At 35.9% G+C, this 288358-nt stretch overlaps 1 protein-coding gene and 1 non-coding gene across 6 annotated transcripts; one reads left to right on the top strand and one right to left on the bottom strand.

Moving 5' to 3' along the window:
* The first annotated feature begins 10316 nt into the window (after positions 1-10316).
* Positions 10317-10423, top strand: LOC129477679 (U6 spliceosomal RNA). The gene has a single exon (XR_008655874.1). It is a non-coding gene; the product is annotated as a U6 spliceosomal RNA (small nuclear RNA).
* A 114552-nt stretch (positions 10424-124975) lies between these two features.
* On the bottom strand, positions 124976-280188 carry CENPW (centromere protein W). 5 transcript variants are annotated; one of them, XR_008654214.2, is made up of 5 exons: positions 279800-280110; positions 273277-273390; positions 188229-188303; positions 131815-133839; positions 124976-125684 (listed from the first exon to the last, which is right to left on the bottom strand). XR_008654214.2 is itself a non-coding variant. In XM_055263401.2 (3 exons), the coding sequence occupies exons 1-3, from the start codon at positions 279923-279925 to the stop codon at positions 270033-270035; spliced, it is 204 nt and encodes a 67-aa protein (XP_055119376.1). In that variant the 5' UTR covers positions 279926-280188; the 3' UTR covers positions 269891-270032. The 5 variants fall into 5 exon arrangements, 4 of the variants coding, with proteins under 4 accessions (XP_055119376.1, XP_055119370.1, XP_055119365.1 ...); XM_055263401.2 differs by lacking the exons at positions 124976-125684; positions 131815-133839; positions 188229-188303 and adding an exon at positions 269891-270036 and having other exon boundaries at positions 273277-273350; positions 279800-280188; XM_055263395.2 differs by lacking the exons at positions 124976-125684; positions 131815-133839; positions 188229-188303 and adding an exon at positions 269891-270036 and having other exon boundaries at positions 279800-280116.
* Positions 280189-288358: the final 8170 nt, after the last annotated feature.

Below are 288358 nucleotides of genomic sequence, written 5' to 3'. Positions count from 1 at the left end.
CTTCAGAATTTCCTTGGTAGTAAAAATTTGTACAATAGGACAAACAATGATGATCCAGAGAATCAAATCAGCTTTAGGTTGAAAAAAAAAACAACTTTATGCTCAAAAATATGTGCTTATTGGATAATATTGTCAATCATTTTAGTATACTTACATACTATTTTTAAATGACTGCTTAGCTGTCGCCTGTTACTTGGTTCTTTGCCTTAGAGGAAATAATGGGAAACTGATAATTTGGACATTTAATTGATACTTGGTTAAAAGGGTTAAACTCCTCTATTATCTCAATAATAGAAAAATGACACCTAGTTGTCTTATTTAGCAGGTATGATGCTGAGACCAAAGAGAAACCAAAACTACAGGACGAAACTGTGAATGTTTTGGTTTTCTTTTTGCACTACAAGATATGCAGACTAAAATGGAATTTGAGCATCGGATGAGAGAGTTTATTATGAGAATGAGTTGTTTGAAATTTATTTTATTTACATGAGATTCATGGGTGAAATAACAAATATAATTAACCACCAGCATCCTCAAATTGTCTTTTTCCTGAGTTCCTTTCAATCTACAGTATCATGCAACCACCAACCCTCTCAGGAAGACATCGTTATCAACATTTTTATCAAAATAGGTGAAAAACATTCTATACCACATTTGGGGCAGCATTCTTAGTGCAGTAACTTCACCGATTGCTCCTATACGGTATAGAGAGTGGAGAAAAACAGTTGCCATCTGAATCTATCTACTTATATGAAAGACTATGTTAATATACTGTGACATTGACTGAGAAGCAAACCAAAATAATTCAATGTTGAATGTGAAATGAGCATTAATTCTCTTCAATTTAGCCCAAATTTCCCAAGTTGACAGGCCCAATGAAGAAGGAATCCTATCTGTTAGTCAAGAAGAATAGTAAAAATGTTTTTTTCTGATGGTAATTAATTTTAAAGACTGCCACATCCCATGGAGTATACAATTTTTATATGAATCCATAGAATATTCACAGGGTATGTGCTGCTCAGAGCTGTGCAGAAAAATAGATCAATAGGAGATATGTTTGTTTGTTTATTATATGGAATTGGCTTATGCAATTATGAAGGCAGGTAAGCCCCTAGATCTACAGGGCAAGCCGAAGACCCAAAATTGATGATGGTTTAGTCCCAGTCCAAGTCGGAAGGCCTGAGAACCAGGAGAGCTGGTGGTGTGCTTCCTGTCTGAAGACTGGCAGGCTGGAGACGGAGGAACGGCCAGGGTTTCAGTTTGAGTTTAAAGGCAGGAAAAAAGTCAATGTCCCAGCTTCAAGGATGTTGGACAGAAAAAAAAAAAAAAGGTCTCTCTTATTTAAAAGAGGGTCAGCAATTTTGTTCTACTGAGGATTTCAACAGATTGGATGGGGCACCCACATTGAGGAAGGCAATCTGCTTTACTCAGTCTACCATTCAAATGTTAATCTCATCCAAATACACCTTCATGAAAACACTGAGAATAATGTTTGATCAAATATCTGGGCACCCTGTGGCCCAGTCAAGTTGACACATAAAATTATTCATTACAGGGTATATGTTTATGCTTCATCACATTTATGATATGCAAAGTTAATAAATAATTTTGAAGTTAAATAAAAATGATAACCAGCAACAGACCATTTCATGGAAAAGTAAAGCAGAGAGACTAAGATCAATGCATATAATATTCATTGCTTTTTCATGAAATTGTGGATTCTAATTGTAACTTAATCAAATGATTAAAATTTTGTTTTCATTTTAACAGATTAAAAAATGATTAGCTATTAATTACCTGCTTAATGAAACTAAAGAGTAGAATTCAACATTGTGTGCAAATCTAATAGTTTACCACAGAGAAAAGTAAATAGCAATATCTAATATTTCAAAAATTTTAAATGTTTTCTCTTCTAATCACTCTTATGAGATTGTTATTTAGTTTAATATCACAAATATTTTTTGAGTAGATAACATGCAAGTAATATTCTTGAAACTGTGGTGGAGTAGGGGAGGGTACACATACGAATCAAATAAAGTCTCCTACATCAAGCTTCTTATATAGTAATTACACTTTATTGAAATAGTGGCATAACTCTAGTTATAGTAGAACATAAGTTCACATAAAATTATAAAGAGTGACATGAAAAAAAAATAGAAAGCAATGGAGGGTTTTAAGTTAGAATTTAAATATGATGTATTCTGTGTTTCAGAAAAATCTTTCCAGCTGATATATGATGGATTATAAGGAGGTAGGAATGGAGTAAAGAGACAGGCAATTATGGGGTTTAAAGTACTTTAAATAAAAGATAGTCATAGATGAAATCAGCATCCCCACAGTGGGGGTGGTAAGTGGTCAGATTTCAGGATATATTTTCAAGGTAGTGATGGCTGAATTTAGAAGCAGGTTTTTAAAAAGTACACAAGAAAGAGAATAATCAATAATGGCACCTAGCTTTGCAGACTAAATAAATTCCTAATTTACTGTGATGGGGAGGGCTTGAGGGAGAATGGAAATTAAGGAAAAATTAATAGTTCTATTATGGTCATGTCCAGTTTGAGATGTTCATTGTCCATCCTGACAGAGATTGGAGAGAAATCATTGCATAGATGATGCTAGCACTCAAAGAAGAGACCTAGGTGCTAGATAAGACATTTGAATCAATATATGGATAGTATTTGAAGGCATAGGAAAGAATGAGATGGCACAGGTAGAAAAGGTAGATGCAGGAGCCCATGGGCACTTCAACATCCAGAGCCCAGTAGACAGAGGAGGAGGAGGCAGGAAATGTTTCTGAGGAGAGGCTGTGAGGGAGGGAAACCAGCAATATTAGAATACTAGAGAGGTATGTGTTTATAAAGGAGGCAATAGGCAGTGGTCAGCCTTTTCAAGTGCTTCTGGGAAGTGACAGAAAATGACAGAAAACTGACTGATGGCTTTGGCAATATATAAGTCTTCTGTCACCCTAAAAAGAACTATTTTAGCGGATTAGAGAGTATAAAAGCCTTATTGGAGCTCTGCCACTAGCTATGAGGTTGTAGCAGTGATGCAGCAGCCCACACCATTGCACCCTTACTGGCCTCTCCTTGCCTAGCAAGAAGGCCCTGCCACAGGAACAAGGCCAGGTTTGTTGATCTCTCTGAGGCTATTAACTGAACCTGGACAGTGATGCCCTGCATTAGGCAAAGCAGGAGTCAAAAGAGTACCAAAGACAGGTCCAGTCCCTCACTGGCAAGCACTCAAAGGAATTGAGAAGTCTCTGCAGTGCCAGCTATGTGAAATAGATGAGAACTTTGCTGTGAACTATCAAGACACTATTGGCCTCATGCAGGATGAGATTCAGAATGGGAAGGAAGAAATAATTAAGGCCTGCCACCTTAAGCAATGTCAGGACCTGTGGGATGCTCACAGAGCCCTTGACTTTGAGATTGCCACCTACAGAATGCTGCTGGAAGGTGAGGAGAGCAGGATTTCTCTGTCTCTTCCAAACTTTTCCTCTCAGAACTGGAGGGAAACCATTCTGTGTTCACTCCCTCTGGTTGACAGCCACTCATACAGGACCCTTCTGACATTTAAAACTGGGAGATGGACAGGTTATCAATGAACCTTCTCAGCCTCATGATTAGCTTGATGAAAACTGCACATACTCGCTGCAGCAATGTATCACCAGCAAGAATAAAAAGGAAGACTATATCCTAAAGAAACAGCCTTCAAATGCCTTTCTACAGCTTTTCAGTAGCATAAGATAAATTTGGAATAGAAATAAGCTACAGTTCTTAAGAATTAACATTCCTAAAAGATTTAGAACAAAAGTTTAAAACATAGTCTGGTTTATGAAGAAGTTTTGTGCTACACCGGTTTTGTAAAAATATTTTGAAAATCGTTATAACTGCTTTTTTTTCTAGCAAGTATTGGACTAACTTGTTTCTACTTCAATAAACCTTTGGAAAAACCAACCAGGAAACAACAACGATTTTAAAAATACTTCTTGGGATGAGTTGAAGAGAGAATGGAAGGTAAGAAACTGGGGAGAGCAAGAATGCTTTCACTTTTTGAGGAGTTTCGTTGTGAAGGAGAGAAGTAAACAAGATCAGTAGCTGGAGGAAAATGTGGGGTCAAGAGATGAGTTTTGGTTTTGGTTTTTAAAAATGGGTGATATTGAGACATGTATGGGCTAATTCTGTGGAGATGAAAAAAACTGATAATGCGGGTGAAAGAAGGTAGGTATATAATTGCAGGAACAAAGCCTTTGAGAAGAAAGGGGATGAGGTTCCAGGTCAGGAGGAGCTGGCCTAAGGAGCAGACACTCTCTTTCATAACAGGATAGAGGGCTGAGAAGTAGTTGGAGATGCAGGCAGGTTTTTAGAACTCATGGTGGAAACATGAGATCTTGATTTCATCAGACTACACTGGTTTTCTCTGTAAATGTTTTTGAGAGGTCATCATATGAATGTTAAAAGAGAAGATTTTGTTGAAGATTTGAGGAGAAAAGGATAGGACAGTGAATTTAACAGGAAAATGTAGTGGTATTCTGGAAGTGTTTAGTGTCCCTTCAAGATTTAAATTGAAGCCGGTTTTTCAGTTTTTTTTTTGTTTTTTTTTTGAGATGGAGTCTTGCTCTGTCGTCCAGGCTGGAGTGCAGTGGCATGATCTCGGCTCACTGCAACCTCTGCCTCCTGGGTTCAAGTGATTTTCCTGCCTCAGCCTCCCAAGTAGCTGGGATTACAGGTGCGTGCCACCATGCCCAGCTAATTTTTTATATTTTTAGTAGACAGGGGGTTTCACCATGTTAGCCAGGATGGTCTTGATCTCCTGACCTTGTGATCTGCCCACCTTGGCCTCCCAAAGTGCTGGGATTACAGGCATGAGCCACCGCACCAGGCATGTGGACCTTTTATTAGTCAAATTTTGTTTTTCATGTACACTTAGAAAGTAAGAAGGAAAATATGCTTAATTGCCACTGTTTTGCCAGATGGATATGATGGCTAGACCATAGAATCTAAGAGAGGTAAAGATAAAAGTTATTATGTGGGTGACAAAATAATCTGTACACCAAACCCTCATGACATGCAATTTACCTATATAGCAAACCTGAACATGTATACCCGAGCCTAAAATAAAATTTAAAAAGAGCAGCAAGTTCTCGGTACATTAATATTTGATTATTGACTTTATTTTCTCTGCTGTTACACATGTATTTTCTAAAAATACTACAAAGCTGACTCAGATATAAAAAATAAGCAATGTAGTACACGTGGCCTTGAATCTTATTCCAATTCAAACTTTGACTCAAGTTATTTGAGCACAGATTTTGAATATCAAGATAAATAGCCTATATACTTTGTGTTAAACCATTTAGAACACATATCATATAGATCAATTGAAGAATGCATTTATAAATAGAACTGTATAAACAATCCAAAGTGGAAGGAAGAACTTAGAAGAATGCCAAAAAAGAGAATATAAAAGCAATTATAGCACACTCAATAAAGGGAGAAAACAAGGAGACAAAGGTTATGTCTAAATAATGCCAAAGCAAACAGATGATAAGTGAAACATCTAGTCAATCAGCTGCATGTTTTGTCTATGGGGAGCCTAGAAACTGACTCGACTGATCTATTTTTTTTTTTTTTCACTGAATTGACTGAATTAAGTGGTTGTTTTTGGAAGCATGTTGACATATGCATAATGAAAGAGTCAGAAAGGAAGAAAAGGAAAGGATGCATTTGGGAAAAAAGTCCTTGGGATCTTGAAGTGATAGGTGATAAGATTAAAAGGTTTTAATTGAAATGAGAGCACATTTTCGGAGGGGGGATGAATTTAGCTACATTAATTCAAATTTGGAAAATAAGCTACAGGAGTGTATTTTCCATAATTATGGGAGACTTGTTTGTGACACAATGGAAATATTTGAAGACTAAGAATATAAAAGTTTCTAAAGGGTCTGCTTTTAGTCTCTTGTATTGATTCTGCTACATTTATTATTACTAGCATATATTACTAAAGTGCAAATTATCTTCCTTGAATTATAATTTCATTTACTATTACAACAATATTCATTTTCCTACCCTTCCTACTTTTTAAATACTGACTTTGAGCTACTCTTCTTAATACTTCACTATACAAGTATACTAACAAAAGAACAACTTCCAAATCTCCTAATGTCAAGATTATCTACCTGCAAACAATTTCTATTTAGAAAGTGCTATAAGTCATATTATGCACTTTCAAATTTATTCTACTTGGGAAGTAGTGAATTACTAAAGGAGATGCACTATCCTGCTAGGTCATGTGAATAGTAACGAGGAGGAGAAAGACACTCAACAGCATACAGTATTTGAAAATAAATATTCTTTTAGGACTTCAATATTTAGAGATTGATGAAGTATGTATATACATACATATAATTTTTAGTTTTGTTTAAAAATATATAAATTGTAGTATATGAAACAAGAAATTCTGCATGAATATTAGGGGAAGATTTATAGAAAGTATAGAAAAAAATGTCATTCAATTGACTCTATAGTACAAATGAGGCCAATACTATGCTGAATCTTTGCTGCTACTTCTAGATTATCTTCCTGATTTTTTTTCCTAAATTCTCTTAAAATGTCTCACTTAAACAATAATTTTTAAAGCTCCATTGAAGAATTACAAGGAAATAACTTGACAAAAGATTCAAACACATTTAACCTTGAAATACATATTTTCAATGATCTTTCCCTGCCCTCTGCCACCCAAAAACCCGTGAAGTGAGGTTCTAAGGCACTGTCCACATGGAACCCAGAGAGTAACTTCTTTCAGAATTCCCTTCTGCCTAACTCTGTAAGCAATATCCTACTTTCCAGAAAGCCATGTGGCCTATCGGGAAAAGGACTGACTTGGAAAACAGACGCTGGTCTTTCAGTTTACTAACTCTATGATTTTGGATGAGTTGTCTAAATTTTCTGTGTCGATTCAGACAGATGAGTAATGAGTTAAACAAGATAGTGTATGGAAAGTATGTAATACTTGCTTGATTTTCCTTATTGTCTTTACTTTGTATCAGTAGATCACAGCAGTTTCAAAATTCATTTTGTAAACACGCCGCTAAAATGTAAGCTGTTTCTCTACTCAGAAATAATGATGTTGAATTTGTTAATAAGAAATCCCTAAATATTTTATATTAAGAATACATAACACGTTTACATACAGACACTGAAGTTCAACTCCATTTTACTTCCCAAAATACACATTTTTGCGGGACAAAAACATCTCTATTCAGATCTGCCAGATCTTCTTATAACTTTCAGGTAAGCAGTTGTACTTATCATTCAAAGTTGTAATAGAAATTACTAATATTTTAAGCTCAACAAATTTTGCACCTCAAAATTTGAATCCAAGTGGAAATTGCAGTTTTAAATTCTGAAAGTTTTCTGGCTTTTCACCTTTGTACAAAATCTAAGACTTTCACTAATTCATACAAAATATATGAGCGATTGGCGAATCATGTATATGTTCTTAACCAAATGCTTAACTGAAAGTTTATACCAAATGTGAAATAAATGATATGAGTTCTTATATTTAAGCAATAGGTGATATGCTTAAAATAATCACTAACAAAAATAACCTTTATTTATAATAATAAAGAGTGAGCAAATAGAGATAACTTAAGGAAAAGACAATAAAATGCTCGCAAATAATTTTTTTAGGTTTCTTACAAACTTTTGAGTGCAATGTAATTTTTTCAAAAGATCTTTAATAATTTTGAAGCAATAGATATGTATTCTTTTATGTTAATTTGCTAAACCTCATTTCAATCTCTCTTTATTTTCTGAAGTCTCATAAGTAACATCTGTCATCCATCACTGACTGTCATCTGAGGGGAGAAAACAAGGAATGTTCCAAGCATGTTTTGAAAACTCTATGGAAATAAGTTGTTTAGACAGAGTAAGAGGTGTTAAATAGGAAAAATAGCCAATCTTGAAAGAGAGGGATCAGCTGTATAATGGGGGCAAGGGGGAGAAAAGACAAAAAAAAATTAAAAGATTTTATCAATAACAATAACAACTTGAATATCCATCCTGGTCCTATTTTTTTTTTTTTTTTTTTTTTTTTGAGACGGAGTCTCGCTCTGTCACCCAGGCTGGAGTGCGGTGGCGCGATCTCGGCTCACTGCAAGCTCCGCCTCCCAGGTTCACGCCATTCTCCTGCCTCAGCCTCTCCGAGTAGCTGGGACTACAGGCGCCCGCCACCACGCCCGGCTAATTTTTTGTATTTTTAGTAGAGACGGGGTTTCACCATGGTCTCGATCTCCTGACCTCATGATCCGCCCGCCTCGGCCTCCCAAAGTGCTGGGATTACAAGCGTGAGCCACCGCGCCCGGCCTCCTGGTCCTATTTTTTTAAAGTAAAACTTAATTGAAGAATTGAATGAAATTCTTATCTCATTGTTCAGTTGATAAAATTTAATGTTAAATGAACTTCTCTGTTTTAGGCAAGGGATAAATATGAGGACAGTTTGTTCACACCCTTCTAGTAATAGAAAGTTTGGATGCTAGGGAATGGTATATCAGAAATAATAAATTAATTCCAAAATGTTTTAATAACCAAAAAGAACATTTGAGTCAGATTAAAAAAAAAACACCAGATGCATTTGTATAAGACATACTAAACAGCAGCAGAACTCTCTTCTACCCTAAGTGTAGTCCCCACCACCACAGGTAAAGAAAAGATTAGAGATATCTCAGGAGATATATTGGAGCTACATACATGCATAATTTGGTTACAATGAAAACAGTCATCTAATTTACTGATTAGATATCTGTTTATGCAACAGAGTTGCTAATCTGCACTTGTACATTTGAAGCAGGGGAGGGGTTTAGGGAGGGTAGAAAACTTGAGGTATATGGCAGAGTGGAGAGAGAGGGTTATGTATGGAAAGAGCTGCAGTGAGGCAAGTGCACTCTCATTTCTTTGGGTGGCAGTAGATGTGTGCCTCATCATGGCCCAGTGGACAATAAGGAAGTAACTGTGCTTTAGATGTCTGCTTGGTATTCTATCAAGAGATCCTGGCAAGCGTGTAAGGATGAGGAGCCAGAGAAGACTCCATCTAAGAAATTCTTCAAAAGAGGTAAAGCCAGAAAATAATCTTCCTTATTTGCAAATGATAAAGAATTTATCAAAGGTGCCTCTAAAGAACCAACTCATGACACATGTAAAATGCCACTATTTAAACACATGCCACAAAGAGGGCTTAAGAAGGAGGGAAAGAAAAATCAATAGAGAAGGGAGTGTGCTTTCTCTCTGAACTACTTTTCTCTATGCCTGGATAAAGATGGACCCAGAAGGGAGAGGAAAGGATGAAAGAACAGCCCTCACTGCTACCTACAAGTGGCTTTTGGCCCAAAGTCAGGTTTGAATTAACGAAAAAAAGGATATGAGTTTGAAACTTTAAGCTGGATAAACCAGAATTGGATTAGATTGTTTCATGCCTTAAAATGATGATAAAGCTACGGGATCCTCTCAAGGTGTAATTGAAAGATGGAAAATGAAGAGTCTCCATGCCATGGTCAAAGGTAAAGATTACAGGGGAAAGAATAATGCTTCATGCTTGCACCCTCAAGTTTGGAAATTCAATACAGTGGTTATGTTAGTTAAGTGGCAATATTTAATTATATCTCCAAAAGTGTGTTCTTTTAAATTTAAGTTTACATAACGGATTATTGGATAAGCTTGACTCTTTCTCTAAAACATCTAATAAGAGAAGCCCTTATGATAAAAATCAGTGAAATCAAATCCAAATCTTGATTCCTTTTGTATTTCACATTATTCCACATGAAATTGATTCCTCAGTTATTGACCTTTTCCTATTGCTTTTTCAATAATAGTTCACATATATTTGCACTGGTGCTTTTCTAAAACTTCATGCTATTGTTTTTTTATTTTTATTATTGCCATAATAATACAATGTCACTTTATCAAAATCTACTTGTGTAAAATTGGAAGAGACATAATACTCCTATGTAATTTGAAGAACAAAAGTCTCTTTAACTTAAATGTATTTTTGAAACTTTATGAAGGAAATGATACTAACTTAGAAAGGATAAAATATTTAATGTTCAATGCATTATTTAATATAAAATAATATGAACTAGGTAATTCTTAAAAACCTCACAATGTTCCATTCTTATTTTGAAAGATTTGTAGAAGTTAGATGAAACATTTTCAGTCTCATAGAATTGACGTGGTATGTTGAGCTTATCATCCTTGATGCTTCTTTAGGGTTACCTGGCCAAGGGTCTTTGCCCAGGATTTGTCTTTATTAAATCCAAAGTACTACTCACTTCAGCAGCAAATATACTAAAATTGTGATGATACAGAGAAGATTACCATGGCCCCTACACAAAGGTGACACACAGATTCATGAAGCATTCTATATTTTTCCAGAAAAGATTGGGATTATATTTTCAAAGTGCTGAAAGAAAAAAAAAACTGTCAACCCAGAATTTTGTATCCTGCCAGAATAAGCTTTATAAATGAAAGAGAAATGAAGTCTTTCCCAGACAAGCAAATGCTGAAATAATTCATCATCACTAGACCAAACTTACAAAAAATGCTCAAAGGAGTTCTTAACATGGAAATAAAAGGTTGACACTCATCATCTAAAAACACATGAAAATATAAAACTCAGAGGTCTTATAAAAAAATTACACAAAGCAAGAAAATGAAGAAAGCAAATAGAAACATTACAAAACCCCACAAATTCATAAAGACACACACACACACACAAATACAAACAGAAAATAACATCAAAAGAAACAAAGAATCTACAAAGCAACTAGATAACAATGAACATTATGGCAGGAAATAAATTCACATATATATATCAATTTGAATATAAATTGATTAAATGCACCACTTAAAAGATACAAATTGGTGGAATGGATTAAAAACAAATCATGATTCAACTACATTCTGCTTACAAGAAACTTACCTTACTTGTAAAGACACATAGGGTGGTGGCAAAGAGATGGAAAGAGATATTCCACACACACAGAAACCAAAAGCAGGGATGAATAGCTATACTTACATTGGATAAAACAGATTTTACACTGACAACAGTAAAAAAAATGACAAACAAGGCCATTAGATAATGAATGATAGAGTTTGATTCAACAAGAATATATAACAACCTTAACTATATATGTACTCAACACCAGATAACCCAGATTCATAAAACAAACATTACCAGACCTAAAGAAAGAGACATACAGCAATACAATAATTGTAGGGGACTTCAACAGCCCATTGATAGCACTAGACACATCAAGACAGGAAATCTACCAAGAAACTGTGGACTTAAATTGGACTTTAGACCAAATTAATCCAAAAGACATTTACAGAACATGCTACTTAACAACTGCAGAATACACATTTTTCTTATCAGTGCATGAAACATTGTCCAAAATAGACCATAATTTAGTCCATAAAACAAGTCTCAATAAATTTTTGAAAATTGATATTATATCAACTATCTTCTCAGACCATAGTGGAATAAAACTAGAAATCAATTCAAAGAGGAACTGTCAAAACTACATAAATACATTAAAATTGAACAATTACATGAATGATCTTTGGGCCAATGATGAAATTAAGAGAGGAATTTAAAAATGTTTCAAAATAAATTAAAACAGGGACACATCATACCAAAACATCAGGGATACAGCAAAAGCAGTGCTAAGATGAAAGCTTATAGTGTTAATTACCTACATAAATAATTAGAAAGATCACAAATTAACAACTTATTGTCTTACCTCAAGAAATTAGAAAAAAAAACAAACCAAACCCAAAGCTAGCAGAAGATAAAAACAAGAATCAAAAAAAATAAATGAATGAAATTGAGACCCCAAAACAATACAAAGAATCAATGAAATGTAAAATTGTTTTTTGAAAATATAGACAAAATTGTTAGACTGCTAACTAGAATAACTATGAAAAGAAAAATTCAAATAAACATAATCAGAAATGAAAAAGGAGACATTACAACTGATACCACAGAAGTATAAAATATCAAGGACTACTATGAAGAACTGTATGGCTGTACACTTACGAACTAAAAAGTCTAGAAGAAATGTATAAATTCCTGGAAATACGCAACCTTTCAAGATTGAACCTGGAAGAAATATATATCCTTAACAGATCAATAATGAGTAGTACAATTGAAGCAGTAAAAAAAAACCTCCCAACACAAGCCCAGGATCAGATGGATTTACAGATGAATTCTACCAAACATAACAAAGAAGAACTGATACTTATCCTACTGAAAGTCTCCCAAAAAAATTGAGGAGGAGGGAATTCTCCCCAGTTCGTCCAAGGAAGCCAGTATCATTCTGATACCAAAGTTAAACAAGAATACAGGAACAACAACAAAAACAACAAAATGACAAACCAGTATTCTTGATGAATATAGATGCAAAAACCCTCAACAAAATACTATCAAACCAAATGCAACAGGACATCAAAAAAACAATATACCATGATCAAGTGGGATTTATTCCAGGAATGCAAGGATTATTCAATAGCTACAAAATGACAAATTTGATTTGCCACATACACTGAATTAAAAACAAAATTCATATGATCATCTCAATAGATGCAGAAAAACATCTGATACCATTCAGCATTTCTTCATGATTAAAACACTCAACACACTAGGCATAGAAAGAAAATACCTCAAAATAATAAAAACCATATATGATAAACCCAAAATAATAAAAACCATATATGATAAATAATAAAAACCATGTATGATAAACCAACATCATACTGAACAGGAAAAAGTTGAAAGCATCCCCCTCTAGGATCTGGAACAAAACAGGATGCCGACTTACACCACTCCTATTCAACACAGTAATGGAAGTCTTAGCTAGAGAAATCAGGCAAGAGAAAGAAATACAAATCATCCAAATTGGAAAAGAGGAAGTCAGATTATCTCTGCTGATGTTATTATCTTATCCCTACAAAAGCTTACAGACTCCTCTAAAAGACCCCTAGATTTGACAAATGACTTCGGTAAAGTCTCAGTATACAAAATCAATATACAAAAATTGGTAGCATTTCTGTACACCAATAATGATCAAGCTGAGAAGCAAATCAAGAAGTCAATTCCATTTACACTAGTTACAAAAAAATCAGTATAAAACACTTAGGAATATATTTAACTAAGGAGGTGAAATATCTCTACAAGGAAAACTAAAACCCACAAATAAAATAGCTTGCAGATGACATAAAGAAATGAAAAAACATTCCATGCTCATGGATTAGGAGAGTCAATATTGTTAAAAATTATCATATTGCCCCAAATGATCTATAGGTTCAATGCAATAACTATCAAAATACCAATGTTGTCTTTCATAGAATTAGAAAAAAAAATCCTAAAATTTATATGAATCCCAAAAAGAGCTCAAATTCCCAATGCAATCCTAAGCAAAAAGAACAAAGCTGAAGGCATCACATTATCTGACTTCAAATTATACTACGAGGCTATTGTCATATAATAAGTAGTATAGTAACCAAAACAGAATGGTACTGGTATAAAAGTAGACACACAGATCAAGGGAACAGAATAGAGAATTAAGAAATAAAGCATACATACCTACAGCCAACCGATCTTTGACAAAGTTATCAAAAACATACACTTGGAGAAAGACACACTATTCAATTAATAGTGCTGGGAAATTTGAATTGTCAGACACAGGAGAATGAAACTGGACCCCTATGTCTCAGCATATACAAAAATTAACTCAAGATGAATGAAAGACTTAAATGTAAGCCCTGAAATTATAAAAATACTAAAAGAAAACCTAGGAAAAACTCTTCTGGACATTGGTCTAGGGAAAGAATTCTTGATTAATACTCAAAAGCAAATTCAACAGAAACAAAAATAGACAAATGGGATGTAATTAAATTAAAAAGCACTACATAGTAAAAGAAATAATCAACAGAGTGAACCAATAACCTGCAGAATGGGATTAAATACTTGCAAACTATACATCTTACAAAAAACTAATATCCATAATCTACATCAAACCACTCAACAATAACAAATCAAATTAACTGCTTAATAAGTGGGCAAAGAACACACACAGATATTTTGCAAAAGAAGACATAGAAATGATCAAGAAGCAGATGAAACAAATGTTCAACATCACTAATCATCAGAGAAATACAAATTAAAACCACAATGAGAGACCATCTTTTTTTTTTATGCTTTAAGTTTTAGGGTACATGTGCACAACGTGCAGGTTAGTTACATATGTATACATGTGCCATGTTGGTGTGCTGCACCCATTAACTCATCATTTAACCTTAGGTATATCTCCTAATGCTATCCCTCCCCCCTCCCCCCACCCCAAAACTGGCCCCACTGTGTGATGTTCCCCTTCCTGTGTCCATGTGTTCTCATTGTTCAATTCCCACCTATGAGTCAGACATGCGGTGTTTGGTTTATTGTCCTTGCAATAGTTTGCTGAGAATGATGGTTTCCAGCTTCATCCATGTCCCTACAAAGGACATGAACTCACCCTTTTTTATGGCTGCATAGTATTCCATGGTGTATATGTGCCACATTTTCTTAATCCAGTCTATGATTGTTGGACATTTGGGTTGGTTCCAAGTCTTTGCTATTGTGAATAGGGCCTCAATAAACATACGTGTGTGCATGTGTCTTTATAGCAGCATGTTTTATAATCCTTTGGGTATATACCCAGTAATGAGATGGCTGGGTCAAATGGTATTTCTAGTTCTAGATCCCTGAGGAATCACCACACTGTCTTCCACAATGGTTGAACTAGTTTACAGTCCCACCAACAGTGTAAAAGTGTTCCTATTTCTCCACATCCTCTCCAGCACCTGTTGTTTCCTGACTTTTAATGATCGCCGTTCTAACTGGTGTGAGATGGTATCTCATTGTGGTTTTGATTTGCATTTCTCTGATGGCCAGTGATGATGAGCATTTTTTCATGTGTCTTCTGGCTGCATAAATGTCTTCTTTTGAGAAGTGTCTGTTCATATCCTTTGCCCACTTTTTGATGGGTTTGATTTTTTCTTGTAAATTTGTTTGAGGTCATTGTAGATTCTGGATATTAGTCCTTTGTCAGATGAGTAGATTGCAAAAATTTTCTCCCATTCTGTAGGTTGCCTGTTCACTCTGATGGTGGTTTCTTTTGCTGTGCAGAAGCTCTTTAGTTTAATTAGATCCCATTTGAGAGACCATCTTACATAAGTCACTTATTAAATGGTAGAAAAAAATAATGGATGTTGGTGAGGATGTGGAGAAAAGAGAACACTTGTACATGGTTGGTGGGAATGTAAATTAGTGCAGTCTTTATGGAAAACAGTATGGAAATTTCTCAAGGAACTAAAAATAAATCTATCATTCAGTCCAGCAATCCCACTACTGGGTATATGTCCAAAGAAAAAGAAATCATTATATCAAAAAGTTACCTGTACTTGTTTGTTTATCACAGCACTACTTATAACAGCAAGAATACAGAATCTATGTAAGTGTCCATCAATGAATGATTGGATAAAGTTATGGAATACAGACACACACACACACACACAAACACACACACACAGACACGAGTACTATTCTGCCATCATGTATTTTGCAGCAACATAAATAAAACTGAAGGACATTATTTTAAGTGAAATAACTCAGAAAATATTGCGTGGTCTCATATGTGGGAGCTAATTTGTACATATGGATATAGAAAGTGGAACAATAGACAATGGAAACTCAGAAGTGTGGGAGGTTGGGAGCAGGGTGAGGGATAAGACATTCCTTAATGGGTACAGTGTTCATCACTCAGGTGATGACTGCTAAAAGCTCAGAGTTGACCACTATGCAACATATCCACGTAACAAAACAACACTTGTACTCACTAAATCTATAAAAACCAAATGAATCCAAAGCACGCTTTAACCACTAGAAATAATTCAATACAAAATAAAGTTGGCAATAGCTAAAAATGAAAAAGTTAGCATTATTATTAACCAAAATGTAAGATATAGTAAAGTCTTTGGTAACATTTAGATCCATAAATTCAATACAGGTAAAAATGGACTTCATAGAAATAAAGATTTTTTTGTAAGGTTCCTAGTGGCAGAAACCATATTTAGGAGAATGTGATATCAATGGTGTTGCCAGGCATGTGAATATCACACAGTATGGTGTATTAGTTAAATTCCCAGGTTTGAAGCATCTACTTGAATTCCACTCCCAAATCTGTACCAAATGTATATCTTTGGAAAGATACTTAGGTATCTATGCCTCAGTTTATTATTTTTTTATTTGTGAAATCAGAACAATATTATCTATCTATCCAGGGTGCTAGAAGTTATATATAAAATTTAGAAGCATATAATTAGAAGTATATATATATATATATGTATAAAATTTAGAAGCATGTCTGGCAAATAGTGCCTGCTAAATAAATATTATCTACTAGTGCTGTTATTATTAGGGAATGATATTCCAGACAAAGAGAATGTTAAGGCAAAACTAAAGGGGGAAATGATTGTGGCATATTTTGAGGAAGAGAAAGCCTGTAATGGGTAGACTAGTCAAAACTTAAGAAGGAGAGTAGGTACTCATGGATCCTGAGGCACTCTATAACCAAAACATAAGCTTGGATTTCACTCTAGGTGCAGTGCTGAACACTTAGATGAATTTAAATGCTGAGGAGAATTGTTTCATGTTCAAGGAACAGAAAGTAGGATGGCTTTCTCTACACATACTAGAAAATCTTAGTTGAAAGTTAAAAGGTAAATAGGGTAGTTCAAAGAGAAAAATCAACTGATGGTGGTCTTTAGTGCATTAATTTAAAGGCTTTGTATTTGAGACAATAGAGAATTAGAAACCATTACTATTTCTGAGAAGGGAAGTGATTCACTTAGTCACTTACTTAGACAACATTAAACAGAAAACAACCCCGGAATTACAGATTTTTATAGAAAGATGCTGATGGCTTTTAGGAGGTTGCTGATGATCTGTATTGTTTTATTTAACTTATATTACCAAGAGAAAATTATGCCAGTAAAAAATGAAGTTGAAAATATTTTGATGAATTTCAAATTTCTATCCAATCTGAGAATTTCAGGAGGTATATTAATCACTATTCTAATTATATGAATAATTTAGACAAAGGAAGAGGAAAAAGGGGCTGCTCATCTGGGTTAAATTATGCAACAACTGATAGAGCCTGAGGGTGAAAAAAAATCCTATTTTAAAGAGCTGACACAAAACAGCATAAAATTTCAAATAAAGAAAAGCTAAGTAATAAAAATGGTATGTATTAGTTCACATAAAACTTAGCCAATCATATTTTTATATTTTAAAATTATATTAATTATATAATTATATATATATTCATCTTGCCTACGTACATATAATGCTGGAGGGTATTTGTGCAGTATGCCCCCAGCTACACACCTTATTTTAAAACTTCATCACTTTTAGGTTATGATGTAAATACTAAGACATGAAGATGCAGCTAAGGATTTTATAGGCCATTGTAGGACTTCAGTGAAATAGAGAGTCATGTGACAATTTTGAGTAGAGAAATGGCATTATATGATATCATTTTTGAAAGCTTCACTCTAGCACTTTTGTTGATTATAAGTGGTAGAAAGGCAGGAGTATAAGCCAGGAGACCTGCTTAGAGATTATAGTAGTAATCCAGGTAGGAGATGAAAGTGGAAATAGTGGAAGAGATGAGAAGACACTAGAGTATAACATACACAATATTTAATATAGAGCTGAAGAGATATGCAGATGGATAAACTGCAAAGTGTGAAAAAGAGGAATCAAGAGTGAATCCCAAGGTATTTTTTGGACTGTAACTTGGAAGGATTGAGTCAGTGCATACTAAGAAAGGAAAGACTGGAACTGGTTTTGTGAGGAAAAAATCAGAAACTCATTATTGGGTTTGAAATGCCTGTTGAAATTCAGGGAAGATTATAAACGGGCAGTTGAATATAAAATCCAGTTTAGGACAGAGACTATGCTGAAGATAAATTATTGGGATTTGTTAGCATATATAGGATGTTTAAAACCATGAGACTAGATGAGACAAAATAGCAAATGAAGACAGCAGAGAAGAGATCAAAAGGACTGAGACTAGAACACTGTAAAATGTAGAGGTCAGAGAGAAGAGGTATCAGTAAAAGCTAGTGAGAAAGAGCCAGCAATGAGGGAAGAGAAATCGAATAGTCAGTTGTCCTTAACCACATACTGGGAAAGTATTAACACATAATGAATTGATTTAAATTACAAAACACTATGCTTCAAACTAATGAGCTTAAAACAGAAGAATTACAAAGAAAAATATAGTTCTTCTATTTTGGATAATGCTTTAAGGTAAATAAAAAGTACTTTCCCAGTTAACTTTTTTACTTAAACTCCAGCATAGCGTGTCTGTTTTGTGATTTTATCTATCACTGTTTCCAAAAGGCTGCAATTACCAGTGAGTTAAGGCACTTAGGCTTTATTACAAAAGTTGGGGAGTGTGGAGAGCCCAACGCAAGCTGACAAAAAAGAAAAATAAGTTTTTAGAGCATCTATGACTAAAAACTATGAATCATAAGGGAATAAAATAATAGAACTGTAGACTTGGACTGAAAGAGCCAATGCACAAAAAATGAAGAAGAAGAAGAAGGAGGAGGAGGAGGAGGAGGAGGAGGAGGAGGAGGGGAATTCAATCAAGAAGACAGCCTAGACTCAAGAAATCTGAAACACTATTTATTAGACATGTGTAATACCTAATAAATAATGTACTAGGCAACAAAATGTTAGCTAATACCACAACTTCATAAAATTCATTATATCTTCTAAGTATATAACCAAGTATATATATACTTCATTACTCATACATATATATACTTCATGATGTACAGTATATAGATATGTGTATATATATACTTCAGTGCTATGTATACTTCATCACTCATATATATGAGATAAAGAGAGAGGGAAGGAGAGAGGAAAAGAGAGAAAGAAGAAAGAAAGAAAAGAAAGAAAGGGAAAGAAAGAAAAGAAACAAAGAAAAAGAAAGAAAGAGAAAGAAAAGAAAAGAAAGAGAAAGAAAGAAAAAGAAAGAGAAAGAAAGAAGAAAGGAAGGAAGGAGAGAAAGAATGAAAGAAAGTGAGCTGAAAAACAAAAGGAAGGAAAGAGGAAGGAAAGGAAGGAAGGTGAGAGAGAAAGAGAGTGGGAAGGAGAGAAGGAGGGAGGGAAACAAAGCACCACTTTAGGAATCAGTGGATGCGATTTGTTAGTTTTGGGTAATTTTTTTACTTAATTATTTTTTCAAGAGCTGGGGTCTTGCCATGTTGCCCAGGCTGGTGTGCAAGGGCTATACACAGGCATAATGATCATAACCCACTGTATCCTTAAACTCCTGGCCTGCAGCAATCCTCTTGCCTCAGCTTCCTGAGTAGCTGGAACTACAGGTGTATGCCATCACACCCAGCTTAATTTTTTATAAGAAAAAAAAAAATAGCTCTCGCAAATTACTACAACTTTCTGCTCTCCATCAATAGTTTTATTTATAACTATGACAATGCATTTAATTCTATTTCTCACCACAAGTAACAAAATCACCCCAAATAATAAAAATTCTGGTTTTCTTCATGATCTTAGAAATATGCTTTGGTTGCCTAAAGAATATGTGTGTGTGTGTGTGTGTATGTGTGTGTTTTATATACATATATATCACATATATAAAACACTTGGAACCAAAGAAAACATGGATTTGTGGTTCAAAGTGGTTAAAATCAGAAAGCCTGGAGCATAACCTTAAAATTAGAAAAAGCAAACAAGATAATTAGAGAAATCCAGAACAATCTGAGATCATCAAGGATTATGACAAACATGTGGTTGGTCTTGAGGCTACCCACTATGTACTTGATGACAACAAGGATAACATCACTATTCCAGCCACAGTTAGAGTTAGAAGAAAGTAGTAGCCCTCTGTCTTTAAATTATACCGTGTATGTAGATACTAATATGAACTGTATTATTATTGAGGAGATGCACGTGAACCCAAATTTTGCTGAAGGACCCTGAGCAATAGTTGAATAAAGTCATTACATCTATTGAATGGCAAAATTTCAGTTATACACGATGAATAAGTTCTAGAGAGCTGCTATACAACATTGTGCTTATAGTTAACAGCACTGTATTGTGCACTGGAAAATGTGTTAAAAGGGTAGATCTCATGCCAGTCAGAATGGAGATTATTAAAAAGTCAAGAAACAACAGATGCTGGTGATGTTGTGGAAAAAAATGCTTTTACACTGTTGAGAGTGTAAATTAGTTCAACCATTGTGGAAGACAGTGTGGTGATTCCTGAAAGATCTAGAAGCAGAAATACCATTTGACCCAGAAATCCCATTACTAGGTATTTACCCAAAGGAATATAAGGAATTCTATTATAAAGATCCATGCATGCATATGTTCATTGCAGCACAATTCACAATAGCAAAGACATGGAATCAATCCAAATGCCCATCAATGAAGAAAATGTGGTACATATACACCATGGAATACTATGCAGCTGTAAAAAGAAATAATATCATGTCTTTTGCAGGGACACAGATGGGGCTGGAAGCCATTATCCTCAGCAAACTAACACAGGAAAAGAAAACCAAATACCACATATTCTCACTTATAAGTGCTTATAAGTGGGAGATGAACAATGAGAACACATGGACACATGGAGGGGAACAACACACACTGGGACCTGTCAGGGGGTGTGAGGGGAGGGAGAGGATCAGAAAGAACAGCTAATGGATTCTGGGCATAATACTTGGGTGATAGATTGATCTGTGCAGCAAACCACCATGTCACACCTTTACCTATGTAACAAAAGGGCACATCCTGAACATATACCCCAGAACTTAAAATAAAGTTTGAAGAAAACAAATCTGTAAAGATATATCTAAGGAATACAGAAAATGATGTTCATTTTTAACATCCCAAAAGATGTTTTTTTAAAAAGTCAGATTGAAGACATTCACTTGTCGAATAATGGTAGAAGCATATTCAAGGTAAATGAAGGTTGGGAAGAATTAAATCTGTAACAATAAATTTTTTAAAAGGGTAGATCTCATGCTAAATGGTTTTACCTCAATAAAAAATCTACAATCATATTTAAAATTTCATTATGCCCATATTGAAGGAAAATAGCCATAATTTCCAAGACTCTTCATCTCCTTCTCTGTTGAGTCTTTTTTTTTTCCTTATCTTATGATGTTGGAGTAACCAGGACTTATTTTGCAGACCTCATTGTTTTTCTCTCCTTTGGTCATCTCTTTCAGTCTCATTGCTTCAAATATATGTAGTATTTAAATTCTCAAATTTATATTCTCAATCTAAATCTCTCCCACGAACTGCATATTTGAGCAAAGCATTGAACCAAAATTTATGAAATCTAGACCCTAGACCTCATTTTAGAAAGAAAAACAATTCTAAACCAGTATATCTTACTGCTCCCTCAACTAAAATAATTTAATTATGGCCAATAAACTATAAAGTTTAGGTCCAAATTTCATGGCATCACTTATAATTTCCTTCAAAATCTGGCTCTTGTCTATCTTTATAAGCTGGTCTACCAATTTATACAACAGGTACCCTTTGCATATCTGGCCTTCACAATACATTTACAGTTTCTTAATGTTATAATGGTCTTCCTACCTTCATACAGTGTCCTCTGCTTGAAACTCTCTTTCCTAGTTGTTTTTCAGTCTTTAAGAATCAGCGCAATAGTAGTGGAAGCAAGAGTAATTAATACTTCCTTTTAAAATAATTTTTTGATATTTTTTATTGTGAATAATATTAATTGCATAACATATAAGAACACATTGTAGGTTCATATAAATGAGCATATATTCCATGAGGCTTATAATGCTCTGTCTCTCCTTATGATGGTATTTAGCACTTTTCTATGCTTCTTTACCTTATCTATATTTTTAATATACTGTATATCCCCAAGGTAAAGAATCTCACTCCATCTTTATAGTGCCTCCTTAATATGGTTCCTGGTTGCCATTCTATAGCAAACATTTAAATAGATTTCTGTTTAAAAATTTAGCCTCTATAGATTCAAAACTAATAAAATGTATCTCAAATAATTCCTCTTGTATCTGTTTTTAGTTTCAATTAGTAGGAACAAAAAGTATTTTTAATACATTTTTCTATTTTTCTTTTCTTCAAACTCCTTGTGTCTGAAATAATGATAATTTATTATGGATATTATTGTACATAATTTTGAGGTTTTTTTTAAATTAAACTTTGAGATGGCAATGTTGACATTCAGCTTTTAATTCATCCTTAAATGATATGACACAATCTTAGATAAAACTTTTTGAGTTACTCATATCCAAAAAAGAAACTAAACAAAAATTAAAATCATTGCTTAAGGTTATTTTGATGTTATAAATATGAATACACAAACAACTTTTATAAGATTTTAATACCACAATCTCTCTTATTCTGCCTTATATTAAAATGTAATTTTGTAAAACGTTTTTGGCTCAAATATGTTTACAAAACTATCTAACATTCCTTGTCTTACGATATGTCCTGTAAAGTTATTTTTCACACATTTCATTTTTTGTCCATTTTTAATAATTGCTTATATATATGTTTAATAGTTTTAATCATCAGTAACTATCTGCACCAGTTTTTCATTGCACTAATAAAATAGCATTTACATTTTTGTTGAATGATAGCATTTAAACATATAAAGCACATACAGAAATTTATACTCAAAGTTATATATGGAATCCTTACCTGTATTTTAAAATGATTCTTTAACACTTAACAATTGATTTGAATGATATGCTTTATTTGTATTACTGTAGTGTTATGCTAATTAGATATAGTTGTAAACCACTGGATCAATCTATACTAATAATATACAAGATCAGTGATGGTAAAAATGACACTAAAACTGTATAGCAGAACTGAATAGCATGCTGTGTCCTAATGTTGAGGCTGAAGCCTAGCTTCAGTTCATCAAGCAAATATAAAACTAATTATAGTTAGCTTTATAACTATAATTATTTAAGGGTATTGTCTAATCACTCCCATCATATTTTAAGGTCCTTGAAGAAAGGAAATTTTTCCCTCTAATTAATTTTTTCATTCCCAAAGAGCTTAGCCTAATGTCTAGCAAAAATTGAGTTGTGCAAATGTGTATTTATATAATTACTTAATGAATAAATAGTTACCTCCATAAGCTGATAGATCTCTGAAGCAAAATTCTGTATTAATCATTTTTATTATGAATAGTGAGCAACCAAGAGCTGGTTCCAGTTGACCCTGGATGTGACAGGACAGCCTCCCTACTCCCAAGTAACAGAGGCAGGATGTGGAAGAATGTTGAGTCACTAAACTCAGCAAATTCAGCGGACCCAAAATTGTGCAGTGAATTTTAAAATAATGATCATTATATCATTTTAAAAGTATAATTTAAAACAAATTTTTTAATCAATTTTTTTCATTTATGGATTATGCTTTTGTGTTTTTTTTTAAATTTATTATTATACTTTAGGTTTTAGGGTACATGTGCACAATGTGCAGGTTTGTTACATATGTATCCATGTGCCATGTTGTTTTGCTGCACCCATTAACTCGTCATTTAGCATTAGGTATATCTCCTAATGCTGTCCCTCCCCCCTCCCCCCACCCCACAACAGTCCCTGGAGTGTGATGTTCCCCTTCCTGTGTCCATGAGTTCTCATTGTTCAATTCCCACCTATGAGTGAGAACATGCAGTGTTTGGTTTTTTGTCCTTGCGATAGTTTACTGAGAATGATTTTAAAAAGTACAATTAAGACTTTACCTCCTACTTATTACATAAATTGGAAGAGAGGATATACCATGCAATATGTCATGTAGATCTTTTACTTTAACTTTATTATTTAGTTTACAAGGTCAGCTGGCAGTTATTAAAGGATGTCAAGTATTTTTGAAAGTAATCAGGAGACTAGATAAATAAAAAGTGAAGTCAGTTTGGGCATCATAGAATAAAATGGGAATAAGAAGTTGTAAGCTATTATGAATGGCAGCTGAAACATGGTCTTAACTACTCAAGTATGACCTTCTGTTATTTCTGTACTTTTTATGCAAATACTATCCCTGAAAAGATGGACCATAAAGCACACTAGGTGCCCTGTTTCTTTAGTACATCTGACTTAGTTAAAAAGTAAATTCATTTATATTTCCTAAACATCTATGTTGTTTTTCTAGAACTCATATTTCTGTTGGAGCAGTTTCCAGTTCCACTAGGAAAAAGGACTGGCTATATTCTACAGTCAGGGGCCCTCAAATAGTTCCAATCTCAGGAGGAACTAAGAATTCTGGGTATGTAGTCAACAGCTAGAAGTAGGTATTGAGGTGGTATCCTGTTCCTGAAGGGTGAGCCATCCCATGGGAATGGGGAAATAAAATACCCAAGTAGCCACACTTGGAACACAGGAACTGAGAGACAGCAAAGAGACATTGAAAACCATATACAAGTGGGAGTGACTATTCTTAGCATTTGAAACTAAGGTAATGTGTTTCCATCCTGTCTTGATCAAATGGGTCAGGAAATTGGGGTAAGACTGAGACTGCAGGTGGTGAGGTATCAGTGGATCACACCACAGTAGTCCACATAAAACAGAGGCAGAAGAAGAAAGGAGTGGCTTGAAATGCAGAAATCCTAAGACTTCTGTATCTCTCAATGCTCCAAGCATACTATAACAATACTCAATCTCATTGATTAGTTCTTCTGAACTCTAAATTTAGGACAATATGTATGGACTCTCTAGTTATTGTCACACAGGAGTTATACAGAAAAAAAAATGAGCATGTATAGGAAAATGATAATGTCAAAATCCCCTGACTTTCAGAAATGTGTGATTTTTTTCTTAAATATGAGGATCAAATATTCTTATATATACACCTTAAATTATAGTTATAAATTTTATTTTATTTATATAAAATGTCCAGGATAGACAAATTTGTACAGACAAAAGAGAGATTAGTAGCTACTTAATCTAGGTAAATTGACTTAACCTATAAAACTATATAATTGCCCCCTAGAAACTTTTTGTTCTGCTTTTGTGTTAGTCAAGAGTTTTTCAGAGAGACAGAACCAATAGTCTATGTATACACAGACATGCACATACACACACACATGCACGACTTAAACACATGATTTAAAAACGCTGATACTTAAACACATGATTTAAATTTGGTGGCACTCGATTTTTAAAAATTAACTTGTTTTTTTTCTGACGAAGTATTTTAAAATAAAATGCAGACAGACAAGATTATTTTCCCTTTAACTCAGTATGCATCTATCAGAAATAAAACTTGTTTCTTATATGTCCAAAATACCATTATAACACCTACAAAATTAATAAAAAGTCCTTCAAATCATCTAATATTAAGTCTATATTCAAAAATTTCCAGATAATTTCATAAGTGTTCTATACAGCTGGACTTACAAACCAACCATTGTACACTGGGTGTCCCAGCAAGCAAACTCTGATATATAGTCAGTGTGCACAAAGTTGATTAAGGAATATTCTTGGGACCAATGCTTGTGGAAGAGAAGGAAATGCTGTAGGATTGAGCAGAAATTGGACTGTGGGTAAAAAACTTTCTCTACAGCGAATGAAAATTTCCAAAGATGATTACAGCCAACAGCACTCCCAGCACCTGTGGGAATAAATTTTTTAATGCTAAAGAGGGACCTTGTGGCACATAACAATGTCCACTACAAAGATCATCTGTTTCTAAATTTGTTGCTTTACAGTTTCACAAGTTGGCTAAGTACCAATTTCCTTATACTGCTTGGCTTTTCTTAGCATTCTGTTTCTGATGATTCATGTCTTCCATCACTTCTGGAAAATTCTGAGCTTTTTTTTTTTTAAAGTATTATCTCTCCTCACTTTTTCTATTACCTATCTCTGGTTTTCTGATTATAAAAATATCTTCATTGTATCTTCTAAGTCTCTTAATATCTCTTTAGCTGTTTTAATCTGACACTTTACTTCTCCACCTAGTTTTTAAACCCAGTTATACAGGTTTTACAAGTTCCATTTGCTGGATTTTTGAAAATATGTGTGCTTATATTTGATGGTTTCCTGTTCTTAGCCCTATTTCTGATGTATTATTTCTTTAAGCCTATTAAGTATATTTGTATTGTATTTTCCATCTGGTAGTCTCTATAACTATTAATAAATTCTTCATTGTGGTTCGATTCTGGCATTTGTTTCTTCTGACTCTCATTTATAGTTTCTTGTTTCCTTTTTTGTGTTGTGATTTTTGACTGTGAGCTCAAGTTTATTTGAATATTATATACAGCAATCTTTAGGACTGGCTTTATGTTACATCCCTCTAAAGGGGATTTGTATTAATGTCTTCTAGATGCCTGAGAACAGAACTATCGTGCTGAATTTATTGCTTAGACTTTGGAGTCATGCAGGAAGTCTGACTGAAAGCCTGTTTTATGCTCCAAATTCTCTGGGAAAACTCTACCCTGCTCCTACATCTCAGCCGTGATAAACACAAGTTTCTTTCTTTGGGAGGTGGAGTTTTATGTTGCATAGTTGTTTATTTGATTGCTAAGTCATTTACCCTTTCAGAAGGGCTAGATTTACACAGGTTTCTCTGACATGACGTTTCACTTCACTCAGAATCTAGTTTTTCTCCTGTTGCTTAAACATGGTTGATTAAAACTAAAAATCTTGCCTATTAAGAATGGGCTGAGAGAAACACATCTTTCATGTTACCACTCTGAATTTGCGCTTTCTTATTAAGTCTGAAAATCTGCTTACTCTTTTGCTATACATTTAAAAACCGAAGTTCAATTTATTTTTTCAGTATTTGTATGTAACTAGGCTACTTAGTCTTCCATTTCACCAGAAATAAAATTTACTATTATTCTAAAGTAGGAACTTGGTAAGCATAATAGTGTCCATTACCTGATGTAGCTTTTTACTTAACATTGTTCATCAATAAATGATAGTATATTTTTTCTTGTCTTCTTGTAGAAACACTGAAAGGAAATGTGGTACCATGGAAAGTACACTGAACTGGGAAATAGAAAGTCTGAGTTTTCAATCCACCACCGAGCCCCTGTGTTACCTTAGGTGAGTCATTAAACTTTCTTGAGGTTTATGTATAGATAAAAAGAGGAAAACAATATCTGTTAAGCATAACTCACTCAGTAATAATACACACCAATGGTAAATATGTATGTCAAAGTGCTTCATCAAAGCTATTACATTATCTAAATACAAACTCTAATTATTAATATGAATATATACTGATGTCACAAAATAACATGTTCTTACCTCATGCATTCCACAGGAGAAAATTACACAAGAGTTTTGGGGAAAAATCACACACACACAAATATTTCCATTTTACTTTCAGGTAGTTATAAACAATCTTGTGGCGCCCTCAGTCATTCTCTCAGGTAAAACCATAACTGTCAATGGTATTTGATTTTCTTAAATCTTAACCAAAAGAATTTTAGTATTTTTGTTCAAATATGCTTAAAGAAACTTGATAGAAAACTATTTGTTTTTGATGTTTTCCTTAGTCAGTTATCAAATCTTTATTGAGGTTGGTCATGGTGGTTCACATCTGCAATCCTAGCACTTCGGGAGACCAAGGCAGGCGGATCACCTGAGGTCAGGAGTTTGAGACCAGACTGGCCAACGTGGTGAAACCCCATCTCTATGAAAAACACAAAAATTAGCCGGGTATGGTGGCACAAACCTGTAATCCCAGCTACTCAGGGGGCTGAAGCAGGAGAATTGCTTGAACCAGGAGGCAGAGTTTGCAGTGAACCAAGATCATGCCACTGCATTCCAGCCTGAGACACAGAGTGAGACTCTGTCTCAAAACAAAACAAAACAAAATCTTTATTGAATGTCCCGGGTTATAGATCTGTCACTGTGATTTGATGTGTGAAATTATATATTTTACTTTCCAGTTCATTGTATGGCTTAATACAATTTAAACATATGTTTTCATATTGGTGTTGTCTAAAATGCCAAATTTTAACACATTAGAGAACACACAAAAAACAATTACCAAACAATGTTTTACACTCTCATTTTGGGCCAAGTTCCTCACTCTAGGACTGTTGATATAAAGATAATTGACTTAATTCTCCACTTGGTTTTGTGAATGAAAACACAATTTGGGTTTACAAAAAAGGAATCATCAACAAAAGATAGTCACAAAACAAGAGAAGGAAATTAAAGTTAACTCTGAAAATTCAAGGTAAAATCAACATAATCCGTGAGCCACAGTCACCTTTGGTTCAAATGAAAATAGAATGTTAGATTGACTCTTCACCACAAAGTGATATCTAATATTAAGAATGTAGCACAAATATTACCACTGTCAATCTTAAGGCTTTGTCGTCTAAGATACTGTATTCAACACAAAAATATTCACTGCTAATAGTAGAGAACCTCCTAGTTCTACCCTTGACAGTTGTTTTGTTTCTCCTTACTTTTTTCCTTGCTGCTGGGCACTTCATACTGATCTCGTTTCTTATTTATCTTACTGTGTGCTTTTTGTAGATTAGCAATATCAAAAGAGATGGAGGCAAGGAAGAAAAGGAAATAAAAAGAAAGGCAAATGCCAGTGGTAGTTATTTTCTTAACGTCTCTAGCCCAAATCCCTTGAACACCTTCCTTGCTACTCTGCATCCCATATACATCTATAATTCTAAGTCATGATTCCCACCTAGAATATCCTCTTCGAAACTTCTACCTAATGCCACATATGGATGCTCTCACTCTTCCAGGCATCATTTTCTCTAAGCAAGTCCTCCCTGAGATTCATACTCCCCTTCCTCATGGATCAAGTATCCTAATCCATATTCAACAGTGCTTTTTGACAAAATTTCTTTTAAACTCTTACTATATGGCCAGCCATACAAAATGACTTAGTTCAACATCAGGTGACTTAATACACATTTCATTCCTTACAAAAACTTTGCGAGGCAATTATTATTATATTTACATGTGATAAATAAGTTAAATAAATGTTCAAGGTGAAGCATTGGATAGTCACAGAGCCAAAATTTGAACCTGGGTATGTGTCATTCTAATATGCTTGCTTTAACCCAATGCCTCCCAACACTTTACTTCTTAGTATATTACAAATTAAATAGATTCTGAAAACTGCCTAGAAACCTACCTACTAAGTATAACACTATTTCTATGTGGAAATTCATTCAAAGTTTCAAATCACCAACTTACAAATGGACCACAGTCATTTCTTAAAGTGGGGATTACCTGTGTTACCAGAGTGTGCAGAAACATGTTCTTGATCCAGATGATGAATTATGGGGCTGAGACATGGACTGGAAAGGAAGCACAAATTTTCTCCGACCTTTGGGTCCTTGCCTTCTTCTGCTCTGATGGTGAACCCTTGTTATTCTACAAAATAAAAACTCATTACTCCCAGAGGTCTCATTTTCCTTTGAAACAAGGCAAGCTAAAATTTTTTCCAAAGTAAATAAATTGAACAAACTTTATAAATTTGGCCATACAAATTGAGTTTATGAGGAAGGATTGAGAGTTGAGTAGAAAGCTTGAAATAAGAAAGTGAAAGCCTTGCTTCTCAGACATTAGAGTGTACAAATCACCTAAGTATCTTGTTTATATGCAGGTTCTGATTCAACAGGCCTGGGATAGTGCCTTACATTTTTTCCTTTGGCATTTCCAGTGAGCACCCAGATGATGCAGATTATGTTGGTTTCTGCACATTCCTTTGGATAACCATAGTTTATTTCACGTAAGGATTTTTTCTGGCTTAAACTATCAATATAGTAGGTACCAAATAATTTTCATTGATTTTACTTACATAAAAATATCTGTACCTACCATAACAAACTTACATAATTTATACACACCACTCTAGCTGAGTTACTTATTTTTTAATGAGAACAGTGTCCTTGGATAGCCATTCCCTAGCCCGCTACAACTTGATGATGTATATATATTTCTAACCTGCTTGCTTAGAATTCTTTTTCTTCTTAAAAATTCCCTGTGTTTTGATACCTTCTGAGTTATATTTAAATTATGAAACAGATGTTACTATTTTTTTTCTTGAAGAAGATGACATGAAAAAGATGTTAGAGAAGAAAATTGCTGACTGCAATATTTCAATGTCTATGTGAAAAAGAAATGCTTAGTCTACATACATATCAGGAACACTTCAGAATCCATAGTTCTTATAAGGCCCCATAGGGCTTTATTGATACCTAGTCAATTTTTTATCAGTGCCAAATAAAGGCTTTCTAAGATAAATCTTTTACCTCTGACACTAGCAAGATTCTTTCTTTGTTCTTTCATCATAACATAAATCCTCTTACATATCAATAAATGATGTGGTATTTACATTTGGCAGAACCAGACAGCAAAAGTAGTTAATGTAGATGGGTGTTGTATTAATTATAATATGATTTGATTCTAGTTTATAGAACTGAATTTCCTTTATAATTTGAGCATGTTATACACGTGAAGAAAGACTGTCCTGAATCTTTTTCACAGTACTCAAGTTTTTGGTCTACCTTTGATGATGACTTCTGAGTACAAATTAATGCCAACCGATTATGAATACTTCTACTAATATGAGGTTATAAATACTTGTATTGATATGATTTACTTACACTTGGTTCTGTTAAATTTTCTGTGGGGGCCATACTTTTTTCCATTTTTTTGGCCAGATTAACAATGTCTTCTTTTGGATGTGACAAAATAGGACACATATATACTAAGTTACTTACTTTGAAAGTATACATCTTTTACTTCAGGCTATCTCTACAATTATAATCCATAATTTAAGCCTTGGCATAATAACAATACCTTACACTTATGTAGTGTTTATATTTCCCAAGTCAGTTTTTTTAAATCTATTATGTTATTTAACATAGGCATTTAGTATAGAGTTACAAAAGCTAAAAAGGGTTTATATTGTTTCCTCTCACACTAAAGGTATTTCACCCACCCATTAGTGAAACATCAGGCAAACCAGTTTTAAAAAGGATTATCCCATTGTCTAAACCCATCCTATGTTGCCAAAATACCAAAGATCCTGTTTCTTTCCTTAGTTTTATTTACATCCTTAAAGACAAGATGCAAAGGTTAAAAGGGCAGTTATTACTGTTCTCACATTAAGAACATTGATATCTATCTGCTTTTGTTTTTACAAAAGGGAGTCACTGTCATAGACCAATAATAAATAAAATAACTAGTTAATAGCAGAAAACGATTAAAAGAAAAACTGTCTAACATCCCAGGCAGTCAGTAGTCTCATCATTTTTACCCAATCATCTCTGATTGTTGTTTTAAGTTTTTGCTTTACTTTCATTTATTGATTTAGTGAAAAATAAAATATATATGTATCACGTACAGCATGTTGTTTTGAAATATATATACATTGTGGAATGGCTAAATTAAGGTAATTAACATATGTGTTACCTTACTTATTTGTTGTGGTGAAAACCTTTAGAATCTACACTCTTAGCTTCAAGTTTCAAAAATACAATACATTGTTATTAACTATGGTCATCATATTGTACAACACATCTCTTGAACTTATTCCCCCTGTCTAACTGAAATTTTGTATCTTTTTTTTTTTTTGAGACAGAGTCTCGCTCTGTCGCCCAGGCTGGAGTGCAGTGATGCGATCTCCGTTCCCTGCAAGCTCTGCCTCCTGGGGTCACACCATTCTCCTGCTCAGCCTCCCAAGTAGCTGCGACTACAGGCGCCCACCACCATGCCTGGCTAATTTTTTGTATTTTTGGTAGAGATGGGGTTTCACCATGTTAGCCAGGATGGTCTCGATCTCCTGACCTCGTGATCTGCCCGCCTCAGCCTCCCAAAGTACTGGGATTACAGGCATGAGCCACTGTGCCTGGCCGAAATTTTGTATCTTTTAATGAAAATCTTCCCAATCCCTCCAAACCCTTTACCCCTGGTAACCTCCATTCTACTGTCTACTTATATGAGTCTAACTTTTTAAGATAACACATGAGTGAGATCATGCAATATTTATCTTTCTGTGTCTGGCTTATTTCATTTAACATAATATCCTTTATGTTCACCATGTTTTAGCAAATGACATATTTCCTTCTTTTTAAGGGCTGAATAGTATTCCATTGTGTATATACACACATTTTCTTTATCCATTCTTCCATTAATGGACACTTTGGGTAATTCCATATTTTGGCTATTGTGAATAATGCTGCAATGAACATAGGAATGCAGATATATCTTTCACATACTGATTTGATTTCCTTTGGATACAAATCCAGTAGCAGGATTCCTGGCTCATATGGTAGCTTTATTTTTAATTTTTTGAGGAACCTCCATACTCTTTTCCACAATGGCTGCACTAGTTAGCATTCTCAGCAATAATATGCAAGTATTCCCTTTTCTCCACATCCTCCCCAAAACTTATTATCTTTCATCTTTTTGATAATTAGCCATCCTGACAAGTGTAAAGTGATATCTCATTGTAGTTTTAATTTGCATTTCCCTGATGATTAGTGATATTGAGCATATTTTCATATGCCTGTTGTCCATTTGTATGTCTTCTTTTGAGAAATAGTTATTCAAGCCCTTTGCCCATTTTAAAAATTGGGTTATTTGTTTTAATGCTATCTAATTGTTTGAGTTATATATTTTAGATATTAACTCTATATATTTTGGATATTAACCCCTTATCAAATATATGGTTTGCAAATGTTTTCTCCCATACCATAAGTTGTCTCATCACTCTGTTGACTATTTCCTTGGAAGTGAAGAAGCATTTTAGTTTGACACAATTCTATTTGTCTATTTTTGTTCCAGCTACCTGTGCTTTTTGGGTCACATTCAGACAAATTATTGCCCAAACCAATGTCATGGAGCTTTCCCCTATTTTCTTTTAGTAGTTTTTGTGGTTTCAGATCTTTTTATGTTTAAGTCTTTAATTCATTTTTAGTTGAGTTTTATGCATGGGACTAATTTAATTCTTTTGCATGTGAATATCCAGTTGTTTCAATACCATTTGTTGAAGAGACTCTCCATCCCTATTGTGTGTTCTTGTCACCTTTGTTGAAAATCAATTGACTGTAACTGCATGCATTTATTTCTGGGCTCTCTATTCTGTTCCATTAACCCATAGGTCTGTTTTTAAACCAGTGCAGTGCTGTATTGATTACTATAGCTCTCTAGCATGTTTTGAAGTCAGATAGTGTGATGTCTCTAGTTTTTTTATTTTGGGTCAAGATTGCTTTGGGTATTTGGAGTCTTTTAGGTTTCCATGTGAATTTTAGAATTTTTTTCCTATTTCTGTAAAAGATATCATTGGTATTTTGATAGGGATTGCATTGAATCTGTACATAGCTTTGGGTAGTATGACCATTTTAACAATGTTACTTCTTCCAGTCCACAAACATGGGATATCTTCCATTTATTTGTATCTTCTATTTCTTTCATCAATTTTTTATAGTTTTCAATGCACAGGTCTTTCACTCCCTTGGTTAAATTCATTTCAAAGTATTTTTTGGTGGCTATAGTAAATGAAATTGTTTTCTTTATTTTTAAGATTGTTTGTTGTTAGCATATAGAAATGCTACTGATTTTTGTATCTGCTGTTATTGTTTTAATGGGAATCTTTAGCTTAATATAAAGAAAAAAACCCTTTTATGCCAGTTGCTAATTTTTAATATTATTCCATAGCAAATCTGGCAAGGTAAAATAGTCTATTAAGCCTTGTGTTTTGACTTGTCATCTCAACTGATTTTTCCTATCTGAAAATATTGTCTATTAACATTTCATCTGTTTTATTTTCCTAAAAAATCATTAATTAGCTCTTTTCCAAAATTTGTTCCCCAGAGTAAATTTCTCCTCTGTAGTCTTTATTTTTTCATCTCTGTTTCAAATTTTATTCTCTATCCTTTAGTTTTAGAATCAAATTTAAAACATAGAAGGATAAGCTGAGTGCAGTGGTTGCACTTGTAATCCCTACTTGGGAGGTTGACACGGGAGCATTGCTTGAGCCCGGGAGTTTGATGCTGCAGTGAGCTATGATTGCACCACTACACTCTAGCATGGGCAACAGAGAGAGACCTCATCTCTAAAACAAAAGAAAGCAAGAATAGAAAATTTATCCAATGTTTTCAAATCTATTTTGATATAAAATACAATATATAATAAAAGACCTTTTGGAGATGGAATGTAACTTAGATTCTGTAACTAGGTCAAAGCAGGAAATAAAGGCAAATCTAATAACATCTTAGCCTCACATTGGTTAACCAATCTTCTTAATCACCTAGAAAACTTGTTTAGGTGATTTCATTACAGTATTTCTAGGATTATAATAAAAATTATATCTAAAATTTAATAAAATTATTGCCATAATTGAAGTGAGAAAATAACCACTATATAATGATTATTTATTTAGAGATTTTTAAGTGCTCCCATGAATCAACTTTCAAGGGTTTATACCAGAAACTGTTCAATAGCAAAATAGGAACCAAAAATGATACAGTTTTTGATATGGCTAATAAAATGCAATGTATTAGATCAAGGAAGCAGCTAATAAGCTCTGAGCTTCAACTTTGATCTTCTCCACAATAATCATTGTAAAGGCTTCTACTTCTGCTACTCTTTGGGCAGGCTGAGACTCTCAAAAATTTTATAACCAATGATAGATGTTTCTCTCTGTCTATAGTTACAATGCATAGCAGAGAACTGAGACAATTTTAAATCTGATTTAAGCCTAATTCCCCCCATTAGGTTACTGATACCTAAAATAATTGCAATGAGTGATAATCCAGGACATTTATAGATGCTTCAGATCAAACAAATCCTGAGCTACATGAAGCAAGATCAACTTCCTCTTGGCTGGATTTGAGTCTTTTAGAAAAGTGCTATATGCTGTTTGGAGTCATATATTCCTTTGCTAATCTGATAAAATCTGTAGGTCCTAAATGCAAATGCTCCCCAAATTGAAAATTGAACATAATTCAATTCTACACATCCCAAACCTACAATGCACAGACCGTGGTTTGAGAACAGCAGAGAATGAAAAGGAAATATGTGATCCACATAAATATCTTTGATATTTAAGTTATGAATATATTTTCCTTAAATACAACTTTTTACTTAGCATGGTACATTTTATGGTTTCTCTAGATAAAAATTTCTCTATAAAACACATGGTCCATGCACAAGTCTCACTTTTTCCTACCGCAGAAACAGGCCTTACACTGATCCTGCTGGGAGACTTATTACGTGGAAAATTGAAGTTCAGTTCCAGAGGGATTTTTGTTGTGTTTTTTTAGTTGTGTTTGTTTTGTTTTGACTAATTCCTTCTGGTGAGAAAACAAGCATAATCTAGAATTTTAAAGTAGGACGCTTGTGGTTATTAAAAAAATAAAATAAACAAAACAAACCTTTATAAGATTACAGAAGAAAAAATATATAACTTTCAATAGACACAAACCAGTATTTTGTTATATTCCACATTTATTCATGGTTTTCAAAACCTTTCAGCAAACCAGGAATAAATGGAACTTAATCTGAAAACCGTACAGTGAACATCATATTTAATGAACTGTTAAAATATCTAAAATTTTTAATTTAAAAAATTGGAAATCAGACAAGGTATGTGTGTACTTCATTTCTATTACATTTGACACTGTCTGTGTGGGCCTACTTAATGAAATAAGGCAAGAAAAAGAAATAAAAGACATAAATATCACAAAAATGAAGTTAAACTACCTCTGTTCATAGATTATGTGACTGCATATGTACAATACAAGAGAATCTGTCCAACAAACAAACAAACTTTTCACTAGATCCGGTAAGTGAATTCATGAAGGTCTCAGGATACATGGTCAAATACAGTTACATGTCGCTTAACAACAAGTATATGTTCTGAGAAACGCCCTGCTAGGTTACTTCATCCTTATGCAAACATCAAAGAGTGTACTTAACATAAACCTAGATAATATAGCATACTACATACCTAAGCTATGTGGTATAGCCTAGTGCTTCTAGGCTATAACTTGTAGAGCAAGCACAATATTATGCTAGATACTGCAGGCAAATTGTAACACAATGGTAAGTATTTGTGTTTGTAAACACTTCTAAACATAGAAAAGATGCTATTAAAATACTATGCAGCCATAAAAAATGATGAGTTCATGTCCTTTGTAGGGACATGGATGAAACTGGAAATCATCATTCTCAGTAAACTATCGCAAGGACAAAAAAACAAACACCTCATGTTCTCACTCATAGGTGGGAACTGAACAGTGAGAACACTTGGACACAGGAAGGGGAACATCACACTCCGGGAATGTTGTGGGGTGGGGGGAGGGGGGAGGGATAGCATTAGGAGATATACCTAATGCTAAATGACGAGTTAATGGGTGCAGCACACCAACATGGCACATGTATACATATGTAACAAACCTGCACATTGTGCACATGTACCCTAAAACTTAAAGTATAATAATAATAAAATAAAATAAAATAAAATAAAAATAAAGTTAACGCTCTTGTTCCAAAAAAACAAACAAAAAAAAAGAATCTTACGTGACCAGTCTCTTAGGTGTGGTCTGTCCTTGACCAAAGTATGGGTTATGTGGCACATGCTGTAGAAAAATTATTATTATTATTATTATTTTATTATACTTTAAGTTCTGGGATACATGTGCAGAATGTGCAGGTTTGTTACATAGGTATACACGTGCCATGGTGGTTTGCTGCACTCCTCAACCTGTCATCTACATGAGATATTTCTCCTAATGCTATCCCTCCCCTAGCCCCCCAACCCCTGACAGGCCTCAATGTGTGATGCTCCCCTCCCTGTGTCCATGTGTTCTCATTGTTCAACTCCTGCTTATGAGTGAGAACATGTAGTGATTGATTTTCTGTTCCTGTGATAGTTTGCTGAGAATGATGGTTGCCAGCCTCATCCATGTCCCTGCAAAAGACATGAACTCATCGTTTTTTATGGATGCACAGTATTCCAGGATGTATATGTGACACATTTTCTTTAACCAATCTATCATTGATGGGCAATAGGGTTGGTTGCAAGTCTTTGCTATTGTGAACAGTGCTGGAATAAACATATGTATGCCTGTGTCTTTATAGTAGCATGATTTATAATCCTTTGGGTATATACCCAGTAATGGAATTGCTGGGTCAAATGGTATTTCTAGTTCTAGTTCCTTGAGGTATCGCTGCACTGTCTTCCAGAATGGTTGAACTAATTTACACTCCCACCAACAGTGTAAAAGCGTTCCTATTTCTCCACATCCTCTATAACATCTGTTGTTTCCTGACTTTTAAATGATTGGCATTCTAACTGGCATGAAATGCTATCTCTTTGTGGTTTTGATTTGCATTTCTCTAATGACTGATGATGATGAGCTTTTTTTCATGTTTGCTGGCTGGTTAAATGTCTTCTTTTGAGAAGTGTCTATTCATACCCTTCACCCACTTTTTATGGGATTGGTTTTTTCTTGTAAATTTGTTTAAGTTCTTTGTAGATTCTGGATATTAGCCCTTTGTCAGATGGATAGATTGCAAAAATTTTCTCCCATTCTGTAGGTTGTCTGTTCACTCTGATGATAGTTTCTTTTGCTGTGCAGAAGCTCTTTAGTTTAATTAGATCCCATTTGTCAATTTTGGCTTTTGTTGCCATTGTGTTTGGTGTTTTAGTCATGATGTCTTTGCCCATGCCTATGTCCTGAATGGTATTGCCTAGGTTTATCTTCTAAGGTTTTTATGGTTTTAGCTCTTACATTTAGGTCTTTAATCCATATTGAGTTAATTTTTTTATAAGGTGTAAGGAAGGGATCTATTTTCAGTTTTCTGCATATGGCTAGCCAGTTTTCCCAACACCGTTTATTAAATGGGGAATCCTTTCCCCATTGCTTGTTTTTGTCAGGTTTGTCAAAGATCAGATGGTTGTGGATGTGTGGTGTTATTTCTGAGGGCTCTGTTCTGTTCCATTGGTCTATATATCTGTTTTGGTACCAGTATCATGCTGTTTTGGTTACTGTAGCCTTGTAGTATAGTTTGAAGTCAGGTAGTATAATTCCTCCAGCTTTGTTCTTTTTGCTTAGCATTGGCTTGGCTATACGGGCTCTTTTTTGGTTCCATATGAAAATTAAAGAAGTTTTTTCTAATTCCATGAAGAAAGTCAATGGTAGCTTGATGGGGATAGCATTGAATCTATAAATTACTTTGGGCAGTATGGCCATTTTCATGATATTGATTCTTCCTATCCATGAGCATGGAATGTTTTTCCATTTGTGTCCTCTCATTTCCTTGAGCAGTGGCTTGTAGTTCTCCTTGAAGAGGTCCTTCACATTTCTTGAAAGTTGTATTCCTAGGTATTTTATTCTCTTTGTAGCAATTGTGAAAGGGAGTTCACTCATGACTTGGCTATCTATTTTTTGTGCATAGGAATACTTGTGATTTTTGCACATTGATTTTGTATCATGAGACTTTGCTGAAGTTGCTTATCAGCTTAAAGAGATTTTGGGCTGAAACAATGGGGTTTTCTAAATATACAATCATGTCATCTGCAAAAATTTGACTTCCTCTCTTCCTATATGAATACACTTTATTTATTTCTCTTGCCTGATTGCCCTGGATGGAACGTCCAATACCATGTTGAATAGGAGTGGTGAGAGAGGGCATCCTTGTCCCGGTTTTCAAAGGGAATGTTTCCAGCTTTTGCCCATTCAGTATGACATTGGCTGTGGATTTGTCATAAATAGCTCTTATTATTTTGAGATACGTTCCATCAATACCTAGTTTATTGTGAGCTTTTAGCATGAAGGGGTGTTGAATTTTATCAAAGGCCCTTTCTGCATCTATTGAGATAACCATGTGGTTTTTGTCATTGGTTCTGTTATGTGATGGATTATGTTTATTGATTTGCATATGTTGAACCAGTCTCACATCCCGGGGATGAAGCTGACTTGATTGTGGTGGATAAGCTTTTTGATGTGCTGCTGGATTCGGTTTGCCAGTATTTTATTGAGGATTTTCGCATCGATGTTGGTAAGGGATATTGGCCTGAAATTTTTGTTGTTGTTGTTGTGTCTCTGTCAGATTTTGGTTTCAGGATGATGCTGGCCTCAAAAAATGAGTTAGGGAGGATTCCCTCTTTTTCTATTGTTTGGAATAGTTTCAGAAGGTATGGTACCAGCTCCTATTTGTACCTCTTGTAGAATTTGGCTATGAATCTGTCTGGGTCCTGGACTTTTTTTGGTTGGTAGGCTATTAATTACTGCCTCAAGTTCAGAAATTGTTATTGGTCTATTCAGGGATTCAACTTCTTCCTGGTTTAGTCTTGAGAGGGTGTACGTGTCCAGGAATTTATCCATTGCGTCTAGATTTTCTAGTTTATTTCAGTAGAGGTGTTTATAGTATTCTCTGATGGTAGTTTGTACTTCTGTGGGATCAGTAGTGATGTCCCCTTTATCATTTTTTGTTGTGTCTATTTGATTCTTCTCTCTTTTCTTCTTTATTAGTCTGACTAGTGGTCTATCTATTTTGTTAATCTTTTCAAAAAACCAGCTCCTGGTTTCATTGATTTTTTGAAGGTTTTTTTGTGTCTCTATCTCCTTCAGTTCTGCTCTGATCTTAGTTATTTCTTGTCTTCTGCTAGCTTTTGAATTTGTTTGCTCTTGCTTCTCTAGTTCTTTTAATTGTGATGTTAGGGTGTTGATTTTAGATCTTTCCTGCTTTCTCCTGTGGGCATTTAGTGCTATAAATTTCCCTCTAATCACTGCTTTAGCTGTGTCCCAGAGATTCTGGTATGTTCTTTGTTCTCATCAGTTTCAAAGAACTTATTTATTTCTGCCTTATTTTCGTTATTTACCCAGCAGTCATTCAGGAGTAGGTTGTTCAGTTTCCATGTAGTTGTGCGGTTTTGAGTAAGTTTCTTAATCTTGATTTCTAATTAATTTGCACTGTGGTCTGAGAGACTGTTTGTTATGGTTTCTGTTCTTTTCCATTTGCTGAGGAGTGTTTTACTTCCAATTATATGGTCAATTCTAGAATAAGTGCAATGTGGTGCCAAGAAAAACATATATTCTGTTGATTTGGGGTGGAGAGTTCTGTAGATGTCTATTAGGTCTGCTTGGTTCAGAGCTGAGTTCATGTCCTGAATATCCTTGTTAATTTTCTGTCTCCTTGATCTAATACTGACAGTGGGGTATTAAAGTCTCCCACTATTATTCTGTGGGAATCTAAGTCTCTTTGTAGGTCTCTAAGAACTTGCTTTATGAATCCTATATTGGGTGCATATATATTTAGGATAGTTAGCTTTTGTTGTTGCATTGATCCCCTTACCATTATGGAATACCCTTCTTTGTCTTTTTTGATGTTTGTTGATTTAAAGTCTGCTTCATTAGAGACTAGGATTGCAATCTCTACTTCTTTTTGCTTTCCATTTGCTTGGTAAATATTCCTCCATCCTTTTATTTTCAGCCGATGTTTGTCTTTGCACATAAGATGAGTCACCTGAATACAGCACACTGATGGGTCTTGGCTCTTTATCCAAGTTGCCAGTCCGTGTCTTTTAATTGGGGCATTTAACCCATTTACATTTAAGGTTAATATTGTTATGTGTGAATGTGACCTTGTGATTATGATGCTAGCTGGTTATTTTGCCCATTAGTTGATGCAGTTCCTTCATAGTGTCTATGGTCTTTACAATTTGGTATGTTTTTGCAGTGGCTGATACCGGTTTTTCCTTTTCCTGTTTAGTGCTTCCTTCAGGAGTTCTTGTAAGGCAGGCCTGGTGGTGACAAAATCTCTCAGCATTTGCTTCTCTGTAAAGGATTTTTTTCTCCTTTGCTTATTAAGCTTAGTTTGGCTGGATATAAAATTTTGGGTTGAAAATTCTTTTCTTTAAGAATGTTGAATATTGGCTGTACTCTCTTCTGGTTGTAAGATTTCTGCAGAGAGATCTACTGTTAGTCTGGTGGGCTTTTCTTTGTGCGTAACCCGACCTTTCTCTCTGGCTGCCCTTAACATTTTTTCCTTCATTTCAATCTTGGTGAATCTGATGATTATGTGTCTTGGGGTTGCTCTTCTCAAGGAGTATCTTTGTGGTGTTCTCTGTATTTCCTAAATTTGAATGTTGGCCTGTCTTGCTAGGCTGGGGAATTTCTCCTGGATAATATCCTGAAAAGTGTTTTCCAAGTTGGTTACATTCTCCCTGTCACTTTCAGGTACACCAATCAAGTGTAGGTTTGGTCTTTTCACATAGTCCCATATTTCTTGGAGACTTTGTTTGTTCTTGTTCATTCTATTTTCTCTAATTTTGTCTTCGTACTTTATTTCATTAAGGTGACCTTAAATCTCTGATATCCTTTCTTCTGCTTGATCAATTCATCTATTGATACTTGTGTATGCTTCATGAAGTTCTCATACTGTTTTTCAGCTCCATCAGGTCATTTATATTCTTCTCTAACTGGTTATTCTAGTTAGCAATTTGTCTAACTTTTTTCAAGGTTCTTAGCTTCCTTGCATTGGGTTAGAAAGTGCTCCTTTAGCTCAGAGGAGTTTGTTATTACCACCAGCTGAAGCCTACTTCTGTCAACTCATCAAACTAATTCTCCATCCAGTTTTGTTCCCTTGCTGGTGAGGAGTTGTGATCCTTTAGAGGAGAAGAGGTGTTCTGGTTTTGGGAATTTTCAGAGTTTTTGCTTGAGTTTTTCCTCATCTTCATGGATTTATCTATCTTTGGTCTTTGATGTTGGTGACCTCTGGATGGGGTTTTTGTGTGGACATCCTTTTTGTTGATGTTGATGCTATTCCTTTCTGTTTGTTAGTTTTTCTTTTAACAGTCCGGCCCCTCTGCTATAGGTCTGCTGGAGTTTGTTGGAGGTCCACTTCAGACCCGTTTGCCTGGGTATCACCAGCATAGGCTGAGAACAGCAAAGATTGCTGTCTGTTCCTTCCTCTGGAAGCTTTGTCCCAGAGGGGCACCCGCCAGATACCAGCCGGAGCTCTTCCGTATGAGGTATCTGTCTACCTCTACTGGGAGGTGTCTCCCAGTCAGGAGACACAGGGGTCAGGGACCCACTTGAGGAGGCTGTCTGTCCCTTAGCAGAGCTCAAGTGCTTTGCTGGGAGATCTGCTGCTGTATTCAGAGCTGGCCCTGGTGGTGTAGGCACCCTAGGGAATCTTCTGGTCTATGGGTTGCCAAGACCGTGGGAAAAGCATAGTATCTGGGCCAGAATGCCCCATTCCTCAAGGCATAGTCCCTCATGGCTTCCGTTGGCAAAAGGAGGGAGTTCCCCAACCCTTTGTGCTTCCTGGGTGAGGTGACACCCCACCCTGCTTCGGCTGGCCCTCAATGGGCTGCACCCACTGTCTAACCAGTCCCAATGAGATGAGCCAGGTACCTCAGTTGGAAATGCAGAAATCACCTTCCTTCTGCATTGATCTCACTGGGAGCTGCAGACTAGATCTGTTCCTGTTCAGCCATATTGCCACCCACTGTCCAAAAATTATTTTTATTTCCATATATGAGTAACAAATACAACATGTAATTTTAAAAATGAATTTCATTCAGAAAAACATCAAAAGTAAATAAAATATATGAGATAAATTTAGAACAATATATAAAGGAACAAAGCATTGTTGAGAAAGTTTAGTGTTGTTGGAAGTTTCAATATTGTAAAGATGTCAATTATTCCTAAACTACTCATAAGGCAATTAAGATAAAAATTCCAGCAGGCTTTTTTCATAGATATTGACAAACTTATACCAACATTTATATAAAAATCTATTGGTCTCAATTTGTCTAAACAATTTTGTAAAAGAAGAACAAATTTGGAAAACTTGTACCAACTGATTTCAATACTTACTATAAAGTTATAGTGATCCATACAACATGGCATAAAGATAGATAATAAATAAATACATCAATGGAATAGAATAGAATTGAAAAAGAAGCATACATATACAAATGTTTTTCTTACCAAAGTTTCTGATATAATTCAATAGGGAAAGAAAAATCTTTTGAATGAGTGGTGGTAGACCACTAGATATTGAAAACTAGATAAAGAATAAATAGAAACTTGATTCACAACTAATGCCATACACAAAATTAATTCTAGACGGCTTACAGACCTAATTGTAAAAACAAAAAATATGCATGCTTCTAAAAGAAAACACAAGAACACATCTTTTTATCCTGGAGATGGGTAAAGATTTCCCAGACAGACACAAATATCTACAATTGTAAAAGAAAAAAATATAAACTAGACTGCATTAAAATTAAAAACTACTGTTAATTAAAACACTTTGAAAGAAATGAAAAGCAAGCCCCAGACAAGAAGAAAATATATTCAGAAAAGCAACTCATATCAAGATTAAAAAAATTATAAAAATTATAATAAAAAGACAAGCAAACAAATACAAAAATTGGAAAAAGTGTTATACAGACATTTCACAAAAAAATGTATAAATGGCCAATAAATGCACATGAAAATGCTCAACATCATTAGCCACCAGGGGATTGCAAATTAAATGCTGGTTACTACTACATGCTTGAGAGAATGACTAAAATTTAAACAATAATTAAAAGAAATTTACAACACCAACCATTAATAAAGATGCAAAACAGCTAGGCTCTCTCATTCATTGCTAGCAGGAGTATAAAATGTGTGTGGAAAACTGGCAGTTACTTTAAGTTAAATATGCAACTACTTATGACACAGCAATTTCACTCTTGGCTATTTATAAAATTTTTTTAAAATGTATGTCCACAAAAGCTTGTACTAGAATGGTCACTGTGGTTAATTTATATTAACAAAAATTGGAAACAAACCAAATGTCTATCAACAAGAGCATAAACAAATTGTGGTATATCCATACAATGGAATATTACTCAGCAATAAAGAGGAACAAACTACTGATACATCCAATCTCATAGATGAATCTCAAAAACATTATTCTTAGGGAAATAAGCCAGAACAAAAGACTGCATACTGTGTGACTTAATTTTTATGAAGTCCATTTATGGCCCAAACTAATTTATGGAACAGAAATTAGTGTAATTTCTGCCTTCAGTGGGGAGGAACAATGTAAAGGGATACTACGGGACATTCTAAGGTGATGATGATGTTCTATATTTCAATTGACGTGCTGGTTACTTGGGTACATACTTTGTCAAAACTCATGGAACTCTATACTGAAGATTTGTACATTTTATCACATAACTATACTTTCATTTCTAAAAATGAAGTTAAAAACTTCTTAGGATAAGAAAGAGAAGCTTCTTGCACCTGGTAATTTTTTTCCTCTGTAAGTGGTAAAATTGGCAGCTGTAGGTCCTTGTAGGGAATTTGGAAAACGTAGGAAGCCTATAACTCAGTGGTTCTTAAATTGGCTGCACATTGGAATCACCTGGGGAGTTTTAAAGAGCAGTGGTGTCTGGGTCTCACCCCTAGAGATTCTTTTTTAATTGCTTTTGGGGGTGGCCTAGGCATCAGATTTTTAAAGCTCCCCAGATAATTCTAAAGTGCAGCCAAGATTGAGAATCATTACTAAAACTGTTACTGGAAGCATGCCGCACTGCCCCTTGGTTTGAATAAACATTTTCAAACATAGTATGGTATTCTTCATAATTTCAAAGTCTTTTATAAACCATATCAATTGGCATATTCATAACCATCATATTACCGCCCTATTGTGATTCCCATGCACATGTAAAAACAAGCAAGAAATCAAATAAAAACAAAAGAGGTTGCACTTGACTTAATATCCGGACTTAACATTCCTATGCTGGAATCTCCTAGCATAGGTTTTGCCCTTTGACATCTATTCACATAGCATCTTAAATTTTTCTATCTACTTATTAGACCTGAACTATGTCTCTTCTACCACCTCAAAACTTAAAAATGCAGGGACCATATGTATCATTTTAACCACTATATACAGAACACCTGACATATTATAGAAGCTCAATAAATATATGTTGAATGATAAAAATAAACTCCACCTTATTTGGCAATTTGCTAACAGGAATGATGACTGTTCTTCTCATCTTTGATACAGGAGAAAAATACATGTAATGCTTTTCTCCCCTCCAGTCAGGTCTATGGTGAAGAAGCAAGAATGATGTGGGAGAAATCTGTTTCAACACACCTGTACCAGACTCTCTGTTGTTTTAGGGATATATCAACCAACAATATGACAAGTCATGGCTGACTGGAAAGAAAAAGATTATGGGGTCTCTGCAAGGGGGCAAATGGGGAAGACGAATTGTTTGGACTGCTGCTAATCATGGTTTATTATGGGGCTGCTATTAACAGGGCTGCAAACAGCCCACCTCACAGAAGAACAGGCATGCACGCCATTCTTAGATTCCATAAATTGCCTAAGAACAACACAGTGCATCAGCCTTTAATGAGGAAAGCACGCGGAGCAGGCAGCATAATTTAACACCAGCAAATAGAAATATCTACCATGGTTTAACACTCCTTAACCTTCACTTCATTAGACAGCTGCCCTGTCATTTATCTATTTTATTGGTGTTACATTATTAGCAATAGCCAAAAATGGGGCATTGATGCTGAACCATGGATCTGCTTCCAATCAGCATGCAGACAGGGACAAAGCTCCTGTAACATTGTGAGTAGAATGCTCCAGGAGTCAGCCCTCGGGGCATTTCATGGAGTGAGAGATGCAGACATTTGCAGCATTTCAGCTTTCCCATACTGCACGCTGTGAGTACCTTGGTACCAGAAATTATGAGTGCTGAATGAAATACCTGGCTGAACCCAACCCATCTCTCTTCTACACCCTCCTCAGCCAAAATGGAAACCAAAGACTACAGAGAAAGATACATACACACGTATATATGTATATATATACACACGTATATATGTATATATATATTCACTGGAAATAGTATAAAGAAAATCGTCTTTTTCTAACATACCTACTGTGGCCTGGGCCTAACCCAAGAAAAAGAAAGGTGAAATAATTTATAAGTCAAGAAGGACCCATAAGAGTGAAGAAGGTATTTAGCATCTGTTTGTAAGACTTGTATGGAAATATCCATGATATAATGATTAGAATAACATGAAAACAGGGACCACATTATATATATATATAATAAGTGTAAGAGTAATATTTTTGCTTTAAATCCATCATCACATAAAACATAATGAAATTTTAAGTAATAATAACACCTTAGCAAATGGCATTATTATTGTTATTGAGAAACAGATTGAGAAACAGATTGAAGCAGTTAGGAGACTGTTGGCTGATCTGAGTCATTTTCTACATAAAATGCAAACTTGGAAGCAGTGAACAACTTTAATATGACTAAACTCTTTTAGTATAAAGTGAATACCTCTGTGCAAAGTTCTAGCCCATAAAGTTAGAGGAGTTGTGTTTGTTATCTATTGCTGCACAACAAATTACCCTCAAATTTAGCAGATTACAAATAAGAAATATTTATTAGCTCACAGTTTCTGTGTGTCAGGCAAGTAGGGACAGCTTATATAAGTGTTTGTGGCTCAGGGTCTCTTCTTCTCTTTAGGCTGTAGACAAGATGTCTGCCAGGGTTGCAGACATCTGAAGGATTGACTGGGGCTCAGGGGTCAGTTTTCAAGATGGCTCACTCCACATGCCTGGCAAGTTAGTGCTGGTTGCTAGTAGAAAGAATCAGTTTCTCATTACATAAACCTTTCTGCAGGGCTTTTTGAGTGTCCTCATGGCCTGGCAGCTGGTTTCCCCAAAGCAACTGATCCAAAGGAGCAAAGCAGAAGCTGCAGTGTCTTTTATGGCCAGCTTCAAAAATCACAAACCCTAATTTTGTCAATATCCTTTTATTACATAGGTCAGCCATATTTACTGTAGAAAGGGACAACACAAGGTTGTAAATATCAGAAAACATTCAGAATTTTTGGGGGTCATTTGAAGGCTGGCTACCACACCAGTGGACATATGGAATAAAGAGACACCTTAAGTAGCATGAATGGGAATAAATTCAGGCTTGTGCTAGTCTATTACACATCAAATTACCATTCAAATGCATTTATAAGTTAATACACATCAAGCTGTTGTAGGCACTGTATTTATCTGAATGTGTCCTCCAATGTATTACCTTTACAGGCATCTAGGCAAATTTCCGAAAATGTACATGACCATCTTTTTCCAGGGGCCCTGATTCTGAATTTCAGTATTTATTTAAAAGTTTTCACAAGCTCCTATTATTGTACCATTTAGGACAGAATGTTACTTTATCAGAAATACTAACATTTATATATAGGAGTTGATGTCAAAAATAAAGAAATGTTATTTTTTTCCATATTTCTCTCTATATCGGTCTCGGTGTTGGAGACTTTATACATTTTATTTACAATTTTGATACTGTTATTCTAAACTTTACCTGATATTTTCTCCAAAATAGAATCCAAACTTTTTCTAATGAGTAGATTTTGGATCAATTTTCTCCAACTAAAACTATTTAAATATATACAAAATGAGCATCAAAACTGAAACATTTCTTCAGTGTTTTATATATATATTTTTAAATAAAAATGCGACCTTTTCCTACTTGACTCTAAAATATTTTCTAGTTTACCCAACCATCCTTACTAAAATTACCTTCCCAGAAAGAAAATCTAGTCAAATTGGCAGGCTTTTGGTTAGATAAACCTAACTTTTAGATCTATCATCAAAACTTACATAAATTTAGAAAGTCCATCACTGGCCGAGCACGGTGGCTCACGCCTGTAATCCCAGCACTTTGGGAGGCTGAGGTGGGCAGATCACCTGAGGTCAGGAGTTCGAGACCAACCTGACCAACATGGAGAAATCCTGTCTCTACCAAAAATACAAAATTAGCCAGTTGTGATGGTTCATGCTTGTAATCCCAGCTACTTGGAAAGCTGAGGCAGGAGAATCGCTTGAACCTGGGAGGCGGAGGTTGTGGTGAGCTGAGATGGCGCCATTGCACTCCAGCCTGGGCAAAAGGAGTGAATCTCTTTCCCCCTCCCCTCTCCCACAACAAAACAACAACAACAACAACAACAAAAACGAAAGTCCATCACTCACTGAATCCTGGCTTATGTATCTATAAAATTGAGGTGAATGACTTTAAAATGTTGGTTTGAAGATTGGAGTTACATGTAAATTTAATTTTAATTGCCTTGCTCCTTTACTGATCACAAATGAAATGGCACATTACAGAATAATGCTCAAACTCCTTGGCTTGCCCTCAAGCCATTCATGAATGTGTCACAACTACATTTGCATTTCCCACCATCTCTGAGCCCACATCCTCTAACCACATTGGATTGTCTGATACTTCCCAAACATATCTTATAACATCATGCCATTCTAATTTTGTTTGTGGCATTTGTTATCCATGAAATGCAAAAAGACTTCTTTACCTAAAGAAATCCACTCCTCTTTTAATGATCCACTCGTCTATCTTCTTCTCTAGGGAACTTTGCTTGATAGTCACAGAAAATTTTCTATCTCTGGACTTCCACTGTTAATTTATATGTATGTTACAGCACTTGTCATTATTCTCTTTTGTTAGTTGTTAAAATGTTGTTAACTCTTTCATAGATGGTGTGGAAATAAAGACCCTATATTAATTATCTTTTTCTAAAACCAAGCACAGAGCCAGGCATATATGTCAGTTAAGGAACCAACACTGGAAAAATACTGTAAGTAATCAGTGGAAATCTTCGAGAAATGAAAACTTACCAAAATATGGAAAGTGATTAAATATTTTCAGAAGGTATAAAAGATATTTCCAGATCAGTAAATTCTGCATTAGTCCATTGGAGATTCTGGAATAAACATCTTTAGGGTACTTCTAAAGAACACTGTGGTCACCAGGAACTTACAAGTTCACTACAAGAGAATGGTGTATACAAACTACATTTCATTATTGGTGCTCTTTAAGAGGGTAAACTCCACATATCTTGATTTTAGGAAGACATTTGAAAAAGCTTTTTAAGATGTCACTGACAAGAGGAAGAAATGTGGCCAGGATGATAATGATACTGACACGGGAGCGGGGCAGGGAGGTGCTGGGTAGAGAAGGGCGGGGTCCCTGGCAAAGGCTCAACCCTCAAGCCTGGGCCCACGGACCTAAATGAGAACAAGCACTCCTGTTTTCACGCCCAAATGTTGCATTTTCCAAGACCACTCTGGCCCGCCATGCCCCCATCCTGTGCTCATATAAACACAAGACCTTAGAGGGCACAGACACAAGTGGCTGAATATCAAGAGGAGCAGAGGAACAGACCAGCAGACACCAGCAGACCAACAACTACAGAACAACACAGCAGAGAAAGAGAGAAGAGGAAGGACATCTGGCTGAGGGGAGTTCAGCCAAAGGCAGTCAGAGAAGAGCCTGGCAGCTGGGCGGCCTGACTCCAGGGGAAGACCACCTTCCCACTCCATCCCCCGCTTTACACCTCCCCATCCATCTCACTGAGAGCAACCTCCACCACTCAATAAAACCTTGCACTCATCCTTTGAGTCCACGTGTGATCCGATTCTTCTGGTACACTGGGCAAGAGCTTGGGATATAGAAAGCTGTTGCACTAGCCCTCTGCCCTTGCAATAAGGCAGAAGGTCTAGTGAGCTGATTAACATAAGCCATCTGTAGATGGCAAAGCTGAAAGAGCACACCGTAACACACAGCTACTTGGGCTTCAGGAGTCACAGACACCCACCCCTAGACATTGCTGTGGGGACAGAGCCCAAAAGCGATCCCTACGTCCTCTGCACCTGCCTGTCTGCATGCTCCCCCTAGGGGTTTGAGAGCAGCAGGATGACCAAAGGAGCCAGCCACATCCCTGTCACAGGACCTGCAAAGGGTATAAGGGAACTCTTCTGTTTCAATACCAAACTGGGGTCTGATTGCAGGCAGTGCCCTGTGAGTATTGATTAATGGAGAAAACTCAATCAGGGGAATGAATTATCTAGTGTGTGTCATTCAGTTTTGTGCTTATGGTTTTCTGGTAAGCATTTTTATCAGCTACTTGAGAAAAGATATAGGAGACAGGTTCATTATATTTGCTGATAAAATATAAGGAGGTACATTTTCTGAGATAAGCTACTGGCATACGTCACCTCCCCTCTCCTCTATTTTGATAATCAAAAATGTTCCCAGACATTGCCAAATGTCTCCTGGGAGCAAAATCTCCCTTAGTTGAGAACTCCTGGGCTAGAATCAGGACATGATCCTAACCAGATGAAACATATATAAATGCTTCATGAGGTAAAGAATGCACTATCTATCTTTCTGGCTTAACTTTTTACATTCTGTGCTTGAGACATAGTAGACATTTATTGAATAGAGAAATTAATGAGTGAATAATTGATTAAAACCCCAGGTCTGAACTTATATTTTGAAAAGCACAATAACATCTCTTGAAGATGAAGAAAGTCCAACTGATTGAATGTGCTGTCAAAAATACAAAATTTCGTAGAAGTTCAGCATGAGCCAAATAATAATATTGCTCCTGAGAACCAAAACAAACAAATAAATGCAAGGTTACGCTTTGTTAATAGAAGTGGAATATTCAGAAAAAGGGATGTGATGTTACACTGACTAAAATGTGGCATTCAGTTCTGTTGAATTATATTTAGAAAAAAATAACAGGTTGGGGTGATTTTAAGAGTAAATGTAGGTAAAGTTCCTGAAAAAATACGTCACAAAATAAGTGGCTGAAGTATAAGATTATTTAGTTTAGGGGAAAATATGCTGGAGAACATGAAAATTTCAAATATTTGAAAATTAATCCTGTGATTAGGTTCTGTATATTCCGAAGGTGGAAATAGAATTAATGTATAAAGTTTTAAAGATAGATTTAGGCTCAAAGGAAATAAAGAACTTCTAAAAATAGAACTTTCTAAAAATTTAATAAGCTATAATGAAACCTCATGACTAGCTTCTGTTTCTGAGATTCTAAGAGTTTTCAATTATCAGATTAATAATACCCTGAAAGTGCTTTGATATTCAAACCATGATGATGCCTACAGGACTATAATTACAGTCAAAATGTGATCAAAATAAAATGTTCAAAAGACATCTAGATTCAAAATTTTTTTTCCTTGAATGTTTTTCTTTGGAACCAATTTGAAATGTTGAATAATTATCATTGATACAGTAAGTGAATCAAAAATCTTTTCTTCTCATTTCTATAAAGTGAGGGGTGTTGCAGTCTACATATATCAAATGAACATTGGTTCAGTTACTAAGTGTCAGCAGCAAGTAACCAGAAGTGGTGAGCTAAGCTAAGAAACTATCAAATGTGAAAATGCTGGGGGTAAAAACACAACAACCTGAGGGACAAATGAAAATAGAAGAAAAAGGAGTCCTCAGACAGTAGCTCAAAAGCACCAGGATTGGTCTTTATTGCCAGGGATTTTTCCCAGAGAGAAAAACGACTTTCCTGCCTAATTCTCTCACAGTAGCTCAGAACGTCCTTTGATTGCCTCAGGCCACATGGTCTCATCTAGTCTTATAGAGAATTGGACCATTGAAGCCAAAAGGAATGTTTTCTATGAACCAGGCATTCTTCTTGTCTCCCTGGAGAGGATGATCTACTTCTGCACAGTAAACTAGGGATTTCTGTATGAGCCAATGGGAACTGTTACTCTGAGCTCTCTACGATTATTTCTATGATTGGCTCCCTGCAGCAGACTTCAACAGTTGTCCAATTCACTGAGAGATTTTTTTTTTTAAAGAAATACCAGGGGCATAATAGGCTTATGGCAGAAGCATTGGTTTCTTCTTTGTCATTATCTTAAGCTTTTTAGCTACCACCATGGCTGTAACACCCTCGGCACTTCTACCACTGTCTGTTCAAACCCCACTATGTTTTATCCTTTTTGGACACTGGCCTCAACTCCCTCTACTATGTCATGGCTACCTTCTCAGCTATCTGAATCTTTACTGCTGGCCCTGTGCCAGCTACTATACCATCTACCAAAAAGCTGCTGACCCTGCCACTACAGAGGGGCATTTCTCTCTTCACATTCTTCACATTGACCTCTGAGCTTTCCCCACACCTAAACCACACATAAACTGCCTGACCACCACAACTTTTCTTTTCATTCTATTTATTTATTCATTTATTTGGTACAGACAGTTTTACCAAAAAGAAACTATGGTCCCAGCAGACTGGTCTCCCTATAGATGTTACAAAAAAGAAGCAATGTTGGATTTAATAAAACACAATTCTTTAATATGTTTTGATTTGAATTTTGCTCAAAAAATGCCCCCCAGAAATAAGCTAGTCATTTAAGAAAGAACACAGATGATTTCTGCCCACAAAAGCAAGATACGGAGGTCACATAACAATATGAATTAGAAAGAATCACATATGTTGAAAAACTCAGTGGGGTTCTGCTTCATAGATGAATTCTGTCCTCACTGTCATTCTAATCTCACTGATTCTTGAGCAAGGACAGAATTGTCAAGAAAACTTTAATTGTACCTCAAGAGGTTCCCTTTTTAAAGAACTTTAATAATACTTTGTGGACTTAGGAAGAAGCAGAAATTATTCCTTCAGACAAATCTGAAGATTAGATCAGTGTTAAGATAAAGAGTGGTAAATTTGGGGAGCCGTTTTTCAAGTGTAACCTCTGAATCTGTTGAATTTGTTTATTAACAAGACAAACTAGTTACTAACCAGACTTAGGAATGCATCCTGAGGCATTAACATTTCCTTTCAACTGACAAAGCTTACTGTGAATTTAGCATCATCCACCCTTAATCCCAAAGGATTCATCACACCTGGGCAATCACCCAAGTGCTATTTAAGTTCATGTATCAATTCGAGTAAATTATATGTTACATGTAATGAAAACTAGCAGCCCACCAAATAATTTTACTTCATAAACATATCTAACAAGTGGAGAAAGGAATTTCTGCTTTTTATGACCCAAAGTTTCCATTCAATGTCTCAGACAAGGCTACTTTGACACGTACAAAAAGATGACTAGGAAAAACAGAACTCTCATAAAAAGCAGTGTAATATCAGAGTAAGTTTTTCCTTCTCTAGTAATGATATTCAGGTCATGTGCCTGCCAAAACCCATTCATTTTGGAAACATTTTATCCTGTTGTTCTCTCAACATACACCAAACAAAATACAGATTTGCTATAAACAGGATAACTTTAGTAGTGTAATATATAACAACAAAAAGGAAACTCCTCCCCACATTATATCATTGGTATCCAAAGCCTTAAACCAAACTCAGCCCAAACCAGCCTCATTTTAAAAAAAGCCTCATAACAAAAAAATCAGGAAAATTTCTGAAAACAAAGACAGTAAATTTCCTAGGAGTACTGGCAATTTTTGTAATCAGTGATATAACATTCTCAGAACACACATGTTGATTCTGGGGTACATGGCAGTTCCCATAAGAGCTAAAAAAAAGCAACAGAAACACTTGTGTTAGCACAATGTGCTGAAGGTTGCATTGTGATGGATACTTCAAAACAAAACAAATTTTGAATAGTAAAAAGTAATCACAGACTTTCAGGAAAAGTACGCAGTATGAGTCATATTCAGTTGCTGAAACTTCCATGGAAATATTTCTCTTCTCATAAACACCGTACAAGAATAGAGAACATACACACAGAAGGCAAGTCCAGAAAAGTTAGAAACATTGTTCTACCTGACAAAAAGCAAAGTGAAATTTTTACAACTACTGTCAGTAGAGATAAATGACAAGACTAGTCTTAATCATTTCAGGAGGTTTATTTGCCAAAGTTAAGGATGTGTGCCTGGGAGACAGGCCTGTGCCTTTCTCTGAAGATAATTTTGAGGTCTCCAGATTTAAAGGCATATTGAGAAGTATACAATTTTCATGTAAGAGATGGGTAGAGAAAAATAGTCATTCATGACTTTGTCTGGCTCAGTGAATCTGTATTTTTTTTTTTTTTTTACATAAGATGACATAGACAAATGGGGCAGAGGAATAATCAGGTATGCATTTGTATCTGGTGGGCAGGGGGGTGACTGCACCTGTAAAGATAAGCTATCAATAACATTGCCATGGTTAAATTTTAACAGAAACATCTTAAGGTAAAGGTCTTGGAGCTCACTAGGAATTTCCTTGAGGGCAAAATATGGGGGAGACAGGTAGCTTTTCATCTAGTAGCCATCCTATTTAGGAACCAAAGGGGAGGCAAGTTTATGTAACTCAGCTCCCAGCTTAACTTTTCCTTTTGGCTTAATGAGTTAGGAGTTCCAAGATTTATTTTCCTTTCACACTATCATTTCATATAAGTCATAATTATTTATTCTAACAAAGCAAATCATAATCATGTAATGTTCCCATGTGTCAATGTAATGTGCTTATATGTCAAAGTGTAACTTATTTTTAACATTGATGATCTGTGTTCGCAAATTCCTGTCTAATTAAATAATTTTTTTTTTCAAACCCATGGCTGCCCAATGTATTAAACAATATGAGTGCTAATAAATATTTTTGAGGGTGAAAACAGGAAAGCAAGAAAAGGCATACACAGTCTCAGGTTCACTGCCAAGGTTATCATCTAAATCTAATTAAGAGAGCCTCATTAAAGATAAGCCTCAGGGCAAATTCAATGGAACTCAGGAGAGGCAACCATTTCAAAGTTTTAGGAGAGCAGAATGCCTGTTTCTAATTGATAGCTTATTTCATTTCAGAAACTGTTTTTAAACAAACATGTAAGGCATTATCAAGAATTACTTTATTCCATGTAATTTGTGTTTTAGCTGGGTACATCTTTTGCACCTGTCATTGAGGAAATATAGAGTTTGAAAAAAACAGATTTTGAAAAATAACAATTTTAGTAGGATGATTTTTATATAAAATTATCTGATAAATCTTTCCTGTGTTATTTAAAAATCAAAGGTTTATTCCACACTGTTATCAAAAAGATGAATAATAACAAGTGTTGGTAAGGATGTAGAGAAAAGGGAACTCTTCTACACACACTGTTGATGAGAATGTAAATTAGTACAGCCATTTTGGAAAATAGTGTGGCGATTCCTCAAAAAACTAAAAACTGAATTATCATATGATCCAGCAATCCCACTTCTGGGTATATATCTAAAGGAACTGAAATTGACATGTTGAAGAAATATCCACACTCCTATGTTAATTTCAGCATTGTTCAAAATAGCCAAGATCTAAAGGCAATGTAATTGTCCACCAATTGAAGAATGGATAAAGAAAATGTGGTGTATATACAATGGAATGCTATACAGCCTTAAAAAAGAAAATTATCTCATTTGTGACTATATGTGACATTCCTTAGAATATCTGGTACATAATAGGCACCAAATAAAAAGTAGTTTTTTATAATCAATAATATACCGAATAAATTATGGTTATATTAACTGTAGTAACAGGTAAGCTTGAAAATTTAGTGGCTTAACATAATGGAAGCTTATTTGGCACTATCCAATGCAAATTTCCTTGTTAGAGGGTGGATTTTCTCATTATGGTAACTTCGTTACCCAAGTTGTTTCAATTTTGTGGCTCAATTATTGTATGGTTGATGAGTCCCCTGCCCTAACCGAGCAAAAAAGGAAAATAGACAGTGGCTCATGACTGTAATCCCAGCTCTTTGGGAAGCCAAGACGGATGGGTCACTTGAGGCCAAGAGTTGGAACCAGCCTGGCCAACATGGAGAAACCCTGTCTCTACTAAAAACACAAAGAATTAGCCAGGTGTGCTGTGCACCTTTAGTTCCAGCTACTCAGGAGGCTGAGCCACAAGAATTGCTTGAATCCGGGAGGCAAAGGTTGCAGTGAGCTGAGATCACATCACTGCACTCCAGCCTGGGTGACAGAGCGAGAACCTATGTCAAAAAACAAAAAAGGAAATAGACAGTTGAAACGCCTCAGCCACTATTTTAAAAACCCGGTCTCATGGTAACAATGATCACTTTCATAGATATTCCCTAATATAAAACTAATCGGCTGACATACGTGGGTGTAAAGGTACCTGGCAATGTAGTTCCTGGTGGAATACCTTTCTTTCTAGTGATAACTAAAACAATATAGAAGGGGTAAAAAATTCTATGTGGACAGCTATCCATCTGTGCCACAGTCACCTCCTTTGACCATTAAATATCTTTGTGCACTCTTCTTCTCCACAAAATACACTCACTCTTGCCCCAGACTGTATTCAAAAAGTTCCATCCAATTATGGCATCCATTTCAAAATCCAGGAGCCCTGGGTTATACACAGTTATTTCCTTCAGCCATATGTAGCACCTTATAGTCCAGTGACCCATGAACTAAAAGTCAAGTTGTCTTCCCCCAACTCTTCTGACTCCCAACATACAATGTGGCAGCAAAAATAGAATAATCACCATAAACACTCCCACCGGGAGAGGGAAAGAATAGGAAACATATGTCAGTCCCTGGTCCACAGCAATAATGAAATTCTGTCAGGCAGACATGGTGAAGACCTTTATTTACCCACACAATGATAGAAGCTCTCGTCTTAGACTTGGGCTCAAAATTTTCTTGCCAATCAATTCTTTCAAAGTTATGAGGCCTCTGAACTGTTTGCTGCTAGTTAATTCCATGTGTCAGTAATGACACCCAAAGTTTTTTTTATCTTCATTGCAGAGTTGAGCCCAGCTGTTTAACTGAAGTCTTAATGAGATTGTTTTTCAACCTCATCCAGTTGTGGTCCAGACCTTGAGCTTTTTCAACCTTGTGAGGCCTTAGATTTAATCTACTTCCTTTTATTTATGCTCTCAAAGCAGTCAATTCTTACCAAAATTCATCTCTTTCTTGTAATATCTTATAAAATGTAGCAAGTAACAATAAACACGAAATATAATGCTGTTTTCCAACTCCTGCTTCCAGAGCCACAGCCTTGGAAGCATATGGCCTAACTTCAAAGTTATCATAGGCAACAGGTTTATCAATGGTCTGCCACTGTAAAACATGGATCTTCATTTTCCCAACCTCCAGTATCTGTTTTATCATCATCCAGTCTTAAGGTCAATGTTACATATTTATGCTTTTTGAAAGCTGCAATCCCACTTCCAATGCCAATTTTGTTTGGTAATACTAGTAGCTATAACAAAAAATAATTTTACTGACAGTAGATATTCAATTCCCACTCTTATCCCAATTCCTTATAGATGGGAAATCTTTGTACTGATCTTATCAATCAAGTGGTTCTGTTAGCAGGCAGGACAAGACAATATGAAGATGCCCTACCAGCTCCTTAAAACCCAGGCCCAGGTATGGCACACACTATTTCCTTTCATATTCCAATGGCAAGAACAAGTCACATGGCCATACCTGGATACAACAGTAAATGTGAATTACTGGCTGGGCAGCTATCTTCCAGTATAACCTACCTTATAGAATGAGGTGTATAAAGTTTTGGTAATCAAATGACTTCCTTTTTCACATGTAATTCATGGCACTAATACAATTATTAGAAAATAACTTATTAAAACAAATCAAGAACTAGAAGGTTAGAGCAGAGGTCTATGTATTGGGGCCTTTGTAATCTGTGATTAAAAACAATTTTAATTTCCTCATAAAGGAGATTACGATATTAATCTCCTTTAATATCTCCTTTAAAGACAGAACCACTGCTGACTGAGTTTAATTATCAAATTTCATTTCATCTAAGCAAAGCAACAATATAAGGCAATATTGCAGCTTTTTCTTTTCATTCAAGAAATACTGATTCAGTGCCAAACTACTCTGTACCAGGCAGTATTCTAGGCTCTTGGGATTCATCAGGGAACAAAATAGACCCAGTGAGATATCTAATATCCTACAAATAGCATAGATTCAAAAACATAGTGTTAGTTTTTTAGGCAATATATGTCTTTTATGACTATGGTCAACCAGTCTGGATTCTTACCCACACTCTGCCCATTATTAGAACTGTACTCTTGGGCAGGACGCGTATTCTCTCCCAAATCTATCACCTTCATCTCCAAAATTGAAATAAAATATCTCTCCTTCCTGCTTTACACAGTTGTTTCAAGAGTCAAAAGTTATATTATGTATGGAAAGTTATTGAATGTACAGCTGTGTTAAGATGCAGTAATGAAATAATTGGTAGGCATTCCAGCTTTCAGAAATGGAGAGATACCTAATTTAGGGAAAATATTATCAGTCTGTTAAGATTTTCACATCATTCTTTAAACAAAATTTTTGGCATGAATTTGATTCTATCTTTCACAGCCATTCCATCGGAATTCCTGTTAACACCCATTTCAAAATATAATTGCATCTGGATACTATTTACCATGCTTATCACTAAAATCATGATCTTAGTAACCTTTATTTCTCACCAGGTTAATCTCAGTGACTTCCTCATGAGTCATCCTATTTCAACTGTCTCTCTTAAGTAACTCTCCTAAGAGCAGCCATAGTGATTTTATTTATTGCTTTTTAGAGTTTATCCCAAGTATGCCTCAGAAGAGGCACATTTTCCTCAGAAGTAGCACATACGTAATGTAATCTTTGCATTCTCTCACGTCCTCAAAATTACACTGGCTGAACCTTCAAAATCTATCCAGAATACTATCACGTTTTACTGCCTCTGCTGCAGTCATCCTGGCCAATGTCCCTGTCATCTCTCACATGAATAATTATAATGACTCCTACACAAGTATCTTGCTTTCATTTTGCTTCATAGTCTATTTTTTACACAGCGAGGAGTTTGATCAAGTCACTTGTCTGTTCACAATTCTTCAATGATTCCAGTGCATTCTAAATAAACTCCAAAGTCCTACTCACGTCCTTTAAGGCACCTGTGATCTTCCTTCTGGCTCCCACTCTGGCCTTAACTCCTTTAGTTCTCTCCTTTGCTACTTGACTGCAAACTCACTGGCCTCTTGGATTTTTTTTCCAGAATACAGGCTCAGGTATGCCCTCACTATTGCTTTCTGAAATCTTGGCCCCCAGATATTTCCAAGGCTTTCATTCTCATCCTGTCCACAGATAGGAGGACACCTTCTCTGATGAAACCCATAGGAAAAAACCATTCATTTGGCACCATAACTTACTACCTCCTTGTCTTGATTTTTTTATTCTTCATAGTATTTATTACCACTGCACATCTATCTTTATATTTGTTTAATATCTGGCATCCAGAGTATAAGCTACAAAGAACAGAGATAGTGTCAGTTTTGTTCAGTGACTAAAACAGAATCCAACATATAATACTGTATATGTAGGTGCTCAATTAATCATTTTTAAATTCATCAATGGTCTTTAAGAATATCAGTTGTTATTTATATTCCTCTATTAAATAAAGCAAGTATTATTAGTTATGAGTATAATCTCCAACCCCCCCGCTAGGGTTCAGTTAAGCTACTGTTATTTTAAATTAATAAAAATGTTGCCTATACATTTTATTTTTCCTGATGCAATCCTCCTATAAAGAATGTTTCTGATAATCATGCCAAACTGATGTATGTTATTAGAACAAGACTATCTTGATGAGTGTCCATAACTTTGTACTCATATCCAAATGCTTGTGTGAAGTTCTAGTTATAGCCAAATGCATGGGACACTTTGATTTATATCATTCCATCATCTAAACTAAAATTTGTTCATAGAGACAGAATTGTGCATGTGTACATGTATTATATATAGAGAGATGATAGATTAGTATAGATTTGCATATTTTCATTGTAAATATTAAGTAACTATATATATAATAAATATATTATAAATAATAATTAATAAATACATTTCTCTCTCTTCTTGGTCCTCCATTTCTGCAGGGGTATGGCGAAGAGGGGAACATGTGCTTCTCTATTAAAATACAGATCTTTAAAACCTTGAAATCTCAGTATAAATTCTACATATTCCAGGAAAGGCAGAGTTTAACTTAAATATATTTTTCCAAGGTATTTTTTCCTCTCAGAAATGGGTAGTTAATTGTTATTGCTTCCTTATAAGTGTTATATAATTGCTGGAAACTCCTCACAAGATTTTGTTCAATTTAGCCATTTTATAATTAAATTTTCTGTTGAAATTCTTGGGTTTTTGCTATCAGCTGCCACCTATACTGCATTTCAAGAATACATCAGTAAGAAAGCAAAACTGACCCTAAGATAATCACTACCGTCTTCCAAAACAAAAAATGTAAGAATGTATTACAAGGTAGCTCCCAAAATATACTCTTCACATCAGAATGCTAGGCTCTGTGTGTTAAAACATAAAACCCAACATCAATAGATTCCCAGAAGACCTTACTAAGCAACACTGGACTTCTGGCTCTGGGAATCACATGGGCTCAAGTGTTATGAGACCATTAAAAGCACTATTTGAGGAAAGAAATAACTCATAGGTTCTAGATTATAGATAGCTATCCTCTGAAACATTATTTTAAAATTTAAGAAAGTTAGGAAATATTTTATCCTCCAATAAAAACTAAACAAAACAAAAATCTTACGATAAAATAAGATGGAAAAAACCCTTTATATTTGTCTAAGTAATTTGATTACTTTGGAACTCATGTAGTGAAAAAAAAAACACTAATAAAAATAATTAAAGGTACAGCTGTTCTGGCCATACAGTTCCTAAACTGGATTTCTACAAGCTGAATCAAAAACAAAAAACAAGAATTCTGTTGACAAAGTCCCTTGCTTCCTTCCATCCCCTTTGATACTATTTCCCCCAATATGTTTACTTATGGGGTCAGTGCTTCATTTTTCCTCTCATCACATTCAAAATCACTCATACAGAATTTTGTAGCATATTGAATTTAAAATGTTTCTATTTGTTTCCATTCATACTTTGCCTGCTTTCATTTCTTCCCAATATATTTAACTATCTATAAAAAATTTCCCAGTGTGGCTTCCTCAGCATTAATCCCATCTCCCTCATTGGGCTGATTTCAATATCCCCCCACCCATGACTTCTAAGGTAGAAGTTACAAGAAAGCCACATCAAAGGATCTTTGAAATAATAGAAAATGTTTTCCTTTTAATATATGTAATTCATTCAGGCATCAATTCAACAAATGAGCCTACTAGGTATGAGGTTCTATACTTTGCACTGTGAAGCATAATAAGCTCACAAAAGGACATGGTCTTTTCACATAAGAGTTTATACTCATGTAGAAGAGAAAAATGTTTAGACTCTATCTAAAGGGCAGTGTAAGATAAGAGTTATACAACTGATACAAACTAGTTCTTTAAAAGGTGCAGAGGAGAAAAAATTTTTCTTCCAGCTGGGATAACTAAGAGCAGTATCAAAGAAGAGGCAAACTTTTAGCTTGGGCTTAAAGGAGGGCTAGACTTTTAACAGAGGACAGCAACTTATAGCTGAGGGATAGGTATGAACTGAAGAGACAAGATGAGAAATTGCCAATTTCAGTGTCCAAAGAAGGGTGACTAATCCACAACGATTCAGGCCTGAGTCATGATCTATGGTGATGGAATAAAAAGGATGGACAAGAGTGAAGCAAATAGCAAAACTGCAGGCAAGTTGATTGGGATTTAGTACAGAATAGTAGTATTCAAGCATTCTTTTGTTCATAAACCCCAAATAATGTTGAAAACTAGATACCCCTTCACATATTTTTAAGATCTAAAGTAGTCATGATAAATTTAAATATTTGCAAAGAATATGATTTCTGGAAAATAGAATATGTTGGTTTTTAAATAAAGTTGTTGAGTCACTCTTTTAAACTTATACAATAGAACCTAGTATACGTTGTTCTCTACTAGAACCTACATATACTTTAACAAATGCCAGCTATCATCTATTTACATAAAGGTAGATAGGCTCGTATTTAAGTTTCACATTAAATAGAACTTATTTTGCATAGAACTTATTTTGATCCCACTTTTACAACATAAATTTACCTCATCTATTTGTATGTTTGGAAGTCTTCTGCTACTATAACACTTCTTTGACAAAAAGTACATAAATACAAAGTAATAAAATCTATTTCCCTTGTCCTTAAAGTCTCTAATATTAAAATAAATGTTATACATTGAGTTATTAATATTAATAGTATGAAATTTGGAAAAAATCATATTTATATTACAAATTTTAACAAAAAGCATTAAACCTAAATCTTTTTTGGAAATTACTCTCTCAATGTGATAGATGAGATAGGTTTTTTCAATTGGTATATTATTACATACATAAATATCATTTTTGCTCGGATAAAATAGGGCACATCATAATTCTATCTTATTTTCACTTTTATAAGTGTAGCACTAGGAAAACTTGTTCCTAAAATAAAGACATGGGAAGGGAAAGGTTATTTTTATAGAAACGTCACCAAATTCTTTGAACTCTGTCAGCGTTTCATGCCAAAAATCACATGGTGATCTATCATCAAAAACTATTTTTAATGATCTACCAGCTGACAACAAGATTAGGTTTTCCTTCAGTTTTGTTGAAACACAGGAAACCACCTGCTTTGGGGAGGGGGGAAGATGAGGGAGATCTAATCAGGTAAAAAAGTCCTGTGACCCACTACAAAAATTACAGAGAAAGAACCAAAGGACACGTTCATTCATTTGTGTTCAAACTGGAAAGGAGATTCTCCAGTCTCTTTCCCTCACACAAATGAAAAATAATGTCAGCTGCAGCAATAATAACAGCAGCAGCTGCACAGCCATTGTAAATATCAGGGACAACACTGAGAATTTGAATGCTTAAAATAATAGCAATTAAATAGCATATTTGAACCATCTTTATAATTCCATATAAAACCACTTACATTGAAAAAAGGAAATAGAGACTTCATGAAAACAATTACATTAAATAGAAAATATATTTATATAACTTTTAAAAATGTTTTTCAATTTTAACTTAAGTCTCTTCTTTTCCGGGAAAACATAAATTTTGCAACTACTTTTTGTTGTAAAAAGGTAGCTTATAATGTGCAAACAAGATTCCTTTTGTGAAATTCATTCTTTCTTTCAAAACTACCATGAGAATTGAAAGTAAAAGCAAACCAAAAGTCACATAGCTGAGTTGAGCCAAAGTAATTCCGAGATGTGCTCCAAATCTAGAGCTGACAATTTTTGAGTGTACTGTATTTTAAAGTTGGCAAAATTACTTCTCTCTTCTTCCAAATAGAGAACAATGAAATTTGACTTGGACCAGTAGTCTCACAGACTTATTTTTTTAAATTCAGACCAGTTTCCCACCACCTAACTACTAGAATTATCTTAATAAGGATTAAAAGGTAGCATCTTTATTTGAGCACTTTTATAATATTTTAAGTAAGACATAGATTCACCAGAAAAAGTAAAGTGAAGCAATATAGGAAAATTCTTCCAAAAATATAGCAAAGCATGTGAAAGAAATAAAATCATGAAGACAAGTGGCAGCATGCAAACTGATTTACATTTTCTTCTATGCCAGTGTGCTAAACTTTCCAAATTAAGAGCCCACTGTGTTATCTTCCAAGGAAGTGCTCCCACATCTACCAACATAACCAATTTTATTGAATTTTCCTTGCAGAAACCTATTAGGATTCATATTATAGACTCTTCTAGATCTCTCAGTAAATCTCAATATTCATGAGTAAGGAAATATGGGATGAAAAAGTTAGAATTCACTTATTATTAATTAGTGCTTATAGAATCCATATTTTAGAAAATTGAAACTTCATCTGAACCAAAAAAGCAATACTCAGTTGGTAATTTGGGAAAGTAGTAGCATGTTCCTTAAATAACTTTTTGTACTTCTCTGTATTTAATTTCTCAAAAGAAATAAAAGAAAATTTAAATGAAAAAGAAAGAAAAAATAATACATTGGCTTCCCAATACCTGCACACATCTAACACAAAACACACACATTACACACACACACACACACACATTTTGTCACTGACAATTACACAAGAAGTAGAAAAGAGTATGTTTAATCATAGATTGGGGGAGATAATCAATTTGAGTTGATCAGTTTTAAAATACTTTATCATAAACCATATTTAGGTCTGCATCTGTCTATGAATTCATTTGACAAAATTCTAATTGCAGCATTGATTGATGTTATATTATTAGAGACTCAAAATTGTTGTTCTTGGTTATACATGAAGATGTTAAATAGATCAATATAGAGGGTGCTGAGAGAGATATTGGAATAATATACCTCTGGAGGATTCCCTGTTTAATTAATCTGTCTCTTTGCAAAGCGAATTCTGAAGAAATAAAAAGGTCCATATATCCAGCTATTATTCATTTGACTTGTGGAAAACTAAGAAAAATAAATTTGCCTAAAATTAGTTTTAGATTAAATTCTAGCTGTTGAAAAACATTCAATAGTCTTAAAGTACTCTGAGAAATGTAAAACAAAGGAGTTATCTGTTACAAAAATTATATTTTTCCTAGAGATATTTAAGATACAAATGCTGAGCAAAAGTATGAATTAGACTAGAACAGAAAGAGTGGCACAAATGTAACTAAGTTTTGGGTCTGATTTCAGCATAACCTCCAAGAGATTACCTAATTTCATTTTCAAATTTCACAGCCTTACTTCCCTTTAAAGATACATATGCTATGAAAGAAACAGTTATAGCTCGTCTTATGAAGAAGGAAATAAATATACCACAGCACAAAAGAGACTGCAAGGACTTTTCAGTGATTACGTTTTAGAAGCCTTAAAAAGAGATATGAATTTAATTAAGCAAAGCAGCTCTACACACTGACTGGCTCCACTGTCCTCTGAAAGTAGCCAGAATTCTTCTTTAATAATGTTCTTGAAAAAAAAATCTGTTTCAATCTCCATGAAAATACATTTAGTCCTGTGTGTGTATTTTGGTTAGCGCTCTCAAAACATTCATGCTTGGTGCTCTTCCAAATACTTTTTTAAACCGCACTGCTCCATGACATTGATGGATTTAAACACAGGGGCCTGGGAGCAAAAAGGAAGGTGTGGTGATTGAACACTATGCATAGAATTTTCAAGGTGATTCAAATGAAAGCCTTAAACTAACCAATCTGAGATATTCAGCATCTCAGAATTATTGCCAACAGTAAGGTTTGATTTCTTTCAACTATATTCATTTTTGTTGTTGCTCATAGTTTTTCATTAGTCATAATATAGCAAAAAAAATTCTGATCATGTTTTACTGCAGTTATAATTCATGTATTTAATAATCCAAATCATGTGAATGGAACATATGCACTAATTGAAAAATAGCTCAAACAATAACGTTAAATTTTTATGTGGGAGTAATTTCTAGCTGATAGCACACACTTCATGTATAACTCCAGACTCCCACCAAATCAAAGAGATGTCCCAGCAGGGGATGCTTGCTTAACAGAGAAAAGAATACTTTAATGACAGCACATAATGCATACCCCATGCACAGCCCACAGGGAAGTCTGATTTCTTTTAACCCCTTTAGATAACATTCACTGTCAAAGGATTCGTTGTTCTTGTATTCTTCTGAATTCCAAGAGTTTTCCTTTTATTTTTTATCCCCTTATGGACCTCAAATTACAAATTTTACGTATGTATATCCTATAACTCTACAGCAATTCTGAGCACTTAAATAATGAAAATATTTTGCCATGAGTTTTGACACATAACAGTAATGTTTTGCTATCTATTTACCATTCAAATCTAAGGCCTGAAGTGAAGTTGAGGCTGGAAAATAAAATGGTCATTCTATACTGAGGAGAGTTCAGTTAAGACTATATTCCTAAACCAGATTGATAAGGGTAGCCAAGCTGCAAAAGTTTATTTAAAATGCAGAATTATACAATATGTTGTCTTCTGTACCAGAATGACACCACTCACCCACCATCGGGCCACGTTAGCTCTGATCTGGGGCCTCCTTGAGAACCATTTCCTGATTTGTAAAGTAGCCGACTTGGAGATATGGATTTCCTTCGTTATTACAAAGCAAAACTATTTTATCTTCAGTGAAAACTGGCAAGTAATGGAGTTTTATATTTTAGTCCACCTTTAACACCCACACCACACTTTTTATCTCAGTACTGAAGCACTTGCGAAAATACATCATAGACACACCCCTGGTGTGAGGCAAACAGTACAGTCATCTGGCAGCCCTGTGGAAAAAAAGGTTACAAGAAAATTGGAAGAAGTTTCTCCTTTGCATTTATCTTTCTTCCAAGGAAAGACTTTTAGGTGCTTTCTGTCTTGTCCATTCTCATTGTGTTTGCCATAATAGGGAACAAGCATTATTTTGTGTGTTTTGCAGGCAGACCTGTAAAATCATTCCACTCAAACCAGAAATATCATGTGACATTCTTAAGCCACCTCCTGCTCTTACTACTATGTACACTGAATTGAACAGACATACAGCCTTCAAAACTTAAAGTTAGATTCTTAAATGGTGGGGTGTTGCTAAGAATTTTGGATTTACCAAGGGTGGTTGTAGGATATATCTGCCAGAAACATCTTAAGTGTGATCCTGGTTGATGGTAGGGGATAACCAGGCAAATGAACAGTGCCACTGTGGTAAAATGCCATGTTTAGATGATGTCTCTTCAGTGTTATTCCTGTTGCCAAATGCTGTGAACCCCTTCCTAGAGACTATGTCCTTTGAGAACATCCCCTCTCCTTTCTCACACATCATCTTTTGAAGTAAGAATAGGGAAAAATCAAAAAGTTGCTACATGAATAAAATATATCTGAGCACACATTTCATTCCAGTGGAGATTGTTTTAAAGAATTGAAAGAAAACCTATCTAGGTCCTAGGTGTTATGAAGTATAACTCACAGCAGTTCAGCACTTTCTGAGTTCAACCTGTTCTCAGTATAGACTTGTTCTTGTGTGGCTATCTCAAAATTTCTAATTCTTGTAAAATGGGCCTTGTTTCAGTTCTTCACTTCAGCTCAAGTTGAATTCCTACCTCTCTACTCCCTCTCCCATAGCACTTCTGCATCAAGAACATAAATATTTCCCTTCCTTCTTTCTTTTCTTCCTGTCCTTCGTCCTTCTCCTTTTCCTTCCACAGTGTGATAGATGTAACTCTAGGTTCCACTGATAGAAAGATTAATAAGATGCAATTTGCCATTTTCTTCCCCTGCTGGTGTCAAATGATTCCTCAAGACATCCATAGATTTCCATAGCCATAGACTCTAAGGCAAAGCTAAGGTGTTGAACCACAATTCTATTTGACTCACCATTGTTTTCATGCCTTTGTTGAGTGCTAACTATGTACCTGGCTCTCCACTATACCTTGAGGGTACAGAAATTAATACAATATGTCTTTTCCCATATAATATAGTGGGAGAGGTAAGCATTTAATTAAAATAAACACAGAAGGTGCTATAGAAAATTTACAGAAACATGTAGGAAATAAATAGGGATCATGAATGGATTTTTGAAGAAGATGTCTACTATTTGGTTTAAATCTTAAGTAAGGAGAAGAGGCTAACTTGAGAAGGATGAGGTAAGGGAGAAAATACTGTGGATGAGCACTACCCTCAAAGGAGAACAGCATGAGCAAATGACTTGTGGAAGAAAAAAGAATACCATGATGCCAGAGCAGGCAAATATTTCATGCTACTAGCACAGGTCATAAACAGGTAATCCAGGGCCCACTTGTCCTGAAGACTTGTCTTATTGCCCTAATATAAATAAAGTTGAATTCTTTAGGTGGGTCTTGTATATTTCAGAGTGCCCCAGTTCCCACAACTCCCTGTTTTTTCCACCCAGTTCACTTCAATTATTTATCTATCTATGCCCTGCAGAGAAGTGTTTTGCAAGCAGGGATGTTTGAAGGCGGGGAGTAGGCAGAGATGAGGCTAGAATGATTGCAATAACCAGATTATGGAAGGTCTTAAAAATATAATAACAGAGGCTAGATTTTATCTTCTAGACAATGAAGAACTATTTTAGAAAGGAAAGTGACATGGACAGAATAGATAGAACATTTTGTCAGTTGTGTAGTAGACAGACTAAAGATAGGGAGACTAGGCTGGGCATGGTGGCTCATGCCCATAATCACAGCACTTTGGGAGGCTAAGGTAGGTGGATCACTTGAGCTCAGGAGCTCAAGACCAGCCTGAGCAACATGGTGAAACCCCATCTCTACAAAAAAAAAAAAAAAATACAAAAATTAGCCCAGCGTGGTGTCACATGCCTATAGTCCCAGCTACTCAGAAGGCTGAGGTGGAAGGATCACTTAAGCCTGGGCAGTTAGGGCTGCAGTGAACCATGATCATGCCACTACAGTCCAGCCTAGGTAAAGAGTGAGACCCTGTCTCCAAAAGTAATAATAAATAAATAAAATAGGAAGACTAGGGCTCAACTAACTTTGCCTAGACAAGAAGAGAAAGATGTGGCTGAATTAAGGCACTGAGAGAAGACTTGGAGATGAATATAGGGATTCAAGGAATGTTTTAGGGATTAAATCTAGCAGAACACAGATGAAGAAAGGAGAGTAAAGGAGAGTCAATGGGAAGAGAGAGTGGGAGAATATCCTGGAAGTAGCGGTATCATGGATAAACTCATTAACAGGAAAAATGCAAAAGATGATACAGAAGCTAAGATAGTACAGGTCAAAGGGTGAAGGAATAAGTGGGAGAGGCAAGGGAGCATGTCTGCACACATCACTCCTACAATGGTTAATAGTATGTTTCAACTTGACTCAGCTAAGGGGAGCCTAGATAGCTGGTAAACATTCCTTCCTGGTGTGTCTGTGATGCTATTTCCAGAAGAGATTAACATTTGAATCAGTAGACTGAGTGAATATCACCTTCACCAAGAGGAAGAGTGGTCATCATTCAATCTGTTGAGGGCCCAAATAGAACAAAAGGTGGAGGAAATGTGAATTTTTTTTTTCTCTCTCTCTGTCTCTCCTTAAGCTGGGATATCTACCTTCTCCTGCCCTCAGACATCAGAACTCTTGTTTCTCAGGCCTTCTGGCTCAGACTGAATTACACAAGCTTTCCTGGATCTCTGGCTTGCAGATGACATATCATGGGACTTCATTGGCCTTCATATCTGTAAAAACCAATTCCTATATTTTCTCTTATATATCTATATATCCTATTGCCTCTGCTTCTCCTGAGAACCCTGACTAATACAATTCCTTTGTGACTTATCAAAGCTAGCTTCCACCAATTACTGTATGCTAACTTTCAACTTCCCCTTTTAATCTCTTTCTTCACCAGTTGTTACACATGAACCTTGTGTCTTACATTTATCTTATTGTCAAATTGCCAGCCAGAATTCTGGCCAAACATATACCCATTTCAAATTAGCATACATAAACATGTTCACTTTATAGGGCAAAGTCTTCTTCGGAATATAACCAAGGACAGCACTCCAGAGACTCCCACTGAATAAACTAAAGCCAGCCTAATATTTAAATAATTACTGTAAAAAGTTTTCTAAAGACCTCCACAAATATCCTACAATATTTTAACAGCTGAGGAATATGTAACAGCATGAACCTAATACAACATTCTACACTGACAAAGTTCTCACTTAACTTTTAATGGTAATAATTTGCCACATATGATTAATATTACTACCCTACTAAAGTATCTATTATGGTATTAGAACAGAAAGTCAAATGGTTTCTATTTTATTTGGAGTTTCAATCCTAGCCAAAAAAAAAAATTAAAAGGGAGGTATTCACAAGTTCATGTTGAATATAGCTTTATTTAACCATTACAAAGTTCATGGAAAGTACAGGAAGTGAACTACTTATTGCTTACACTGAAAGGAACACTTGATGTACTCAGCCTCCTCCCAGATAGATGTCTAAGCTTCAGAGAAAAGGAAATAAAGCAGATATTTCTAATACTAATTAGCTTGTGCTATATAAACACTTTATACCGAGAAAGGGCTTTATCATTTGAATTTAGGGACTTTTCAAATCTATGGTTCTTATTACAGGGGATAACATTTGGCCATATCATTGTTTGATTTGTACTTTCAATGTTAATTTTCCTGTACTGGGTTTCATGACTCTTGATTTCTGTACCACTCTCAGTGAGTAGGCATGTTATTTATACTATATATAATGTTATGTGAAACTATCATTAATATCCAGTTCTTTGAACAATGATTATCCCTAGGAATTCTAATGGCCCTCAGAAAGTGGAGGCACCCTCCTCATATTGCTAAACAAGCTTATTGTCTAGTGAAGAATAGCAAGATGTTGATTAGTGTGACCTATAAAAGATCAAATTGTCCAGCCTTAAATTATTCAGAAAAGAAAAATATTTTTCAAGACAGGAAGGTCAGCCTTTTTCCTTTCACAGTCAGTTCTAGCCGTATTATTATAAATTCACATTTATTTATAAACTGTTGATACAATTTCTTGTTTCTCTCAAAGCACTGGATATCTCTTGAGATACTTGTTCAAGCTTATGTAATGCTAATGTTAACTACTGTCCTTTTATCTAAGCCAATGTCTTCACAAACTTGATCTGTGAACTCTGGGCAGCCCTTGTTTTGTTACATGACTCTCAGTTTCCAGGTCAAGTCAGAAAAGCTAACATGAACAAGCATCTCTGTGTTTCCCTCATTTCTGGCAAGAGTTTATGAGAAAAAAAATGAGTAGGGTAAGATTAGAGTCCCTTTGAACCCCAATATGATCTGGGACTCTGCTTGAGTGGAAGTGGCTTTGGGCGATGATGTCATTTACACATCAATGTCTGTCTCTCCTGTTATCATTGTTCCACAGGGACTGTTTCTGCTGCAACTTCAAAAGGTCCTTATGGCATACAAGTGTGTGCAAGCTATCAACAGCCAGTTTCCTTATTTGTCCTTTTCTCCCTTGGCTCTTTTTATTTCTTTGCTTATTACATTATCACAGACCTGAGCTTACTGTGTAGTTTGGTTCTAATCATGCTAGCACACTCTGCTGTACAGTGGTAACATCACAACATGCTCAGTACTCTTTTTGACATTGTTGTGCATCTCAACATAGCTGCTCAGTACTCTCTTTGACATTGTTGTGCATCTCAACATAGCTGCCTGTCCCAGCTAATTAATCTGGAGCTGATAGTCATCCTTCACTTAGCCTTGGCAGCAATTCATTCACCTTTCTTTTTTCTAGCCAATTGATCATTTCCTATAACTTTTTCTAACATGATTTTTGGATAGTTTTCCCAACATGATTCTTTAGCATCAGATAGATGTCTTCAAGTCACTTTGGTCTTTTTAACCACCTTATTTCTTTTTTCTTTTCTTTTTTTTTTTTCTTTCTTTTTTTTTTGGAGATAGAGTCTTGCTCGAGTGCAGTGGCATGATCTTGGCTCACTGCAACATTTGCCTCCTGGGTTCAAGCAATTCTCCTGCCTCAGCCTACTAAGTAGCTGGGATTAGAGGCATGTGCCACCATGCCTGGCTAATTTTTGTATTTTTATTAGAGATGGGGTTTTGCCATGTTGGCCAGGCTGATCTCGAACTCCTGGCCTCAAGCAATTCACCCACCTCAGTCTCCTAAAGTGCTGGGATTACAGGCATGAGCCACCGTGCCCAGCCTATTTTGACTTCTTAATGGGATATACTACAACCAACTCACTTTCAGTTTCAAATCTTATTCTCTCCTCTTATTTTTTAGATTCCCCACCACATCCATCCCATTTAAGAAATCATTACTAGAAGAATGCCATAGCTGGATGTTTTGGAAAATTTTCTAATAATATCAAGAGAATAAAATTGAAAATTTTCCACTAAAAAGAGTAAGGTCTTAGAATATCTGCCTGCTAGAGGGTAATGAGAAGGATAGCCTGACCTACTGACAGAGTTTTGTTGCAAAAAAAAATGTTACTTATTGAGAATACATATTGCATTTCTCAGATATATTGTTATTTGAATATTAGAAAATAACTAAAATGATGAATACAGATATTTCATTTGAAGTTATTATAAAACACTAATAAATAGTTCTAAAAATAAAGTCATTCAGAGATATCAAACAATACATCAGTCTTCCTCACTTTTGTTTCTATAAGATCTTGAGGAGGAGAACGAGAATTAAAGAGATAAGATGCTATAAGACATGGTAAGGCAATGGAATCATCATTCTGCATTTCCAAAGTACATTTCCTAGACCCAACATTACCAGAGTCTAGTAATAGGGATGAAGATCTTTTTTAAGGATCTTGTAATAGGACAGAACATGACATAGATCCTTCTAGAATAAGGTAGGCCTATATAGAACAGGAGCATATATATGTTTTATATTGAACATTTTAAACAAATGGGCTTCAATGAGTAACTCTCAAAACTACTTATTTTGAAGATGTAAAATATATAACAAAATACACTGCATCAAAAATTATTATATCAAACATCACAAATAGGCAAGAGGCATTGTTGCTGAGTGAGCTAGTTGAGGCCTCTGCGCTGAGTCTGACTATGCCAGGTGAAACTAATCTGAATAGGAGACAAAGATGTTTCCTTTCCTCCTCCTGGAAAATCATTACAGTCCATCTGCTAAGGTTTCTCATCTCTAGTAGAGTAAATGTGATTTCCAGTTTTTTACTTGCCCTGTTAACAAAACATACAGCATTAAAGAACCTCTTGTTTTTGAAGTCACAAAACCAAGCATAGTACAATTATTTCATTTATCAGCATAACCTCAAATTTTTAGCAGAGATATCAATAGAATTATACATGCTAAAAAGGTTAATATCAAGTCACTTATAATAAAAAAGAGGCAATAAAAATGATAGCAATACTCAGACCTAATCAGAACTATCTAAGATAATACACATGCAGAGGCTGAAAAGATTCTTGGCTCAAAATCTGACTAATCTCTTCCCTTCTCCATTTGAAACAGCTCTCAAAAATACGCATTAAACTAAGAAGAGATTGAATATCTTTTGTTTCTTCTTGGCTTGACAAAATTAAATAGCTTTCATGTTAACAAAGAGTCCTTTTCAATTCTGCAAACATATAGTTTTTAATTAAGGCATTTAAATCAAAATAGACAACTGAAGGTTGATCTGAATTATAGCTGGGAATATCTCAGATTCAGGGCAGTTAGAATACAGTTTACCTACCTACAAAATAATTATAAACTTCTCAACTGACATGATTTATTGTTCACCTATAAACCTGAATTCAAATGCAAACATTCCTCCAAGTATAACAATAATAATAAATAAAGTAGTTAGGGAAGAATTCCAACACTAAAACAAAAGGATGAAGAGTAAAGAAATGAGAAAGTTTAATAGAAAGATATTTCTTATAACTGCAATGGCACTTTACATTAACAGAATACATTTTGATAAGAATCTTGGCCCCAGGCGAATTGAACCATGAAAAATCAGCTCCCTGAGTGTTCCTGTCAGAGACCAGTGATGGAGGGATCCCTGTAAATTCTTAATCTGCCTTTTTTCAGAGCAGGACAATATAGCTCTACTGAAAGGAAGGTCGAGCTGCTGAACCTCCACAGTAGGTAACCCAGAAAGCAATCAAGCTGAGCTGGCGGGGAGTAGATTCCAGCTGAACTCTGTAGTGAGGTCTTTTCTCTTCCTCTGCAGGTACCATACAGAAAGGAAGATTCCTAGGACTTGTGGCTTAATTTCTCTGGCTACCACACTAATCGCACGCATCCCATAATTACTGTCTTCTTTCTTCCTCCAGACTGTCATTCTTCTGTCTTTTAGCTCCATCCCACAGGCAGACACTGTCTACACAAAGGGCCAAGCTAGTTAGCCAGCTACCTGAGGGAACTTCGTGGCTCCACTGTGCTCCCGTGCCTTTTTTTTCTTTTTTCTCCTTCAATTGTCACCCCTCCCATTCTTTCTAGTAAAGAACATTTAGTTTGCATTCTTTCCCAGCTAAAGTAGAGTTAAGGAAATTGCTTCGTTAAATGAGACGCCTATACAGAAAAGCTGAAGAAATCTGTGAAATAAGTCTGGGCTCCTAAAAAAAACAACCTCAGATCTCTCAGGTACCACCAGGATACCACAAAGAGGTGCCTTAGGCAGCCCACAGTGGCGTCAGAGCTGCCCTGACTATGCTTTAAACATTTTTACAGGTGTGTGACCTGGAACTCTCTCCCTGGACTGGGCACTAGAAGACATTTCATATGGATTTATGGCTTTTCAATGGTCACAAATGAGGTTATTGAGAAATCTCTAGTCAAACTAGCTAAGAAGTGATGGACATATGTATGACTATAAAATTTAACAAGAGTTGTGCACCAAGCTTGATTTGCTTTTCTGTGTGTGATAAGTATTCTTCTCAGTCAGTGTAAATACATGAAGAGACAAACAAAAGAATATTCAAAAAGTTCTGTCTTGGAAAGCTATACATATCTTTTGATGTGTCTTTCTAGGACCCTGGGGTAGGTGTACTAACCACTTATGTAAAAGATTGATTGGTTTCCAGACCTGGAGCATCTGGAGGCATTGTGGAGACAGTTTATGGTCGCCCTGGAGGTGCAAAGCACCTCCTACCATGCCGATGTGACCCCATTGGTAAAGTGTTAATTGGCTCTGAAGGGAGCCTCATCTGGTCAATCCAGATGGAGATGCAGATTTATTTCCCTAGATTGAAAATACCACAAAAATGCCAAGCCACCTTCTGAGAAGGATGGAATTGATGCTAGACAATAACAGATTGTCGATATAATGAAAGGTTAAAGAGCAATCAAATGACTTGTACTTCCCCCATTTACTACAATGAACAAAGCTGGAGTGTTCACAGAACATAAAAACAATTTAACTTATCTGTTTTGTTTAACTGAAACAAATATATATATATATATACACACATATATATACACATATATATACATATATATACACATATGTACACATATATACACATATATATATACATACACATATATATACATATATATACATACACATATATATACATATATACATATATATACATATATATACACATATATATACATATATATATGTGCATATATATGTATATATACACTTTTTTTTAATGCCCAGGTCAATTAATTCTTGGGTTATGGGCAAAATAATCGAGTATATTTAATCATTATAAATAAGTCAGAAAAATGATGTTAACAAATGTAGTTTAATTCACACTAGACACCTCCTGTATGCTTTAAGGCTCTAGAGCTCTCTTACAACACATATGTACCACAGGAAGACTTATTAAAGTGCATTAACTCTGTTTCCCCTAAAACCAAGCCTAAGAATTAATGACCAATTGTTTCTCAATTATACATGTTGCTTTTTTTTGTTAAGTAGCTGGATTCTCTGGTGTGGGGAATTGTATTATAAGATATCTGCCACAACATCATGAATGTAAAGCAATAACAATAAAATGTTAGACATGGTCATTGCTCAGTATATAGAAGCTGTCATCCTTACACTTAAGGAGAAATTAGAAAATAGGTAAAGATTTTAGAAAATATAAAAATATATCCTCTCCCATTGAAAGCACACTTCTTCAGCTAAGGAATCTCATTATGGCCAGAAGTTCAGTTATGATCATTCATAAATATTATTTATCGTTTGTCAGTCACTATATCCAGTATTTTCTGCAGGCTGAGGAAACCTCCAGCTTCATAACCACCCTTCAGAGTACCTTTTATTTGCCTAATTTGGCTACCTAAATCTCTAAAATCTTTAGAAAGTATAAAAACATAAAATATCTCAAATATTCATATATTAAATTTAAATAATTTGTTATTCTATATTACAGACTCACAATACTTATGACTGTGTGATTGTACAAATAGATGGCTGTTTTTACATTTTAACACTGGACTGAACACATAGGAAAGGAGCCACAAGTTTAATCTTTACTTAGGTGACTTCTGAACAATACTCACAAAGAATAAGCTACAATCAGCTCTTGGAGACAGATGGGATCAGCTACCACAAAAAGAATAGGGACAAGTTGGGACACAAAAACCCCTACTATCCCTTTGACCCCTTTGATGTTCTCTGAACTACAGCTTGAATTTACACACTGAAAGGGCTGGTACAATCATTTCTGTTATTGCTGCTTCAGTATGCTCAAGGAAGGCCGGCAAGGAAATTTTCCTTACCTTGACTATTTCACTCAAAAAAACTGTTTGGGGAAGGTGCTCACTTAAAAAAATGATATGAAAACTTGATCGGTGTGCTAGGCTCACCAAAGAGGTTTAATTATTTGGTATTCTGGTTGTTCATGTGGAGAAAAATTAAATATGTTTGACATATTTTCTCATTAGACAGTCTCAAAAATAGCTTAATGACTAAGAAATGGGGTCAATACAGGCTGCATTTTCTATGATTTGTTTTCTCTTCATTCTTGCAAACAGGAACTCATTTTAAGAAATAGTTTTGTTTTTGTTTCCCCCCGCCCTCCCAGGCATAAAGTATTGCTTCAATCTCCTAAGCATTCCTGGAAAAGTAAGTGTTTAATATCTAGTTGAGTTTTCTATATAATTGAAGCTTATACCTGATAAAGGCACCATTTTTGAAAGCAGTTTTGATCAAGATTGTCCTTAAATGTCCATCTGAATAACTAATTTTAAAAATTAACCTATTAAGTAAGAACAAGATAATGTTTACATATAATCAGTCATGTCCCTTGTAAAGGATTTCTAAATTCAAACTGTATAAGTTGAATCTAATTTTATGAATGAAATAATTCAGTTTTATGTATTTTACCAAAAGTCTGATGTTGATTGAGGGAGAATTGTAAACATTACGTTTCACTATCTTTGATCAATCCATAGTAGAGTTTAAGCAATCATTGTCACTCACAAAATAAAACCAAACAAATTAAATGTGTTACAGAAACTTATAACAATGTGCACTATATAATTAATATTCAGCATTTAGGGGATTAAGTTCTTATTGTCTTGTCTGTAAAAACCTAATATGAAATAAAATAATTCCTTCATTTTATAAGAACACTGCTTGGGACATGGCATAGCAATTATTGAGCAAGGTTTTACTAAAGACATGGCACTAGTTACAACATTTTTAAAAACAAGTCCTGGAATGGAAAGATATGTTCATGGATTGGAAGAATTAATATTTTTCAAATGGTAACCCTACTCAGAACTATCTACAGATTCAATGCAATCCCTATCAGAATATCAATGACATTTTTCACAGAAATAGAAGAAAACAAACCTAAAATTTATATAGAACCACAAAAGATCCCAAAGTATCCAAAGCAGCCTTGATCAAAAAGAAGAAAAACAGAGGCATCACACCACCTGACTTTTAGATATACTACAAAACTATAGCAATCAGTATAGCATTATATTGGTGTAAAAACAGACACATAGACTAGTGGAACAAAATAGAGAGCCTATAAACAAATCTACGCATTTATGGTCAATTGATATTTGACAAAGCTTTCAAGTATACATATAATGGGAAAAGGACAGTTTTTTCAATAAATGGTTTTTGGACAAATGGATATCCACATGCAGAATGAAATTAGACCCTTATCTCACACCATATACAAAAAATCAATTCAAAATGGATTAAAAACTTAAACTGTAAAACTCCTAGAATGTAGGGGAAAACTCCATGGAAAGACAAGTATCACATGATCTCAATTATGTGAAATATAAAAATGTTAAACTCATAGAAGCAGAGAATAGAATGGTGGTTACTAGAGTCTAGCAGAGGGTTTTGGGGAGATGTTGGTCAAATAATACAATATTCTTATGTAGGAGGAATAAGTTCAAAAGACCTATTATATAACATAGATACTATAGCTAATAACAATGTATTATATTCTTAAATATCAATAAGAGGATAGGTTTTAGATGTTCTCATCACAAGAAAATGATGTGTGTGAGGTGATATATATGTAAATTAGCTTGATTTAGCCATTTCACAAGGTATACATATTTCAAAACACCATATTACACATAATAAATATATACAATTATTGTCAACTAAAATATTTAATTAATTATTTTTAAATAAAATAACCAAGCTCTGAAACACATATTATGCTGCTTTTAAAATTTCTCTTTGCACATCTCTCTGTCAAGCATGGGAATTCAAGGCAAAGCTCATTTTTCTTTTACCTTTGAAATAAATTTCCTTTTTAGTTTTTGTACTTTCTATCAATACAAACGGCTCTAACCTTTTGTCCTTATGAAAGTGTATACTGCATTTTAAAAATCGTTATTTGCATTCACTTCTTTATCATTTGATCACTCATTATTGAATTGCCTTCTATAGGGAACCCAATAACATGTAATATTTAATTTAATCATAAGTTCACAGAATCAAATATCATCTCTTAGTCATTATCTTTTATCATTATCTCAATATCTATCTTATCATTACCCCAATATGATTCTTTTAGTCATGCATTTTGCACAGCTATTAAAGAATTACTAAAATTCATAGTGTATCATTCTAAAATACTGAATTATTATGTATGATCCAACCAGTATAGCAGCCCAGAGATTGACATTAAGAGAAAATAGGATGTAGGATTTGTTTGTTGTTTGTCTTTAAACATTCCAGTTCAGATCTTAATATGTTTTGTGATTGTGATGGTATAATTTTGAAGAAGATTCTTTATATGTGGAACTAAGGTAAATACATATATTTAAAAATGTTTGGGGGCAGAGCAACATGGCAGAATAGAAGGTTCTATCTATCATCCCCCATACCAAGACACTCCAATTTAACAACTATCTACACACAAAAAAAGAACCTTCATAAGAACCAAAAATTAGGTGAGCACTCACAGCACCTGGTTTTAACTTCAAGTTGCTGAAAGAGGCACTGAAGAAGTAGGAAAAACAGTCTTGAGTCTCCGACACCACTTCTTCTCCATCCCTCTCAGCATCAGTGGCTTGGTGCAGAGTGTTTTTGTGCACTGGGGAGATGGAGAACACAGCAATTTTAAGGTATTGAACTCCCCTGTTATAGCAGAAAACAAAACCAGACCAAACTCAGCCAATGCCCTCCTAGGGAGGAAGCATTCAAACCAGCCCTAGCTTGAAGATAATCGCCATCCCAGTGATCTGAACTCAAGTTCTTCAAGTCTCATCAGTATGAGCTAAAGTGCTCTGGGGCTCTAACTAAACTTGAAAGGCAGTCTAGGCCACAAGGACTGCAATGCCTAAATGAGTCCTAATGCCACCCCTAGCCAGTGGACTGGGACAAGCTCAGCCTACTGAGACACCAGAATAGGGCAGCTAAGAGAGTTCTGGCATTACCTCTCCCATAACCCCAAGCCACACAGCTTCTGGCTCCAAAAACAACCCCTTCCTTCCACTCGTGGAGAGGAGAAGGAAGAATGGGGAGCACTGCATCTTGCATCTTGAATATCAGCTCAGCCACAACAGGATAGGGCACCGGTCAGTCATGAGGTCTTCTTTCCGGGCCGTTGCTTCCAAACAACATTTTTAGACGTGACCTGCACCAGAAGGGAACTTGCTTTCTGGAAGAAAAGAACCCAGTCCTGGTAGGATTCATCACGTGCTAACTGAAGAGCCCTTAGGCCCTGAATAACCAGCAGCAATACCCAAGTACTATGTCGATGGCCTTGAGGGAGACTTTGAGACTTGCTGGCTTTAGGTGAGACTCAGCACATTCCCAGCTGTAGTGGCTATGGGGTGAGATAACTTCCACCTGAGAAAAGTGGAGGGAAAAGTAAGAAGTACTTTGTCTCTTACCTTAGGTACCAGCACAACCACAGGTGAATAGAGCACCAAGTGGGCTCTTGGGGTTTGGAGTTCCAGGACATGAATCTTGGATGGCATTTCTGGACCTGCCCTGGGCCACAGGGGAGCCCACTTCCCTGAAGGGAAAATCCCAGGACAGAAAGCATTCACCACGAGCTGACTGAAGAGCACTTGGGCCTTAAGGGAACATCAGCTGTAGTCTGGCAGTACTCCCCATGGGCCTGTGGTGGAGGTGGCCACAGGGTGAGGCTCCCCTGCCTTTGGAAAGTGGATGGAAGAATGAGAAGAACTACATCTTGTGGTTTGAGTGCCAGTCAGACTAAGTATGTTAGAACATCAGACGGACTTTCCAAGGATTTTTGCTCTACTTCCAGGCTCCCAGACAGCATCTCTGGATGCACGCAGGGCCTGAGGAAACTTGCCACCCTGAAGAGAAGGACACAGCACTGACTGGCTTTGTTACCTGCTGGTTGTAGGGCCCCAAGGCCTTGAGTGAATGTAGGTGGTAGCCAGGGAGTGGTTATAGAAGGCCTTGGGCAAGACCCAGTGCTCTGTTAGATTCAGACCTGACCCAGCACAATCATAATAGTGGTGGCCACAGGGGTGCTTATGTCACTTCACCGCCTGGTCCAGGTGGCTCAGAACAAATTCCGTTTGTTTGGGAGAAAGTAAGGGAAGAGAACAAGAGTCTCTGCCTGATAATCCAGATAATTCTTCTGGATCTTGTACAAGACCATTGAGGTGGTATTTCAACAAGTCCACAAGAACCACAATGTTAATAAGGTTAGGGTGCTCCCAAAAGCAGATACAGCTTAGATCACAAGACTCAACTCCTTTTGCATATCTGGAAAGCCTTCCCAAGAAGGATGGGTACAAATAAGCCCAGAATGAGAAGACAACAATAAATACCTAACACTTAATAATGCCCAGACACTGACAAACATCTACAAGAGACCATCCAGGAAAACATGACCTTACCAAGTGAACTAATTACAGCACCAGAGACCAATACTGGAGAAACAAAGATAAGTGACCTTTTGACAGAACATTCAAAATAGCTATTGTACAGAAATTCAAATAAGTTAAAGATAACACAGAGGAGGAATTCAGAATTCTATCAGACAAATTTAATAAAGAGATTAAAATATTTAAAAACAAGCAGAAATTCTGGAGCTGAAAAATTTAATTGGCACATTGAAGAATGCCTCAGAGTCTTTTAATAGCAAAACTGATGAAGCAGAAGAAAGAATTAGTGAGTTTGAAGACAGGTACTTGAAAATACACAGTCAGAGGAGACAAAAGAAAAAAATTAAAAACAATGAAGCCTGTCCACAGGATCTGGAAAATAGACTCAAAAGGACTAACATAAATTTTATTGGCCTTAAAGATTGGAGAGTAGGTACAGAAAGAAATGGTGTAGAGTTTATTCAAAGGGATAATAACAAAGAATGTCCCAAACCAAGAGAAAGATATGAATATCCAAGTACAAGAAGGTTATAGAACAGCAAGTAGATTTAACCCAAGAAGACTACCTCAAGGCATTGAATAATCAAGCTCACAAAGGTCAAGGATAAAGAAAGGACTCTAAAAGCAACAAGAGAAAAGAAACGAATAACATACAATGCAGCTTCAATACACTTGGGAGCAGACTTTTCAGTGGAAACCTTACAGGCCAAGAGAGAGTGGCATAACATATTTAAAGTGTTAATGGAAAAACGTGTTTTACCCTAGAATAGTATACCTGGTGACAATATCCTTCAAACATAATGAAGAAATACAGACTTTCCCAGACAAACAAAAGCTGAGATATTTCATCAACATCAGACCTTTCCTGTAAGAAGTGCTAAATGAAGTATTTCAATCAGAAACAAAATGACATTATCAGCAGTAATAAATCATCTAAAGGTACAAAACTCACTGGTAACAGTAAATACACAGAAAAACAGAATATTATAACAATGTAACTGTAGTGTGTAAAATAAGTACCCTTAAGTAAAAATAATGAACCAGTAAAAAACAACAACTACAACAACTTTTTAAGAAATAGAAAGTACAATAAGATGTAAATACAAACAATAAAACTTAAAAAGTAGGTGGATGAAGTAATGCATAGAGTCTTTATTAGTTTAGTTGCCTATTTGCTTGTTTGTTTACATGAATAGAAAGTTGTTATCATCTTAAAATAATGGGTTATAAGGTAGTATTTGCAAGGCTCATGGTAACCACAAACCAAAAAACATAAAGCAGATATACAAGAAATAAAAAGTAAGAAACTAAACCATATCACCAGAGAAAATCACCTCCACTAAAAGGAAGACAAGAAGAAAGAAAATAAGGAAAAGAAGACCAGAAAACAACCAGAAAACAAATAATAAAATGGCAGCAGTAAGTCCTTACTTATCAATAATAATATTGAATGACAATTGACTAAACTCTCCAATCAAAACACATACAACTGAATGAATTTTTTTAAAAGGACTCAGTGATCTGTTGCCTACAAGAAAAACACTTCACATATAAAGACACACATAGATGAGAAATAAAGGAATGGAAAAAGATATTTCATGCCAATGGATCCACAAAAGAGCAGGAGTAGCTATATTCATGTCAGATTAACTAGATTTCAAGACAAAAATGGGTTGGTGCAGTAGGAATTGCAGTTTTTGCATTGTTGGGATTTGCTGTTTGATAATGGAATACATTTTTAAATAAATGTGGTTATGTTATATGTTATTTTAATGGCCATTTCTTGCTTTTTTTTCTAATGACTTATTACTTGCCATTTATTTTAGACTATTGAAATTATGTTAGATAAAAAGCAAATTCGAATGATTTTCTTATTCCAGTTCAAAATAGGTCATAAAGTAGCAGAGTCAACTGGCAACATCAACAATGCATTTGTCCCAGGAACTGCTAACAGACGTACAGTGCAGTGGTGGTTCAAGAAGTTTTGCAAAGGAGATGAGAGCCTTGAAGATGAGGAGTATAGTGGCTGGCCATCACAAGTTGACAATGACCAGTTGAGAGCAATCATCTACGCTGATCCTCTCACAACTACACAAGATGTTGCCAAAGAACTCAAGGTCAACCATTTTGCAGTTGTTTGGCATTTGAAGCAAATTGGAAAGGCAAAAGAGCTTGATAAGTGGGTGACTCATGAGCTGACAAAATTTTAAAAATTGTCATTTTGAAGTGTCATCTTCTCTTATTCTACACAACAACAAACCATTTCTCAACCAGATTGTGACATGTGATGAAAAGTGGATTTTATATGAAAATTGGTGATGACCAGCTCAATGGTTGGACTGAGAAGAAGCTCCAAAGCACTTCCCAAAGCCAAATTCGCACCACAAAAAGGTCATGGTCACTGTTTGACGGTCTACTGCCAGTCTGATCCACTACAGCTTTCTGAATCCTGGTGAAACCATCACATCTGAGAAATATGATCAGCAAATCAATGAGATGCACCAAAACTGCAATGCCTGCAGCTGGCATTTGTCAACAGAAAGGGCCCAATTCTTCTCCATGACAATGCCTGATCGCACATCACACAACCGACACTTCAAAAGTTGAGCAAATTGGGCTATGAAGTTTTGCCTCATCTGCCATATTCACCTGATCTCTCACCAAGGGACTACCACTTTTTCAAGCATTGCAACAACTTTTTGCAGGGAAAATGCTTCCACAACCAGCAGGAAGAAGAAAATGCTCTCCAATAGTTTGTCAAATCCTGAAGCATGCATCTTTATGCTACAAGAATTAACAAACTTATTTTCATTGGCAAAAATATGTTGATTGTAATGGTTTCTATTTTGATTAATAAGATGTGCTTGAGCCTAGGTATAATGATTTAAGATTCATATTCTGAAATTGCAATTACTTTTGCACTAACCTAATAACAAGAGACAAAGAAGGTTACTATATAATGATAAAGGGGTCAGATTGGGCATGGTGGCTCATGCCTGTAATCCCAGCACTTTGGCAGGCTGAGGTGGGTGGACCACCTGGGGTCAGGAGTTTGAGACCAGCCTGGCCAACATGGCAAAACTCAGTCTCTACTAAATTTACAAAAAATTAGCTGGGAGTGGTCTTGGGCACCTGTAATCCCAGCTTCTTGAGAGGCTGAGGCAGGAGAATTGCTTGAACCCAGGAGGCGGAGGTTGTAGTGATCCAAGATCATGCCATTGCACTCTAGCCTAGGTGATAGAATGAGACTGTGTCTCAAAAAGAAAGATAAAGGGGTCCATTCAGCAAGAGGATATAACAATTATAAATATATATGCACCCCAACACTGCAGCATCCATATATTTAAAGCAAATATTAAACTAAAAAGAGATAGATCCCAGTACAATAATAGAGACTTCAACACTCCATTTTTAGAATTGGACAAATCACAGAGAGAGAACTCAACAAGGAAACATCAGACTTAATCTGCACTATAGACAAATGAATCTAACAGATATTTACAGAACATTTCATCCAATGTCTGCAGAATACACATCGTTTTCCTCAGCACATGGATCATTCTAAAGGATAGACCATGTATTAAGTCACAAAATAAGTCTTAAAACATTTTAAGAAATTGAAATAATACTAAGTATTTTCTCCAACCACAATGAACTAAAAGTAGAAATCAAAAGCAAGAAGAATTTTGGAAACTACACAAACACATGGAAGTTAAACAGTATCCTCCTGAATGACTAGTGGGTCAATGAAGGAATGAACAAGAAAATTGAAACATTTCTTGAAATAAATGATAATGGACATATACCATACCAAAACTTATGAAAAAGAGTTAAAGCAGTGCTAAGAGGGAAGTTCACAGCTAAAAGTGCTCACATCAAAAAAGAGGAAAAGTTTCAAAGGATCAACCTAACAATGCTAATGCATCTTTAAAAACTAGAAAAGCAAGAGGAAACCAAACCTAAAATTAGTAGAATAAAATAAATAATAGAGATCAAAGCAGAAATTAAAATTTATTTCATTGAAATAAATGAAATTGAAATGAAGAAAATGATACAAAAGATCAATGAAAAAAACCTTGGATTTTATGAAAAGTTAAAATTGACAAAGCTTTGGCAAAACTAAGAAAAAAGAAGATCCAAATAAAATCAGAGATGAAAAAGGAGACATTACTTCTGATACTGAAGAAATTCAAGGGATCATTAGTGGCTTCTATGAGGAAAAATATGCCAATAAAATGAAAAATCTAAAAGAAATAGACAAATGATTAGACACACACAACCTACCAGTATGAACCATGAAGGGAAACTCGATATCCATATGCAGAAGAATGAAACTATATCCCTCTCTCGCCATATAAAAAATCAAATCAAAAATAGATTAAAGACTTAAATCTAAGACCTCAAACTGTGAATCCAGAAGAAGAAAACTTCAAGGAAGCTTTCCAGGACATTAGCCTGGGCAAAAATTTCTTGAGTAATATTCCACAAGCACAGACAACCAAAGCAAAACAGGACAAATAGGATCACATTAAGATAAAAAGCTTCTGCGCAGCAAAGGAAACAATCAACAAAGTCAAAAGGCAACTCACAGAATTGGAGGAAATATTTACAAACTACCCATCAAACAAGGGACTGATAACCACAATATATAAGAAGCTCAAACAACTCTGCAGGAAAAACTCTAATAATCAGATTTTAAAATGGGCAAATAATTTGAATAGATGTTTCTCAAAAGAAGACACACAAATGGCAAAGAGGCCCATGAAAAGATGCTCAACATCATTATCGTCAGAGAAATTCAAATCAAAACTACAATGCGATATTATCTCAGCCCAGTTAAAATGGCTTACATCAAAAAGACAGGCAGTAACAAATGCTGGCGAGGATGTGGAAAAAAAGGAATCTTCGTATACTGTTGGTAGGAATGTTAATTATTACAACCACTATGGAGAAGAATTTGTAATTTCCTCAAAAAAAAAATAGAGCTATCATATGATCTAGCAATCCCACTGCTGGGTATACAACCAAAGGAAATCAGTATGTTGAACAGATGTCTGCATTCCCATGTTTGTTGCAGCACTGCTCACAATAGCAACAATTTGGAAGCAACTAAGTGTCCATCAGCAGATGAATGTATAAAGAAAATGTGGTACTTATACACAGTGAAGTACTATTCAGTCTCAAAAAAAAAAAAAGAATGAGATCCTGTCATCTGCAACAACATGGATGGCACTGGAGGTCATTATGTTAAGTGAAATAAGCCTGGCACAGAAAGACAGATATTGCATGTTCTCACTTACTTGTGGGATCTAAAAATCAAAACAATTGAACTCATGGAGATAGACAATAGAATGATAGTTACCGGAGGCTGGGAAGGGAAGTAGGGGTATGGGGGTAGGTGAGGATGGTTAATGAGTACAAAAGATAGTTAGAAATAATGAATAATACCTAGTATTTGATAGCATAACAGAGTGTCTATAGTCAATAATAATTTAATTGTATATTTTAAAATAAGTAAAAGAGTATAATTGGATTGTTTGTAACACAAAAGATAAATGCTTGAGAAGATGGGTACCTCATTTTACATGATGTGATTATGAAGCATTGCATTCTTGTACCAAAACTTTCCAGGTACTCCATAAAAATACACATCTACTTTGTAGCCACAAAAACTAAAATAAAAAATAATAAAAATAATTCACAGAAATTATCAAGAATAAAGAAGGAAATAGATCGATTAACTTAAAGCTGGTATTCCTGGGAATCCCTCAAAAACCAAGTGTCCCACTGTAGAGCCAAATAAATTGACCATTTAGCCACCACAGATTGGCAGGGATTTTTCCTGGGAAGAATCACAAAGGTAATTTCTTTCACAGTCATGAAAGTATTGAAATTAAAGTACTGGTCCTGTGCACTGCAGATATTTGCTGTTTCAATTCCCACACAAGCCATCAAACAAACATTTGTTAAATGTTTTAAAAAATCTTTATCGTTGAAGATAGTACAATGATTTAGAAAACATCTTTCTAAGCTTTGTTTTGAGAAAACAAGCATTTTTAAACTCAAATGGAAAAACAAACCAAGAAGGAAGTCAAAGAGCAGAAAATTCAGAGGCAGAAAGAGAAAATAATCAAAGCCAAAAAGTTCGTAAGTGGAGAAATGTGATATTATGATGAAGATTTATTTAAAAATTGAAGATCAACAAAGTTCAAGGAAAGGTATGATGGAAAATTCCTAGTTTCCATTTATGGCAAAACATAAATTGTCCCTAAAAGTAGTCTGCTAAAACTACATAAAAATGTGAAAAACAGTAATATAAAAAGGATTTTAAGTATTTTAGAGTTTTCAATAAATAAAGGGAAATAAGTTGGAGATTTAGAGGAAAAGAGACCTGAACACAATAGAAATTAGTTAAATCTGTGACTTCTGTGAATACAAAGTGAAATGCAGGGTGAAAAGCTTAGCTCTGGGGTGGCAGCCAATATTTATAACCCAAGGATTCTGGTTTTAAACTCTGCATGGAAATAGAGGGGAACTTCTCCTCTCATAAGGTGGCAGTTGGCACACACGAATAAAGCCAGGACCCTCAAAAGGCCACACTCTTAAGAACAGAAAAATTCTGTCCACCACCACAGAGAGTTACTGATGTTAAGTATTTCTGTCAGAACTCTGGATGAGCAAAAACAAACTAACAAATTTTAAAAAGCTCTCCTAAAAATTCTAAATTTTGCCTCTTGTAAATTTTAAATTTTAACCTCTTTGTGATCTGAAAGCCCTCAAGTCAAGAAATAAATTTAAGAATTTATCTTGGGTTGATTATTCCATGAAGCACTTGGCAGCATGTGCAACCACAGCTGCAGGGTAAACCATTAACTTAAATCACAATTTCGACCGATAAAGTCACCCTGAAGATGAGTTCAAAATCAAAAGTTACAAAATGTATGAAGAAACAATTTATCAGAAGCTAGAGTTAGCAGAATAAAACAAACAAGAGGATTAGAAACCCAAGAATTTAAAGAGGCAAAATAATCTGATATAAAATATGTTTTAAGTAAGTAAATAAAATAGCAAAATAAAGTACACACACATAACATGAGTCAGAAATTGGTACGATAGGATGTGAAAAGAACTAAGAAAACCCTACAAAAGAAAGATATGGTCATTGAAATTTAAGAACAAATAAAGAATGGATGTGGGTAAAAACAGGGTTAATAAACTAGAAAAAAGGTATCAGAAAATTTACACAGTATCAAGTACAGAAAGATTAATAAATGATAAACAAAAAGAAGAGTTTGAGAGATATGAAGGGTAAGACAAAATGGTCAACTTTGGATGGGACTTACAGAAGGAGAGAATAGATAAATGGTAGGAAAGACAATATACAATGAGATAATAGCCTGGTTTTGAGAAGAATCATAAGCTCTAAATAAGATAAATACAACTAAATTTCTTTCTAGACATAGTGTAATAATAAATAAATTTCTTTCTAGACCAAAAATAAAAAGGTCTAAAAACAAGCCCATGATAAAAGAAAGGTTATACATTAAAAATAACATTTAAACTAATATCCAATTCCTTATAGCAACAATACAGAACAGAAGACAATCCAAGTAGCTTTATAGCAATGAAATAAAATACCTATCGACCTAGAATTCTGCAACCAAATAAATTATCGTCTACTATTGAATGAAAAATTAAAATATTTTTAATAAAGATTTTGCCATTAATTACAATTACTGAAAACTAAACATTGTACTTTAGAAATAGAGAACAAAAGAGAGTTCAAATTAATAAAATACAAAATGAAAAACTAGAAGATGTATACAAACACAGCCATTAAAAGAACAATAAATCTAATGAAACAAATATAAGCAAAAGTTGATTTGGGGAAAGTAAAGTGAGTCAACAGAGACAGTGCAGATAGCTTAAAAATTAATCAGTTCACAATGATTAATGCCCCTTTCTACCACCTAAAAATAGAATAGAAAATATGCCACTCTCTAGTGCAACAAAAAAAATCTACAAACTAATCTAGCAAAAATATTCATAGAGAAAAAATTTAAAATCTAAAAATGTCATAGAAGTGGATCCGAATAAATGGAGGGATATACCAGTTACACAGAGTTATTTGCATTTCTCAGCCTAATAGTGTGACCCTCTGCATGCTTATACATTTGTGAATTTTCAGTAAACTATATAATTTCTTCAACTTTATTTTGTAATTTTTGTACACGTTATAATTTTATTTTCCAGGTTGAATCTTATATCTTGAATATATTAATTGTAACTGATATATGGTATTTTATTTCAGGAAAATTGTAACTACATGCCTTAGCTTCAACTCAAAATAACAAAAGATACAAACATATTAAATTAGTGTCCTAATATTAACTTAAGAAAAACTGGCTTATTTCTGTGTATATTTGGTTTATTAAAACAGAATCTTACTCTGAGTGTGGGATAGTTTATATTCTTTACCAACACTTGAAGTTAATGGACATATTAGTCCCGCCAATCATTTAGTCTTTGCCTGATTATCAATGAGATTAAGCAAATTTTTATATAATTATTAACTATCCAGATTATCTTTTTTGTGAATTGCTTTCTCGTAAACTTTTGCCCATTAAAAAAATGTTTTTTAAGTTATGGGATACAAACGCAGAACATGTAGGTTTGTTACATAGGTATACATGTGCCATGGTGGTTTGCTGCACCTATCAACCCATTATCTACGTTTTAATCCTCACATACATCAGCTATTTGTCCTAATGTTCTCCCTCCCCTCCAGCCTCACCCTCTGAATGGCACCTGTGTGTGTTGTTCACCTCCCTGTGTCCATGTGTTTTCATTGTTCAACTCCCACTTAGGAGTGAGAACATGCAGTGTTTGGTTTTCTGTTCCTGTGTTAGTTTGCTGAGGATGATGGCTTCCAGGCTCATCCATGTCCCTGCAAAGGACATGATCTCATTCCTTTTAATGGCTGCATAGTATTCTATGGTATGAATGTACCAGATTATCTTTACCCTATCTATCATTGATGGGTATTTGGGTTGGTTCCATATCTTTGCTATTGTAAATAGTGCTGCAATAAACTTATGTGTGCATGTTTCTTCATAGTAGAATGATTTATATTCCTTTGGGTTTATACCCAGTAATGGGATTGCTGCATCAAATGGTATTTCTGGTTCTAGATCCTGGAGGAATCGCCACACTGTCTTCCACGATGGTTGAACTAATTTACATTTCCACCAACAATGTACAAGCATTTCTATTTCTCCACAGCCTGGACAGTATCTATTGTTTCTTGACTTTTTAATAATTGCCATTCTGACTGACAGGAGATGGTATCTTATTGTGGCTTTGATTTGCATTTCTCTAATGATCAGTGATGTTGAGCTTTTCTTCGTATGTTTGTTGGCTGCATAAATGTCTTCTTTTTAGAAGTGTCTGTTCACATCCTTTGCCCATTTTTTGATGGGGTTGTTTATTTATTGTAAATTTGTTTAACTTTCTTGTAGATTCTGGATATTAGCCCTTTGTCATACGGGTAGCTTGCAAAAATTTTCTCCCATTCTGTAGGTTGCCCATTCACTCTGATGATAGTTTTTTTTGCTGTGCAGAAGCTCTTTAGTTTAATTAGATCCCATTTGTTAATTTTGACTTTTGTTGCTATTGCTTTTGGTGTTTTAGTCATGAAGTCTTTGCCCATGCCTATGTCCTGAATGGAATTCCCTAGGTTTTCTTCTAGGTTTTTATGCTTTGGGGTTTTACATTTAAGTCTTTAATCCATCTGGAGTTAATTTTTGTATAAGATGTAAGGAAGGGGACCAGTTTCAGTTTTCTGCATATGGCTAGCCAGTTTTCCCAGCATCATTTATTAAATTGGCAATCATTTCCCGATTGCTTGTTTTTGTCAGGTTCGTGGAAGATCAGACGGTTGTAGTGGTGTTATTTATGAGGTCTCTGTTCTGTTTCACTGATCTACATGTCTGTTTTGATACCAGTACCATGCTGTTTTTGTTACTGTAGCCTTGTAGTATAGTTTGAAATCAGGTAGCGTGATCCCTCCAGCTTTGTTCTTTTTGCTTAGGATTTTCACGGCTATATAGGTTCTTTTTTGGTTCTATATGAAATTTAAAGTAGTTTTTTCTACCTCTGTGAAGAATGTCAATGGTAGTTTGATGGGAATAGCATTGAATCTATAAATTACTTCGGGCAGTATGGCCATTTTTATATTGATTATTCCTATCCATGAGGATTGATTATGTTTACAATTGCTTGTGTCCTCTCTTATTTCCCTGAGGAGTAGTTTGTAGTTCTCCTTGAAGAGGTCATTCACCTCCCTGTTAGCTGTATTCTGAGGTATTTCATTCCATTTGGTAGCAATTGTGAATAGGAGTTCACTTATGATTTCACTCTCTGCTTGTCTATTGTTTGTGTAAAGGAATGCTTGTGATTTTTGCACATTGATTTTGTATCCTGAGACATTGCTGAAGTTGCTTATCAGTTTAAGGAGCTTTTCAGCTGAGACCATGGCGTTTTCTAAATATGGAATCATGTCGTCTGCAAATAGAGACAGTTTGACTTCCTTTCTTCCTATTAAATACCTTTTAGGTCTTTCCCTTGCCTGACTGCCCTAGCCAGAACTTCCAATACTATATTTAATAGGCGTGGTGAGAGAGGACATCCTTGTCTTGTGTGGGTTTTCAAAGGGAATGCTTCCAGCTTTTGCCCATTCTGTATATATTGGCTGTGGGTTTGTCATAAAATGTTCTTATTATTCTGAGATATGTTCCATCAATACCTAGTTTATTGAGAGTTTTTTCTTTAACATGAATGGATGTTGAATTTTATCAAAGGCTTTTTCTGCATCTATTGAGATAATCATCTGGTTTTTGTTAGTGGTTCTGTTTATGTGATGGATTACAGTTATTGATTTGCATATGTTACCCAGCCTTGCATCCCAGGGATGAAGCCAACTTGATAGTGGTGCATAAACTTTTTGATGTGCTGCTGGATTCAGTTTGCCAGTATTTTATTGAGGATTTTCACATCAATGTTCATCAGGGATATTGGCCTAAAGTTTTCTTTTTTGTTGTGTCTCTGCCAGGTTTTGGTATCAGTGTGATGCTGGCCTCATAATACAAGCTAGAGAAGCATCCCTCCTTTTCAGTTGTTTGCAATAGTTTCAGAAGGAGTGGTACCAGCTCCTCTTTGTACCTCTGGTAGAATTCAGCTGTGAATCTGTCTGATCCTGGGCATTTTTTGCTGGTAGGCTATTAATTACTGCTTCAATTTCAGAATTCATTATTGTTCTATTCAGGGATTTGACTTCTTCCTGGTTTAGTCTTGAGAGAATGTTTGGGTCCAGGAATTTATCCATTTCTTAGATTTTCTAGTTTTTTTCCATATGGGTGTTTAGAGTATTCTCTGATGGTACCTTGTATTTATGTGGGATCAGTGGTGCTATCCCCTTTATCATTTTTATTGTGTCTACTTGATTCTTCTCTCTTTTCTATTATTCTAGCTAGTGTCTATTTTGTTATTTTTTTCAAAAAACCAATTCCTGGATTCATTGATTTTTTGAAGAGTTTGTGTGTGTGTGTGTGTGTGTGTGTGTCTCCTTTCGTTCTGCTCTGATCTTAGTAATTTGTTGTCTTTTGCTAGCTTTTGGATTTGTTTGTTCTTGCTTCTCTAGCTCTTTTAATTGTGATGTTAGGGTGTCGACTTGAGATCTTTTAGCTTTCTGATTTGGGCATTTAGAGCTATAAATTTCCCTGTTAACATTGCTTTAGCTGTGTCCCAGAGATTCTGGTATGTTGTCTCTTTGTTCTCATTGGTTTCAAAGATCTTCTTGATTTCTGCCTTAACTTCATTGTTCACCCAGGAGTCATTTATAAGCAAGTTGTTCAATTTCTATGAATTTGTGTGGTTTCGAGTGATTTTCTTAATCCTGAGTTCTAATTTGATTGCACTGTGGTCTGAGAGACTCTTTGATATGATTTCTGTTCTTTTGCATTTGCTGAGGAGTGTTTTACTTCCAATTATGTGGTCAATTTTAGAATAAGTGCCATGTGGCACTGAGAAGAATGTATTTTCTGTTGATTTAGGGTGCAGAGCTCTGTAGATGTCTATTAGGTCCACTTGATCTAGAGCTGAGTTCAAGTCCTGAACATCCTTGTTAATTTGCTGTCTCATTGATCTGTCTAATACTGACAGTGGGGTGTTAATATCTCCCACTGTTATTGTGTGGGAGTCTAAGTCTCTCTGTAGGTCTCTAAGAACTTGTTTTATTAATCAGGGTGCTCCTGTGTTGGATACATATATATATATATATATATTTTTTTTTTTAATTTTTATTATACTTTAGGGTTTTAGGGTACATGTGCACAATGTGCAGGTTTGTTACATATGTATCCATGTGCCATGTTGATTTCCTGCACCCATTAACTCGTCATTTAGCATTAGGTGTATCTCCTAATGCTGTCCCTCCCCCCTCCCCCCACCCCACAACAGTCCCCGGAGCGTGATGTTCCCCTTCCTGTGTCCATGAGTTCTCATTGTTCAATTCCCACCTATGAGTGAGAACATGCGGTGTTTGGTTTTTTGTCCTTGCGATAGTTTACTGAGAATGATGTTTTCCAGTTTCATCCATGTCCCTAGAAAGGACACGAACTCATCATTTTTTATGGCTGCATAGTATTCCATGGTGTATATGTGCCACATTTTCTTAATCCAGTCTATCGTTGTTGGACATTTGGGTTGGTTCCAACTCTTTGCTATTGTGAATAGTGCCGCAATAAACATACGTGTGCATGTGTCTTTATAGCAGCATGATTTATAGTCCTTTGGGTATATACCCAGTAATGGGATGGCTGGGTCAAATGGTATTTCTAGTTCGAGATCCCTGAGGAATCGCCACACTGCCTTCCACAATGGTTGAACTAGTTTACAGTCCCACCAACAGTGTAAAAGTGTTCCTATTTCTCCACATCCTCTCCAGCACCTGTTGTTTCCTGATTTTTTAATGATGGCCATTCTAACTGGTGTGAGATGGTATCTCACTGTGGTTTTGATTTGCATTTCTCTGATGGCCAGTGATGAGGAGCATTTCTTCATGTGTTTTTTGGCTGCATAAATGTCTTCTTAAAGCTGGAGGCATCACGCTACCTGACTTTAAACTATACTACAAGGCTACAGTAACCAAAACAGCATGGTACTGGTACCACAACAGAGACATAGATCAATGGAACAGAACAGAGCCCTCAGAAATGATGCCACATAGCTACAACTATCTGATCTTTGACAAACCTGACAAAAACAAGAAATGGGGAAAGGATTCCCTATTTAATAAATGGTGCTGGGAAAACTGGCTAGCCATATGTAGAAAGCTGAAACTGGATCCCTTCCTTACACCTTATACAAAAATTAATTCAAGATGGATTAAAGACTTATATGTTAGACCTAAAACCATTAAAATCCTACAAGAAAACCTAGGCAATACCATTCAGGACATAGGCGTGGGCAAGGACTTCATGTCTAAAACACCAAAAGCAATGGCAACAAAAGCCAAAATCGACAAATGGGATCTCATTAAACTAAAGAGCTTCTGCACAGCAAAAGAAACTATCATCAGAGTGAACAGGCAACCTACACAATGGGAGAAAATTTTTGCCACCTACTCATCTGACAAAGGGCTAATATCCAGAATCTACAATGAACTCAAACAAATTTACAAGAAAAAAACAAACAACCCCATCAAAAAGTGGGCAGAGGACATGAACAGACACTTCTCAAAAGGATACATATATATTTAGGATAGTTAGCTCTTGCAGTTGAATTGATCCCTTTGCCAATATGTAATGGTACTGGTTTTTCTTTCCATATTTATTGCTTCCTTCAGGAGCTCTTGCAATGAAGGCCTAGTGGTGATGAAATCCCTCAGCATTTGCTTGTCTGAAAAGGATTTTATTTCTCCTTTGCTTATGAAGCTTCTGGGTTGAAAATGTTTTCTTTAAGAATGTTGAATATTGGCCTCCACTCACTTCTGGCTGTAGGTTTCTGCTGAGAGGTCTGCTGTTAGTCTGATGGGCTTCCCTTTGTAGGTGACCTGGCCTTTCTCTCTGGCTGCCCTTAACGTTTTTTCCTTCATTTCGACCTTAAAGAATCTGATGATTATGTGTCTTGGGTTTGATCTTGTCATGGAGTATTAGCGATGTTCCCTGAATTTCCTAAATTTGAATGTTGGCCTGTCTTGCTCACTTGGGGAAGTTCTCTTGGATAATATCCTGAAGTGTGATTTCCAATTTGGTTTCATTCTCCTAGTCTCTTTCAGGTACTCCAATCAATTGTAGGTTCAGACTTTTTACATAGTCCCATATTTCTCTGAGGTTTCATTTGTTCCTTTTCATTCTTTTTTCCTCTAATCTTGCCTACATGCCTTATTTCAGCAAGATGGTCTTAAACTCTGATATCCTTTCTTCTGCTTGGTCAATTCGGCTATAGATACTTGTGTATGCTTCACAATGTTTTCTTGCTCTGTTTTTCAGCTCCATCAATTCATATATGTTCCTCTCTAAACTGGTTATTCTAGTTAGCAGCTCCTGTAACCTTTAATCAAGGTTCTTAGTTTGCCTGCATTGGGTTAGAACATGCTCCTTTAACTCAGTGGAGTTTGTTATTACCCACCTTCTGAAGCCTACTTCTGCCATTTCATCCATCTCATCCTCCGTCCAGTTCTGCACCCTTGCTGTAGAGGTGTTGCGATGATTTGGAATAGAGGCACTCTGGCCTTTTGAGTTTTCAGCTTTTTTTTTTTTTCATTGACTCTCTTTCATCTTCATGAGTTTGTCTGGTTTCAATCTTTGAGGCTGCCGACCCTTGGATGGGTTTTGGTGGGGACTTTTTTTGTTGATGTTGCTGTTGCTGCTTTCTGTTTGTTTTTCTCTCAATAGTCAGGTCCCTCTTCTGTAGGGCTACTGCAGTTTGCTGGGGGTTCACTTCAGGTGCTATTCATCTGGTTCACTCCTGCATGTGGATATGTCACTTGAGGAGGCTGGAGAACAGCAAAGATGGGTGCCTCCTCCTTCCTCTGGGATCTCTGACCTCAAGGGGCACTGATCTGATGCCAGTAGGAATGCTCCTACATAGAGTGTCTGACAACCCTTGTTGGAGGGTCTCACCTAGTTGGGTGGCATGGGAGCAGGACTCATCTATTGAAGCACTTTGACTAATTCTTGGTGGAGGGGGTATGCTTCACTGGGGTGAAACCCACTCATCTGGGCTGCCCAGGTTCCTCAGACTAGCTGGAGGAAAGACTAACTATGCTGGTCTGTGGAGATTATGGCCACCCCCTCCCCCTAAAGGCTCATGCCCAGGGAGATCAGAGTTCTGTCCCTGAGTCCCTAGCTAGAGTTGTTGAAGTTCCTGCAGGGAGGCCCTGCCCAGTAAGGAGGGATGGGTCAGGGTTGGGCCTGAAGAGGCACTCTGGTCACAGTCTGCCACAGCCAGTGTGTTGGACTGTGGGGATACCTCTTGGGACCAATCTGTCTAACCTCCCTGGCTCCAGCAGGGGAAAAGCATGGCCTGAAGCTGAAGAGATGGCTGCCGCCCTTTCCCCACCTTGGGATCTTAGGCAGCTATCAGTCCCAGTGTTGGCTGCTACCCCTCCCACAAGGAGCTCAAATGGCTTGGACAGCAAGCAGTTGCAGCTGTGGTGCTGGTCGTCCTTCACTCCTGGGAACTCAGGAGGCTTAAGCGGATTCTAGCGGAGTGGCTGTTGAGAATCTGCATGGCTCCATAGTTGGGCCCCTAGGCCCAAGTGGCGTGGTGGGCTCAAAAGTGGGATCTTTTAATCCATGGGTTGCACAGTTCTGTGGAAAAAGCACGGTTTCCCAGGCTGGGTAGCATGCTCACTCACTGCCTCCCTTGGTTGGGGGGTGGGGGCTCATCTGCCCCATGTGGCTCTCAGGTGGGCCGCTTCAACCTGCTGCTTTTCCCTCCTCTCTGTGGATCACGCTAGTTGTTTAGTCAGTTCTGATGACAGAACCTGAATACCTTGCTTGCCAGTGCAGGATTCGCAGGATGTTACAGTCCTTTTCAATGGAAGCCTCCTATTGCTGCTGCTTCTAGTTGGCCATCTTGGCCCACTCGCCCTCCACGTTATTGCCTGTTTTCCAAGGGACAATTCAGTGAGAATTTCCTTGTGTATCTTCTGTAATAGTTCCTGTTTGGTTATATGTATTATAAATATATTTCTATAGTTTGTGGCTTTTATCTTAAGTGTGTTTACTATATTTTTCATCAAATACATTTAAAAATTTTTTTAAATAGAATTGAAGATATTTTTCAAGTGTGTGCTTTTGTACTCAATACAGAATATTACAAAAATATTATTCTTGTATTTGTCAAAAATTTTAACATTTTAGGTTCACATTATATTTAAAGAATCCCTTCATAAAACTCTTGATATGTTATCATAATGTATCCTGACCTAGTTCTTTTTTTTCAAAATTGCTTTAGCTATTCCTCATTCTTAGCTCTATAAACTTTAAGATTAGCTTATCATTTTTCCCCAAAAAAACTCCTTTTGGGATCTAAATGAAATTACATTAAATTTATACTATAGAGAAAACTAACATCTTTAGAATATTGAGTGTTCCAATTTGTGAAAATAATATAGCTCTCCAGTTGCTCAGGTCTTCTTTAATGTTCTCAATAATATTTTACAATTTTTCTATAAAGTATCTTAGAGGTTTTGTTGTTACTGTGAATACTGCATTTACCTATAACATTTTCTAATTAGTCATTACTAGTGTTTAGGAATCCTGATGATTTTTTTAATGTTGATCTTATATATAACAATCTTGCTGAACTCCCTTATTAGTTTTCTGCATTTGTTGTAAGTTCTTTTGTATCTTCTATGTAACTATGCATATCATTATCATCAAATAGTAGATTTTTCTTGTATTTTCCTATGTTTCCTTTTTGCTTTATTTTTCTTTTTTTTTGTTTTAGCTAGGACCTACAATAAGATATTTATAGAAAAAATGACAGCAAGAATCCCACTTTTGTTTTTGCCTAGAACTGTTCTTGAAAATGTTTCTAATGCTTCATCATTAAATATAATGGTTTCTCCTAGATTTTGATAAATCTTGATCAGATTAAGAAAGTTTTGATCTAGTCCTAACTTAAAGTTTTTTTCCTAATCTAAGCAAATGTAGAACTTTATTTTTAAAATTTTGCATCTATTTAAGGAATCATATGGTTTTTCTCCTTTAATGTGTCATGAAAGGTCTCAGTATAAATGCTTGCTAAAGTTGAACCATCCTTACATTATTGGTATAATAAGTTGTGAAATACTTAAGAATAAATAATATATATATGTAATTATATATATAAGGGCCGAGACCAGCACGGTTGTGGAGACTCTAACCCAGTGGCACTAGAGGAATTAAAGACACACACACAGAAATACAGAGTGTGGAGTGGGAAATCAGGGGTCCCACAGCCTTCAGAGCTGAGAGCCTTGAACAGAGATTTACCCACATATTTACTGACAGCAAGCCAGTCATAAGATACTAAAATTATTCCTTATGGGAAATAAAGGGATGGGCCAAAATAAAGGGATGGGCTCTGGCTAGCTATCTGCAGCATGAACATGTCCTTAAGGCACAGATTGCTCATGCTATTGTTTGTAGTTTAAGAACTCCTTAAGCAGTTTTCTTCCCTGAGTGGGCCAGGTGTTCCTTGCCCTCATTCCAGTAAACCAGCAAACTTCCAGCATGGGCGTCAAGGCCATCACGAGCATGTCTCAGTTCTGCAGAGATTTTCTTTACAGCCAGTTTTGGGACCAGTTTATGGCCAGATTTTGGGGCCTGTTCCCAACATGTCCCCCTTCTTTGTTTTGCAAAGTGATAAAAGCAAAGGCAGCTTTGTCACAGTGAGCTACTTCTTGCAGGAGTCGGGATCTGTATCTGCAGACTACATATAGACAAACAACACAGATTAATAACACAATCATCATTGAAATCACAGAGCTTCCAACTGTTTTTATCCATTTTAATGGGTTACTAGCTGCTAATCTGTCTGCAGCTCCTTCAAGCACTCCAGTTCCTGGCATTAAGGTTGGGTAAGCCTGGGATACTTTAAATATTTGTTCTTTTAATTTTGCAATATCCAAAGATGAGTTTGTAGAGTGTCCTTCTAGATGCTTTTATATTCTTTCCCAAATTTTGATCTTATTAAGAACCATTAATAGTTTCCACAAATCCTTATGTTTAGCTCCTACAGTGGGCCATAGCATTTGAGGTAGAGGTGCCACTATATCACCATGTTTCCAGATAATAGGAACTCTTGCCATACTTCTTACCATTTCTACCATCTGACCATTTTGTTCAGACCAGCTGAACATAGTGTGGCCATGGCACACAGACTGAGAGGTGCAATTCAAGCTAAACATCCCCTTAGGGGACAAATCAATAATGATTCCATAGGAATCATTGTACAGCACCTCTGCCTGTTCTGCAATGCAATCTTCCTAAACAAGCACATTCGTTTTTTCTGGCCAGGTCCAATTCTGTTTACAAATAGGTTTTTGAGGGTGGTATGCCTCAATTATAGCATATTTATTATGGTAAATCAGAAAGCATGTGTAAATGTGTCATAGAGTGATTACATCCAGGCATTATTGCCAGCCAAGATTGATAAATATGCCCAATAAGTATAATTGTTCTCTGTGTCAGCCCTTGTTGAAGGAATACTCATGGCAGTGGTGATCATCGCTATCATAGCTACCATTAAATTACTCATTGTGACTGGTTGTCCCACTTTCCTCAGGTTTTCTTCTGCCATCTGTGACAGCTTCTTGATCTGTCCCCAGGTGGGTGGCTGTGTTTGATGGGTGTTGCTCGTGACAGTTGGGGTCCTCCTCAGTGTCAGTCTCGACATGGCTGCAACCGGGGGTCCTCGGGATCCTCCCAGAATCTCTTCCTTGGTATCTGGCTCATGATAAGGTTTCAAGTGTCTTGATGATATCCAAATCGGCTGCTGATTCAGTCCTGGAGAACCGCAAGCATAACTTCTACTCCAGGTTATTATTTTACCTATTTCTCAACTTTTTGTTATCTGATCTCTCCACCAAACCAGTTGGTCTGCTTCTGTCTTTGCAGCTGGTTTCTGTAGATGCTGTTCAGCTGCTGATAACATCTGGCCTTTAGGCAGGCTCAAAAAACTTAAAGTTAATAATGCCAGATTCAGTTGCATCTGGGGTGTCCCATAGTCCCGTTTTCCCCGCTCTGTTTTTGCAATTGTCGTTTCAGAGAGATTCATTCTTGCAACTATGGCTTGTCCTTGAGAATTATATGGGATGCCAGTAATGTGTTTAATATTCCATATAGAGAAAAATGTAGCTAGAGCTTGGCTAGTATAGCCTGGGGCATTATATGTTTTAATAGAAGCTGGAATGCCCATAACTGCCCATAGCTGCAAAACACTGCAAAAGGTGACCTTTAACACAGGCAGAAGACTCTCCTGATTGGCATGTAGCCCAAAGAGAGAAAAGGTGTCCACACTTACATGTACATAAGCTAGTCTCCCAAATGAGGGAACATGTGTGACATCCATTTGCCAAAGAGAATTAGGTTCCAATCCTCGAGGAGTAACTCCTGCAGTAAAAGATGAAGAATGCACCATTTGGCAAGTTGGGCATTGCTGGGTATAGCTTTAGCTTCTTTCCAGGTAATGTCGTATCTGTGTTTGAGATCAGAGGCATTAACATGGGTTAAATTGTGAAAGTGTCTAGCATTAGATATAGCATTAGCAACTAGGTGATCAGACATTTGATTCCCTTCAGTTAAAGGTTCTGGAAGAGGCGTATGAGGCCTAATGTGAGTAATGTAAAAAGGGTGCATTCTACGCCTAACTGCTGTTTGCAATTGGGTAAATAAAGTCATCAGTTGTTTATCTGTATGAAATCATAACCGAGCATTTTCAATTAACTGTGTGGAATGAACCAAGTAGGAAGAATCAGAAATCACATCAATAGGCATATCAAAAGCAGTCAATACTTCAATTACAGCTACAAGCTCTGCCTTTTGAGCTGAAGTAAAGGGTGTCCGAAAAACTTTACCTTTTGAGCCAGAATAAGAAGCTTTACCATTACTAGACTCATCTGTAAAGACATTTTCAACACCTTCAATTGGTTTAAATTTAGTTATTTTAGGGAGAATTCAATTAGTTAATTTCAAAAATGGAAACAGTTTTGTTTTAGGAAAATAATTATCAAGAATATCCACAAAGTCAGCTAAACGGGTTTGCCAAGTAAGACTATTTATAAAAGCTTGCTGTATTTATGCCTTCGTGAGAGGGACAATAATTTTTCCAGGATCATATCCATGTAATTTAACAATCTGAGTTCTCCCATTTCCTATCATAGTAGCGATTTGATCTGAATAAGGAGTTAGAGTCTGTGAATTACTATGTGGAAGAAAAAGCCATTCTACTAAGTCCTACTCTTGGACAATAACACCAGTAGGTGAATGCCGAGTTGAAAAATTAGCAAATCTAGAGTCTTCTCTGGATCTATTCTATTTATTTGAGCTTTATGGGCTTGCTCTTCGATTAGCTGCAGCTCTGCCTCAGCTTCTTAATTGCCAAGGGCTAGTGAGACTAGGATCTCCTATAAGGATAGAAAATAGATTACTCATGGCATAGGTAGGAATGCCTAGAGCAGGTCATATCCAATTAATGTCCCCTAGTAATTTTTGAAAGTCATTTAATGTTTTCAACTGATCTCTACGTATGGTTAATTTCTATGGCACTATTGTCATGTCATTTATTAAGGCCCCCAAGTAGGAGTAAGGAGTAGTACTTTGAATTTTGCCAGGAGCTATAATTAAACCAGCATGAGAAATCAAATTTTGCAAGTGATCATAACATTGGAGTAATATTTCTCAAGTGGGGGCAGCATAAAGTACATAACCCATATAATGAATAATGTAACACTGTGAAAATTTTTTATGAGTAGGTTCAATCGCTTGCCCTACATATACCTGGCAAATCGTTGGACTGTTTAACATGCCTTGTGGCAACACTTCCCAGTGAAAATGCTTAGCAGGCTGCAGATTGTTTACTGCAGGAATTGTAAATGCAAACCGTTCACAGTCTTGCTCAGCTAAGAGGATAGTAAAGAAACAGTCTTTTAAATCTATGACTATTAAAGGACAATTTTTTGGAATCATAGCAGGAGAAGGCAATCCTGGCTGTAATGCTCCCATAGGTTGTATAACTGAATTAATGGCTTTAAGATCTGTTAACATTCTCCATTTACCTGATTTTTTCTTAATTATGAAAACTGGAGAATTTCAAGGGGAAAATGTTGGAGCTATGTATTTTTTTTCTAATTGTTCAGCAACGAAGTCCTCTAAAGCCTCCAGTTTCTCTTTACTCAGTGGCCATTTTTCTATCCAAATTGGAGTATCTGTTAACTATTTTAAAGGTATAGGTTCTGGAGCCTTACCAATGGCCACTATCAAAAATGATATCCTAAACCTTGGCGGGAACTTTGTCTTCCCACTTGAAACGGTTCCTTCAAACCTTGCAAACTTTTTCCTAGTCCCATACCAGGAACATACCTCATTTCATGCATCATATGTTGACTTTGAGGGCTATACAATTGTTCTGGAATTAGACCCTTGTGCTCCCCATTGTTGTAATAAATCTCTTTCCCATAAATTTATAGTTACAGAAGTTATAATTGGTTGCATAGTCCCAGGTTGTCCATCAGGCCCTTCTCAATGCAAAATATAACTACTTTGATATACTTCAGGGACTTTACCAACTCCAACTATGTTAAATTGAGTGGGTTGAATTGGCCACATGGATTGCCAGTGCTGTAGAGAAATGACTGAAATGTCTGCTCCTGTATCTACCAAACCTTTGAATTTCTTTCCCTGAATAGTTATTTCACAGGTAGGACGTTTATCAGTAATTTGATTCACCCAATAAGCTGCTTTGCCTTGTTTATTTGTGCTTCCAAATCCTCCTGTTCATTTAATTTCACTTTTCCCCATTTCCACATATGGCACAATCAGGTGCTGTGCTATATACTCTCCAGGCTCTGCTTTCCAGGGAACAGAAGTAGATATAACAATTTGAATTTTCCCATTGTAATCTGAATCAATGACTCCTGTATGTATTTGTACTTCCTTTAAACTTAAACTAGACCTTCCTAGAAGAAATCCTATTGTCCCCGCTGGCAAGGTTCCACAGACCCCTGTTGAAACTTTTTGCAGGGGTTCCCCAGGCAGAAGGCTCACAGCTTTTGTGCAGCATAAATCTACTGCAGCACTACTGGCTGTGGTGGGGGACAGACATTGTACGGAGGTGAGGGAGTGGCCTGGACCAGTAATGCCCTGGTTTGGAACGGGGCCCGGGACGGGACCCTCATGGCGTTTCCCAAAATTTAAAAGGAAAAGGCTCAAATGTAGCTATAATATTTCGCTGTTGATCTAGGGGATGTATCCTAACAGGGAACTGCCACGCCTCTAAATCACCCTCACATCTAGCTTGCTGGATTCCTGCCTGAATAGAACTGAAAGCGGTCGCTTGAGCTGCTGCTCGAACAGTGACTGGGGCAAATACTTTTCGCCCAGTGTCCTCCGGAAAAGAAAGCTCTGGAGGGTCAGGCCACTCTTTTTCTTCAAAATAAGGAGGGGGTGCAGAACGGTAGGGATGAACCTCTTCCTCCTTTGCTGCTTTAGCCAGCAAACAAACCTGCTCTGTCATCTCTTCTGTTATTTCGTTATACTCTCCTTCCTTTTATTATTAGTGTGAAAAGGTTCCAAGGTGGAACAAACCAGAGCCCACACTTGTCCCATTGTTACCCTGATACTTCCAAGCTCCCGTTCTTACTCACCACAGGGATTGCTTATGAGTACTCAGGTGTCCTCCAGCTTAGTTCCACATTCTCCAACCGTCGCTCCAGTGACCCTTTGTGGTTTAAGGATGCCTTAAGCGGTTTTCCGCCCTGGGTGGGCCAGGTGTTCCTTGCCCTCTTTCCGGTAAACCGACAACTTTCCAGCATGGGCGCCAAGGCCATCACAAGCATGTCACAGTGCTGCAGAGATTTTGTTTATGGCCAGTTTTGGGACCAGTTTACGGCCAGATTTTGGGGCCTGTTCCCAACATATAAGTTGTAAAATACTTTAGAATAAATAATATATATATGTAATTATATATAATTTATGTTTTAGTCTTATTGTGAAGATAGTAATTTGAATATAAATATTCAATAATTGTATACTCTAATAATTATGAGAAAAAAGAGTTCTTACTTATAATGTTAAGATATTAGCTCCAATCATGAAATTAAATAAGTGGGTATTTTGAAGAGTGTTATGAAGCTATATTAGAACCACTCGATGAAAAAGAGGTAGCCCCTTTGTTTAGAAATATGATGTGATGGCAAAAGACAATGGAAAAAATATGAAACGACTTTCTTTTGTGCTTTTTGTCAGTGATAATTTTAAGACTGGAAAGTGGAACAAACGTTTGCAGGAGTAAAAGAAAACCCCAGGTAGTAAAATAAATGGTCAGAACACCTAATGAAATTAACTCAAGTTTTTGGCCCAAAGATCTACATCTCAAATTACTGAGAGACTTGGTAGGTGTAGTTGCTGAACATACTTACATAAATTTTTATAAACTCTGATTAATATAGAACAATAGGACAAATTACCAAGATAGGCAAATATGTTTCTGATCTTCCAAGAAGAAGAATAAAACAGAAACTATTGACACACTTAATTTCATTTCAGGAAAAAGTATTGTACTGATTGTTAAACAAAAGACAGGTCCAAAAATACAGGGAAGTTATGATATCTTGAAAGCCTTATAAATAAACTTTACAAAACCGATGCAATTTCTTTTCTCTTTTTTTTGAGCCGGAGTCTCGCTCTGTTGCCCAGGCTGGAGTGCAGTGGCGCAATCTCGGCTCACTGCAAGCTCCACCTCCCGGGTTCACACCATTCTCCTGCCTCAGCCTCCCAAGTAGCTGGGACTACAGGCGCCCGCCACCACACCCAGCTAGTGTTTTTGTATTTTTAGTAGAGATGGAGTTTCACCGTGTTAGCCAGGATGGTCTCGATCTCCTGATCTCGTGATCCACCCGCCTCTGCCTCCCAAAGTGCTGGGATTACAGGCATGAGCCACCATGCCCGGCCTCTTTTCTCTTTTAAAGGAGGTGCTAAATATGGCAAATAAGGGGGAAGAATAGAGATAGCATATAAATGAATTTCTGCCAGGTATTTCACTTGAGAGTATATGGTATAAGACAGGGGAATGTGGACTCAGTGATAATATAGATAGGTCAATTTGTATTGGGCTTAATGTTTTTCTTTTAAAAAGCTTATGAATGATGGATTAATCTTGTCCTGAAAGGAAGTATCATGGGATTCTGAAGTTTTCTCTTGTGTCCTGGCCCCTGTTCTCTTCAATATTTTTATCAATAACCTGAAGAGAGACAGAGCATGCATAACGCTTACAGGTGGACATTACCTAAATGTGGGAAGAGAATTAATACATTGAATCACATGCATCCAACTTGTAAGAATTAAGGACAGTTTTGTTAAACTAATGAGTTAGTTCAGACATAGGTCAGACAGTTGAAAAAATTGAGCCAAATCTGTGTGAAATTAAAGTGATATTGTGTTATAGCTAGATTAAAAACAAGAAAAACAAAACAAAAGCTACACTTTATGAGAAATACATGTCGGGGCACTTCAGGTGAAAAAGACACAAAGACTCACCACACAAAAGCCCCAAATGATGGAAAATCTAGTGTTTATTTTTTAAGAAATGTCTAATATAATCCTAGAATATGTGTGATCTATACTGCTAGGTTTTACTCTGGTCATACCCATTAGCAATATTATTGTTGTTTTTAATTTTTCTCTTCATTTCTAATAGAGACATAGATAACTATAACACAATTGGAGGAAAAAAAGAAAAAAGTCAAAAAAAAGTTTTCTCTGAGGAAAAGGTGGAGCAATTATTACTGTTTAACCTGGAGGAGACTCAGATGTCACACAAAAGCAGTCTTTAAATATTTAAAAGACAACTGAAGAGCAATTATATCATTTATGTCCGTCCCAAGGGGGCTTAAATATGATGAAATTATGGACTATCATCATGAAATAGAATTTGACTCAGTATACAGAATTAAGATCAAGTTTAGCTGTATGAAAACTGAATCAGCTGTACTGATAATGATTTCCATATCCCTGGGGAGATTATAAATTATATTGCTATGTGAATCGAAGCTAGGGATTAGACCACAGATTTTCATGGTAAATTTCAACTCTAATATTAACATTTTTTCATTTTATGATAAACAATTTTTAACTTGCTCATTGATCCACCCTTTTTTTACTGTTTTTTTAATTGTTGATATTTACCAGCAAAATTATTATTATCTCACAGTTGATAATTTTATGACCTCGCCATATTGACATCATCAAAGTTGATGGGGGTAAAAAATCATTATCTCTTAGAATATCTCCAAGAGCTGAACTGTTTCCTGGCATTTTCTTTCAAGTTTATCCTGAAAATACCAGTATGGTGAAGTTCCAAATATTCTAAGTCACAAAATTATTCAGTTAGAAACACTATCTAATTTAACTATGAATTGATTGTTACTATAAGAATTCTTGAATATTTTATTAAACAAAGAAAGAAAAAATGATGTAGGAATCTACTCAGTATAACAAACCACAATATGAATAATCAGAGTATATGTTTACAAAACAAATGTAAGAAGTTTTTAAATTCAAAGACATATCAAAAAGTGGAATTTAAATTGAGCAGTGGATAAAGTTATTGACAATAATTGATTTCACTTTAGAAGTGTGTTTTTAACTATAGTACTACATGCTTTAAACTGTGTCTATATGATGATAGAATTTGGAATAAAATGGCAAAGCAGTACATTTTATAAGTCATAATTTTCTGTCATCTTTAAACTATTATTGACTCAGTACCTACTATTTGACAGGCACTGTTTACCACATATCATAGAGTTTATTAAGAAACAAAGTCCATAATCAAGCAAACTAACATAGCTGAACATACCATTATCAAGTATACCAACAAGGTGTACAAATTTTCATATAGGATTTTTTATAAACACATTTTTAGTTAAATGGTATGTTGAACATTTTAACTAAAAGGAGACAATTTTATTTTGGGACCCATATTCCTTATTATTATTTATTTTCTGTGAGAAAAATAGGAACACCACATTGCATGGACATCATAACATCTATGTTAATTTCTCAAAAGAAATATTTTCTTTTTTGCTGCATTCTCATCTATGTATATACAGAGCTCTAGTTTAATGAATTATCTAACATATACAATTTCAAACTTCACAACATATTAATACGAGAATAAATTTTTAAATATTTAATTTTTTAAAAAAGGAAGGCTGCTGAAATTTTACACACTGTCAAAAGCAAGAAATAATAGCTGTCTCAGCAAAGGAGAAAATTTTAAAAACACACAAAGTTGTTTTATAAAACAGAAAAGGAGCCATTTAGTGTGAGCAGAAACATGTCAATAATCCCTGAAGAAAATATGGCTTTGTCTAATTATTAAAGTATGCAATAAAGACTGAGTAATCAATCAATCAATCAATTCTTAAATTGTGACTCATATATTATTTAAGAAGGCAGGGGAAAATATAACTTAGAAACATTCCAAACAAAATAGTTTTAATGATAAAACATTGATTCCTAAAGCCGTGTTTCAAATACATGACACCAGAAAAATAAGCTCTTATTTTAAAGTTAATTCTGAATTCATGACCTAAAATAACTTCTTCATCAATTTAGCTCACTTAAGTTACCAAATAATTCAAGTTTGGATGTTTTTAAAGATTTTTTTAAGTAAAAATTACTTTACTTCGTATAAACAGCATTTGCAAATTTAAATAAATTTAAGCAAAAAAATACTGAAAGCAAGTTGAAAAAATTGATCTAGAAATAACTATCTGATATATATATAGAAATATGAATGAAGGATGAATAAATGCAAATTGCTTTTTAAAAATGGAACATTATGTGTGTTTTTTTAATTAAAAAGAATTAAATTTAATTTTACTTCATGGAAATAGACATCTGAAATAAATATGAAGAAATTTCTAGAAGCCATATTATATATATATATATATTTCTTTCTTGTAAAAGATGATATTTCTTTTATCAGTTCAATTCTGAGGCACACATAGTGAAGCTTTTACTATAGTTATATTTTTCCAAGTTTCCTTATGTTATACATCGTTTTATTCATTTGCTATTATTTAATTATAATTTAAATTATAATAACTTAATTGTAAATAATTTATATTTATAATTTAATTATAATAATTGTATTTAATTATAATAAAATGTATTTGTATTATTTAGTGTTTTTTTCAAAGCACAAATGTTAAAAGCATTCTGTTTTTATTGAAAACTTTCTGAAACTTACTGAAATATGAAATAGGTACTTAAACATACATAAACAATAAGCTGTTATACACATTCCCATATCTGTTTCTTGGTAGATATAAACACTCATGTATATTGGGTGTATACCTAGAGGGGAATTATGGGTCAAAAGAATTATGGGTTGAAGTAGACGGACCCAAAATGGCTCTGGACTGAGGTTTTTAATTGCTGTTTGCATGCAATGTGCAAACAGTAGCATGTTTATATAGCCACTATGCTATTTATTTCCTGTTGAATCTTGCATAGTTCTGTCCTGATCTTCTATTTTTCTAATATAGTGGATGACTTCTTTATTTCCCTCTATCTGAAAATAGTTTGCTTTCTCTAATAAACTAAAACTTAAGGGCTCAGATTTTCATGTTCTGTTCATTTATTTCATAGCTTGGGGACATCGAAAAGGGAAGAACTCAGAAGTTTTGCAGGAACTGTTAACAGTTCCTGGCATCTTTCTCACTTCTGAGTTTCTGTTTAATGCCTTGTTCTTGATACCACTTATATCTAGAAGTGTATTCAATTCTAATAGGAAAATTCCATTCACCACATATAGCATGGCATAATGCATGCACTTTGGTCAACAATGGTGCATATATATGATAGTGGTACCACGAGATTACAATACTATATTTTTACTGTACATTTTCTATGTTTATATATACAAATGCTTACTTTGTGTTATAATTATCTACAATATTAGGTACAATAACATGCTATACAGGTTTGTAGCTCAGGAGCAATAGGCTATACCATATAGCCTAGGTGTGTAATAGCCTATCCCCTCTAGGTTTGTGTAAGTACACTCTATGATGTTAGCACAATGATGAAATCACCTAATGACACATTTCTCAGAATGTGTCCCCATTGCTAAGTGACACATATATAGCTCTAGAACATTTACTTCTATCCAGTGGTCAGTGCTGTTGGTCACTTTAATATGGAATGTTCTGATTACAAAACTGGGCTCTAGTGCAGGTTGAGACTTCTTAAACTAAAAATCTAAAATCTGAAATGCTTCAAAGCTGAAACTTTTTGAGCACCAACATGACATACACCACAAGTGAAAAATTCTAAACCTGACCTCATAGGACAGGTCACAGCAAAAACACAGTTGAAATTTTGTTTCATCCACAAAATTATTTAAAACGTTCTATAAAAGTACTTTCTGGCTATATGTATAAGGTATATGAAACATAAACGAATTTCACATTTAGACTTGGCTCCATCCACAAGATATTTCATTGTGTATATGAAAATATTCTAGAATATGAAAATATCTCAAATCCAAAACACTTATAGTCCCAAGCATTTTGGGTAAAGGGTACTCAACCTGTATCAAATTGGCTGAGTTCAAATCAAACTTTTGCCATTTACTAGCTGTATGGCTTATGATAATTTACTCAAACTCTCTTAGCCTCAGTTTTCTCAACTGCAAAAAGGGAATAATAATGATACTAACATAATAAATTTATTATAAGGAATAAATGAGATATTTTATTTAAAGTACTTGGAACTATGTCTGGTACATAGTAGGCACTCAAACTTGATTGTTTTTTCTTTTGTTTTCTTGTTTTGTTTTTGATTGTTTGCTATAATCCATTACTCCTCAGTGAGAAAAGATAAATGAGAATACTCACTCAGTTTATTCATTTCAGCCCTGAAGAATTTAGGGAGCATTCTCTAAGTTTTGTTGGTACACAGGTAAAGTTTCTGAAATAGAGTAGCGGAAAAGGACAGAAAAGAGTCAGGGTTAGCAGCTTCGTTCCTCTGTGTGGCTCCAGAATTATCTGTTTCTGACCTCCGTTGTTTTTTTTTTTTTTCAGTTTTACAATATTTGGCTGCTTTTTAAAAATTAAACTCATTTCTCAGTAATTGTGTTATTGCTGTTCTTGTTTATATTATGAACTATTGGGAAAAAAGATATTTTATAATGTATTTGTAGTTTGCTATTTTATTACAGTAGTCCACCAATTTATTTTTAAACATTTTTAAAATAATTGAATCTATAATACATATACAAAATTACATAAGGCACAAATTATGGATAAATGAATTATTAGAATGACAACTTCTATAACCACTGTCTGGGAAGTGAGAAGGGCCACTGCCCAGCCGCTGTGCAACCTTCCAAGTGTGAAGTGACAGCCTTGTGTGTGATCTTTTCTGTCTTCCCCAAGTTTGCATTTTCGACATTAAAGTTTACTTTTTAATTAAAAAAAGAGAGAAATATTACTAATGTCCTCAAAAACCCCACAAGTTTCTGAGAGTAACTAGACCTTCTTTCCTACCTCCTCCTTCCCAAAAGGTAATCACCTCTTTACCAATGGTAAGTACTGGTTTGATTTCTGATACATTTTGGCTGTGGCCCCACCCAAGTCTCAACTTGAATTGTATCTCCTAGAATCCCCATGTGTCATGGGAGGGACCGAGGGGGAGGTAATTGAATCACGTCAGCTGGTCTTTCCTGTGCTATTCTCATGATAGTTAATAAGTCTCATGAGATCTGATGGGTTTATCAGGGGTTCCCAATTTTGCTTCTTCCTCATTTTATACTGCCGCCACCATGTAAGAAGTGCCTTTCACCTTCTGCCATGATTCTGAGGCCTCCCCAGCCATGTGGAACTGTAAGTCCAATTAAACCTCTTTTTCTTCCCCGTTTCAGGTATGTCTTTATCTGTGGCATGAAAGTGGACTAATACAGTAAATTTGTACCAGTGGGCATTGGTGAAAACATACTTGAAAATGTGGAAATGACTTTGGAACTGGGTAACTAACAGGCAGAGATTGGAACAGTTTGGAGGGCTCAGAAGAAGACAGGAAAATTTGGGAACATCTGGAACTCCCTAGAGGCTTCTTAAATTGCTTTGCCCAAAATCCTGATAGCAATATGGACAATAAGGTCTAGGCTGAGGTTGTCTCAGATGGAGATGAGGAACTTGTTGGGAACTGGAGTAAAGGTGACTCTTGTTACGTTTTAGCAAAGAGATTGGCGGCTTTTTGCCCTTGCCCTAGAGATTTGTGGAACTTTGAATTTGAGAAAGATGATTTAGAGTATCTGGCAGAAGACATTTCTAAGCAACAAAGTATTCAAGAGGTGACTTGGGTTCTGTTAAAGGAATTCAGTTTTACAAGGGAAGCAGAGCATATTTGGAAAATTCTCAGCCTGACTATGTGATAGAAGAGAAAAACCCATTTTCTGGGGAGAAATTCAAGCTGGCTGCAGAAATTTGCATAAGTAGCAAGGAGCCTAATTTTAATCCCCAAGAGCGTGGGGAAAATGTCTCCAGGCCATGTCAGAGAACATCACAGCAGCCCCTCCCATCACAGGTCCTGAATCCCAGGAAGAAAAAGTGGTTTTGTGGGCTAGGCCCAGGGTCCCCGTGCTGTGTGCAGCTTAGGGACTTGGTGCCTTGTGTCCCAGCCACTCTGGCCATGGCTGAAAGGGGACAACCTACAGCTTGGGCTATAGCTTCAGAGGGTGAAAGCCCCAAACCTTGGCAGCTTCCATGTGGTGTTGAGCCTGCAGGTGCACAGAAGTCAAGAATTGAGGTTTGGGATGCTCTACCTAGATTTCAGAAGATGAATGGAAACACCTGGGTGCCCAGGCAGAAGTTTGCTGCAGAGGTGGGGCCCTCATGGAGAACCTCTGCTAGGGCAGTACAGAAGGGAAATGTGGGGTCAAAGCCCCCACACAGAGTCCCTACTGGGGCACTGCCTAGTGGAGCTGTGAGAGGAGCGACACAGTCCTCCAAACCACAGAATGGTAGACTCACCTACAGCTTGCACTGTATGCCTGGAAAAGCAGAAGACAATCCCAGCCTGTGAAAGCAGCCAGGAAGCGGGCTATACCCGGCAAATCTACAGGGGTAGAGCTATTCAAGACCATGGGAACCCACTTCTTGCATCAGCATGACCTGGATGTGAGACCTGAAGTCGAAGGAGATCATTTTGAAACTTTAAAATTGGACTACCCCTCTGGATTTCGGACTTGCATGGGGCCTGTAGCCCCTTTGTTTTGGCCAATTTCTCCCATTTGGAATGGGTGTATTTACTCAATACCTGTACCCCCAATGTATCTAGGAAGTAATTAACTTACTTTTGATTTTACAGGCTCATAGGTGGAAGAGACTTGTCTTGTCTCAGATGAGACTTTGGACTGTGGACTTTTGGGTTAATGCTGAAATGAGTTAAGATTTTGGGTACTGTTGTGAAGGCATGATTGGTTTTGGAATATGAAAACATGAGATTTGGAGGGGACAGGTAGAATGATATGGTCTGGCTATGTCCCCACCCCAATCTCTACTAGAATTGTATCTTCCAGAATTCCCACATGTTGTGGGAGGGACCGAGGGGGAGTAATTGAATCATGGAGGCTGGTCTTTCCCATGCTATTCTCGTGATAGTGAATAAGTCTCACGAGATCTGATGGGTTTATCAGGGGTTTCTGCTTTTTCTTCTTCCTCATTTTCTCTTGCTGCTGCCATGTAAGAAGTGTCTTTTGCTTCCCACCATGATTCTGAGGCATCCCCAGTCATGTGAAACTGGAAGTCCAGTTAAATATGTTTTTCTTCCCAGTTTCAGGTATGTCTATAAGCAGTGTGAAAATGGACTAACACAACTTCTAACATTATAGTTTACTTTTTTCTGTTTTTGAACCTTATATAAATAAAACATCTAGTATGTATCTTTTGTCTGCCTTCTTTGATTCACACTTATGTTTGTTAAATTATTGATCAGTTGCATATAGCTGTAATTCATTTTTTTCATTGCTATCAAGTGTGTCATTATTAACTATATCATAAATTATCCATTTGCAGCTTATGACCACATGGATTTTTTCCACTTGGAAATTACTACAAATAATGTTGCCATGAATATTTATCTATGTATGTCTTAGAGAAATATGCATATATTTTTGATGAGTATACATAGGAGTATAATAATGGTGGCAGAAAATATGAAAATGATTTTAGTGAGCAGATATTGCATTGTGAGCATCAGGATGAGCTATACTTACAGAGGAAAATAAAAACAAATGCTTACACCTAACCCTGTGTCATATAGCAAATACCTGATAACCCATAACATAAACTGGTCCCTTTCCTAAGTACAATGACAACTTGCAAATAACTAGTTAAAAAATAAATGTATGTCATACAAATACGAGGAATAAGCAAAAAATAACCAGCACAGGATCTATGGGAAAATAGAAAAAGAAGACAAGAAATAGAAAATATAAGTGTATGACAGAAGACCTCATTGTGAAATTAAAAAGTGTGATCACAAAGCAGGTAATTTTTTACCGAAAATTTTTACCAAAATATTTTAGCAGAAAAGTTTAAATACAACAGTGTAATTAGCTTTACAAAACAAAAGTACAAATGAAAGATCTAAAAGACAGGAAATATATGTTAAAATATTAGAAGTAAAAACTTAAGATGGCAAGCTCATAAAAAATGGATCAAATTCTTAAAACTCTCAAAGAAAATCAGGTAAAATTCAAATTCAAATAAAATACAATAGATACTACTAACAATATAGTAATAAACATAAAAACAGAATTTAGAAAAGCAAGCAGAATAAAAGTTAATGGTCAGAGTTAAAAAGCACTGGAATGATAATGAGACTATGATATGTCAGACAAGCAAAGAAGATCTGACTTAACAGTCAATATTAGTGACAAAGTGACTCAAAAATAATTATATTTAATGATACAGAAAAAACTCACGCATCTGTAGATTAAAATAACGTGAAAGACTGGCATAGTGAGAGTGAAATACAGTCTACTAAAATATTGGTCTTCAAAATAAAAGGTATAATTTTTTGACAATGGGGTAAATATGTATGTGTATGTACATATGTACATCTATGTGTAATGCTAATAGCATTTATATACACACACACTTATCAGAGCACAAACTGTGACAGTTATAGATTTAACCTGTGAGAAGTTGAATTAAAGTAGGATGGTCTCATACTTCTCTACAACAGGAAGCAAATTTAGAAGTTAAAAAACAGTGAAATAATGACTATAGAATACCCAAGAAAAGAAAGAATGACTAAAAATATTTTTATGCAAACTACTGTTTGAGCATAAAGGCTAAATCATTTCAAATTAAGTAGAAACAAAGAAAAAAGGCAGGGGTCACAGGTGCTAGTGCATAGATCTTGGTGGTACTGCTGTGTTCCTGCCAACTTCAGTGACCAATCAGAGATACCAGCCAACTTCATAGTCCACTTGCAAAGCTATACATGTATGCTGGGACATCTGGGCATATGCCTAAAAGAATTGAAAGCAGGAACTCTAATGAATAGTTACAGAAACAATATTCATAGAAACAACAAGCTCTGCCCACCTGGGGTCATCATTAGCAGGCCCTTCAAGATAAACATAAATTGCCCCGATTGTTGTCATATATAGAAAAACCTACAGACTCTAAGAACAACCTCTTAGAACTGATAAAATAATTCAGAATAGTTGCAGGATACATAATCAACATGAAAAACAAGGAGTAGATTTTCTATATATGCACACCAAACTGGCTGAAAAAGAAATTAAGAAGACAATCCCATTTACAATACCAGCAAAAAGTAAAATAAAACACCTAGGAATAAATTTAACTGAAGATGTGAAACATGTCTACAATGAAAATTTTGAAACACTGATAAAAGAAATTGAAGAAGATACAAATAAATGCAAAGACAACTCATGGACATGAATTGGAAGAAGTCATATTGTCAAAAAATGACCAAACTGTCCAAAGTAATCTACAGAGTTAATACAATTCCTGTCAAAATATCAATAGCATTGTTCACAGAAATAGAAAAAAAATCTTAAAATTTTCATGGAACCACAAAAGATCCAAAATAGCCAAAGGAATCCTGAGCAAAAAAGAACAAACCTAAAAGCATCACACTACCAGACTTCAAAATATACTACAAAGCTATAGTAAGCAAAACAGCATGACCCACGCATAAAAACAGATACATAGGAACAGAATAGAGATCCCAGTTATTAATCCATGTATCTAGAGCCAACTGATTTTTGGCAAAGTTTCCAAGAACACTCATTAAGTAAAAAGTCTCTTCAATAAAGGGTGCTGTGAAAACTGGATATCCCTATGCAGAAGAATGATACTTACCTCACCTTTCACCCTATACAAAAATCAACTAAAAATTGATCTAAGGACTAATGAAACATATACCCAAAATGATGCAACTAGTAGAAGACATAGGGAGATTATTTCAGGACATTTGTCTGGGAAAAAAATTTATAACTAAGACCTCAAAAGAACAGGCAACAAAACAAAAAAATAAGTAAACAGGATTATATCAAACCAAAATGTTTCTGTATGGCAAGAGAAACAATCAGCAGAGCAAAAATACAACCTGCAAAATGAAGAAAATATTCACAAAACATCCATCTGACAGGAGAGTAATATCCAGAATATACAAGAAATTCAAATATCTCAACAGAAAAAAAAAATCCAGCACTCCCGCTACTGGGCATATATCCAAAGAAAAGAAAATCAGTATATCAAAGAGAAACCTGCACCCCCATGTTTATTGCAGCACTATGCACCATAGTCAAGAAATGAACTCAATCTAGGTTACAACAACAGATGAGAGGATAAACAAAATATGGTATTTATTTAAACAATGGCATACTATTCAGCCACAAAAAAGAAAGAAATCCTGTCATTTATGGAAACATGGATGGAATTGAAGAGCATAATGTTAAGTGAAACAAGCTTAAAATAAACACTGTATGCTCTCATGCAGATGTGGAAGCTAAAACAAAAACTACTCCCATAGAAGTAAAATGTAGAACACAGGATACTAGAGGCTGAGAAGGGTGGGTAAAGGGAAAGATAGGGAGAGATTTGTTAAAGGATATAAAATTACAGCTAGATAAGAGAAATAAGTTATAGTGTTCTATACCACTTTAGAGTAACTACAGTTAATAATAATACATTATATACTTTCAAATAGCTAGGAGGATATTGAATGTTCTCCACACAAAGAAATTGTAAATGTTTGAGATGATACAGTAATTATCCTGAATGGATCACTATACATTACATGTATGAAACATCACTATGTACCCCATAAATATATATAATAAGTACATGTAAATTAACAATTTTTTTAGTGATGAAGAAAGCTAAAATAAATGAAAAAAATATAAATCAACAACTTATTATTACTCCTAAAGGAACCAGAAAAGGAAGAATAAATTAAGCCCAAATGTGAGAGAAGGAAGGAAATAATAAAGATCATAGCAGAAATAAAACGAAATAGATACTAGAAAAGCAAGTAAAAGATTAACAGGCCAGGCATGGTGGCTCACACCTGTAATCTCAGCACTTTGGGAGGCCAAGGCGGGTGGACCACGAGGTCAGGAGTTTGAGACCAGCCTGGCCAACATAGTAAAACCCCATCTTTACCAAAAATACAAAAATTAGCTGGGGGTGGTGGCAGGCACCTGTAATCCCAGCTACTCAGGAGGCTGAGGCAGGAGAATCGCTTGAACCCGGGAGGCAGAGGTTGCAGTGAGCTGAGATCATACCACTGCACTTTAGCCTGGGAAACAAGAGCAAGACTCCATCTCAAAAAAAAAAAAAAAAAAAAAAAAAAAAAAAAAAAAAAAAAAAAGATCAGCAAAACCGAGTTGGTTATTTTAAAAGATATAAACAATCAGCTACTCATTAGCTAGACTAACAAAAATGAGAGAAGATTCAAATTAATAAAATCAGAAATGAAAGAGGAAACATTACAACAGATACCACGGAAACACAAAGGACCATAAGAGACTACTATAAACTATTATATGCCAACAAATTGGATAACCTAGAAGAAATGGATAAATCTCTAGACACATATAACCTACCAAGATTGAGTCATGAAGAAATAGAAAATCTGAACAAATCAATAATCATTAAGGAGATTCAATCAGTAAATAATATCTCCCATCAAAGTAAGCCCGGACCTGATAGCTTTATTGTTGAATTTTATCAAACATTTAATAAATAACTGATATCAATCCTTCTCAAACTCTTCAAAAAATTGAAGGGGAGGGAATACTTCCAAATACATTTTTCAAGGTTAACATTACCCTGATATCAGAGACCAAAAAGAATATTACAAGAATGAAAAACTACCTGCTGTTAATTAACATACATGTAAAAATCCATAACTAAGTACTAGGAAACCAAATCAAACAGCACATTACAAGGATCATATACAACAATCTAGTGGGATTTGTTATTGGGATGCAGGGTTGTTTGAGCATATGAAAGTAAATGAAAGTGATCGATTAATAGAACTAAGACCAAAAACTATGTGATCATGTCATTAGATGTAGATTTGACAAAACTTAACATCATTTTATGAATCAAAAAATCTCAACAAGTTAGGTGTCATTGTGTACCTCAAAACAATAAAGGCTATATATGAGAAGACCACAGCTAACATGATACTCAATTGTGAAAAATTGAAAGCCTTTCCTCCAAGATCTGAAACAAGACAAGTATGCCCACTCTTGCCATTTCTATTCAACATACCATTGGAAGTCTTTGCCAGGGCAATTAGGCAAGAGAAATAAATAAAAAGCATGCAAATAAGCAAAAACTGTCACTGTTTTCTAATGATATACCTAAAATGCTTCACCAAAAAAAAAAAAAAAGTTAGAACTGTTCAACAAATTTTGAAATGTTGCAGGGTACAAAATCAACATGAAATAATCAATTGCATTTTTATACACTAACAATGATTTATCATAAAAAGAAAACGAACAATCCCATTTACAGTAGCTACAATAGAATATAATAAAATACTTGGGAATAAATTTAACCAATGAGGTAAATGACCTATACGTGGAAAATCATAAAACATTGATGAGAAACATTGAAGATGACACAAATAAATAGAAAGATACCCCCTATTCATGGATTGGAAGAATTAATATTTTGTAAATGTCTATACAATATTACACAATGCAAACTGCAAATTCAATGTGATTCTTCTCAAATTTCCAATGTGACTTTTGAGACTAAGAGAAAGAAACAATACTAGAAAATTATAAAACATTGATGAGAGAAATTGAAGATGACATAAATACATAGAAAGATATCCCCTATTCATTCATTGGAAAACTTAATATTTTTAAAATGTCTATGCAATAATATATAATGCAATCTACAAATTCAATGCAATTCTTATAAAATTTCCAGTCGCACTTTTCAGATCAATAAAAAATGCTAAAATTCATATAAAATTACACAAAAAATCCCTAATAGTCAAGGCAATCATGAGCAAAAAGAACAAAGTTGGAGGCATGACATTAGCTTATTGCAAACTACACTGCAAAACTATAGCAATTGAAACAGCATGATACTGGCATTAAAGTATCACATTGAGACACCTTGAGAATTATACAGAATAAAGAGTGCAGAAATAAACCCACACATATGCTCAATTGATTTTTGTCAAAGATACCAAGAATACAAAGAAAAGAACAGTCTCTTTAATAAATGGCACTGGGACAACTGGATATCCACATGTAAAAGAATAAAATTGAACCCTTATCTCACACAATGTACAAAAATCAACTAAAAATAGATTAAGAATGTAAATTTAAGATCAGAAACTCTAAAACTACAAGACAAAAACAGAGAGAAAACTACACAATATTGGCCTGGGCAATAATATTTTTGGATTTGACCCCAAAACACAGGCAACAGCAAAAATAGACACATGCAATTACATCAAATTTAAAAGCTTCTGCACAGACAAGCAAACAAGTAACAGTGTAAGGAGACAGACAACCTTCAAACTGGGAGAAAATATTTGCAGGCCATACATTCTATAAGGGGTTAGTATCTAAAACATATAAAGAACTTAACACAATAGCTACAAAACAACTCAATTTTTAAGAATAGGCAAAAGACTGGAACAGACATTTCTCAGAACACATACAAACAGACAACAAGTATACATAAAAACTCCAACATAACCAATTATCAGGGAAATACAAATTAAATCCACAATAAGCTACCACCTCACACCTGTCAGAATAGCTATTATCAAAAATCTGAAAGATAAAAGTGTAGGCAAGGATGTGGAGAAAAGAGAACCTTTGTACACTGTTTGTAGGAAGGTAAATTGCCATTATGGAAAACTGTATGAAGATTCCTCAAAAAACTGAAAACAGAAGTACCATATGACCCAGCAATCCCACTTCTGGGTATCTACCTGAAAGGTTTAGGATCAGCTGTCAGTTAGATGCAATGAATAAGTTCTGCACTCTTACATTTATTGAAGCACTATTCACAACACCCAAGTCATGAAACCATGGTAAATATTCATTAACAGACAGATGGGTAAGAAAAATATGCTATATAGGCCGGGTGTGGTGGCTCACGCCTGTAATCCCAGCACTTTGGGAGGCCAAGGCGGGTGGATCGCAAGGTCAAGAGATCGAGACTATTCTGGCTAACATGGTGAAACCCCGTCTCTACTAAAAATACAAAAATTAGCCGGGCGTGGTGGCGGGCACCTGTAGTCCCAGCTACTTGAGAGGCTGAGGCAGGAGAATGGCGTGAACCCGAGAGGCGGAGCTTGCAATGAGCCGAGATCACGCCACTGCACTCCAGCCTGGGCGACAGAGCGAGACTCCATCTCAAAAAGAAAAGAAAAACAGAAAAATATGCTATATATACACAATGGAATAATATTCAGCCTTCAAAAAGAAGGGAATTCTGTCAGTTGCAACAATGTGATTGGAATCGTAAAATACTATGTTAAGTGAAATAAGACAGGCACAGAAAGCCAAATACTATGGACACAGGGAGGGGAACAACTCACACTGGGGCCTGTCTTGGGGTGGGGCCTAGGGGAGGGACAGCATTAGGAGAAATGCCTAAGGTAGACGGCAGGTTGATGGGTGCAGCAAATGTAGATGCATTAGGAGAAATCCTACATTAGGAGAAATACGATGGCAGGTTGATGGGTGCCACCATGGCACGTGTACACCTATGTAAAAAACCTGCACTTTTTGCACATGTATCCCAGAACTTAAAGTATAATTTTAAAAAAGAAAAAAAAAGCTTAAAAAAAGGTTTTCCTGTAGGAGTAGCCTTCTATAATTCATTGATTGTAATGTTAAATGTTCTATATTCATGCTTAATTGAAGAATCTGTTAACGTATCCATGCCAAATAGCCAGAATTAAATTTTCCATAGAAAATGGCAAAAAGGATTCTCAATTATATGAGGAATTTGAAATAATTAAACTCATAGAAGACAGTATAGAATGGTAGCTCCAGAGGCTGGGGCCAAGGGAAATAGGGAGATGATGGTCAATGAATACAAAGTTTCAGTTAAACAGAAGGAATCAACTTTATTTTGAGATGTAATGCACAGCATGCTTAATATAATTAATAATACTATATTCATATATGGTACCTTTCACAATCGTTAAGAGAATACACTGAATATTCTAACAATGAAAAATGATAAGTATTTGAGGTGGTAGAAATGTTAATTATCTTGATGTAATTATTTTACATTGCATTCATAAAACATAATATAAACTCATAAATCATAAAAACATTTTGTACCCCATAAACATACAATAATAAAATAACAATTTACAATAAAACAAAAATCATATTGTTTATTTTTTTATTTTTGTGGGTACCCAGTTGGGATATAAATTTATGGGGTACATGATGTATTCTGATACAGGCATATAATGCATAATAATCACATCAGGGTATATGAGGTACCCATTACCTCAAGCATTTTCCATTTCTTTGTGTTACAAAAAAAATCCAATTATACTCTTCGAGTAGTTTTCATATATACAGTAAATTATTGTTGACTGTAGTCATTTTGTTGTGCTATTAAATACTAGATCTTATCCATTGCATCTAACTATATTTTCATGCCCATTAACCATTCCCACATTCCCCCACCCCTCACCCTTGAACTACCCTTCCCAGCCTCTGATAAACATACTTTCAACCAGACTTCCATCTCCATGAATTCACTTGTTTTAATTTTAAGCTCCCACAAATAAGTGAGAACATGTGGAGTTTGTTTTTCTGTGTCTGGCTAATTTCACTTAGCATACTGACATCCAGTCCCATCCCTGTTGTTGCAAATGACAGGATATAATTTTTGTGGCTGAATATTACCCCATTGTGTATATCTGCCACATTTTCTTTATCTATTCACCTGTTGATGGACATTTAGGTTGCTTCCCAATCTTTGCTATTATGAATAATGTTGCAATAAACATGAAAGTGCAGATATCTTTTCAATATATGGAGTTCCTTCCTTTTGAGTATATACCCAGTAGTGGGACTGATGGATCATATGATAGCTGTATTTTTAGTTTTTGGAGGCACTCCTAAACTGTTCTCCATAGAGGTTGTACTAATTTACATTCCCACCAACAGCATACAAGGGTTTCCTTTTCTCCACATTCTTACCAGTATTTATTACTGCCTGTCTTTCAGATATAAGCCATTTTAACTGAAGTGAGATGATATCCTTTGTCTGAGAAATTCTTTATTTCTCCTTCATGTTTTAAGGATATTTTCACTAGTTATACTATTCCAGAATAAAGTTTTTTTCCTTAAGCACTTTAAATATGTCATGCCATTCTCTCCTGGCCTGTAAGGTTTTCATTGAGAAGTCTGCTGCCACACATAGTGGACCTCCATTGTATGTTATTTATTTTCTCTTGTTGCTTTTATGATACTTTCCTTATGTTTGACCATTGGAGTTTATTAAATATCTTGAAGTTTTCTTATTTGGGCTAAATCTGCTTCATGCTCCATAACTTCAATTACATGTGGAATTTAAAATAACTAAACTCATAGAAGAGAGTAGTAAATGGTAGTTACAGAGGCTGGGGATAGGGGAAAGAGGGGCATGATTGATTTCCTTGAATATTGGTATCTTTGTTTAGGTTTCTCCGTTATTATTCCTTTGAATAAATTTTCTATCCCCACCACTATTTCTATCTGCTCTATTAAGGCCAATAACTCTTAGATTTGCCTTTTTCAGGCTGTTTTCTAGATCCTGTAGGCATGCTTCATTTTTTTATTATTTTTTCTTTTGGCTCCTCTGTGCATTTTCATGTACCCTGTCTTCAGGCTCACTCACTTTTTCTTCTGCTGGATCAATTCTGCTATTAAGATACTCTGATGATTTCTTCAGTGTGCCTATGGCATTTTTCAACTTCACAATTTCTGCTTACTTATTTTTAATTATTTCAATCTCTTTGTTAAACTTATGTGATAAGATTCTGAATTCCTTCTCTGTGTTACCCAAATTTCTTTGAGTTTTCTCAAAACAGCTATTTTGAATTTTCTGTCTGAAAAGTCCTCATATTGCTGTTTCTCCAGGATTTTTCCTTGGTGCCTTATTTGGTTCATTTGGTGAGTTCATGTTTTCCTGGATGATCTCTATGCTTGTGGATGTTTATTGGTGCCTGGGCATTGAAGACTTAAGTATTTATTGTACTCTTCACAGTTTGGGCTTCTTTGCATCTATCCTTCTTGGGAAGGCTTTACAGGCATTCAAAGAGTGTTGGGTGTTGTTATCCAAGTTTTTGGTCACAGCAGCCATATCTGCATTAGGCAGGGTTTTTCCTGTGGCTCTTGCAGACTTGTAGAGGTACTACCTTGGTAGTCTTGGATAAAATCCAAAAGAATTCTCTGGATTATCAAGCAGAGACTCTTGTTTTCTTCCCTTACTTTCTCTCAAACAGAGTCTCTCTCTCTCTCTCTCTCTCTCTCTCTCGATCTGTGCTGAGCTACCTGGTGCTGGGGGAGGGGGCGACACAAGCCTCTTTGTGGCCACCATCACTGGGGCTGCAATGGGTCAGATCCGAAGTCAGCAAAGCACTGGGTCTCACCCAAAGCTCATGGTAACCACTGCCTAGCTACCATCTATGTGTACTCAAGGCCCTAGAGTTCTACAATCAGCAGATGGTAAAGCCAGCCAGGCATTTGTCCTTTCCCTCAGGGCAGTGAGTTCCCCCAGCCCTGGGTGGGTCCAGAGATGCCAGCTGGGATCCAGGGCCTGGACTCAGAAACCTTAGGAATCTACCTGGTGCTCTATTCTATTGCAGCTGATGTGGCACCTAAGCCACAGGACAAAGTCTTTCCCACTCTTGCCTATTTCTTCAACAAATAGAAGAGTCTCTCCCCTTGGCCACCACCAGCCCAGGCTTGCAGCAAGTACTTTCTGGTTACTCCTGATGTTCACCTAAGGCCCAAGGACACTCCAGTCAGCTTGTGGTGAATGTTGCCAGGCTGGTACTCTCCTTTTAAGGCAGTGGGCTCTCCGCTGGCCCAGGGCAGGTCTAGAAATTCCATCCAAGAGCTGAGGCCGGGAATTGGGACCCCTTAGGCCCAATTTTGGCCATGGTGGGTAAGAACAGAGTGGAATAGCGTTCTAACCCATTGTGGCCAAATTGGTACCTAAGCTGATTTTCGGTTCTCATGAAGGTGCTTTTTTGTTTAAATAGTTGTTCAATTTGGTGTTCCTATGGAGGAGACAACCAGCAGAGACTTCTATTTAGCCATTTCGCTCCATCTTCTCCCCTAAAGATTGTTTTTAAATGAAGGTACAATAAAGATATCTTTGAAGACAATGGCTGAGAAAATTCTTCACCCCAGACCTGTGCTAAGGAAATAAAAATTAGGTCTTTCAGCTAAAAAGAAAAGGGTCCCAGTTACAAGCAAGAAGATATAATAAGAATTGAAGCAAATATTTTGGGCAAGAAAGAATATTGATAATTATTGATCTAATCTTTCATTTCAAAAAGCTAGTGACAGAAGAGCAAGTACAAAGAAAGCAGATGAAAAACAGATAATCAATATAGCCCCAAAAGTCAATTCACTAGAAAATAAGCACACAAAAAATTAACAAAAGCAAAAACTTTAAAAATATTATTGTGATACATTAATATATTAACATTATATATCACTACAGGTCCTACAGAATTTAGAAGAGAATAAAGGACATTATTAACACTTTGATGCTGGTAATTTGGAAAAAAAGGACAAATTGCTTGCAAAACTACAAATAATAACTCACAAAAATAAAAAATATGAACACTCCAGTATCTACGAAAAACATATAATTTAAAGCTTTTCTTACAAAGAAATCTTCAGACCTAGATGACATCTCTGGAAAATGCTTTCAAATATGTAATGAAGAGAAAAAAATACATTCTAACAAAAAATTATCCAGAAAACAGAAAACAGAGGTAAAAATTTCTTAATTTATGAGGCCAGCATAACCCTGATGCCCAAACCTTACAATAACAATGTGGGACTGGAAAAGTATAGCCCAATATATTTCAGGAATCTAGATGGAAAAATCCTACCCAAAATATTATCAAATTCCACCTAGTGGTATATTTAAAAATCATAGATTTTATATAAAACTAATTGGAGTTTTTGCCAGGATTGGAAGTTTGGTTTCATATTTTAAAAATGAATCAGTGTAATTCATCAAACTAGAAAAAATAGAAAAACTTTATGAACATCTCAAAGGAATGTGGAAAAAAGCACTTAGTAAAATTTTACATCTGTTAATAAAAGAGAAAACCCATTTGATGATTTTAGTATATTCGATAAAAAAGCTCTTAATAAGATTCTACACTTGTTCATGATTTGTTTAATTCAGTAAGTTAGGAACAGGAGGGTATTTTCCTAATCTGATAAAGAGGTCTACTAAAAAGATATAGTTAATGGCAAAGTTTTAATGCAATTGAACAAGGATAAGGAAATAATATCAATTATCAGCACTTTTATTCAACATTTCACTGGAGTTTCAAAGCAGTTCAATAAAGCCAGAAAAAAATATAAATTTTCTGCAGAAAATGTACAAGAATCTACAAAAAATTAAAAATAAGAAACTTTACAAATAAATGTTTCCAATAATCAGTCACCTCCATTTCTTTATACGAGAAATAACTGAAAAATGAAATTCAATTAAAAAGCAAAATCATTTATAATAACATCTAAAAGGGTCCATTACCTAGGATTACATAAATAGAAACATGGCAAGGCTTTTTCCCTGAGGACCATAAAACATTGGTGAGAAAAATTAATATCAAAATAACTAAATAGATACACTCTGTATATTGACTGAAAGGCACAACATTGATAAAATGCCAATCTCCCTCAAATCAACATAATCTCTATCCAAATCCCAGCCTGTTATTTTGTGCAAACTGACAGTTTTATTCTAAAATGTACATAGAAATTCAAGGACTTTATATAGCCAAGAAAATATTACAGACGAAAAACTAAACAGGAAAACTTATACTACCAAATATCAAAGCTTTTATAAGGCTAAAAATAATTAAGATGGTGAGGAAATAATACAACAAAAGGTAAACAAATGAAACAAATTAGAGAGTTCAGAAATACACTCACTCAAAAATACTTCGCTGGCTTTGATAAAACACTATTGCAATTCAATGTATAAAGGATGTCTTTTTTTAAATTTTATTATCATACTTTAGGTATTAGGGCACATGTGCACAATGTGCAGGTTTGTTACATATGTATCCATGTGCCGTGTTGGTTTGCTGCACCCATTAACTCGCCATTTAGCATTAGGTATATCTCCTAATGCTGTCCCTCGCCCCTCCCCACAACCCACAACAGTCCCCAGAGTGTGATGTTCCCCTTCCTGTGTCCATGAGTTCTCATTGTTCAATTCCCACCTATGAGTGAGAACATGCGGTGTTTGGTTTTTTGTCCCTGCGATAGTTTACTGAGAATGATGTTTTCCAGTTTCATCCATGTCCCTACAAAGGACATGAACTCATCATTTTTTATGGATGCATAGTATTCCATGGTGTATATGTGCCACATTTTCATAATCCAGTCTACAGTTGCTGGATATTTGGGTTGGTTCCAACTCTTTGCTATTGTGAATAGTACCACAACAAACATACGTGTGCATGTGTCTTTATAGCAGCATGATTTGTAGTCCTTTGGGTATATACCCAGTAATGGGATAGCTGGATCAAATGGTATTTCTAGTTCTAGATCCCTGAGGAATCGCCACACTGACTTCCACAATGGTTGAACTAGTTTACAGTCCCACCAACAGTGTAAAAGTGTTCCTATTCCTCCACATCCTCTCCAGCACCTGTTGTTTCCTGACTTTTTAATGATTGCCATTCAAACTGGTGTGAGATGGTATCTCACTGTGGTTTGATTTGCATTTCTCTGATGGCCAGTGATGATGAGCATTTTTTCATGTGTTTTTTGGCTGCATAAATGTCTTCTTTTGAGAAGTGTCTGTTCATGTCCTTTGCCCACTTTTTGATGGGGTTGTTTTTTTCTTGTAAATTTGTTTGAGTTCATTGTAGATTCTGGATATTAACCCTTTGTCAGATGAGTAGGTTGCAAAACTTTTCTCCCATTCTCTAGGTTGCCTGTTCACTCTGATGGTAGTTTCTTTTGCTGTGCAGAAGCTCTTTAGTTTAATTAGATCCCATTTGTCAATTTTGGCTTTTGCTGCCATTGCTTTTGGTGTTTTAGACATGAAGTCCTTGCCCACGTCTATGTCCTGAATGGTACTGCCTAGGTTTTCTTCTAGGGTTTTTATGGTTTTAGGTCTAACAGTTAAGTCTTTAATCCATCTTGAATTAATTTTTGTATAAGGTGTAAGGAAGGGATCCAGTTTCAGCTTTCTACATATGGCTAGACAGTTTTCCCAGCACCATTTATTAAATAGGGAATCCCTTCCCCATTGCTTGTTTTTGTCAGGTTTGTCAAAGATCACATAGTTGTAGATATGCGGCATCATTTCTGAGGGCTCTGTTCTGTTCCATTGATCTATGTCTCTGTTGTGGTACCAGTACCACGCTGTTTTGGTTACTGTAGCCTTGTAGTATAGTTTGAAGTCAGGTAGCGTGATGCCTCCAGCTTTGTTCTTTTGGCTTAGGATTGACTTGGTGATGCGGGCTCTTTTTTGGTTCCATATGAACTTTAAAGTAGTTTTTTCCAATTCTGTGAAGAAAGTCATTGGTAGCTTGATGGGGATGGCATTGAATCTAAAAATTACGTTGGGTAGTATGGCCATTCTCACGATATTGATTCTTCCAACCCATGAGCATGGAATGTTCTTCCATTTGTTTGTATCCTCTTTTATTTCATTGACCAGTGGTTTGTAGTTCTCCTTGAAGAGGTCCTTCACATCCCTTGTAAGTTGGATTCCTAGGTATTTTATTCTCTTTGAAGCAATTGTGAATGGGAGTTCACTCATGATTTGGCTCTCTGTTTGTCTGTGATTGGTGTACAAGAATGCTTGTGATTTTTGTACATTGATTTTGTATCCTGAGACTTTGCTGAAGTTGCTAATCAGCTTAAGGAGATTTTGGACTGAGACGATGGGGTTTTCCAGATATACAATCATGTCATCTGCAAACAGGGACAGTTTGACTTCCTCTTTTCCTTCTCCTGCCTGATTGCCCTGGCCAGAACTTCCAGCACTATGTTGAATAGGAATGGTGAGAGAGGGCATCCCTGTCTTGTGCCAGTTTTCAAAGGGAATGCTTCCAGTTTTTGCCCATTCAGTATGATATTGGCTGTGGGTTTGTCATAGATAGCTCTTATTATTTTGAGATACGTCCCATCAATACCGAATTTATTGAGAGTTTTTAGCATGAAGGTTGTTGAATTTTGTCAAAGGCCTTTTCTGCATCTATTGAGATAATCATGTGGTTTTTGTCTTTGGTTCTGTTTATATGCTGGATTACATGTATTGATTTGCGTATGTTGAACCAGCCTTGCATCCCAGGGATGAAGCCCACTTGATTATGGTGGATAAGCTTTTTGATGTGCTGCTGGGACTTGGTTTGCCAGTATTTTATTGAGGATTTTTGCATCAATGTTCATCAAGGATATTGGTTTGAAATTCTCTTTTTTGGTTATGTCTCTGCCAGGCTTTGGTATCAGGACGATGCTGGCTTCATAAAATGTGTTAGGGAGGATTCCCTCTTTTTCTATCAATTGGAATAGTTTCAAAAGGAATGGTACCACTTCCTCCTTGTACCTCTGGTAGAATTCGGCTGTGAATCCATCAGGTCCTGGACTCTTTTTGGTTGGTAAGCTATTGATTATTGCAACAATTTCAGAACCTGTTATTGGTCTATTGAGAGATTCAACTTCTTCCTGATTTAGTCTTGGGAGGGTGTATTTGTCGAGGTATTTATCCGTTTCTTGTAGATTTTCTAGTTTATTTGCATAGAGATGTTTGTAGTATTCTCTGATGGTAGATTGTATTTCTGTGGGATCGGTGGTGATATCCCCTTTTTCATTTTTTATTGCATCTATTTGATTCTTCTCTCTTTTCTTCTTTATTAATCTTACTAGCGGTCTATCAATTTTGTTGATCTTTTCAAAAAACCAGCTCCTGGATTCATTAATTTTTGAGGGTTTTTTGTGTCTCTATTTCCTTCAGTTCTGCTCTGATGTTAGTTATTTCTAGCCTTCTGCTAGCTTTTGAATGTGTTTGCTCTTGCTTTTCTAGTTCTTTTAATTGTGATGTTAGGGTGTCAATTTTGGATCTCTCCTGCTTTCTCTTGTGGGCATTTAGTGCTATAAATTTGCCTCTACACACCGCTTTGAACGTGTCCCAGGGATTCTGGTATGTTGTGTCTTTGTTCTCGTTGGTTTCAAAGAACATCTTGATTTCTGCCTTCATTTCTTTATGTACCTAATAGTCATTCAGCAGCAGGTTGTTCAGGTTCCATGTAGTGGAGCGGTTATGAGTGAGTTTCTTAATCCTGAGTTCTAGTTTGATTGCACTGTGGTCTGAGAGACAGTTTATTATAATTTCTGTTCTTTTACACTTGCTAAGGATAGCTTTACTTCCAACTATGTGGTTAATTTTGGAATAGGTGTGGTGTGGTGCTGAAAAAAATGTATATTCTGTTGATTTGGGGTGGAGAGTTCTGTAGATGTCTATTAGGTCCACTTTGTGCAGAGCTGAGTTCAATTCCTGGATATCCTTGTTAACTTTCTGTCTCATTGATCTTTCTAATGTTGACAGTGGGATTTTAAAATCTCCCATTATTTTTATGTGGGAGTTTAAGTCCCTTTGTAGGTCACTCAGGACTTGCTTTATGAATCTCGGTGCTCCTGTGTTGGGTGCCTATATATTTAGGATAGTTAGCTCTTCTTGTTGAATTGATCCCTTTACCATAATGTAATGGCCTTCTTTGTGTCTTTTGATCTTTGATGTTTTAAAGTCTATTTTATCAGAGACTAGGATTGCAACTCCTGCCTTTTTTTGTTTTCCACTTGCTTGACAGATCTTCCTCCATCCCTTTATTTTGAGTCTATGTGTGTCTCTGCACGTGAGATGGGTTTCCTGAATACAGCACACTGATGGGTCTTGACTCCTTATCCAGTTTGCCAGTCTGTGTCTTTTAATTGGAGCATTTAGCCCATTTACATTTAAAGTTAATATGTTATGTGTGAATTTGATCCTGTCATTATGATGTTAGTTGGTTATTTTGCTGGTTAGTTGATGCAGTTTCTTCCTAGCCTCGATGGTCTTTACAATTTGGCATGTTTTTGCAGGGGCTGGTACCGATTCTTTCTTTCCATGTTTAGTGTTTCCTTCAGGAACTCTTTTAGGGCAGGCCTGGTGGTGACAAAATCACTCAGCATTTGCTTGTCTGTAAAGTATTTTATTTCTCCTTCACTTATGAAGCTTAGTTTGGCTGGATACGAAATTCTAGGTTGAAAATTCTTTTCTTTAAGAATGTTGAATATCGGCCCCCACTCTCTTCTGGCTTGTAGAGTTTCTGCCGAGAGATCAGTTGTTAGTCTGATGGGCTTCCCTTTTTGGGTAACCCGACCTTTCTCTCTGGCCACCCTTAACATTTTTTCCTTCATTTCAACTTTGTTGAATCTAACAATTATGTGTCTTGGAGTTGCTCTTCTCGAGGAGTACCTTTGTGGCGTTCTCTGTATTTCCTGAATCTGAATGTTGGCCTGCCTTGCTAGATTGGGGAAGTTCTCCTGGATAATATCTTGCAGAGTGTTTTCCAACTTGGTTCCTTTCTCCCCATCATTTTCAGGTACACCAATCAGACGTAGATTTGGTCTTTTCACATAGTCCCAAATTTCTTGGAGGCTTTGTTCATTTCTTTTTATTCTTTTTTCTCTAAACTTCCCTTCTCGCTTCATTTCATCTTCTATCACTGATAACCTTTCTTCCAGTTGATCGCATCGGCTCCCGAGGCTTCTGCAATCTTTGCGTAGTTCTCAAAACTTCCCTTTCAGCTCCATCAGCTCCTTTAAGCCCTTCTCTCCATTGGTTATTCTAGTTATCCATTCATCTAATTTTTTTTCAAAGTTTTTAACTTCTTTGCTATTGTTTTGAATTTCTTCCCGTAGCTCAGAGTAGTTTGATCGTCTGAAGCCTTCTTCTCTCAACTTGTCACAATCATTCTCCATCCAGCTTTGTTCCATTGCTGGTGAGGAACTGTGTTCCTTTGGAGGAGGAGAGGTGCTCTGTTTTTACAGTTTCCATTTTTTCTGCTCTGTTTTTTCCCCATCTTTGTGGTTTTATCTACTTTTGGTCTTTGATGATGGTGATGTACCGGTGGATTTTTGGTGTGGATGTCCTTTCTGTTTGTTAGTTTTCCTTCTACCAGACAGGACCCTCAGCTGCAGGTCTGTTGGAGTTTGCTAGAGGTCCACTCCAGACCCTGTTTGGCTGAGTGTCAGCAGCGGTGGCTGTAGAACAGCGGATTTTCCTGAGACCACAAATTCAGCTGTCTGATAGTTCCTCTGGAAGTTTTGTCTCAGAGGAGTACCCGGCCGAGTGAGGTGTCAGTCTGTCCCTACTGGGGGGTGCCTCCCAGTTAGGCTGCTTGGGGGTCAGGGACCCACTTTAGGAGGCAGTCTGTCCGTTCTCAGATCTCCAGCTGTGTGCTGGGAGAACCACTACTCTCTTCAAAGCTGTGAGACAGGGACATTTAAGTCTGCAGAGGTTCCTGCTGAATTTTTGTTTGTCTATGCCCTTCCCCCAGAGGTGGAGCCTACAGAGGCAGGCAGGCCTCCTTGAGCTGTGGTGGGCTCCCCCCAGTTCGAGCTTCCTGGCTGCTTTGTTTACCTAAGCAAGCCTGGGCAATGGCGGGTGCCCCTCCCCCAGCGTCGCTGCCACCTTGCAGTTTGATCTCAGACTGCTGTGCTAGCAATCAGCGAGATTCCCTGGGCATAGGACCCTCTGAGCCAGGTGCGGGACACAATCTCCTGGTGTGCCGTTTTCCAAGCCCGTTGGAAAAGCACAGTATTAGGGTGGGAGTGACCCGATTTTCCAAGTGCCATCTGTTACTCCTTTCTTTGACTAGGAAAGGGAACTCCCTGACCCCTTGCACTTCCCGAGTGAGGCAATGCCTTGCCCTGCTTCGGCTCACACATGGTGCCCTGCACCAACTGTCCTGCACCCACTGTTTGGCACTCCCTAGTGAGATGAAGCCAGTACCTCAAATGGAAATGCAGAAATCACCCATCTTCTGTGCTGCTCACGCTGGGAGCTGTAGACTGGAACTGTTCCTATTCAGCCATTGTGGCTCCACCCCCCAAGGATGTCTTTTTAATAAGTGGTTCTGGGTCAATTGGATATCCATATAAAGATAAATTAACCTAAATCCATAAATAATATCATGCATAAAAATCTTATATTTAAGGACCATCAAAACCTAAATGCGAAATGTAAAACAAGACTTTCATAGGAAAATATAGAACATTATTGTCATGATGGGTGCCTCTTTCTTAAACAGTATATAAATAGCACTTATCATAAAAGAAAAGAATGAAATATTAAACTTTTATTATATCTATCTGACAAAATAATAATATTAATATATGTAATGCTTATAAACCAGGTATTATACTTGCTGGAAGGAAAATTGTACTTGCTGGAAAGCACTTACCTGGCTTTAGAAGATGTGTTATTAAGCAGATCGTATTTACTCTCAGAAATGTTGCACTGGGAAAATCAAACTTGATCAAACAGCCCAAGAAAATGATGATATCCAGTAAAATTAAGAAACCCAGCACAAACAGTGTCTATGCTCTGAAATAAAAATTTTCCACCACAAAAGAAGTTATTCCTGAATTCTAGAGCATTTCCTCTAGCATTTTGGGATGTTTTTGATGAGTATGGAAAATAAATACAACACAAAGAAAAAATGGGCAAAAGGCTTCTAAAGGAACTTCACAAAGTAATATATCCAAATGATCAATAAGCATGTGGAAGTAAGTTCAATATCATGGCATCTAATTTTGAGTCATTAATGCAAAGTAATACCAATTTTAGTATCAGTACATATTCATTATGGTGCTAAAATTAAAATAATTGACTATACCAAGTGTAGTAAGATTTTGAACAATTAGATCTCACAAATGATTCTGGTGGGTGTTTAAAACGGGTACACTCACTTGGAAAATTGACGTTTTTATAGCCAACTTATATGCTATGGTTTAAATATCTCTTCCAAAACTCATGTTGAAATGTAATTGCTACTGTGACAGAATTAAGAGTAGGACCTTCAAGAGGTGATTGAGTTATAAGGGCTCTGCCCACATGAATACATTAAGGCCATTATTGTGTGATTGGGTTAATTATTACTGGAGTGGGTTGCTGATAAAAAGATGAAGTTCAGCTCTCATTCTCTCTGTCACAAGCATGCTTCCTTGCCATGTGATGCTTTCCACTATATAGGACACAGCAAGAAGGATTTCACCAGATGCACCCCCTTGATCTTGGACAATCTCCAGAACTCTGAGGGAAATAAATCTCTTTTCTTTATACATTACCCAGTCTACAGTATTATGTTATAGAAGCAGAAAACAAACTAAAACAATATGCCTATCCAAAGATCCAGAAATTACATTCTAAGTATGCACCCAATAAAAGAAATTGCTTAGTTATATCCACTACACAATCAAAAGCATTCAACAGTCCAAAATTCCATGTAATCTGAAACTCAGGTAATCTGAAACTAGATATTCCATAACATATATTCTACCAAATATGAAGAGACGACAAGAGGAGAAGCAAACAAGAAAGAAATATAGTAGTGCACTGATGAAATAAATAAATTAGTTATAATTTATTATGGCCAAAGTTCATTAGACATATCCTTAATACATATATGTAGGATTAGTGCAAACTGAAGCTGATTCCATTTGCCCATTGATCTTATTACAAAGCTATGTGTGGTAGTTGAGATTTTTGGCATTTTATTTTCCCTGGGGTAAAAAATTTTAGAATATAAATGTTTTACCTCCGGTAAAATATAACATATTGAATGTTAATGTGCTTGCTGGAAGGCATTTATCTAGCTTTAGAAGATATTTAATTGAGCAGAACATATTTGCTCTCAGAAATGTTGCATTGAGAAAAATCTAACAGCCCAAGAAAATTATAATATCCAGTAAAATTAAGAGAGCCAGCACAAGCAGTGTCTATACTCTGAAATAAAAATTTTCTACCACAAAAGAAGTCATTCCTTAATTCCATGGCATTTCCTCCAGCATTTTGGGATGTTTTTAATGAGTACTTGCATAGTGTTCATCTTCCCATTCATTTTGTGGTATTTGAGGTGACCTATCAATAACAAATTAAATATATTATGATTCTAAAAAGCTCAGCATTTCTTAGATTTCCAACTGACCCTCGGTGTATTATTTATTTAGCTGCACTGTCAATCAAATTAATGATCTCCAAGTAGACTAGAAGTCATAAAGTAAGTGAAATGAAGATATCAGGTAATTTGTCCATGGCCACCCACAGAGTTAATTTTCAAAGCCAACATTAGTTAAGAAACTTTCCTTATTCTCTGTCCCATGTTCATAGACCACAACACCATGCCTCATAACCCAAAATGATGAAATTAAGTATTGCAAAGTAAAATAACATTTTTTATTTCTTCTAACCCTTTCCTTGACCCTCTGGAATTTCTTATATTAACATTATTCCTATTTCATTTCTCTGTGTGTGTGTGTGTGTGTAGAAAAAAAGACTTTAAAAAACAAAGTTAAATAATAAACTATGTATTTTTGACCAATTTTTGTACTATAAATATGGAAAGGGGAAGTAGGAGGATGGGAAAAGGACTATAACATGCACTAAACCTTATACACTTGGGTTGGGCCTTGGATTCACACCCATGTCCTCCATGCATGGTGGGAGGTCAGTTTGGTCAGAAGAGTACTTATTTTTAAGACATGGAAAGCCATATATTAAGTGGTTGTGTAAGCAGTTAGGAAAAGCATTGGGAAAATGTTCCCAGAATGTTAAGAAAAAAAAGAGTAAAAGCAAAATAAAATGATAGAATCTGCAAGACACCTCTTAAAATTATAGTGTTCTCATATAACAAGTGGAAGGTTATATATTATAGAAAAAAACTGAGAGAAATTAAAGATCCAAATGTAAACATTTTCTTGCTAAATAGAAAATTAATCTAGAAAATGGGATTTGAAAAGATATGTGAAAGACATCTGTGATCCCTTACTTCTCACACCACCAGCTTTTCTTATTATGCTGAAGAATATTCAGGAAAAAGATGCATTTTCGAGACACATAGACTATGAATCTGAAGGGAGAAGAAAATCCAGAATGTGTCCTTCAAGTTTTGTTTGGTATTGAATGAACTGCATGGTCTACTGCTGGGAGGGGGAATTTGATGGAAAGAAGGTGAAGATGATCTCACTTTTAATGAGGGTAGAATCAAGGTACTCATAGAATACTCAGGAGGTGATGTACAGCAAGTAGGTAAATTTGAGGGTCTGGAGCTCAGGACAGAGATCTGAGTTATAGATAAAAATGTGTAAGATATGGCCGGGCACGGTGGCTCACGCTTGTAATCCCAGCACTTTGGGAGGCCGAGGCGGGTGGATCACAAGGTCAGGAGATCGAGACCACGATGAAACCCCGTCTCTACTAAAAATACAAAAAAATTAGCCGGGCGTGGTGGCGGGCGCCTGTAGTCCCAACTACTCGGGAGGCTGAGGCAAGAGAATGGCATGAACCCAGGAGGCAGAGCTTGCAGTGAGCCGAGATTGCGCCACTGCACTCCAGCCTGGGCGATGGAGCGAGACTCTGTCTCAAAAAAAAAAAAAAAAATTTGTAAGATATTTGTTTATAGGAAGTATCTAATAACACAGAGCACAAAGAGTTTGCCTGGCTAGGAGGCCAAGTAGAAATAAAAATGGATTAAAGACATAGAGCCCTGGGACAATAGCCTTTAAAGGAAAGCAATGAAAGAACAGACTATAGTTCCCTAGGAAGAAGAACCCAGAGAAGAAAGAGATAAAACCAAGTAATGTGCCACATAAACAGAAGGAGGATTGCTCAAAGAAGGAGAAAAGAATAAATTTTGTGTAGCAGGGCTGGGACTCAAATGTATGCAGGACTCTCTGAGGAGTCTGGTAGGAGGTATATGAGAAGGCTTATCCAAGGGCTTTGGCCAAAGAGGCCTTTCTTCACAAATGCATCCTATCAAGACAGAGGCAGCTACAGAAGCCAAAGTTTCCTTCATTAGGAACTCTGAAACAGGAGAACTCAGCTGTTTCTTTCTTTTTTAATTTTATTTTTTATTAATATACTTTAGGTTTTAGGGTACATGTGCACAATGTGAAGGTTTGTTACATATGTATCCATGTGCCATGTTGTTTTGCTGCACCCATTAATTCATCATTTAGCATTACGTATATCTCCTAATGCTGTCCCTCGCCCCTCCCCACAACCCACAACAGTCCCCGGAGTGTGATGTTCCCCTTCCTGTGTCCATGATTTCTCATTGTTCAATTCCCACCTATGAGTGAGAACATGCAGTGTTTGGTTTTTTGTCCCTGTGATAGTTTACTGAGAATGATGTTTTCCAGTTTCATCCATGTCCCTACAAAGGACATGAACTCATCATTTTTTATGGCTGCATAGTATTCCATGGTGTATATGTGCCACATTTTCTTAATCCAGTCTATCGTTGTTGGACATTTGGGTTGGTTCCAACTCTTTGCTATTGTGAATAGTGCCGCAATAAACATACATGTGCATGTGTCTTTATAGCAGCATGATTTATAGTCCTTTGGGGATATACCCAGTAATGGGATGGCTGGGTCAAATGGTATTTCTAGTTCTGGATCCCTGAGGAATCGCCACATTGACTTCCACAATGGTTGAACTAGTTTACAGTCCCACCAACAGTGTAAAAGTGTTCCTATTTCTCCACATCCTCTCCAGCACCTGTTGTTTCCTGATTTTTTAATGATTGCCATTGTAACTGGTGTGAGATGATATCTCACTGTGGTTTTGATTTGCATTTCTCTGATGGCCAGTGATGATGAGCATTTTTTCATGTATTTTTTGGCTGCATAAATGTCTTCTTTTGAGAAGTGTCTGTTCATATCCTTTGCCCACTTTTTGAGGGGGTTGTTTGGTTTTTTCTTGTAAATTTGTTTGAGTTCATTGTAGATTCTGGATATTAGCCCTTTGTCAGATGAGTAGGTGGCAAAAATTTTCTCCCATTCTCTAGGTTGCCTGTTCACTCTGATGGTAGTTTCTTTTGCTGTGCAGAAGCTCTTTAGTTTAATGAGATCCCATTTGTCGATTTTGGCTTTTGTTGCCATTGCTTTTGGTGTTTTAGACATGAAGTCCTTGCCCACGCCTATGTCCTGAATGGTATTGCCTAGGTTTTCTTGTAGGATTTTAATGGTTTTAGGTCTAACAGTTAAGTCTTTAATCCATCTTGAATTAATTTTTGTATAAGGTGTAAGGAAGGGATCCAGTTTCAGCTTTCTACATATGGCTAGACAGTTTTCCCAGCACCATTTATTAAATAGGGAATCCTTTCCCCATTTCTTGTTTTTGTCAGGTTTGTCAAAGATCAGATAGTTGTAGATATGCGGCATCATTTCTGAGGGCTCTGTTCTGTTCCATTGATCTATGTCTCTGTTGTGTTACCAGTACCATGCTGTTTTGGTTACTGTAGCCTTGTAGTATAGTTTGAAGTCAGGTAGCATGATGCCTCCAGCTTTGTTCTTTTGGCTTAGGATTGACTTGGCGATGTGGGCTCTTTTTTGGTTCCATATGAACTTTAAAGTAGTTTTTTCCCATTCTGTGAGGAAAGTCATTGGTAGCTTGATGGGGATGGCATTGAATCTATAAATTATGTTGGGCAGTATGGCCATTTTCATGATATTGATTCTTCCAACCCATGAGCATGGAATGTTCTTCCATTTGTTTTTATCCTCTTTTATTTCATTGAGCAGTGATTTGTAGTTCTCCTTGAAGAGGTCTTTCGCATCCCTTGTAAGTTGGATTCCTAGGTATTTTATTCTCTTTGATGCAACTGTGAATGGGAATTCACTCATGATTTGGCTCTCTGTTTGTCTGTGATTGGTGTACAAGAATGCCTGTGATTTTTGCACATTGATTTTGTATCCTGAGACTTTGCTGAAGTTGCTAATCAGCTTAAGGAGATTTGGGGCTGAGAAGATGGGGTTTTCCAGATACACAATCATGTGATCTGCAAACAGGGACAATTTGACTTCCTCTTTTCCTAATTGAATACCCTTTATTTCCTTCTCCTGCTTGATTGCCCTGGCCAGAACTTCCAGCACTATGTTGAATAGGAGTGGTGAGAGAGGGCATCCCTGTCTTGTGCCAGTTTTCAAATGGAATGCTTCCAGTTTTTGCCCATTCAGTATGATATTGGCTGTGGGTTTGTCATAGATAGCTCTTATTATTTTGAGATACGTCCCATCAATACCGAATTTATTGAGAGTTTTTAGCATGAAGCGTTGTTGAATTTTGTCAAAGGCCTTTTCTGCATCTATTGAGATAATCATGTGGTTTTTGTCTTTGGTTCTGTTTATATGCTGGATTACATTTATTGATTTGCGTATGTTGAACCAGCCTTGCATCTCAGGGATAAAGCCCACTTGATCATGGTGGATAAGCTTTTTGATGTGCTGCTGGATTTGGTTTGCCAGTATTTTATTGAGGATTTTTGCATCAATGTTCATCAAGGATATTGGTCTGAAATTCTCTTTTTTGGTTATGTCTCTGCCAGGCTTTGGTATCAGGACGATGCTGGCCTCATAAAATGTGTTAGGGAGGATTCCCTCTTTTTCTATCAATTGAAATAGTTTCAGAAGGAATGGTACCAGTTCCTCCTTGTACCTCTGGTAGAATTCAGCTGTGAATCCATCAGGTCCTGCACTCTTTTTGGTTTGTAAGCTATTGATTATTGCCACAATTTCAGAGCCTGTTATTGGTCTATTCAGAGATTCAACTTCTTCCTGGTTTAGTCTTGGGAGGGTGTATTTGTCGAGGAATTTATCCATTTCTTCTAGATTTTCTAGCTTATTTGCATAGAGGTGTTTGTAATATTCTCTGATGGTAGATTGTATTTCTGTGGGATCAGTGGTGATATCCCCTTTTTCATTTTTTATTGCATCTATTTGATTCTTCTCTCTTTTCCTCTTTATTAGTCTTACTAGCGGTCTATCAATTTTGTTGATCTTTTCAAAAAACTGGCTCCTGGATTCATTAATTTTTTGAAGGGTTTTTTGTGTCTCTACTTCCTTCAGTTCTGCTCTGATTTTAGTTATTTCTAGCCTCCTGCTAGCTTTTGAATGTGTTTGCTCTTGCTTTTCTAGTTCTTTTAATTGTGATGTTAGGGTGTCAATTTTGGATCTTTCCTGCTTTCTCTTGTGGGCACTTAGTGCTATAAATTTCCCTCTACACACTGCTTTGAATGTGTTCCAGAGATTCTGGTATGTTGTGTCTTTGTTCTCATTGGTTTCAAAGAACATCTTTATTTCTGCCTTCATTTCATTATGTACCCAATAGTCATTCAGGAGCAGGTTGTTCAGTTTCCATGTAGTTGAGCGGTTTTGAGTGAGTTTCTTAATCCTGATTTCTACTTTGATTGCACTGTGGTCTGAGAGACAGTTTGTTATAATTTCTGTTCTTTTACATTTGTTGAGGAGAGCTTTACTTCCAACTATGTGGTCAATTTTGGAATAGGTGTGGTGTGGTGCTGAAAAAAATGTATATTCTCTTGATTTGGGGTGGAGAGTTCTGTAGATGTCTATTAGGTCCACTTTGTGCAGAGTGAGAACTCAGCTGTTTCTTTTCGTGTCCAGACAAGAGAGTACAAAAGAGCCAAGAAGATTCTCCTACTCCTTCACACATCACAGCATAGCCGTGAGACATCATTTTTAGCAGTTCCAGTGTTCTGGGATATTTGGGACTATCACCTTCCTACAGATATCAAGGGCCTAAGAAGGACACCAGTAGCAGTGAGTAGTAGGTAGGTGAGTCAAATCTCTTCAAAATGCAAATAAAGAAACATAACTGCAGACAGTTTAAGCAAATATGGGCTTTGTCACTGACAAAACTAGGATGGGCAGAAAAGGATTCAGTGCCAAATACTGTGTCCAGAGCATATTTTCTACTCTCTCTACAATTCTAGTTTCAGCTTTCTCTATATGTTGGCTTTATTCTGTTGATCTGCAAATGGCTTTCTTTATACACACACCCACAAAGAGAGAGAGAGAGAAAGAGAGAGAGAGATAAACAGAGACTTCTATTTGGAGGGAGTGGTGACAGATGACTGCTGGCAGACCTAGACTTTTTTTCCAGCTTAGTGGGCTGGAGGAAAAATGAAGTGCTTTCTTTTCACTTCATTATTTAAAAAGCTCAACGAAAACACCAATTCACTCAGATTGGCCACTTCTTAGACCAATCACTGTGATTGTCTGACTGGGTAAACTCAACTCCCAAAGTCAATTAAGTCAGGGAGAAGCTATTCCACCAAAGAAATAGCTTTGGTGTAAACAGAATAAGGAAGAAGAAATCCTTATAAAATGTATAAAAATAAAATACAGATTATTCTTATGAATTTGACCAATTGGCATCCACAGTCTGGTGAAGCCAGAGGAAGTTGGATCTCAAGAGTTAAGTACTACTTAGGTCAAGTTAGGCAAGAATAAGAATTGAAAAGAGCTGGTAGCACCCAGCAATTAATGATCACTGCTCATCTGCAGATGAAGCAGTTTCAAGTGATGGCAGAAACAAAAGATTAATGGCAATAAGAGGAGGAGTAAACTGGTGGTGAGGAAGTGAAAACAACACTAGACAGGACATGTTCTAGAATCTAGAAGCTTAGCTATGAAAGAAAAGAAAGCAAAAATAATGTGCAAGATAGCAAGACAATTTGTTGGAATTTGGGGGAATTTTAAAAAGTTATCGCTTAAAAGTTAATTAAACTACTTGCCGTCTTACTATCACACAGTTATTTTCTTTACATAATTCAAACTTTTACTCTTTGGGCTACAGGGTTCATTAGACTTTGCTCAAATCCTACATGCACAAAAGTGAGTAAGTCATTTGAGCTCTTCGAGTCTGTTCCTTTATTTGTAAAGTAGAATAGTGCTTATCACAGAGTGTGTGAGAATTAAATGAGATTCATACATTATTTGCTGGCAGAGATCTCTTAAAAATGGTTGGTTCAACAACTATTATAAATTTTCTCAGGTGAATGTAATTGTCATCGGTTCAGAAGCTAAAATTAGAGCATTAAAAAAACCTGTTAGAATTTCATTTGTTCAAGCTCTTTTTACATTTGTTCTCATGCCAACCTCTTTTGGTTGTAATGATTTACAGTTCTGCCATATTATTAATGTTAATAGTTACCATCGATCTAGTTTTCAATTCTGTCAGTGATACTATTAGGAAGTAAGCAAACTATATATTGACATTGTACTCTCTTAATAGGCAACTGGTGTTTCTTCAACAATATGTTGGAGACAGAGGATGTTAGCAAAATTAAGGTTAATGTAGAAAATATGATCCAAACTATTAACGGTAGACTTGAATTTTCTCTGAATCCCAATATGGTTTTATCCTCATGTTTTGAATGTGGTGATATTAATTTCTTCAGCTTTTATTTCTCTAATAAATTTAGATTTGTTTGTTTTTTAATGAAGTATATTTCCTTTACTCATTTACTGTATAGGGAGAATTAAGCTAGAACAGTCACCCATTTGAATCGGTAAGGCTCAGTTTACATTCTTTAACCCATCTGGTTTTAGACATTAACCCATCTGGTTTTAGACACTCCCACAATTCTTCTCTTTATGATCACACAGGCAGATATACAAGGACAGCTACAATCAACTTCTCAGAGCATCTGTCTTTATAAATGGGAAATGATTATCTAATTTGTGGTATGTCTCCTTAAAAAAAGTTTCATATGCACTGATATTCTCTCATACTGAGATATTTTAAATGTTACAATGAGTTAGCAAACAGATGGGAAGCCTTACAATCCCGTATCAGAATTACAAGGTCTTTGGGAATAGAAATAGGGTTCTAACAAAAGCCATTTTGTAATACTCGACACATAATGTGACTCCTCTAGTAAAAGGACATTCAAACTGTATTTTCATTGCAGGTTTAACTTTATGAAATCGAACAAACAGTAATAAAGTATTATCTCTAGATGAGCCACACTAAAGATCTTGAATAAAAGCATTGATTTTCTCATGATTTTCAGTCAAGATGAAATTTTAGAAAATTGATCACTAATACTTAAAAATTTTTCAGTAGAAAGCTAGAAGGCATACTGATCTTTGTCATGTTTAAATTCTTCCAAATTAATATTTTAAGAAAAAGTAAAAATAGGAAAATCATCACAAAATGTAATCTTTGAGCCTCAACTGACCACAACACAAAAAACAATGAAACAACCACAAAACTATCTTCTAGCTAATATCCAACTGTCCCTGCTGGCTGACCTGAATATAATTCTACAGGTAGAAACAGTGGAGGAGGCTATGAGGGGAAAAAAATTAATCACCTGATTTTTTTATTTTTCTATAGGAAAACAAGAAAAATGTACTGGCAGTCTGGTAGAAAGAGTGGAGGAATTAGAGCCAGGGATTTGAGTTCTACCGCTACTACTAGCTGTACCATTAATTCACTATAAGTGGCCTTCAATAGCTCTAATGTGACAGAGACAGTTTCCCCAACTGAAAAATTAGGGAGTTAGTGGCAACTCGATAATTTCCAAGGTCTTTTTTAGCTCTGGCATTCCATGTACAAAGATGCCAAACCTATCAAGAGTGGTGTAAACTGAAGAATGCATAAGCAACCTCAGATATCATAAACACATATATAATAACAGTATTTTTCAGTGTTTTCAAAGACCCTATGTCAATGTTTACATATATTATTATAAATTTTTAAACTATTTGCAGAGTAGTTTTCATCATCCACATTTACAAATGAGGAAATGTAAACATAAGAAAGGTTAAGTGACTTACCAGAGATGACTGGTAAGTAGCAAAACCAGGCTTTAACCTTGATACTCCTAGATGCAAAGCCATTGTTCTTTTCAACAAAGCAAATATTTTACCTAGGTTATAGTTTGTTTATAAGGGCTAACTAAAAATGAATATTCTTGCCTTCATATTTTGAGAAAATGGACTGCAATTCATAAATTCATATAAGCTTTCATTTCATTTTTACAATTTTTTATTTAAAAAACTTTTTAAAAAAATTTGTATCTATTTATGGGGCACAAGAGATGTATTGATAAAGTCATGAAATGTGAAATCATGAAGAATGGGGTATTCATCCCCTCAAACACTTATAATTTGAGTTACAAATAATCCATTATCCACACTGTTTACAATAGCTAAGATTTGGAAGCAACCTTTTATTTCTTGATATAAAATCCCCTGGTAATACTTGTAATAATATAAAGGTGGGTGTCTACATAATTGGTTATTATTGGGGTGACACTCAAGTTTTGAATTTTCAAAACAAATGTTAAAATAAATTTAAGTTAGAAATAGAAATAAGAAATTTTGAAGATCTTTAAATTCAGAATATTTAATTTTTTTTTTCAGAAACAGAAGTTTCAAAGAGCTAACTGGTGGCTGCTGCAAAGTATTTACCTTCCACATGCCACATGTAATGTGATTATGAGCCTTGTGAACGTACATGCTGGTGTAATACAACCTTTCTCTTCATAGCAGGCACCTAAAATCTGCTTTCATATGTAGCAAAGTAAAATTTATGGAACTGGATGATACAGTGGCTTTATTTCAAACTAGTTTATTTTATTGGCAGAACTAATAAAATCTTCAATGGATTCCACATTTACTTTTAGAAATCTTGATGTTCCACCCTAGGATAGCGATCACAGGTGAGTTGAGTGTAAAACCAGTGAATAAGAAGAAATAGATCTGGTGTGCTGAAAGGTAATGATATTGTTTGCATATGATTTACATTATAAAGTGTTTGCTTCAAAGGGTGATAAAATATTCTGGCCAATTTAAGAATGATAGTGGCTTACAGCAGAAGTAGAACCTAGGAGAAATAATTGTCATAGCAGATAAAAGATGAAAACTTTCCACTGGCCCTAATAACTCTTCTGGGAACTACCTGTAATTAAAATATTCTAAACCTCTTTGCTCTTGGTCACATATAAACAAATCTCCATGTCCTTAGGAATATGAAAGAACCTCAGGTCACAGTGTGGGTGCCCGGTAATCGGTTCAAGCCTTCTCTAAATTTCTGACCCTTTAAACCCACAAGGTTTACATGGGGAAAATTATATTATTCTGAATCCTTAGCAGGAAATGTAAAAACAAAACAAAACAAAACAAAAAAAACAAGAGCTTTATTGTTTGGGCTAGAACTTCCAGTACCATGTTGAATAAAAGTAACAAAAATGGGCATCTTTGCCTTGTTCCCAATCTTTACAGGAAAAGCTATCAGTTTTTCACCACTGAGTATAATGTCAGCTGTGGGCTTTTCATATATGGTCTTTATAATGTGGAGGTAATTTTATTCCATTCCTTATTTATTGAGAGGTTTTCTTTCTTATCATAAATGGGTGTTGAATTTTTCCACATGATTTCTGCGTATACTGAGCTAATGAGTGGTTCTGGGGTTCAATTAATGTGGTACATCATATTAATTGATTTTCCTATGTTGAAGAACCCTTACTGCCCACAGATAAATCTCCTTTGATTATGGTGCATAATCCTTTTAATGTGCAACTGGATTTAGTTTGCTAATATTTTGTTGAGTATTTTGCATCTATAATTATAAACTAACGTAGGTTATTTTATCTATTATAAACTAACATAGGTTAGTCAGGAATATTGGCCTATAGTTTTCTTTTAGTATCTTTATCTGGCTTTGGTATCAGGATAATGCTGGCCTCACAAAATAAGTTTGAAAGTATTCTCTTTCCTTCAATATTTTTAGAAGAGTTTGAGAAGGCTTGGTGTTTATTCTTCCTTAAATGTTTGGTCATGAATTGACTTAAAAAAAATGTGGTACATACGTATGCAGGAATATTATCCAGCCTTAAAAGTGAAGAAAATCCCATAATATGCAAAAACATGAATGAACCTAGAGGACATGATTCTAAGCTAGTCACAGAAGGACCAATACTGTGTGATTCCACTTATATGCAAAATAAAATAGACTCATAGAGTCTATTGAGAGTAGAATTAGGGGAAAGAGTAGAATGGGGGTGTTGCTGAGGACTGGAAAGAGGGGTAAATGGGGAGATACTATTCAGTGGGCATGAAGTTTCACTTAGGCAAGATGAATACATTTTAGAGATCAGCTGTACAACATCATGCCTATAGTTAAAAACACTGTATTATATTTTTAAAAATGTGTTGAAATGGTAGATCTCATGTTAAATGTTCTTACCAAAATAAAAATAATCAATTAATTGTTTTTTTTAAAAAAGTAACCAAAGTAGCACAAAAATAAATGTCAACAATGGTCTCCTACTTAAAAATCATACATTTTTAATATTATATTTAGTTTAAACCCAAGAGCCAACAGTATATATATCAATGATAATTCTATAATCTGGAACAAGTCAAAGATATTCATGATCAACACAATTATTTAATGTTTCTTTGGAAATGTTAATATGAGTAGACAAGAAGAAATAAACACTATAAATATTGGCAGAAAAAAAAGTCAAGTGGTTTCATAGCTAATGACCAAGTTCTCTTCAATCAAGAATGTCTACAGTTGATTGAGAAGGGCACAAATGCCATGTAATAAAGCATCTATTAATTGCTTCCATCTCTAGTAGCACATGGTGGTTTGCCCAAGAGACAGTCCCTAATAACACTACCTTTAACTAATGAAACACCGCAGAATGCAATGTTGCATACCAGTTTTGCTGAGGTATGGCTGCTTGAGTTTTCATTTGCTCAGAGTAAATGTTCTTCTTAACGGTATCAAATGTTCAAGGGGAATTCGCAAGATCCCATACTCACCTTCATAAGATATTCTTTTTTCTTTAAAAAAAAATCTGGGCAAATAATGTGTCATAACTAGCCCAAGGTAATTCTATAAACTGAGGCCTGAGTTAGGGGTAGTGAACAATAACCACAGTTATTGTAGCAACATAGCAATTAGGACAGTGAGCCTTGAACCTGAGACGCCCCTGGGTAAGGCCAGAGTCCTCAATATGCACAGTAAATTTTCAATAGTGTCCACTAAAAGGACTGAAATAAAGTGTAAATTCTAAACCAGTAAGGAGGAAAGAGGGAATAGACATAATAAAAATAAAATGCCATTGATTCAAAAATAAAAGGTAAGAAAATATAAGCAACAATACTGCAGCAGAGAGAAAGCAACATAGAAATAAAAATCAAATAGAAGATATATCCAAATATATAAATAGCCACAACAATTATAAATTGACTAAATTTGAAAAGAAGAATTATAGTTAAGGTGAAAAAATCCATTTATATGCTTTTATATGATGTATTAAAAACATAAGGACATGAAATGTTTGAAAGTAAATAGGAAAACATATAACAGGCAGATACTAACAAAAAGAAAGCCTAACTGCCTATATTGCTGATCCAAGTAAATATTAAGGAAAAAATATAGGCTCACTATATAATGTTTAAAAGTTCAGCTCCTCAGAAAATATAACAACTCCAAATTAGAGTGTGCCAATAAAAATAGCTTGAAATAAATTAGTAATACTGAAATAGGAAAAGAAAAAAAATTGCTAGACATTAAGAAGACTTAAAAAATCTACCTTTGGCTGGGTGCGGTGGCTCACGCCTGTAATCCCAGCACTTTGGGAGGCCGAGGCGGGCGGATCATGAGGTCAGGAGATGGAGACCATCCTGGCTAACACGGTGAAACCCCGTCTCTACTAAAAATACAAAAAATTAGAGGGGTGAGGTGGCGGGCGCCTGTAGTCCCAGCTACGCGGGAAGCTGAGGCAGGAGAATGGCGTGAACCCTGGGAGGCGGAGCCTGCAGTGAGCCAAGATCGTGCCACTGCACTCCAGCCTCGGTGAAAGAGCGATACTCCGTCTCAAAAAAAAAAAAAAAAAAATCTACCTTTATAGTACTAGGTTTCAAAACACATCTCCTAATTATTGATAGATTACATAGATTTTAGAAATTAGTAAGCATATAAAAAATGAAAACACATAAGTACCAAGCTTGATTCAACAACATATATATATTATATGGTGTACCAAACTTGATTCAACACCATATATATATTATATGGTATTTAGTATAAGTACCAAGCTTGATTCAACACCATATATATACTAAATGGTATTGAAATTCTACACCAAATTATTAGGATATATAAAATTCTACAAATGATTAGAATATATACACACATAACATTTATAAAAATTTACCACATACTATTTTGTAAAACATGTCCCAATAAATTTCAAAGACGCATCAAGTTCTGTTGCCACAATCTAACTAAATAAAAAATTAATGAGAAAAAGAAAAAAATTAAGTCCATACAGTTAGTAATTATAAAGATATATATATGTGTATCTCTCTCTATATATATATAAAATATTCTATTCTCATTGTGCCCTCAGTAGAATGACTAAAATGATAAAAGACTGACCATATATACGTAGAATATATATATTCTATATATATTCTATATATATTCTATATATATATTCTATATATATATTCTATATATATATTCTATATATATATTCTATATATATATTCTATATATATATTCTATATATATATTCTATATATATATTCTATATATATATTCTATATATATTCTATATATATATTCTATATATATTCTATATATATTCTATATATATTCTATATATATAGAATATATATATTCTATATATATTCTATATATATTCTATCTATATTCTATATATATTCTATCTATATTCTATCTATATATTCTATATGTATTCTGTATATATTCTATGTATATATTCTATACGTATATATTCTATATATATTCTATACGTATATATTCTATATATATTCTATATATATTCTATACATATATATTCTATATATATTCTATATATATTCTATACATATATATTCTATATATATTCTATGTATATTCTATACGTATATATTCTATATATATTCTATACGTATATATTCTATATAGATTATATATGTATATATTCTGTATATATTCTATACGTATATATTCTATACGTATATATTCTATATATATTCTATACGTATATATTCTATATATATTCTATACATACATATTCTATATATATATTCTATACATATATATATATATATAGAGAGAGAGAGAGAGAGATTTACTCTCGTCCAGACTGGAGTGCAGTGGTGTGACCTTGGCTCACTGCAACCTCCGCCTCCCAAGCTCAAGCGAATCTCTTGCCTCAGCCTCCCAAGTAGCTGGAATTAAAAGCATGTGCCACTACCACCAAGCTAATTTTTTTTATTTTTAGTAGAGACATGTTTCACCATGTTGGCCAGGCTGGTCTTGAACTCCTGACCACAGATGATCCACCTGCCTCCACCTCCCAAAGCGCTGAGATTACCAGAATGAGCCACTGTGCCCGGCCTATAAAGATATTCCTAAATAGCATGGGTTAAAGAGGAAAAAAAGTTAAGATAAAAATACTTAGAATTCTATAATTTAAAAGCCATATATCAAATTCACTATGGAAGAAAGTTTGCCAATTTTTTATAGAACTAAACATAGTTTTACTATGCAATCCAGTAATCTCATTCCTAGGTATTTACTTAAGAGATTCAAAAACTTACATCCACCAAAACAAAAAGGCCTACATGTGAACATTTATAGATGTTCTATTTGTAATTCCCAAAAGCTGGAAACAACCAAGATGTCCTTCAGTAGGTGAATGAATATGCAAACTTTGGCATAACCATACAATGAAATACTATTTAACAATAATAATAAATGAGCTATCAAGCTATGAAAAGGCACAGAGAAATCTCTAACGCATAATGCTTAAGTGAAAGAAGCCAATCTGAAAAGGAGGCATATTACAATATTTTAATTATATGTCTAATAATGTTGAGCATCTTTCTTGTGTTTATTTGCCACTAGTATATTCTATTAGATAAAAATTCTACTCAAATCTTTTGTTGATTTGTTTAAAGTTAAGGATATAGAAATTAAAATCATGAAGAGATAACATTGTACCCCTAGTAGAATGACTCAAATGATAAAAGACTGACCTTACCAAGTGTTGGCAAGGATGTGGAGGAACTGTAACTCTCATATGCTGAACAGCTGTAAAGTGGTAAAATATTTGGCAAACAGCCTGTCAGTTTCTTATAGATTAAAATGTGCACTTACCATATAGTCTGCTCATTCTACTCCTATGTATTTATCAAAGAGAAAAGGAAATCTATGTCTATACAAAGTGCTCATAGCAGTTTTATTTCTAATAGGCCCAAACTGGAAACAATCCAGATGTCCCTCAACACATGAATGGATAAGCAGATTTTGGCATTTCTATACAATGGAAAGCTACTTATTAATTGAAAGGAATGAACTATTGATACATGCACCAGCATGGGTAAGTCAAAATTCATTATGCAGAGTAAAAGAAGCCAGAAAAAGAAAGAGTGCATACTATATGATTCCATTCATATAAACCTGTGGAAAATGCAATTTCATCTACAGTGACAGAAGGCAAATCAGTAGTAGCTGGTATGGTTGGGCCAGAGCAGAGAGAATTCCAAACAGGCACAAGAAAATTTAGGGTGGTAAGGAATATTTACATTTCTTGATTATGTATTATGGTTTTCATGGGTGTATACATATGCCAAAACATCAAATTTTATACAATGATTATATGCAATTTCATGTAAGCCAATTGTAACATACTAAAGAGCTTTAAAAATATACCAGGGAAAAAGGAAGGTTAAATAATATTGGCAAAGGTTATAATTATTGAAGCTTTATGATAGGTTCACAGGTTTCATCACATTATCTCCCTTTCTGCACATTTGAAAAAAATTTACTACTAATAGTTATTTTAAAATGAGCTTTTGTTGAAAAATATAAAGAAATTGAAAAACTTAGCAAAGAGATTTATAGTCCAATAACTGACATTAGATTCATGTGCAAAATATATTTATATTCCAACTTACACAGATAAAAACATTTCTCAACTTGAACACACCCATGTGATGAGCACTCCCAGATCAAGCAACAGAACATTACCAAACTGTCATAGGTCCCACTCTTGCTTCCTTCTAATTATCGCACCCTTTCCCCATGCATTAGTTTTGCCTATTGTACAATATATAAATAAATCACATGGGATGTACCTTTTTGTATATCTGGTTCTTTCTACCAACTTTATATTTCTGAGATTTATCATATTTTTGTGATTAGTTCTAGACTGTTTATTTTGATTACTGTGATATTTTCAATGGTGAGAATATATATTTATCCATTCCAGTGTTGATGAACATTTTGGTTGTTTTCAATTTTTGGCCATTTAAAATAGTGCTGCTATGTACATTTTGATACATATATTTTGATGACTAAATGTATTCAGGATATATAGTGTATTAGTTCATTTTCACACTGCTATAAAGTTACTACCTGAGACTGTATTTTATAACGTAAAGTCTCACAGTTCTGCCTGGCTGGGGAGGCCTCAAGAAACTTACAATCACGGCAGAAGACAAAGGGGAAGCAGGCACCTTCTTCACATGGTGGCAGGAGAGAGAGAGAGAGTGCACGCAGGGAATCTGTCACTTTTAAACCACCAGATCTCATGAGAACTACCTCACTATCATAAGAATACCATGGGGGAAATGGCCTCCATAATTTTATCACCTCCCACGAGGTCCCTCCCTCAACACATGGGATTACAATTCAAGATAAGATTTGGGTAGGGACACAAAGCCAAACCATATCATTCAGCCCCTGGCCCCTTCCAAATCTCATGTCCTTTTCACGTTTCAAAACCAATCATGCCTTCCCAACAGTCCCCCAAATTCTTAACTCATTCCAGCATTAACCCAAAAATCCAAGTACAAAGTTTCATCTGAGACAAGGGAAGTCCCTTACACCCATGAGCCTGTAAAATCAAAAGCAAGCTGGTACTTCCAAGATATAATGATGGTACAGGCATTGGGTAAATGTTCTCATTACAAATGGGAGAAATTAGCCAAAACAAAGGGGCCACAGGCCCTACACAAGTCCAAAATTCAGTGAGGCCATCATTAAATCTTAAAGCTCCAAAATAATCTTCTATTACTCCATGTCTCACACCCAGGATATGGTGATGCAAGAGGTGGGCTCCCAAGGCCTTAGGCAGCTCTACCCCTCTGGCTGTACAGGGCACAGCCCCCGTGGCTGCTTTTATGGCCTGGTGTTGAGTGTCTGCAACTTTTCCACATGCACAGGGCAAGTTGTCAGTGGATCTACAATTCTGGGGTCTGGAGGATGGTGGCTCTCTTCTCAGAGCTCCGCTAGGCAGTGCCCCAATGGCAACTCTCTATGGGGACTCTAAACTCACATTTCCCCTCTGCATTGCCCTAGTAGAAGTTTTCCATCAGGGTTCCACCCCTGCAGCAGACTTATTCCTGGACATCTAGGCATTTCCATACATCCTGTGAAATCTAGGCAGAGGTTCCCAAACCTCAACTCTTGTCTTCTGCACACCCACAGGCCCAAAACCACATGGAAGCTGCCAAGGTTTGGGGCTTGTAGCCTCTGAGCCAATGGCCTGAGATGTACGTTTGCCTCTTTTAGCTTCAGCTGGAGCTGGAGTGGCTGGGATGAAGGGCACCAAGTTCCAAGGCTGCACAGAGGAGCAGGCACCTGGGCCCTGTCCACAAAACTACTTTTCCCTCTTAGGCCTTCAGGCCTGTGATGGGAGGAGCTGCCTTGAAGATCTCTGGAATGCCCTTGAGACAGTTCCTCCATTGTCTTGACAATTAACATTTTATTCCTTATTTTACCAATTTTTGCAGCCAGCTTGAGTTTCTCCCCAGAAAATGGGTTTTTCTTTTCTACCTCATGGTCAGGCTGCAAGTTTTCTAAACTTTTATGCTCTGCTTCCTTTTGAAATATAAGTTCCAATTTCAAACCATCTCTTTGTGAATGCATATGACTGAGCACCTTCAGAATCAGTGAGGTCACCTCTTGAATGCTTTGCTGCTTAGACATTTCTTCCACCAAATACTCTAAGTCACCTCTCTCAAGTTCAAAGTTACACAGATCTCTAGGGCAGGGGCAAAATGCTGCCATTCTCTTCGCTAAAGCGTAGCAAGAATGACCTTTGCTCCAGTTCCCAAGAAGTTTCTTATCTCCATCTGAGACCACCTCAGCCTGGACTTCATTGTCCGTATCACTGTCAGCATTTTGATCAAAGCCATTCAACAAGTCTCCAGGAAGTTTCAAGCTTCCCACATCTTGTCTTCTTCTGACCCCTCCTAACTGTTCCAACCTCTCTGCCCATTACCCAGTTCCAAAGTTGTTTCCACATTTTCAGGCTGCCTTTATAGCAGTACTCCACTCTGTTAGTAACAATACTCTGTATTAGTCTGTTTTCACACTGCTATAAAGATACTACTTGAGACTGGATAATTTATAAACAAAAGAGGTTTAACTGACTCATAGTTCCGCATGTCTGGGGAGGTCTCAGGAAACTTACAATCATGGCAGAAGATGGAGGGGAAGCAGGCGCCTTTTTCATAAGGCGGCAGGAGACAGAGGGAGCCTGCATGCAGGAGAAACTGCCACTTTTAAACTTTCAGATCTTGTGAGAACCCCCTCACTGTCACAAGAACGGCATGGGTGAAACGGCCCATATGATCCAGTCATCTCCCACCAGGTCCCTCCCTTGTCATGTGGGGATTAAAATTCAAGGTGAGATTTGGGTGGGGACACAGAGCCAAACCATATAACATAGATACATAGATACAGAAATGCTTGGCTGAGTGCAGTGGTTCACACCCATAATCCAGCACTTTGGGGGACCAAGATGGGTGGATCACTTGAAGTCAGTACTTTGAGACTAGCCTGGGGAAACCTTGTCTCTACCAAAAATAAAACAATTATCCAGGCGTGGTGGTGTGTGCCTATGGTCCCAGCTATTCAGAAGGCTAAGGGAGGAGAATCACTTGAACCCAGGAGGTGTAGGTTGCAGTGAGCCAAGATCGCACCACTGCACTCCAGCCTAGGTGACAGAGACTCCATCTCACGAAATAAAAAAGGATATGCTCCACATTTTTAGCAACAGTTTATAGCATATTCCATCTTTACATTATAGTTATTCCAATGTAAGTCTCACAATATCTCACTGTATTTTTAAAATAAGCATTTTTAGAACAATTTTAAATTTACAGAAAAATTGCAAATAGTTTAGAGAGTTTCCATGCACCCTGCATCCGATTTCCCCTATTATTAATATCTTTACATTAGTTTGGTACTTATATTGTATAAACTAACAATGATACATTGTCACTAATTAAAACCCATAATTTATTCAGATTTCTTTAGTTTTTCTCTAATGTTACTTTTCTGTTTCAGGATTCTATTTAAAATACTGCATATTTAGTTGCCACATTTCTTTCTCCTTTTTTTTTTTTTTTTTTTTTGAGACAGAGTTTAGCTCTTGTTGCCCAGGCTGGAGTGCAATGGCGCTATTTCAGCTCATTGCAACCTCTGCCTCTTGGGTTCAAGCGATTCTCCTGCCTCAGCTTCCCAATTAGCTGGGATTACAGGCATATACCACCACACCCAGGTAATTTTGTATTTTTAGTAGAGATGGGGTTTCTCCATGTTGGTCAGGCTGATCTCAAACTCCCAACCTCAGGTGATCTGCACCCCCATCAGCCTCCCAAAGTGCTGGGATTACAGGCTTGAGCCAGAGCACTGGGCCCAAGTTACCACATTTCTTACTAGTTGCCTTATCTCTTTAGGCTCCACTTGGCTGTGACAGTTTCTTCTTTTTGAGTGTCCTTGTTTTTGATGACCTGGACATTTTGACATTTTAGTACTGGTTGTGTATTTTGTACAATGTTTCATAATTGGAATTTGTCACGTTTTTCTTATAATTATATTGCGATTACGAGTTTGGGGAAGGAAAATCACACAGGTAAAGGACAATTTTCATTACATCATATCAAGGGTCAGTATTATCAACATACTTATTATTGATGTTGATTTTGATCAATAGTTAAGCTAATGTTTGTCAGACTTCTCCACTATAAAACTACATTTTTGCCCCTTTTTATACTGTACTTTTTGGAAGAAAGTCACTGTGTGCAACCCACCTTAACAAGTTATGCCCCTTGAAGGTGCAGTAGCTGCATAAATTATTGACAATTTTTCTGTCTGGGAGATTCGTCTCATCTCCCACATTTATTTATTTATTCATTCAATCATTTATATCAGTATAGACTCATGAATATTTAATTTACATTTACATTATAATCCAATGTACTTTGTCTGTTGATCAAATTGTTCCAGCTTTGACCATTGGAAGCTTTTTCAATAGGCTCTTCTTTCCCTTTGACATACTCCCTTATTTCTGGGTTTTGTGGTATTTATTTGTGTTTTAGATTGTTTAGCATTTCCTTACTTCCTAGTTTTCCCAGCACCATTATTGAATAAGAAGTACTTTCCCGATTGCTTGATTTTGTTAGCTTTGTTGAAGATCAGATTGTTGGAGGTGTGCAGCCTTGTTTTTGGCTATTCTGTTCCATTGGCCTATGTATCTGGTTTTGTACCAGTACCATGCTGTTTTGATTACTCTAGCCCTGTAGTATAGTTTGAAGTCCAGTAACTTGACGCCTTCAGCTTTGTTCTTTTTGCTTAAGATTGCCTTGGCTATTTGGGCTCCCTTATGGTTTTGAATTAATTTTAACATAGTTTCTTTCTAGCCTGTGGAAAATGTCATTGGTAGTTTGATAGGAATAGCACTGAATCTGTACATTGCTTTGGGAATTATGGCCATTTTAATGATATTAATTCTTCTAATTCATGAGCATGAAATGTTTTTTCACTTGTGTCATCTCTGATTTCTTTGAGCAGTGTTTTGTAATTCTCATTGTAGAGATCTTTCACCTCTCTGGTTAGCTGTTTTTCCCCTATTCCTAGGTATTTTATTCTTTTTGTGGTAATTGTGAATATGATTGACTTCCTGATCTGGCTCTTGGTTTGGCTCTTGTTGGTCTATAGAAATGCTAGTGATTTTTGTACATTGATTTTGTATCCTGAAACTTTACTGAATTTGTTTATCAGCTGAAAGAGCTTTTGGGCCAAGAATATGGTGTTTAACTGGATCCCTTCCTTATATTATATACAAAAATCAACTCAATATGGATAAAAGACTTAAATGTAAAACCCCCCAAAAATATGGATGCACACACACACATGCATGTGTGCACACACATGCACACACCTATAAATACATCTATATGCAAGTGTCTGTATCTATATTAAATTAAACATGAGTTCATACCAATGGCTCCATCTTTATACCATTACCACATGGATAATTCTTGTCTCCTGCCCTGCTTATCTGTAAATCTAAACTCCAAAAATGAGAAATCTGGTCTCCACTATTCAGCATAGATTTACTGAATTGTTCAATTCTAGTACACATATAGAGCGGTATCAGAATTGTAACCCATACGTCTCTGAGAAACACTTCTATCAACTAAAGTTCAGTGCTTATATACAGTTTCCTTTGCCTTCAGTTTTATAGACCCCAGTGATTTACAGTTACTTAGCCTCACCTCCCTTAACGAGGTTGTTTTATACACTTGTAACATAGTTAGATTGTTTTACCACATTATACGTTCCATTTTGGAATTCCCTTGATCCCAAATTATTTTCTTTTTATTTACATACCTTAATGATTTTTATTCTTTGGGCTATAAATTTCTAAAGGTTTTGAAAATGCATAGGGTCATGTATTCAGCACTACTATATACAGAATACTATTGCCATCTTTAAACATCCTCTGTTCTTCACCTATTCAAACCTTCCACTATGCATCCTAGAACCTGTAACAACTAATGTTTTTACTGTCACTATAGCTTTGTGTTTTAGGTTTTACATTTAGGTGTATGATTGATTTTCAGACAATTTTTATGTATGGTGTAAAATAAGAGACTCATATCCCCACATGATCTAGATGATACTGTCTGTGAACATAAGTTTTACTTCTTTGTTTTCAATCTAGAATCATTTTCACTACTAATATTAACAATTTTCCAGCAATATCTGTTGAAAAATCTTCCCATTCTCCACTATATGTCTTCATACCTTTGTCAAAATCAATTCTCCATGTGTATGTAGGTTTACTTCTGGATTCCATTTTTTTTTCATCAGTTGATTTCTCTGTCTTTATGTCAAAAACATACTGTTTTGATTCATGTAGCTTTATAATAATTATTGAAATCAGGTAGTATTTCACTTCCAATTTTCAGAGTTATTTTGGCTATTTTAGATATTTTTAATGTTCATGTGAGTTTTATAATCGGTTTGTCAACTTCCAAACATGCAAAAATGCCAGTTTGATTTTGATTGGGATTATACTGAATTTGTAAATCAATAGGCAGACTGGAAATTTCAATAGTATTGAGTTTTCTAACCCATGCAATAGGTATTTTATCCATTTGTTAAAATAACCTTTAATTTCTCTCAGAAATATTTTATAGTTTCAAAGGTACAGGTGATTCATATGTTTTGTTAGGTTTATACTCAGGTACTTTATATTTATTGATGCTATTGTAAACTCTGTTTTTAATTTTAATCTTTAACTGAAATTAAATTTTAGTTAAAATTTTTAATAATTCTGATTGTAGGAATACCATTGACTTTTGTATATTGATTTTGTGTCTTATTACATTGCTAAGCTCATTATTTCTTACAGTTTATTTATAGATTCCATCAGATTTTCTACATAAATGATCATATCCCTTGTGAACAAAATAGTTTTGCTTCTTTATTTTCAGTCTGGACGCCTTTTATTTTCTTTTTCTTGCCTGATTGTACTCACTAGAACTTCCAGTACAATATTATCTAAAAGTGGTAATACTGGACATCCCTGTCATGTTCCTGATCTTAGAAAGAAAGCATTCGGTTTTTTGCTATTACAATATTAGCTGTAGGTTTTCCATAGGTGCCTGCGTTAGTCAGGGTTCTCTACAGGGATAGAACTAATGGGACCTATGCATATATGAAAGGGAGTTTATTAAGAAGAATTGACTCACATGATCACAAGACAAAGTTCCACAAGAGGCCGTCTGCAAGTCAAGGAGCAAGGAAGCCAGTGATGGATAGTCCAAGTCCCAAAATCACAAAAGTAGGGAAGCACACAGTGCAGCCTTCAGTCAGTGGACAAAGGCCCAAGAGACTCTGGTAAACCACTGGTGTAAGTCCAAGATTCCAAAAGTTCAAGAACTTGGAGTCTGATGTTTGAGGGCAGGAAGCATCCAGCATGGGAGAAAGATGAAGGCTGGAAGGCTCAGTAAATCTACTCTTCCATCTTCTCCTGCCTGCTTTATTCTATCACACTGGCAGCTGATTAGATGGTACTCACCCAGATTGAGGGTGGGCCTACCTCTCCCAGTGCACTGACTCAAACGTTAATCTCTTTTAATCACAGATACACCCAGAAACAATACTTTGCATCCTTCAATCCAATCAATTTTACACTCAGTATTCACCATCACAGTACCCTTTATCAGATTGATAAAATTCATTTCTATTCTGACTTTACTGAGAGTTTTCATCAGGCATGAATAAGACATTTCACATTACAACTGCTTTTTCAGCACCTATTGAGATGTTCAGGTGGTTTTCTTTTTATAATTTTTAATATGGAGAGTTGTACTGATTGTTTTTCAAATGTTAAACCAGCCCTATGTTTCTAGGGTAAATCCCACTTGATCGTGATGTATTATCCTTTTACCATATTATTGGATGATTTTGCTAAAATTTTGTTTACAATTTGATAACAATAACATATATGTTCATAGTTATCAATATGTAGTTTGTTTTTCTTACAAGAAAGATATTATTATATCTGTCTGGTTTTGATATAATGGTAATTTTAGCCTCATAGAATAGGCCAGAATTCTGTTAAAAGGTATCCTATTTAAAAATTTTTGGAAGCATTTATGAAAAATTGGCACTATTTCTTCCTTAAATGTTCTGTGACATTCACCAGTGAAGCCATCTGGACCCAAAGATTTTTATGGAAAGCTTTTAACTACAATATCAATTTGTGTAATAGATATAGGGCTATTCCTGTTTTCTATTTCTTCTTGAGTGACTTTTTGGTATTTGTGTCTTTCACAGGCATCCATTTTATTGAAGTTGTCTAATGTATTGGCATAAAATTGCTCAAGTATTTATCCTATTAAGATCTGTAAATCACAGTGATATAATCTCTCTTTTTCCTGATATTAGTAATTTATGTCTTCTCCTTTTTTTCCTGATCAGTTTGACTTTATCAATTTTATTTACCTCCTCAAGGAATCAGCTTTTGGTTTTATTGACTTTCTCTGTTGTCTTTATGCTTTCTATTTCATTGATTTGTACTTTGATGTTATTTTCTTTGTTTTGCTTAATTTGGGTTTAATTACATTTTCATTTCCTTAAGATGGGAATAAACAATTTATAGTCTTTTAAAGGAGATGGCTTATCTCGTCCTTATTTCCTAAATTGTGATTCTAAAAGTCAGACTTATTTCATCAATAAGAAGACACTTATATTTTTCATAATTTATAGATAGCCTCCCTGCCTCTAGGTATATCCTAGGGTCTCCAAACCACTCTACAAACATCCAGGGCTTTGGTCTTCTTGTGGGTGCACTCCCATGTAGAATAATGTCAGTGAAGAAAAGTATTCAAAGATCATGAATTTAACATAAGAGAGGAATGTGTCCGTATAATGTCATGCAGTAAATTAGGAACAGAGCCACAGTTAAAACTAGTGATTCCAGAACTTTATACCTAATCTTCTTTTCACTATCTTATGCTATTTCCTAAACTTGTCCCATTAAGCTGTCATAGTGTGAACTAAAGGTAATATCCTACTTCAAAATGATATGTTTTAGATAAATCAATATCCTAATTTGCAAAATACAAATTTATCACATTTTAAAAATTGTATTTCATGCCTTCAATTTATATGCCCTCTATTTAAATACACATCAGCCAGTTAATCCAGCAGTTGATTTTATAAGCACTTGTCCTTTCAAGTCTGCCACATAGCTGAGCTCATTACATCAGTTACAGGCAAAGACACCAATGCCTGTATATATTACAATAGAAGGGTAATTATTGTTGTTTTTTTAAATAAATAATTTTGAGTGTAGTCGAGTATTTTGTATATTGGTCTCAGTCTGGGACACAGTCTTATTTTATGTCTGGTAGTGCTCAAAGGAATTTACTATCTATGTAAGTTAAAGGAATGGAAAAAGCAAGAAAGAGAGTAAGAGAAGAAGCATGTGTGTGTGTGTATGTGAGAGAGAGAGAGAGAGAGAGATAGAGAAAGAAGAGAAGAGGTGAAGGAAATGAGGGAATAAGAGATAAAAGTTTTCATTTTCTCCTCAGCTTTCTACATAAACTAAAAAAAAAAAAAACTGAAAAATGTTCTTAAATCTTCTAAAGAATCTAAACCAAATCACTGTATCTTGAGAAAAGCTAAAAAATCTTGGGTGGTATGTCTATCAGTTGAAACTTAGTTATAAGTTACATAAGTAAAGTGGCATGACAGGAACACTAGAAAGCTGTCCTTCCTTGTGAGATGATGGATATGTTAATTTGCTAGACTGTAACTATTTTACAGTGTACAAATATGTCAAAGCATCATGTTGCACAGCTTAAATACATATGATAAAAAATAAAAAGAAAGATGTCCTTCCTGCTCAAAATCATTTCCCCTACTGATATCTCAATATTTATGAACAATCCACTCTATCAATGTTTTCAATATCCCAACTCTCTTCTTTTAAATGAAAAATTCTCCTAGGAGAATAGCATACTAACTTTCTAATATTTTAGTGAGAAGTAATTTACTGGTCAATTTACTCACCTTACAATGTTGTTCGAAATGAATCTACTTCTAGACAATGATTCCTAAAGAGCATAATTCAGGATTGTTACCACTAGAAACCCTAGAGATCATCCAGTTAGGCCTTCTAATTTTATAATTGAGAAAACCTATATATTAAGAGACTATTTTAATGTCACATATTGAAAACTTTTCATTGCATTATAATTCTCTATTATTACTTACAACATACATCACAGCTGTATCATCATTCTCTGTTTGGAAAGAAGCCTTACATGATGGAAAATGTGCCAAAAGAGATAATATGGTAAAGTGACTAGAATACAGACACTGGAACGTATTATGTACATTTATTTCACATATCAAAATTTTTAGCTAAGAATTACTATTCTCATTTTAAAGATGAGAAGACTAATCCTCAGAAAATTGCACATGGTCACGACTGGTGTTAGGTTCAAGATTCAAACCCAATTCTGTCTGACTCCAAAGTCAGTGCTCTTTTTTTGAAATAGCTTAGTATTTGGGACACAATTAGCCTTCAGTAAGACTCCAAGGCTAGCACATTTGCTTTGAAATAACTTAGTATTTGGGACACGTATTAGTCCATTTGCATGCTGCTAATAAGGACATCCCTAAGAGTGAGCAATTTACAAAAGAAAGAGGTTTATTGGGCCGGGCGCGGTGGCTCACGCTTGTAATCCCAGCACTTTGGGAGGCCGAGGCGGGCGGATCATGAGGTCAGGAGATCGAGACCATGGTGAAACCCCGTCTCTACTAAAAAATAGAAAAAATTAGCCGGGCGTGGTGGCGGGCGCCTGTAGTCCCAGCTACTCGGAGAGGCTGAGGCAGGAGAATGGCGTGAACCCGGGAGGGGGAGCTTGCAGTGAGCCGAGATTGCGCCACTGCACTCCAGCCTGGGCGACAGAGCGAGACTCCGTCTCAAAAAAAAAAAAAAAAAAAAAAAAAAAAAAAAAAAAAAAGAAAGAGGTTTATTGGACTTACAGTCCCACATGGCTGGGGAGGCCAGACAAGAGAAGAGAGCTTGTGTAGTGAAACTCTCATTTTTAAAACAATCGGATCTCATGAGACTTATTCACTATCATGAGAACAGCACGGGAAAGACCCGCCCCACGATTCAATCATTTCCCACCAGGTCCCTCCCACAACACGTGGTAATTATGGGAACTACAAAATGAGATTTGGGTGGGGACACAGAACCAAACCGTATCAGGTCATATCTGGAATTTAGTTAATCCTGACACCCTCCCCCTAATGTATAACTTCAAAAACATTTAGTCAACATCTTCTATCTGCCAGCCAGTATGTTAAGAACTGGGAATACAGAAAATAGATATAGTCTGTGCCTTTAAGTAATCCCCCGTCTAGTGACACAGACTTTCTCCTTGACTAAACTTTAGTCAGGCTCCTCTAAGCCCTCTAGTCTTCAACTTTTATGTCCGCCTTGTTGGGCCTGCATGGCCCAGTTGTAGTAAGAATCTTGCTAACTTAGTTTACAGACCATTTCCCACCCTTGATACCATCTTGTCACCCTCTTGGTGACAAATCCCTACTTGCCCATGCTGCATTAGAAACTGAGCCAGGTTCTATGCTGAGGTCTCTTTTCCCCTATTGCAATAGCTCTGAATAAAATTTATTTTTACTGCTTTAACTACTGTCCAGTTCTGGTTTTCATTAATACTAGTAAGTAGAAAAACATGGACACAAACCAATACACTGTAATAACTTGTGATGAGGGAGAATCATGGCACTCTTAAGGACACTGAAATCAGGACAGGGTAAGATGTTAGGGCACAGTGTTGACATTTGAGGCTAAAAAGATAGAATGCTCTCCTTCTTTAAAGTGCTTGCATTACACAGGAAAGCAATTGTGCAAACATGAATAATAAAGTCAAAAATCCCGTGATTTTCAGGCTAAGTTCTCAGAACCGTCAATTTGAGTATCAAATTGAGATCAATTTAATTTGAGTATTAGTGAACAATATTGGTTACATTAGTACACGACAGGAAATACTTACAAATCTTAAATTAAGGGTCCCAAATGTAATTCAGGATTCTCTCTTCTTCAAGTAAATTTAAAACAAATCCTCACCCCCTGATCCAAATTGTTTCCACATTAACACATGCGGTTGCAGGCTTAGAGACTTTCAAGATAAATAATGAACTAAGTTACCGAAAATTTGGTGTAAGCTTTAAACTGAGAATTGTCATCACTTGAGTATATTTTCTCCCCAATTTGAATGTTAACAGAAATCCTGCATCTTTGCTTATTAAAAACACAAAATTACCCACAAGAATAGAATTTATTTGTTCAAAAACAAATAATTAAAATGTAACCACCAAAGAAAAAAGGCTTTCCTTAAAAAAAAAAAATGGAAGAAAAAATATTGTAGGACATTATTTTGAGACATGTAACAGTTGTTAATGCTACAAACAGTGTTTCTGTTTGTCCCCGAATTACAAGAGAATTAGTGAGGAGTACAAAGTTAGGGAGAGAAAGAATCTGTTTAATGGTCTGTTGAGTGATCTCTTCTAATACTGATTCTTTAAATTAATTTTCTTTCCAATGCAGCTAATTCACTGACTTGTTCTTGAAAACACCAAGACATTTGATTTCTCCAATATGGAATGTTGCAAGCTAATATACAAGATATTTTTAAGACACCACGCCATATTTTACCCAACTGGTGTTACCTCAAAAATAATTTCACTTTTGATAATATTTTCTTGATGACTCAATTCACAAATTACTATGTGAATTCTGTGTTTACAAATCCTTTTTAAAGGTAAACAATTGTCATTCTGCCTTAAATACATTAACCATAATAGATACTTTCTAATCTTATTTTGTAAATCATCTTTTAAGGTAAATCGTATTTGCATTTACAAATTATTACCAACCTTTTAATCCTTACTTCTCATCATTCTGGAGTTTATTAATTCTTTATCTTCTCTTTTTCATTGTTACTAATTGTCTAAAATATAGACTCTCTAGCAAAGTTTCTTCATGTAATGATAAAAAATCTGAATGGAGAATAGCAGGTCACAGAGAAGCTAAAAAAAAATCCATTAGCATTGGATCAATGAAAATCAGAACAGAAATAGGCACTTGGAGGTGAGATACAAAATAATTAAATAACAATGAAAGACTATTTATAAATAAGTGACAAAAATTATGGTATAGATAATAAAACTTGAAATTTAGACACAATGAAGATGACTGCATACTAGAATAATCAGAGAAAACGCCCTAGAGAACTTAGTTTTACTGGTCCATGAAGAAATTGTAGGCAGGTTTTCACACAGGTAAGGAAAATAGACCATTTATTACCTCCTACACAGAACAAAAGGGATCTGAGAATGTAAAATTAAGCAAGACACATAAGGTACATTTTATTATTATTCTAATTCCCTGAGACATCAAGATCTGTTACTTAAAATCTTCAAAAACTACATTACTACACGTAGTTGTCTTTAATAATTGTTTGAAACTGATGATGACTCCTTTATCTAGGCAGACCTCCTTTCTATCATGATATAGGCAATGCCATTAATAAGTATTCATTATAAGCAAATTTATTCCCTCAGTAGGTTGATCCTACTAAGTTTCTCAGTGTCTTCCTGAAAATTCATTATTTTCTTCCTCAGTACACAAACAGAGAAATTACCCTTAAATAGGGGCATGGAAAGCTTACCTATGGTAACAGGCTGGTAGAAAAAGTACAGATGCTGACAAATGGCAGATGTGGTGGTAGAAGCCTGGAAAAATTCTCATTTAATTGTTTCAATATTCTCAGTAAATTAGAAAGTTGAACAAAAACAGGAAGAAGAAATGTTGTAGTTTGTGGAGAGAGGGGAATATATGAAATATTTTTGGGAAAGAGTGAGAGAGCAATTTGACTAGGGACATATAGTATGATTTCCTAAAAGCAGTAAGATCCCCTTTGAGGATCATAGCCAGGAATTATCCTGAGATCACTCAGGATAATTTTATATTTTTATCCAGCCACATTCAGCTGTACATGTGCTGATGGGAAATGGGTGGAGAACTGGATTAAAACAGGAGTTCAGTTATGCCAGAAGAGGAAAGTAAAACAAGTGAAAGAAAGCCAAAAGTATACCCAAGGAAATGATTATCATTGGCCAGAAAGTGTAAGCTCAATAGAAGAAATAGAAGACGATGAGATGATAATATAGACTGGCATTCTCAATGAAGTCAAAAGTAAGTTGAGATAAAGATTCTAGAAGGTGAGAGCTAGAAAGATGATGGTGATAAACAGAGAGTCCCATGCATGAAGTTTAGATTATTGGATGGTACTTCCATCATTGATTCTGGGACCCAAATATTTCTACCATGAGGGGGACTATACCATAGAATGATCTGTGAGTTAAAGTATATACTGCCTCTTGTAAGAGAAAATCCCATCCTTTCAGAGTGCTGTGTTCCTACTAATGCCCTGAGTCTTCAATAAGCCATTTTGCTTTTCCATTAGGCCAGCCAATACCAAGCAGTGCTTTTAGTGATAATACCAGTTAATTTCATAGACATGAGCTCATTGCTGTACCTGCTTTCCTGTAAAATGAGTTCCCTGATCAGACACAATAATATAGAGATGTCATGACAGCTGATAAAGTCTCTTCTGAGTGCTAGATCTTGTTATTAGCAGAATAATTACAGTAGGCCCCAGTGTCTGTTGTTCCTTTTTTTGTGTTCATGTGTAATCAGTGTTTGGCTCCCATTCATAAATGTGAACAACAGTATTTGGTTTTCTGCTCCGGCGTTAGTTTGTTTAGGATAATGGCCTCCAGTTCCATTCATGTTGCTGCAAAGACATGATCTTGTTCATTTTGAAGGCTGCATAGTATTCTATGGTGTATATGTACCACATTTTCTTTATTCAGTCTACTATTGGTGGGCATTAAGGTCAATTCCATGTCTTTGCTATTGTGAATAGTGCTGCAATGAACATACACGTGCATGTGTCTTTATAAGAAAATGATTTCTATTCCTTATTGGTATATACTCCTATATTGGTATATACCCAATAATGGAATTGCTGGGTCAAATAGCAATTTTGTTTTCAGTTTTTGGAGATCGCTACATTACTTTCCACAATGGCTGAACTAATTTACATTACCACCAGCAGAGTATAAACATTCCTTTTTCTTTGCAACCTTGCCAGCATCTGTTATTTTTTTTGATTTTTAATAGTAGCCATTCTGACTGGTGTGAGATGGTATCGTGTTTGTGGTTTTCATTTGCATTTCTCGAATTAGTGGTGCATAGCATGTTTTCATATGCCTGTAGGCCACAGGTATGTCTTCTTTTGAAAGTGTCTGTTCATGTCCTTTGCCCATATTTAATGGGGTTGTTTTTTGCTTGTTAATTTGTTTCAGTTCCTTATAGCTATTGGATATTAGACCTTTGACGGTTGCATAGTTTGCATATTTTCTCCCATTCTGTAGGTTGTGTGTTTACTCTGTTGGTAGTTTATTTTGCTGTGCAGACCCTCTTCAGTTTGATTGGTTCTATTTGTCAATTTTGTTTTGGGTGCAATTGCTTTTGGTGTCTTTGTCATGAAATCTTTGTCAGGGTCTATGACCAGCATGCTATTTCCTAGGTTATCATCCAGGATTTTAATGGTTTTGGTTTAACATTTAAATATTTATTGTATCTCAAGATGATTTTTGTGTATGATGTAAGGTAGAGGTCCAGTTTCAATCTTCTGCATATGGCTAGCCAGTTACCCTAGCACCATTTATTGAAAAGGGAATTGTTCCCTCATTGTTTGTTTTTGTTGACTCTGTCAAAGATCAGATGGGTGTAAGTGTGTATCCTCATTTCTGGGCACGCTATTCTGTTCCATTGGTCTATGTGTCTGTTTTTGTACCACTATTATGCGTTTTTGGTTACTGTAGCCTTATAGTATAGTTTGAAGTCAGGTAACATGACACTTCTATCTTTGTTTGTTTTGCTTAGGAATGCCTTGGCTATTCAGGCTCTTTTTTGATACTATATGAATTTATAAGTTTTTTCTAATTATGTGAAGAATCCCATTCATAGTTTGATAGGAATAGGATTGAATCTGTAGATTGCTTTGGGAAATATGGCCATTTTAACAATATTGATTCTATCCATGAGTATAGAATGATTTTCATTTCTTTGTGTTATCTCTGATTTCTTTGAGAAGAGTTTTGTAATTCTCATTGTAGACACCTTTTGCCCCACTCATTAGATATATTCCTATTTTTTTGTGGCTGTTGTAAATGAGGTTGCATTCTTGATTGGCTCTCAGCTAGGACACTGTAGGCATATAGAAATGCTACTAATTTTTGTATATTAATTTTGTATCCAAAAACTTTGCTGAAGTTTTTTTAATCAGATCTAGGAGTTTCGGGGCAGAGACTATGGGGTTTTCTAGATATAGATTCATGTAATCTGCAAAAAGAGATAGTTTGACTTCTTCTCTTTCTATTTGGATGCTTTTCTTTCTTTCTCTTGCCTGATTGCTCTGGCTTTGACTTCCCTTACTATGTTGAATAGGAGTGGTGAAAGTGGGCATCCTTGTCTTGTGCTGATTTTCAAGGGGAATGCTTCCAGCTTTTCCCCACTCGGTATGATACTAGCTGTAGGTCTGTCATAGATGGCTCTTGTTATTTTGGGGTGTGTTCCTTCAATATCTAGTTTGTTTAGGGGTTTTAACATAAATGGATGTTGAATGTTATCAAAAGCCTTTTCTGTGTCTATTGAGATGATTGTGTGGTTTTTGGTTTTAGTTCTGTGATTAATTACATTTATTGATTTGCATATGTTGAAACACTTTGCATCACAAGAGTAAAGGCTACTTGATCATGGGGGATTAGCTTTTTGATGTGCTGCTGGATTCAGTTTGCTAGTATTTTGTTGAGAAATTTTGCATCTATATTTATCAAGAATATTCTGGTTTTTTTTATGTCTCTGCCAGGTTTAGGTATCAGGATGATGCTAGCATTATAAAATGAGTTAGGGAGAAGTCATGCCTCAATTTTTTAGCATAGTTTCAATAGGAATGGTACCAGCTTTTGTTTATACATCCACTAGAATTTGGCTGTAAATCCATTTGGTCCTGGGGTTTTTCTGGTTGGTAGACTTTTTAACTACTGATTCAATTTTGCAACTCATTATTGGTCTGTTCAGGGATTCAATTTCTTCCTGGTTTAATCTTGGGAGGTTGTATGTTTCCAGGAATTTATCATTTCTTCTAGGTTTTCAAATGTGTGTGCCTAGAGGTGTTCATAGTACTTTTGAGGGTTTTTTTTTTTATTTCTGTGGGATCAGTAGTAATGTCCTCTTTGTCATTTATAATTGCATTTATTTGGATCTTCTTTCTTTTTTTTATTTGTCTAGCTAGTCGTCTATCAATCCTATTTATTCTATCAAAAAACCAACTCATGGATCCATTGAACTTTTGTATGATTTGTTTGTGTCTCAGTTTCCTTCAGTTTAGCTCTGATTCTGATTGTTTCTTTTCTTCTACTAGGTTTGGGATTGTTTTCCTCTCGTTTCTCTCATTCCTGTAGGTGTAACGTTAGGTTACCAATTAGAGATCTTTCTAACTTTTTTGATGTAGGCATAAAGTGCCACAAACTTCCCTCTTAACATTGCTTTAGCTGGGTCCCTGAGATTCTGGTATGTTGTATCTTTGTTCTCATTAATTTCAAAGAATGTCTTGATTTCTCTCTTAATTGCATTGTTTACTCAAAAGTCATTCAGAAGCAGATTGTTCGATTTACATGTAATTCTAGGATTTTGAGCAATTTTCTTAGTATTAATTTCTATTTTTATTGAGCTGTGGTCTGAGAGTGTGTTTGGTATGATTTCAGTGTTTTTGAATTTGCTGAGGACTGTTTTATGGCTGATCATGTGTCAATTTTAGAGTATGTGCCATGTGCACATGAGAAGAATCTATATTCTGTTGGTTTGGGATAGAGAGTTCTATAGATGTCTATTAGGCCCATTTGGTCAGGTTTCAAGTTCTGGTCCCAAATATCTGTGTTAGTTTTCTGCTTTGATGATGTACCTAAAACTGTCAGTGGGGTGTTGAAGTCTCCCACTATTATTGTGTAGTTATCTAAGTCTCTTTGTAGGGCTCTAAGAACTTGCTTTATGAATTTAGATGCTCCTGTGCTCATGCGTATATATTTAGGATAGTTAGGTCTTCTTGTTGATTTGAACCCTTTACCATTATGTAGTGCCCTTCTTTATGTTGTTGTTTTTTGTTTTTTGTTTTTTTTTTTATCTTTGCCAGTTTAAAGTCTGTTTTTTCTGAAGTTAGACTTGCAACCCTTGCTTTTTTCTGTTTTCTCTTTGTTTGGCTGATTTTTCTTCATCCTTTTACTCTGAACCTGTGCTTGTCATTGCTTGTAACATGGATTGCTTGAAGACAGCATATCATCAGGTCTTGCTTCTTTATCCAGCCTTCCAATATGTGCCCTTTAATTAAGCCATTTAGCCCATTTATATTTAAGCTTAATATTTATATGTGCAGATTTGATCCTGTCCTCATATCATTACCTGGTTATTATGCTGACTTATTTGTGTGATTGCTTTACAGTGTCACTGGTCTATGTACTTAAGTGTGTTTTTGTAGTGACTAGTAGGAGTCTTTCTGTTCCATATTTAGCACTCCCATAAGGACATCTTGCAAGGCAGGTATAGAGGTAGAAAATTCCCTTAGCACTTGCTTCTCTAAAAAGGATCTTATTTTTCCTGCCCTTATGAAGCTTAGTTTGACTGGATTTGAAATTCTTGAATGAAATTTCTTAAGAATGCTGAACATAGATTCTCAATCTCCTGTGACTTACAGGATTTCTGCTGAAAGGTCTGTGGTTAGCATGAAGTGGGTTCCCTTTGTAGGTTACCTGCCCCTTCTCTCTATCTGCCTTTAACATTTTTTCCTTCATTTCAGCCTTGGAGAATCTGATGACTATGTGTCTGGGGGATGGTCATCTCCTATATTATGTCACAGGGGTTGTCTGCATTTCCTGAATTTGAATGTTGGCCTCTCTAGCAAGGTTGGGGAAATTTTTATGAATGATATCTTCAAATATGTTTTCCAAGTTGCTTGCTTTCTCTCCATCTCTTAGTTTCCCTTCATCTGAGAATGTCTATTTTACTGTAATTTCATATCTGAAGGAAGTTTTTGCTGAATAAAGAGTTTGAGTTGACAATAATTTTCTTTACTTTCTTTTAGCACTTTAAATATATGGTCCCACTTCTTTATGGCCTGTCGTGTGCCTGATGAGAAATTACAGAAAGTCAAATCATCATTCCTCTATAAGTAATGGATCATTTTTGTCTGGATTATTTTAATAATTTTTCTTTGTCTTTAGCTTTCATCAGCTTGATTATGATGTGTCTGGTCATGGATTTATTTGGCTTCATCATGCTTGAGGTTGCCTAAATTTAAGTCTCTAAGTTTATGTCATTTGCCAAACTTGATAATTTTTTAGACATTATTTTCAAAAAGTTGTTTTCAGTACTGCACTTTTTCTCTCTTTGGCACTCTGATAGCATAAATTTTAGACATTTTATCATTGTTCCACAGGTTCCTGGGGTTGTTCTTAGTTTTTAAAAATATGTTTTTCTTCTGTTGTTCTACTTATATAATTTCTATTGACCCATTTTCAAGTCCACTGACTATCATCTGTCATCTTCATTCTGCTCTTGACCCCATTCAGTGAGAATTTGGTTTGATTTGTGATTGTTGCTACTCTTTTCTCAGCTCTAAAATTTCCAATAGGTTCTTCTGTATATCTTCTATTTCTTTTGTAAAATCTTCTATTTTTACATTCATTGCAGAAGTGTTTGCAATTGCTTGCTGTAGCATTTCTACAATAAGATGTTTAAATTTTTGTCTGATGATGCCAACACCTGTGTCATTTGTTCTGGAATCTCAGTTCTTCTCTATGCAAGTTGAAATATTCTTAGTTTCTCATAGATCATGTTATTTTGAATTAAATCCTGGATGTTTTGAATAATACACTATGAGATACTAGGTCCTATTTAAATCTCATTGAAAATGTTGATATTCTTCTTTCAGTAGGAAATCAATTTGGTTAAGTTTAGGCTGTAAGTTCTAACCCATCTTTTGCAGTCTATGATTTCAATGTCACTTCAGTTGTCAAAGCCTTTGCATTTCTATTTGTACCTGTTCCACATGTGCACCAACCAGTATCAGTCTATGACCTGGGTGGTGGTCTATTGGTTAGTTCATGTCTGAAAGTCTTTCGTATAGTTATTAGGATCAGATCCACATATGTGCATCTCAAAGATGAGCTCAGGAATTAATGTTCTATTTGTGGACTCATTTCCCTGAGCTCCATCCTCTCCATGATTGCCACAATACTAATCAAATTTCTTGGGCTCCAGTTTTCATACCTCCTACCAAAAAGCTGAAATTTTATTTACTCCTGTCACACACTTGTGTGACTGAACCCATATGTAGAGCTAAATGGCAAGAGGAAAGGGGAGAAGAGAGCAAGAGGGGAGGAGGGTGTTTATCTCACCATATTGGAGGTCATGCCTCCACTGATCAAAAGGTTTCCTCTCTCCCAAATTTAGTCTCCTTGCAGGTTCCCATTGAAGCTTCTTTATCCACCCTACAAGCTTGCTTGGGGACAAGTGTGCAGGAAAATAGAGAAAAAATAACTCAAGAATCTTATATTATCTTTCTGAGATTAAGAAGTTTAATTTCCTTTTCCTCAAGCTGGAACTAGAGGGCTTTTCCTAGAGATCTCTCTTTCTGCACATATGCCCACATCCAGGTTTCAGGATGTACGTTCAGGCCTGAGAACACCAATGGGAGAAAAATGATAAATCTGTAGGCTTTTTCTTGGTATATTGAATTCTAGTCTTCTTCCCCTACTCTGCTTGCTAATATTTCCTTCTGAGCACTCAATTATTTTCCATGCATTCTGTCAAAGTTTTATAGTTGCAATCAGTGGGAGAGACAGGTAGGGTGTGCCTACTCTATTCTGCCCCAAAGCAGAATCCATTAAATTTTAAAATAAAGATGTAGAAAAATTTCTAATATTTAACTTTGACTATACTCCTAATATTAATCACATTCAAAGTTAGTGCATTACTCCCTTAATATTTGCTGAAACAGAATTACTAATATGTTAATTAGAAATTTTGCATTTATACTCATAATTGCTTCCATAGTTTTCTTCTTTTTCTTCTGGGTTACATAGAATTGTGGAAGCTTTATATACTGTTTTTTATATATCTCATTTTTCTGAAGTTCAAATAACATGAATTATTCATTCACTGAAAATGGGAATTCACCATTAAAACTTTCTAGGTTAAATGTTGTATTGTTAATTTTTCTAAAATTTACCTATAAGTTTTTCTCCTTACCTATAAGGAGAAAAATAAATTTGACAATTGTTAGATGCAGCCACTAAAACTACAAAGTGGATTATGTAAATTAATATATAACATTCTGTAAATCTAATAGTAAACAAACTTGAATAATACTGTGGAAAATTCATGCCTTTACAGGAAAAATAACTACATGAGCATGCTTTTCCATGAGTTGCTTCTCATTTTCATTTAGAGTGTAACAAATGCAATAAAATGAAAAAAAAGCAAAGGATATCTGAGAAATTAGTAAGTCAAAAAGCTTTTTTCTGTTTAGTTCATGTGGTGGAAGAAAAAATGGAACTATGAATCAAAAGGCCTGAATGAGACAACCAACTCTAGTGCTTACTGGTTGTATGACATCAGAATATATCACTTAATGTCTTCAGACTTCAATTATCTCATCCATGGAAAGGTTGCTCTATAATTCAGTGTTTCTCACCAGATTTGGTATGATAAGATTCATCTTTAATACTTAGTAAAAATTATGACTTCAGGAGCTTTACCCCAGGATTCTGATTCAGTAAGTCAGTCTTACACATTTACATTTTAACAAATGCCAAAAGTGATTTAATACATATTGTTTAACAACTACAACTTAGAAGATATAAAAATATTCCAATTTCCATTTGGTCTTATCTTGAACCTTTTTATTAGAAAACAAATAAAAGCAGAACTCAATTTTTAATCCAGAGAGCTTTTAACTATCGGTGTCTTTAAACCTTGGTTTACAAAACTCATGAATCTCCTGAACAGTTGGAGTTGACATAAATTGAACCTTTTACTTGAAAGAACTACTTTTACTTGAAAGACATTACTGGGCACTGTGGAAATTTCAAATACAATGTGTTTGGGAAGTGCAAAAAGCTATTAGGTTGAAACATAGGAAATTGTTAATATTCAATCATTTTTCACCTACAAAACTGCAATTTCCTATTGTTTAACTAAGGTCATTTTCTTTTAGTTTACCCTTTCCCATAGATTAGTTGGCATAATTATTTTCAGTATTTCTGTACTATTCCCTATATTGTGAGCAAGGATATGTATAGAAGGCTTGATGGATAGGAAATTATTATGAGGTTTTTAGGTCATTAATTTTAAGAGTTGAGAAGGTTATGTTTGTGCTGGCGATAAAAATCAACGTTAGTTATTTTCTTTGTGAAGCTATTTACTAGTTTCACCTAATCCACAGTCTCTTCTGACAGAGCAGAGAAAATGGGTAAATCTGCAGGGATTAATTGATCCCTGTCACAGCAGTCAAGTAGCTTCTTAAGATTTGAGCTCTGAGTTGTCTTACTGGTTGGCCAGAAGTTTGGTTAGCAATACACTAAAGAGACACAGAATGAACCAATTTCCAGTATTAGGAAGGAGTAAGGAGATTATTCATTTTTTCATTCTGTAAATATTTATCAAGGTTTTGCAAGGCACCACTAGGCACTGTGGGAATTTCAAATATAAATAAGTCCCAGTCTTTGTTCTCTAGAGGCTAACAATTTTTGGGAAAACAGATACATGCACAAGTAATTACAAGGTAGATGGTGTGATAAGGGTTATAAATTTAATATCATCTCTAATGAAATGAATATGTCTACTCATCCAAACAGCACCCAGTGGAGGTGGAGTATATTTGGTCTCATTTCTGTTTTTAAGAAAATGTAATAAAAGGTTTAGATATCTTTAAAAGAGATCAAAGAAGGTTTTTTTTTTTACATATATTGTGAAGTAAATATTTGTCTTAATATCTCTAAAGACAACACGGCATCAGTTGACCCATTATTCAGAAATTATAGTTCATGCTCGGGAATTTATGGTAACGGCAGATAAGACATGGCAAAGAGCGGAGTTTCTTGGTTAGCAGCAAGATAGTTTGAATGAATATTCAGTTTGAATATTTAGTTTGAATGAATAATGAATGAATATATATGAACACTTCGTTGGTTCTTAACCTACTTTTGGGGGAGACAGGTGGGTATAGGCTTAGTGTTGTTTTATTTGTTTTTTTTGGTTTGTTTCTTTTGTCGTAGAACCTGATTTGAGAGTGGATTTATCCTTTGCAGGGAGTTATATGAATGTCATGGTAAAAAACCTATTACAGTACCAGTGACAGCAAAGCCTCAAATATATGGATGCTTCCTTGACCCTAGGATTTACCAGAAGATCTCAACAGATTTTATAGGTATTAAGTAGTCAAGCCTCAGATCAGCTCTGAAACATGGATATTACCCAGAGTTGGTGCTACGAACCATGGGGCACTAGGATAAATATATTTAAACAGAGAATGTTTCAAGAAACATCAAGCTGAGACAGAACAGTACTACCCCACACTTAATTATAGAACATGTGTTAGTGCACATGTTCTCCAACTTTCTGATGTCTAAATCCATGGAAACAACTTATTAAAAATACAGTTATCAGGCCAGTACTTTTGAAAGCCCACATATATTGTTAAAATACAGGTTCTGTTTCAGTAGGTCTGAGATCAAACTACATATTAAGTACCAGAGGCTGGCACTGGTATCACTCACAATCAGTAAGTTAGGCTGGGGCTTACCTTGATAAAACATAGATGGCTGGGCTGCACCCCTAGAGATCCTGATTCAGTAAGTCTTGGATCAAACCCAAGAATTTACATTCCTAACAAGCGCCCAGGTGATGCTGATGCTACCTGTCTAAGGATGACACTTGGGGTAGCACTAATCTCCTTTGCTCTCCATAACTGCTAGTCTGAGCAATCTTATTTTTAACATACTCTGCTGATAATTATAGTGAACATAAAAATTTGAGGACCATAAAATTCAATAGAGACTCACCTGGCTATAGGGGGCTGACCCTGGAACAGGAAGCGAATAATACATATTCATGAAAGCAAAGTTTTCCTTCAGTCAATGTCCGGAGGAGCAACCCAAGAAGTGGAACAGTGAATGCAGATAAGAGGTGGTTGTAAACACATAGGAACAGGACCAACCTTGATTCCAGTTCCAGGAGGCCTAGCTCTTCAAGGTATTACTTGGTTCAGGAGTGGTGGATAGAGGGAGCAGGATCTGACCAAGGCAATGTATGGCAATCATAGAGCCAGAGCAGTCGGTAGAGAAATGAGACATGGAGTGACAAGCCAGGAAATCAGGAACACAAAGTATAAAGCAGTCAGAGCAAGCTGCTCAGGACAAAGGCCCAATTTGATACTGTAGTGGCTGGTCTGACATCATACCTGGAAGAACTGAGTGAAGTGAACATGGACATTTAAAACACTGTATCTATTTCAATACTAATATCTACAAATCCCTCTTTCTGTTTCATGTGAAAGTAGTGTAAGTTCCTTATTGTTTACCATACATACTTCCATTCTCTATTTAATCAGTCTTCTTCAACCATCAAGCTACCTGTCGTTTTCATAATTTTTGCTTCTATTTGTCCCAACTTTTTATTTGCCACTGTTTACAGCACAATTGATAATTTTCTTTTTCAAAAAACAATTCTCTCCTGACCACTAAAGTTCACAAATTGTGCTTGGATTCTTTACCTGGCATCTAAAATTCTAATAAAGTTATTTATCAAATAAAGTTCTGAAGACAGCTTGCAGTATCACATGTAAAAAATGCAGATTCCTGGGCATTATTCTAAGCTTACTGAATCTGAATCTCTGGAGCTAAGCCTCTATATTTTTAAGAGGTCCTCCTGAAAATATCTATGCACAAAAAAGGTTGAGAGTTACTGTACTTATTGTTCTTTCCACTCCACACCCCATCCCCCTATAACAGCAGGTAGGCCTCAGCTGTTATAAATTTTCTAGTTTGGGTTACTCCTTCCAGGTGAATAATTCAAAATAGCTTCTTAGAGGCATAAGATCTGTATCAAACTTGGATATTCTGATCTGACACTAGCCCAAAATAGAGAGAAAAAATCACTTAAACATGAATTAAACGTTTATTTTCCATGTTAAAATATATAATATAAAGATTATTTTGAACCAGATCCTCACAATATCAAACCAAATGACATGCTATCGAGCACATAGAGAAAAAACTACCTACAATGTTAATTTGAAGTAACTTTATCTATGTTGATATCTAATAATATGGAAATAAATAAAATCAGATATAAGCCTGAGTAACATCGTCCTCTACTTTATAACCCAGAACATCAAGTACCTTCATTTACTTATTTTAGTTTTGGTTAGGTTGGAAGGATAAACCCATCACAGTAGCCTCTGGGCATATTTACAACATTTTAGAAGAGACAGTCTACAGTTTCTGTATAAATTCTGAGCAGCTTAAAGTGAATACTAGCTCTGTTATTTAAAAGGATTTCTGGTTTGTTTCAACTTGAAAGTGATTTAATAGGAGGTCCACAGAGAAAATCTGTCTCAGTAATCAAATTATAACAAGTAAGGATTAAAAGTATTAAGAAGTTTAAGCAAACTTTTCAGCTGCCTTGTTTTTATCTTGGGGGGGCAGGGAGTGGGTCATTTGAAGTTGGCTGTGGGAATAAGTACAACAAAATTATAATAAGGAAAAACACAAAAACTGCACGTATTCTGGGTTCATTATAATATCTCCAGCAGCAGTGTTTTTCAAACACTCTTTGGCCAAGTCCTAGCAGCCGTTTTCCCAAGGACATTTGTCTCAGTTTACTACCCCCTTTATGAATTTATAAAACCAACTATATTTTACAGGTGAATTTAATTTACATTTTCCAGTTCATTTCTACTTAATTCATCAAAGTGTTTTGTCATGTGAGCCACTGGGTCTTGGAAAAGAATTGTTATCATTTCAACTGAGTTTTGGAATTTTTTTTTTTATCCTTTCTTAGAAACAGGAAGCCATTTTAGCTAAAACCAAACAAGGTTAAGTGTTCAATGTGGGCTTGATGTTTAGAAACCACATATCCAAATGAGTCTTGAGCTTGGCAAAACATTCCTTCCCTTTTTATTAGGTGAGAAGAAAACATTTAGGATAAAAGCAAAACGATTAAAATGGGAATGCATTCCTGAGTCTTTTATAAGTAAAATAAATTCACATTTTTTTAATTTAAAGAAACTCTTTAAAATAATTTGTAAGCTAAATCAATTTTAATGTGTTTTTCTTAATATATATATACTGCATAGATATGTATTATATATTGTAAATTTCTGTGTATACATACACAGTTACAAAGAGCACATTTTCTATTAGTTAAGAATTTATTTAGGTAATTGCTTTTCTGAAATGATTAAATTGTATGGTAGGATATAACAATTGCAAAGACCTCAAAAAAAGCAGATAGTTACATTTATAGACTCCTGCCCCAAATACGCAAAATGATTGTTAATTAAACCTTCAAGGAAAAGAGTTCAAATCCTCTTAGAGTCATGAAATAAGATTAAGAATAAACCGATTACTGGTTTCTAGCAGGATAGTATATGCTACACTGGCCTGGTATTTTAGTCTTTCCAAACCTTCAATAAAACAAAGAAGCTAGAATGACAAAACAAAGTTTTATGGCCAACATCTGTAGCTGGATTCACAAAATGAGTGTTCCTACAATACCAAAATTTGACCTTATATCAGACACACATGGTATCAGCTCCTGTATGGGAGAAAGCAGAGAAGAGAAAAGTACTTCTGGTGAGCTTGAGATCCAGAAACCAAATTTCTAACAGATATTTACCCTCAAAATAAAGTGTCCTCTCTAGTGGTGAAAGCTCAGTGAGTCAATTTGAAGGCATTCGAAGGCTACGATTCATGAGTGAGTTCAAGGGACCATAGAACAGAAAGATCATGCAGGGGAGTCTTGACCAACATAATTTGCTGTGAAAGGACCCTTTCAAAACAAGTGCCCAACCTAAGAAGAAGTGCCTTGGGGGAAAATCTAAGTAGAAGCAGGGTGGAAACATTAAGGGCAAAGGAAAGAGAAGCTCCAGGAAAGAAGTATGGAGAAGTCCAGAGCCACAAAACTGGGCAGGCTCATCTGACCCTCCCTTTCTTTGAATACAAGAAAATCCTTTTCATTTAAAATCAGGAAGAGGAATGTATTGTGGACAGATCACATGTAAAGTTTTTGTAAGGAAAAAGGATAATATTCATGTAGATAATAGAGGCATGCCAGGAAACATCCCATAAAACAGAAAAAAATATTTCCTAATATTTCAAAACAATCTGAAAGAATTTTATAAAATAATAGAAACCATGAAAGAATAGCAGAAAAATTAGAAACAGTCAGAAACAAGCTGAAGGGAAGAAAAAAGAATATTTGTAAACAAAGGGAACAAAACCCAAGAAAGACTTAGAAATAAAAGAAAAATCATTTCAGAAATGATGACTAAACCTAAAGGAATACAAGAACAAATAAATGGATTTGAATAGTGAAAAAAGCATTTGGATACATGGATAGCACCTTATAAAACAGAATATAGAAAAAGGAAAATTTAAGTAAAATATAAAAGTAAGTATAGAAAAATAACTTAAAAGAAAGTGATGACAGATAGAAAAACGCAAGCAAAATCAAACACGTATGTAGTAGAAGTCTCCAAAGAAGACACCTACAGCAATAGAATAGAATCCAAACCAAAATGTAAATTCAGGAAAACTTTTCTGAAATAAATAAAAACTTTAAGCTACATATGTACAGAAAGAACAAACCATATACCTAGAAAAAAAATAACCAGAAGAGACCACAGGGAAACATATTCTAGTAAAAATAACTTTTAATAAAAAATTAAAAAAGATCCTTTCAGTGTCTAAACAAAAAGACCAAGTCACTTATAAAGAAAAAAAAAAAGACCTGATTGACGTCATGCTTTTTAACAGCAGTGCTTTATGACAGAAGACCCTGAAATATCTTAATATATTTGAGAGTCTCAAGGAAAGAAAATGTGAGCCAAGGACTTTTTATATGCATTTTAAGTGACCTACAAATAAAAGTGTTGAACTTTTTGTGAACACACAATAACTCAAGAAATATTGCCCCAAAGAGCTCTTCCATAGTATTCTACTACAAAACAAACTTCAGACACCAAAATGACTGGAGAGTAGGCAATAAGGATCACATATAAGGAGCAGTAGTAATAATTAAATTCTTATTTACCTATAGAACCAAGATTAAATAATAAATGCAAGGAAAGCATTATAGTATACAATGGCTATATGTCATGATGTTCATATAGCACAATTATTAAGAAGTGCAGGGAGAAAGAAAAGAGAATATAGAAAACAGAATAAACTTACTAGTTACCTTAGAGAAGTTGTTAGATAATAAATGAAGGTACCATAGAGTTAGAATATCACCAGTCCTTAATGAAATAAAGGATCTAAGAGAAACAACCAGGCATGTGCCTCCTGATAAAAGTACGCATTACCATCTATGAAGTATTTTTGTTATGCAAAAATAAATCAAACCTGAATTTGAAAAAGATTCCAAATTCCGCTAGTTTACAGAAAACACAGAGAAAAGAAGAACACATTGAATAACTCTACAGGAATGCAGTGAGTAAAATCCAGACTGTGGGAAATTCTTCTGGACAAATTACTCAGTTTCTTCTACAAATAAATTGCGAGGAAGAATTAGGGGTGAAGGAGGCTTACAGATCAATAGAGACTCAAGATACATGTCAAAAAATTGTAATATATATATACTTTGAATTCTGATTTGAAAAAACTAATTCTTAAAAAAATTTATGAAGCAATTGAGAAAATTTTAATACTTTTTGGATATATAATGATGTTAAGGAATTACGGTATAATTTTAAATATTTTGTAGTTCTGTTTCTTGGAAAAAATAAAGAGCTGACTATAAAAATCTCATCATTCTATTAAATAATCACATTGTCATAAAATTACATTAGCACTATGAAGACAATAACATCAGATCACAATGATCAAATAGAAATTTAGAAATTCTATGTATAAAAATAAAGAACTGAAATGCTAAAAAAAAGTATGTCAAATGAGGTCTAGTCTAACAAATGATTCCTTGGCCCCAACCCTGTCATTTTAAGGATGTTCAGTGATAAAACTTTGAGTTCACTCATTAGTCTATTCCATAGATGTAATTAGTATTCTATTAAACTGCTTATTTTTATGCCTAAAATGACCTCTTTTTGACTTACTTACATTTGAACCCACTTTCTTTATTCATCCTTCTTAGAAATGGTCATATCAAGAGAGACCTGTATTTGACTATCTTTTTGTGAGTAACCACTAGGGGTTTTGGGGAAACTTAGAGGCTCATGAAGTAGATGTAAAGATTAAGTGAGATAGTATTTAAAATGGTGCCATGTAAAAAATATTCATTAGTTATTATTGCAAAGAAATTTGATTAATAGCGGTAACAAGCAGAAAACTTATTCACAGAAAAAGCAATCCATGCTGGATGTATAGATTGTGAAGATTTTCTCCCACCCTGTGAGTTGTCTGTTTATTCTGCTGATTATTTCTTTTGCTGTGCAGAAGCTTTTTAGTGTAATTATGTCCCTTCTATTTAAGGACTAACGTCCAGAATCTACAAGGAACTAAAACAAATCAGCAAGAATAAAACAAACAATCCCATCAAAAAAAGGGCTAAGATCATGAATAGACAACTCTCAAAAGAAGCTATACAAATGGCCAACAAACATACGAAAAAATGCTCAACATCTCTAATTATCAGAGAAATGCAAATCAAAACCACAGTGTGATTCCACTTACTCCTGCAAGAGTGGCCATAACCAAAAAATAAAAAAAAAATAGATGTTGGCATGGAAGCGGTAAAAAGTGAACACTTTTACACTGTTAGTGGGAATGTAAACTAGTACAACCGCTATGGAAAACAATGTCGAGATTCCTTAAAGAACTCAAAGTAGAACTACTATTTGATCCAGCAGTCCCACTACTGGGTATTACCCAGAGGAAAAGAAGTCATTATATGAAAAAGATACTTGCACACGCATGTTTATAGCAGCACAATTCACAACAGCAAAAATATGGAATTAGCCCGAATACCCATTAATCAATGAGTGGATAAAGAAAACGTGGCATATATACACCCTGGAATACTACTCAGCCCTGAAAGGAACGAAATAATGGCATTCACAGCAACATGGATGGAATTGGAGGCAATTATTATAAGTGAAGTAACTCAGGAATGGAAAATGACACATTGTATGTTCTCACTTATAAGTGGGAGCTAAACTATGAGGATGCAAAGGCATGAGAATGATAAAAGGGACTTTAGGAACTTGGGGGAAACGGTGGGAGGGGGTGAGGGACAAAAGACTAAACTTTGGGCACAGTGTACACTGCTCGGATGATGGGTGCACCAAACTCTCAGAAATCACCACTAAACTTATTCATGTAACCAAACACCCCCTGTTCCCCGAAAACCTATATAAATTTTTAAACTTTTTTTTTAAGTAATCCACTGTCCTAGTTTTAGAAGAAAGGGGATTATTGTAGCAGGAAATGGAGAGAAGTTAGGCAGTTTACAGAATCTCTGGGAGAACAAAAAATTCTGTTTGGTTACTAGAGTCAGGAACAGAGCATCCAAGGGAAATGCCCAAATTTCTATATGATATTCTAGTGTCCACATGACAGCTAAACAGCTATCATCTTGCTGCTTAACACCTAAGACACCAGGGACTGGTTACCAGAAACTTAGATCGTTGCTAGCCATAACAGAACTAATTGCCTCCACTATCAGGATTGCCAGCTGACCAAATCTCATTTACATAACCACTACTGCTCACTTCCACCTGCCAATCTTAACTGGGTATATCTGCTTGGTAGACTGTAGACTGTGAGCAGAATCTGCCATACTGCAAAGGATTCTGAGAAGTGTGACATACAATCTAGTTTCTATTGTACAAAAATTATGTTAGAAGGGAGTCAAATTCTTACTAGGTAAACTCAAATAAATATCTTCCGTTGTGGTCTAAAGTACTTAAAAGCAACCTATGTTTTCCCTCTCTAATACAAACACAGCTAACACTTCTGACCCTCCTCAAGTGGACCATTCTTTCTGAATACTTTTAATCATCTTTACTAGGCTTCTCCAGTCCTTTCAAATCCTCTATTAAAACGTTATTAAGCTAGGTCCTATAATCTAATTTATCTAATTAATGCCAAATATAGCAGAAGGATGACTTTTTTAGAAGGTATATGTCTGCTAAAATACCCCACTATATTCTGACCTTTATGAAAGTAAGTTGATTTTGCAGATACATGTTCAGTTTGTTTGATATGATCCTTTTTTCTTCTGTAGACATCTATAACATGTTCTCTATATATTAGCATATACTTCTTTAATTAGATCTATAGTTGAATTCTAGATTATCTTTTAAATTTATTAAAATTAAGAAAAATAATTATCTTTTGATGAATATTTAGAATATGTTAGACGCTACTTTTAAAAAGGGTAAAACAACATAAATGTTACTAAATTACTTTTTAACAAAATAATAACCCCTATGGCAATTGCAATACAATAAAGTCAGATTCTGAAATTCCCATTCTTTGAGATGGAAGGTATACTGTCTTTTCTCTTTCTAGTTCAATGTTCATTGCTTATGGCTACTTTTGGAGTTTAAGGAATTATACAAACTATATATTGCTTATGGCTACTTTTAGAGCTTAAGAAATTATACAAACTATATTTATTCATGCTCTCACCTATGAATGAATCCCCTTCTTTAAAACTCTTCTTCCTTCTTCCTAGGCAGCCATACATACATACATGTAAAATCATTTAAATATAAGTAGACCCAATGAAGAGCGAGAGACTTTTGTCTTCTAGAAGTAGATGTGTTAATAAATGCATCTGCTCATCAAAGGTTGACTACCAAAAATGATCTAACTTAGACATTTCATAATTCTGTTTGCAATCAAAATGGTAAAGAAATCAAATGGAAAAATAAAATTTGTGAAAGCCTATGAGCTGAAGAATAGGGAAGTATGGAAAGAGATGAAGGTAGAGGTTAGGAATTACTTGAAGTTATGGATGAATGGTTTAAATATGATATGGAAAGTCATGAAGAACAAATAGTTTAATGATTCCAGGGGAATACCATGATCTTGGCTATAGAATTCGGAAATGGCCTGAAGTATAAGAAGGCCTAGAGAGAGTGGTTAGAAATCTTTGGCTTCATTGGCCTAAAGCAGGTATATTTCAAAGTTTTTTAGCTTTGATAAACTATAGCCGTCTTCAAGTGGCCAAAATAATCAATATGGTACAAACATTCATGTACAAATATTAATGGTCAGTTGTTCAGAACAGTAGCAATTGATTGATAGACTGAAACTTTTCAATATAATAGAGAAATAATAGCTAAAACCAAGGAAGAGGAAAAAACCCCTCTTTCCCTGAGAAGTCCCAGAGAAAACCCTCATACATGCATAACCAAGTCTGATAGGCCAAAGTTTTCAGGCTTCCTTCTTGCTCTAGGGTTATCAGTCCAATGTCAGAGGCAATAACCAACCTCTTTCAAGTGGGCCCAGAGGGATCTGACAAGCAAAGTTCAAATCTCTGGAGAATATTTTCATCCCTACGATGAACTACAGGCCATGCTTGTGTTTACCATATGGGCTTATTATCCAGCCAATTAAAAGATAAGCAGCATCAGAAAACATGTGGTACATATTCTACAATACTTTGGAGAAACTATAGAATGTATCTTCCATAGAATCTACAGTTTAACAGAGAAAACAAAGCTGCATTACAGTCTCAAGAAAACTGCCAGTATCAGATTGTTCTTAGGCATAAGTAAATATTTATTTTGCCATTCTTAATAGGAGAAAAAAAATCCAGATCATCCAATGTAGTTGGTATTCTATAATTTTTCTCTTTGTAAGCATAACAAAAATACATACCTTTGCTAGCCATAAATTACCAATGTATATACTCTTTTGTATCTATGTAAGCTATCTTCTTCAAAGTATGTAATACAGTTTAAACAGTTCTTGTGTATTATGTCTTAAAGAAACATAAGATAATTATTCTATCAATTGATATTGCTCTATTTCATTTAATTAAAAGTGTATCAGTGTGCAAGTACTTTAAAATATTTTCAATGAATCTTTTAAGTCCTATCTCATTTCATCATGATATAAAATTATAATCTTTTCCCCTGAATATACAATAAAGTATCAGTTTACAGGGCATCTCTGGGTAGTATCTGGGGTATATCTATTGCAGAAAGTGTGTACTCCCAAAGAGGGTGACAAGATCCCTTTAATTTATAATGTAGAGTAACTGTGCTATTTTACAGCAGGCAATTTTTAATTTTCTCCTTGTCTTTATTTTTAGTTCCTATGATGTTTTGTTCCCAGATGTAGGAATGTAGCTGAAAAGGCACTGCTGCTAATTGTTAAACAAACACTGTATCCACATGAAGTCCAGATGTTAATATGTGATTAATTTTTTCTATCAACAAATAGATTTCTTTCTGTCTCATGTTGAGATCAGATAATTCCCTTTCTATACTTTTAGTCATTAGGAGCCCTTACTTTATTTAGTTTTCAATAGGTCACATATCATTCAGCTACATTTTTATTTAAGGTTTATATCCAAATGAAATACTTCATATATGTTTCTTAATTTGTTAAGCCCAATTTAGGTTTATATAATAAGAGAAGCCCTTAAGAAAGGTATTTAATTTGCAATTTATTAAAAAAATGTGAAAAGTAAATACAAAGAGAATGTCTGAAGAGGGGAGAGAGAGAGAATGAGAGAGACTACATTTTACTGGGCATTAACATCACATTTTCTTCCAGGGTAATTACTAATAATGAGAGAATAATACAAAATCATGGCAATTTTAAAGGTCTCTCTGTTGGAAGAAAAAAAGCACCAATCTCCCATGGTTTTCCGATCGATCAATAAATATTCGTTATATAAAAGTGTTTTTATATTTTAATTATAATTTTATTTACAGAGTCTATACTCCAGCGCTATATAGCTGCTTAAATAGAGACAATTGACACAATGTTTTCTAAAGCTAACCTTCTACTATCAACTGATTTCATTTTGTTTTGGGTCCTGCAGAAATATTAGCATTATAAACCAAACACTCAACACTAGAAAATGTGCATTTCAGGCTCTAGCTCCCATATGCGAATAAAATGAGAGTAGAACAAAAGCAAAATTGATAATTTGAAAAAAATAAAAGGTCAAGGAGCTTAAAATTGTTGTGGTAACTTCCACACAATTATTAATTTTTTTTTTTCTTGGAAACATTAAAAAGCACTTTCTTAAAGTATGTCTCCATTACTCAGTAAGTATATAAACTTATTTCCATTTGTAGACAAAACTGGGTGAAGAAATCCAGAAGACACTATAATTTCAAGCTGTATTTTTGCTCAAACTGAGGTTATAACATTACAAAGTCTTTCCACCAACCAAGGAGCCAAAGAGGCTGCTTGTTGTCTGATTTGGCTTAAGTTATAAGGGCCATGGCCTTGGCCTTCAGCAGAGTTGGTGGAAAACCAACTTCAACTGGGCCAGAGTCAAAAATGAGCATGATACAGATATATCTGATTGTTTTATGTGAGAACATATGGTATGGAAAGATTAATTTTGAGAAATACCTAAGTGTAAACTGGCTTTACTTTATATTTTAATTTTCTGACAAATTTAGCTTCCTTTTTTCATGCCAGGCAATTTTAAACACATTTGTTTAAGAAACTTTGCTTCAAAGAAATGAGCCATTTAGTTTGGCATTAAAATAAAAATTACTATCTACAGACCTCTTTCTGTTGTGCATAATCAATGAAAATTTTTAAATGACTCATATACAGGTTGACTGAATGTAGTTTACCAATTAGCAAGTCACACCCTATGAATGAAAAAAAAAAAAAGCTTCAATGCCCATTACAGACCTTTGCATCATGTGACAACCTAATGCAAACTATAACTCTCCAACGTAACTAACTCTCCAATGTAAACTATCAATTCATACATCTTAATAAAAAACAGCCATGTGAATTAATACATTAATCTACGGCCAGAAAGAAAGCAGGCCATATGCCTAAAAGAAATCAAAGAAATCAGATGGCATATGTGTAAGTTCTATTTTTCTTTTATTTCTATTAGCAAACAAAATTCAGCTGATTTATTTTTATTTATTTAGGCTAATGACACATGGTGAAAAGGGGAGTTATGATTAGATATTATTAAAAATAAATAGATTTTAAACATTCTAAAGGAAAGTGAAAAATTTTGTGAGGTCATTGATCTAAAATATTTGTAAAAGTTTTCATCCTTGATATTGTGCTTCATATTTCAGGAGCTTCAACCCTAAACTGTGTCCTTAACATCATGGAAGTATTTAAAATAGATTTCCCTGCAATGCCAATCAATGTCTCATATTTAGAAGGAAATATCATATCTGGGTGATATTAATAAGTAGAGTTGTGTCCAAGGTCATCACTAAAGCTGGGACCTCAAAAGACACTATAGATTCGATAGAAGTGATGTCTCAACTAACAGATTTGTGATCATTTTCTTTTATCATCATGTAGCATAACAGTAACATCCTGGAAACAAATAACTTTGGTGGACTGAAAAGCATTTTGTTAAAATTATCATTTCCTTGATTACTCAGCTTTACAAAACCATAGACAAAAAAGTCTTTCAAAGGTGATTAGTACACCTGCCTGATTCTAGGTAGGATTACACCTAGATTATCTAGTAAATGTAATCGGTGGGAGAAAAATATAGAAAACACATCAAATTGATTATGATAAGCTCTAGTCCCAGAGATTTCATTGCCAGGAAATATTTTTATGTCATTATAAACCTTCTTACCTACACTGACCCCAGAACGCTAAACTCTGGATAATAAGGTTGGTTCTCAAAGGTATCATCTCAACTGACTGTATGCAATCATTTATAGGCCAAGCTTTAAATGAAAGCATAACAGCATTGAAACATTTTTTTACTTCATTAAAAAATACAGTATAGTATTTATTTCTCCAAAATTTGCACTGCATTTGATAGCATACTTTTTAAAAAACAAACAGTGACGCATTAAGAGTCCAAGGCTTTATCTATACAAATAAAGTGAAATATTAGCAATGTGGTCTTGTGGGAAGGGCAGTGGTCCAAAGGTTTTCAGATGCCTCTATCTAATAAGACATTACACTGGGCAAGTGACTCAGCCTCTCATTTAATATTTTCAAGCAGTAAAATTGGAATAATAACGGTTATCTGAGAAAATTAATTACATAAGTAACATAGATTGCAGGACTTACAAAGATGCTAAATTCATCTTTTTACTTAACAGCAGGATATGAGCCTTAAATTACCTAAGTTTCACAACAGACGTAGGATACTGATAAGTCACAAAGTTGTATTAAAGCGTCCAGAATTTCTCCTTCTATATAAACAGATATAAGATGGATGAAGTCTAGTAGACCACCAGAAAGGCAGAAAAAACAAAACATATATCAATCACAATGGCTGAGAGACTAAATAGCCTTTTAATAGAAAAAGTAAGCATAATATAACCATAAATGTACAGATTTATGTAAAGAGGACAGAAAATAGTGTACCTGCCATTTTTCACATTTTCATTCAAGAGCATTATAAAATATTTTTCCCACTTTTGAAAGAGTTATTAAAATGAAATTTCCAGAGGCCAAGAAATAACTATTAAAAAGAGGAAAAACAATTATTACAACATACTGTTAAAGAAGTTGGATGTTTTAAGACAAAGAAGTGGATGCTTTACCTACTGTCTTTGAGTGGAAGGCTGTTACAAGGAGAATGTTAACCAATTGTTCTACATCATGACAAGATGAAAGATTTTAAAAACATTACAAGGAATATTTTTAAACCTTAGCAGGAGGGGCCATAATTAGAGTTATTGTATAATTTTTCATTATGTGGTTAGGCACTGAAACAGACAAGGAAGAAATGGCATCTGGATCTTTAGAAATAGGAATAGAATAGACAGCAATTCATGTTGAATGACTTGGCTCTACCTTTGCTAAATAAAGCCTGGGCATTTGATCATTGATCTTGATGTCTCCTCCAGAACTTAGATTTTATAGCTTATTCTCAGGAACAGAAACAGACTGGTCAACTATGGGTTATAATTTCTCATTTTATTATATGTATTGTAATTTTAACACACACTTTTTTTGCCAAGTTAATAGCAATGTTTTACTAGAATATGTGAAGCTCTGTATTCAGTGAGTTTAATGCCAGTCTATTCACTTTAACTGGGGCAGTTTTGAAACAGAGTAGCTATAAGGTGAATTTGTAACTTAGTTTTCATACACACAATGAATACTACTGTGTTTTCATTTCTAGAGGTAAGCATAATTGTACATGTCTAGCCAGCTATAATTAAGTCTGAAAAGCTGAAACATTGCAGACAGTATTCACAAGAAGAAATGTAATAGAGTAGATTTTTATTATTAAATGTTATATGTATTATGATATGCCACAAAAGAGACATTTCATTTTTAAACAATTATTGGTTATATTCAAAATGACCCTCTAGACCATTAGGTAGAATTTGTATCCTTAGAGGACTGAAAGTGATACAGCCCTCATCATTTAACTGCTGATTTCTTGGTTCCCACATATTCCAAAACTAGGATTTGGCCTGCTGAGTTTGGCAAGTTTCATGTTGGTATCAAGCAAACTACCATTCAAAAAAGTGTTGGATAGCACTACCATAACTCTTGAGTTGTACTGAAATCCAAATGTGAATTTCCTGGAACACACATGGGAACATGTAGTCAACAGATTTCTGAAATTGCATACCAGCACTTTGCTTTGCTTCTACAAGTGCTTGCCTATCTTGGAAGAAAATCTATTAAAATGTTTCCTGATGGATTCAGAGAGAAAATAACTGCAAGTAAAATGGCCACTTCATTAGCTTCAAAATTATATACTCTGACTTTCATATAAAACAGAATAAATAAAACATATTTATTATGTATATATAAAGGCATACTTCCAAAACAGCAAAGGATTAGAGTGATAAAATAATTATCATCATCCTCTATGCAAATTTTCTTTAAATTCAGCCAATCCCCTTACCCATAACCCCCATAATCAAGACAAGGTTGAGACTTTTAAGACTAAAACTTGCTACTAATATTTTGTGCGTTTTCCCAAAAAGAGGTTTGGCTAAAAGCTACTTTACATTGCATTTTCTTAAACTATCTGACTAAAACATTGGATTACATATATTTACTTTCAACTTGCTCAATTTCCTACTCACCTTCGACCTCTTATTTCTAAGAGAATCCTCTTGTTCACTGCTGAACATATTCTCCACTCTTCAGTTTTCAGATACCTGAAAAGCAATGAAAAAGCTGAGAGAAAAACTCCACTGCTTTCTGACATACTATACCAATAGTCTGATAAAATCAAGTTAACTTGAGAAAACAATTTAATTATCATATAAACAGCTAATGCTTATTATCTTCTTCTTACACAGTCACTGGGTTTCTGATGCATACAGAGTATTCTCCAGTCAAGGTTTATTCAGCTTACCAGGTAGCCCTGAGCATTTTAAACTACCATGATAAATAGATTCTAGCACAAGGCCTAATATATAGTAAAATGAGGGAAGGACAGAATTAAAAATAGAAATACCTTTTCTAGAATCTTAAAAACTACTAAATGTAGTAGAAATAATCTCCTCAGAATAGAAAAAATATTAAAAACTAAAATAATATGTGTTCTAAATGAAATGTGCCATGCGTAATCTTTAAAAATATAAATTTTTGAAGACAATGGACTCCTATATATGATTGGCACAGAGATAAGTCTCAAATCAAAGAATCAGAACTGACAGGCCTCCACTGAGCAGGCTGGGCCAATTCACAGAAATCCGGGACAACTAGCACAAAATCACTGTTTTCTCTTGCCACTCCTTCTCCCAAAGTTTTCTTAAAAATGGGTTTTAATCATAAGAAGGCCATATTAAAAAAATACTTCCTGATCTAGGGTAGCAGAACAAACTGGCATGTTAGATGTAAAGTTTGAACTATGTTTAGGGCAATTACTATGTTTGGAGAGAGAGATTGTCATAGTGTGGAAGGTCCCAAGTCTAAGTGATATGCACAGCTCAGATTCAGACAGATGTGTCCAGGTCTAGCAGATACAGGCAAGCCAGACAGATGTTTATCTGAGTGAGAGGCATTAGAATGGACAGAACTCATTTTAATGGATGAGAATCAGGTTCATAGACTTGGGCCAATAAAAACAACTGGGTTGGTGAGCAAGAGTGGTACTAAGTGTGATAGTCAGTACAATAATGAGTCTACTACTAATCAGATTAGTCTCCTGACTCAACCTGATATCTGAGTTTTAAGGAGATGGAGACTGCAAATTAGAATGGAAAAAAAAATTAAAAAGCTGATTTAAAAAAAACTGTAAGATATTGAGGTTCAAGCCAATTCTTTGGTATATACCCCTAGAGAGGGGATAGCAGTATGAAGACAACAGACATACTTGCTAATGGCCTTGCAGCATTGTAGGGTGCAGGATATAAGCCATACCCCAGTTCCATGGGTAGTGGGATGTAGCACACAGCTAATTGCTTACACTCACAGTATTTTCTAAGAGCAAGTGTATTGGGAACATAGGGAGTAGACAGTATGGGTGACAGGTGCCATGAGTAGTTATGGACATTGAGAATTTGAGAGCACATGAATGCCACACAGCATAATTCCCAGATAAAAGAAAACCTTTGAATTGAAGTAAGTCTCAAAACAGGAGATGAAAATGAGAACCAAGGAAATATTGTTTTTTTTTTTTTTTTTGAGATGGAGTCTCAATCTGTTACCTAGGCTGGAGTGCAGTGGTATGCTCTTGGCTCACCACAACCTCTACCTCCCGGGTTCAAGCGATTCTCCTGCCCCAGCCTCCCAAGTAGCTGGGACTACAGGTGTGCATCACCACGCCCAGCTAATTTTTGTATATTTAGTAGTGATGGGGTTTCACCATGTTGGCCAGGATGGTCTTGATCTACTGACCTCGTGATCTGCCCACCTCGGTCTCCCAAAGTGCTGGGATTACAGGCGTGAGCCACCGCGCCCTGCCAGGAGTCAATAATAATCTTTATAGATATCAACAACTGACCTTTCCTACCACCCACTACTATGAAAAGAGTTCAGACTCTTCCCCAAGCAGTGAGCATCACAGCCCAATCAGAACAGGACCCATTGGGAGGAAATCTGTCAGACCCATGTGCAAAACAACACTATAGCAAAGATACAGACAATGAAAATTATAATTATTTAAATTATGCTGGTATATATATGTCTTTTTTATTTTATTTGAATGGATCATATGTAAGCAGTCTTATATACTAAATTAAAGTTTAAATCTATTCAAAGCAAATCATTCTTTTCTATGTTGAGCACTGGCTCATTTCACTTAAGAGAGTTATAAAGCCAAATTGTGTTTTACTTATATTTCCCTTCATCACTTGTTTGTAAATATAAATTTACTAGGTACTACACACCTGATATGTTCAAGACATGATGCAAATAAATCAAGGGTGGGGAGTGACCCAGAGAGAAATTATAAGATACAGTCAGTACACAAAACAGCTCAGAATCTATTCCAGATACAGACACGGGTCACTAACCCTAAAGCCAGGCATTCCATGATAAGTGAGCTAACAGATGCCACAGAATACTATGGCAGAACAGAAATTTGAGCCGACCTTGGAGTCTGAGGACATGTTTTCCCTCAGGTGGGGAAGGATATCCGAGGAAGAAGGACAAACGCAGACAAAGGCATAGAGGCATGAAAAAACTGTATCAAAATTAAAATGTCTCTTGTTTGTCTTGTAAGAGAGGAAACAACTTTGGGGGAAGAGTAGAGGGGCATTTCAGGACTTTTTGTTCTCAATGTACTCTAAGGAATTCTTAGATCCCTGTAGAAATTGTCTGAAACATAATACACCTATAAGGAAAAACTCTAAATAATTAATAAATGTATTTTTAAAACTCAGCCTAACTGGATAGCAAAGAAATGCAAATTGTATTAGGCCATTCTTGCATTGCTGTAAAGAAATACCTGAGACTGGGTAATTTATAAAGAAAAGAGGTTTAATGGGCACATGGTTCTGCAGGCTGTACATGCATGGTGCTGGCTGGCATCTGCTTAGCTTCTGGGGAAGCCGCAGGGAACTTTTACTCATGGCAGGGGGTGAAGCGGCAGTAGGCACATTACATGTTGAAAGCAGGAACAAGAGAGAGTTGGGGGGAGGTGCCACACACTTAAACAACCAGATCTCTCAAGGTCTCACTATTGCAGGGACAGCACCAAGGGATGCAGAATCCACCCCCAAGACCCAAACATTTCCCACCAGGTCCCACCTCCAACATTGGGGATTACAGTTCAACATGAGATTTGGGCAGGAACAAATATCCAAACTATATCACCAATTAAAATAAGATATTTGTTCTTCACTTATCAAGTAAAGAAATAGAACAATAATACTCTGATTTAGCAAGGGTGTGGAAAAATAGACACTTTTGTGTATTTCTTGAGATGTATCCTAAGGAATAATCATTAGCCTGCAAGAAGATATAATAACAAAAGAGATTAATCAAGACATTATTTACTAGTAAAAAAAAAACTTGGGAAAAATTAAATGTCTAATAATGAGAAACAGGTTAAATTATTGTACAAACACAAAATGAAATATGTATTCAACATATTCAATAACTATTGAGATGGCTTATGTGTGCTCTTTGTGTTAACTGAAAAAAATGAAGTCTATATACAGTATATACAGAAACAGAACTAATAGAATACATACAAAAACAGTAGCAAAAGTTATCTCTAGGTGGAATATATAATTATAGTTATTTTCTTATGTTCATCTGCATTTTCTAAAATGAGCACATAATGATTTTATGTCAAGAAAAATTATGTATCCAACTTTACAAAAAAAACAAGACACAGTTGATTGGTCCTACATTGGAAAAAGAGCAAAGTACTTTATAGTGGTGAGGACAATTTTCTTTCTGCCAGTAAAAGAAAATTTTTGAAAGAGGAAGAGGCCTTTAGACTCTTTCCCTGAGGTGTAATCACTTGTAGTGTGAAGTTATTGTCTTCCTTCATTTTCTCAATCACTCTAACCAGCAAAGCGAGTGTTCACATGTGAATGTGTTGCGCCCAAACCCAGAACTGAAAAGAATCTTCCAGGAGATCTCTTTTATGCAAAGTTACCCTCCACTAGACCACTGTATTAGGGATACAAAGGAACATATTAACTCTTTGAAGTTGCTAGGGTATATCTACACCCACACCATGGCAAAATGCAAAGTGAAATTCAACGAAGTCATGAAAATATATTCAGTTCTCTATGAAATAACATTAAAATACATTGAAAATGACAATAATAGTCAATGTATTTTTTAATGATATTTAAACACTTCTGCATTTTTATCAGCATTTAAGAAGTCCTGTAGCTTACTGATTACAGAGGAAGTATAGTTTCAGTGGGTTTAGCACCTAAGAAATAAATGTCAAGATACATGTGTAATATATGTGGATATGTGCAAAAATAAATTTAACTCTGATCAGGGCCTTGTGGCAAATAATATACAAATAATAGTTTTGGAAAAACATGATTTTCCTGAAAAATCTTAGTTTGCCAAAAGGTAAGCTTTTCTTTTGGGTGAGACATCATATTGCTAGTTCAGAGCATTTGGTAACTTCATTAGGAGAGGTGAGATCATGCCAGTATGGTTTAGTTTTTAAAGGTCTGTGCCCTTCCCTTTCTTAGAATAATAAGGGAAGATAAGTTAAAAAGTAACTTTCACTAGTCAAAAGAACCAGATAGTTTCATGGAAAACAAACATAGGTTTTAACAAAGTCCAGGCATCACGTGTACAGTCAGTTCTGCTGTAACACACGTATGTGCTCCTAACACTCACTATGCAAAATTGTACATCAAAAACATAGGACTTACATGAAAAATGGGGTTAGCCACACAACAGTTGAATACTTTGTTGGTTGCACATTAAAAAATAGAAACCTAACAAAAATGGTAGCACTCATTCAGTAGATTAAAAATGCATATTATAATAAAGATAATACTTTACTTTGAAAAGTGATCTGAAACTTTCTTGTTGATATCTGAAGAGTTGCAACTTGTGAGTTATTGTGAGGTAGTGTAAGGAGGGTTATCTGGGATTGGACTAGAAGTTATAACACTAAATGTAGATAGGTGTGGCTTTTAATACACAGTAAACTGATGTAGCTGGTAGATGTTTTAGGTGTCCACATAATTAGGAAATGTAAAATTTACATGGTGCTCAAATCCTATCAATTGTTTTAGAACAAATTCCCACTTTCATAACAAAGAGATTTGGCTATGGCTAGTAAGCTTGTGTGACAGACACTAAGTGGCTTCTTCTACCATGTAATTTTAACCTCCTATTTTTACTTACCTATACCAAAGGAAATAAAAATAAAATAAAATACACTCAAAGCAAAAGATGACCATGTAACACAATTCTTATCAATGACATACAAGCAATGAGACAGTTTAATCGATGAGGCATAACCACTTGGAAGGTGAGCCCAGTGCCCCAACTGAGGGTTATGCCACACAGGAACCCTCACTAAGGCCCTCACCTCCCATGATATTCCAACAGGCCAAATCCTTGGAAATGTGCAAAGAGGATAGTACAGAATATTGATGATTAGCTCCATAGTCGGAAAAGATATACTGAAACAAATCAGGTGACAAATTATATAAGGATTACCTACTGTGTTTCAGAACAGCTGCATCATGATGCCAGAAGACTTAAAGAAAAGCTTTCCAATTTTTTACATGAAATTACTCACCAGAATAATGAAAAGTTGAACTGCATTACATCAATTCTTCTGAGGAAAGCTTTATAAACTTACTGCGGATGTCACTGGCACCTGCCTCATGTTACTAGCATAATCTTAGCAAAACTGTAAAAGTGTGAAAAGGAGGAGGTCAAAAGCCACAGGTTCCTCTGAATAGCCCATTTTGTAGCCTTACTTTATAAGTCTATTACCCATTTCTATTAAATTTTTGCATATTGTTTGAGGTAACAGTAGAGGTTCATTTTATCCTTATGAATACCTAATTGGTCCTGAATGATTTATAGATTTCCCCACTGAATTATCTTGGCATCATTGTACAAAATCAATTGACTATATATGTGTGAGCTATTTCTGACTATGTAGTATGCTCCATTGATCTAAATATCTATCCTATGTCATGTGTATCTTGATTATTGATTCATATCTTCCAGCTAAAAAAAGATACCATATTTTACCCTCTGATATATGGAGTGGTATCCAACTGGGAGATATAAGAGTGAAGATTCTTAGGAATCTTTCATAAATAAACAACTTTCAGGAGGCACTAGTAGCTTTTAAAGGCCTGAAACCAAGTAGACAACCACAGGAAAAAAGAGCTTTCACTCAAGACCCACAAGCAGCCACAACTACAGATACCACACTTTGCCTTTTTCCTTCTCCATTTTCCTACTTGGTTGTTTTTCTTTTCCTCTTTGCTAGTTTAAGGTTCTGTTAACAGAGCTAACATCTAACTATGATATCTGAAATAAACATGTAACCATTGTCTCTCTCTTTAATATTGATTTTTACATCCTCAGCCACTTCATGTTGTATCTATATGTTTTATCCAAATCCTTAGAAAATCAGCCAGGCACTGGATTTTTGTCAGGGAGTGACTAAGGATGCACATTTAGTCGTGTATTATAAGGATCTGGTATTATAGGAAACTGGGTGGCACTCCTTTAGTCTCATTTTTTTGTAATACATAAGGTAATTTCCTGGGCATTTACAGTAAATGAAATTTTTGGGGAAAATTATCATAACTGGCTAAAAAAAAAAGTATCCTAAGGCCCTTTTTCATGCTGTACCTTAGAGATGAACTTTGTCTCCACCAAAACAAAACTTGAGGGTTTTTTTTTTTTTTTTTTTGACAGCTAGCTTTGATAACCAAACTTTTACAGAAATAAGACTAGGAAAGAACTAGTGTACAGATGATGCATATTTGGTGGCTATCTCACTTTTATGTACTTTACAAAGACAAGCACTACTTATCCTCAACACCAAGCTCTTTTGCTTTAGATCTATTTGATAATCTCTCTAATAAAAAAGGGATTGTGTGGTGCAGTACTACTCTTATTGAATGGAAAAAAAATACCATTACAATACTATTTGACAATTTCATAAGAGTCTTTGGCCAAAAGAGTTTACAGTCCTTAATGATTAGTAATCTACTACTCAGCTCAAACTCCTATTGGCTACTGCCCTTAAATCAGACAGGATTTTTATGTCAGTAAATTGGTGTCTACATTCAAGATAAAGGTCAATTTGGCTCTTGGCTGTTCTTGAGAGAGAGTAAAAGAGTGAGAGAAGGAAGAAGAGAGAAATAAAGACATGGGTGACTTAACTATAGAAGGAAAGGAAAGACTTTGACCTCAATCGAAGTCCAAATTTTTTTCCTGCCAAGTAATTTTTTTGTATTTTTATAGATTTGGAGGGTACAAATTTTAACCCCTGCAAGAGAATTCCAAACAGCTCTCTTCTTCTCTAAACATTTCTTTTTTATCCTCTGTGAAAGACTCCAGGATTGAGAAGAATCCTACATGCTATTGACTAGGAAAACTATAAAATATCTATAAGCCATAAAACTGCTTTCCCAAGATGTTCATGAAATTGAACGAGCAGTAGTTCAAAATAGAGCCATGTTAGATATGTATTGTCTTTTTTCCTACAAACCTTTTTGGGATCTTTGATATTACTAAGCAGATTCAGGAAACAAACAAAAAAAAATACGAAATTAGATAACTAGCCCATACTCCTATATCAGGTGCTAGAGGTGCTTAGGGATTGGGAATGGGATCTGGTTTTGAGGGGTAATTAGGGTTCTTGGATCCTGGCTTAGATGAGGGCTGCAAACTCTGATAATGATTCCTCTCTTAGTCTTTGTTTTCGATGCAGAGCTCAAATGCATAACTTTCAGAGTCTGTTGCACAGCCACCATCCAGTCAAATGATCCAACCCATGGCCATCCAACAAAAGAACAGAAAAACAGCTGCTTCCAAAAATGCAATACATGAGCACAGCACCCCGAACAGTGGTACAGATCTGGATTGATCTTTTCCTCAGATGATAATGGTTTATCCTCCAGCTCAAGCTGAAGAATTGCCACAAAGGGGAGAACTAAGCATTGAGGCTAACCGTGTGGTCTTAAATCCCTTCTCTACAAATTATTTCAAGTTCACATAGGTGCATATACTGCATGTCCTAGTCCATTCTTCAAATAATGTTTCTGAATTGTGAGAAAATACCCAATTACTTTCACTATGAACTCTAAATCCCTACATTCCAGTGGGAAAAAATGAGCAGTAATTTAGTATATTATACTAGCTGAATAAGAGGTCTCAGTGGTCTAAAACCATATATTCAGATATGTCATGACTAACTCAGCCTCTTGCCTCTCTAAAAGTATAAAATAAATGGAATTCAGTTTCTCTGTGTGTGGTCTTCAGGATAGGACCCTAATAAAATGAAGTATTATTTGTTCTAAAAGGACATCAAAGTTTGAAGAATATCTTATTTGGTCAGTGTTTTTGAGACAATAGATGTTAGTAGGTTAAGAATTTAAGTCCTATATTATTCATCACACTGTAAAAAGCAGAAAGATCCAAAGAAATTTTTAATACAAATTTTTTTCTAAAGTTAAAAAATGTCTCAATGTAATTTTCTTCTATAAAATCTAAATGTATTAGTTATTTAAAAGTAACAACTTAAAATACATATTTCTTCAGGGTGATTAAAATACCCAAATACATTTTGCCTTTTACCAATAGCAGTGTTCTATGAATGCTTCCCATGATTCCTTAATTGGAAAATGCTATATTCCCCGCCCCATCCCCAAAAAGTCTCATGTTACACACCACCACCACCATCCACCACACATAACATCTTTCACCATTGCCAACATTTTCCTGTTGTTCATTGTCTATGTAAAACAAAGACACAAAAGGTAACTTTGACCTGGTTTTCTTATTAAAATTTTCTAAATGATATGGATGTAGACTTTAGTTTCTTGCCTAAAAAATGCTATTGAATATTTGGCAGCATTTTTGTATCAAATGTCTCATTTCTTCAGACTCAAAAGAGAGTCCCTGAAGTGTCATACTGGACATCAATATGTCAATTTCAAGCAAGTGTCGAATTTTTCTGCTTTTTTCTGTTGCTGTTTAGAACAAATGTAGGAGAGAGAGGAAATGAGTCAGGTTCAAAAGCAACACATACTGGAAAGAAAATAAGTAACTTATAATGGTTCATTCTCCTTTCTTATTTCCAGCTTAGAAAGATCTTTCTGTAATTAAAGATGTACTTCTTAGAGATTAAAAAAAAAATTCTACAGCCACTAGATGTCATTGTGATGTCATTCAAATACTGATGGGCAACCATACATCTAATAAAATGCAAAAGAAAGATTTATGCAAGAAGACAATATATGATACGTCATCATTATCTTGAAAATGGTGACAAAACACTTCCTTTATCAGGGAAAAGCAAGCTAAAGTTCCTATTATCTGCTGAAAAGATTCTCCAAGAACCTTGGGAAAACAATTCATTGTGGTTACTTGACATTGCTCTAGCTTTATTACTTCAGAAGGCCCCGTTCATTCTACAGGCGTGCTTTAATTCTGAAATTATTAAGACTCCTGTTGTTAAGTACCTAACTTAAAAGGGGAGGAAACAATGGATGTGTGAAAGCAGTTAAAGGCAAGTTTTTAGGTGAAGATGAAAAGGGAGAAGGTTGAAGAAGTCTTATATAATAGTCCCTACTTCCTCTATGAGTTAGAGTGAAGGCAGATCAAATTTTTTGGCATGAGGGATGAAGTAGTGTGTAGCTGAATGGTAAAGAACGATGAAGGTTTCAAATATCTTTTGCAGGTAATGAAAGACTGTGATAGACTGAATTGTGTCCCATCAAAAGTCATGTTAAAGTTCTGTCATCATAAGGGTAGGGTCCTAATTTAATAAGTTTGGGCCCTTTTAACAAGAGGAAGAAACACCAGCGATGCACACAAATAATGAAAAGGCCATGTGAGGATGAAGAAAAAGGTGGTCATGGGCAAGCCAAGGAGAAAGGCTCCAGGAGAAATCAAACCTGCCAGCAACTTTGTCTTAGATTTCTGGTATCCAGAACTATAAGAAAATTAATTTCAGTAGTTTAAGCTACCCAGTACATTGTATTGTATTATGGCAACCCTAGCTGACTAATAAAAAGAGGTATGTAACTAGGTTAATATAGGATTACTTGTTGAGTTAACATAGAAAAATTAATTTGTAATGATGCTGTGGCAAATACTGTTAGTGGCCTCCTCAATATTTATTTATTCTCATCTTTTTCCTGCAAGAAAATATATATTTGCATACACACATACACACATGCACATATATACACACATATACAGTACTTCTTAAAGCTAACACTGGTTCTCAGCAAAGAAGTCTACTGAGACATTTCTGAAATAGATTTGCTTTTCAAATATAGGTACTGTCACTTTTCTTCTGGTTATTTCCTTTATTTTTTTCCTGACTGCTCTTTGGATGTGAGGCAGAACATGGCAAATTGCTCATGGCCTTGAAGCTCTCATTAGATAACCATGATGATTAAAGCCAAATGAAAAGAATAGTGGAGCAGAAAGCTAGAAGGAACTCAAAACATTAATAACATAGTGGAGCTACTGTTATTAAAACAATAAACATCTTATTTGGTTAAGTCATTGTACTTGAGTTATCTATTGCATTCATTCGGCTACAATCTTTGACTGATAGAGATGCCAACTTAATAGACAGATTTACCCAAGACTGAAGTTTTGCCAGGCAATGATAGCAGAAAGACTATGGAAACAAATGGAAGTAATTTGACAAGAGACTAATGCAAATCCAACCTAGTTTACGTGGTGTAAAAAAAAAACAAACAAACAAAAAAAACAAACAAAAAAAAAGAAAAGAAAAGAAAGTGTTAGAAAAGCTGCTATTTAATTGGGAAAATTTGCAGAAAAAAAGTCTTAATAAAGTTGGAGAATGGATGTGGAAGGAATAAGTAAATAAAATGACAGGAAAAATAAAAGCAGTAATCAGAGTGGCACATTAGAGTTTACGATTTAATAATGAAATAGTTTCTTGTAGCAACACATTTCATAATACAGCCAGGGGTAATAGTGGCTCAATTAGAGGAAAATAAACGTCTTTAAGGTAGACATGAAGAAATGTTGTCATCTACGTAGACAGTAATGACAGGTGGGAAAAATGGCATAATACGAGTTTTAAAGGAAGACTACAGGCTATATACTAAAAGTTTTAATGAAATCTGTAAATCATCAATATATGACAGTGTGGAATAGTAGAGGAAAATATAATTATGACATGGATTGACAGTATGACATGGATTTTAAGAGGATCAATTTTATACAAAACAAGAGTAACAGAAAGTTAAGAGAATATGTCTTCCCAATCCCTTGGTACTGGAAAGTAGCTTCCACTTATCTTTCTAATGATCTTTCAAGCAGATACTTATCAAACGTTTATTAAACAAAGAATGACTACCTTCTCAATTCTTGATCATATATAATTCCCACACAGAAGCCTTCTGACTGAAATAATCTGATGATAAGTTCCTATTTTCCTATTTTCAAAAAAAAAAAAAAAAAAGAGCAAGCTGACATTTTAGAAAGGCTGGAGACTTTAGAAACTGAACCTGGCCTTCAACCATGGTGATGTGTCCCTACTTTAATGCAATTTTCTCTTAAGCATCTTTCCCTTTGATTGGAAGTCCTTTTAAGCACCTTTCCACTTGATTGGAAGTCCTTTCCTTCAGTAGAAATTACCATACTCCTCATTTAGCCTCACAAAGGAACTTTTCTTCGAAGCTGCTTCCTATTGAGGACATAGGTTACCAGGTGTTTATTTCTAAAGTCAATTTCTTCTTCCCTAACTGACCAACCAGCAAATATTTGCAGATAATTTGGTCTAGATCCTACAGACTCTCCCGCTAAATAAACTTGGGGAACCATGCCATTTCTTTGCCAAGACAAATTAAGCTTACCTGTCTCAATCTATACTAACACCAACTTCAATTTCCAGTTGCTATGCTGCATCAGGTTACTTAACATATCATTTTAATCCTAATTTTGTAGTTTATTTTTCAGCGACTACCATTTTTTTTGAAATGTGTCTAAAGGAGATACTTGATGCAAAGATACTTATCTGCTTGCTTACCCTAGTTCAGTAAATCCTACATAATCTGACTCCACCCTATCTCTCCAATTCCTACTTGTACCACTTAGCTCTTAGGCCATCTCACATCCAGCCACACTGGCCCTCTTTATTTTCCTGACAAAGCAAATTTGTTTCTCTTTCTTCTGCCTGGAGTGCTGTACTACCTGACCATCCCAGGTTTGGCTCTTTTTCATCCTGTGGATCTCAGCTTAAATATTCCTGCTCAGAGAGACTTTTCATGGCCACCTAAAATAGCAAGTCAGCTGTTCTTTATGGCATCAACAATGTTAGTTTTCTGCACTTCATTTATAACTACTTGTGCTAGGCAGAATCCTGGTCCTCCAAAGATGTTCACATCTTCATTCCCAGACCTGTGAATATGTTACCTTATATGCCAAAAGAGACTTTTTATGTGACTGGGTTAAGGATCTGGAAATGGAGAAATAATCTTGGATTTTCCAGATTGACTCAATATAATCATTAGGATTCTTATAAGAGGAAAGCAGGAGACTCAGTGGCATGGAGAAAACATGTGATGATGAGAGCATAAGTTGGAAGAGACCACAAGCCAAAGAATACAGGAAGTGTCTAGAAGGTAGAAAAGGCAAGGAAATGGATTCTCTCCTAGATTCAGAAGAAGCACAGCCCAGCTAACACCTTGATGTCAGCCCAGTGAAACCAATTTCGGACTTCTGGTCTCCGGAACTGTAAAGTAATAAATTTGTGTTAAGTCATTGGTTTGTGTAAATTATAGCAGCAGTAGAATACTAATACTCTACCTGACATTTTTCTTGTTTTATTTATTTGTTATTTATCATCTGTCTCCCCTTACTAGAATATAAATGCCATAAAGAAAAGAGCCTTGTTTTTTTATACTCACTGTTTACATTCTTAGAGCAATATATAACAGGCACTCGATAAGTTGAATTGAGTGAATAATTGTTAATCATGTGTAAATTTTGCATTTTGTCTGTCAAAGAATTATCTCCCTAGACATCAAACCTTTATGCTTTTTGACTGTGAAAAAAGAAATGTTTGGTAGAGATAAAGGTACATTGATCATTCTAATCTGTGTTGGAGGACAGTTGCAGCTTAGACTCTCCTGCACTAAAAATATGTTCCTTCTCATCCTGAGTCAGCACCCTCATAAGAAGGACATGATCTACCTTGATATTTGTAATTCTTTGCCAAGGCACATGCTATTGGCTACTAATTTGATTATCTTTTTTTAAATATATATATATTTTATTATACTTTTTAAGTTATAGGGTACATGTGCACAACGTGCAGGTTTGTTACATATGTATACATGTGCCATGTTGGTGTGCTGCACCCATTAACTCGTCATTTACATTAGGTATATCTTCTAATGCTATCCCTCCCCCCTCCCCCCACCCCACAACAGGCCCCGGTGTGTGATGTTCCCCTTCCTGTCTCCAAGTGTTCTCATTGTTCAATTCCCACCTATGAGTGAGAACATGTGGTGTTTGTTTTTTTGTTTGAAGAGAAATTTGGACATCCATAACCAGGAAACTCAAAAATCTCAAAATAGATTCAACCCAAAAAGAGATTCTTAAAGGCACAAAATAGTCAAATTGTCAAAAATCAACACAAAGGGAAAATTCTAAAAACAGCAAGAGAAGAAAAGCATCAATTCATATACAAGGAAATCCTTACTTGACTGACAGCAGATTTCTCTGCAAACACCTTATAAGCCAGGAGAAAATATGATGATATACTTAAAGTGCTGAAAGAAAAAAAAGCCAACTAAACTATAATACTTAGAAAAGCCATCCTTCAAAAATGAGGAAGAAATAAAATTTTTCTCAGACAAGCAATAAATGAAGAAATTCATCACCACTAGACGGGCTTTACAAGAAGTGTTTAAGGTAGCTCTGTATCTAGAAATAAAAATTATGATAATTACTATCATGAAAACATGGAGAAATACATAAAGCTTTGGTAGAACAGATACACAAAAGAAAAGGACAAAAGAATAAAATCTGATCACCATAAAAAAACCACCATATCACGATGATAAAACAATAAGAGAGGAAGAAAGAACCAAAGAATATACAAAACCACCAGAATACGATTAACAGATGATAAGAGTAATTGCTCACCAAAAAATAATGATTTATATATAAATGGATTAAATCCCCCACTTAAAAGATATAGACCAGCTGAATGGATTTTTTTAAATGACCCAACTATACGCTACCTATGAGAAACTCACTTCACTGGTAAAGATGCGTATAGATTGAAAGTGAAAAGATAGTAAAAAATATTTCACTCAAATGAAAACAAAAAGCAATCAAGAGTAGCTACTATACTTATATTGGACAAAACAAGCTTTAAGTAAAAGACTAAAAAAAGACTAAAAGGTCATTATATAATAATTGAGGAATAAATTCAGGAATACAATATACCAGTTGTGAACATGTATGCACGAAGCACCAGAACACATGGATATATAAAGCAAATATTACTAGATACAAAGGAAGAGATACACTCCATTAGTAGTTTCATACTTCAACACGCCACTCACAGCTTTGGATAGATAATCTAGAAACAAAATCCACAATGAAACATTGGATTTAAACTTCACATCAGATCTAACAGACATTTACAAAGCATTTCATCCAACAGCTGCAGAATTCACATTCTTCTCATGAACACATGGAACATTCTCCAGAATAAACCACATGTTAGGTCATAAAACAAGTCGCAACAAATCCTTTTTAAAATTGAAATTATCAAGTATCTTTTCTTGCATCAATGAACTAAAACTGAAATCAATAATGAGAAACTTTTGAAAGGTACAAATAAATGGAAATTAACCAATATGCTCCTGAACAACCAATGAGTCCATGAAGAAATTAATTAGGAAATTTAAAACTTTCTTAAAACTACTAAACCTATGGGATATAGCAAAAGCAATAATAAGTTGAAGTTTATAGCAATAAGTACCTACACCAAAAAAGTAAAAAGATTTCAAGTAAACAACCGAATGATGCATCTCAAGGAATTAGAAAAGCAAAAACAAGCCAAAGCTCAAATTAGTAGAGAAAAATAAATATAAAAAATAAGAGCATAAATAAAATAAAACTAAAAAAAAAAAGATCAAGAAAATGAAAAGTTGGCTTTTTGAAAACATAAACGACATTGACAGTCTTTACTTAGACTAGGGAAAAAAGAGAAGAGACTCACACAAATAAATTAGAAACAAAAAAATTATAATTGATACCACAGAAATACAAAGGATTATTACAGACAGCTATGAATAACCATACGACAAAATGGAAAATCTATAGGAAATGAAAAAAGTCCCTGGACATATATAACCTAACAAGATTGAACCAGGAAGAAATACAAAACCTGAACAGATCAATAAGAATATTGAGATTGAACCTGTAATAAAAAATCTCCCATTTCAATCTGCAGTGCATCTTGAGTTAATTTTTGTATAAGGTGTAAGAAAGGGGTTGATATGGCTTGGCCATGTCCCCACCCAAATCTCATCTTGAATAGTAGCTCCCATAATTCCCAAGTGTCATGAGAGGTTTCCAGTGGGAGGTAATTGAATCATGGGAGCAGGTCTTCCCCATGCTGTTCTCGTGATAGTGAATAAGTCTCACGAGATCTGATGATTTTATAAAAGAGAGTTCCCCTACACACATTCTCTTGTCTGCCAACATGTAAGACATGCGTTTGCTCCTCCTACATCTTCCACCTTGATTGTGAGACCTCCCCAGCCATGTGAAACTGTTAGTCCATTAAATCTCTTTATCAATTACACAGCCTTGAGTATGTCTTCATTAGAGGCTGAGAACAGATTAATACAGGGGTCCAATTTCAATTTTCTGCATATGGCTAGCCAGTTTTCCCAGCACCATTTATTAATTTCAACTTTCTGCATATGGCTACCTAGTTGTTCCAGCACCATTTATTAAATAGGGAATCCTTTCCCTATTGCTTGTAAAACCCAAAGCTATAAAAACTCTAGAAGAAAATCTAGGCAAATACCACTCAGGACACAGGCACAGGCAAAGATTTCATGATGAAAACACCAAAAGCAATTGCAACAAAAATGAAGACTGACAAATGGAATCTAATTAAACTAAAGAATTTCAGCATAGCAAAAAACCTATCATCAGAGTGAACAGACAACCTACAGAATGGGAAAGAATATTTACAATCTATTCATCTGACAAAGGTCTAATATCAAGAATCTACAAGGAACTTAAATTTACAAGAATAAAACAAACAACTTCATTAAAAAGTGGGCAAAGGACATGAACAGACACTTCTCAAAAGAAGACATGCATGCAACCACAAACATGAAAAAAGCCCAACATCACTGATCATTAAGGAAATGCAAATCAAAACCACAGAGATACCATCTCACAGCAGTCAGAATGGCAGTTATTAAAAAGTCAAGAAACAACAGATGCTGGCAAGGTTGCGGAGAAAAAGGAATGCTTTTACACTATTGGTGGGAGTATGTAAATTAATTCAACCATTTTGGAAGACAGTGTGGTAAGTCCTCAAATATATAGAAGCAGAAATACCATTTGACCCAGCCATCCCATTACTGGGTATATACCCAAAGGAAAATAAATAATTCTACTATAAAGATACATGCACAGATATGTTCACTGAAGCACTATTCATAATAGCAAAGACATGGAATCAATCCAAATGCCCATCGAAAATAGACCGGATGAAGAAAATGTGGAACATATACACCATGGAATACTATGCAGCCATAAAAAGGAACTAGATCACATCCTTTGCAGGGGCATGGGTGGAGCTGGAAGCCATTATCCTCAGCAAACTAATGAAGGAACAGAAAACTATATGCCATTATGTTCTCACTTACAAGTGAGAGATGACCAACGAGAAAACATAGACACATAGTGGGGAACAAGACACAATGGGGCCTGTTGGGGAGGTGGTGGATATAGCATCAGGAAGAATAGCTAATGGATGATGGGCTTAATACCTAGGTGATGGGGGTTGATCTGTACAGCAAACCAGAATGGCAAACATTTACCTATGTAACAACCCTGTACATCCTGCACATGTACCCTGGAACTTAAAATAAAAGTTGAAAAAAAGTCTCCCAGCAAAGGAAAGCCCAGGACTGAATGGTTTCATTGATGAATTCTATCAAACTTTTTTTTTTTTTTTTCCAGGATGGAGTCTTGCTCTGTCACCAAGGCTGGAGTGCAGTGGTGCAATGTCGGCTCATTGCAAACTCCACCTCCACGTTCAAGCAATTCTCCTGCCTCAGCCTCCCGAGTAGCTGGGATTGCAGGTGCCCACCACCACGCCTGTCTAATTTTTGTATTTTTAGTAGAGACGGGGTTTCACCATATTGGCCAGGCTTGTCTCGAACTCCTGACCTTGCCATATGCCCACCTCAGCCTCCCAAAGTGATGGGATTACAGGCGTGAGCCACCGTGCCTAGCCTATCAAACTTTTAAAAGAGAACTAACACCAATTATTTTCCAACTATTTTTGAAAATTGAAGTGGAGGAAATTTTTTCAGTCTCTTTCTATGACACAAGCATTACTCTGATACCAAAACCAAATTTTAAAAAAAAGAAAGAAAAAGAGAACATATACATGCATGAAAGAAAAAAAATACAGTTCAATATCCTTGATGAACATAGATCCAAAATATCTCAATAAAATACTAGTAAATGAAATCCAACAACATATTAATAAGTTTATACCCATAATCAAGTGGGATTTATCTCAGGGAGCAAGGGTGGTTTAACATTTACAAACAATAAATGTGATATATTACATCAACAGAATGAAGAAAAAAAAAGCCATATAATCCTCTCAATAGACACAAAAAAATTTGAGAAAATTAAACATCCCATCATAATAAAAACACTCAACAAGTTATGTATAGAAAGAATGTACTTCAATGCAATTAAGGACATATATGACAAACCCACAGCTAACGTTATGCTGAATAAGAAAATGTTGAAAGCTTTTCCTCTAGGAACTAGAACCAGACAAGGATGCTCACTTTCACAACTCTTATTCAACATAATACTGAAAGTCCTAACCAGAGAAATAGGAAGTCAAATTGTCCCTGATTGCAAATGGCATAATCTTATATATGGAAAAACCTAAAGACCCCCCACAAAAAAATCTTAGAATTGATAAGCAAGATCAATAAACTTCCAAGATATAAAATCAATATACAAAAATCAGTAGCATTTCTATACACAAATAATGAAATACAAGGAAAAGAAATAAAAAAACCATTCCATTTTAAACAGCTAAAAAATAACTTAGTAACAGACAATTAAGGAGATGAAAATTCTCTATAATGAAAACTATAAAAAACCAATTAAAGAAATTGAAGCAGACACACAAAAATGAAGACAGCCAATGTTCACATATTAGAAAAATTAATTTTTTCTAATGACTGTACTACCAAAAGCAATCAACAGATTTAATGCAATCTCTATCAAAATATCAATCTCACTTGTCATGAAAATAGAAAGAAAATCCTTAAATTTGTATGGAAGTAAAAAAGGCCTCAAATAGCCAAAGCAATTCTGAGATAAAGAACAAAGCTGGAGGCATCACATTACTGTCTTCAAAATATACCACAAAACCATAGCAACCAAAACAGCAAGGTACTGGCATGAAAACAGAAACACAGGCCAATAAAATAGAATACAGAACCCAGAAATAAATCCATGTATCTACAACCAACTTAATTTTGAGAAAGGTGCCAAGAACATATTAATACATTGAGAAAGGATAGTCTTTTTAAAAAATGGTGCTGGGAAAACTGGATATTTATAGGCAGAAGAAAAAACTAGATTTCAATCTTTCACAATATACAAAACTCAACCAAAATTGAATACAGTCTTAAATGTAAGACCTAAAACTATAAATCTACCTGAAGAAAACAGGACATTGGTCTTATACTGGACATTGGACATTTAATGTCTTATTCGACACCATCAACACAGACAACAAAAGCAAATATAGATAAATGAGGCTATATCAAACTAAGAAATTTCTGCACAGCAAAGGAAACAGTCAATAGAGTGAAAAGACAACCTGCAGAATAAGAGAAAATATTGGCAAAGTATTTATCCAACAAAAGATTAAAATTCAAACAAGAAATACGACTCAGAAACCAAAAAAAAAAAAAAAAATACCCAAATACTTTAACTACGAAATGGGTCAACGAGCTGAATATACAGCTCTCAAAGAAAACATACAAATGGCCAATAGGTGTATGAAAAATGCTTCACATCACTAATCAAGGAAATGCAAATCACAAACACAATATCACCTCACTACAGTTATAACAGCTATTATCAAAAGGACAAGAAATTAAAACTTTTGGTGATGATACAGTCCTTTTCTGGGACTCATACACTGTTGGTGGAAATGTAAGTTATTACATCCACTAGGAAAAAAGTATGGAGGTTCCTCAAAAAACTACAAATAGAACCATAACATGCTTGAGCACTCTCACTACTGTTTATATACCCAAAAGAAAGAAAATCAGTATGTTGAGGAGATATCTGCACTCCCATGTTTACTGCAGCACTGTTCACAGTAGCCAGGTATGGAATCGAGCTAAGTGTCCATTAACAGATGAATGGAAAATTTATTCCCAGACGATTTTCAATTTAGTTTGCTCAGATCCATTAGAAGAAGTACTATGTCAACTCTAGCCTTATGCAATGTTTGTCTTAAATAAGAACATATGACAGCCAAAATTACTCCTTGATCCATGGGCTGCAGAATGGATATTGTGTTAGCAGATATGTAAACAACATTAATCTTTTATATCTCTATCAGAGCTCTTGGATGACCAGGTAAATTGTCAGTGAGCAATAAGATTTTGAAAGGAATCTTTTCTGTGCAATAAGTCTCAATACTGGGCTTAAAATATTCAGTAAACCATGCTGTCAACAGATGTGTCATCATCCAGGCTTTGTTGTTCCATTTATGACAGCACAGAGTAGATGTAGCATAATTCTTAATGGCCCTAGGATTTTTGAAACTTTAATGAGCCTTGGATTCAATTTAAAGTCACCAGCTGTATTAGCCTCAACAGAAGGTCAGTCTGTCCTTAAAGTCAGGCATTATCTTCTCCTCTCTAGCTATGAAAGTCCCAGATGGCATCTTCTTCCAATGTGAATCTATTTCATCTACATTGAAAATGTGTTGTTTAGTGTAACAAACTTCATCACTTATCTTGGGTAGATTTTCAGGATAATTTGCTTTAGCTTCTATATCACCACTTACTATTTCATCTTGTACTTGAGCTTCTATATGAGCACTTAATTTTTTTTTTTATTATACGTTAGGTTTTAGGGTTCATGTGCACAATGTGCAGGTTTGTTACATATGTATCCATGTGCAATGTTGGTATGCTGCACCCATTAACTTGTCATTTAGCATTAGGTATATCTCCTAATGCTCTCCCTCTCCCCTCCCCCCACCCCACAACAGTCCCCAGAGTGTGATGTTCCCCTTCCTGTGTCCATGAGTTCTCATTGTGCAATTCCCACCTATGAGTGAGAACATGTGGTGTTTGGTTTTTTGTCCTTGCGATAGTTTACTGAGAATGATGTTTTCCAGTTTCATCCATGTCCCTACAAAGGACACGAACTCATCATTTTTTATGGATGCATAGTATTCCATGGTGTATATGTGCCACATTTTCTTAATCCACACTATCGTTGTTGGACATTTGGGTTGGTTCCAAGTCTTTGCTATTGTGAATAGTGCCGCAACAAACATATGTGTGCATGTGTCTTTATAGCAGCATGATTTATAGTCCTTTGGGTATATACCTAGTAATGGGATGGCTGGGTCAAATGGTATTTCTAGTTCTAGATCCCTGAGGAATCACCACACTGACTTCCACAATGGTTGAACTAGTTTACAGTCCCACAAACAGTGTAAAAGTGTTCCTATTTCTCCACATCCTCTCCAGCACCTGTTGTTTCCTGACTTTTTAATGATGGCCATTCTAACTGGTGTGAGATGGTATCTCATTGTGGTTTTGATTTGCATTTCTCTGATGGCCAGTGATGATGAGCATTTTATCATGTGTTTTTTGGCTGCATAAATGTCTTCTTTTGAGAAGTGTCTGTTCATGTCCTTCGCCCACTTTTTGAGGGGGTTGTTTGTTTTTTTCTTGTAAATTTGTTTGAATTCATTGTAGATTCTGGATATTAGCCCTTTGTCAGATGGGTAGATTGCAAAAATTTTATCCCATTCTGTAGGTTGCCTGTTCACTCTGATAGTAGTTTCTTTCGCTGTGCAGAAGCTCTTTAGTTTAATTAGATCCCATTTGTCAATTTTGGCTTTTGTTGTCATTGCTTTTGGTGTTTTAGACATGAAGTCCTTGCCCATGTCTATCTCCTGAATGGTATTGAATAGGCTTTCTTCTAGGGTTTTTATGGTTTCAGGTCTAACATGTAAGTCTTTAATCCATCTTGAATTAATTTTTGTATAAGGTGTAAGGAAGGGATCCAGTTGCAGCTTTCTACATATGGCTAGCCAGTTTTCCCAGCACCATTTATTAAATAGGGAATCCCTTCCCCATTGCTTGTTTTTGTCATGTTTGTCCAAGATCAGATAGTTGTAGATATGCGGCATTATTTCTGAGGGCTCTGTTCTGTTCCATTGATCTCTGTCTCTGTTGTGGTACCAGTACCATGCTGTTTTGGTTACTGTAGCCTTGTAGTATAGTTTGAAGTCAGGTAGCGTGATGCCTCCAGCTTTGTTCTTTTGGCTTAGGATTGAATGGCGATGCGGGCTCTTTTTTGGTTCCATATGAACTTTAAAGTAGTTTTTTCCAATTCTGTGAAGAAAGTCATTGGTAGCTTGATGGGGATGGCATTGAATCTATAAATTACCTTGGGTAGTATGGCCATTCTCACGATATTGATTCTTCCAACCCATGAGCATGGAATGTTCTTCCATTTGTTTGTATCCTCTTTTATTTCATTGACCAGTGGTTTGTAGTTCTCCTGGAAGAGGTCCTTCACATCCCTTGTAAATTGGATTCCTAGGTATTTTATTCTCTTTGAAGCAATTGTGAATGGGAGTTCACTCATGATTTGGCTCTCTGTTTGTCTGTGATTGGTGTACAAGAATGCTTGTGATTTTTGTACATTGATTTTGTATCCTGAGACTTTGCTGAAGTTGCTAATCAGCTTAAGGAGATTTTGGGCTGAGACGATGGGATTTTCTAGATACACAATCATGTCATCTGCAAACGGGGGCAATTTGACTTCCTCTTTTCCTAATTGAATACCCTTTAATTCCTTCTCCTGCCTGATTGCCCTGGCCAGAACTTCCAGCACTATGTTGAACAGGAGTGGTAAGAGAGGGCATCCCTGTCTTGTGCCAGGTTTCAAAGGGAATGCTTCCAGTTTTTGCCCATTCAGTATGATATTGGCTGTGGGTTTGTCATAGATAGCTCTTATTATTTTGAGATATGTCCCATCAATACCTAATTTATTGAGAGTTTTTAGCATGAAGGTTGTTGAATTTTGTCAAAGGCCTTTTCTGCATCTATTGAGATAATCATGTGGTTTTTGTCTTTGGTTCTGTTTATATGCTGGATTACATTTATTGATTCGCATATGTTGAACCAGCCTTGCATCCAGGGATGAAGCCCACTTGATCATGGTGGATAAGCTTTTTGATGTGCTGCTGGATTCGGTTTGCCAGTATTTTATTGAGGATTTTTGCATCAATGTTCATCAAAGAGATTGGTCTGAAATTCTCTTTTTTGGTTATGTCTCTGCCAGGCTTTGGTATCAGGATGATGCTGGCCTCATAAAATGTGTTAGGGAGGATTCCCTCTTTTTCTATCAATTGGAATAGCTTCAGAAGGAATGGTACCAGTTCTTCCTTGTACCTCTGGTAGAATTCGGCTGTGAATCAATCAGGTCCTGGACTCTTTTTGGTTGGTAAGCTATTGATTATTGCCACAATTTCAGAGCCTGTTATTGGTCTATTCAAAGATTCAACTTCTTCCTGGTTTAGTCTTGGGAGGGTGTATTTGTCAAGGAATTTATCCATTTCTTCTAGATTTTCTAGTTTATTTGCGTAGAGGTGTTTGTAGTATCCTCTGATGGTAGATTGTATTTCTGTGGGATCGGTGGTGAGATCCCCTTTTTCATTTTTTATTGCATCTATTTGATTCTTCTCTCTTTTCTTCTTTATTAGTCTTGCTAGCGGTCTATCAATTTTGTTGATCTTTTCAGAAAACCAGCTCCTAGATTCATTAATTTTTTGAAGGGTTTTTTGTGTCTCTATTTCCTTCAGTTCTGCTCTGATTTTAGTTATTTCTAGCCTTCTGCTAGCTTTTGAATGTGTTTGCTCTTGCTTTTCTAGATCTTTTCATTGTGATGTTAGGGTGTCAATTTTGGATCTTTCCTGCTTTCTCTTGTGGGTATTTAGTGCTATAAATTTCCCTCTACACACTGCTTTGAATGTGTCCTAGAGATTCTGGTATGTTGTGTCTTTGTTCTCTTTGGTTTCAAAGAACATCTTGATTTCTGCCTTCATTTCATTATGTACCCAGTAGTCATTCAGGAGCAGGTTGTTCAGTTTCCATGTAGTTGAGCAGTTTTTAGTGAGTTTCTTAATCCTGAATCCTAGTTTGATTGCACTGTGGTCTGAGAGACAGTTTGTTATAATTTCTGTTCTTTTACATTTGCTGAGGAGAGCTTTACTTCCAACTATGTGGTCAGTTTTGGAATAGGTGTGGTATGGTGTTGAAAAAAATGTATATTCTGTTGATTTGGGGTGGAGAGTTCTGCAGATGTCTATTAGGTCCACTCTGTGCAGAGCTAAGTTCAATTCCTGGATATCCTTGTTAATTTTCTGTCTCGTTGATCTGTCTAGTGTTGACAGTGGGGTGTTAAAACCTCCCATTATTATTGTGTGGGAGTTTAAGTCCCTTTGTATGTCACTCAGGACTTGCTTTATGAATCTGGGTGCTCCTGTGTTGGGTGCATATATATTTAGGATAGTTAGCTCTTCTTGTTGAATTGATCCCTTTACCATTATGTAATGGCCTTCTTTGTCTCTTTTGGTCTTTGTTTGTTTAAAGTCTATTTTCTCAGAGACTAGGATTGCAACCCCTGCCTTTTTTTGTTTTCCATTTGCTTGATAGATCTTCCTCCATCCCTTTATTTTGAGTCTATGTGTGTCTCTGCACGTGAGATGGGTTTCCTGAATACAGCACACTGATGCGTCTTGACTCCTTAGCCAGTTTGCCAGTCTGTGTCTTTTAATTGGAGCATTTAGCCCATTTACATTTAAAGTTAATATTGTTATGTGTGACTTTGATCCTGTCATTATGATGTTAGTTGGTTATTTTGCTGGTTAGTTGATGCAGTTTCTTCCTAGCCTCGATGGTCTTTACAATTTGGCATGTTTTTGCAGGGGCTGGTACCAGTTGTTCTTTTACATGTTTAGTGCTTCCTTCAGGAGCTCTTTTAGGGCAGGCCTGGTGGTGACAAAATCACTCAGCATTTGCTTGTCTGTAAAGTATTTTATTTCTCCTTCACTTATGAAGCTTATTTTGGCTAGATATGAAATTCTGGGTTGAAAATTCTTTTCTTTAAGAATGTTGAATATCGGCCCCCACTCTCTTCTGGCTTATAGAGTTTCTGCCGAGATCAGCTGTTAGTCTGATGGGCTTCCTTTGGGGGTAACCCGACCTTTCTCTCTGGCCTCCCTTAATATTTTTTCCTTCATTTCAACTTTGGTCAATCTGACAATTATGTGTCTTGGAGTTGCTCTTCTCGAGGAGTACCTTTATGGCATTCTCTGTATTTCCTGAATCTGAATGTTGGCCTGCCTTGCTAGATTGGGGAAGTTCTCTTGGATATATCTTGCAGAGTGTTTTCCAACTTGGTTCCATTCTCCCCGTCATTTTCAGGTACACCAATCAGATGTAGATTTGGTCTTTTCACATAGTCCCAAATTTCTTGGAGGCTTTGTTCATTTCTTTTTATTCTTTTTTCTCTAAACTTCCCTTCTCACTTCATTTCATTCATTTCATCTTCCATCACTGATACCCTTTCTTCCAGTTGATCGCATCGGCTCACGAGGCTTCTGCAATCTTCGCGTAGTTCTCGAAACTTGGCTTTCAGCTCCATCAGCTCCTTTAAGCCCTTCTCTCCATTGGTTATTCTAGTTATACATTCGTCTAATATTTTTTCAAAGTTTTTAACTTCTTTGCTATTGTTTTGAATTTCCTCCCATAGCTCATAGTAGTTTGATCGTCTGAAGCCTTCTTCTCTCAACTCGTCAAAGTCATTCTCCATCCAGCTTTGTTCCATTGCTGGTGAAGAACTGCATTCCTTTGGAGGAGGAGAGGTGCTCTGCTTTTTAGAGTTTCCAGTTTTTCTGCTCTGTTTTTTCCCCACCTTTGTGGTTTTATCTACTTTTGGTCTTTGATGATGGTGATGTACAGATGGGTTTTTGGTGTGGATGTCCTTTCTGTTTGTTAGTTTTCCTTCTACCAGACAGGACCCTCAGCTGCAGGTCTGTTGGAGTTTCCTAGACGTCCACTCCAGACCCTGTTTGGCTGAGTGTCAGCAGCAGTGGCTGCAGAACAGTGGATTTTCGTGAGACCACAAATTCAGCTGTCTGATCGTTCCTCTGGAAGTTTTGTCTCAGAGGAGTACCTGGCCGAGTGAGGGGTCACTCTGTCCCTACTGGGGGGTGCCTCCCAGTTAGGCTGCTCGAGGGTCAGGGACCCACTTTAGGAGGCAGTCTTTCCATTCTCAGATCTCCAGCTGCGTGCTGGGAGAACCACTACTCTCTTCAAAGCTGTCAGACAGGGACATTTAAGTCTGCAGAGGTTCCTGCTGAATTTTTGTTTGTCTGTGCCCTGCCCCCAGAGGTGGAGCCTACAGAGGCAGGCAGGCCTCCTTGAGCTGTGATGGGCTCCACCCAGTTGGAGCTTCCTGGCTGCTTTGTTTACTTAAGCAAGCCTAGGCAATGGCAGGCGCCCCTCCCTCAGCCTCGCTGCCACCTTGCAGTTTGATCTCAGACTGCTGTGCTAGCAATCAGCGAGATTCCGTGGGCATAGGACCCTCCGAGCCAGGTGCGGGACACAATCTCCTGGTGTGCCGTTTTCCAAGCCCATTGGAAAAGCGCAGTATTAGGTGAGAGTGACCCGATTTTCCAGGTGCCATCTGTTACCCCTTTCTTTGACTAGGAAAGGGAACTCCCTGACCCCTTGTGCTTCCTGAGTGAGGCAATGCCTCGCCCTGCTTCAGCTCACGCACAGTGTGCTGCACCAACTGTCCTGCACCCACTGTTTGGCACTCCCTAGTGAGATGAAGCTGGTACCTCAAATGGAAATGCAGAAATCACCCGTCTTCTGTGCCGCTCATGCTGGGAGCTGTAGACCGGAGCTGTTCCTATTCGGCCATCTTGGCTCCACCACCAGCACTTACTGTTTCATCTTGTACTTTTATGTTACAGAGATGTCTTATTTCCTTAAACCTCATGAATCAACCTATGCTAGTCTTCAAACTTTTCCTCTACAGCTTCTTTACCTCTCCATCTTCACTGAATTGAAGAGAGTTATGGCCTTGCTCTGGATTGGGCTTTAGCTTAAGAGAATGTTGTGGCTGCTTTGATCTATTCAGACCACTAAAATTTTCTGCATATCAGCAATATGGCTGTTTTGCTTCCTTGCACTTTTTAATTTCCTTCAAGAACTTTTCCTTTGCATTCACAATTTGGCTATTTAGTGCAAGAGGCCTAGCTTTCAGCTTATCTCAGCTTTCAACATGCCTTCCTCACTAAAGCTTAATCATTTCTAGCTTTTGATTTACAGTGAGAGATATGCAACTTCTCCTTTCCTTAAATACTTACAGCCCATTGAAAAGTTATTAATTGGCCTAATTTCAATATTGTTGTCTCAGAGAATAAGGAGGTCCAAGGAGAGAAAAAGAAATGGCAAAACACTTAGTTGATTGTTGTAGCAGTCAAAACATATTTATTAAATTTGCCATCTTGTATGGGCATAATTTGTGGTGTCCTAAAACAATTATAACATCAAAGATTTCTGATTACAGATCACCATAAAAGACATAATAATATTGTGTATGAAATACTGCAAGAATTATCAAAATGTGACACAGAGACTTGAAATAAGCCCCTGCTCTTGAAAAAATGGCACTGATAGACTTGCTCCACACAGGGTTGCCACAAACCTTCAATTTAAAAAAATGCAATATCTGTGATACACAATAAAGTGAAGCACAATAAAATAATGTGAGCCTGTTTTGTACATGAATATTCATAGCAGCATTATTAATAATAGTCAAAAAGAGGAAACAACTCAAACGTTCATCAACTGACAAATGATAAATAAAATGTGGTATATCCATATAATAGAATATTATTCAGTATTAAGAAGAATGAAGTGTTGATATATCCTACATTATGCATGAACCTTGCCAACATTATGCTAAATAAAGCAGTCACAAAGGACTACACATTGAATGATTCAATTTGTATAAAATGTCTAGGATAGGCAAATCCATAGAAAAAGAAACTAGATTGGTGGTTGCCTATGGCTGTGTACAAGTGGATAGGTGGGTGGGAGAAAATAGAGAGTGATTGCTAATGGGTAAGGGGTTGATTTTGCTGTGATTAAGATATTCTAAAATTGATAGTAGTGATTATTGTACAATAATGTGAAAATTGGATGGTATGTGAATTATATCTCAATAAATCTGTGATGGAAGGAAGAAAGGAAGGAAGGAGAATAAAGATGGAGACGGGAAGGAAGGGAGGAGAGAGAATGGAGAGGAATGGAGAAAGGGGAGAGAAAAAAGAAATAAAAGGGAAAATGAAAGGAAACAACAAAGAAAATAAAGGGAAGGGAGGGTAATCTAGATGGGAATATTTGCTGGAATAATTGCTCAATTTTCCTGTTAAAAATAGGTGTCAGATTTTGGCTTCTGCACAGGAAGTGCGAAACTTACAATATCAAAACAACATAAAAAAACTGAGATATCTGTAAAAAATCTCAAACTAACTTAAACCCATCATGGAGTCCAGGTTCCAGGGCAATCAACTAACCTGAAAAGAAAATAGGTGCTGCCAATGAGAGGCTGCGACGAGGGCACTTGCTTACTGAGGGTTAACATAGGATGCATACAAAATGCTAAGAATAATTAAGATAAATTTTTTAATGAATTGCTAAGAGTAAAGTGGGGACCAGCTGAGAGTATAGAACACCTGGGAGCCACAGACATAAGAGGAATCCACTCCAACTCTCAGGCTCTTCTCCACAGAACTTATTAGGTTTTCACCAGAAAAATAGGACATACTGAGGGAGAAAGAGAAGACTTCCTTTGTGGTACAGGGCTTGGCGACGGATTCAGCATCTGCTACAGGAAAAACCCAAATGCCCAACCCCAAATCCATCTCCTTTATCTCACATATAGAACAAAAGCCTTAAGCCACTGAGAGAAGGGCAACAAACTCTGTCACCCTCAAGGCACAAGTTTAAAAAATCCAATAGAGCAAGGCAAGTGAAAAAAAAATTCCTCTGCTCCTGTGGGAAATACCATTAGAAATCCCCAAAGATGAGGGAAGGGGAAGAATCACTTAGGATACACTCCTAGGACTCAGTATCATAGCCCCTACTTAAGACTGAGGCTAAAACAGAAAAACAGGACAATCCCATCCACCAGCCACACCCACTTCACCAGGCTAGCAAGCATAAAGTAGCAAGTAGAAGCATGAGGAGGCTAGAGAGACACCCTTTCTGAAGCCCAAGTACAAAGGAAAAACCTAAAGTTGAGGTGGCACAGATATTGAAAAACCCTCTGGCAAACCAGCCTGTACTCTAAAAATAATACTAGAGGAATCTGGACTACAGCAATAACAAAACCTAAACCAAGCTCAATTGCTGGCTAAACTGATTCAATACCCTTTTCCTCCCCCAATATTCAAGCATAGATAACTTTATTTCAGTTATTCTTACACCAGATTCTGCCTATCAGACAAAAATTTGGGGCCAAAAATGTAAGACGAAAACAACATGATGTAAAGAGACAAAGCAATCAACAAAGCCAGACTTGGATGTAACCCAGATGTTTCAAACTACAAGACAGAGAATTTAAAATAACTAAAAATAATATGCTAAAGATTTTACAGAAAAAGTTGGACAATATCAGATATTCATATCAAGAATTTCTGAATTAGAGAATTAAAAACTATTCGAAATAATCTATTGAAAATGCTAGAAATGTGAAATGTAATAAGAGAGATTAAGAGTGCCTTCAGTGGGCTCATCAGTAGATGTGACATAGGTGAGGAATGAATCAGTAAACTCATATATAGGTCAACAGAAATTACTTAAAGTGAAAACATAAAGAGGAAAAAAGTACATAAAACAACAACAAAACATTCAAGATTTGTGTAACAATAACAAATAGTTTAATAAATATATAATCAGAACTCCAGAAGAAACAAAATAAGAAGAATATTTGAAGAGATAATGTCTGATAAATTTTCAAATTTAATTGTAGACACCAAGATACAGATTCAGGTAGCTAAGAGAACAACATAGAGGATAAATACCAAAAATGTGATGTCACTTCACTGAGTTAACAACAACAAGAAACACAGATGTATATCTGATAAAGGACTGATATCCCAGGTGTAAAATAAATCCCACAAGTAAAATTTTGCAAAGACAATATAAATTTTAAAATGGGCAGACAACTTGAATAGAGAACTCACAAAAGAAGATATATGAATAACCAATAATAAGAAAAGGTGCTCAACATCATTATCTATCAGGAAAATGTAAATTGAAGCCATGATGAGATAACAGAATGATTAAAACTGAGAAGACTGCTGTTGCAGATGCGGAGTAATTAGTATTCTCATACATTTCTGTGGGGTGTAAAATAATACAACTGCTTTGAAAAACTGTTACTCTAATATAAACGTAGATGTATCCTATAAGCAAGCATTTGCCTTCTTAAATATATTACCAAAAGAAAGGAATATATGTATCTTCCAAAATAACTTGTTAAAGAATGTTCATAACAGTTTTATTTTTAAGAACCCCAAAATGGAAGCAACCCAAATGCCCATCAGCATTAAAATGGAAAAGAACTGGTACACACCACCACATGAATTAAATACAAAAACATTATTTGGTGGCTAAACAAACTAGATAAAATAGTAATACTTTATGATTCTGTTTTTGTAAATTTTAAAAATGGGCAAAATTAACCTATGGTAATAAAAATTAGAAAAGAGTAAAGGGATATTTACTAGAAAGGGCACCAAGAAACTTTGGAGATGACTGAAATATTCTAACTTGTGATCAGGTTGATAATTACATAGGTCAAAATTCATTGAGCTGTTCACTGAAATTTAAGAACTTTACATAAATTAAATCTCTATTGTATACTCAGCATTAAAAAAATCAAAAGAGAAACTCATAAAAGCACCATTGTAATAGTTTTTAAAAGGCTTATTAAGATATAATTGACAAATTAAAATTGTGTATATTTAAGTTAATAAAAAAGAAAAACAGATGTAAAATGGCAATAATAAGCACAAAGATCAACTTATTAAAATAGATTTTCTATTTAAAGCCAAAGTTAAAACTTGTAATTATTCTGTCAATACCTGGTGAAATACTATGTACCATCCACCCTGCCCTTGTGCCAGTACAGTCTCCTTCAACTACTGTTTCTCATTTGTCATTTGATATAGCCAGCACTCCATATCCCCTGGTCCCCATCCATGAATTCAACCAAAATAATATACCCTGTTCATGGGAATGTAAATTAGTTCAGCCACTATGGAAAGCAGTTTGAAGATTTCTCAAAGAACTTAAAACAGAACTACCATTTGACCCAGCAATCCCATTACTAGGTATATACCCAAAGGAAAATAACTCGTTCTTCCAAAAAGACATATGCACTCGTATCTTCAACACAGCGTTATTCACAATAGCAAAGACATGGAATCAACCTAGATGCCCATCAGCAGTTAACTGGATAAAGAAAATATGGTAAAATACACAATGGAATACTACACAGCCATAAAAATAAATGAAATCATGTTCTTTGGAACATCAATGCAGCTGGAGGCCATTATCCTAAGAAAATTAACACAGGAATGGAAAATCAAATACTGCATGTTGTCACTTATAAGTGGGAGCTAACCACTGACTACACATGGACATAAAGATGGGGACAATAGACATTGGGGGATACTAGATGTTAGAGGAAAAGGAGGGCAAGGGTTGATAAACTATATATTGGGTACTATGCTTAATATCTGGGTTATGGGATTATTCCTACCCCAAACCTCAGTGTTACACAATATACCCATGTAACAAATCTGCACATGTATCCCCTGAACCTAAAAGGAAAGTTGGAATAAAAAATGCACTTACAAAATAAAATAATTTAAATAAAAGTAATAGAATTGAAAACAAACACAGTATAACTATTCATGTAGAATTTACACTGTATTAGATAGTATAAGTAATTTTATAGGAGATGATTTAAGGTATATCAGAGGATGTGTATAGGTTACATGCAAATACTATGCATCTTATATAAGGAACTTGTGCATCCTTATATTTTGGTGTATGTTGGGAGGTCGGTCCTGGAACTAATTCCTCATGGATACCAAGGGAGGACTGTATTTAATTCAGGGCATATTTTATTTATTAATAATGTTTCTACACATATTTATTTGGCACCTACAAAGCACTAGGCATGATGCTAAGGATCAAGATGCTTCAGTGAACAAAACAGACACAGATCTTTCCTACGAAGCCTAAATTTAAATGGGATAGACAATTAATTTAATTATACAAGTAAGTGTTTAACTGCAATTGTGTATGCACAATAAAGGTTATATACAAGTAGGGAAACCATAATTTGCAATCCAAACCTCAACATTTTTAAGATCAAAAAGAGGTGCTATTGGTAGTTATGTCTGCACAATAGGAGTAAATCAGGACTGTCTGAGAAAAACTGGAATGCACAGATACACACACAAGATGTAGGAGACAAGCAGGCATATAATGAACCAAACCTAGTTTGATGAGTCAACAAAAAAGGCCTTTAAAAAGTAATATATGAAATCAGCTCTGCAGAAGATATACATCTTTTACCTATAAAGATAAAAGAGGGTTAAGAACAGCACAGGTAAATGGAATAGGATGTGAAAAGGCTCTGAGTCAAGAGAAAGCATGGCAAGGTTGAGGAATTGAAACAAGGACAATGTAGCTAAAGTTTAGAGTTAGAATGAAAGTAATGAGATAAGTTTGATAATGTAAGAGGGAACAGGTCACGAACAATGGGGAACTTTAAAGTGTTTTAAACATGAGAATGATATAAGCATGTGTGTATTTGTATAAGAACAATCTAGGGGCAGAGTAAGGTGGCTGAATAGAGGCCTCCACTGATTGTCCATTATCTCCCACAGGAATGCTAAATTTGATAACCATCTATACACACAAAACAAAACATCTTCATAAGAATCAAAAATGAGACGAGCAATCATAATATCTGGTTTTGTAATAATTTTATGTTACTGAAAGAAGCACTGAAGAGGGTAGGAAAGACAGTCTTGAATCACTGAAGACACTCTCCCTGATTCCCTGGCACCAGTCACATGGTGTGGAAAGAGAATCTGAGTGCTTAGAGGAGGAAGAACAGAGTCCTGTGAGCCAGTGCATTGAATTCAGTGCTTCCTCATCACAGCAGAAAGCAAAATCAGGCTAAACTCAGCCAATGCCTGCCCACAGAGGGAACATTTAGGCTAGCCCTACGGAGAGGAGAATTGTCCATCCTAGGGGTTGAAACTTGAGTTTCAGCGAGCCTTGCCACCATGGGCTAAAGTACTGTAGAGTCCTAAATAAGCTTGAAAGGCAATCTAGGCCACAAGGACTGCAATGTCTGAGCAAGTCCTAGTGCTGTGCTGGGCTTGGAGTCAAGTGGACTTGGAGACACCAAGTGAGACACCAGATAAGGTAACTAAGGAAGTACTTGCATCACCCATACCCCAACCCCAGGTAGTGCATCTTGCAGAAACAAAAGTGATTCCCTCTTTCTGCTTGAGGAGAAAACAGGAAAGAGTAAAAAGAACTTTGTCTTGCATCTTAGACACTAGTTCAACCACAATATAATAAGGGACCAGACAGAATCATGAGGACCCCATTATAGGCCCTAGATTCAAAACAACATTTCTAGACATACCCTGGGCCAGAAGGAAACCTGCTGCCTTGAAGAGAAGAACCCAGTCCTGGAAGGACTCACCATCTGCTAACTGAAGAGCCCTTGGGCTTTGAATAACCAGCAGTAACATCCAGGAACCATGTCTGTAGTCTTGGGTGGAACTCTCAGATGTGTTGGCTTCAGGGGAGATCCAGCACATTCCCAGCTATGCTGGATATGGTGAGAGACTCCTTCTGCTTGAGAAAAGCAGAGAGACAAGTAAAGATGACTTAGTCTTGCACCATAGGCACCACCTTGATCACAGTGTGGTAGAGGACCAAGCAAGCTCTTGGAGTCCTTGATTCCAGGTCTTGGCTCTTGGATGACATTTCTGAACCTTCTCTGGGATAGAGGGAAGCTCTCAACCTTGAAGGGCGAGTTTCAGGACTAGCAGCATTCAACACAAGCTGACTGAAGAGTACTTAAGCCTCGAGTAAACATTGGCAGTAAAGTAAAGCCTCAAGTAAACTACTGGCAGTAGCCAGGCAGTACTTCCTGTGGGCCTGAGGAATTGGTGGTGGTGGAGAGTGGCTCATCTGCCTGTGGTAAGCAGGGTGGAAGGGGGGTGGGAAGAGTGGGAAGGATTTTGTCTTGTGGCTTGAGTATCAGCTTAGTCATGGTAGCTTAGAACACCGTATAGATTTCTAAGGTTTCTACCTCTAGTCCCTGGCTCCTGACAGCATCTCTGGACATACTCAGGGCCTGGGGGAGCTCACTGCCCTGAAAGGAAGGACATAAATCTAACTAGTTTCAACACCTCCTGATTGTAGAGCCCTAGATTCTTGAGTGAGCAAAAGCAGTAGCCAGTTAGTGGTTACACCAGGCCTTGGGTGAGATTCAGTGCTGTGCTGGTTTCAGGTCTGACCTATCACAGTCCCAGTGGTGGTGGCCACAGGGAGCTTATGTTACCTCACCCCCAGCTCCATGTGGCCCAGCACAGAGGCAGACACTCCATTTGTTTGGGAGAAAGTATGAGAAGAGAACAAGAGTCTTTGCCAGATAAGCCAGAGAATTCTTCCAGATCTTATCCAATGCCACCAAGGTGATACCTCTATGAGTCTGCAAGAACCACAGTGTTACTGGGCTAGGGGTACCTCCTCATGCAGATACAGCATAGATCACAACACCCAAGTCCCTTTGAATACCTGGAAAGTCTTCCCAAGAGAGACAAGTAGAGACAAGACCAAACTGTGAAGACTACAATAAACACCTAACTCTTCAATGTACAGATATAAACAAACATATGTAAGCCTCAAGACCATCCAGGAAAACATTACCTCATCAAAGAGACTAAATAAGACACCAAAGACCAGTCCTGGAGAGACAAAGATATGTGATCTTTCAGACAGAGAATTCGAAATACTTGTGTTGAGGAAACTCAAAGAAATTTAAGATAACAAAGAGAAGGAATTCTGAGTTCTATGAGATAAATTTAACAAAAAGTTTGAAATATTAAAAAGACTCAAGCAGAAATTCTGGAACTGAAAAATGCAACTGGCATACTGAAGAATGTATCAAAGTCTCTTAATAGCAGAATTGACAAAGCAGAAGAAAAAACTTAGTGAGCTTAAAGACAGGTTATTCAAAAATACACGATTAGAATAGACAAGAGACAAAAGAACAAAAAACAATGAAGCATGAATACAGGATCTAGAAAATAGCCTCAAAAGGGCAAATATAAGAGTTATTTCCCTTAAAGAGTAGAAGGGGGAGTAGAAAGTTTATTCAAAGGGATAACAACAAAGAACTTCCGAAACCTAGAGAAAGATATCAGTATCCCCGTACAAGAAGGTTATAGAACACCAAAATGATTTAACCCAAAGATTACCTCAAGCATTTAATAATCAAACTCCCAAAGGATAAAAGCAGCAAGAGAAAGAAGCAAATAACATACAATGGAGTTCCAATACATCCGGCAGCAGACATTTCAGTGCAAACTGTACAGGCTAGGAGAGAGTGGCACAGCATATTTAAAGTATTGAATTAAAAAAAAAAACTTTTAGTATAGTATAGTGTATCCGGCTAAAAAAAAAAAAAGAAAAATCCTTCAAAGATGAAGGAGAAATACTTTCCCAGACAAACAAAATCTGAGGGATTTTATCAACACCAGACTTGTCTGACAAGAAATACTAAAGGAAGTTCTCCAATCTGAAGGAAAAGGGTGTTAATAAACAATAAGAAATTATGTGAAGGTACAAAACTCACTGGTAATAGGAAGTACACAGAAAAACATGGAATGTTATTATAACACTGTAATTGTGGTATGTAAACTACTCATATATTAAGTAGAAAGATGAAAAGACTAAATGATCAAAAATAATTAACTACAACGTTTCAAGACATAATAGTACAATAAGATATAGATACAATGAAGAGTTAAAAAGCAGGCAGGCAAAGTTATAGAGTAATTTTGGTTTCTTTTTGCCAGTTAGTTGTTTATGCAATCAGTGTAAACTAGTCATCAGTTTAAAATAATAGATTAAAAGATTTTATTTGCAAATCTTATGGTAATCTCAAACCTAAAAACATACAATGGACAGACAAAAAATAAAAAGCAAGAAATTAAAACATACCACCAGAGAAAATCACCTTCACTAAAAGGAAGATAGAAAGAAAAATAGAAGGAAAAAAAGACCACAAAACACCCAGAGAGCAAATAACAAAATGCTCGCAGTAAGTCCTTACTTATCAATAATTGCCTTCAATGTAAATGGACAAAACTCTTCAACCAAAAGACACAGAATGGCTGAATGGATTAAAAATACCTAATGATCTGTTGCCTACAAGAAACATATTTCACCTACAAATACACATATAGACTGAAAAATGAAGAGATGCAAAAAGATAATCCATGCCAACAGAAATCAAAACAGAGCAGGAGTAGCTCTATGTATAGAAGACAAAATGGATTTCAAGATGAAAAGTATACACAGAGACAAAGAATGTCATTATATAATGATAAAGGAGTTAATTTAGCAATAGGATATAGCAAATGTAAATATATGATGCACATATATTTATCTGCATATATAATTTATATATAAATATATATCCACATATAATTTATATATATGTATCTCCATATATAATTTATATATATAAATCACTCTCAAGGACAGACCATACATTAGGTCACAAAACAAGTCATGAAAATTTCCAAAAAACTGAAATAATATCAAGCATCTTCTCTGTCCACAATGGAATAAAACTACAAATTAATAAGATAAATTTTGGAAACAACACAAACAAATGGTAATTAAACAATATGCTCCTGAAAACGAGTCAGTCAATGAAGGAATTAAGAAAGAAATAGAAAAATTTCTTGAAATAAATCACAATGGAAACACAACATACCAAAACTTATGGGATACAGCTAAACATTACTGAGGGAAGGGTTTATAGCTATAAAGGCCTACATCACAAAAGAAGAAAAACTAAATAAATAACCTAACAGCACAACTTAAAGAACTAGAAAAGCAAGAGCAAACCAAATTCGAAATTAGTAGGAGAAAATAACCAATATCAGAGCAGAATTAAATAAAATTGAAACAAAAAAATGCAAACAATCAATGAAATGAAAAGTTGATCTTTTGAAAACATACACAAAATTGACAAATCTGTAGCAAGGCTAAAAAAAATGAGAAGGTCCAAATAAATAAAATCAGAGTTGAAAAAGGAGACATTACTTCTGATACTGCAGAAATTCAAAGGATCATTAGTAGCTACTATAAGCAACAATATACCAATACATTGGAAAATCTAAAAGAAATGGACACATTCCTGGACACATAGAACCTACCAAGATTGAACCATGAAGAAATCCAAAACCTGAGCAGACCAATAGCAAATAATAAGATTGAATCTGTAATAAAAAGTCTCCCAGCAAATAAAAGCCCAGGACCCAATGGCTTAACTCCTGAATTTTTCCAGTTAAAGAAGTACTAATACCAAACTTACTCAAACTATTCTGAGAAATAGAGAAAGAGCAAAATACTTCCAAAATCATTCTATGAGACCAGTATTGCCCTGATACCACAACCAGACAAAGACACATGAGAAAAAGAATACTAGAGGCTAATATCCCTGATGAATATCAATGCAAAAATCCTCAACAAAGTACTAGCAAACAGAATTCAACAACACACTAAAAAGATCCATGACCAAGTGGGATTTATCCCAGAGATGCAAGGATGGTTCGACACATGCAAATCAATGTGATACATCATTCTAACAAAATGAAGGACTAAAACCATATGATCATTTCAATTGATTCTGAAAAAGTGTTTGATAAAATTCAACATCTCTTCATGAAAGAAATCCTCAAAAAATTGGGTGCAGAAGTAACCTACCTCAACATAATAAAAGCTATATATGCCAGACCCACAGCTAGTATCATACTGAATGGGAGAAAACTGAAAGTCTTTCATCATAGATCTGGAAAACAATAAGGATACCAAATCAACATATAAAAATCAGTGGTATTTTTATATGCCAACTGCAAACAATTTGAAATAATTTGAAACAATTTGAAAAATCAAGAAAGTAATCCTTTTTACAATAGCCACAAATAAAATTAAATACCAAGGAATTAATTTAACCATAGTGAAAGGTTTCTATAATAAAATCTACAAAACATTGATGAAAGAAATTGACGAGGAAACAAAAAATGGAAAGATATTTCATGTTCAGGGTATTGGAAGAATCAATGTCATTAAAATTTCCATATTACCCAAAGCAATCTACAGATTCAATGCAATCCCTAACAAAATACCAGTGACATTCTTCACATAAATAGAAAAAAACTATCCTAAAATTTATATGGAATCACAAAAAGACCTAGAATAGTCAAAGCTATCCTAAGCAAAAAGAACAAAACTGGAGGAATCACATTACCTGATTTCAAATGATGCTACAGAGCTATAGTACCCAAAACAGCATGGCACTGGCATAAAAACAGACATATGGGCCAGTGGAACAAAACAGAGAACCCAGAAATAAATCCATACATCTACAGTGAACTCATTTTTTAAAAAGGTGCCAAAAACATACACTGGGGAAAGGACAGTTTCTTCAGTAAGTGGTGGTGGGAAAACTAGATATCCCTTTGTAGAAGAATGAAACTAGCCTCCTATCTCTTGCCATACAACAAAAATCAAATTAAAATATTTTAAAGATTTACATCTAAGACTTCAAACTATGAAAGTACTAAAAGAAAACATGGGAAAACTCTCCAGGTAATTGGAATGGGCAAAGGCTTTTGAGTAATATGCCACAAGCCCAGTCAACCAAAGCAAAAATGAACAAATGTGATCACAATGAGTTAAAAAGCTTCTACACAGCAAAGGAAACAATCAATGAAGTCAAAAAGGCAACCCACAGAATGGGAGAAAATCTTTGTCAACTACCTATCTGAAAAGGCATTAATAACCAGAATATATAAGGAGCTCAAACAATTCAGTAGGAAAAAAATCTTATAATCTGATTAGAAAATGAGAAAAGATCTGAATACATATTTTCAAAAGACATACAAATGGCAAACAGGTATATGAAAAGGTGCTCAACATCATTGATCATCAGAGAAATGCATTTGAAAACTACAAAGGGATATAATTTCATGTCAATTAAAATGGCTTATATCCAAAAGACAGGCAATAAATAATGCTAGCAAGGATATGGAGAAAAGAGAACCCTTGTACACTGTTGGTGGGAATGTATGTTAGTACAACCTCTATGGAGAACAGTTTGGAGGTTTCCACAAAGTAGCAATACAGCTATAATATTATCCAGCAATTCTCCTGCTAGGTATATACCCCCAAAGAAAGGAAATCAGTATATTGAAGAGGTGTCTTTACTTCCATGTTAAATGCAGCACTATTTACAATAGCCAAGATTTGGAAGCAACCTAAGTGTCCATCAAAAGATGAATGGATAAAGAAAATGTGGTACATATATACAATAGAGTATTTTTCAGCCATAAAAAAGAATAAGATCTGTCATTTGTGACAACATAAATTGCACTGGAGGTTATTATGTTAAGTGAAATAAGCCAGGTACAGAAAGACAAACATCACATGTTCTCACTTATTTGTGGGAGCTAAAAATTTAAACAAGTGAACTCATGGAGTTGGTTGGAAGTATGGTTAACAGAGGCTGGGAAGGGTGGTGCAAGGGTAGGAGTTGTGCAGGAAGTGGGGATGATTAATGGGCACAAAAAAATTAGAAAGAATAAAACCTAATATTTCATAGCACAATTGGGTAACTATAGTCAATAACAATGTAATTGTACATTTTAAAATAACTAAATGAGTGTAATTAGTTTGTAACACAACAGATAAATGCTTGAGGGGATGGATATCCCATTTATCTTTGTGTGATTATTGTGCATTGGGTGCCCGTGTCAAAATATCTTTTGTGCTCCATAAATATATACACCTGCTATGTACCCACAAAAATTCAAAATAACAAAATTTTAGAAAAGAACACTCTAGTTGCAATGTGGATAATGGATCATAAGAAGGCAAAAACAGATATGGGGAGACCAGTTGGCAAGCTATTGCAGTAGTCCAGGAAAGATGATATTGGTATGGTTTTAGGTGGGTTGCAGTAGAGATGGAAAAAAAGTAACAGATTTGAAATACATTTAGAATTTGTTGATTGGTTGAGTATAGACTGTGAAGAAGAGTGATGAATCAAGATTGAAACCCAGTATTCTTTCTGGCTTTTGCAAAAATATGTTGTCCTTCCCTATGAATTCTAAAAAATGAATCACCTCTGTGAGAAAATGTGGCTACAAAGACTAGTATGTGTCATTATAATGCACACATATATCATAACTTGCATTTGTGGCAGCAGCGTTTTACTTGCAGGCCATTGTTATAGTAGAGTGAAATGAATTTGGGCATTTGGGGTCAAACTTTTATTTGAGAGTCCTTTTCCACTAACTATAAACCTTGGGCACATTATTAAGCTGAGTTTCACCTTCTAAATCTATAAAATAAATATTTATGTACATTGAATTAGATAGTGAATATATAGTGGGAATAAAATTTAGAGGTCTTAACTGGATTTTACATAATTCCTGGTTTTCTACCCCGTGAGGAAGGTGTGCGCGTGCACGCGCACACACACACACAGCAAAGGTCATAGATAACAAGGGTTTTGATTTGCTAGAGCTGAGTATTAAGGAACTCAAAAAGTAAAGCCATGAAGACAACTGGATGTGCGCGCGCATGTGTGTGTGTGTAGTTTGATTGCCCTGACAATGTAAACTAGTTTTCACAGGCTGGATGAGACAGAGTTGCAGAAAAAGAAAAGAAAAGGATTCTTCTCTCTAGGGACATAAATAGAGAAGGCAGTTTTGAACAATAGAATCCCAAGAAATGTTTCGGAGAAATCAGTGCCTGGTTTCCTAAAGGAAGCCTAAGGAGGTAGAAACCTTTGGAAACATTTCCTATTAACAAAAAACAAAGTATTCTTACAGTAAAATTTAAAAATGTGACCAACTCATCTGCAACTGTAGATAGCAATTGTCTCCTACGTGGTCCCACATCTGTGTCATGGCAGCAGTAGAGATAGTTAGAAATTATCATGAGTTGGAAGCATTCTTGGTGTCCATCAGTTAGAGTGATAGGTAAAAGGTAGCCAATGTATACAAGGGTATTATGTTACAGTTAGAAGGAACAGATTATTTCAAAGAACAACAGAGATGGATCTTTAAAAATTAGGTCTTGGGGAAAAATTAGGAAACAGAATGAGATCTACAAATTTTTCACTGACTACTCATCCTCTGCCTCCATAATCATCAAATCTATGGAAATCCTTTGAATGCTTGCTTTTTCATCTAGTCATTCAATAGCTATTTCAGCCCCTATTATGTACCAGCCCAAGAGCTACATGCACACTATTCGATATTAAACAAGAAGTGTTCTACGCTCAAGAAGCTTAAAATCTAGTAGGAGTGGCAGAAAAGTAAATAGGCAATCATAATGCAATAAAATAATTATTAGTGTGTATTTATTCTCTTTCTTACCCTTTTCATCTTCTTTCCAAATGAAATGTCAGTTTAGCAACTGATACAAAGACACACCTAAAGCCCAAATGACTATAATGGCCTCCAAGTACATCAACCAAGTAAGCAATGTCCCATGCATTCTCTCTCAGACAGCTGAAACTCATTAGTTTCCTTGGGCAGTCCTATAAATACATCCTCCACCCAAACATGAAAGTAGGTCCTGACCTTAGTCAGAAAACTGACAACCAAATGTCCTGTGTGTTATCCATCTGTGGTATTCACTATGACAACAAGAACCACTTCAAAAAACAATATGTGGCATTTGATAAAATAGAAGGTGCTGGAGGGAAGAGACCATCAGTTCAGTAAAATTAGATCCAGCTGCAAGGGACTCAGGCCGGTGCTATCTGTAAATCGCCTTTTTCCCCCTGCCCTGTACATTATAGCAATCTACTACAGATTACAAGAGCACGGCCAAAAGCCATATGTTTGGCATCATATGAATAGCATCTGGTATTTTTTAAGATACAACTAAAAATGTTGAAAACACAATAAAACAACTGTCATTCACTTAATGTTTGTGCTTATATCTTAGCTCATAGATGGTTTTATGACAAATAAACAGTTGTATGAAGTCTCAGTTTAGTCACCTTCCTTTATACATTTCTTTCCTTGGTGAATTACAGTTTTGTCTTTCTTTTTGGCTTGGTCTGAGTGTCCTTTTGTGCTACTGTATATGGTGAAACATTGTATAAGCAGAATGAAGCTATCTTTTAAGGTGGATTCAGTCAAATAGTCTACAAGGCCGTAAATATTATTTACACTCAATTCTGTTTACTAAAAGTCAGTCAGACTCTGGCTAGTATGTTTCATAAGGTCTAGAATTCAGGATTCCGTTAGAGTAGTAAGGGAAAACCACATGCAGTTGGCACTTTGGAAAGTGGACATGGGCAGTTTTTCTGGCCTATATACAAACTATCATTCTTGATCAAGTCTATCCTCTGATTTGGAAACTAATTTAGGCATTTTGACAAGCGTACCTGTTACTAACTGGTAACCTCAAAGCGGTTTATGTAAACCCAACAATCGGTAGAAACCTCTTAGTTACTGATTTAGGAAGACACTTAACCCCTTGCTGAAACAAGTTAATTATATCCACTGATTCATGTCTTCTTTGCATCTGCCCATACAATATGCAGTTAGGCTTAAAATTTTAAGGTAGGAATAGTGTTTCTTTTCTGTCTTCAGAAGCCAATTCAGGAAATGATAAGTATACTAATTGCACTTGAAAGGCATATTATAGAGAGGATGGCAAAAATATTACTATGGCTTTTTAGAAAACCACAGTTTAAAAAATGGCAACGAAAATTGGGATATAATTTCCAAAATCAAGGTACGCTGTATATGAAACACCACATTTATACTTAATGAATACTTCTAACCACTCTTTCTTACTTCAGAGTTTACACTATTCATTGTGATTTATTTTTGAGAGTAGCTAGTATGTGATCTGGTCTGCAGATATGTAGATTTCATATCCAAAAAAGATTATAATAACAATAACAATAAAGGTAAAGATGAGTTAGGACAAGTTCTCAGTGAAAAGTAGAAAGGCTTGGAATTTATTTATTAAAAGAAAAACTAGAAAATCTCTTAATTTAGTTAATTTATAATCAAAATTAAGGATTTATACTCTAGATTTATTATTTCACTAGTCAGTTAACTCTAACTTAGTTTCTCTAAATAAATCACTTAGTCATTTAAAAATAACTTATTTGTAGTAAATTATTTTTAAATTAGTGATGTTTAATGGTATTACATGGACTAAATTCCAAAAAGTCTGCTTTAATAGAGCACAGAATGTAATTTTTAATTATATTTCTTCCTACCTTGGCACTCCCATGCTACTTTATTCCAATTATTGTACTTATCAAAATAAAATATATTTACTATAATTAGACTATGTGTTCTTCTAGTATCAAGTTCATGTCTTATTCATCGTTGTGCCCCTAGTGCCTACCTGGAAGAAGCTAACTGGTAGGGCAGTGGAGGGGGAATAAAAAAGGGTGTTGAATAAAAAAATATATTATTTGAAAACAAAAGCAGCTGGTCAGTTTGGAGACTGTTTCTCTAGTATACACTGCACAACTATTTCATCTCTTTAAAGACATAAACCCTAATCTGTGCCAATCTGTGAAACACAAACCCATTAAAATGGCAGAAGGCGCAGTGTACATAATTCAAAGAGCAATAAAAGTTGACTATTGGCACTGATGACCATTAAATTCCAAGCAAGGAGCCTGATATAGTCAAATAGTACTGGGCATGTTTAATAGTGCACTTTACTATATGAGTTATAGATCAGTCACTGCTAGTTTGGTGACAGGATGGAACATCGCAGCAGATTGACAACATTTCCCTCACAGAGATATTCTCCCTCCATTTATACACATGGGGAGTTTGTGTTATAACTGAAAGACAGTAAATAGTCTGACTGAGGTAGATGTTACAAGCAGGAAAGAAAGTAGCCTTTGTTTCCTACCTGACCATATGGGTTAGATTTGAGCTCTTACTCTTAAATGACAGAAGGCCAAGTGAAAATTAATTAGATCATCTGCATATCTAAAAAGATAAAATTGTACAGAATGGTTTGAAATAACTCCTACTAATCTCAAAACTCACTCCCAAGGATAATTCCTTTTACCTTTTATAATATTCTATATTTCAAAAGAATACATTTATACTCTCTTGGTTTATGAATTTTAGGCATTACCAACTGAATTCTAGTTATCTGAAAGTTTAGCTTACCTATTGAACTAATCTCTTCTTCTTTTCAATATGAATGTATTCATCTGTTTTCATATTGCTATAAAGAACTGCTCGAGACTCAGTAATTTATAAAGAAAAAAGGTTTAGCTGACTCATAGTTCAGCAAGGCTGGGGAAACCTCAGTCTTACAATAATGGCAGAAATCGAAGGGAAAGCAAGGCATCTTCTTGAATAGGCAGCAGGAAGGAGAAATACCAAGCAAATGGGGAAGAGCCCCTTATCAAACTGTCAGTCTCATGAGAACTCACTCACTATCAGAACAGCATGGGCAAAATGGCTCCCATGATTCAATTATCTCCACTTGATCTCTCCCTTGACATGTGGGGATTATGGGGATTACAATTAAAGATGAGATTTGGGTGGAGACACAAAGCCTAACCATATCAATGAATAAGCAATATTTTGTCTTCTTTCGTAAAGTTTAAGTAATATATTTCCTCATTTATTCCTTGTTGCATCAACCAAATTAATAGTAGCTCTCAAAGGACATGAGTTTGTTCTTTTTTATGGCTGCATAGTGTTCCATGGTATATGCACCATATTTTCTTTATCCAGTCTTTTATTAATGGGCATTTAGGTTAATTTCATGTCTTTGCTATTGTGAATAGCACTCTGATTAACATATGTGTGCACATGTCTTCATGATAGAACAATTTATATTTCTTTGGGTATATACCCAGTAATGGGATTGCTGGGTTGAATGGTAGTTCTGTTTTTAGCTCTTTGAGGAATTGCCACACTGCTTTCCACAATGGTCAAACTAATTTACATTCCCATCAAAAGTGTATAAGCATTCCCCCTTTGCAACCTTGCCAGCACCTGTTATTTTTTTAACTTTTTAATAGTAGCCATTCTGACTGGTATGAGATAGTATCTTATGGTGGTTTTGATTTACTTTTCTCTAATATTCATATTGAGCTTTTTTTCATATGCTTCTCCACCAAATGTGTGTATTCATTTGAAAAGTGTCTGTTGATGTCCTCTCTCCACTTTTTAATGGGGTTGTTTTTTCTTGTAAATTTAAGTTCCTTACAGATGCTGGATATTAGGTCTTTGTCATATGCATAGTTTGCAAAGATTTTCTCTCATTCTGTAGGTTGTCTGTTTACTCTATTGATAGTTTCTTTGGCTGTGCAGAAGATCTTTCATTTAATTAGATTCCATTTGTGTTTGCTGTTATTGTGATTGCTTTGCTGTCTTCATCATTAAATCTTTGCCAGTTCCTGTGTCCAGAATGGTATTGCCTAGGTTGTCTTCCAGAGTTTTTATAGTTTTGAGTTTTACATTTAAGAATTTTATCCATCTTGAGTTGATTTTTGTATAGTGTAACAAAGGGGTCCAGTTTCAACTTTCTGCATATGGCTAGCCAGTTATCCCAGCACATTTACTGAATAAGGAATGCTTTCCCCATTGCTTGTTTCTGTCAGCTTTGTTGAAGATCAGATGGTTGTAGGTGTGCAGTCTTATTTCTGGGCTCTCTATTCTGTTCCACTGGTCTATATGTCTGTTTTTGTAATAGTACCATGATGCGTTGTTTACTGTAGCTCCATAGTATAGTTTGATTGGGAAGCATGGTGCCTCATGCTTTGTTATGTTTGCTTATGATGGCCTTGGCTATTCAGACTCTTTTTTGGTTCCATATAAATTTTTTAAAAGTGCTGCAAATTTCCCTCTTAACACTGCCTTGGCTGTGTCCCAGAAATTCTGGTATATGCTGTATCTTTGCTCTCATTAGTTTCAACGAACTTCTTGATGTGTGCCTTAATTTCATTATTAACTTGAAAGTCACTCAAGAGCAGGTTGTTCAATTTTGATGTAATTATATGGTTTTGAGTGATTTTATTCATCTTGAATTCTATTTTTATTGCACTGTGGTCGAAGAGAGTGATTGCTATGATCTCAGTTCTTCTGCATTTGCTGAGGATTGTTTTATGTCTGATTGTGTGATCAGTTTCAGAGTGTTTCATGTGCACCACAGAATAATCTATATTCTGTTGCTCTGTAGATGTCTATCAGGCCCATTTGTTGGGTTCAGGTCCTGAATATCTTTGTTAATTTTCTGCCTTGATGACCTGTCTCATACTGTCAGTAGGTTGTTAAAGCCTCCCAGCATTACTGTCTAGGAGTCTAAGTCTCTCTGCAGGTCTGTAAGAACTTGCTTTACGAATATGGGTGCTCCTGTGTTGGGTGCATATATATTTAGGATAGGTAGGTCTTCTTGTGGAATTGATCCCTTCATCATTATGTAATGCCCTTGTCCTTTCTGAATTTTGTTGGTTTAAGGTATGTTTTGTCTGAAATTAGGATTGCAAGCCCTGATTTTTTTTCTTTTTTCCATTTCCTTGGTAGATTTTTCTCCACCCCTTTATTTTGAGCCTATGGATGTCACTGCATGTGAGATGGGTCTCTTAAAGACAGCATCCCATTGGGTTTTGCTTCTTTATCCAGCTTTCTACCCTGTGCCTTTCAAGTGGGGGCAGTTAGCCTGTTTACATTCAAGGTTAGTATTGATATGTGTGGATTTGATCCTGTCATCAAGTGAATAGCTGGATATTATGCTGATTTGTTTGTGTGGTCCTTTATAGTGTCACTGGTCTATGTACTGAAGTGTGTTTTTGTAGTGGCTGGTAGTGGTCTTTTCTTTCCATATTTAGTACTTCTTTCAGGAGCTCTTCTAAGGCATTTCTGGTGGGAACAAATTCCCTCAGAATTTGCTTGTCTGAAAAGAATCTTATTTCTCATTCACTTATGAAGCTTAGTTTGACTGTATATAAAATTCTTGGTTGGAGTTTCTTTTCATTTTATCAATGTTGAATATAGGCCCCCAATCTCCTGACTTGTGGAGTTTCTGCTGAGAGGTCTGCTGTTAGTCTGACTGACTTCCCTTTGTAGATAACCATTCTTTCTCTTTAGCAGCTTCCTTCATTTCAACCTTATAGATTCTGAAGATTATGTGTCTTGGGGATGATCTTCTTGTGAAGTGTTTTGCAGGAATTCTCTGCATTTCCTGAATTTGAATGTTGGCCTCTCTAGGTTGGTTGGGGATATTCTCATGGATGATAACCTGAAATGTATTTTCCAAGTTGCTTCCATTCTCTTCATCTCTTTCAGAGGCACAAATTAGTTGTTGACTTGGTCTTTTTACATGATCCCATACTTCTTGGAGGTTTCATTCATTATTTTAATTTTTTTTTTTCTGTCAACTATCTTATTTCAGAAATTAGTCTTCGAGCTCTAAGATTCTTTCCTCAGCTTGGTCTATTCTGCTGTTAATACTTGTGATTGCGTTATATAATTCTTGTGGTGTGTTTCTCAACTCCATCAGGTCAGTTATGTTCTTTTCTATACTGGCTATTTTTTTCTGTCAGTGTTTTATCATTTTATTGTGATTCTTAGCTCCCTTAAATTGGGTTTCAACATTCTCCCAAGTTTCAATGATCTTTGTTCCTATCCATATTCTGAATTCTATTTCTGTCATTTCAGCCATCTCAGCCCAGTTAAGAACTTTTGCTGGAAAGCTAATGCAATTGTTTGGAGGAAAGAAAGAACTCTGGCTTTTTGAGTTGTCAGAGTTCTTGTGCTGGTTCTTTCTCATTTTTGTGGGCTTATATGCCTTCACTCTTTGCAGCTGCTGTCCTTTAGATATTTTTAAATCCCATTTAATGACCTTCAAGGTATTTTTTTTTTCAGATAGATTTTCGCTCGCCACCCAGGTTTGAGTGCAATGGTGCGATCTCGGCTCACTGCAACCTCCCCCTCCCGGGTTCAAGTGATTCTCCTGCCTCAGCCTCCCAAGCAGCTGGGATTACAGGCATGTGCCACCACACCCGGGTTTTTTGTTGTTGTTGTTTTGTTTTTGTATTTTTAGTAGAGACAGGGTTTCACCATGTTGGTCAGGCTGGTCTCAAACTCTTGATCTCAGGTGATCCACCTGCCTTGTCCTCCCAAAATGCTGGGATTACAGGTGTGAGCCACCATACCCAGCCAGACCTTCAGGGTTTAATTGCGCTATGAGCTGGGTTCAGTTGACTGGCTTCATTTCTGGAAGATTTTAGGGAGCCAAGGCTCAGCTCAGTACTTCTGTACTGTGTGCTCTAACTTTTAGGGGACTGGTACTGAGCCCTGGTTTTGTGTTCTGGCTCCTCGAGGTTAAGAACTTGCTGCACTGGCAGGACCAAGATGCTCTTGGACCACTGGTCACAACACTATGGTGGGTGGTGCCAGCCAAAGCCCTTCATAGGGCAGTGACAGTGGGATCCATATTTATTCACGTGTCAGCAGCAGCAGAGTGGCAAGGTGTGTGTTGGTTGGCTGGCGGCAGGGTGCCAGAAGGTGCTGAGATGACAGGCTCCATGTGAGCGTTCAGATAATGTTGGCTTTTGTTTCAAGAACACAGGGCAAAAAAAGTAGAAAAGCATTTCCCTGGGGCTTGAACAATGTTAGTCTTGACAGTGGATGTTCAGGATATTTAAGGTTACTGGTTGCACTAACAGAGCTGGACATTGGATCATGAGTAACAGAGGTAGGTGCTCACATATAGTTTAATAAAAGTGTATATGCATGCATTTGGGATATCTAGTCATCAACTAGATCGCTAAAGAAATGTGAGGCCCAAGGCTAAGTTTCTCTTGCCTAGTAATAAGGGTGATACTGCTACCAACAACAGAAGTGACTCAGATGCCAGTAAAGGTCCTAAGACAACATATACAAAAAGAATAAATATCATTGTTAGACAAAAACAAAAGCATTCAACAATACCTGTTAAAACATGGTAAGGAAGATTCATTAAGGACCACTGAGGGACTACAGCAACAGGATTTGGCAGTAAGGGAGAATTGGGGTAAGGCAGATTCTTGCTGAAGACAGGCCAGAGTAGTTAGACATCGCCTGGGGAATGGTGAAGGATAAAGAACTTGATCAAACGTTGAGAGTGATCAGATATCAAGGGTGGGAGGTTCTTGCCAAACTGTCTTAGCAGGGCTCTTTGCTAAAACTGGATTTTACAAGAAAGTACAAACACAGGCCTAGGAGAAGGTTCAGAATCCTGGCTAAAGTTCGATCAACAGAGAATCTTTGTCATTACTAACAGTGACTCTTAAAGGTTCCTATGTCATTGTTATTATTTCAGGAGAAAATAAAGTTTTAAAAATTAATAAACTTGACAAACTCTAAACTGCAACTTTCATGATGCAGGTATCATGTCTGTGGAGGTCACTACCATCTACTGTGAATACTTGATGCCCAATAGGATCTTTAAAAATATGTATTAAATTAGCAAATAAAATATTTTTATTTTGTCTACTATGCATTATGTGATAAGCTAGAGTTAAGACAGTGGGTGCCCCCTATCCATGGCTTCAAGGGGATACCAGAGACAAGATTCACATGCTAGAGTCAAATTTAGCAACCTCTCATCAGCCTTTCCACAACTGGGACAGCTCAACCTAAAGCACAGGGAGACCCTCTGCCATGAACAACATTACACACAACAGCAGAGCCATTGCTCATTATAAGGTCATAGGTGAATTTCAGGGTTAAGTCAACACCAGATCTGAGTTCTTATTACTTTCAATTCAATACACAATTTGAAAGCAAGCCAGTTAATCTGAGAGGATATGTTTCAGTACTATGACAGCCTTATTCCAGCTTCAGCTTGGACTTTGGTTCCCATTACTTTCAATTCAATACACAATTTGAAAGCAAGTCAGTTAATCTAAAAGGATATGTTTCAGTACTATGACAGCCTTATTCCAGCTTCAGCTTGGAGTTTGGTTCCCACTCTGCTTCTGCTCCCAAGCTTAAATCAACTTCCAGTCTCTGTTCCAAATTGGAGTTGTGCCACAAGCATTTCCCCCGGCAAGTCACTTTAGTGATGAACTTTAGGGGTTGGTGGCACAACCCATGAACTTAATCTGGATGGGTAATTTGGAACTGGTAATGAAGCTTGATTCAATTTATCAGCTGCCAAACCTTGATTGAAATATTTAAATTCATCCAAGCTTCAGACAATTTATGGGAACTTTATAAAAAGAAACAGAGAAAAATAAAAGTTGTTGCAATAAAATGAAACACATTTTTGGAAAATGCCTACTTTTATAGCTGTCAAAGATTATACTTTCATGGAATTATACATTAATTCGTTTTTCTTTCTCCAGAATAATCACACATACTCGGACTCCCAGCCCAGGGAATTACATGAACATGTCAACTCATTTAATGACAGCATGAAGTTTTTACCAGTTATACGTAAATAGTGTATTTGTACAACTGGAAGTGATTTGCAACAACTTTGACTTATCAAGCAATACTAACCTTAGCACTGATAAATATTAGTAAAATGTTGGATGGGATTCAGACCACATTGGTTGGAATAAACCAGTGTAGGTTTCAGGGGAAGCAGAGGGTTAGTAGCATAATAAAAATTAAGAGCATTAAATTCACCTAAAGGGCCAGGCTGACAGCCCTGGAGGCCAATATCTTTCCTTTATTCCCAAAGCACGTATAACATAGGCTTCACACTCAAGTATTAGTAAGATTTCCTCTAGTGTTCTTCCAATAAATTTAGCCATTTTCCATGAAGGAATGCCTTATATATATTAAAGAAAAAAGCCTTCACCTCATAATTTAAAATTTAATCTTAAAATTTCTTAATAAAAAAACAATCATTTCCTGGGATTACGAAAACCTCCACTGTGAGTTTAAAGCACTTGGAGCTCCTTAAAGACAGAAACTATGTCTATAAGACACATTCCTCACAGAAAGGGCTTGGTCCAAGGTGGGTGCTCTACCTATGCTTATTGAGTAAATTTATTAGTTAATATAATTTACTAATTTTTCAGCATTAAGTTAAAAAATTTCAATCAGAATAAGAGTTCACACATTTTGTAACTAGTACACAAAAGCCAGGAACTGAAGTGCCAATTACCTACCCAAAAATATGTTGACTGAGACAATACAATGTATATATTACAATGTAATATTTTTCCTATATGCAATAGAAGGTTAAATTCTTTAAATTTCTATATACAATATTTCCATTTACAATGCCAGTGGCTAATCTTTCCTGCCTTTTTTAGACTTATTTCTACATGATTTTTTTCTTAAAGAATATGAGGTGTATTTCCTTTTTCTCTAAAGAGTGCAGCTATTGGAATTAGAAATATTTTCAAATTGTCACATAAACATGTCTGACATTCTGCATTCTATGAATCTCATTGTATGCACACAGCTTTCATCCTCCTGTTCTGGACTTTAGGTTATACCTTCCACATAAGATTAATTACCATTCCCTGTTTTATGAACCCAAAGTGCTCTGGGCAATGTATCACAGTAAAAATGAGTTCTAAAGCAGTATGATAAAGTATAGTACTATCACAGCTTTACATCATTTGGGGATAGAGTGCTCACGACCAGTACATTTTTTTTTAATTTCTGCCTACATTGACTGAAGTTAATACTAGTCAAAAAAAGAAAAAAACTCAAGGGACATTTTAACTTTAATGGCCCTTATATGTGTGGTTTTAGCAGAGTGCAAAACTACTAAAATGAAGTTGTTGTACCATGGTTTTATGGTACTATAACAATTACCTGGGAATTGCATCCATGATAGAAAACTCTACAAGTGATCGATTATCTTGTGCTCTTCAGCAGAAAAGCACTAAATGAATATATAAATAATTGTATCAATGTATGAAATCATTAGTAGCCAGTTGACAAATGCTCAAGCTGCAAAAAGCACAAACCAACTAGAAATAACACCACCTATTACCCATTCTAGCAAGGTCAACAATTGGAAGTATTTTGGTGGAAAAGTTAAGTTTCTGTTTTCTTCCAACTAAAGAAGATAATTTGTAGCACTCAGCCCCTGAGGGTGCTAAAGTCAAGCTGTAGCTAATTTGGAGTTTTAAAGATGGGAGAGCATCCCCTGGTTATTTCATACCGTTTCCCCACTTTGAAAGAGTTCTTAAGCAAATGTTTACCTTCTCATCATGTGTAACTTGGGCAATATGTTCTGAGTATTATGGGGTTATGTGCTCCCCACTGTGGGTTATTCACAAAACTTCCTCTAGTTGTTGTGCAAAGCAAGTTACTGTGAAGGTTCTCCAAGGTTCTGGTTGATTTGTGTTTGGAATAAGTCTTTTGTTGTTACTTGCTCTCTGACAGAGGGACTGGAAATTATCTGGACTTTGGAAGAGACTTTGTGATATTTGGATGCTCTCAAAGTGAGTGGTGTATTAGCATGTGGTTTACTTATGCAAAACAAGTCAAAAGATGAATTTAAAATATATTTCTTAAAAGTCTGAGTTTTTTGAAGTCCCTAACAGTCCCAATTTTGTGGTACAACAGACTCACACTGGCTAAAAAAATCTAACAAGGCATTTAACTATCACCTTCTGCAATCTTGAGTTTAGTAACACTGCAGAAACTGTTTCTCCCTTCCCCATAAACTTATAACAGATAGTTCATTTTAGAATCACATCTTAAAAATTAAGTAGACAGTGATACCACTTGTCTACCACTGTATTTGCCAAGGTCTAAAATAAAGTTTTTGAATAGCAGCACCACAAATCTAACTCAATTCTATAGTGACTAATTCTGGCCTTTTTCCTTCATAATAGGATGCTGGGTAGTAAACTGCTAAATATGTAAAGTATTGAAAAGTTAATTAGGGCATATACACTTTCATAAAAGAATACATCCTTTTATTTAAATTGTGAGGATCTCTGTAATTATATAACTCCAGTTAAAAAATAAAAGTATAAATTTGATACCCAGTGTAACTAGAGATCTGGGTCAAAGGACTGTCTAGCTCTCCCCAACTTCCCTACTCTCTACTCTCCACACACCACTAGAAGATGATGCTGCATTCTTTTATCATAGCTCTCTTCCTTACCCCCAGAATCTACAAATGAAATAATAAAGAAATGATTTAATTGATGTGCTGAAAAAGTTGAATATCACCTTTACCTAAAGATGTATGCACACAGGATGAATTCATCTCAGAGTGACTTTGTCAAAATGAGAACCAACATACCAACCACGGCCCCATTCCTGACATGCTGGAACACCAGGGTGCCCCCATCAGCACAAGACACCTCTGTGCTCTTCTCTCCTTTTATCAATCAATGGCACATTATTCACCATATGGAACACTTTTTTTGGTGCCAAATCCTATGATTAAGGGAAAGTATTATGTGCCCTTCAGTTTGCCCTTAGGGAATATTTAACATTTTAATACATCTAAAAACATGATTTGTGACTAGCCACAGAAATTCTAACAAATGTGCATTCCTAAATAATGCCCAGTTCCAAGACTTCATCTGAAGCACCTAGTCTGGTTCTGCTCTCCTGGCTGTTCTCAACCGCAGCCCTGTCAACCCTACTACTGTTATTAGGGGATCTAGCTGCCTCCTGAGTCGCTACCTTTAAATAGTAATGACTGAAATGACAAGAGAGGCCTACTGTCACTAATGTTGTAATACAATTCATATTAGGGGTATGTCCTTAGAACAGTACAAGACTAAAGAGAGTTGGAATCCCAAGTCAGGAACATGTTGACCTTGATGCCCATTCTATCTCAGCAGGATGATGGGCTACCTGACACACTTATTTGGTCCCATTCTATCTCAGCAGGATGATGGGCTACCTGACACACTTATTTGGTCCCAAGCAATAACTTGGGATGTGAAGACTATTAGGAAGATAAAAATTTTTCAGCTATGCATGCAGAGATGAATGGCTATCAGCTTATATGAACCAAAAAATATCTTTACTGCACCAAGTTTTTATTTCTATTCGTTCACTAATTTATTCATTCACTCGCCTCAGTATCAAGTAAGACTCTTGCTTGATGCTGAGGTGAATTAATGAATAAGGCACAGCCAAATAAAAACTGGGTTAGCGTCTCAGCCAGTTCCATCTTTAGGACATGTATGTCATGTTTATTGATATATTCCTTTGATGAGCAACTACATTTTGAGACTTTTCCATGGCCAACTAAGGCTATAATGAGAACCAGGTTGATGGGCCTCTGCATAGGAAAGAGAGCGACAAGGTCAAAATCTTTTAAATTTCCTAGGCTGGATAAATTCTAAAAAACTAGCCTCTTCATATGCCTCCTCAAAGGAGTAAAGGATTAGAAATTCATTAGAAATTAGAAAGGTGTAAAGGATTAGATGGCCTTTATAAGGCCTGAATATAACTAAAGTAATGAAGAGTGAGAGAAAAAAGAAAAGCAGAAAGGAATGATGTATAAAAGAAACAGGAGAGGAATATGGACAAGCAGCATTAGAGAAAGAAGTAAAATAGGAGAGAAAAGGGGGCTAGAGGCAAAACCGGTGAAGAGCTCTGATGCCCAAGACAGGCCCTCACCAGCCATTGCACTGAATTAGGAGAAAAAAATGGCAGTATGCGGAAAGCAAACATGGGAAAGACAAAAGGGTGAGAGGCAGAGAACATCAAACTTCTCACCAACTCTACCACTTTACCAAATCCAGGTTGCCATCATCACCATGGAGTACTGCAATAGTGTCTTGTCATCTTTCTGACTCCTGCTCCTCTATAGTTTTTCAACACAGACTCTAAAATGACCCTCATAAAAAGTAAAGTATAATCCTGTCACACACCTGCTCAGAACATTCAAATGCCTTCCCTTCCCACTGAGAATAAAATTCAAAGTCCTCATTACAGTTTCAGAGTTCACACATTATCTGGCCTAATTTACCTCTTCTTCAACATGCTACAGCAAGGCTGACTTACTTTCTGTTTCTTGAACACACTGGGTTTATTTTCTCTTCATGGCCTTGTGCTCAGTTGAAACTCCCATCAGATCTTCTCAAAGCTGGCTTCTCATATTGGAGATCATAGTTCAAATGACACTTTCGCTGTATTTATCTCATAGTAAAACTCAGTAAATGTCTGCTGAATGAATGGATGAATTAGGATTATAAAATCTTTGTCATAAAATTAACCTGAGGAGCAAAGATGACTTGAGCAATGAGAATGCTTGTTTCTATAGATGATTTAGGGGTATCTTGTAGAAAAAAAAAGACTAACTTATCTTTTTCCAGAGCACAGAAATAATGCCAATGTATGTAAGAGGAGCATAGGTTTCAGCCTAATACAATACTTTCAAAATTAGAACAGTTTATGCTTCTTTGGATTTCCTCTGTATTGAGCTACTCATATAGCTAGTAATCGACAAAGATGTTCAATTAATGAATGGAATTATTTATTTATATACTTGGAGTTGACTTTAAATTCCAAAGTGGAGGCCATTGTAACTACTTGTTTTATTAAGAGTTCACTCTAGACTGTTACTTCACACCATAACTACTTTAAGGTCAAGACTTACGTGTTCACAGGAGATACGTATTGTAACTCTCTGAGCTGTCAGCTCTCACCTCAGTGCTGACGAATGTGATCTCAGTTGCCACAAATCTGTACTCTACCAAGCTTAATCATCAAGGAAGCAAAACTCCCAAACCATGTCTATGCCTCTCTTTTCTTACTTGTCCTATATTCAAATAACATGCTGGTTTAGTCTGGCATTAACAAGCTGTCAGGAAAAAACCTCAAATCTGATGAGAACAGAAAATTCTTCCAAATTAAATTTTGCCGTTTTATTTCTAAACCCAAAGATGGCTCAATCTTAAAGAGCCACTGGCTTTGCTATTGTTAAAGAACACGGTCCCTACTTAGAATTGCATCAGCCTTTAAAAAAATCTATTTCCTATGCAATTTCATTAGTTCTTTCTGCAGTAAGTGACACTAGCAATACTAATTCTGATAAACTATTGAGTTAATTTTTAAATTTTTATTAGAGTTCTTATTGATACAATGACACTGTTTTGCTACCAGTACATTTTTGCATATGCTGTTCTTCCCAACAGAGGATCCCATAATTCTCCCTCTATCCCTGTGATCCCTATGCCCGGCCTTTATGACTCAGGAAAAAAGTCTTAGCTAATCTTTGGAGAGTACTTCAGTCACCCAAATTGAGAGAATTCTCTATTTCTTAGAACTCCCACAGCAATTAAGGCCTAAACCACTAATCAAGCAATGTGGTAGCCATTCTCCAAAGAGAGCCTCCAAAAATGTCTCCCTTCCCTGTCTGCTGTTTCTCACATCAAGAGGTGGAGCTTATTCTATCCCACTCCCTAAACTCAGAACTGGTTTTGTGACTGCCTGGCCCAATAGAATGTGGTAAAAGTGGATATTCTGGGAATCCCAACTTTGACTTTCTAACTCTTGGAGGCCTCAATGATAATGTAAGAGGTGCAGGCCAAAGGGGCCACATGGAGAGGTTCTGGAGGATGAGACATCTCTGGGAGACTGAGTCCACTTGGAGGAATCCTGAGAACTCAAGTGAGTGAAGAAGTCATCTTGAACATTCTAGCCTAGCTATGATTTGATTGCAAGAGTATGAGAAACTTCAAGTGAACCAGCAGAAGAACTGCCCAGCAGAGCCCCAGCCAGTCCGCAGAATCATGAGAAATACTTGCTGTTGTCGTAAGCCATTAAGTTTTAGAGTAGCTTGTTATGCAGCAATAAATAAACAAAATAGGCAGTCATGTTAGAAGCACAAATTTTTATGGCTTGAAGAAGGGCTTAACATCTTAGCAAACTGTCATATGTCTTCAAGTTATTTTCTGTGTTATTTGTTCAAATTGTAAACTTCTTAAGGACACAGAATGTGTTTTAATGTTTTATATGCCTCTCATTCTCAAGCATAGTGTGTTAAAAATAGTACATTATGAAATAATATTTAATATCTTATCCACAGAATAAATACTTTAGAGTTTCATCTAATTTCTTTAGGTTCCTAGAAGCTTTAGAATAATGCAAATTTTGTTACAAAATCATTTACAAGATTTCAGAATCTGAAACATTATTATGCTACCATTTATATCTTGTACATTTATTATTTTCCATATGTGAAAAAGCATTAATACAGTTATTCAACTATAATATAAAAAGACAATATAATTACTTTGAGCTTTCCCTTAGAAAGCTAAGTAGAAAAATGACTCAGTTGCATCCATAAACAAAGCAACATTTAAAATTCCAAATGACTAAGACTAACATTTTAGTTTATTACTCCAGGGCATGGAATCTATATTACTTGTAATATCCCAAAGCACTTTAGAGGACTTATGTGAGTAGCAATGAAATGATTGCATTTCCAGAAAGGACACTTAGCAAGTTTATTGCTGTTTTTTTCTGTACTTCTTCAGTGACTCAATCTTTTGGCTAGACATTATAACTCCTTCTGAATCACTGGAGGCTTGTTCAAAAAATATTTCAAATAGCCGTGTACCTTTAGGGCCTCATTCTTAAAACCTTCAGGAATATTTCAGCAATTTCATGATCTCATGGGCTAATTACCTTTAGCTGTACAATTTTGCACTTATATCACATATTGTCTGAGGAATAAAGTGTACTAAGTATACCTGATAATGTATCTGGCTACATTTATTTCCTATTACAGAAGTGTTATAAGTATTCTGGATCATTCATTTAATTTAAAGCCTTACCATCAACTGAGATCGCAAGTGTTATTAGAAAGCAAGATAACAAAATGATATGCAATTTTGAAAAGACAATTTAAAATGTTAGAAGCTGAAACTATAAACAGAATATAAATCAAAATTTTAAATTTAAAGATGTTAAAACTATATATTGATATAATATTTTTCATATACATAAATTGGTCCTCAAAGCACATGAATTTTCTACATTTTCTTGCTGGTGTCATCTGGGTTTCCTCTGGTTACCCAGTCTGAGAAAGAAATACGATCAGAATAATAGTAAAAAATGTCCATTTAAGGTCACATCTCAAGGAACTAGAGAAACAAGAACAAATTAAACCCAAACGCAGCAGAAGAAAAGAAATAAAGATCAGAACAGAACTAAATGAAATTGAAACAAAATAACAATACAAAAGATAAATGAAACAAAAAGCTGGTTCCTTGAAAAGATAAATAAAATTGATAGACCATTGTGAGATTAACCAAGAAAAGAAGAGAGACGATCCAAATAAGCTCAATTAGAAATGAAACAAGATTTATTACAACTGATACCACAGGAAAAAGAAAAAAGAAAAAGATTGTTCAAGGCTACTATGAACACTTTTACTCACATAACTAGAAAACCTAGAGGAGATAAGAAATTCTTGGAAATATACAATGCTTGTAGATTAAACCAGGAAGAAATAGAAACTCTGAATGGACCAATAACAGGCAGTGAGATTAAAATACAAATTTTAAAAATACCAACAAAAAAAGCCCAGGACCAGATGGATTCACAGCCGAATTCTATCAGACATTCAAAGAAGAATTGGTACCAATTCTATTGACATTATGCTACAAGATAAAGAGGGAATCCTCCCTAAATCATTCTATGAAGCCAGTATCACCCTAATATCAAAACCAGGAAAGGACATAACAAACAAAGAAAACTATATACTAATATCCTCAATGAATACAGATATAAAAATCCTTAACAAAATACTAGCTAATCGAATCCAACAGCATATTAAAAAGATAATCCACCATAATCAACTGGGTTTCATACCAGGGATGCAGGGACAGTTTAGCATATGCAATTCAATAAATGTGATGCAACACATAAACAGAATTAAAAACAAAAACCATAGTATTATATCAATAGATGCAGAATAAACATTTGACAAAATCCAGCATCCCTTTATGATTAAAACCCTCAGCAAAATCACCATAGAAGGGACCTACCTTAAGATCATAAAAGCTATCTATGACAAACCCACAGCCAGAATAATACCGAACAGGAAAAAGTTGAAAGTATGTCCCCTGAGAAGTGGAACAAGACAAGGACACCCATTCTTGCCACTTCTTTCCAGTATAGTACTGGAAGTCCTAGCTAGAGCAATCAGACAAGAGGAAGAAATAAACTGCATCCTGCCAGGCACAGTGGCTCATGCCTATAATCCCAGCACTTTGGGAGGCAGGGCGGGTGGATTACCTGAGGTCAGGAGTTCGAGACCAGCCTGGCCAACATGGTGAAACCCCACCTCTCCTAAAAAAATACAAAAAAAAAAAAATTAGCCAGGCGTGGTGGTGGGCGCCTGTAATCCCAGTTACTCAAGAGGCTGAGGCAGGAGAATCGCTTGAACCTGGGAGGCGGAGGTTGTAGTGAGCCGAGATCGCGCCATTGCACTCCAGGCTGGGTGACAGAGCAAGACTCCATCTCAAGAAAAAAAAAAAAGAAATAAACTGCATCCAAATCAGTTAAGAGCAAGTGAAACTGTCATTTGCTGATAATATGTTCGTATACCTAGAAAACTCTAAAGACTCTCCCAAAAAGGTCCTAGAACTGCTCAATGAAATCAGCGAAGTTTCAGGATACACAATTAATGTACACAAATCAGTAGCTCTGCTACGCACCAACATGACAAAGCTGAGAATAAAAAACTCAACCCCTTTTACAAAAGCTGCAAAAGTAAAAAATAAAATACTTAGGAATACACCTAACCAAGAAGATGAAAGACCTCTACAAGGAAAACTACAAAATGCTGATGAAAGAAATCACAAATGACACACGTGGAAACACATCCCATGCTCACGGATGGGTAGAATCAACACTGTGAAAATGACAAATTCACTGAATCTACAAATTCAATACAATTCTCATCAAAATACCACCATCCTTCACAGAACTAGAAAAAAAAATGCTAAAATTCATATGGAACCAAAAAAATCCCATGCAGCCAAAGTAAAACTAAGCAAAAAGAACAAATCTGAAGGCATCACATTACCTAACTTCAAACTATACTATAAGGCCATTGTTGCCAACATATCATGATACTGGTATAAATAGGCACATAGACCAATGGAACAAAATAGAGAACCCAGAAATAAAGCCAAATACTTACAACCAACCGATCTTTGACAAAGCAAACAAAAACATAAAGTGGGGAAAGGACACCCTATTCGACAAATGGTGCTGGAATAATTGGCAAGCCACAGGTAGAAGAAAGAAACTGGATCCTCATCTCTCACATTATACAAAAATCAACTCAAGATGGATCAAAGATTTAAATCTAAGACCAGAAACCATAAAAATTCTAGAAGATAACATTGGAAAAACCCTTCTTGACATTGGTTTAGGCAAATACTTCATGACAAAGAACCCAAAAGCAAATGCAAATGCAACAAAGATAAATAGATAGGACTTTAACTAAAAAGCTTCTGCACAGCAAAAGAAGCAATGAGCAGAGTAAACAGACAACCCACAAAGTAGGAGAAAATCTTCGCAATCTATAACTCTGACAAAGGACTAATATCCAGAATCTACAAAGAACTCAAAACCATCAGCAAGAAAAAAAACAAACAATCCCAACAAAAAGTGGGCTAAGGACATGAATAGACAGTTCTCAGAAGATATACAAATGGCCAACAAACATATGAAACAATGCTCAACATCACTAATGATCAGGGAAATGCAAATCAAAACCACAATGTGATTCCACCTTACTTCTGTAAGAATGACCATAATCAAAAACTTTAAAACAATGGATGTTGGCGAGGATGTTGTGAAAAGGGGACACTTTTCCACAGCTAGTGGGAATGTAAATTAGTACAACCACTATGGAAAAGTGTGGAGATTCCTTTAAAAATGAAAAGTAGAACTACCATTTGATCCAGCAATCTCACTACTGGGTCCCAGAAGAAAAGGAGTTGTTACATGAAAAAGATATTTGTAAACACGTTTATAGCAGCACAATTCACAATTGGAAAAATATGGAACCAGCCCAAATGCATATCTATCAATGAGTGGGTAAAGAAATTGTGGTATATATATCTATATAAATATATATATACACACACCATGGAATACTACTCAGACATAAAAAAAAAATGGCATTTGCAGCAACCTGGATGGAACTGGAGACCATTATTTTAAGTGAAGTAACTCGGGAATGGAAAACCAAACATTGTATGTTCTCGCTCATAAGTGGGAGCTAAGCTATGAGGACACAAAGACATAAGAATAATACAATGGACTAGGCACTTGAGGGAAAGGGTGGGAGGAGGGTGAGGGATAAAAGGCTACACATTGGGACTTTGGGAGGCGAGTCAGGTGGATCACGAGATCAGGAGATTGAGACCATCCTGGCTAACATGGTGAAATCCCGTCTCTACCAAAAAATACAAAAAATTAGCCAGGCATGGTGGCAGGTGCCTGTAGTCTCAGCTACACGGGAGGCTGAGGCAGGAGAATGGCGTGAACCCGGGAGGCGGAGCTTGCAGTGAGCTGAGATCACGCCAAGCCTGGGAAACAGAGCGAGACTCCGACTCAAAAAAAAAAAAAAAAAAACTACACATTGGGTATGGTGTACACTGCTTGGGTGATGGGTGCACTAAAATCTCACACATCACCACTAAAGAATTTATTCACGTAACCGAACACCACCTGTTCCCCAAAAGCCTATTGAAAAAAAAAAAAAAGTCCTAATACAGTATCCAAACAACTAAAAGTACTCCAATAAAATACATTAAAGTTTTTAATTTTATAGTTTAATATTTTTGAAGAATCAATGGGTTCTACAGAACTTGTTTCTCAGAAATGCCTACCCAGTGTCTGCTTCTCCTTCCCTTAATTACAGAAACTTTACTGTGCTCAGCCAAAACCAAAATAAAACAAACCTCACTTTCTCCAGACTCCAATGCAGCTAATGGTGGTCTATGACACATACAAGTCAATAAGGTAAAAAGCTTTTTCTTTCCTGATGCAGGCACTGCCTTTTCCTGTTTCTCCTTTTATTCCCCCAGTGCGGAACATAAAGGTGATACCTGGATATGCAATAGCTATCTTTAAACTAGAGGGATAGGCACAAAGACGAAGAAAGGCCTTCACAGAAAGACTGAGAAATAGAGCCCAGTACCCTGATGAAATAGTTAAGCCACCACAGAAAACCTAAATCGCCCACTTCCCCATTTTACCTAAGCTGCTATATTTGGGATTCTCATAACATATCTTAACATCCCAAACTAATGCAAGTCCTTTAGATTATAGTTTAAATCAAAATCATAATTCATCAGTGTTTACCCTCAACTGATTAAAATTAAGTTAAACTGACTTAGACACTAAACAAACACTTTATGTAATTTTTTTTTTTCCTTCCTGAGTTCTCCCACATCTACTGTCTCCTCTTTATTTCAGAACTTCAAGCCTTTGGTGTAATTACTTCATACCTGACCCACTGAAACACCTTCCAAATGAATTTCACTGTCCCTATTATCTCTTAACCCACTCAGTTACTAGAATAATCTTCAAGAAACTCACTACCTCCAGGTCCCTACACTGATTCTAAATCTCTAGTGTTTCAAGACTCCCACCATTTTGAAGTCTTCCTGACAATCTCTTCAATCTTACCCTATCTACCCTGCTACACTCTAATCTGGGGTTACTCTTAAGGTTTATTCCTTCTTGTCTCATTGTACCACTTCCTGTATGTTTTCTGCCAATTGTCAACCCTCCTTTATCCTTTTCCACTATGTCTAAACTTGGTGCCAAAAAAAAAAAGAAAAATTATATCAGGAAGGCTTTCTGATCCAAATCTTGTACATTGCATCTCTGTGATTACTATGACCTTGGTTGTTTTTCTATATTATATACGATTACTAATTTTTAAATTTATTTTACTTTTTCTATTGGAGACAATGTATACTATCTGGGTGACAGGTACACTTAAAACCCAAACTTCACTACTACACAACTCGTCCAGGTAATCAAAAACCACTTGCAATACTAAAGCTATTAAAATGAAATTTAAAAATAATTAATAAAATAAAATTTTATAATATATGACTGATTCTTAAAAATTTTCACTGGTAAATATTTAAATTTGCCAGTGAATTTAAATTCTATAATAAAATACTCTGGTATGGTTTGAAAGTGTCACCCAAAATGCATGTGTTGGAAATTTAATCTCCAGTACAACAGTGTGGACAGGTAGAGTCTAAAGGGAGGTGTTTAGGTCATGAAGGCTCTGCCCTCATAAACAATTAATGGCAATTATCAAAGGGCTTCAGGCTGCAAGTTCTGTCTCTTGCTCTCTTGTGCATCTGTCTTGACCCTCCCACCATCAGATGAGACAGCAAGAAGGCCCTCCTAGACACAGGTCCCTCAACCTTGAACTTCCCAGCCTCCAGAACTGTAAGAAATAAATCTCTGTTCTTTATCAATTATCCAATCTCAGGTATTCTGCCATAGCCACACAAAAGAGACTAAGATATACTCTCAAATAGTTAGATGGTAACCTGAAGTACAGGGATAGTGTCTCTCTTTCACTCTACTTGATTGCTGAGCACATAGCAAGAATTAAGTAAACAAACATGCCTAACAAGATTGAGTATATGATATATATTTAAAAATTCAGAAACTATTCGTAAAATGGCACTCATAAAGGTATTATGCAATCTCAAAGGTACGTATACAAGTGTGGTTCATTAATTGGTTCATTAGTCCAAGATCCACTTAAAATCTAAACTAACAAAAATGTACATAGATTACGGAAAATTTGTTGCAATCATATATTGAAATATTAGATGACAATTTTAAAAACAGAAACTTCGATGGCTTAACTTATAACAAAATCTCAATAAATTTTCTAAAATTCCTAAAATTTGTATAGTCTTGAAAACTGCCTCTATTTCACTAAACAGTTTATGCAAAAAAGCTAATAAAATATATGTATTCTATTTATGAGTAAGGTAATTTTTTAAAATTACAAAGTAAAACTTTGGAAAAGAAAAAAATTATTCTGAAGGCTCTAACTTGAACTTATAATACAAATCAAATGTAACTATACTATACATATATTAGAGTCCAACGTTTTTCCCTGCATAGCAAATATCATGAAAACTCAATCCCAACTTTATTTTTATAGTTGATTTATTTTTAGTAATTATGTTTCACAATTTCAAAGCCTTAAACTTTAATGCTAGTAGGGATAAAAACGAATGTTTTTCCTCATTTAAATCTTGGCAGCCTTAACTCTCAAAGTTCAGAGATAAAATTTGATTTAAATGCCCACTAACAACAAACTGCTTAATCAGAAATCTGGACTTCACAATTAAGTTGTTTCATCATCCACAAAATATGGAGAGAAAATTCACTGTCACAAAACATAAAAATGTTCATTTCCTTTCATTCTTTGTGGGTCAGAGTTAAGGAGAACAAAACAAACGTGCTTTTCTTGCTTTACCAGTTACAGGAAAATCTCTAAATAGTAGCTTTAGATTATTCTTTACATCATAAATGCATGTATTTTGCACATGGGTAACATTATTTTCTTTATACTAACATATCCTAATAGCGGTTGATATGGTCTGCTTCTGTGTCCCCACCCAAATCTCATGTCAAATTGTAATTCTCAAGATTACAGGAGGGGGCTGGTGGAAGGTGATTGGTTCAGAGGGGCAGACTTCCCCCTTGCTGTTCTCATAACAGAGTTCTCAGGAGATCTGGTTGTTTGAAAGTGTGTAGTGTCTCCCCCTTCTCTCTCTCTTCTTCCTGCTGGTCATATAAGATGTGCTTGTTTTCTCTTCAGCTTCCGCCATGATTGTAAGTTTCCTGAGGCTTCCCCAGAAGCAGAAGCCTGTACAGCCTGCAAAATCTAATGAGCTAATTAAACCTCTTTTCTTATCAATTACCCAGTTTCAGGTATTTCCTTACAGCAATGTGAGAACAGACTAATACAGTGGTTTAATTGCAACTCATGTAAATTCCTCAAAATCTATAATTAGGTCACAATTCCATTTTAATTATATCCCTGACTCCCAAGTTTACAAAACTTGAAGTAAGAGTTAGGCCAGGTGATCTGAGTTATCCATCCCCATAGTCTACTTCTACCCCAAAATTAAGAAATACTAAGTCATTTCACATCATCCAGATCTCAATATTCACCAGGACTATTATCTTCAATCCTTGTCTCTACATGAAAAATGCCTGCCATGGGCAATTTTGAGCATGTTTATGTGCATCAAGTTACTTCTCTCTGAATCTTAGTTTCTTGATTTATAATTAAGTGAATAATTGTGAATATCTTTCTTATAGGCTTTTGTGGGGACTAAATACCTTAACTATTATGCAAACAGGGTATTTTCTGAAGTGCTTTTACTCCATTATGATTGCCTATGTATTAATATGCTTTCTATATCCCACAGTATTTCAGTAATTCTCTTTCTTCATATAGGAGGGTGACAAGGTAAGAGACAAACTAAATTTCCTTCATTCAAGTTTTCATTGTACATACAATAAAATGGACAGTTTTATTTACTCATTCACAAGAGAGTTGTTTCTCATGAGAAAAGCAACCTTGATAGGAAAAAGTTACATATAAAATGGATAGGGGTAGGGATAACACCAGACATGGAGGGTTATGTGCTTACATACATTAGGATGGTTGGAAATGTAGTGCACAGGAAGAAGAGGAAGAGCTAGTGAACACTGAAAAAAAATATATTGATAGTTCTCTGGAGAGAGTAGGAGAAGCATAAATTTTAAGCAGATTTTATTACTAGGAAACTTTGCGGAAAGGGAAACTTATCTGAAGAAAAACTTTAGAAACTTCTCTGTGAAATGCCTAGAAAACTCTATACTAGGCCTTTAAGAGAGCCTAAATTATGATCTGCATTATTCTTCAAAACATTTGGACACAGGTTTCTGTTCCTTTGAACGTGACACAAGGACTACGTCAAAACAGGATGAGTTTTAAGTCATTTCCATCACTCATCCACTCAAAAAATACGTAAGTGAGTGCTCAACTGGCGTAGGATAGCAATGCATTTTGTGGGGGTACCATTCAGAATTATAGACCTCAGGTTTAATGCCAGGTATTGCTTACAGTAAATTACCACCCTAGAACTAAGTCTAGAGTACATTTTCACTATAGCCTGTCAAACTCTTGGAATTAAAAAGCAAAGGAGTGTGAGCAAGATAATTAACTCTGTGCTATTATGGTTCCTAGAGAAGCATCATAAAAGAAAAAGAGACACTGTTGAGTAAGTACAATTTGAGAAGGTCCCCTTTGGTGCTGAATATTCAAAGAACCAAATCCCATGTAGCACTATTATCTGCACACTAAATTCAGGAGGTCCAAGAAACTCCCTCGAAAGCAGCAAATTAGACATTAGTTTTAATCCAGCCTGTTTAGAAACAAAAAATCTTAACAAAATTTGAGTTCCCTTTGAATAGGAGAGATAAGGTTGATAGGAGATTTTCTTAGATGAGTTTAAATACTTAGCACTACTCTAGATTCCTTAAGGCCCTGGCTGTTGCTATTGGACTTACAATTGAGCAAGCTCTTGAGCCAATGGTATAGGCTAACTGCTACCAGAAACATGAGAAAATATTGGAAAGTACCATGATAAGAAAGAAATATAACAGAGTCATGGGTAGTGCATGCCACTAAAATAATATCAAATGTCAGATTTAAAGTTTTCAAATGGATTATGAACTCAAATACCTAAAGAGGTGCTATAGTTAACATAAGTAAAGCTGGCCTAAATGGAGTGAACCAAAAATGTGTCTTCATCTAAAGAAAGAAGCTACTATTTAGGTCCAACTAATTGTGGACATATTATTGCCATATTGTCCAATTTTTCAAAAGAAGCCAGAAATTAAATTTGTATGTGAAATCTAATTTTCAAGTAATTCCATTTTTTAAAAAACTATGTGGGCCAAATAAAACTTATCTGCAGGCCAAACATACATACCTGGGCTGCCTGTTTATGGCTTCTAGTTCTCCCATCCAATTCTAGATGGCCAAGTGATGAAATCTCTCCATCTGAATACGAACCACTTTTCCTAGCTGGTCTATTTGCTGTTAGGAACTCAACACAGAAATCCCAGAAACTCTCCACTTAGCAGTACACTGTCTCTAGGTAGTGTTGTTGTTCATTAAAGAAACAGATCTTGGTGGCTGTTAATCCACAAATAATCTTCAAATTGAGACTAACATAGGTAATTTTTATTTTAAAGTATATTTTAAGATTAACTAAAAATATGTTTTTAAAACAAAATTTCAGCATGCAAGCCAAAACTGTCCCAACCCCATACAAGAGATATCTCTGAAGCAACCATCTTCCACCAGTAGTATTTCTCTCATAGGTAGCTTTGAACAAATCAAGAAGAGTGTTTCCAGTATGAATCTTAACTCCAAAAAGCTTGTTTTCAGTACAATTTTCAAAGAAATTACAGGAAATCGTAGAAGAAATCAGAACACAGGACATAGAAAAAAGAATTAAATGCTACAGAGACTTAGAAAGGTTATCAACAAAACAGCTTCTCTCTTTTAGGGCTCTTATATAAGCAAAATTAAAGACACTAGTGCACTCAGAACTGTTATATATAACCAAGGTGGGGGACAAGATAGCACTAGGGACAAGATAGCACTAGACAAAGCCACGAAGCGCTGTTCCCACTGAGAGAGAATAAATTAACAAGTAAACCAACAAAATTTGGGTAGATCTTTGGAGAGAAAACACTGAGGGTGGATGGAGAGACAAGTAACACTGAGGCTGAAGAGGAAGCTGAGCACACTGAATCGGGTACACCAAACAGCTCCTACGGAAGGAGTGAAGGGACTGAGGGACAGCTTAATCTCACTACAGACCACTGAGATCCTAGCTACAGGGAACCCCACACCCCCATGGGCCTGTGAATTGGCAGAGGGATATGGCCAGGGAGTAAGCAGACAGGGCCTCACCTGGCACAGAGCCCATGAGCTTTTGTGCATAGGGTGGCTCTAACAAAGGGCAGCCATAGATGCTCACTCCCACCACATGTCATCTCCTTCTAAGAAGTTCCAGCCTCAGCTGACTACCAAGCTAGGAAAGGGCAAGACTGGCTTTCTTGCAGGACTGGGGTGCATCAGTTCTACAGGCCCTCCTGCCCACCAGCCCCTCCCAGGGCCCCTGTCGACCCACTCCATAGAAGTGTGTGCACAGCACAGCCTCCAGGGCCCAGCCTGAGTGCTCTAATCCACCTGAGTACTTTCCTGACAGCACTTTGTATCCCCCAGCAGAGCCAGAGCCCAGCCCTAAGCCACTGGCCCTCCCAGCATGCCAGGGCTGTGGCACACTGCTCTGGACTACTGAGCTGAAAGCTGTGGCCGGCACTTAAGCAGAGGAGCCCCCACTTTCACAGCAGTAAGAGGGACAAGATGTGTGGCAGTGGGGCATGCCTCTTTCCACAGGACCAGTTCAGAAAGAGTGTGGTCTATCTCCCTGTCCTGGCCTCTACCTGATGAAGTCCCACAGCCTGGAACTCTCAACAAAAGAAAAATGAGAGTGGTGCTAGTGATCAAAGGGGACTCTCTAAATGCCCAGGAGCAGGCCTGGTGAGGGTATCATCTCTCTGCCCACCACACAGCATGGTTATGAACATAGAAATACAAAAGAGGCCGGGCGCGGTGGCTCATGTCTGTAATCCCAGCACTTTGGGAGGCCAAGGTGGGTGGATCACGAGGTCAGGAGACACAGACCATCCTGGCTAACACGGTGAAACCCCGTCTCTACTAAAAATACAAAAAATTAGCCAGGTGTGGTAGAGGGCGCCTGTAGTCCCAGCTACCCGGGAGGTTGAGGGAGAAAGCATTAACCCAGGAGGCGGAGCTTGCAGTGAGCCGAGACCGCGCCATTGCACTCTATCCTGGGCGAGAGCAAGACTCCGTCCCAAAAAAAAGAAAAAAAGAAAGAAATAGAAAAGAGCCACACATCTTGATTAAGAGCCCATCTACCAGCAATTACTCTTAAGCGTCTTAAGCGCCATCTACTGGATCACAGCTGAAACTATAACACCAAAATTATCTGGCTAATACACATCCCTGTGAAAACAAGCGTAAGAATTCATCCACAAATAAAAATCCCATACAGAGTCATGACCCTCTGAAGGCATCGAGAAGTGAACCCAACTTACTATATTCAAACTATACCACAGTTAAGAGAATACTAGCCCCTCCAGATGACAAAGAATCGGTGCAAGAATTCTGGCAATTCAAAAAGTCAGAATGTCCCCTTAACCTCCAAATAAACCCACTACTCCCCCAGGAATGGTTCATATACAGATTGAAATGACCAAAATGACACACACAGAATTCAGAATCTGGATGGCAAAGAAGCTCATTGAGATTTATGAGAAAGTTGAGACCCAATCCAAGGAATCCAGTAAAATGATAAAAGAGCTGAAAGATGAAATAGCCATTATAAGAAAAAAACAAACTGACTTTCTGGAACTAAAAATTCACTATGGAAATTTCGTAATACAATAGAAAGTAGTAGCAGCAGAATAGACCAAGTTGGGGGGAAAAAAAAAAGACTCAGAGCTCGAAGACCAGTTCTTCAAATCAACTCAAATGAGAAAAAAATAATTTTTAAAAAAATTAACAAAATCTCTGAGAAATATGGGATTATATAAAGATACCAAACTTACAAGTCATTGACATTCCTGAGAGAGGAAAGAGAATAAGTAACATGGAAAATATATTTGAGGTTACATACCACAAAAATTTCCTTAATCTAGCCAGAGAGGTTGACATGCAAATTCAAGAAATACTGAGAACCCTAGCTAGGTACTATACGAGACAACTATTCCTAAGGCATAGAGTCATCAGATTCTCCAAGGTCAATGAGAAAGAAAAAAATCTTAAACACACCTAGAGAGAAAGGTCAGGCCACATACAAAAGGAACCACATCAAGCTAGCAGTGGATCTCTCAGCAGAAATCTTACAAGCCAGAAGACACTGAGAACCTATTTTCAGCATCCTTGAAGTAAAGAAATTCCAACCAAGAATTTAGTATCATACCAAACTATACTTCATAAGCGAAGGAAAAATAAAATCCTTCCCGGTCAAGCAAACACTGAGGGAATTTGTTACGATTAGACCGGCCTTATAAGATGTCTTTAAGGGAGTGCTAAATATGGAACTGAAATATGTTTTGCTACCATAAAATCAAACTTAAGCACATAGCCCACAGAAAATATAAAGCAACTACAAAATCAAGTCTACCTAACAACCAGCTAACACAATGACAGGATCAAAATTTCACATACCAATACTAGGCCTGAATGTAAATGGGCTAAACATTCCACTTAAAAGGAATAGAGTTGCAATTCAGATAAAATGACAAGACCCAACTATCTGCTGTCTTCAAGATGCCCATCTCACAAGTAACAACACCCACAGGCTCAAAATAAAGGGATAAAGAAAGTTCTATCATGCAAATGTAAAAAAAAAAAGAAAAGAAAAAAGCAGGAGTTGCTATTCTTGTATCACACAAAACAGAATTTAAACCACTAACTATTAGGAAGGACAAAGATGGGCATTACATAATGATAAACAGAACAATTCAACAATAAGATACAACTATCCTAATTATATAATCACCCAACATTAGAGCACCCAGATTCATAAAACAAGTTCTTGACCTAGGAAAAAACTTAGACACATAGTAATAGTGGGAGACTTCAACACCTCACTGACAGCATTAGACAGATCACTAGAGCAGAAAACTAACACAGAAATTTTGAACTTAAACTCAACGCTTGACTGATTTGACCTAATAGACATCTACAGAATAATCTACACAAAAATCACAGCATATACATACTTGTCATCTGCACACAGAACATATTCTAAGATCAGCCACATGCTGCCATAAAGAAACTCTCAATAAATAAAAAAAAAAAAGAAAAAGAAATCACATCAAGTACACTCTCAGACCACAGTGCAATAAAAATAGAAATCAACATCAAGGTATCTTGAAATTATACAAATATCTTAACAACTTTTTCCTGAATAACTCCTGGGTGAACATTGAATTTAAGGCAGAAATCAAAATATTTTTTGAAATTAGTGAAAATAGGGATATAACTTACCAAAATCTCTGGGATGCAGCTAAAGCAGTGTTAAGAGGAAATTCTGTAGTGCTAAACACCTTCATCAAGAACTTAGAAAGGTCTCAAATTAACTATCTAACTTTGCACCTAGAGGAACTAGGAAAGAAAAGTGAAACCAACCCCAAAGCAAGCAGAAGAAATAACTAAAATAAGAGAAGAACTTAATGAAATTGTACATCTGGAAGAATTTGCCTATGAATCCATCTGGTGGGTTTTTCTTTTTATTTATAAGTAAATTTTGGAACTTGTTATTGGTCTGTTCAGGGTTTCATGTTCTTCCTGGTTCAATCTTGGGAGGTACCAATTTTACTGAAACTACTCCAAAAAAATCAAGGAGAAGGGGCTTCTCCCTAACTCATTCAATGAAGCCAGCATCAGTCTGATACCAAAATCTAGCAGAGACACAGTGAAAAAAGAAAACTTCAAGCCACTATTCCTGATGAACATAGATGCAAAAATCCTTAACAAAATACTAGCAAACCAAATCCAGCAGCACATCAAAAAGTTAATACACCACAATCAAGGAGGCTTCATTTCTAGGATGCAACACTGACTCAATATATGTAAATCAATAATGTGATTTACTACACAAACAGAATTAAAAGCAAAAACCATATGATTATTTCAGTGGACGCAGAAAAAGCTTTCAATAAAATCCAACACTTCTTCATGATAAAAACCCTCAACAGACTAGTCCATCTAAGGAGTATGACTCAAAATAACAATAGCTATCTATGACAAACCCACAGCCAACATCATACTGAATGGGCAGAAGGTGGAACTATTCCCCTTGAGAACTGGAACCAGACAAGAATGCCCAATCTAACCACTCCTATTTAACATAGTACTGGAAGTCCTGACCAGAGCAATTTAGGAAAAAGAAAGAAGGAAAAGGAATTCAAATAGGAAAAGGCAATATATCTTTACTAATGATATGATTCTATACCTGGAAAACCCTAAAGACTCCACCAAAAGGCTCCTATAAGTGATAAATTTAGCAAAGTTTCAGGATACAAAATCAATGTACAAAATTCAATAACAATTCTATAAATCAGTAACATTCAAACTGAAAGTCATAGAAGAAGACAATCCCATTTATGGTAGCCACAAAAAAAATGGAAATACCTAGGAATACAGCAAACCAGAGGTGAAAGATCCTATAAGAAGAACTGGCCAGGCGTGGTGGCTCACACCTGTAATCCCAGCACTTTGGGAGGCTGCGGCAGGTGGATCATGAGGTCAGGGGTTCAAAGCCAGCCTGGCCGATATGGTGAAACCCCATCTCTACTAAAAATACTAAAATTAGCCAGGTGTGGTGGCACATGCCTGTAGTCTCTGCTACTCGGGAGGCTGAGGCAGGAGAATCACTTGAACCTGGGAGGTAGAGGTTGCAGTGAGCCAAAATTGTACCACTGTACTACAGGCTGGGCAACAGAGTAAGACTCCATCTCAAAAGAAAAAAAAAAGAACTATGAAATATTGCTGAAAGAAATCAGAGACAACACAAATAAATCAAAAAATGTTCCATGCTCATAGAAGAATACATGTCATAAAAATGGCCATACTGCCCAAAGTAATTTACAGATTCTACACTATTCCTATACAACTAACAATGTCATCTTTCACAGAATTAGAAAAAAAATTCACATGGAACCAAAAAAGAACACAAACAGCCAAAGCAACCCTAAGCAAAAAGAACAAAGCTGGAAGCATCATACCACATGATTCCAAATTATACTATAAGGCTACAGTAATCAAAACAGCATGGTAATGGTACAATAACAGACACATAGACCAATGGAACAGAATAGAAAACCCAGAAATAAAGCTGCACGCCTACAGCCATCTGCTCTTCAACAAAGCTGACAAAAGCAATGAAGAAAGCACCCCCAATTCAATAAATGGTGCTGGGATAACTGGCTAGCCATATGCAGAAAGATTAAACTGCACCCCTACACCATATAAAAAATTAAGCAAAATGGACTAAAGACTTAAATGTATCACCTAAAACTGTAAGAATCATAGAAGCAGCCTAGGAAATACCCTTCTCAACACTGGCCTTGGCAAAGAATTTTGGGCTAAGTCCCCAAAAGCAATGGCAACAACAACAAAAATTGACAAGTGCGACCTAATTAAAACTAAAAAGTTTCTGCACAGCAAATAAACTATAAACAGAGTAAACAGACAACCTGGAGAAATGGGAGGAAATATTTGCAAACTACACATCTAACGAAGGTTTAATATCCAGACTCTATAAAGAACTTAAACCAATAAGCAAAAAGCAAATAACCCCATTAAAAAATGGGCAAAGAACATGAACAGACACTTCTCAGGAGATATACAAGTGGCCAATGAACATATGAAACAGTATTCATCGTCACTAATCATCAAAGAAATGCAAATCAAAACCATAATGAGATGCCATCTCATACCAATCAGAATAACTATTATTAAAAAGTCAAATAACAGATGCTGGCAAAGCTGCAAAGAAAAGGAAATGCTTATACACAATTGATGGGAATGTAAACTAGTTCAGCCACTGTTAACAAAACATAATTATATTCTCAGGTTATTAAGGGGTTTAATTAGGAATGATTAAATGTCTCAAAAATTTATTTTGGCATCTTTGATATTACTAGCATAGCAAATCCTGCTGTCCCATATCTCCTTCAAATCATCACCTTCTCCATCTTTCCCAAAGAAAAACCTTATCCTGATTTAAAGCTCTACCTATTAGTTTCACCTACTCTTGAAATTTTTATAAATAAAATCACACAGCATGCAAAAACAAACAAAAAGAAGTGTTACAATCACATTGTGGTTTATAAACTCAAGATAACATGAGTTAGGGCTTGGATTCATCCAAATAGTAGGATATTATCCATGTCAGCTTTCTCAAAAACTAGTGTCTTTTTATTTTTAGAGTTAGAAGAGGTGTTAGAAACCATTTCTTTCAAATCCTTAATTTTATATAGACAGAAACATCCTACTTTGCCTAAGTGTAGTTTATGACAGCATCAAGACAGTCATCCAGATTTCTTAAAACATGCAGCAATGTTCTTTCCCTTGGATTATTATCCTTACAGTTAAGTAAAGTAATGGATGTATTACTACTGGCTACATGTAACTGGAAGAATTGATGCTCCCTCTCTATTAAGCCTTGCTAGTTGAAAATCCAGCTCTTATTTTGTGAATAAAACATCTGCACATGGACTTTGAATGCTAAAGAATCAGAAGCTCTTGTCCTAGAAGAGCTTCCATTCTGATTGGCAAAATACCAAAGAAATATGAAATTAAAAGTTAAAAATAAGTTAATATATAATTTAAGACAGCACAAGTACTCTCACAAGACAGATTAGTTAATTGCCAATAAAATGGGTCTTATACCTGATATTCAATGTAGCCTTTTAAAAAATTATAACAATATTTTAAAGAAACACATCTACCTTTGCAGCATTATTTAATGGATAAACTTAAAATATCAGTATAACACAAGAAGAACAAGATACAGTGTCTATAAGTGAAACAAATTACTGTCTTCAGGTTATGGAATACAGCTTTCTGTCCCCAAGAGCATAAAATGTGCCTTTATACCACTTTTCTAAGGTACCCATTAGTTATGAATCCCTCAGAGCATTGAGTCATTGCCTTAAAATGAGACAAACTGGCCAGCCTGAACACAGCACAAGTTTCTGAGATGTTGATAGGCAAACATTTTAGAGTCAAAAATACCTTTAAAAACTGGGAAAATAAAATTCAAGTTTTACTAAAAAAAACTCCAACTTTAGGAGGAAAAAGACATTCAAAACTACTTCAAAAACAAAACATTTGAGTTTGCTAATTCTTTGCTTAGGAATGATTAACAAGATAATAATTAAATGTTCTTTTAAACTCTGTAGTAGGTACAATTTCTAAACAGTAATTATTTGCATTTGCCTCCTGGAACACTTTTATTCATGAAAAAAATGGCAGTAACAGTTTTAAAGTAAATAATTTAATACACAATTTCAATGTGAAAATTCTTTTCCACATGGGTTTTATTAAAAGTACCTTTCTGAATATTAGTTTCATATTAAATTAAACTTACTTTTATTTCTAGGTGAATACAGTGACCAACTGTCCCAGTTTGCTTAGGATTGAGGGGTTTCCCGAGATGCAGGACCTTCAGTACTAAATTGTAACAGTTGAGCAAACCAGGACAGTTGGTCACCCTAGTTGGAGTATATGTACCACCAATCTGTGTTCCCAGTGAAAACTAAAAAAGCTAGATAATATACAGAAACCATTTAATTGAAGAGCAAAGATCTGCTACAGTGACGAGAAATGGAGGGACTAAGACTCCAAAAAGGAGACTCTTAAAGAGGTGAGCTGATGTTTACTGATGATTTTACCATGGAGACATTTACCAATTCTAGGCAAATGGAGGTTGAGACTCCACACTACTATAATAGAGCTTTTATGGAGACCTAGCACTTTTAATTATAAGGTCAGTTTTTCCTTCAGGACATTTATAGATTTTTTTTATTAGGTGGGTGCAAAAGTAATTGCAGTTTTTTGTATGTAGATATTAGGTTGGTACAAAAGTAATTGCAGTGGCAAAAATCACAATTACTTTTGCAACAACCTAATATCTACATACAAAGACTCTGAAGAGTAAAGCAGAGATTTTGGCATTCTCACATGTCAAAGATTAGTGTTCGGTACATGCCAGAAGAAGGGCTGCAAAAAAACATAGCAAGCTCCCAGTTAAAACACCTGGAAGGCCAAGGGTAGAAAGAGGCCAAGTGAGTCTCATGAGAAATACAACTAAGCCCTGAAATTAGTACAGTCACTAATTACATTAAGGCGCTTAGCCATCTATCTGCATAGTAGGGAAAAAATGATCCCTCTGTGGAAGCAAACATCTTTTTTTTATTTAACAAAATACCCATTATTTGATAAAAAATTTATTACTAATGCCAAGACAGTACATGATCAAAAACTAAGAAAAAAAAAACAGATACTCCAAATATTGGAATTAGTTGATAATTACGTGAAAATAAATATAATTAATATGTCTAAGAAACAAGAAAAAGATAGATAAAACAATTAAGAATTTCCTCAGAGAATATTAATAAAAATCTTTAAATAATCAAATGTAGGCATGCAAGGAAAAAAATACACATACACATGATCTGAAATGTAGAACCCATTAGATGTTTGAGAGCAGATGAAACAGATGACAAAATCAGTGAAACAAAAGACAAGTCAACAGAAATATCCAAACTAAAAGACAGAGAAAAAATTCAATGGGAAAAATGGAAGAGTGTAAGAGATAATGTGGGACATAATCAAACATCTAAGAATAATACATAATTAGAATCTCGAACAGGAGAGAGAAAATGGGGCAGAAGCAATAAGAAAAGATAATGGCCAAGAATCTCCCAAACTGAAGAAAAACACCATCCTATGGTATCCGAAAGTTCAGGCAGGAACCCCAAGCAGAATAAAAAGGGAAACAACAACAAAAAAGACAAATCCTAGGAAAATGAATCATAGTAAGATTGCTGGAAACCAGAAAGAAAAACCTTTAGCAACAGATTTTTTTTAAAAAGACATATTACCCTCTATAAGCCTTACTTCTAAAAAAAATGAGAGAAGCCTGAACACATGACATTTTAACATTATTTGCTGTAATAGGCAATCTAGACTTTCATATCTAATGAAAATATCTTTCAAGTTTAAAGTGAAATATTTTATCAGAAAAAAAAACAGGAAATGTACTACCAAGAAACAGTTACTACAGGAAAATAGTAAAGAGAGTTCTTCGGGTTGTAAAAAAAAAAAAAAAAAAGAAAAAAAAAAATAGATCCCATAGGGAAATATAAAATTGTTAAAGAAATGATCAGCAAAGAAAATGGTAAATGTGATAATATAAATATTCACTTAGTGGTGACAGTATCAAGTCATACTAGTAATACTACATTTGTGTCTATATGGTTGGTTTAACACATGTAAAATTCAAATAATCAAAAGGCAGCAAGTAAATGGCATTAAAGCCTTCTAAGGTTCTAGAAATAGTCAACAGTGCAGATTATAATCTTTAGTAAAAGTTTATATAAATAGCAGATTGATAGAGGATATAACAAGTCGATGTTATAATTCCTAGTATAAGAATGTATAACTAGAGTAATAAAGAATAAAATGAATCATAAAGGTTAATTCAAAAGAAAATAAAAGCAAAAAGAAAAAGGTGCTGGGTCACATACACCAGCAAATAGTAAAATGTATCATAGAAACCAAATGTAGCAGTAATTACATTAAATGTAAATAGACTGCAAATTCCAATTACTAAGACTACTAGATAAGATGAAAACACAAAACCCAACATACACTGAATATGAGAAACACTTTAAAGAATGCAGGATGTTTGTAAGCATCATGATGGAAGATATATATCATACAAATGCTAACCAAACAAAACTCTTATAGCTACTTGGAAACAGGAAATGCCAAGTCTCAGTAAGGTAGATTCCTTCAAAAAGGAAATACAAGCAACATGGATTAGAGATGATAATATCTCAAGAAAACAATGTAAATAGTTGTTTTACTGGTGATAACTGGAGTATCTCAAAACTCTATCCCTCACTAAATCCAATCAGAAGTGTCATACTTCAGTGTAGCTAATATAAATAAAAAGTAGCCTCTAGAGTATCAATCCCTCTTTTGCCATTTTGGCAACTCAAGTAAAAGCAAAATACAGAGGTTAGGGAAAGAATTATGTAACACAGGGGTCAGCAAACTTCTTCTATAAAGGGTCAGATACTAAGTAACTTGGCTTGCAGGACACACAGTATTTGCTGCAACAACTCAACACTACCCTAAGTTGTAGTATGAAAACAGCCACAGATAAGCAGCACATGTGTGCCTGTGTTCCAATAAAGCTTTATTTACAAAAATATTGCCAACCTGTGATCTAGAGCAGTTGTTCTCAGAAGCATGGCCCCTGGATGGCAACACTAGCATCACCTGGCTACCTGCTAGAAATACGGATTCTCAGCTCCCACCTAAATAGAATCAGAATCCCCATGAGCAATCTTTATTTTAACAAATCTTCCAGGTGATTTTGAAGCTTAGTAAAGCTTGAAAACCACTGATCTAGGGAGTATACTGTTATTAAACTTATCTACAGCCACAAGGTCCTATATTGATTGTCAAGATTAAAATACTGAGGAGGAAGAACTAAATATCCATCTTAAGGTCTCATACCCATCTCATGTTCATCAATCGAGACCTAAAATGAGGTTGAGGATTTTAAAGAAAAAAAAAATGAAACCCACAGTTGAGATATAGACTACTCATAACCATGAAGCCAAAACTGAAGTCATCCTGATTTTCCCAAAAAGGAAAATATGTGGCCAAAAACAGTGGTTACTAAATGTACACAAGGGGAAACTAAGGCTCCAGTTAAATTACTTGTTCAAGGTCTCACTGACTCTCTTCAACATCCAGAAAAAAATGCAGTTAATCTAATAAACACATCTTTCCCCACCTCTAATAAACTCCACATTCTAGATTCTCTTTCTTTTCTAACTCAGGTAGGGAAGTATGTGGCATATAAACACCCCAGACGACACAGAAAACAAGCCAATACGTTTATCATATCACTATTACTATCCTCATTTTGACTTTGGTTTAGTTCAGTCTCTAACTCCCCAACATGAAGATGCTGGAGTTACAATTGTTTACCAAAACAGCAAAATTCCTACCTACAAGAAAGCCTCCCAAAAGGAGGCTTTTGGGTATCACACAAGTATCACAAAAGTCACCCAAAAGGAGGCTTTTGGCTGTGTGGTATCACACGGATACCATCACCTACTTCTACTGACTCTACCAACTTCCCTCATCCTACTCCACTTACATACACACACACACACACACACACACACACACACACACACACACACACACACACACACACTTTCTCCTCCACCTTGCCTGTTTCAGGGACAAGGTGGTGGGATTAACTATCACTATATAAGAGATAGAAAATATGGGGAAAACATCATTAAAAAAAAAAAAGACATTACCTCTGAGCACATTAGTTCTGTCTTAAAACCAAAATTCCCTAGTCCAGCTCTTGAAGGAAAAATAACATTTTGATATTAATTACATTTACAGAACTATTCAGCATTAACTACATATTCTAGTTGTTGTTTTTTTCAAATTTACATTCTCTTGAGAAGTCCTATTTATAACTATTTTTGTTCAGAATATAACTTTATGTTAAACATGTATACTTACATTACAAATAAGATTTAAATTTTTTCACATTAATGCTTTAAAAAATTACTAACTTGGTAACATATATTATATATATTACTATATTATGCTGACCTATGAATCCATGAGGCTTTCTGTTCAAGAATGACCACACAGGTATTCTTTCCCTTAGATGTCATTAAAGTATAAAAATGTTTAAGTCAATATACAGATGGCAAATAAGCACATGAAAATATGTTCATCATCAGGTATTATGGACTAAATGTTTGTGTCCTCCAAAATTCTTACGCTGAAATCTAATCACTGGTGTGATGGTATTAGGAGGAACGACCTTTGGGAGGTAATTAGATCATGAGAATGAAGTCATCATAAATGAGATTAATGTCCTTTAAAAGGAGGCAGAGAGCTCTTCTGGCCTTCTTTCCTCCATGTGAGGATAGAATGAGAAGTTAGCAGTCTGCAACTCAGAAGAGGACCCTCACCAGAACCTGACCATGCTGGCACCATGATCTCAGACCTTCCGCCCACCAAAACGGTGAGAAAAAAATTGATGTTATCTATAAGCTATCCAGTGCACGGTATTTCATTATACCAGCCTAAACTTAAGACATTAGTCATCAGGAAAATGCAAATTAAAACCACAATGCTGCATATTCTTGTCAGAACAGCTAAACTGAAAAATAGTAACATTACCAAATATTTGTGAGAATATTAAGAAAGCGGATTTCTCATACACTGCTAATGGAAATGTAAAATGGTACAGCCACCCTGGAAAATCATTTGGCCATTTCTTTTTAAAAAATTAAACCTGAGCCAACTGAGCACAGCAGCTTGCACCTGTGATCCCAGGTGCAAGGAGGAGGCTACTCACGAGGCTAAAGGAGGATAACTTTAGCCCAGGAGTTTGAGGCTGCAATGAGCTATGATCACACCACTGCACTCCAGATTGACACAGCAAGATCCAGTCTTTAAAAAAAATAAATAAAAATTAGGCCTATACTTAACTCAGAATAAAACTCCCAGGCATTTCTCCCAGGGAAATTAAAATTTATGTCCATATAAAATCCTGCAGATTACCCTTCACAGCGATTTTATTTGTAATAACCAAAACTGTAAGTAACCAAAAGCCCCTCAATTTAAGTGAATAGTTATACAAACTGTGGTACTTATATACTACAGAATACTACTCAGTAATAAAATGGAACAAACTACTGATACATGTAACAACTTAAATGGATCTCAAGGACAATATACTGAGTGAAAAAAATCCAATGCCCAAAGGTTACCTCTTGTATGATTCCATTCATATGACATTCTCAAAATGACAAAAGTATAGACTATAGACAGAGAATAGTTCACGGTTGCCAGGGTTTAGGAATGGTGCTAGGGTAGGACACATTTTAAACAAGGTCTAATTGTAAAAGGATAGCACAAGGAGACTTTTTTGGCAATGAAACATTTCTAATTACAGTAATCGTTAAACAAATCTACACCATAAACTGGCAATAGAACATGTACGCTGTACCTATATGAAATTCCTGGATTTGATATTATACTACAGTTATGTAAGATGTAACCACTGGGGGAACTGGGTGTACTGTACATGGGACTTCTCTGTACTATCTTTGCAACTACATGTTGAAATCTATAATTATTTCTAAATAAAAAATTAAAAGTAACAACTATTTGATGATACATAATAAACTTCTAAATTATCTTATTTAGGGGGAAAAATTATCTATTAAATCCATGACACTTAAAGAAAATAAGTCATCTGCTCCAAATTTCCATTATTTTGGTTTTGGGAGGGAGATAAGTTTTGAAAAACCTACCTGATGTTTATAATTGTCCAGTTGAGAAATTATAACATTACTACTGGCATAATGTAAAAGTAGATTGCATTGCTTTGCAAAGACATTAAAAGTTAAAATATTGAAAGTGCACCTAGATTTGACTGCCTTTGTCTTTCTTCAGAGATTAAATTCCATAGTTAACTGTGGCTAAATCTAAATATATATAAACTTAATTCTAAGAAGTACGTTTTCAAAGTATTTAATATAGTAAGATTTCACTTTTGATACATAAAATATTTGCAATAGCAACAAAACAAAAGCAAACTGAACTAGAGGACATTTAAAATAAAAATAATAGTAATTCCCATAAAAGGGTTAAATAGTCCTATGCATTTACTTGAGATATTTCATGCCAGAAAAAAAATACAAACACACACATCACTTATAGCCAATATTTAATAATCCCATATTAATTGATGTGTAAAAAATGTCTTTATGATCTGTTACCACCCAAAAGAATGCATCATAATAACTTTCAAGAATATGTTCTTTGACTTCTAACCTCTGCTCTTCTTTAGAATTACCTGTAAGAGGGAAAAAAATAAGATTCATATTATATCTATGAAAAATAAAACATCATTCCTTAACAAAAAGTTAAATACTCCTGGGTGAATACTATGCAAGACTGAATTTATAAAACCCAATTTGGAAGGTGATTAGGGAATCTTTTGTCTTACAGTCTTAGATTTCTCTAAAAACAGTCTTATCTCAATAAATATGAAACACGCCTAGATTCTAAAAACCTGGCTTTATTAGTTACCTCTAGATGTTAATTTATTCAATTGTAAACCAAAAGTGTCCAGATTAATGGTTTCGAATTTGAAATTTTTAGACAATTTAGTTATCTAAATTAGGAGTTAAACAATTCCAATTAAAGAGTTAAACAATATTCTTGTGTCTATATTATAATAGACTCAAAGAGTCTATTATAAATCAGACATTTCACAACTATAAAGTAGGACAAATCCACTGCAACATTTTCTTATAGTTGGACTAGAATTATAATCATTTGAGACTAAAACTGGTCATCCTATGCTGAACAACTTGTTAAGTAGATTATTTTCAAAATATATAGTCTGAGGCACAAATAAAAAAAGGAGATTTTTAGTTGTAAAAAGACTGACAGTATTAGTCAGAATATCTTTTTTAAAAAAAAAACTCATCTACTATTTTAAGTAAACCTACAGTTTATTAATACAAATCCTAATGTAAAAAATACATGTATATTCTTCAATATCTTAAGCCTTGTTTTTCCCACAGAAAAATATTTACATTGACTTTAACAGTGTAGAAATTTGTTGGAATGTTTATAATTGCAAGATAATTTAAAGCCCCTAGAAAATGCCAAGACATGCACATTTCTAGGCTTCCACAAGACCATCAAATAAATCTGTATCTAGACTAGTACTTCTCTGTTCTACAAGATAATATCATGGGTACTTCAAAAGAAAGTTTGAATACTCAAATGAATTTACAAAACGCTGAGTATATTATGTACTCAAACTTACAAAATACTAAATGGAGTTCAACAAGTTTCCTTATTGCTATATTTCTCTCATAGCCTTTCATAACTTTACATAACTATAGTTATTTAAGACATTAGGATTATGAGAAACTGGATACAGGGTACATAGGAACTCTAAACTATTTTTTGTACCTTATTTCAAAATAAATCTAAAACAAAAACGTCTACAAAGAGGTAGACTGTCAAAAACAAGTTTCTCTCCTCTATCATCCCCAGTCAACTGTGGTTGCCAGTTTCTTACATATCCTTACAGAAACGAGTTCTACAATAATACTGTGACTAATCAAGGAAGTATAGTATGCTAGGTTATCTACACTTATTTGACAACAGAAGCGTCTGAGGTAGGGTCTTGATTAACATCATTTGGAAATAACATTTTCAGGAACATATCTGGAAAATTGCGCCATAGGCAACATATTCTTTTTTTTATTATTATTATTATACTTTAGGTTTTAGGGTACATGTGCACAATGTGCAGGTTTGTTACATATGTATCCATGTGCCATGTTGTTTTGCTGCACCCATTAACTCGTCATTTAGCATAAGGTATATCTCCTAATGCTGTCCCTCTCCCCTCCCCCAACCCCACAACAGTCCCTGGAGTGTGATGTTCCCCTTCCTGTGTCCATGAGTTCTCATTGTCCAATTCCCACCTATGAGTGAGAACATGCAGCGTTTGGTTTTTTGTCCTTGCGGTAATTTACTGAGAATGATGTTTTCCAGTTTCATCCATGTCCCTACAAAGGACATGAACTCATCATTTTTTATGGCTGCATAGTATTCCATGGTGTATATGTGCCACATTTTCTTAATCCAGTCTATCGTTGTTGGACATTTGGGTTGGTTCCAACTCTTTGCTATTGTGAATAGTGCCGCAATAAACATACGTGTGCATGTGTCTTTATAGCAGCATGATTTATAGTCCTTTGGGTATATACCCAGTAATGGGATGGCTGGGTCAAATGGTATTTCTAGTTCTAGATCCCTGAGGAATCGCCACACTGACTTCCACAATGGTTGAACTAGTTTACAGTCCCAACAACAGTGTAAAAGTGTTCCTATTTCTCCACATCCTCTCCAGCACCTGTTGTTTCCTGATTTTTTAATGATGGCCATTGTAACTGGTGTGAGATGGTATCTCACTGTGGTTTTGATTTGCATTTCTCTGATGGCCAGTGATGATGAGCATTTTTTCATGTGTTTTTTGGCTGCATAAATGTCTTCTTTTGAGAAGTGTTTGTTCATGTCCTTTGCCCACTTTTTGATGGGGTTCTTGGTTTTTTTCTTGTAAATTTGTTTGAGTTCATGGTAGATTCTGGATATTAGCCCTTTGTCAGATGAGTAGGTTGCAAAAATTTTCTCCCATTCTGTAGGTTGCCTGTTCACTCTGATGGTAGTTTCTTTTGCTGTGCAGAAGCTCTTTAGTTTAATTAGATCCCATTTGTCAATTTTGGCTTTTGTTGCCATTGCTTTTGGTGTTTTAGACATGAAGTCCTTGCCCGCGCCTATGTCCTGAATGGTATGTAGGCAACATATTCTTAACATTATATAAAAATAACAGTAAAAAGCAATCATCTCTACTTATATAAGAGATTTTTTTTCTTTTTTTTGAGATGGAGTTTCGCTCTTGTTGCCCAGGCTAGAGTGCAATGGTGCAATCTTGGCACACTGCAACCTCTGCCAAAACAAAGTTAAAAGAAATCAAATAACTGGTGATATGATTTGGCTTTGTGTCCACACCCAAATCTCATCTCACGTTGTAATCCCTCCATGTGGAGGAAGAGAGGTGATTAGATCATAGGGGCGGTTTTCCCCATGCTGTTCTCCTGATAGTGAGTGAGTTCTCTTTCCTTTATAAATAACCCAGTCTTGGGTATTTCTTTATAGCAGTGTGAAAATGGACTAATACAATGAGGTAATTAGGATAATTTTAAAAGATCAAGAAGAAAGTAAGTTTTGATAAATTTCAAGGTGATATATCTTCTCAGTCTACAGATTAGCAGACTGTAGGAACATGAATGTTTCCTCTAAAGCAGTAGCCATTAATATTACCATTGGAAATCAATAATACACATACGGAGGAAATCTAACTCCTTAATTAAAATCATTAACTCATAAAAGGCCAAATATCAACTCAATCAACAAAGCTGAGTAAGGTATACAAATCAGGGAGAGGTGATGAACCGAGTGGTATTTTTGAAGTTTAATTCTTGCTCGAGAAAAGAAATTTGGATTTTACCTTTGCTGCGGCCAGTACATGCTCCTTGTTAATGACTCCACATTTACTCTCACAAGCGTTTGTCCTGGACTCTTCTGCTAATCGATGAACAAACAGTAAACAGTTCAGATGGACCTTTAAAACAGAAAATCCAAGTGGATTTTTAAGCTCAAATACTGATGCACTGAAATAATATTTTTAAAAATTAATTATCTCAAAATGTATTGTTGTACTATTTACCATTGTGATTAAGTAAATTAACTCTTCTATTTAAAATTACACAGAATTCAGTCTAATATAAGTCGATCTTAGATTCCCTGCAAAGTGGCTTTGTCATTGCGATACGTAAAACAAGCTATGCAAGGCTAGACCAAAGGCCATTTTGTAAAGCATCATTATATATCAAAACATATGTAAGATTCACTTAGTAACAAATATTCCTGCTTCTAATTCCAAATGGATTTAAATTTATAACATAATTTAAAATTTCCAGAAAATTTTAAATCAAAACATATCAACAACTACATTTTAGGCTATTATTCTACAATCTGAGGTCAAAGATTTTTAAACAGATATATTTAATTTGAAATATTTATTAAAAAACGTTAATAGTTGAAATTGTTTAAGTTTGCTAAATTGAAAAATGTATGTACAAAGGTCAGGTTATTTGTCATCCAACAACTATCATAAAATAACCATACTTACTATTAATAATCTTCAAGCCTCTTTTTAAAAAATTATTTAAAATAGGTAATATAAGCAGACTGAAAAATTTTTAAGTCTATAAAAAAACTATAGTTATGTAAGATATCAGCATTGTGGAAAGCTGGGTAAAGGATACATGGAAACTGTACTATTTTTGCACCTTCTTTTGAGTCTATAATTATTTTAAAATAAGAATATAAAACAACAAAGTTTACAAAAGGGTAGTAAACTATCAAAAATAAGTATATTCCCCGTCTCATCCCCCAGTCAACCATAGCTGACACCTTCTTGTACATTTTTACAGAAACAAGCTCTACATATAAGCAAAACATATGTACTCATCTTCAGATAATATATATATCAACATTATCTGATTACATATATGTATAAACAAACTCTGATATGTCATATAAAATAACATTTTGTTAAGTATTTTACTCAAAATCACCATCCAAAGCAACAAAAGTCCTAATCTACAAGAACATTCCTTGGAAAAAAGTTAAACTACATGTAATCCAAGCAGAAGAAAATGTGAAGTGAGCTAAAGTCATATCTCAATCTCCACTCTAGAATCCTATGTAGTACTCTTATTTATATTATTGCACATATCTTTCCCATCCTTTGCTTCTGCCAGGTACCTGAGGGCACTACCAACTTAGATCCAATTATATGGTGTCTTTAACATGATTTATTTAGTTATTTACATGGTGGCAAGTGATCTTTGCAGTTAGAAGAATAATTTATACACAATACTTAACATTCACTATCTTGTGTACTGCACACTCTCCCACAGTTCACTAAATGTTAAATAACTACTAATGTAGTGTTTTAATGCTTTATATAATGCAGAAATGTTTAATAGATTGTTATATAGGTGTTTAATAATGTTCTAGTGATATGTGGAGAAAACAGAGGTTTGGGAATTTAAACAAGATGAACAATCTATGAAAGGTGGATAGTCTCTTGGTACATTTTTGATGCACTATCTTCGTTGATTCTCACAAGAACTCTGAGGTAAAGCATCTCAATTCCAATTATTTACATTATACTGTGCCAATTATTTTTTAAACTTTCACTGATAGCCCATTTATTTTGGTAGCAAAAACACCCCATAATATGGCACAATTTCATTTGTTAATCTATTCTTTCTACTTCTAAAGGTAAATAGCTTCCAGATACCCTCAGGAAAAATTCCAAATTCCTTAACACTAAATCCCACTTGACGGGGGTTCTAGTTTCACCTCTCATTGTTCTAAGCTTCCAGTTCTACACTAGGCCTTTTGAATTTCTTTGGGAATTCAAATGCAACCTTGCCTCTAGGCATCCTACTTGTTTATAGACTTCTCTGTAAAGCCCAACTTCCCCCAATATGTAAGGTTATATTGATCCACAGCAGTCTGAACTTCCTATCACTGCATAGACTACATCATGCTGTAATTTCTCACTTAGCTGTCTTCCTCAATGTACTCTAAGGACATGAATTATGCCTAGTGTTTTCAACACTGTATCCCAGTGTCCCTTAACACATTGCTTAATACATCATAGGCAGCTAATAATTATTATTGCATGAAGACCCCACTACATCTCCCCAATTTTTTGATTTTTTTAAAAATCAGACCCAATTAAACCACACTGTCTTAAGACTTAATTCATTAACCTAGATGGAATACCCTTTCCTCTTCGTGGTCATGAGCCATGGATACTGTGATGGTTAGTACTGAGTGTCAACTTGACTGAAGGATGAAAAGTATTGTTCCTGAGTGTGTGTGTAGGCGGTGTTGCCAAAGGAAAATAATATTGGAGTCAGTGGACTGGGCAGACCCACCCTTAATCTGGGTGGGCACCATCTAATCAGCTGCCAGCATGGCTAGAATAAAGCAGGCAGAAGAATGTGAAAGTACTTGACTTGCTGAGTCTTCCAGCCTTCATCTTTCTCCCGTGCTGGATGCTTCCTGCCTTTGAACATCAGACTCCAAGTTCTTCAGCTTTTGGACTCTTGGACTTATGCCACTAATTTGCCAGTGGCCCTAGGGCCTTCGGCCACAGACTGAAGGCTGCATTGTTGGCTTCCCGACTTTTGAGGTTTTGGGACTGGGACTGGGACTGGCTTCCTTGCTCCTCAGCTTGCAGATGGCCTATTGTGGGACTTCACCTTGTGACTGTGTGAGTCAATACTCCTTAATAAACTCCACTTCATATATGCATCTATCCTATTAGTTCTGTCCCTCTAGCGAACCCTAATACAGATACTGAGACAAATTAGTATTACTTTTTCAAATCTCACAAAAATGTTTTCAAGCAACCTATATCTATGTCATAAAACAGTTAATTGAGTGGTACTACTCCAATGCGCTAAGGCTTATATTAAAATGGTGAGAACAAAAGTTAGTTTTAGGGTATTTAGCTAGGCATTCTAACTTGAAAAAGGAAAGCTATTCCATCAATAAGTTACTTTTAAAAATCTGCTTGCTTGAAAAATAAATCAAAAGAAAATTTATAAAGAAATACTTCTTGACAGTCTCAGCTGACAGAAAGACTGGGCCAGTCTGACTTCCTCCTCCCTTTGTCATAGCACTTTTGAATTTTATATGAACTATAAGCACCCAGATATTTGCACAGCATTCCTTTACATTTAACAGATGTTAACTCTCTCCCTAGTACCATCCCTGGGGCTAAACAATCAAATAAGGCATAAAACAAACAAAATAACAAAAAGCCAGTGAAGAATGATAAAATAACACAAGAAACTATAAATAAAATGCTAGAAATGACATCAATCCACATAGTTGTAATGCATTTCCAAAATTAACTGTAGACTCAGAATGTTGAAGCTATTATGCAAAACACCACGAATACAAAAATTTCCAAATTCAAGTTCCCAGGCTAGTGGGAGAATCAAACCCATAAAGAAAAAGGCAAATGTGTGACAATAGATGATGGAGAAGAAGATAAGATTGATCCTTTCTAAGGACATTAAGGAAAGCATCACTGAGGTAACATTTGAACTGGATTTTGAAAAAATTGTAGGTTGCCAAGCAGAGTGAAGACATCTTCAAGCAGAAGAAATATCATGTACAAAAGGCAGCACAAAAGTAGATTAATTTTGTGTTAAAGATAATGGGAGACAGAAAAGAAGACATTCATTTTCCTCAAGAAGCTGCATACCACACTAGGAGACATCAACATATGAAACTCCTGGACAACAGCGTTAAGAGTCCCAATAGCTCAATTGTACGATGTATACTCTTACTGCTGTCCAAGTTTAGAAAAAAGAACAGATCAAAACAAACTGCCTTAACTATAAAAAACTTTGTGGATGATGTGGGATGCAAGTGAATTACACTTCTACATAATTTCATTTGATCTTACCTTAGGTCTTTTCATGATTCTAGCTTTTCTTTACAAATGCCGCACCCTTTAATTTTAAGGTTCCTCTCACTTAACCTTGCAATAACTTTCAGGTGTATTTTAATGCTAATTCACTGAACTTTTTGCTAACTCACTGAACTGGGTAAGATATGAAGTGTCAAAGGTGAGCAGAAAGCTATAAAGAAACCAGGGTAATCCATGCCATATTCAAGACAGTGAAGGCGAACTGTTTAATGAAAGCCAAACACGACGAGCATACTACCTGGGAAAAGCTAGTGACCAAAACAACATTCTATACCCCATCAATGCAACCGCTTGAAATTTCAACTCACCCACTTTCCCATGCCACCTGGATCCCACCGCACTATGGAGCCCCTCTGTCCATGGGTTCTTTGGAGAAAGAAAGGGGTAGATGTGGGAGGATGCCAACTACTTGAGAAATTTCTTTTTTTTTTTTTTGAGACGGAGTCTCGCTCTGTCGCCCAGGCTGGAGTGCAGTGGCGCAATCTCGGCTCACTGCAAGCTCCGCCTCCCGGGTTCACGCCATTCTCTTGCCTCAGCCTCTCCGAGTAGCTGGGACTACAGGCGCCCGCCACCACGCCCGGCTAATTTTTTGTATTTTTAGTAGAGACGGGGTTTCACCATGGTCTCGATCTCCTGACCTCGTGATCCGCCCGCCTCGGCCTCCCAAAGTGCTGGGATTACAAGCGTGAGCCATTTGCACCAGCTAGTAGTCTCTTGGAAATCTTTGATCAGGTACATTTCCTCTCCCTCCATTTAGAAGCCCCAGTGAAAGCTCCACAATATACTACGTAAAAATGTTTTGCAAGTGAATTTCATTTTAATTCCGTTCATTTGTGCCACCTCTATCACCAGCATGGGACAGTTAATTGGGGTCGGGGCACAAGACAGCCTGTATTGCCTCTTCTTACAAGATTTAAGAAAGCAACAAAAAGAAGGGCAGAAGATAGAAGTAATACTTTTCTGGGGGAAAATGTGTTTTTGTTGTGTTTTGGCTTCAGAGACCAAATAAGGGGAAAGGGGCGATAATTCTATAGTAGTTTAGCAAAAAGGAAGCAACAGATGGGGTGGCAGTGGAGAACTCCAGGAAGCAAAAGAGTAAAGAGAAGGTAGAAAAACCAATGTCGTTTAAGAACAGCTAAGATGATGCATTCCCAAGACTATTCATGCAGTATGCTCTTATTATCCACAATTCTGTACCTTGATCTCCTGGAAATTATGTGTCCATTTATAATGGCTCCTTAAAGAGCCAAGGACAAGCTACCGAACATGCCTCCAGTGGTTTAAACCTAGAGAAACAGTGTTCATTGTGCCAGAGGAATATGTGTTCCAGGTATTCAACACACAAACTGAATTTATTTCAAGACAGAAACATTATTATACAGTGGTTTGATTGGGGCTTCTTATTAGGAGAACATTATGCTTCAGGTATTATGAGTCAGATAAGCAGGCTTTAGTAGTCTAGCTTAAAAACTGACTAGGGGCCGGGCGCGGTGGCTCACGCTTGTAATCCCAGCACTTTGGGAGGCCGAGGCGGGCGGATCACGAGGTCAGGAGATCGAGACCACGGTGAAACCCCGTCTCTATTAAAAAATACAAAAAAATTAGCCGGGCGTGGTGGTGGGCGCCTGTAGTCCCAGCTACTCGGAGAGGCTGAGGCAGGAGAATGGCGTGAACCCGGGAGGCGGAGCTTGCAGTAAACCGAGATTGCGCCACTGCACTCCAGCCTGGGCGACAGAGCGAGACTCCGTCTCAAAAAAAAAAAAAAAAAAAAAAAAAACTGACTAGGTGTTTTATTACTTGTCTAGCAAAATGAATTAACAGTTGAGAGGACTCTTCCTACAAATAAACTTTCCCATCAGGGTCCTTTAGTAAGCACCCTAACCTAGAGGAAATAAGGCAATAGGTTTGGTTAAATGCGTAAATAGAGGAGAGACGGAGGGAGGCAAGGGAGGAAAGAGGAGAGAGGGAGGGAAGCAGGGAGGCAGGGAGGGAGGCAAGAAGGGAGGCCCTTATAAAAGGCATGTGAGCAATGCCTTTTACAATAGCTAAATAAAAATGACCCAGATTGAATTCCAAAATCTATTTTTTAAAGGGTGAGTCTTTCATACCCTTTGCAAGTACGTTAATCACGGTGCCAGATTGTGTTCCTAAACAGCAATATTTAAAACTGTAAGCAGTAACTGTACGTTAAGCTCATGTGACTAAGAGCCTCCCTTTAAAAAGATCCAGATATTTACTTTTCGGCGCGGCCCGGTACAACTGAGCGCCAGGAATATGAACTGACGTGCCAGGGTGGGGCATACGTACCCTGTCATTGTTGGAACTGCCTTAAATATGGGCCTGAAAGAGCTATAAATTGGCTCGGGGCGGAAAAACAAAGACTTAAGGTTATTGCCCTTACCTCTCCCTTGCCCCATTCCCAGCCCGAGAAGGGATGGAATCTCACCAGTAAGTCACCACTTTTCTCCAGACGAAGTTGAGGCTTCTGTCGCTTGAAGACTCGCTTTAGAAAGCCACGGGGAGCCTTCCGCTTTATCTGCTTCCTCTGGGAGACTATGGTCGACAGCGCCATCCTCTCTGTCAAGTACTAGCTGCCTCAGCTTCCGAGGTGCTCTCTGTATCGCACACAAGCTTCGGGGACACTGGGCCAGCGAAAACAATTCGGTCGCTCTGACGCTTCTTCAGGCAGAGAAACCCCGGTCCGAATGTTCGAATTCGCCGCCAACGGAAAGCGCCCGGCGCTCAGTAGTGACGTCAACCCTGAGCAAGCCCCACCCCCGGAGGCGCCTGGCTGTAGGTGGAAAACGCCCACAGTGGGCGGGTCCCGGGAATACCTGACGTCATTAAGAGCCTGCGTCCTCCTTTCATCACTTTCTGTATTATAACTTTCGCTCTGTGGAAGTGTTTCTGCTGGGTTCCCTAGAGATGATTGGAAGTCGTGGAGAGATAGATTGGTAAGCCAAGGCAGTTCTTCAAGCACTCACTCTATACTGTCCCTAATACCGATGAACAGAAGTTTGTGATGTTTTATCAGGATTCCTAAAGCACCAATGCCATGCCTTCCTAGCAAGGAATGCATGATTTTCAGATACTAACAGTTAAGAATTTTACACTTCTACATAATTTCATTTGATCTTACCTTAGGTCTTTTCATGATTCTAGCTTTTCTTTACAAATGCTGCTCCCTTTAATTTTAAGGTTCCTCTCACTTAACCTTGCAACAACTTTCAGGTGTAGTTTCATGCTAACTCATTGAACTTTTTGTTATTTCTTCAAGCTGTTAATTTCTCTATCATCTGTGCTACTATAGAAGTATTAATAGTTATCAAACCTTAATGTGCATCAAAATCACCTGGGGGACTTGTTAAACTACTGTTTGCAGGGCCCAGCTCCCAGAGTTTCTCATTCACTAGATCTAGGGGATACTCAAAAATTTGCAGTTCTAACAAGTCAGGGACATTGGCATTTGCTAGTCTGCGGACGAATCTTTGAGATCCGCTGTGATTTTAATTATAATTATCTCTAATACTATCTCTACTGAGATTTCAATATTATGTTATTGTGATCTCACCCACACAAATGATCCTTCTACTATCTGGCCTCCCATTTCTAAGACCTCTTCCAATCATCTTCTACACCCTTGAGTTATTCATGCCTGTGGTCATACCCTAGGCGGTGTCATTACTAAATACTTTCACCTTCAGTTTGATCTGCCACTTTCAATTTAGTTGTCTCTCTTCAACCGTATCTTCTGTCTTGTGAACTTACTCCCTCCAACAATTCTTCGATGCTACTGGGACTACTGTCCTATCTTTTTCAGTTCCTCTCACCACACCCCCCAGCTCTGCCACCCCACTCTATGCCTTATCTTCCCTCCTGTAGTCTGTTGTGCATCGATCATCATAATACTGCCCTGTATTTCTCCACAACTTTATAGCCATTCTCTTTTATCCTCATACTAACCTGGCAACATTCCAACTCTGCTTAAGTTAAAATCTCAATCTATTCAACACTTGCATCTGTGTATTAATATTGGCTTAAGAAAACAACACTCACAGGTATGTGTCTGATCTCAATTCAAATTCATGACCACTCATGTGGGCTCTAAGTACTGCTACAATCCTTTGATATTTCCTAAAGCCATTCATTCATTTACTCATTCTCTTACATAGCTATGTCATGCCTTCTATTTCTTACCTACCCCATTCTCAATCTCCAGCGATGGCATTGCTTCAACAACAAAATAAAATTTAAAAAAATCCGTGGAGACTTTCTGTATGCTTTCACCACCCCATCTATCCATCAGTCTCCACCTGCTCCCATGGATGAGATGCCAACTACTCCACTTGTGCCCGAGATCAAGCCCCTTCCCCTTTCTTAAGGACATTTCTGTAGCAATTCTCCTTGCTCCTCTGCTTCATGAATTTTCCTTCTTTGCCAATTTTTTTCCATCAGCACCCACACAGCTTATAATATATCCAGGCTTTTGAAAACCCTCTCTTAATCCTACCTTTTGCTGTTGTCCTTCTATAAAACAAAACAAAACTAGAAATGGTTGGCTAAATTCAGTGTCTCCAAATACTCTCCTCTCATTCTCTGTTGAAGCCAGTACAATCAGACTTTTCTAGCTATCTCTTCACCAAAATTGTTTTTGTCAACATGACCAATAGCATCATACTTGCAAATCCTATGGCCAATTTTCAGGCTTCAGTTTATTCGTCAAACTAGAAGTATTTGTTGAGTTTCATGATTTTTCCTTCCATAAAACAATATATTTAAATGGATATGATTGTCTTTTGTTTTTCTTTGTACTTGATAGCACCTCAGTCTCCTTTTCTGTTTCTTCCTTTTCTTTTTGATCTCTAAATTTTAGAGTACCCCACGACCACGTCCTAAGATTTCTCCTTTATCTACACTCATACCCCATGTGATCTTGTCCAGTATAATGGTTTTAAATACCAAATTTACATCTCCAGCTGATTCTCCCCTAAACTTCAGGCATGTATATCCATTTCTCTGATGGACTAGAATTCTAAAAGTCATCTTAACACCATGTCAAAAATTAGGCCTTGATCTGCCCTTGCTCCCCAAACATGTTTCTCCCAGTCTCTTACCTATCTTATGTGCTAGCACTTCCAACCTTCCAATTACTTAAGCCAAAATCTTGGAATTAGCCTTAGCCCCTCTCTTTATCTCACCCCACATTCAATCTTTCAGCAAATCCTGTCAGTTCTACTTGCAGTATCTGATCACATCTCACCACTTCCACTGCTACTACACTTGGCCTAGACACCATCATTCACATGGCTTATTGCAACATCCTCCTGAGAGCGTCTCAATCTGTTTCTATTCTTTCTCAACAGAAGAGCTAAATTTAATTCAGATTATGTCATCTCAGGCCTCACTAGTTGTTTCCTCTCTCCTTTAAAATCAAAAAGCAAAGTCCCTATAATGACCTGCGGCCTTACCTGCCCCCTACAAATTCACATGCACTTACAAATACATAATTAACTTACTTACCTTCTATAATGGAGCAACTCACTCTCCACCATGTTAGTCTCCTTAATATCTTCAATGGTCCAGATGTTTTTGTTCCCCCAAAATTCATATGTTGAAATCTAATCATCAGTGTGCTGATATTAAGAGATAAGGGCTTTGGGAGATGATTATGTCATGAGTGCAGAGTCCCCATAAATGGGATTTATGTCCTTATAATAGAGGTCCCAGAGAGCTGCACTCCCTTTTCCATCAGGTGGGAACATAGCTAGAAGGCACACCATCTATGGACCCCAAAAGAGAGCCCTCACCAAAACCTGAATTTGCTGGCACCATGATCTCAGACTTCCCATCCTTCAGAATTGTGAAAAACAAATTTCTGTTGTTTATAAGTGCTATAGTTTGAATGTTCCCTTTAAAACTCACACTGAAACTTAATCCACAATGTGGCAGTATTGAGAGATGGGGCCTTTAGGAGGTCATCGAGTCCCAAGGGTTATGTCCTTATGAATGATTTAATCCCTGCACGGGTTAATGGATTAATGGGATATCATGGAAGGAGAATGGGAACTGTGGCTTTATAAGATGAGGAAGAGAGTCCTGAGCTAGCACATTAGCATGCTCAGCCTCCTCACCATGTGATACCATGCACCATCTCAGGAATTTACAGAAAGCCCCCACTGGCAAGAAGGCCCTCACCAGATGCAGCCCCTTCACCTTTAACTTCTTGGCCTCCAGAATTGAAAAAAATAAAGTTCATTTCTTATAGATTACCCAGTTTTAAGTATTCTGTAATAGCAAGAGAAAATTAACTCAGACAATAAGCCCCCAATCTATGTTATTTCTTTTATATCACCCCAAACAGACTAAGATAATATATTTCAGACAGACCTCAAGTACATGCAACACAACACACTCACACACGCATCAGGTGTTTGCACTATTCCCTCTGTTAAGAATGCTTTTTGGCCAGGCGGGGTGGCTCATGCCTGTAATCCAGCACTTTGGGAGGCCAAAGTGGGCGGATCACTTGCAGTCAGGAGTTCAAGACCATCCTGGCCAGCATGGTGAAACCGTGCCTCTACTAAAAATACAAAAATTAGCTGGGTGTGGTGGCATACACCTGTAATCCCAGCTACTCAGGAGGCTGAGGCAAGAGAACTGCTTGAACCCGGGAGGCAGAGCTTGCACTGAGATGGCACCACTACACTCCAGCCTGGGCAACAGAGTGAGACTTTGTCTCAAATGAAAAAAGAAAAAAAGAATGTGTTTTTCCCATTTATCTGCATAGGTGGCTTCATCACCTCTTTCAGGTTTTTGCTCTGACAAGTATCAGAGAAACCTTCTGTTTACAATAGAAACACATGTAACTATATATATGCCTAGAAGCTCATGTACACACATACATATACATAACCAGTCATGTGCAGAATCTGAGCTCATCACAGCTCTGTGTTCAGTATTATTATGTTGGTAGCTAGAAAATGGTGATGGTACATGTATTTACAGCATGGAAATTGGCAAATGCCAAAATTCAGATATTATTATTGTTGTTGTTGTTTCTGAAAAGCAAGTTATTAATGAATTACCAAAATAAATTACACATATCTCTAATGGCTTAAATCCCTAACCCTCTCTCTGTGGTTCAGTTTTCTCTGTAACACTTTTTGCCATCTAATGTTTGGCTTCTGCACAGAGAAAAATTTTATTGTAGCTTTATTTATAATAGAATTGGAGACAAATAACATTTATTAAGAGGGTAATAGAGATACATGTTGTCACATGTATTAGTTTTCTTTTGCTAATGTAACAAATTATCACAAACTTATGGCTTAAAACAACAGAAATTTATTATCTTACAGTTCTGAAGATCAAAAGTCTTAAAACCAAGGTGTTAGTGTGTGGCATTCTGTCTGCAGACTCTAGGGAAGACTGTTTCCTTGCCTCTTCCAGCCTCTAGAGGGAACCTGCATTCATTGGTCCATAGTTCCTTCCTCCCTCTTAAAAACACATCACTCTAACTTTGTTTCCATCATCACATTGTCAATCTACATAACAAAGAGAGAGAGGTTCTCTTAAAAATAATATGTATTCAGGAACAGGGCATTGTAATGGGAGTATGCATGCCATAGTAAAATTTGTGTGTACTGAGAGAAGTAAAGAAAGACAAAGGGGTCTGTTTTGGTTTTGGTTTTAGTTTTTGAGAGAGAGTCTTGCTTTGTTGCCCAGGGTGGAGTGCAGTGGCACCATCATGGCTCACTGTAACCTCTGCCTCCCAGGCTGAAGCAATTCTCAATTCTCCTGCCTCCACTTCCCAAATAGCTGGGACTACAAGCACGCACCACCAGGCCTAATTTTTGTATTTTTATGTGACACAGGGTTTTGCCATGTTGCCCTGGCTGGTCTCGAACTCCTGGCCTCAAGTGATCTGCCCGCCTCAGCCTCCGAAAATGCTGGGATTACAGGCGTGAGCCACCATGCCTGGTCAAGAAAGACAAGGGCTTTAAAAGAAAACATGAAGAGGATTACTTGTTTTGAGACAATGAACCTTGGCTATGGTTCCAGTCTGAGGTTGGACAGGCAGACGCTGGGCAGATGTCCTTGCATAAGTATTTTTTGTGTAAGATTGCAATGGACTTTGTGCAAAGTTATGGTTTTTTCAGACCCTTTTGTGATAGTTCTTGTTATAAGGCATTTATGACTCTCCCACTCCACTGCATGACATTCCCCAGCTCTATTTGTCAGGTGTTTTTCTTCTTTGTTTGTTTGTTTGCTTGCTTTCTGTCAACACATGTGTCACATTCTGTCAACACAGGCTGAAGTGCAGTGGCACAACCATAGCTCACCGCAGCTTCAAACTCCTGGGTTCAAGTGATCCTCCAACCTCAGCCTCCTAAGTAGCTGGGACTCCAGGCATTCACCCACATGTCCAGCCAATTTTTTATATTTTTTTAATGACAGAGTATCACTATGTTGCCTAGGCTGGCCTTGAACTCCTGGCCTCAAGCGATCCTCCTATCTCAGCTTCCCAAGTCACTGGGATTACAGGGATGAGCCACCATGCCCAGCTAATATTAATGAGTCCATTTTGATGTCAACAACTTTTATATTTCCCAATTTTAATCAAGACCTTTGTCTAAAAGCACTGCTGATAAATCATCCTGTAGTTTGGTTTTGATTGTCCTATGGTGCCAGGATGGACTTATCTTGGGTTATTGGTCTGGTCCCACACTGGAGGGAGTGAATGACTACTAAAAGTCATTACAAAATCCATTTAGCCAGATTTGAACAACAGAAAGGTTTAAAGAGGGTGGCTCTCCAGCTAAGCCTGTGGTCCATTATTAAGTTCAATTTTTGTCTGTTCCATAGTCTTTTGCTATCATCTCAAAGTGCTGGATCAGCTTTATTCTGTTAGTACTTGTACTGCTGCACAAATTTAACAAGTAACAGATACACAGCTTAAAAGGGGGAAATACAAGGTAAATAAGTATTAATACGACAGTCTCAGTTTGCAGTTTGCATAATGGTATTGAGCCACAAACCTAGGCTTAAAGGCAACCAGTTTAAATAAATCAACGACCATTGTCTTCCAAGTGAAAAAACTAGGCATTAAAAGGAATTAAAGTCTCATTATGATATGGAGCCATTTTCTATCATCTTGGAAAAGCTGTCTACAGCATGAAAATATAAACTTCTTGTCTTGCTTTGTAGTTTGAATATCTCTGGCTATAGTGTCAGGTAGTAGGGTAAACTTTCTGTCTAACCCATGCATTAGGCATGAGATTTGTTCCTTAAAATTCATCTACTTTCAGTTCATAGGGCTTCAAGAAGAGAGTAGTTTCTCTTTTAATAACTCTATGGAAGAAAATTGGATTGTAGGAAACTAGAAGAATTTAGGATCTAGTCTAGTCTATAGGTAGATAACAAGAACTGGAAAGCAATGTGTAAAGCTACACTCTAATAACAGATGTAGTATAGCTTTTCTTTAGAAATGTAAGTTTTTCTCTCCATATTGATAACATAGGAATCAGATTTTAAAACCTCTTTGGGCTAGGAAGCCAAACCAAGGTAGACTTTAGATTTAACTTGTAGTCTTCAATCTCTGGACCTGCCAAAAAGTGACAGTTTTTATTCATTCATTGTAAGCCTAGGAACCCTTGAAATGAGGTATTCTATGCATATTCTCAAATATGACACTTCAGTCAAAACCTTGGTAACATAACCAACATTTCCAATCATATCTTGTTATAAAGAGAGAGCAGATTTTTTATTGAACTTATGCAAGTAACTATAGTGCCATAAGAATACTCACCAATGGTTTCAAAATTTGGGGGGAACCAAGTAGAAAGGAAAAGCAAATGTCTCCACCTTTATTCACAGAAGTATTCTTTACCAAATTGCTGTATAAATTACTGTAGATACAAAATTTTCTTAAATCTGGAAAAGATATTTAAGTAAATAACCAGAAATGCTTCAAATAAAAGTTATTATTTTTGTCAGTTATTCAAGTTGATGTAATGAATTTTTGATCTATTTTTAGCAGTTTCATGAGCCAATCAGTTTCTTTGTGAGAGTTCTGGAAACTTCTAATTTAGTCCATTTATCTTAAAGTTTTTTCACCAAAAGCAATGGCAACAAAAGCCAAAATCGACAAATGGGATCTCATTAAACTAAAGAGCTTCTGCACAGCAAAAGAAACTATCATCAGAGTGAACAGGCAACCTACACAATGGGAGAAAATTTTTGCAACCTACTCATCTGACAAAGGGCTAATATCCAGAATCTACAATGAATTCAAACAAATTTACAAGAAAAAAACAAACAACCCCATCAAAAAGTGGGCAGAGGACATGAACAGACACTTCTCAAAAGAAGACATTTATGCAGCCAAAAAACACATGAAGAAATGCTCCTCATCACTGGCCATCAGAGAAATGCAAATCAAAACCACAGTGAGATACCATCTCACACCAGTTAGAATGGCCATCATTAAAAAATCAGGAAACAACAGGTGCTGGAGAGGATGTGGAGAAATAGGAACACTTTTACACTGTTGTTGGGACTGTAAACTAGTTCAACCATTGTGGAAGTCAGTGTGGCGATTCCTCAGGGATCTAGAACTAGAAATACCATTTGACCCAGCCATCCCATTACTGGGTATATACCCAAAGGACTATAAATCATGCTGCTATAAAGACACATGCACACGTATGTTTATTGCGGCACTATTCACAATAGCAAAGAGTTGGAACCAACCCAAATGTCCAACAACGATAGACTGGATTAAGAAAATGTGGCACATATACACCATGGAATACTATGCAGCCATAAAAAATGATGAGTTCGTGTCCTTTCTAGGGACATGGATGAAACTGGAAAACATCATTCTCAGTAAACTATCGCAAGGACAAAAAACCAAACACCGCATGTTCTCACTCATAGATGGGAATTGAACAATGAGAACTCATGGACACAGGAAGGGGAACATCACGCTCCGGGGACTGTTGTG

The sequence above is a fragment of the Symphalangus syndactylus genome, chromosome 2 (assembly GCF_028878055.3).
Source record: "Symphalangus syndactylus isolate Jambi chromosome 2, NHGRI_mSymSyn1-v2.1_pri, whole genome shotgun sequence".
In the NCBI taxonomy this organism is placed as follows: Eukaryota; Metazoa; Chordata; class Mammalia; order Primates; family Hylobatidae; genus Symphalangus; species Symphalangus syndactylus.
Note: the sequence above shows the minus strand (reverse complement) of the source record. Positions and strands in the feature narration are given on the sequence as shown.

Bases quoted from the DNA above. Each gene is read 5' to 3' on its own strand.
- CENPW (XM_055263390.2), bottom strand. From the start codon at position 279,925: ATGGCGCTGTCGACCATAGTCTCCCAGAGGAAGCAGATAAAGCGGAAG. The intron at 273,391-279,754 runs GTAAGGGCAATA...TCTGTTTTAAAG, and splicing joins GGGAATGGGGCAAGGGAGAG to GTCCATCTGAACTGTTTACT. The intron at 270,037-273,276 runs GTAAAATCCAAA...TCCCTCTTACAG, and splicing joins ATGTACTGGCCGCAGCAAAG to GTAATTCTAAAGAAGAGCAG.